Source organism: Mus musculus, chromosome 6 (genome assembly GCF_000001635.26).
Source record: "Mus musculus strain C57BL/6J chromosome 6, GRCm38.p6 C57BL/6J".
Lineage (NCBI taxonomy): Eukaryota > Metazoa > Chordata > Mammalia > Rodentia > Muridae > Mus > Mus musculus.
In genome coordinates, this window is record NC_000072.6 from 97,796,715 (window position 1) to 98,085,072 (window position 288,358).

General features: G+C 42.0%; 1 protein-coding gene and 1 pseudogene across 17 annotated transcripts; one reads left to right on the top strand and one right to left on the bottom strand.

Annotated features, from left to right (window-relative positions):
• The first annotated feature begins 10,287 nt into the window (after positions 1–10,287).
• Positions 10,288–224,646, top strand: Mitf (melanogenesis associated transcription factor). 17 transcript variants are annotated; one of them, XM_030255212.1, is made up of 11 exons: positions 10,290–10,573; positions 30,745–30,812; positions 144,339–144,588; positions 196,413–196,640; positions 197,667–197,750; positions 199,660–199,755; positions 207,173–207,290; positions 209,409–209,483; positions 213,681–213,756; positions 216,955–217,102; positions 221,060–224,646. In XM_030255212.1, exons 3-11 carry the CDS (start codon positions 144,391–144,393, stop codon positions 221,459–221,461), a joined length of 1,425 nt encoding a protein of 474 aa, XP_030111072.1. In that variant the 5' UTR covers positions 10,290–10,573; positions 30,745–30,812; positions 144,339–144,390; the 3' UTR covers positions 221,462–224,646. The 17 variants fall into 17 exon arrangements, with proteins under 17 accessions (XP_006505748.1, XP_030111070.1, XP_006505747.1 ...); XM_030255214.1 differs by having other exon boundaries at positions 209,427–209,483; XM_006505685.3 differs by lacking the exon at positions 30,745–30,812 and having other exon boundaries at positions 10,288–10,573; positions 209,427–209,483.
• Positions 93,514–93,858, bottom strand: Gm15531 (predicted gene 15531; annotated as a pseudogene).
• Positions 224,647–288,358: the final 63,712 nt, after the last annotated feature.

The window sequence follows — 288,358 nt, forward strand, 5'->3', positions numbered from 1 at the left end:
ATCATGGCAGTAGGCAGGCAAGCTAGCGTGGCACATATCAACAGATAGCAGGAAGAGAGACTGGCCTGGAGTAGGCTTTTGAAACCTCTGAAAGTTCAACCCCAGTGACAGACCTCCTCCAACAAGGCCACACCTCCTAATCCTTCCTAAACAGTTCACCAACTGGAGCTGAAAATTCAAATACATGTATGTACCTGTGGGAGCCATTCTCACTTAAACCACCCCAGATGGTGATACATAAAATCAGCCAACAGTGTTGCTTCACTTAGTATTATAATTTATTTGTTCCTCTCATCAATCAATATGGTTCCACCAATCCTGTTCTACAAATTAAAAATAGCAACAACTCAGAATCGAGGCGATTTACATATCTTGCTCAAGGTCATGTTAGCAGAACCAGTGTTCAAACACAGCTGATATCCCCATATGATGCAGAAAAAGAAACCAGACTACTGGTATCTGTTTAAAAGTCTCCGTGTATTTAACTAATTGGAACAAACTTTGAATCTGTTGACTCAATCTGCCAAAATCTGAGTCTTTCTCAGATTGTGACTAGTGCTATATAAATACTGGACAGATAGGACAAATATGTGTTAAGTGAATAGAAAGAAAGATTTATAAGACTACCATGCAATGTTGTTCAAAATTAGTTAATATATCATTCTCTGGCGATGCCCTAGTCCCCATGCTACTTCAACTCCTAAGCAGTAAACCCCTGCCTAACTTCCACTTATTCTTAGGCAGGAAGCACTCCAGTATTCAATGTTCTTGATCTTTGGCCCCTGGATCCTGCTGTTTTAGCATTCTATTCCTGAAGACATTGGACATCCCTTCTTACACTGGATCCTGTGGGGAAAGAAAAATAAATAGATTTTCATCTGTGACCTAACAAATGCATCTTTAGCTTTTGAAACTTCCTGACAGCTTTTTGTGTTAGCATGAATGGGAACATCAGATCTCCTGGGGATTGTCTCTGTGACCTTCACAACAGGAAGTGTGCGGGCATCTCGGTTTATTTTCTGCTTCTGATTATTTCCTTTAATAAGTGCTAAGTAGGCTCCATCCAGTTATTTTCCAGTGCACTTCTCCAAATCACCCAGTAGCATGTGCTAACATGTCGGTCTCTTGTTTTAATGAAGAGATCGCAGCCTCCTTGTCTGCAGTGTGCCCGGGGGACACAGGCTAATTTCTACCCTGATAAATCAATTTAGACTGGGAGAGAGTCCTGACGATGGAAAAGTCAGTTATTTTGTCCCATCAATATTTACCGGATGTGCACACAAACACAGCAGAGAACCTAGTTAAAAAAATTTTACACTTCCATTTGTAGTGTAATTGTCATCACTACAAAAAGGAACAAATATGACTTGGATTAATATCTCTAAAGACCCATAGATCTGAGGCCTGGTGGGCAACTTTTATTTATCACTTGGGACCTTGAAGTTTAAACCACTAGGGGTGTTTTCTTAAAGGGGTCTCAGGGATTCCATTTTCTTCCTGTTTTTCTCCCCTTGCCACCTTGATAGAGGCCTCCTCAGCTACTTGCCCCTGTCACAACACACTGGTTTTACAGGCTCAGATTAATGAGGTCACATGACCACAGACTGAGACCTCTGAAATCTTAAGTCAATGTAAACCTCTTCTTTTCTTATAAGTTGTCTGTATCAGGCATTTTGTCACAGTCATGAAAAGTGGTCTAACTTTTGGCTCGTGGTCAAGTTCTTCATTTAGTACAGAAACACTTATCGAAAAAAATCAGCCACAAGCATGATTTCCATCCCTCAAAAAGCTCACAGACTAGGCAATGGTTGGAGTGTTTTATATATGTGTGTGGCTGCTGGTAGTGGAAGTTTCTGGAAAGTTAAGAAGATAGTGAGAATATAGTGCATCACAGTTTATTGCACTGAATTTAGGAATGGGCCACTCAACTGATCTGTGGATGTGCTAAGAGCAGGTAGAGTCTGGCAAGTCTTTGTATAATGGTTGAGCGGAGTTTTAGCATTTAAGTTATGGTAGTGAGCCAAAGAGCAAGAAAAGGAAAAAGGCAGAGACAGTTTGACACTAAAAACTGTAAGTATGTTTTAGCCATTGCAGCCATGGGAATAACAAGAGTAGACTTAAGTGTAGCCAGGAATGCAGGGCAGGAAGAGCTGGGCAGCTAATGGTACAGAGCTTGGTCTTCTTGCTATCATAATCAATGGGGATCCAGGAAAAAAAAACTGAAATCAAGCAAAAATCAAAGAGAGACTAGTGTTTAGAAAAACAAATTCTTTTTGACAAAATTCTAACAAACATGGATGCTTTTTGGAGTAGTGATTTGATCTCTAGGAAAGTATATTATGGGTCAAGAATTCATGAGTTTATCTTTACCTATAACCATGGGATCCATCTACGGTCCTATTAAGGCAGAGCTTTAAAAAATAAATCTTAGTAAATCCATATGATAATGAATATTAGATATTTTAAAATACTAAAATAATTTGTAGCTAGTGAAAATGACCCATAATAAATATTCAATGGGAAAATGTTAGAGACAAGGCAGTATAAGCTGTGAGCTTTCAAATATTTCTTCAGATACGTTTGTAAGAACACACTCAAGACATGTTTAAGTATGAATAGCTTTCAACACTGGGATTATAGGTATTCATTTTTTCTTTTAACTTACATTTTATAAATTTAAATAATGATTAACATTATTTTTTCAACAAGAAAATAAATACATATATCTCAGCACTTGGGAGGTAGAAGCTGGAAGATCAGAAGTTCAAGGTCATGTGCTGCTAGGTAGTGAGTTTGAAGCTAGCCTGGGAAACATAAGACTCTGTCTCACATACATGAATGAAAACCCATCAACCAAACGTTAGGTGCCTTAGCTGAGAGTGATTAGTAGTTTAGGGGAAGGTAGAGATGTAGAAATGCTCACTTTGGGATTTGTCTTCTTTTGTTGTATCCCTCAGAAGATGTTCTGTGTTGTCCTCCTTACTTCAGGTCCTGTGACCTCAGACAGAGGAATTAAAAGCATGGCCTTCAGGACCATTTGGCACTGGGTTTGGAGTAACCGAATCTGAAGCCTGCTTGTGGGAGCCCTGGGTGGCAGCTGTCTGTTGCTGCCTGCCTGCCTCAGCATTCATAAACCATAAAGCCACTTACTTGCCTTAAAGAAGGTAAAAATCCTCCCCAAATTCCAAAACTCCTAGCCCTGTTGACCCTTCCGGAATGATCCTGTGTAGTCAGCAACTCCTGAGGCCCCCAAGGTCATTGAAGCACCCCAAATCTCAACCAAGACCACCTTAACTTCCTCAGATTCAAGCTGCTCAGACATTACACTGTATCCTTTGTTTTTTGTTCTTTGTTTTCTTTTCACTTTTTTTCTGTTCTTTTTGGGTTATAACATTTGAATCACTTCCTCCTTTCCATTCCTCCCTCCTGTATGCCCCTCCTTGCTCATTTTTAAATTCATAGCTTTTTTTTTTCATTAATTGCTATACACACACACACACACACACACACACACACACACACACACACACACACCTTCCTAAGTATAACCTGCTTAGTCTATGCCATGCTATTCATGTATTCGTTTAAAGTCATCTTCTATGAGCCTTCTTCTATTCTCATGTTGGTGCCTTCCTTTGGACTATGTTTTCCTGTAGTCTGGCTCGCGGCTATTTTCACACTAAGATTTAGTCAGTCAAGATTTTAGCATGGAGTGGGGAGGGGTTCAGGTGCTCCCACCCCTCACTCCAAACGCCCAAACCTTGGACAGTTGATGGTTTCTAAGGGAGGGAGGGGCAGCTTTCCCTACTGATAGATGACCCCAAGTTGTTCTAAGTAGCTCTGAAGCTGCAGATGACATTTTGAGTGTGCACTTGATAAATTTTTTTTGACAGAAGATCTAAACCTTTGATAAAGTCGTCAAAGAAATTCCATGGATGTGTTATTAAATAATTCTAATAAACTGTGGAACAAATTTACATCTTTGAACATATTTATGTACACATTTTTCATGTTCTATCTCTGAACACTGAAGTTTCATTTGTTTTCCTGGGGCATGGCCCACATCTTGGCACAGAATCTCCTGCCTTGGCAAACAGAGGAATACCATATGTTTAGGAGATGTGGAAATTGTGCCTGCTGACCCATCGAGGCTTCTTCTTAGGCACCTGGGTACTCTCCTTCTTTTATGGAACATATTCTCCATGAACATTTTTTTTAAGTGCAGAATAAGATTAAATTCTGGCTAGGCAGTGGAGACACATACCTTTAATCTCAGCACTTAGGATGCAGAGCCAGGTGGATCTCTATGAGTTATAGACCAGCCTGGTCTGCAAACAAAAAAAATTAAAATAAAACAAAAAAATTAAATTCTATTTAAATAGGAGTGGGGTTTGGGCAGACTTAGGGGTTTGTGTATGTGGTTCCCTGGTAGCAATAAATAATTAATAGATAGCAAAATAATCAAAACACTTTATATTCTCTGAAGGTGTGAAGGAAAAGGGATACTGGAAACTTTGTGAGCTTCCCTTCAGGTTAGGACTTGGGCACACACCCTTGTTCTACCAGTCAAAGGTAGCATTGACCTTGGATTGGAGGCTAGAGAGGTGAAGGAGTGGGGAGCCTACTGAAATTATTTTTGGTGGTTGTGGCTATTTTCTGTGCCCAAAGGTCTGATATTTGGGGTGCAAACTGATGTTAACTGTCCAATGATGGCCTTGGCGGTGGCTCCCTAGCCCAGTTCTATCAAGACATAAGTTACTCACCTGACAAATTTACATGTTGGGCTCTGCTGCATTCCTTGAAGGCCCAGAGAGACTGCATTTTCAACAAGTCTCTTTCTACTGAACCTTCCTTAGGAAGTTGCTGCTGATTCTTTTCTCCAAAGACATCATGTACAAAACTGTTTCCACACCTTCCTGGGTACCTTTTTGTTTTCTTAGGAATTATATGTTTTCTAATGTAGCTTTATCAGAAATGTTACTCATTTAATCAATATGAGTGGCTGATGAGATGCTTTAGCCAATAAAAAGAGCCTGTCCCACAAGCTTGATGATCCAAGTGTGATCCATGGACCTCATCTAAGGGTAGAAATATAAGTGACTACAGGGAACTGTCCTCTGACCTCCACCTTTGCACCTTGTGGTGCGTGCTTCCCCCAGTGATAATAAATCAAATAGAAGACACTGAAAAATCATTATGATAGACATCTTTCTTACATACAAAAAATATATTTGGTCCTAGTGACATAGTGACTTGGCTGAAAGATCATTTCATTTGATAAAGTGCTTTTCATGCAAGCATGGAGACCTGAACTGCCCCACCCTCAAAACAGCATGATGGGATGTACTTGTAACTTCAGTGCCCGTGATGCAGGGGAATGCCTGGGGTTCACTGGCCAAGTGCCCTAGTTGAATTAGTGAACTCCATTCCAGTGAGAAATACTGTCTCAAAAATCAAGGAGGATGTTGCCTGAGAACATCTATGTTCTATCTAACGTTGACTCTGACCCCTATATACATATTCATAATCACATCTGTGAGTACAAACAGAATGTGTACGTGTGTGTGTGTGTGTTTCAGTGGTTGAACACTTGCCTATTGCAAAGGAAACCCTGGGTTCCATTCCCAGCAAAGGCAAACAAATCAGTCACAAAAGCACACTTCTATTATCAGAACTAATAAAAATTATAATTATTTTTTCACATTATTCAGTTTTGGCCTTTGAGTTTGTTTTAGTGAAAGCTGAGATGCATTCCACACAGTATATTTAGGATATACACTTCTTTCTCTCTGTTTTTTTAAAAATTGAAGTCTAAGTCACATTCCTTACATGTATGTCTCCTAGATCTCTAAAACCTGATGGCAGTTTTTCTTTCCCCTTTATTTTATGGTATTTGTTTATTAAGGCTGTAGAAATATTGGGTCTGGGGAGGTGGCTCAGGGGTTAAGAGCACTGGCTGTTCTTCCAGAGGACCTGAATTCCCTTCTGAGCACATACACAGCAGCTCACACACATTTGCAATACTGTTTAAGTGGATCTGAACCCCTCTTCTGGACTCCTCAGACACTGTATGTACGTGGTGCACTGTCAGACATACAGGAAAATATCCAGATACATTTTTAAAATAAGTTATAGTGGCATATTTTAGGATTTCTGATTCGCTTGGATGTCTGCTTGCACCCTTGTGGTGTCAGTAACACATTGTTCTTACTTATTCCCCACTTTGTCATTGATGACCAGACCTTGGAGTTGGTTCTCATTTAGTTTTTGTAGACTTGAATTTTTCATGTTCTTCTTTCAAAAAAGATGAGTCACAACTCCTCTTAAAATGCCATAATATTACTATCCTACCCCTCAGTGGATGTTGTTGTCTTAGATACTCTCACAACATTAAATTATGTCCCTTCCTAGTTCTAAAGAGGCAATGGCCATGTCCCGGAGTGTATGGACTTACATATGTTTCTCTGATCTTCCCCCTCATGCCTACCTAGTGCCCTTACTTTGTAAACAGTTGATGAGTTAGCTGGAGGTGGGAGCACATCTTCACTCTGTCATAGGCCTTGACTCAGCTTCGGGACTGAGAGTCTTACAAAAGCAGAGACTAAATGCTATCCAGCTTTGTGGCTGAAACACCCAATGTCGTGCCCCGTTCACTACTATGGCACGGTCAGTGTATACCTTGGAACCTTGAGGACCTTGATTATCCAGCCAGGCAATGTCTTTGTGAGATGCAGTAAGAAATTCATGTGATGAGCCTATGTAAAGCATTATATAAGTACAGGTAATATTAATGATGATAAGTATAAGTTCTAATTACTGCTTTGTACATCCGATAGGTCCTCCATTTACATGTATGGTGCTATTGACTCAGTACATGTTTTCTAAGCACTATCAGCTTCCAGATTTTAACTCATTGATGAAGACTATTTAGCTTACTCACCAAGTGAACAGCAGTTTGTAATGTGGGCTAGTGGTATGTCACTCTGTAGAAAATTGTCCACTTAAAGGCAAAGAGAATTTATATACTGAGGCACCAAGCTCTATTGTGAGTCAAGTAAACACTTCCAATGAAAAGGAAAAGTTTTTTCTTCATCTGTCTGGAAAGTCCGAAGACTCCTGACCTCAGACCTGGTTGGAGCAAGGAGTGGAAATGTCTTAGTTCTCTGCTTCTCTATTCTTCTATCTCTTCTGCTTGCTTCTACTTCCCTCTCCCCCATCTTTTTGCTTAGCTACCCTGGGTAACTATAGGTCAGTACATCTAGATTTTTTCCTTCTCTTCCATCCCAGGCTTCCAAAATCAGAACTATTTGAGGAGAAAATTTCTAAGGAAAAAGTGGTGTTAGGGTCCGATGTCAATTCCTAAAGGAATCACTGTATTAAAAGATGATGTTATATGGGGCAGAGCCACCGGTAAACTGCTTAGGGTCCAGGAAATCACCTCACATCCATGCATATGTAAACCCTAATTCAACTCAACGAGCTTATAAAACAAAACAAAACAAGCAAACAAAGAATACCAACAACAAACCCCCATAGACTCAAAAGTAGAAGGGGGGCTGTGTTGGGAAGAAGATGGGTTCCAGGGGGAGAGGGAGGGGCTAAGAGAGAGAAAAGGGGGTTTATTCTAATCAAAATATATTACATATACATAGGAAATGTCAACAAGTCCGCAATTATTTTAAAAGATAGGATTCTATAATGGTCAGGACAAAGTCACATACCCACTCCCACAGGGTGGCAGATGGCACTGTAACAGATGATCCTTCGAAGGTTTTCTGAACAGAGAGCAGAGTGAGCACAAAGAAAAGATACAAGAGGGGGAAACAGCAGCTGGATGTGCAGTCTTAAGACAACTCCAGCTCAGGGCTACACCCAGAGAGCTCTCTGGAAACTGCTTCAGTGAAGTCTTGAATGTTCTCACTTTTACTTTCGCTTTAAGAATGATCCTTTAGGTCTGGGATATCACTCTTTAGCTTAGGCTGGCCCTAGACTCCCAATGTAACCAAGATGACTTTGAACTTCTAACCATCCTGAATCTACCTGTCCCAGGTGCTGTGATTATGGGATTGATTATGCCACCATACTAGTTTATGCAGTGTTGAAGACTGAATCAAGGGCCTCATACACCATAGACAAAGGCTCTACCAACTAAATCACATCCCAGGCCTCATTATTGTTCTAAACCTCAATTCTGGTACAAGTCTTTGACAGCCAGCCTTCCAAGGGCCAACAGACCATGTTTAGGCACAGTGTCTTTCTATTTGTGTGTTCTAAGAAGAACGTACATAGCTTTGTTCAGGAAAAAAAAAACAAAAACAAAAAAACCAACCAACCAACCAACCAACCAACCAACCAACCAAACACAACTCCTAATGGGTCAAGAGATTCAGACAATGAAAAGGCTCAGCGTTTCTCAGTCGGGGTGATATTGGGCCAGAACGCTTGCTGTTAGGCACAGTGTTTAGCATCTGTGGTTCACACCTCATCAAATTCTGGACTTGCTCCAAGCCCATCAGTTTCTGCTCCCACTTTCCAGCACTGACTATGGAGGACCTGGATGAAGTTCAGAGTCTAAACACACATGCTGCTCTCTCGGTTTACTTCCCTTCTTCTATACTGTTACCTCTGAATATTGTTTCTAGCAGTTAATATATCCATGAACATCTTGAAGCTTTTCAGGGTGATTTCAGATATCCTGCCATGCTATTGCTATAGGAAAGGACCCCCGAAGTATTTTAAGAACAATATTCAGCTACAAAATGTTGGTTATTGCTACCTCAACGATGTATACATTTTCCAGTTCTCACTCACCACTCCTATTCATGATCTTTCTGATATAAAATTAAAAAAGAAAAAGCTATACTGTGAGGCAAGATATAGGAGTGGGTAACTCCAAGGAGATGCCCAACCATCAGTGTAGACCTTTTAGGATCATCATTTAGTTTATCAACTCCTGAAAGTGAAAAATACACAGAAGAGATGCAAGCTTGCCAAGAATGCCTCCAAGATACACAAAAGAAAGCCAAAATTAATCATCACTGAGCAGCTTTTAAAAAATTCTATGTATGTATTATGTGTACCTGCACCTGCATTCAGCTGTCAGGAGACAGATTGCAGTAGTTAATAGTTCCATTCTTCAGTCATGTGTGTCCTGAGGACCAATTGCAGGTTGTCATGTTTGCAAATAAGTAAATTTACCGACTGAGCCATTTTGCCTGCCCCTAGTGTATACAAATTGCAAGTAATTCTTTCCTTACTTTTGACCTTGCAACACCATCTCAAATAGGTTTCCTAATCTCTTCTTTCATAGATGAGGAAATTAAGGCTTCTAGGAATCCAATGGACATGTCTAAGATTACACAGGATTTCTTAGAAGAACTAGGAATTTCTGCCATCTTAAAATGCCACCCTTAACTCCAATGTCTCAAAGCACTCGTTGATGTTTTATACAACATGAAGAGTCCTGCTGGAACTAACCAGAAGACAGGTCTGAACATACAAATGAGCTAAAGTGCGGTCATTTAATACATCACCTAGCCGAGTACCTTGAAGCTGCACCGGCTTGCAATGTTAGGACAATCTCATCTGAACTCCCAGCCAACTGAGAAATTGAAAGCAGACGGTGGTGGTGGTGGTGAAGCTGTTTGGTAACTTGATGTCTTTTAAAATTAACTGAATCCTTCAAGTGCTGCTTTAGATTAGAGGTGACTAATTGGATAAAAGGAAAGGAGCCTTTCAACTGATGAAGAGTATTGTGGGAGCTTATACTGAGTTCCAGAAAAAGAACGCACAAGAACAACTCCTCCAATAATGCTTTCATTATAAAAGTGAAGTTTCCAACACTCTGTTTCAATAGAGGACAAAATGATGTGTCGCTGCAGTCCAGAAGAGCTCGGGGGCTAATAGAAAGTCCTTTTATTTTAAAAATGGGTTTTAACTCTGACCGAAACTTTCTAGTTTCAAAACCCCTTAGTGTTTTATTTTTTAAATGAACGCTCGGCGTGTCCTCGCAGATGTCTAAACCAGGAGGGACAGTAGAAGCCCAGGCTGAGTTGTTCTTATTAATATTAAACAGCCAGGTCTGTATCCTTGAAGCAAACCGGAGAGACACGGAGAGGAGCTGCTGACATTGACAAGGAATCCAAACAGGACTTGCACTATCCGTGTACACCACGTTGTCTCTCCCCGGTTTGACCTTCTGGGAGTTGTAGTTTTTGCGGAAGCTGATATCCTGGAGAGCTGGTGTGCTCTGCCCAGGCGGAACCACAAATCCCAGGGCGCACCGGGCTCAGCCCCTCCCGCTCTGGTGTGAGAGTAAACTCACCGCGCCGGGGCGGGCGGCCGGCTAGCGGGCTGAGTGGGGCACTGCGCGGGGCGCGCGGCTTGGGGTACCCGAGGCCCCCCATCTTTCTCAGGTGCCCGGGTTCTGGTCCAAGTCCCAAGCAGTGGAAGGCGGGCAAGAGGGAGTCATGCAGTCCGAATCGGGAATCGTGGCGGATTTCGAAGTCGGGGAGGAGTTTCACGAAGAACCCAAAACCTATTACGAACTCAAAAGTCAACCTCTGAAGAGCAGGTGAGTGGTGACAGCTGGAGGGAGGCGCGGCAGGAGGCCCATGGGCCCCGCGCCTGCTACCCTGGGAGGAGAACAGTCAGTCTGGATAGCTCTAGGACAAGGACCCCGTGCCCTTGCCTTGGGGTACAGGGCGACCTGGCCCCTGGCATTTAGGGTCCCGCTTACAGACGACTTGCTTGCATCCCAGGGTATCTGACAGTGGCATTTTGGGGACACCGCGAGTCTCTTGGGATGGCTCATCCAGACGTGGGGACCCTCGGCTGCAGATGCCAGCTGCTGAGCTAGATGGGGGCTGGGGCGGTACCCGGCGCGAGGTGGGGTAGGAGGAGCACCGGACAGGGACTGTGATCTGGTGCTACCAAGAGCAATTTTTCTGAAGCTCCCTAGCAGGCTGAGGGGCTCAGGAGAGGGGGATCTGATGCTCCAGGGCAGCGATGAACTGGCCTGGAGGTCTTCCCTTGTAGACCAGCCCCTCTGGGAGATACTACTCAGAGAGGCCTCTAGGTGAAGTTCACCTGAGCTTCACCTTTCACCTGCCACAGGACAGCACCGAGGAGGTGTGTGTGTGTGTGTGGGGGGGGGGGGTGAATAAAAGGAGGGGAGGAGGTTGTGGGTGGGCGTGTCTCTCAAGCTGGGCAAGCTGTCTGGAATAGAAGTCTTTACAAATGCAAGAAGGAAGGAAGGAAGGAAGGAAGGAAGGAAGGAAGGAAGGAAGGAAAGAGAGAAAGAAAGAAAGAAAGAAAGAAAGAAAGAAAGAAAGAAAGAAAGAAACAAACAAACAAACTACCTTAGAGGTCTGTGGTGGTTGGGAATGCTCTCTTGGCACCTACACACATTTAATTCTCCAGGCGCTTCAAGAACTTTGGGCCTAGAGTGAAGATGTTCTCTAGTCTGGTGCCTCCCAACTCTTCAGTACCTCTGCAGTATCCTAATCCCTCACGCCACCCTCCATTGCTACTTGCCTGGCAGAATCGGTTATCACTCTCTTTGGTCCCTCTGGACCCTTGAAGTGCTTCTTATTTGTCATGTTTACAGAGAGGGGGATAGTCACTGGAATCTGTGACTTTATTTCCACCCTTTCAGTTGTGCGATGAAGTAAGGCTAACATCATCACCTGGTGCATCAATTGTCTAGGGTCTAGATGAGTGAGGTTCCCCTGGTAGAGGGGCAGAGGGACTCACTTTCAGGGGCCAGGAAGGCAGAATTGAGGGGTGGAATCTTTGGTTTGGGAGACAAAAAGGCTGGGTCTTATAAAGTGGAGACAGGTTGCTTTCCTTCAGGGCTGGGACAGGACCTTGAATCCAGTCATGGGAACAAACTCTGGGAGGAGCAGAAGCCCTGGCTCCCTGGCTAAGGCAGGCTTTTTGCACATGCTTGTGGCAGAGTGGAAGGAAATGTGTTAGGCATCAAGATGCATAAACTCAGCCTTTCACTAGTGGCTTCTTTTCATAATGGCTATTTGTGTGTGAATGTAGATAAGGGTGTATTGGGTGCTCTGAGAGTGATACTGTGTAAAGCGCATTGTTGGTTATGCTCATTAGAGCTTTATCTGCATGTGGCTGAAGGGACCAGTGTTTTACTGAGCAGTCAGTCCCTGCTTTTGCTTCTATAAGCAAATGCTTACAAGGCCAGAATGAGGGGGGCAGGGGGAGTGTGTGCGTGTGTGTGTGTGTGTGTGTGTGTGTGTGTGTGTCTGAAAGAAATTAATTAACTGGGCTCTTCATTTTGATGGTGGCTGATACATTAAATGAGTTTGAGGGAGTGAAGAAGGTACCTCTGGGGAAAACCAATGAGTGCCCTGACACTCATGGGGAAGGATTTGGTTCTATTCTTTTACCCAGTCAGCAAGAATGGCACGCAAGAGCACATGTCCTCTGTAGCTAGCTAGCTAGCACAGGAAAGGAAAAATGTGGGACTGTGGGCATAAACGGCTTCACATGTTGGTACGAGCAGCAGGTGCCAGGTAGCATGGAGTAGATATGCGTTCTTTGAAATAAACCCGTTAAATAAAATTTGTGACTAAGTTTCTGGAGTACGTTGACATCTTTTCTGACTGTTTTTGACAGTTGTCCTAATGGTATTATCATTGACATCGGTGTGTGACTTTAAATGTGGCTCAGGGCCTTCTCGTTGACTGTAGTTTGAAGACTTTGCTGGGGCATCCCTAACGTCCTGGTTAGGAAAAAGTTGTAATGAAAATTTGCAGATTCTCGTAACAAGGACACCTATCCATTCTATTGTCTCCATCAGCAGTTCTTAATCTGTGGGTCGAGACCCCTCGGGGGCCGTTCAACAACCCTTTCACAGGGGTTGCATGTCAGATATCCTGCATAATCAGATATTTATATTTATGACTCATGACAGTAGCAAAATTACACTTATGAAATAGCAACAAAAATAATTTTATGGTCGGGGGTCACAGGAACATGAAGAACTATATTAAATGGTTGCAGCATTAGGAAGGGTGAGGACCACTTGTCAAGATTGTTTCAGAATTCACCCATTTCTTGCCTATCTCTCTGCTGTAACTTTGACCAAGTCATTGTCAGTTTTTGCCTGAATTATTGCAGCAATCTCTTAACGCTCTCAGCCTTGGCCAGTTTTAGTAATTTTAAATTTAGTGCCACAGTATTCTTATTAAACTGATTTTTTTTTTTTTAAGGCTGAGATCTGACTGAGTCAGTAACATGCTTGCCACACAAGTGTGAAGGCCTGAGTACTTTTCCAGGAGCCCACATGAAGGCAGGCAGGCGTGGGGCTTGGTGGTTGTAATCCCAGCACTGGGGAGGAGGAGATGCGCTTGCTGGCAAGCCAATCTATCTGAATTGAAAAGTAAGAGATAAAAGATGAGAAACTGTATCAAACAACCAAGTGGTGAGTGACTGAGGGAGACACCTGAAGTCGGCCTCTAGTCTTCGCATGCATGCACAGACACACACCCACACACCCCTGTACACAGTGTACCGGTGCATACATCTGAATGTGTATACACACATACGTATGCACAAACCACAAATTAGAGAACAAACCCCTATGGAGAACCTCAGTCATCACTGTGGGAAGTTGTGAGTAGCCTTTAGCAGGTAGAGTGCAGGGATGTGCTAGCTTCGCTACACTACCCAGGGCAGCTTCCACAGCCAAGAATCCTCTGGGCCCTGAGCTAAAACTCAAGTTAGATCATGCTGTCTTCTCTAGTTGAAGCCCTCCACAGCTCTTTTTTTCCCCAGTCCTTCAAATGGCACAATGCAGCATATGTGTCAGGCTGCCCTTCAGCTCTGACCTTATCTCTTGCTGCTTATCATTCTAAGCAGAGCCCAGGCTTCTACCTTTGGATATTCATTCATTATACCTGCCTCTGCTTGGGCCATTCTTTGCCCAGACAGCCACAGCTGTAGTACAACCTACCCAACCAACTACTAATCTTCCTTTTAATGTGCCCTTAATTCTCATCATATGGATAGTGTGGCCTTCTGTTCATAATTACTCTCCCTCTAAACGCTCAGTCTTCCTTATCCGGCTGTGTTTCTTTCATAGTGTTAATGTTATAATTTACAGTGTAATTTGAATATATATGTGTGGGAACATATATATATATATATATATATATATATATATATATATATATATGTGTGTGTGTGTGTGTGTGTGTGTGTGTGTATATATATGTGTATATATATATATATATATATACACACACACATATATACATACACACACCTCACACACATAGGTGTACACACACACACACACACACACACACACATATATATATGTATATATAGATATATATATATATCAAACTTCAGGGCTCCAAGGTGGTAAGGATTTCTCTCTGTGTCTTGTTAACTGTGAAGTCCCCAGAGCCTAGAACACTCAGTCACAAGGCTTGTAATGTTTCGAGATAGACGATTCTTTAAAGGACTGTCCAATGCATAGGATAGTGTCTGGTAGGACATATTTGTTGGACACACACGGCGCTCTCCTTCAGTAAGTTACAAAGGTATCGTGGTTGCTTTTTGTTTTTGTAGTCACTATTGTGTTCCTTTTCAAGTAGATTCCCAGCAGGCTTTCTTCGAGGATGAGTTTCCATATTCTTTGTGGCTCAACCCAGATAGTCACAAATATGTTGCTGAACTTAGATTCTGTGAGCCTCATCTTGGTAAGACTGACCCGTAAAAGTGTCATAGGAAAAGACCCTGTAGAACAGGCCCTCGTGATGAATGGTGTTTTCATGGGAATGAATTCTCCCCAGTGGGTCACAGGAGAAACAATCACAGTGCACCCAGGTTTACACACTAGCAAGTCACTCCAGGGATATGCAGAGCTGTTCTTGAGCTCTGGGGGACACATAGGCAGTAGGTCTTTTGGACACAGTGCTGTGGCTTATGGCTCTGATGGTTTTGCTCTGCAGAAGCCTAAGGCTTGGTAGATGCTGATGCTCTTTTCCTAGGCAGTCTGAGGAACCGGTTTCATTGGGCCCTGGTTTCCTCCTACAAATTTTATTGCTGTTTCAGACAGTATTAAATTTCCTTCAGATTAGAAATGGGAATGTGAGCGAGTGCTAAGTTAATCATGGCAAGATGGGATGCTACAGCCGTGCCAAGTATGGCTTCAAAGAGAGATGTGTGGAGTTTGCAGAGAAAGATAGACTGTTCTGTCCTACACACATCACAAGCACACTGGCTTTTGTGGAGATTTCCCCTTCAGTTTTTACACTAAAAAGGCCCTTTTATTTGTTAAAATAATAATCCATGCTTAGCAAGACAAAACTGTCAAGACAATCTCAATCTCTCCCTCTCCCCTCTCCTCTTACTCTCTCTTCTCTCTCCCCCATTCCTCCCTCCCTCCCTCTCTGTACTGGCTAGTTTTGTGTCAACTTGACACAGCTGGGGTTATCACAGAGAAAGGAGCTTCAGTTGAGGAAATGCCTCCATGAGATCCAACTCTAAGGCATTTTCTCAATTAGTGATCAAGGGGGAAAGGCCCCTTGTGGGTGGGACGATCTCTGGGCTGGTAGTCTTGGTTCTATAAGAGCAGGCTGAGCAAGCCAGGGGAGGCAAGCCAGTAAAGAACATCCCTCCATGGCCTCTGCATCAGCTCCTGCTTCCTGACCTGCTTGAGTTCCAGTCCTGGCTTCCTTGGTGATGAACAGCAGTATGGAAATGTAAGCCGAATAAACCCTTTCCTCCCCAACTTGCTTCTTGGTCATGATGTTTGTGCAGGAATACAAACCCTGACTAAGACAAATTGGTACCAGCAGAGTGGGGTATTCCTGTGACAATCTGACCATGTTTTGGGGAGGACTGTGGAAGGACTTTGGAACTTTGGGCTTGAAGATCCATCCGTTGTTAAGAGCTCTGTCGGATGTCATGTAGGAGCTTGGAAGATAATGTTGAGAACACTGCAGAAGATGGAGCTCTGGTTTGTGAAATTTCAGAGGGAAAATTAAAGACTCTTTTCAGGGCCATTGCTGTTTTGTTTGTGAAGATTCTGTAGTTCTGGTTAGCTGGGGCTGAAGAATCAGCTGTGATTAACAAGATACCAGAACTACCAAGCAAAAACTTTGCATTACTGGGACTATTGATGCTGGTTAGCTGGAGCTAAGAAATTAGCGGTGATTAAGAAGAGACCAGCATCATTGAGGTGACATCTTCTGGGAAGTGTTTTCTGAAAGCACAAAGAGGCAGTGTTCCAGAGATGGCCAAGGATGTACTCCTGCTGCAGTGGGACTTGGTAATATGTAAGGGTCACCCAGGTGGTACTGGTTTTGAAGGCATGAAGGGGTCACGCAAAGCAGCTGAGGTTCGGTACTGTGAGAGGCCATGGAAGGCCATTGGTGAAGGTGCAGCCTCAGTTGCAATTGAAGGCCCAGGACTGAAGGGGTCATGCAGTGTTTTGGAGATGCCAGTACCATGAGATGACCACCAAGAGCAGCAGCAGCAGTGGGGTACAGGCATCTGGAGCCTAGAGGACGATGCGTGTGCTACAAAGGGCCTGGCTGGAGAAGTTACCCAAGCCCTTGGAGGAGCCCAGAAGATCGTGAGTTGGATCCCAGACATTGGACGGTTGGAGATTGACTTTTGCTTTTGATTGTGACTGTGCCCTGATATTTTCCCTCTTGAAGGAAGAAACTGTTTTAGTGGAGCCCACAGTTAAGAGACTTTTAATTGTAAAAAGACTTTGGATTTTAAAAGAGATGGATATTTTAAAGAGATTGAAATTTTAAGAATATGTAAAGGCTGTGGGACTTTTAAAGTTATTTAGATCTTGGGGATGAATAAGATTGTAAGGGTTGAGGCTTACTAGTGATGTTTTTGTGTGTCAAGTTGACAAGGGGTCAATTGTACTGGCTAATTTTGTGTCAACTTGACACAGCTGGAGTTATCACAGAGAAAGGAGCTTCTGTTGAGGAAATGCCTCCATGAGATCCAACTGTAAGGCATTTTCTCAATTAGTGATCAAGGGGGAAAGGCCCCTTGTGGGTGAGACCATCCCTGGCTGGTAGTCTTGGGTTTTATAAGAGAGCAGGCTGAGCAAGCCAGGGGAGGCAAGCCAGTAAAGAACATCCCTCCATGGCCTCTGCATCAGCTCCTGCTTCCTGACCTGCTTGAGTTCCAGTCCTGGCTTCCTTGGTGATGAACAGCAGTATGGAAGTGTAAGCCGAATAAACCCTTTCCTCCCCAACTTGTTTCTTGGTCATGATGTTTGTGCAGGAATAGAAACCCTGACTAAGACACTCTCCTTCTCCTTTCCCAGCTCTGGTTGGTTTGTATCTGGACATTTTCTTGTTTTTACTTATTTATTTATTTTCTGTTTTGTTTTTGTTTCTGGGTTTTTCTCTTCTGATCTGTCAGGGCATCGTTGGCCTGAAGACTGAAAACCATGTTCTGTTATTGTGTTTTTCACTAGCTAGCTGATGATCTTGATCAGGCCTGGGGATCTCCAAACTCAGTTTCCCCGTGGAGCAAGTAGGAGCCTCCTTCCTGGAGAAAGAGCATTAACATTAACGTTAACTCTGGGGTTGGTGCTGGCCCAGGTCGGTCATCATTCTGCAAATGTGAGTGGTTGCAGCTCCTCTTTCTTAGTGGGCTCTGACATCCTGGAATGTGCTTGTCGTTAAGAGATTGTGGCTCACTTCCCCAAGGCAAGTGCTGTTTGTTATGTAAGAAAACTTCCTCAGTCTTACAAGTTCTGTTTTGCTTTCCTTCTCACAAAGCATCCAGAAATTTGTTTTTACATTTTACATTTTTGATCCATCTGATAACAGTTTCTGTAGGTTAAAAACTGGGAGAGGGAGCATCAGCACACTCATAAAAATCCATAATCAGCATGCGTTTTCCAGTTTGAGTACACCAAAATTAATACAGTAATGGTGGCTAATGGAGACTTAGCATGTTTAATGTGTCAATCTCTGTTCAGAGGGCTTCTGCGTGAATTAGATATACTTAATCTCAGGCTTATGAGATGGCTCAGGCTAAGGCTCACAACCAAAAGACAAGATATGTTTAATCTTCCAAAAACCCAAAGAGGTGCTAAGAACTAAGAACAATGGTGGTACTAATTATGATGTTAAAATTATCAGGTCCTGACTATATGCCAGGTACTCTTTTGAACATAACTTGTGTCAACCCAGTTAATTCTCACATCAGCCTCAGGCATCTGTATTTATATTTTCCACTTATTTGTTTACCGAGGGAAACTGAGGCATACCAAGCACTGGATAAGGCCCTGATTTAAACAGAGGTGGTCTAGTTGAACCCCCAGGCTCTTGTCAATTAGTGTGCACTGTCCTGTACAAGGTAGTGTTCGTGATTATGCAGAATCCAAAGTTGTAGCCAAAATGCCCAGTGAGGTGAGGGTTAGCACACGTGACCCATCCAGTGACCATACAAGGTAGAGTGTGGCCTGCTCTGGGTATCAGCAATGTGGATTTATCAGAGGAACCAGCATTGGTATGGTGTGGGGCAGTGTTTCTATGAGCGAATGAGGGAATTTGAGTTTGACCTTCAAAGTAAAGCAGTACTCAAACAGCGGAGAAGGCATGAGGTAGCATGAAGGGCTTTCTCCTCAATGCTAGCAAAGGCTGGGTGCAGGCGGGCAGGTTTAAGGAACTATGTTACTGTTTGGATCATGGCTTAGCTATTTAGCTGGTGCCTCTGGCTTCATGATACGTAATTTCATGGAATCTCAATTAACTTGCCTACAAGATGGGACCAGTAGACCTTATCTTCCTGAAATTGGTGTAAGTTTTAAAACAGAGGCAAAAAATGATGCATATGGGCTTAGTGTAGCCCGTAGTACCTTTGATGAATGATAGCAGCTCTTTCTTTCCTGGGAAAACTATACCATAGCATTGTCTTCCCTCTTACCAATGACTTAACTCTTATAGAGTCAGAAGCAGAATAGTCAGGACTAAGGTGCCTCAACCTGCCAGATGTTTCAGCCTCATTATGCAGATGAGCTTTGAGTATGATTAGACAGAACACTTGATTAAAGTGGGATTTTAAGTGTTGGTTTTGCCTGTTATTGGAGATTTCCTCTTCCCGAGTGCTGCTATTTATAGAGTTTCTTTAAGTGTGTGTGTACATTTAATCCCCTTTGAGTTCTGCAGTGCAGTTTGCACAAGCTGATGTCTAGATCTGCTCCAGTTGTGCAAGAAGTGGAAAATATCCTTTTTTTAGAACAGGTCACATGAGCTTACTGTCAGGGATAGGACCTCAGTGTAAAAAAATGTGTCTTGGGAGAAATCAAAGTTACTAAATTTCTCTCTCCAACTGCTTTGTTTTAGAACTGGTAGTATTAGGATAAATAACAGGACCAAAAAATAAAAAATAAAAAAATCCTTGGTTACTATTTTTTTTTTTTTTGGTCAGCTGTCAAGGGCAACAAGAAAGAGTCTCATTTGTTTTTGTGTGTGTGCTTATGTGCGTAGCAAGCATAAAATGTGCTGTACTGTTAGGCTCGTCTAATTGAAGTAAATCATAAAAACATGTTTAACCACTCTCCAAGTGTGGATTATTTGGAGGAAATTATCAAGAAGGCAACTCAGAGACAATATCTGTGGTAATCACAAGCTTTCAGTAGAACACAGTAAGTTTATGGTTCATCTGGAAAGTTTTCTGTGTCTTAATACTGTATGGCTGGAGGGGCAAAGTTACACCAAGACACAAAGTCTACACCTCTGTTGAGACTGTAGGGCTGGACTGTCCACTATAATTTCCCCTCCCTGCTTTGGACGAATGATAGCTTTGGATACCAGCATCTTCCAAGGCTCACTTTGGCTTCTTATCAGTAAGCCCATTTCTCCAGGTTGCTTCATAAACACGGCTCCCTTGTTTCTTTGACCAGTGTTTTCTTCTGTGTTGGGTCAAGCATGCTGTGGAGGATGAAGGGGTTATCCCTGTGGTATTCAGATGAGACCCTTGGCCTGAGATTCCAGTCACGAGCCTCCTTTCCTTCCTAATGACTGCTGGGTACTTCACAAATGCTAGGTGCTGTGGTCCAGGCACATAGGCACAACAGACGTAGCCTTGGTGATTTTCTATTAGAGCTGGAAGTTGGTCAGCTCTGAACAGCAGAGCTGTGGGGAAGGGTAATAAGGATTCTTAGTGAGAAAAGAGTCATAGGGCTGAATGTCCTACCTCAACTTCATGGGGGCCCTCTTGTGGCCCCCTCAGTCCCTGCCCCCATCAGTCACTCAGTCACATTAAGCAGGAGAAACATAGCTCTGGAGCCCAAAGGACCTGGCTGTGTTTGTTTTTCTTCTTATCCACCCCCCCTTTCCTTCCTCCCCTTTACATCAGTTATTTATTAAGCATTTCTACTATGTTGGAGCTCTTGCTGGCTGCAGGGAGTGAAATGTAAATTAGATAGCCAGGGTTTTTTACTAGCACTGCACCTTCCCTCTTGGAGGTAGGGACCTCTAAGTTAATAATGAGCCAAAGAATTGAAAAAGGCAATTTTTGATACCTGCAGTGAAAATTAAGCGGAGTGTTATTGGTAAAATGTAGCCAAAAAAGAAGCAGTCTTTGTGGGGTCCCACCAGCAGGGAGGGCACCGTGAAAGAAGTGCTTTTGAAGTAAGACCTGACATAATGAGGAATGTCTGACATAAAGATGCTACCTACCACTCTGTGGCTTTGACCAAGTTACTCAACCTCTCTGAACTTCAAGTTTTCTCTTGAGTAAAACAACCACTTTGCCATGTTTCTACAAAACTAAAAGGCATAATGTTTAAAAAACAGCTAACATCAGGTTGGCATTCTCTCTGGATGCCTACTTAGGACCGATTGAAGGTAAGATGTAAAAAAACAGAAATAATAGGCATGGATCTTTGTTGTAAGTATTTATAGCTTGGTTTTAAGCTTTTTCTTAGTATTGGATGAGTCAAGTTTCATGCTTGTCGTTGTAAAGTTAGCCCCCCGACTAAGAGTAGAGCTGGGTCTTGCTTTTTATTATTTTTTTATTTCCTTCAGAATGGTCTGGCTTGGTGTGGTGGTCCCCCTTGTGTCTGCACTGAAGTCACATCTGACCCTGCTTAGCCTAGGAATGGGCTTTTGGCTGGGCCAGGGGTTACATTTTTGGTTGTAAAGGTAAGGTCTGAGGAAAAGAGGACTCAACAGCAAATTTCACAAAACCCGCCCATCCTCCTGACTCCCAGCCGTGAGTCTCAGCAAGGGATCCTGCCTCCCGACAGTGAAGCATTGGTGATGGTGCAGAAGTGAAAAGAAGCTGACTTCCCGGGCTCCTCCCAGCTCTCGCCTGCTGAACAGTAGCTTTGAACGTGGTCTCGTGAAAAATAGTATTTTTCAAAAATCATTTGGACTTCGATAGCTGTGTCCTTTTATTCACACATACACGGAATGGCAACTTTTAAGAGGAAAGATGCTGTATCATGAGAAAGCAAACGTTTTCAATCTAAATCAGTGAGTTCAGGTCTAGGGGAAGGCACCGATGGACTCTGGTTCTTCTATAAGGAGCTGTGGCTCATTGAGCAATTTCAGGAAGACGTGTGTGGGCTTTGCCTTCCCCTACCCTGCCCCTTCCCCAACGTGAGTCACTTGCTGAATCATCCACACACATTCCCTCACTTTCCATCTGATCCAGGACAGCATTGGAAAAAGTGGTTTCCTGCCCTATTGAAAACACGCACAGCTTATATTTGCAGACTGGATACTTTCATCAGGAAAAGTGTGGCTTGTCTGCAAGAAGCTGTAAAGCAGAGAAGATCAATTTGGTGTAATGGCTGGGGTGATCTATGAACTTATAAAATGTCAGTTAGAGTCACCGTTGACATGGGAACCACAAACATGACTTCCTTATTTAACTCAGGCACCGAAACCATCCAGGTAAAGTCTGACAGAAGACCTAGGTGACATTTGACCCCTACTGTTCTTTAGGTATCAACAAGGTCTCTCCCAAACTAGCAGAGATAGCACTCTACAGTTAAGTTAGTAAAGCCACTCCTGGTTATGTCCATGGTCAAGTCTCAGCTACCTTTATCTCTCAGCTTTCCAGCAGAAATGAAGTGAATTACACCAGTACCAGCTTTCCCCTGTTGTTTCTGAGCCTGCAGATTGGCACTGTACACATTTAGTATATTATATTGCTCAGTAGAACCCTTTGCAACCAACCAATCCATTATGCATGTGGCTGAGAATGACTGAATGAATGACTTGACTGGTAGTATGACCAGTTAAGAGTCTTTAACTTGCAAAGGAATAGGGTGACTTCAGCAGTCAGTGCACTCTTGAAAAGTCTGTTTTTAAAGTAAGCACTTACAATAACCTAGGTGAAGCAAGCCCAACAGCCATGAGCAGCTGGTGCAGTTCCTTGTGACAGGCATGTCTGCCCATTTGCTGTGAGGAAGCACACGTGGAGAGTAATTTGAGAGGTTGGCCACTGACGGCAGTGTCCCGGACAGTCAGACTGCAGACTTTTTGGAACCACACCTTGCATCATTCATCCTAGCATGGTAATTTCCCCTCGTCATCCCACTAATAATGTTTTGCCTAGGTGAATGCTGCTGGGTGAGCAAGTGGCGAATGACAGGAGCTTGGAATGCAGCCCCAGTGATGCAGATTACAGGTAGAAGCTTTGCTTTTGTTGAGTTGGAAGTGAATGAGAGATGGCTGATTGGGTTTGCTTGGTCATCATAGCAAAGTCACCGAAATACACAATTTAACAGAAACTGTGATTTTTTTTTTTTTTGGGTGTGGGGGCGTGGCAAGGGGAGGCTCAGTGATACTCTATGGAGCTTCATTGACTTTGAAAACCCCTCTTTGTCTCTCTTGGTCCCCCACACCTGACATCATTCCAGTTAGTTTTCCCTGGTAGCCAGCATCCCTTCCCTGACACCTTTCTTCTACTGGACAATCACTTTTCACCTATGAACAATCTCTTTCCCCACATTCAGTCTCTCTCACATGGTCAGCCCTTAGAGTTGAACTTCATGATCAATGTCGTGTCCTTAGTTTCAGGGATGTGCTGACTAGTGAACCCTAAGTGGACCCCAAGATTTCCTTGGGTACTGCCATATCACTCATGTAGCTCTGGTAGAGAACTTTCTAGAGAGAATTACCCTCCTTCCTCAAGCAAACAAACAGGTGATTTTTTTTTAAATCAATAATCATTGATTTTCTTGGATCTGACAATATATCAACACTCCATAATTTTTACTGAAGGCATTCTGTGTCAGGGAATTGTTCATTCTGAAACAGCAATCCAAGAATAATTTAACATAGAGGTATGGGGTTTATGGGAATGTACCTGAACAGTGATTTATAATAAGTGTGCATCACTGAAGTATACCACACTTGGGGAGGGGCACCTCGGATGCACCGCCCCACTTTCTGATCTAGTAGTCCAGGATAGGGTTGGAGAAGTCATATTTCTAAACAAGCTTCTAATTGTTGCTCGGGTGAGGGCTTGGGGTAGAGGCCACACTTCGAAAACCATGAATAGGTGCTAGAGGGTAACCTTTCTAAATGAACTTGAAATAGAAAACTTGCAAAGATGTTGGTTATAAATAATGTATAATGACAGAGTTGGCCCCTGTCAGGTGATAGAACACTCATATTCATCATGTTTAAGTAGAAAAGGAAACTGTTGGTGACATGGCACAAAAGTCCAGGGGTATGGATGACAGGTCTACCCAAGAGTATGACTATCTGAGTGACTTGAAATTCACCTATCTTTACTCCCCTAAGGACTGGCTCAAATCTCAAAGTGAGGGTAGTTTCTTCTCAGCTCTGCGAGGGTGGAACTGGAAGCAGTCCGAAGTCACTTGACTGGGAGATTGGGTTGAGAAACAGGGTGATGGTGGTTTGGGGCACGTCCACATGACCGAATTGTTTTCCACAAAACTTCTGCTGAATAAAACGTGAAATACGACTTTCGGCCTGTTTTCCCATCTCTAATGAATTCCAGACAGTTTGTAGAGTGTGGGAGTTTCCAAAACAGAGAGGTGGAATGACTGGGCTCAGCCAGTGTCCTTTTTATGGCCACAAGACAGCCCTGACATAGCAGACGCTTGCTTCCTCTTTGTTCTAAGCCTCAGCACACTTCTCATTCCTCTGATTGGAGTGGGTGGGTGGGGGTGGGGCTATGAAGAAGGAAGGACAGGGCCAGTGTTGGGTCAGACAAATTAAGTTCCTAAGAAAGTTCCAGACTCAGGATTTACCAGAAATGCAACTTGTGCCTGGGTTTAATCTACTTAGACCCAAATGTTTTGGATTATGTGTTTTTGCTGTTGTTGCCCAATGAACTTCTCCAGAGAAAGAACCCTCATCTGCTCTGACCATAAAATGGTGAAGAGTTTTCACCACCACTTCAGGAAGTCTAAATTTAGGAGAAGGTAGACTTGAACTTAAATCTCACTTTTTCCACCCATTATCTGAGCACCCTGAGCATGGTACGACGGGGTGGGGGTGGGGGTGGGGAGCGCCAGCTTCAGTGCAGGACTGAGAGGAGCTAAGGAGTTGGCAACAACACAGCATGAAGCTTTTGTGTGAATTCACAGATTTGTAGGGTCTGGGGACATAGTTCAGCCAGTACATGCTTGCCCGCTTAAGTGTGAGGATCTGAGTTTGGTCTCCAGGACCCATGTAAAATAGTAGGGTGTGGTGGTGTGTGTTTATAACCAAGCCTTAGGAGATAGAGATAGGTGGATCCAGGGTTTTGCGTGCTAGAGGGCTCAGTCTGCTTAGTAAGCTGCAGGCCAATGAGGCCCCCCCACTCCACCCTAGAATAAGTGGATGGCAACCGAGGAACCACAGCCTGGCCTCCACATGCACTTGTACACATATTCCACCCCCCCCCCCACATGTATCTGTACACACATGAACCTTCTCACATACACATATAGAAATGTGAAGAAACATATGAGTGTAGTGGTCTGCCAAATCCTGGCTGTTAGTCCCTCCTGGTTCCCTTCACACATATCACCAATTAGGTTTTTAATTTGAAATGAATTTTCAGTTTTGACGCCACAATAAGGAGAGAATAACCAAGAACAGTCAAGAAGAGAAATAAGTCCATAGATAAGGCCCCCATACAATCTCCACGTTGTATAATCAGCATTGAGAGTTGAGCCAGGTCAAATAGTGGGGACTGGTGGGATGCCTCAGAGGGAGATATTTAAGGCTGGCACGAGCTATTTACATACAAGGCGTTGTTACCCTTTGTCGCCAGTGCAGTCTTTGTCTTTATCAACATGTTTCCTTTCATCATAATTACAGAGCATGACTGGGTGGAGAACGCACAAGAAGAGGCACTAATTGGAGTTGTGCAATATCATGGACGCTCAGTGCACTGCTGTTGTCTGTACAGGCTCCTGCGATTGCTAACTGTCCCTATCCAGTCTTGTCCATGTTGCCTTTCTGCTCTCTGGTCATACATGTTAACAGCATCATCTTTTTACATAGTAGTCATATTTATTCAATACCAGTCAGAAGACCTCATACCAAACATCAGGATCTTTTCATCTTCCTACATGCCTTAGGAGATTAGAAACTGAGTTTAAAATGTCTGTGTCCTATGCCAGTATGATTGCATTTCTTGGCCATCAAAATTGCTCTTTCTGAAAGTGGTGGATAACTAGTATTTAGAAAATAGAAAGGAGTTAACCTGGGTAGTAAGTATCTTTCTTAGGGGAACAGTTTCATTGCATCCTAGGTACATGTAAATGCCTTCATCAGGTAGTGGCCAGCCATGTTCCCAGGTACCAGGATGCTCATCTCCTTGATTTTGTGAAATAATAACATGACAACCAGAGAGAGATTACAACAGATTCAGGCACAGTGATGCACATCCATGATCCCAGAACTCTGGAGGTTGAGGCAGGAAAATCTTGCATTCTAGCCCATGTGGGCCACATAGCAAGACCCTATTTCAGAAAACCAAAGCAAATCAAGCAAAAACAGAACAGAAGAGTGGGTTGTAAGGCAGATATAACCGCTGCTGTTACCCTGCGCCAGTTATTGGCCATCCTTGCCCACTACAGCAGTCTGGGCTATCTGTGCTTCTACTGATGTCTTAGCAGTGAAAATTGAGGGCCGTACACTGAAAATTGCATGAAAATGGAAGAAATGGAAAATCATAGAAAGGTTCATCGGCAGGAGCTGTCGATGAGTACCTGAGTCACAACGGGATCTTCTATGGTTTAAACACACAGACTGTATGGATACTCTTCAGATGTGTATGGCTGTGCGCAGCAGGATTTTGAGCCCATCCTAGTCCTGAATGAATTGAAGAGTCTTTCACATCTCTTCCCTCAACTACCTGTTATTAAGTAGGAGCAGGAATAGATTTATCAAACATACACACACACACACACACACACACACACACACACACACAGAGTTTCTATCAGAATCCTGCTCTGCATCCTTAAATCCAGTGTTCTTTCAGGGTAGTTGCAGCCTTGCTGTGGCATTTCAACTAGTGCAATTTTGTTTCTTAGGGAAACATCTTAATTCTGAGTATTATAAGAATATAAGCAATGTAAGGTTTTTGGTTTTTTTTGTTTTTGTCTTTGTTTGTTTGTTTGTTTTTGTTTTCATGTTGTTGGAGCAAAGATGCACAGAGCCAGAGGCAGGTTCTTTGTGGTTAGAGTCAATGTGGTTGGAGAAGTCCTTGGCACAGGAGAGGTTGGAGCCTGAGGAAGGCTGTTTCCATCCATACTGTCTGATGGTTTTCTGAACCTGGACCTGAACCTGGAGAAGATGGGTGACTACATGGAGAGTTAGGGATACAGTTAGAAGGGAGGAACAGGCAGAAGTGATGGGAAAGTTGTTCTGGAAATTGTCAGGGTAGATTTCTTTCTTTACTTGGCATCTAGCTGGGTGGATGTTAAGAGATATGCCTGCTGCTCTGATTTTTCCGAGTCTTGGCTTTGGAGTTATTTGTAGCATCCTTGGTATATTTACTTTGCTCTTCTAGGTGAGGGTATATTTCCCAATTATTGAACCCACTGTGCATAAGGAAATGATGAGCAAGCCTGGGTGAAAACTGGTGTATTTGGCCAATGGATAAGTGGCTTGCTGGCTGATGATTCAATCAAGGATTGGAGGAGGTCTTTGTAGAAGAAATGAGCCTGCTTGGTGGTTATACCATCTACTCTAGAAATAAAATCACTTCAAATGGTATTCACTGAGGGCATCTTTCTTGTACTAAGGGCAAGCCACTGTACATGAAAGCCTTATTTTAAAAATAATTAAGCTCCTTGTATTTATAAATAGGCCAGTGGTAACATTTTCTTTTCTCTTCTTTTCCTCTCTCTGTCTCTCTGTCTGTCTTTCTGTCTCTCTCTGTCTTTCTCTCTGTCTGTCTCTGTCTGTCTGTCTGTCTGTCTGTCACTGAGCCCCCAGGAGAACAGAGAATTTGTTAGACTTTTGGGCATGTCAAGTGCCTAGGACACTGAGTGGTCACCAGGTCTTTTAAAAATAAAAACATAACCAAAATGTGTTGGGGATGTAGTTTAGTTGCTAGAGTGTGTGCTTAGTATGTATCATACACAACATTGGGTTCTAGCCCCAGCACCAGCTAAAACCAGCTGTGCAGCATACATCGTCAATCCCAGTTCTTCAGAGGTAGAGGCTGGAGGATCTGAAGGTCAAGGTATAACCTGGAATATGCAAGAATCTTGTTTTCAAAGCTAAAACTACAAGAAAACCTTGAACAAGGATTGGATAACACCCTTTTGGTGTGTTCAAAGGGCTCTTCTGGGAAATAGGAGGAAATAGCTTCAGACTTTACCATTAGCTATCCTCCTTGTTAGATATTTCTGAGCCTAAATTTCTCTCCTGTATAATAAAGAGTAACAATAGAATTTCCTTCTTGGGCCAGCAGTGAAAGTGCTTTCAGTCCTCAGTACAGTAAATGAGTAGACAGAATTGCTGTTGCTGTTGGTGCTAAGAGAGGCAGTAAACTATAACCAGCACTCCTTAGTTTAGTGGTCATGTTCAATAAAATCACTAAAAACATCAAATTTGTGAATATTCCTGGGAATCATTCCTGGGACAATAATGAGGTAGTTTCCCGAGAGCATCTGGTCCCAAATTTTTTGTTAACTAATCAATGCATAGCTCTGTTTTTATGTGTTTCTATTTAAAGTCACCATAGTTTATGGATATTATTGACTTATGAATGAGAAAGGCAGTGGCTCAGCCTCAGCACCTTGCCTGGAGTTCAAGTAGTGGGGTCGCCATCACAAAAGCACAAACGCACTGACAGACTGTGAAGGGATGCTTATCTGCAGTGGCCTATGAGCACGGAAAGAGCTAAGCAGGTCCTAATCTCATATGACCTCAGTGGGGAATGGGTACATTGGGCTGCTTGGATCTTTTGCTATTCTACTCATGTCTATACCTACAAGAAAGCAGCAGATGTTGATATTTGTGATTATAGATTTTAATTACCGACTGAATTTGAAAATGGGGAACCCATGAATAATGAAAATTGACTTTGCTAAAAATGCTCTTCTTGCAGCTCAGATGAAGGAACTCAGTTTTCCATTTTGTCCGTTTGACTGCTCTAAACATGCTCGTCACTGCCATATTGTGACTGTTCTCTGGGCTTCTCTGTTCGGATATGGTACCTTTGACCCCTTGTTCTTTGTTTAGGAAGTTGGGATATGAGAGTCAAGTCCTGGGTGTCAGGGGAGGCAGAGAAGCTCTGAGTTCTTTACTGAAGAGTTCAGGAGGAAACAGGTGGAGCCTTCTAAACGCTGGTGAAGATAGAGCTGAAGTATCCAGGCCCAGCTCGCTCAGGAGCTTGCAGGTGGGGATTTTGATTTCCTTGAGCATATTCTAGTTATCAGCTGTCGTTGTTGTAAACGTTAGCTGAGTACTTGTTAGAGGTGCTGCGGATTCTTCTACTAGAAGGCAGAGAGGAATTGGTTTCAGCTGCACAATTTACTAACAACAAGAAAACACAAAAGCCTACCAACAGCAGCCTTGTCTAGTGTTCTTAAAGCCAGCCCTTTTTGTGGCTGGAGTCTTGGGTTGTAGTTTGTCTTGTCTTTTCTTGTATGTTTGGGTACTATAATACTATTCAAAGTGTGTGTGTGTGTGTGTGTGTGTGTGTGTGTGTGTGTGTGTGTGTGTGTGTGTGGTGTGTACACCTTAGTCTTGGAGTGAAGAAGATTACCTGTGTTATTTTCTCTTACACTATTTTGTGTTAGAAGTTGAACTATCAGGAACACATAATTTGCATCTGGGTGAATTTTAAATGCATCAAGCCATCTGCTACCCAACAGGTATGGTGTGAGATGTTTAAGACACTTTGTATATATAATTGTGCCACGAGATTGGCAAGCTCCCATTTTATAGAAAAAGAAATGGAGGCTTGCCTATCTTCTTCTTCTTTTTTTTTTCCTTAGCTATGTTAGTGCACTTAAAGATGACATCCAGATTCAAACCTAGGACTGTCTCAACGTGGGTGCTCACCTCTTTCTCCATCACTATTTGGAGTGAGTGCTGGAGGTGTTGTGGTTCAGAGGGAGGGGCAGGTGTGATCAGGGGTGACAACTCATTGTTTTTGGAATGGAAAGAATACTAGGTTTCTGATGAAGTAAAGACCGAGGACTCGGGGTGTGGCTGAACATCTGAATCCAAGGTAAATAGATCTATGTATTAAAGGTGCTCACAGCATTCCAGGATAAAACGTCCTTTGTTTTCCAAGCTGCTTCTGAAGAAGGAAGGGGAGATAGGGTGTGATTGCTCCCAGAAAGGTAGCAGAAGATAGGTTGTTGGCTCTTTAATCACTCTCAAGGGCATTATGGGTAAGTTGTTGGTTTCCCCCATTACTTATCAAAGCTATTCTTTGGGTCTTGCTTCCCGATGCCTTCAACAGTCTTATAGACACACCCCAGCATCTTGTTCACCACTAGACATGTACTCCCTAACATCTTGGTGTTTTTCACTGATTTCTCTCCCTTCCACACCCCCACCAAACTTGTTCATTGCTTTTCTTGTGTGCCTTCATAAAGTTGTAGCCAGTGTGTTCCCTTTTGGACTGTTTATCTTTGACATGCCAGAGTTCTTGAAACATCATAATATTGTGTAATGAGCCTAACTTCTGCCTTGACATGTGGGTGTTAAGCGCATTAGTCATTGCAAAGCATTGAGTTAAATATTTTCAATAAAAGGTTGTAATGATCTAACAGAGAGGAAGAAGCTGTAAACCGCCCGGTTGATGGCTTTAATGGGGAGCCATGTACTTAGTGTGTTTCCCCAAGCAAGTTAGGATCCATAGCTCACATGCACAAGGCTTCCTACTCTGCATAGTGGGAGAGGAGAGAGATGGACAGTTCAAAGGGACTTTATTGTCACACGTGAAGGAAAGCACCAACCGTCCAAGTTTCCAGAGCTCTTGCTCCTGAATCCTTATCTGTCACGTATCTCTAACTCCCACGGGAAATGTTAAAGCCTTCTGGGAGACATTATCAATAGTGACTCTTGGGCTGAGTCTTAAGCCTCATTAAAGGCCCTCAGCCTTGTAATAGTGATCAGCCAGTATTGGAGAGCCACCAGGGAGTTCTCCACAGCACTGTGGAAAGCTAGAGCTGAATGACAAAAACGCCTGCACCTATCAAGTTGGTTTTATGAAGAGTTTTAGGCAGCATTACTCACTATGAAACTATGTTCCTGTTGCCCTGGTTTATCTCCACAGACATCTCTCCATGGCAGAAGGTTGACTACTTGTCTCGCCGTGTCTCTGGGCATCTGAAGATGGTTGAGGTACATTGCTTTGGTCCTTTCTGGGGAGTGTATCACAGCCACGGACCTCTTGGAAATATTGTCTAGATTAGTGGTTTTGGTGATTGCTTTGTTAGGATGGTGGGCCGCCTTGTTCGTGGGTTTGGAGGTTTAAATGAGATCGTGGGCTACTCCTCTTTTTTCCTTGGCAGAGATCTTCAGTTGTTTTGTTAGAAAACCTCAGAGCTCTGTACCTTTTCCTTCCTAGAGAGTTTGCAAACAAGGGGGGTTGTTTTTATGTCTCAGCAGCGTCCGTCCGTGGCTGCTGTTAACGTAGCTCAGCACTAGGTGTTTTCAAAGCACATCTGAGTGGAAGCATTTCACTTCTTTGAATCCTTTTCTTTTGTGGTGTGGCATCTTGTACATATTGATCACTGTTTCCATGATCTAATAGGCAACTGATGATATTTTTGGGACTGGAGGATTTGTGGAGGGGAGATCTCTTCTCGCCTCTCACCTTTGCGCCTTTGCCTTGCAAGTATGAATGATCTCTTGTCCTCCTGTTTAATGCACGCCACATGGATTTGTCTTCCCCATTCCCTGAATCTATAGATGAGGGAGAACACACTTTTGAATGGGAGCCCAGGAGCCTGTTGATGTAAAGTGTCTTTTTACCTTTTAAGATTACCATCGTTAGCACCTCCCTCCTTCCTGGCTGGGTTCCCTGTCATTTTAAGCAGGCAGCAATTACAGGTTTGCTAAAGAAGCTGGCTTCTGCTGCCAAGGCTCCTATTAATTATCACTCTATCTCTAATTTAGCCTTCTCAGTGTTGAGAGAAGGCACATGTAAGCCTTCTGCTGGAGGGTTGCAATGAGATCTCCATAGTCACCTTCTTTCTGAGCCGGTTGTGTAGACTCTATGTTCAGCCAAAGGGCCAGGGTGGCCCTGGTGAGTGTTTTCGTCTTTCTTCCATAAGTTGTTTGGTAGTTCGTATTTAGCATGGTTGTGGGTTTTGTTGTTGTTGTTGTTGTTGTTTTTTCCTTCTGATTCTGGCCTGAGTAAGAATCAAATAAGCCTTTACCTTGGGATCTCAGACTGATTTCCAGTCTGTTCTTGAACCTAAAATGAAGACAGCTTGAAAACATGTAAGTGATTTTCCCACCAGCTGATTCCTCTACGGGTGAAGAGAAAAGAGACCATGGAATTGACTCGATGCCTCTCTTCCAGAAGGTAATATCCAGATGTTAACCAGAGCATAATAACACATATGGTGACCAGGGAGTGTATCCTAGTTACTGCTTCTACTTGCGAGTGTGTGTGTGTGTGTGTGTGTGTGTGTGTGTGTATGTGTGTGTGTTAGGACATCATTATTTAATATTAGATTTTTTTTCTCTTGCTGCTCAGAAGTGACTGGATCGCTAATGTTTGTTCAGAAACGTTGAGTTCACTTGCTTCAGTGACCACTCTTTGAAGTTTCTAGGGCTCATTTGATCAGGTCTGGAGTGCGTACGCTTCCTTTCCCACTTTTTCTCATGTTATTTTTGGCACTGCTGGTGTTGGAAGCTGGGGAAGTGATTCACTGCAAAGTGAATTAATTTTCCACGTTTTCTGATACGTTCCCCAGTCGCCCCCTGGTTCCTCTCCCCCCGCCCCCCCCCCCCAGAGATGACTCTGCACTTACACTGCTGTCATCTTTGCTGGCTCAGACAGAAATGCTGATGTCACTCAGATTTCTTAAATTACAGCTGCTAGGAATTAACAGAAATCGTAAAAGTATACCACTTCCTCATTTTGCTTCTTTCTGGACTAATTATTGTCCTTCTAAGTCCTTGGGGAGGTTAGGACCTTGGAAGCAAATTCTGTCTAAGAGTTCAAAAGGCAACTTTCAAGTTTCTTTCTCTGCTACTCCAGAGATAATGTAGCCCCTAGGATGGAGCTCTGGCATGACCTTCAATAACCCCAGCCTGGTCCTCACTCAGGATCTAACAGGTTGGACCATTGGACCCGTCTTTTCTCCTGGGTGAAGCGTTTCAGACAACTTCCCTTAAGTAAGTTTCCTTATATAGAGTGTTTTTGCTCAATGTCTTTTGCCAGCTCTAGACTGTTTTTGGTCTGAGGTGGAAGTTCTAATTTGTTTACTGATGTTTTCAGAGCCTTTGCTCCTTGAGGTGTGCTCTCTTCTGACGCCCTCACTCTCTCCTTTCGTTTACCACCAGCACACATTTGTTCTTCTGTCTCCACTCCCATCTCTAGTAGCTAGTTGCTGGGCTTTAGGCTCTCATTACCTCTTGTTTGGTGGCTTGAGCGATGGCTCCAAGAACCTGTCCTGGGAATTCCCCAGGCTTTGGAGAGGGCTGTGTGGCTGCCACCTGGAGTGAGCATCCAGGATGGCCATGCCCTGTTTGGCTCTATTGATTGAACTGAGCCCCATGGAAGCAGAAATAGAAGGGTTCAGCATTTGCACTTTCCTGTGTTGAGGTTTTTGCTTATTTCGTGTGTTTAGAAAAAGCATCCATTTGCAAACTGCTGACTTACTATTTTCTCTGGAATGGAAACTATTTGGATTATTTCAATGACTTTTAGCTAAGACTTGTTTGTCTACAGAATTAGTTTTGTTTTCTGGTGTCCCGTTTAAAGAAAGACTAGAATATGCCTTTTTTTTTTAACTTTATGGAAATAAGTGTTCCTTGGTGCTTGGGAATTACGCAAACCAATGCGCATTTGAAATACCATGTTTACTCCACAGAATCAAAATAGAAACTCTAAAGTGAAAATTACAGATATGTAAATATTTCTAACTTGGGACATTGGCTTCCTTTGATTTTTATTTTTCCTCTTGTTTAAGACATCTTCAGATTTTAGAGTATTCCCTTTCACAGTTCATTTTCTCACTAATCCATTTCACTCTCTCTCTTTCCTTTTAGAGGGGTGGGGTGGTAAGCAAGGTTCAACAGCAGACTTGCAGATGGAAGTCATGTGTACTCCTTGAGTGTTTGCTATGAGCTGGTGACGGGAGCTTTTCTGTTAGCTTTCACCAAATCGTGTTAGTTTAATTTTAAGATAAAGAGATTTAGCTTAGGAGGATGAAATAGTAGTTGATTATTTTAAGAACTATTGAGCATCAATTCAAGATTCTTAGGATAAAGCATCTTTGTTGAGCCTCCGGGAGTCTTTTTGCTTTGAGATCTGTATATAGTTAGGGAGCATTCCCTCTGATAGTGGCAGTGATGTTTGAATTGAGATTTTGGACGTCATAAGAGGAACTATAGATTAAGCATCAAGTGAACTGTTCATTTCACTATATTGGTGATCATGCATGGTTTATTTTATCCCCACAAATAGCACCATGGTATACCTAGTAATTCCTGAGTGAATGTTGAATGCATGCATGCATTGGGAAGCCTGGTTGTAGGATCAGCTGTTTCATAACTAACTGTGGGACCCTGGGTTAGTGTCTATGAGGAGTCAGTCTCTTTTGTCCAGTGAAAGGGAAGGAATAGATCAGGGATGGAATGACTGGGCAAGGCACATGCTGCTCTTTGGTAGGAAATGAGAACCTCTTTCTCACCTGCCTGGGGTCCTTTATGGCTTCCAGCTTATGCCACTCCACTTCTTGGGGAAATGAAGCCAGGCGCTCTCTCAGAAGCCTTCTTTCTAAGGTTTCTTATGATGGATCTTTGACCTTGCGGCTTTCTTTGTTTGTAACAAGTCAGCAGCAGTTTGTGACACTTGCAGGTCAGCAGGCTTTGACTTAGTCAACAGCGAGGGCAGCAGTATACACTATTGGCCTCTCCTTTAGATTGACTTGAACTATCAGCATGTATATATACAGCTTAATCAGTAGGCACAGCCAGTATTTCTCTAGAGGAGGAAGATATCAAGAGGTGATGAGATCCACAGTCTCGCCTTTTTCCTTTGAATCCCTTCTGTGCATGGAACATGTGATCATTGACAGCTGCTGCATTCTGGACTGTCCAGGCCAGGGCTAACATGTCTGCCCTGAAGACACTGGATCTGTCTTCCTGCAACTCACTATGGCATAAATATGATGATTCGAAATCTGTAATTGTTGCTTTGGGTCTAAAAGATGGAAAAGCCTGCTCTTCTGGGGGGCCATGGCATGTGAAGAAAAGTCTCCTCGCAGGAGTGAGCCTGACTTTATCACTGAAAGGGTATTGCCCATGAAATGAGAGAAAATCATTCTGGGTGGAAGCCCCACAGCGTGACTCGAGCTTCGCTGAGCGTGGCTGGAGCTGTGTAGGTAAGGGACAATGCTGGACTTTCCACTTGGAGGGTCCAGCTGTTCTCAACCATCCTAAGGTTGTGACCTTTGAATACAGTTCCTCATGTTCTGGTGACCCCCAATTATAAAGTTGTTTCATTGCTACTTCACTACTGTAATTTTGCTACTGTTATGAATTGTAATGTAAATATCTGATATGCAGGATATCTGATATGTGACCCCTGTGAAAGGGTCCCTGGACCTCCAAAGGGGTTGTGACCCACAGGCTGAGGACCACTCTTCTAGATGAATCTTCTTTGTGAGAAATGACAAGATATATGTGGTGTGCCTCCATGAAGATGGGTGATGATTGCAAGAGGGTGAAATCCTCCATTTCAGTTTGAAGGCAGTGAGGCCAGAAGTGAGGATGGCGTGCTGCTTACTGGTCATAGTTAAGCAACCACTCATCCTTTCGTCTACTGAGTCCTTCATCACATAGTCAGGAGCCTCTTCTGTACCCAGCATGGGGAATAGCCTGTGAGTAAAGCAGACATGGTTTCTGCTCTCTGGAAGCCTCTGTTCCAAGAGGAGAACAGTCATTGAGCTCTGGATGGGGTCAATGATCAACATTCTACTAGTCCGTCTTGTCCCGCACTCGTTTCTTTCCTTTAGATAATTTATAGGCTGGTGGCTTGCTTCAATGACAAGAGTTGGAAGGTGATGTTAGGTAAGCAGATAAGGCCCATGCCTTGCATTGCATATGCTTATGTGCCTGCACAGGGGGCCTACAATAGAGCATTTGGTGACTCCATAGGCAAATCTGTTCCAGGAAAAGTTCTAGACATTTCCCCATACTTTGTGTGGAATGGCCCTGGCATTTTAGTCTGCAGTCTAAGAAGAAAGTCTCAGATCTTGTGGACCTTGAAGGCAGCTTTGGTGGCTGCTTTCCTGCCTGTGTTCCTTGTTGTTGCCAGTGCTTGGCATTTACATGGAGGCGCATGAACCGGCCTTGGGGCAGTAAGACTGACAGATCAGAGAAGTGATCTACTGTAAAGAGATGTTTTGGTACAGACACGGCAATCAGTTTCTCCACCAAATAAAAGTCTTCCAAGGTCCCCATCCAGGCCAGCATTGTCTATAATACAGAGTTCAGACCCAGCTGACTGAATGATACGGATTCCTAGCAAGGTAAAGCATCACTACAAGGAGATGTTGCAGATTTGTCCAGGGAGTCTGCCTCTCCCAATGCACATGATTGGTAAAGGCAGAAGCCTGTTGCTGTAAGAGCTGTGGAGTCAGCTCATTTGAGGTCTGAATCTCAGCTGCATTGGTAAGTAGCTGGGTGAGTCTAGGGGGATGATTAGGGCCCTCTGTTCCTTCACTTGTCAAATAAGGTGGTGGTTAAGCACGTAAGCTCTATTGTTCAACTTGCCTGGGTTTGTATGCCTGCTCTACTGCTGTGTGACAATGAGCAGTGTGTTCTCTTAACTGTCTTATCTGTAGAATGATAACAATGAAGATGATAATAGTACATGGGATTATATGCATAAGGGTTTAACACAATACCTGGCACTTAATTCATTCTCAGTATTCCTTACTCAGCCATCTTCCTTAACCTCATTGTGTTGGGCTTTCTCGAACATCCTGTAATGAATGCTGTCTGACTGGTATTTTGTTTTATCTGAAAATTAGTGTTTTATGAAATACACTTGCTACTATGTGCTTTTCTTTGGTGTGTGTGTGTGTGTGTGTGTGTGTGTGTGTGTATGTTAGGATCTTGTTATATAGCCCTAACTAGACCGGAACTCAGTATGTGGACTAGTCTGGCCTTGAACTTTAGACAACTTTTGCCTCCACCTCTTGAGTACATGGCTGCCATGCCTGGCTTTTGTTTTTTTTCTTTAACTTAAAACTTAATCGTAGAATTTCTGGGTGAGGGATATGTTTGCTGTTCTACATAGTGGATATCCAATTACATTTTAATTTTTAACAGAATTTTTTTCAATGTATGTGACATGTATTATTACATACTTAAATTTTAAAATTGCTTATTTAAATTTAAATGGGTAGATAGCCTATATTTTTATTTGCTAAATCTGGAAACCTAGTTTGGAACTAAAACTTAACTGTGTACTTTCATTTGATATATATGTGTGTGTGTGTGTGTGTGTGTGTGTGTGTGTGTGTGTGCATGTGTATGTGTATAAATACATTATTTTCTGTCACAATAACATTTATTATGAAAAGATTATGGTGTTTTAATAATATACATAATACTATATATGGCATATTGCATGAAATTATGAAACGTTCTGGCATAGTTTTAACCTTAAGGGGTCAGGTAATGCCCTACCATGTAGATGCACATTCCGGAGAATCCTGAAGATCTCATCACCTTTGAAGGAAATTACCTCATTATTCAGAGTCACCTAGCTGGGGAACAATGCCATTCCTTAGGGTTGGCTCGGTTTTCTAAGCAGAAGAATAAACACATCCAGTGGTTAGGTTAATATCTTGGAATGATTTCATTCTGTTTACACCCGAAGCTAATTTTTTGAGTGGCTTTGGCCTTGAAGCTATGAGACTCGTTGGTGACTCTCAGAGAAGTTGCATCTAAGACGGAGATGCTTTGAGTTCAGTGTTCCCAGAGCATACTGTGCACACCGGAGAGATGACTGTTCCCACCTTCAAATCCTTTCATGTGTGATGGCTCTAGAGCAAGAAATGATACTAACAAGAGACAGAATAAATAAGGTCATGGTCTATGGCAGGTCAAGCCAGGTCCCAGAGGGTTGAATGTACTGTACGCAATAACTAATTGTGGAAAGCCCAAGTGGATTGGAAGTGGATTAAATTAAAAGTGGCTTCTTGGAGGGTACTATTTGAGAGAACTTAACCAAAAAAATGAGAATAATTTCATTTTCAGAAATGGAATGTTCTAAGTATGAGGTCAGCATTAACAAATGCTTAGAAGTGTCTTCAGTTTGAGGCAAACATGTTACTTAAATGTTTCAAAAATAGATACATATGCACACAGTACCCCATGTTTCCTGCAAACCCCCTTTTGCATGTGACTGCTGATGGTGCAGGATACCTACACTTGACCTAAGATTCATGAAGCAGGATAGAATCCCATGTTGGGTTCCTAAGTATTTGTTGTACAGTGGCTGCTCTCATGTATGAGATGGCCAGGGAGACTGTTACCTGGTCACTTCATCCAACTAAAATGCCTTAAGTGTGATGCCTAAGCCTCTGGGTTAAACTGGCCAGGAAGATGCCACGAGAGGCCACTTGTGAGGCATCACTGACTTTGAGTATTTGCCTAAATAACTTTGAAAGCCAGGTTACTTCATTTCCTGTTGAGGTGGCAGTTGTTTAGTAGACTTGGTCTAAGTCACAGTTAATAGGCTTAATGGTTTTGAATGGTACCAAATAACTCTCCATCAGGGTGCCATTTGTAACCAGGGAGGACTCCCCACATGGAGTACAGCACACACACAGCTGATTGAGAGGGCCTGTCACCATCTTAGACTTCCCTGCAGAAACCAAGAACCCTGAAAGAAAGCATTAAAATTATAGTCCACGCTAAAACACAGCTAATAACTCTTGCTACTTAAAAGAACAGCAACACCAGGCACAACAAAACAAACCATTCCATGTGAAGTTAATACCATTTAAAAATGACTTGTCTTTAGAACTTATTGGGACTGATCCTACTCCTTTAGCAAAAGAATTAAATAAAGTGTGGCAGGGTGTCCTTGTTGGTTAGATGTGTGGCGAACTGGTTGGGTAGCCTGATCTCTGTGTCAGCAGGGCTTCTGAGATGGCTGGAAGCAGACATGGAGAACTGTGCCATTTTTCAAGTGATGTGCGTTTGATTAGAAAGCTCTATGCTAGAATCGAAATTAGCTAGGCATTTGGAGGCTCAGGTATTTATTTTTGTCAATTGGTATTGGCATGCTTGTCTCAAGTCCAGGCAGGTTATTTGTGGTAGATGTTGTGGCTATTTCAAGTACTGGTGTGATAGGATGGAGCCTGGATCCAAACCTTTATTGGCTTCTTAAACATGAAAGAACATACCTGCTTATGTAAGTTTGGGCCTGGCTGAATGTTATTATTTTTTTCCCCTGGATAGCAGGGCCAAATACTAGGTAATTTAAATATCTACTCTTGGTTCTTACTGCTTTATTTTTTGGCCATGCTTAATATCTTCCTTTTTATATCTGTCATTAAGTTATAATTGAAGCTTCATGTTTTATATTTACACTGATGCATGGAAGTGGAACTATGCCAGCCATTCAGACTTAATGGCAAATGTTGGCTTGTGCCAGGAAGTTTTTGAAATCTGTCCTCTTTTTCAAGGATGTCCAGTGCAGTCTGGTCTAAGCAGTTCACCTCTCCTCTTCCCTGTTCAGGCTGTGACTGTACAGGGAAGCTTCCATGTCTGTGCATGGAAGAACATCTCACTTGTGAAAGAAGTACATCAGCTTGCTAGCTTCCTCTCCCAGTAGTTTGCTTGACAAGTCTTCTTGTCACTCCATCCTTAGTTCACCGACTGTCGTGCAGGGTTTCACTGAGTGCCAGTTTGGGAGTAGCTGTGTAATGATGCTAGGTGACACCCATGCCACAAGCCGTGTCCCAAGGGCTGTCACACACTATCAGACAATTTACAGCACTTGAATTCTCTGGCTCTGGGCCAAGTTTTAACTCTATCCATCAATCCATGGAACCAGCTGTCAGAGTCTTACATCGAGGATTTCCCACGTGCCAGTCATTTTTTTTTTTTTTTTTTTTTTGGTGTCAAGAATACAGTGGGATGCCAACCGGTGGAACGTTTGTACCCATGAAGTTATCTGCTGTTGTGTGTGTGCGTGTGTGTGTGTGTCAGTGTGTGTGTGTGTGTATATATATATATATATATATATATATACATATATATATATATATATATAATATGCTAAATGGTCTTAAATATTTGGGAGAAAGATTTATCATTTAAAACTGAGTGGACATGGAAAGACTTGATAAGAAAATGCAACTGAAGAAAGGCTTCAAGAAGATTGGAATGGGTCATGGAGGCATCGAGTGGAAAAGTCCAGCAGACAGCAAGCAGGGGTAAGAACATGGTCCCTAAACAGATGTGACTGATTCCGCAGGAACGCTGTGACCATGCGATGGGCTGAGCAGAGTGAAAAGTGTTGGAAATACAGAAGATGGGCAGAGCTAGTTAGAGGAGAAATGTGATCTGGCCAGAGGTTGATCCATAGTGCTGGTTAAGTCTCAGGATTTTATTTACTGTGAATGGAAAGCCAATGTAAGCCTGTGGACTAACAGGGTTGTTAATATAGATGTGGTCTGGTGTGATGGGGCACAGTGGTATAAGAATTTGGAGATCAGGGGCCATCAAGATGGCTCAGTGGGTAGAAGCACTTGCCACCAAGTTTGTCCACCCTAGATTGGTCCTCAAGACTCAATGTGGTGGAAGGCGAGCAGCAGCTCCCACAGCTGTGCTCACATGCTTTGTCCCCAGCAGAGGCAAGTGTACTCAGCATTCTGAGCGTTGATGTTTCTCTTCTTGAAGCACAGTGCTCATTTTTCACGACCTTCCAGCTATGCTGGGTCAGCATCCTCATCCCAATTTCAGGCTGCTGAATCTTTTATACACACGGCTGATTGCATTTTACTTTACGCATGCGGAGCTGGGGCGCTAATGTGTAAATGATCTTATTGCACCTTCTTTCTAATTTTCGAAAAATATTTCTATAAACATCTTACATCCAAAACCTTGCAAATTATGAAATAGTTTTATATGTGGATGTTAAAGCTTGCTTGCAGATGAAGTTTGTGGGGAATCACAGATTTTAACCATTATCTATAACCTTAATGGTGCTTTATGGGACACAGAAGATAGATTTAAAGTTTTGTGTTTTACACTGAGCTGTCTATCACCTGGGACATAGTAATAAGCAAGCAAAGGTCCTCAGAAGCTGAGTAGGAGAAGGAGATGGTCTGGTTTAAGGCAGAACCCCACTCACATCAGGAGAGAGGAAAGGAAGGTGTGGCTTAGTTGGAGGCCTGTGAGATCCTTAGCCATAGTTGGTGTTCAGGAACATCTTTCCCCTAGTATTCATTAAGTTGTTTGCAACACCCACTGAGCCCCAGTGCCACCCAGGGTAAGAGGTGCCAGGACCTGGCAGACTCTCTTCTGTAGCCCTGAGCAGTTTGGCTCCTCCCCAAACTGGCATCATGCTGTTTAGCACATCAAGGGCCTGTAATTAACCCTCTAGAAGGAGTGTAGGGGCCATCTTTTATTACTCTAGAATATCCTTGGGGAATCTTGGTCCTCTCCCATCTCTCAGAACATTTCTTCTGCTTTCTTTGCTGTTCTACTGTCCCTTCTGGATGGTGCCAAGCTGGCATTGTGGCTGGTCAGTTCACTAGTACCATATGGAGAAGTCCTTCCTTCTTTTTGCCATGTCTTCAGGCCTCAGTGTGAACTGTCAGGGTTCTGTGGAGCCCAGTCATGTCTTCCAAGGTTAGACTCAACACATTTCTCCTCTTCTGTGAATCGACGTTTTTCCTTGGGAAGCCTATAGTTCCTAGAGTCTCTAAGCCCAGGCTTCTGGAACAGGTTTCTAAGAGGAAAGAGCCTGCTCTCCCAGACTGGCCTTTTGGCAGAGTCCTGGCTGGTACAAAGGAGTGAAGTGCGGATGAGAAAGAGTGATCATGGATACAGGGCTGCGACTCTCAAAAGGATGAGCCCAGGTCTCTGCCTGGGTGGGAGCTGCCCTGTGGTGATGCTCAGGAGGCGCCTACTTCTATTTGCTGGTACTGGCACAAGTGGGCAGGAAGCTGAGGGCAGGAAAGTGAGGGGCCTCTGATCTAGTTGGATCACACACCGGAGTCCTTGTCTGCTACCCCACAGCTTTGCTCTATTTCTCCTTGAAACTTCAGGCCTTGGCATTCCTCTTCCTGCCATCTCCAACACCTGCCCATCATTCATCTATATTACCCTCAGTGTAAAGGTTGCTTCTTCACTTCCTTGGTCCCTCGCCTAACTTGGGCTGCCATAATCCTCCTTGATGGGTCCTGGAGTTTTTATTTCTCTCTATGTTCCTCTATATTCAAGGTCTGGTTTCTACCTCCATGAGGCCAGAACTCATAGCTATTTCGTTTGCCACTGTATTTCCAGAGGTTAGACCAGGAATGAACACAGATGGGCTTTGTAGAAATACTTGTTGGTTAAATTAGTCATTTCTAAAAACAGGTGATCAGGTGGTAGAAAGGCAAACTTCATGTTTTCTCTTACTTATTTACATGAAATGTCTGTGCCTAGCTAGGTTAGATTAACAACTGTTACCATTTTGGGGTACTATCCAAGGATATAGGTGATGTGATTTCTGTCCCTTGTATGACGCAGTCTGTGACTTTTAGGCATTTTTATTAAGATTATCTTGGCACAAACCAGAACTTAGTGAATCATACAAATCAGCATTCTTTTATTGGTGTGGGCTTGACATGCAAGGCTGTGATTTATCAATTTATTTAACTATAGTTGTGTTTCTGCTCCATCCTTCTGTTTCCAAAAGTGAGTTTTAGTGCTGTTTGGGTTGCCATTCTACTTAACTAAAAAGGAATAGAGAAAACATTGCTTGTCCTTAATGGACTTTATAGAGGGTTTCTTTGGGGCAGGGGCAAAGTGTTTGTTTTGACTTGTTGATTGAAACACTTAAGAGGGTGGAGATAGAAAACTAAATGGGTATTTCTCCAGAATAGAAAAAAAAACAAACAAACAGAAATGGGATTTTTCACTGTATAAAAAATACCAGCAGTGGACTTCATCTTTGAGACTTAATGCCTCAAGTATTGATGGAAACAGTTGGTGTGGCTGGCACACAGAGGAAGCTTCCATTGTTTTACAGTGTATGGAGGTCTACTGGATCCTAGAAGATCAGCTCAAGGGGATATACTAATGTCACAACCTAAAACACATAAAGTGAACACATATAAAAAGCTGGAAAATCTGATGTGTACTGTTTCCTAGTCATTCATGCTTTTGGGGAAAAAATGAGGAAGCAAGGGGTCAGAGTGAAACCCAGGTGTTGCTATTTTATATTTTCTTGGGTGACACTTGTTACCTTGGTTCCTCAGTTCACTTCTTTGAGGCTCAGAACTCTCATCCATAAAGTGGAATGGAGATAAAAACACCATCTACCTTCAGAGCTGGGATGAAGATTCATTAGTTAATGACTGTGAACAGCACATGCTCTCTCGATGCTATTATTGTGTGTGTGTGTGTGTGTGTGTGTGTGTGTATGGGGATGGTACACTCAATATGGGTAGTGGGTAGTTGAGTAATGGACTTGAGAGGAGCCTCTGTGGCTTACTGGCTTGGCAACCTTTTGTTAGTCACTGCCTGTACCACGTATGGTTTCCCCGTGTAGAGTAGTAAGAACATAGCTACATATGCTTTTCCTGCAGATCAACTGAATTAGAATTTGTCAAGTGCCCACAGTAGCTCCTGGTCCATGGTAAATGCTGTGCAAACATTTTCATTATGATGGAGAGGCCTGAGTGTGATTCCATCATCACACTGCAGCCAGGAAGAAGTGGCTTAGCATCGATGAGTTTCATTTTAGAATGTAGGGTGATTGTGAAAAGCCTCCTGAGAAATCGGTGATGCAAGGTGTGTGCCAGATGTTTAGCCAGGGGTTAGGCCATGGAATACTCTGTATAGGCATTCCTCTTCCCCTGTCATGGGAGAGCTGACCAAGTACGTAAGATAGGAGGAGGTTATTTGGGTTGGTGGTTTGTAGGGGCCCAGTTCATCATGGAAAGGAAGCTGTGGTAGCAGGAGCCTGAGCATCTGTAGTGAGGAAGCAGAGAGAGGAGGATGCTGGTGGTTTCCCTGTCCCTGCCTTTATTCATCCTGAGACCCCAGCATATGGGATAGTGCTGTCCACTTTCAGGATGGGTTATTGCTCCTCCAGTAAACCTGGAATTGCCCTTGCAGAAAAGTCAGAGGTGTATCTCTTAGATGACTCTGAATCCCATCAGGTTGACAATGAATTAACCCTCTCATTAAGTAAGTCATGAGTGTGTCTAAGACTTTTCTTATAATTGCTCCTACTATTGCTATTTTAGTTTCCATTGCTACCATTACCATGCTGTATACAGCATTACATTTCAAGATAGAGCCCCCCCAAGTATGCTGAAGTGAATATGATAAAGAGGACATTAGGATTGAGTTTTGCTTCTTCCAATAACTAGTGGGATAGTCACCCAAACAAACCCTTTAGATACACTGAAAAGTATCTAGTGGAAGACTGATTATAATCAAGTATGTATGATTTTACAAGTCACAAAAGATCAAAGGATCAATGTTAAGTATAGAGCTATCTGTTCATGGAAAATGATATAAGAAATAATGGGAAAAATTCCAAAAGGAGCAATAAGAAGTGAACATATACTTCAAGTCAAGTCTGTATGTATTTCGTATGTTCACTGGGGCTAGACTTATAAGGACATACATTAAATTACCAATGTTAAATCCTATCTGTGGCTGATAGCCGTGCTTCTTCAGAGTGGATAAGTAACGGGTCCAGTCTTGTCAGCATTTTCCATTCTAGTCATTTGAGTCATTGTTACTGCCACAACTATATGTAGACCTTTATGCTGTTTTGCAATATGTCTTTTTTTTTTTTTGAGACAGGGTTTCTCTGTGTAGCCCTGGCTATCCTGGAACTCATTTTGTAGACCAGGCTGGCCTCGGACTCAGAAATCTGCCTGCCTCTGCCTCCCGAGTGCTGGGATTAAAGGCATGCGCCACCATGCCCAGCTCTTGCAATATGTCTTTAGGTTAAGCTTCCCCTTTCAGAAGAGAAGAGAAGAGAAGAGAAGAGAAGAGAAGAGAAGAGAAGAGAAGAGAAGAGAAGAGAAGAGAAGAGAAGAGAAGAGAGCGCAGACTATAGAGTGATGAAGCATGATTGAGAAATGTATAGTTTTGGCTGTTGCAGTGTTGCTCAGTTTGTGGGACACAACCCCTTTGGGGGTCAAATGACTCATAGCGATCTCTTAATATATATCTGCATGTAAGATGTTTACATTATAATTTATAACAGTAGCAAAATTATGGAGTAGTAATTGAAATAAGTTGGTGATTGGGGGGTCACCACAACATGATGATCTTAAGGGGTCTCAGCATTAGGAAGGTTGAGAGCCACTGGACTAGCATTTGACTGGGAGCTGCCTCTGCTTTAGTGAAAGGTGGAAGACTTGCATCCAGCCGTTGAATGTGCAAATAAATGCAAGGGTATGAAGCTCTGAACACTAGATACCTTAGTTGCAAATATTGAAGGGCCATGAAGTTCCTAAATTATGTGTCCTAGAGGTACAAGGACAACCAAAAATATATAAGAGGGCTGGAGAGACAGCTCGATGGTTAAGAGCACCGGCTGCTCTTCTAGAGGACCAAGGTTCAGTTCTGAGCACCACATGGTGCAGGTAACCACTATCTGTGTAACTTTAGTTCCAGGGCATCCAATACCCTCTTCTGGCTCTGTGGGCACCAAGCACACATGTGTTACACAGATATACATTTGGCCAAAACAAAAACCCATATACATCAGATAAAACAATTATATCCCTTCTTTATTTTAACTTGAGAACTTTCTTTAGGCATATGAAGACATCTTTAGAGTCTGAGATTGTTTGAGAGACTAGAACCTAGAGGAAAGATAAACACAGGTTTATTGAGATTGGAGCCCCAAATTGGAGTGCTTTTAAAGTTTTGGTAGGAGTGATGGCCTTTGTTCCAAGGCTAAGATGGAGACACAGGAAAGATTTAAGTAGGGAATATTCATGTTTCTGTGACAGTACCCAGGAGACCTGTTGCAGGTCGTAGTGACAGAACCAGCCAGGGGCAGTGCAAGCAGGGGACTTCCAGTGGCCAGAGAGATGGAGAAGTGGGTGTAAGGGAGAGAGACCAGGAAGACAGGGTCATAGCTGGGATGATTGGCTGAACATGCACTGGTAAGATGGGGGGAGGAAAGGATGCAGTTAGGTTTCTCACCTGGCCAAGTGGGTAGAACAATGGAGCTGTTCATGGTGATGGGTGTTGGGAGAGGCAGGCTGAGGAGGGTGGACATTCTTTGAACATGTAGGCGATGGAACAGTTGTTACCGGGGCAGCTATAAGAGAAGACCTGCCTGGGGCAGATTATGTATATTAATCTGGGTTTTGTCTTTATCTGTGACATGTAATAAGCAATTAACAGCTGTGTATTCCAAAAAATGGAGCTCAGCTTTCTATGTACAATAAGCCCAGGGGTCAACGATCAGTGCAGTTTGGTGACTCTACCATGGCAGGACCGGTGTAGATTTTTTTTCCCTTGGCTTTTGGCTAATGTTTGTCACCTGGTGATGGGAATGTGACATCCCATCCACTTTAAGAAGAGGGAAAAATATAAGTGACATTAGCAGCCTGGAAACCTCACTTTTCTGAACCACCTCCAGAAGGCATCTCCTGTGTCTGTCAGGGCTCATACCTCCATGGTCATCTTGGTATCTTGGGTAAACTATGGTCTTTAGCAGTGTAGAGAAAACGAGGCTGGTGCATGCAGTTAGTTGTTTTTGCGTCAGTCAGGTTTTGGTCAAGCAATGGAGCGATGTGTGATTTTTGAGAATTTAGATGAGATGGAGGGATGTGTAGCTTCTGAGAACTTAGAACTTAAATCATCTGGGTGAGCAGTTTCAGTGAACGCATGTGTTCTCAACTCTGCTGTAAATCCCAGGCTACAGCTTTCCCTTAATGTGTAAGTGAAGAAAATTGTATAGCGTTTGACTGGGCTTTTCTTAGAGCCCTTCAAACACACGTAACTCTGAATTGTCTTTGCAAACATTAAAATACAGCTTTTCTCATCCTGATAATAATCTTGACCTACAAAAGACAACCTCTTTCCTTAAATATATTCTCAAATCTTCCTTATTCTTCAGCCTTCAGCAGACCTAAGTCCAGAGCAAATGTGGAAAATTCCACTGCGTGTTCACCAAGCACTATGCAAGTCAAAGCAGGGGACACACGATGGGAAATGTCACACCCTCGACTTTTGTCCCTATGAAGAATACAATTATTCTGTGCTCAAAAGTAGAGAAAAATGTGTGTTTATTTGTTCTGGAGGTAGTATTATTTAATATTATATTAGTATTATAAGATGCAAATATTTGTTCCCTATTCCACTTCAATTCAAGACAGTCTTTATCAGCTAATAGACCCAGAATTCTGAAAGTAATGATTTTAGGTAACCGTGGTTCTGAAGATAAATAATGTCCAGTTCCAGAAGAATAGCAGAAAGCGCAGAGTTAGACAAGATCCTGCCACTTATACTGGGTGACCTTGGAGATGTCCTGCAACATCTCAGAACAGCTTGCTGTCTTTCCTGAATCTTGACTGAGCCAGAGATGGCTGTACAGTAGGCACAGCAGCATCACATCTGTATCTAGCGGCACCTTGGAGGCAGGCTGTGTGGGACACACTCAGAGTGTAAGTGAAATGAGGAATGGTTAATGCATGCTGTGAGATATTGTTGGGGAGGGGTGGAAACTGCCTGCTGGCTGCCAGAGGGGAATTCCAGGGCAACTGAAGACGCCCCCAGGATGCAGGTGCACAACGTGTCCCATGTGTTCAAGGATTTGTTTTCAATTCAGAAAGGCTTGACAGGATGTCTGTCTGAGTTGGGTCAGTGGTGAGGAACTTTAAGAAGGTTTATATGAATTTAACTTTGAAGAAAAATGAAACTCATGAGTCTGAGATTGCAGACATTTAACAATTCCATAGATACTTTGAGATAAGTAGATTTATATATAGTTGCAAAAAAAAGCTGGGTGTGGTGGCACACAACTTTAATACCAGCACTCAGGAAAGAGAGGCAGAGGCAGGCAGATCTCTGTGAGTTCAAGGCCATACTAGAGTATATAGCAAGTTCTAGGCCAGCAAGACCTGTGTCCTAGTTAGGGCTGCTGTTGCTATGATGAAACTCCATGACCAAAAGCATGCCGGGGAGGAAAGGGTTTATTTGGTTTACACTTCTGTTTCATAGTCAGTTGGTTCTCAACCTTCCTAATGCTGTGACTCTTTAATACTGTTTCTTGTTTAACCACAAATCACCAGATTCTTCACTATAAATTTATTTCATTGCTATGTCATAACTGTAATTTTGCTACTGTTATTGCAATGTAAATATCTTATATGAAGGATATCTGTTATGCGATCACGGTAGGGGTCATGACCCACAGGTTGAGAATCACCACATAGTCAAAAGGAAGTCAAGGCAGGAATGTAAACAAGGCTGGAATCTGGAGGCAGGAGCTGATGCAGAGGCCATGGAGGAGTGCTGCTTCTGTGCTTGCTTTCCATAGCTGGCTCAGCCTGCTTTCTTATAGATCGAGGACCATCAGCCCAGGAATAGCACCACCCACACTGGGCTGGGCTCTTTCCCATCAATCAGTAATAATAAAAAAAAATAACCCACAGCAAGATCTTATGGAGACATATTCTCAATTGAGACTCTATTTCTCAGATGACTCTGACTTGTGTCAAGTTGACATAAAACGAGCCAGCACACCCTGTCTCAAAAATAAAAATGTTGGGACATCCACACGCCCTCCCATGGTAACATTGAGTGTCTCACAACTTGGAAAGTGAGCTGGCGACTGTTGAGGGAAGTGATGACTGTGCTTTGTCAATTTCTACGCTGATGGCTGTTCTGGGAGCTACGCCTGGGATGGAATGGAAGCCACAGGATAGCATGGAGGCAGGGATGTCCTTCTGAGGATGTTGCAGTGGTCCAAGATGGGTGGAGACAGTAGTGATGGCAGTATTTGTGGGAGTAGCCACATGATCTGCTAGAACCCTACACACGCTGAGAGCAGCTGGTTGCCTGTCTCATTGGAGGCTTTCTCAGTTCACATGGAAGCTATCACAATTTATTTACTCTAGGGACTTGTGCATCGGCAGCCCTAGATCTCAGATATTCAGGTTACTATAGCATAGGGCTTTGCAGGCATGTCAGAGAATGGCAGCCCCTGCCAAGTTCAGGGCATAACATGAGTAGCCGTTCATGAAGACCCAGACCTGGAAGGTTATCAGTCAGCTGTAATAATCCCTGTTTATGGACCTGATTTTTAAAAAGAACACACGAGCAATTTTTAATTACTTCTTTGAGGCCTAGCCGGTAGCATCGCCAGCTCTTAATGTTTTAATGTGTGAGTTAATCAGTAGATGCCAAGGCCAAATTACATTCACACCCACACACTTGACCCTCATACTAGAAAAATGGTGGCTGGCTTTTATTGAGTGCTTATTATGTTAGGCACCCTGTGTGCATTATCTAGTTTTATCTCCACAACAACTCCATTAGTGACTGTTATTCTTCCACCAAACAAATGAGAGCACCGAGGTTAACAGGGACTGTGTACTCAAGTGACAAACCATGACTCGAACCCAGGACTTCCTGATTTCTAAATCTGAACATGTGCCATGAATTTTTAGGGTATGTTAGCACATCAACGTATTCACTGTGCAAAGTTTATTTGCTTGTAGGCCAGCTATTCCTTGTTTCTATATCATTCCTCTATCAAGTACTCTCAGTCTGCTTTTATTTCTCAGTTACCTTTGACCCTTTGCCAAGTAGCCACGGATCCTTTCATTGCCTCGACACAGAGCCAAACATCACTTGTCTGATATATGCTTTGGGGGAGAGAGAAGAAACTATTGGTCCTTCTTTCCTGAGTGACAGTGAGAATATTCCTGTCCCACAGGAGTCTGACATTCACTTAAATTCATGAGTGTCTTCTCAGGTGCAAGAAGAATTTCGCTGGCTTGGAAGCAGAGACCCATCTTCCCCTCATGCATCACAGGAAGCTCAGATACAGAAGGAAGCTGGGTGCTTTTTGCCTTTCTTACCAATCCTTCTGCATTCCCCACAGTATGAAAGAGACAGTCTGCTGGCAACCTCGTTATTATTGGCTGGCGGATTTTGTTGGGTGGGTAGAGAGGAAAGTGAGGTCCTTTGGTTACTTCAGTTGCTTATTCAAAAATGAATACACATACAATATCATGTATATGTACACATATAATGTGCATACACATGTATATACCAACATGTCTATCAGTATGTGTATTATATATACATGTCTATATACCAGTGTGCATGTGGATATGTGTCACTGTCCTGCGTTAAATGTGAAGTCTGGTTTTACTGTTTTTAGTACCACAGAGAGTGGCTAAGGTCCCATTTACTTGCCTAAGGAATATGAAATGCTTTGTTTTTACTTATTATTTATATAGTTAGTTTTTTGAGACAGGTGGGCTCTTATAGCTCTGGCTCGCCCCAAACTTGCACTGGTGGCTGAGGAAGGCCTTGAACTTCTGACCCTCCTGCCTTGAGTTCCCCAAATGCTGAGATTACAGGCCTGTGCCACCACGCCCAGTGGGACTACAGATGCTCTATTCCACTCACTTACAAAGTACTAATTTTAAATGATCCATAGAATTCATTTTGTAGATCCAAATGCAGTGTTGTCCAAAGTGTAGTTTGAGGGCCACCTATGTCAAAACAACCTGCGGTGCAGAGACTATTCTGAATTCCTGGGTCAAGACTCAAGCTCTCCTGACCTGAAGTCTGTAGGAAGCTTCTGGCTCTCCAGTTGTTTTTTTGTAAGTCTTCTCCAGCAGCGTTGGAGAGTTTGATGTACCAGAGTGAGCATAAAGATGGACTTTATGTTTGTCCATTTGGTTTTCTTTTCTTCCTCCTAATTTCACTCTACTGCCTTCTTTCCTTTTCCCTTCCTCACACACATCAGAGGAAGTGATGGCATAGGTTTATCTAGAGGCTTCTGTTTGTTGGAGTTGATGAAAGGCTTTTGTTAATTTACTAGAATCACATTTCAGTTCTGTCCTTTGCTTTGTGGTCTGTACAAAAGGGGCCATTGGGTAGAAGTTTGTCTCCCCCACCTCCTCTTTGTTTCTCTTCCTTCTCTTTATTCGTACCCACTCTTCTCAGATCTGTGGGAAGGAACAACGTGCTGTTTGTCTTTCCCGATGAACCCTGCCTTGCTTGGCTTTCGGGTATCGTCTCCAAGGCCTGACAGTTTGCTTGTCCTCTTCGATATCAGAGAATTCACGGCAAACATTTCTCTGTCTACAGAGAGAGCTTTCAGTCAGAGGCATCAGAGAAGTGTTTTGATTGAGACGTGTTTTGATTCTTTAGTGTCTCAGAGTCACAAAGATCCCAGGGGGCTCTGTAAGTGCGAGGTTGTGAGCTGAAAGGATCCTGGTGAAGAAGTCCAGCATGCATGTAGGCACACTGGAGACAGCTCCTGATTCAGGGGACTGCACATGAAGCTGCTCCCCATTTCTATCCGTGGGGCTCACTAGTTGGGTTCCTAGGAGGAGTTCTAGGTGATTTGGGAGTCTAAAGGCGCGTGGATCCAGTTTCACAGAGGCACTTTCTTTGTTTTGGGGACGCCTGCTGTCTGTTTAGGCTGGGCTTGGCGGTTTCCTTACTTGCACAGAGCATGCGTCTTCCTGTCTTGCCTCGTCTGTGAAAGCTTCATGTTGGCTGGGAACCTTTGGCTGTGGAGCTGTTAGTAGAGTAGATTTCAGGTTGTTTAGCAGTGAAGGCCTGGAACATTCCTCAGGAGGGCTGAGCAGGGCAGGCTGAGTGGAGCTGTGACTCACAGCGTGCTGGGGCAGTCGTGTTCCTGGAATAATAACAGTGACAGCGGCAGTGGCAGCAGCCACAGAAACCCTTATTGGCAGCAGCCAGCATTTATGGAAGCTTCCAGTGTGCCAGGCCCTGTGCTAAATGCCCTCCCCACATTATCTCATTTAAATCGGACCTAGAGCATCTTTTATGTCAGCCTTGTAGATGATAATCTCAAAGTCACGTGACTACTAGGAAGAAGGACTGGGGCATGAACCCTGATCTCTAGGATGTTAGAATTCATGCATTTAGCAATACTATCACATTCTGTTTACCAAAAAGGGTGTGGTGGGGACAGGCCAGTGAGATGGCTCAGTAGGATAGATATGCTGCCACTGAGCCTGGCAACCTGAGTTCATTTCCCAAAGACTCACATAGTGGATGCAGAGAACTTATTCCCACAAGCTGTCCTTTGACCTCCACACACATATGTGGCATGCATGCATACCTTCCTATAAATGTAATAAAAGTTATGTTAAAAAAAAGATACTTTCTGTTTCTGACTTTTTCCTTCTTTCTTAAATTACATCACAAACAGTTTCCACTTTGTAATTTAAGCTCTAGTGACAGGAAAAAAGTTTTTCCCCTACTTTTTTATGAGTTAAGGACTGTAAGTGATAGGAAAAAAAATACATTTTGGGAAACCCAGGCTTGCAAACTAGGCTAAACCTTTTGCTTGATACCATGTCCATCATGATGCACTGTCAAAACGGAGACCATCTTTGCTAAGCAAGTGACTGAAGAGATGGGTAGTCCATAAGGAGCTTTCTGACCAAGCTTAGAAACCCAAGTTTAACCCACAGAACCCATGTGAAAATGCCAGGCATGGTAATGATGTGCATACACAATACCAACATCACAGAGGTGGCGACACATGCGATCCTTGCAGGTCCTGGTGAGCTTCAAGATCCCAGTGAGAGACCAGGTTCAATAAAGCAAGTGGACAGACCCCAGAAGATAACACTCAAGGCTGACTGCTAGCTTCCTCATGCCTGTAGAACCTGACATTTCACACCAGAAAATGAATACTGGTTGGGCAAGGGAAAAGAAAAAAAAAAACAGAGAGACATGTTTACAAGTCCAGAGACATTTCTACTTTCCTACATTAGACAGAGTGTCAGAATACGGGTCAGTGTTCCACTGTGTAGTGATTAGTGCCGTGGATATTTGATGAGAACTGAAGTTCTCTAATCATGTAAGTGTGGGAAGCTGAGACCAAGTGTGTAAACACCATAGCACCCAGCCCTGTCTGAATGTCTCTGGTGTCTACCTGAAGTGTTTGTGTTTACTAACTGGATGAAGTCAGTGTTGTCTGCATTCCCAAGGTTACATGCTGTCGTGGGTGAGGTGGAATGCTAACCAAGGCTGGGGTGTTTTGGGTTGTGTTTGTTTTTCAAGTTAAGGTTTTTTTGTAGCCCTTGGCTGTCCTGGAATTCACTCTGTAGACCAGGCTGGTCTCTAACTCAGACAGATTTGCCTGCCTCTGCATCCTGAGTGCTGGGATTAAAGGCATACACTACCTCTGCCCAGCCAAGGCTGGAATGTTAACCAAAGCTAGGATGTTAACCAATGCTGGGATGTTAACCAATGCTGGGATGCTAAGGCTGGGATACTAACTAGGGCTGGGATGTTAACTAAGGCTGGGATGTTAACCACACTTAACCAGGGCATTGGTAGTCCAGAGCTTGTACTCCGTAGCAAACATACTCATATATGTTACATATATACATACCAGACCATTAAAGCCCTTCATTATGTTTGCGGCTTCTCATCTAGCCTTCTATACAATTACAATGTAAAGTTCTGAAATTTCAGTGACTAACAAATTTGGGTATTATCTTAGGGTTTTACTGCTGTGAACAGACACCATAACCAAGACAACTCTTATAAGGACAACATTTAATTGGGGCTGGCTTACAAGTTCAGAGGTTCAGTTCATTATCATCAAGATGGGAGCATTTAGTCAGGCATGGTACAGGCAGAGCTGAGAGTTCTATATCTTCATCTGAAGGCTACTAGTGGAAGACTGGCTTCCAGGCAGCTAGAATGAGGGTCTTAAAGCCCACACCCACAATGACACACCTATTCCAACAGGGTCACACCTAATAGTGCCACTCCCTGGGTCTGAGCATATACGAACCATCACAGGTATCTTTGTGTCTCTGATTTGTTTAACTGTAGACTCAGTGTTTTCAGAAGGGGGGAGGGGGGAACTTGATGGAGGAGATCAACCAGTACACTCAGAAATGTGAATAAAGACTGTCTTATTCTGATGTTGATCTTTACCAAACATAGAGCATGAGTAATTTTCTGAGTAGAAAAGAATAGGATAAGGAATCCCTAAGAACGCAGCTTGGTCAGCATTTGTCCCTTGTCTGCTCATCTTAGTCACTGGCATGGCTTTACCTTGCTGTCTCTTGATGCATGTGTACCTGTTTCTAATGCTTTATGGGCTGTTGACATAAAGGAATATAAAGCTCTTTGGGTTCCTTTCAAGTAATAAGTTACTGGCTCTTACTTCTCTCTTGCTCTTGCTCTTCCCTTCCTGTTCTCTCCCCATTCCCTTGCCCCCCGCCCCCCCATGCTCATGGCCAGCCTCTTCTCCTCTTCCTCTTCCTCTTCCTCTTCCTCTTCCTCTTCCTCTTCCTCTTCCTCTTCCTCTTCCTCTTCCTCTTCCTCTTCCTCTTCCTCTTCCTCCTCCTCCTCCTCCTCCTCCTCTTCCTCCTCCTCCTCCTCCTCCTCCTCCTCCTCCTCCTCCTCCTCCTTCTTCTTCTTCTTCTTCTCTCTCTCTCTCTCTCTCTCTCTCTCTCTCTCTCTCTGCCTTTCTCTGCCTCTACTACCCTTGACTCCCCTCCCCATGCCCTGAATAAACTCTATTCTATACTAAAGAAAAAAAAAGTAAAAAACAAAACCAAAAAACTCACTTTGAATGTTTCTCATATGTATGATCTTATCCCTTTGAAGTTCAAGCTTTTGGGGCCAACGACTCAAGGTACGCCTTCCGGAGAAGTAAGTGTTATTTCCAAGTTTTGTTTTAGAGTTAGAGCTTCCTCCCTCCGTTCAAAAGCAATTCTGTTGTAAGGGACAGAATCAGTCAGAAACAGCAGAGCGGGCATGGTAATGGGCGTGGTAGCTCACGCATGTGCTTACTCCATCCAGTCCCAAGGAACTGAGTTCCTATCCACACTTTGCCTCCTGTCAAGATGTCTACTCAAAACTTCTAGGACTCCTTATTTCTTCAGAGGGCTAAAGGAGAGGGAGGGAGAGAACATAGAGAGAGGGAGGGTGATAGAGTAGAGGGAGGCTCGAGTGCACACACACACACACACACACACAGAGAGAGAGAGAGAGAGAGAGAGAGAGAGAGAGAGAGAGAGAGAGAGAAGTGAGTTTCTAAAAGACATATCAGAGCAGCAAAGAAGAATGTCGCACTGTTCTCTGCAGTCAGATATGAGTTTTGTTCTCAGCTGTCAGCTGCTTTCTCTGGTGGAAGAAGAGATGCATGCCTTGGAGTACAGACCGGGCAGGTCCTCGGATGGAGTGAGCGTCACCTAAAGAGGAGGAAGTTAGAAGAAAGCAGGGTGTTTGCAAGCTCAGGTGATGTGGGTACAGTTCTCCACAGCTGAGGTCAGGGAACAGGTGACCTGGTAGGTTTCCCTCATGGCACTGGTTACTTAGGAAGTTTGCCCTTTGGTAAACAAAAGCCCAGATCAAGATTTGAAAGCTGACAGGTCTAACAGAAGTCCGTTCTCTTCATGCTAGCTTCTTACAAAGTCTCCGTGGTTTGACCTTTGAACTTATACAGTACTACAATGGGTGTGCTTCTGACCGGTGGCTCTCCCCTCCATGTGCTTTCTGTGCTGGACAATGCAAGCTTTCACAGAGTCAGTGTAAAGTACCCTGAGTAGCCTCCTTTAGTCTTTCTGAGCTCAGGAATGCTCCTGGTATCTGGCATTGGCCTTCCTAACGTTTCATTTTATTCTTTAAAAATGGCACTACTGATAAAATTGAAGTCATGACTATTGAAAGGCACCAGTAACCAGATAGTGGTCCAAGTTTCCAGCTGTTGGCTGTGCTCTAGGCTAGCACTATTCTCAGTGCTCTAGTTAAGTGCTGTGCTCAGTACTACAAGTAAGTGCTGTGCTTAGTGCTCTAGGTAAGTGCTGTGCTCAGTGCTCTGGGCAAGCATTGTGCTTATTCCTCCATAAGGAGTGGCACTATAGTGTTACTCACACATATCACATTTGCCCTTTGAAGATTTGGAGAATGGGGGATGCAATTGTCTCTATTTTGAATATGAGAAAACTCATGTTAAACAAGGCATGCAAGGTTGTGTACACAAAAACTGGCAGAGCCAAAGCTTAAACCCAGCTTTCAATATTAAAAAAATTGTTTACATATTGATGATGATGATATGTTTATGTGTATGTAGAGGGGTGCATGTATGCCCCAGCAAAAGTATGAGAGTCAGAGGACAACTCTGGGGAGCTGGCTCTCTCCTTCCACCCACATGGGGTTCAAGTGACCAAGCTCAAGTCTTCAGGCTTGCGGCAAGCTCTTTTATGCACTGAGCCCTGAACCCAACTTTGTTTGACTCTAGGATCTGTGCCCTTAACCTCAGCTCCCTCGCCTTGCAAAGCTGTGATGCTCTGAGCGTCTTCACCTAACGCTGAGTCAGGAAGAACTCTGGGCTCTGCTGGTGAAGTATGGTGCTCCTGCCTCTGCGTTCTAGTCGTGTGGATGATGGAAAGAGGACAGTTACCAGCTTGGACCTGGAAACACCCGACTCTGAGATAGCGCAGCCTAAAACTATATTTGACACAAGACACAGAAAACATTTGAGAAATGAAGTACAAAGTTGGAGGGCACACCCACCCACATGCATTATAAACCTCAATAAATCAAAGCTGTATGGAGCTGATGTAAAGACATAGGCATATCAAAGAATCTGAAGAGAGAGGCCAGGAGCCAAGTGCTCCTTCACATCGGTGCCCAGAGCACTCAATAAAGAGAGGACCTCTTATTTAGTGAGTAGGGATGAGGAAATGTGTACCCACACATGAAAGACTGAAGCTAGATTCTTACCTTATACCATACACAAAAGTTTTAAGGCTCCGAATGATAAGAAATGAGGAAGAAAAAATTAAGGAGAACTCTAAATGATGTTGGGGTTGCCAGTGACTTCCTGGAAAATGTATTCATAAAGAGCACAGTTCACTAAGAGCAAAGGAACAACAGAAAATGACAGGAAATTTATACAAGTCATGTACTGGATGAAGAGCTAAGATCAAGATTCTACAAAGAGCCATAGAGGCTGGGTAGAGAGCTCACTAGATGGTGTTTGCTGGGTAAGCATGGTGGCCATCTGCAATAGCGGTACCTAGAAGTAGACACAAAGAGTGGGTCTTAGCATCAAGCTGGCTACTGAGATGAGCGAAAGTTCTAGACTCCAGTGAGAGACCCTGCTTCAATATAAGACGGGAAGCAATTAAGGAAGACTCCAGCATCAACTTTTTGGGCTCCACACATATGCTTTCATTCATATATATATATATATATATATCCATACATGCATATTCACATGCATTCACACAAGCAAAACAGAGAAAAGGGCACATACAACTTGACAACAGTACAATGAAACACAATAATACTACCAAAATTAGACAAAGGGCTAGATCATCCAGACATGCTCTAGAACCAGCCACAGGCCAGTGAAGTAATTGAATATCATTAGTCCTTCGAGAAATGCAAGTCAAAGCCATGGTGATATGCTACCTTGTGTCTATCAGGGTAATTACCATGTCTGCAGAAAGGAGAAGCCATTGGTGGTGCTTTGGAGAAGTTGGGACCCTGTGCACTGCTAATGGATTATTCGATGGAGCAGCTGCCGTAGAAAACAGTATCAAGATTCCTAAAGACTAAAAATAGAGTTGCCCCATGATCCAGCAACTTCAGTTCTGAGCACAAATCCAAGCAAATTGAAGCTGGCAAGTCAGAGAGATTTAACACCCATTTTCTTGATCACAATAGCCAGCAGGCAGAGGCAACCAACAGATGAGGAAACTATGTTCTATCCACTGTGGGATATTAGTCAGTCTTTAAAAAGATTGGAAATCCTGATATGTACTATAGTGTGGATGAATCTTGAGGCCATTAGGCTGATGAAATAAGCTGATCATGAAAGACAGATACCGTATGACTCCATTTATTGTTTTTCTGTCTACTGAAGTTGATGAGTGGATGTCATTTAACTTTGCAAGATGGAAGGAAAGGTGCTAGAACCACTATTGCATTATGGATCTATTTAACATTGGTGATCTGCGGTTTTCAAATGGCCAAGAGTGGGATGGAGGGAGATGGGCCAGTGGTTAAAAGTACTTGCTTTGAAGGCATGAGGATCAGAGTTCAGATCCACATCACCCACATAAAAAGTCCAGCATGGCTAGGTGTGCTTGTGATCTGAGCACTGCATGGGATAGAGATAAGTGCATCAGCCAGCTCTCTGGACTCACTCTAGGTTTAGTGAGAAACCTGTCTCAAGAGAGTAATGTGGAGGAATAGAGCAGGATATCTTACTTTCCTTAACCTTTGCACACTCATGAGTTTATGCACCTATGAAAACACTTGCATATAAACTGTATACGTAACACACACACACACACACAGCAAAACAAAGAAAAATGTGGTTAAGATAGTAAAATTTCCTGTTGCCTGCTTTCTTTAAAATCTCAACTTTAGTTAATTCTCTTTGTTTCCTGGTACTAACTCAAGTGCCTTATTTGGAAATTGGGACATCTTTGGAATTATGTACCCTGAGCTCACATACTGAACATAGTTGACAGACACACATGTTCATATGCACCTTCAGTCTGCTACTGACAGCATATGATGGCATGTAGTGTTAAAAGGTGGATACGCAACTCAGAGCACAGTTCTCACTGGCTAGCTTCTTGTCCTGGAATCCATTCTCATGTGCAAACCTCAGGAAGTTTTAGGATTAACTTTCTTGAAGGGTCTTGTTATAACATTTGTGTATTTCTGTACTTCCCTCATATTACTTGAATGCCACCCTCCCCCCTCCTCCATCTCCCCATTGTTCTCCTTGCTTCCACCCAAATAATATCCTTCATCTGCTTTCTGTGTCATATGCTTATGACACATACGTGTTTGAGGAAGCAGCTGTCAGTTTATCTTCCATCCTTCCATTCTTGGTTCTCTGTATTTATGTGTTTGAAATATCAAGCTTTTTCATCGCCAATGCCCCCCCCCCCCCCCCGGCCAGGTCCTCTGCCGTAAGCTCTGCACCTCGCACTTTCTAGAGTCACCTTTTAGAGCCTTTCAGTGTTCTGTCTGTCTTAGGTCTGACTATGTTGTGACCACAGATCTTTATAGGAACACAGCCTGACACTCCCTGTTCCCTTTGCCATCTGGCAGGCAACAGATTCTGTCCTGTGAGTCATACTCTAAATGTAGACGCTTTAACTTTCAGATGTGAATGGGTTTGGTGGGTCTCAAGTCAGCAGCAAAGAAGGGGAAAGGCTGTGACTGGCACCTGCCCTTGCAGTCCCAGGAGAGGACGGTGAAATCCAGCTTTCAGAGCAGTCATTCAACTCTGGTGTGAAAGAAGGTTCCAGAGCCACTGAAGGGCTCCCCAAGCCACTCATCATCTCCTCGCAGCATTGTGGGTGGGGTTCTCTGAGATTGTAATTCAGAAAGATAAATATATCTTCCTAGTTTCTTCCACTGGCGCTGGATTAATAGTACGCTAATATATCGCTATTTTGTAAGCAAGAAAAACATTCATGTTTTGTCAGTCTCTCACGTGCAAACCATCTAAACCTAATTCTATATAGTAAAGAACCCAGGGACCCAAGGGTGACCTCTTCAAGGGAAGTTGAGAATGGTTATGCAACAAACTATAAAGGTCTTGGCTAGGGGATGGGAGAGGCTTTTTAGTGCAGCACTTCTCAGCCTGTGGGGTGTGACCCCTTTCGAGGGTTGAATGACCCTTTCACAGGAGTCCTGTATCAGATATTTACAGTATGACTTAGAACAGTAGCAAAATTGCAGTTATGAAGTAGCAACAAAATAATTTTATGGTTTGGGGTCACTACAACATGAGAAATTGTATTAAGGGGTTGGACATTTGGAGACTCAGTCCCCAGTTGGTGGCACTGTTGGGGGAGGTATGACGGTGTAGCCTTTTGGAGGAAGTGTGTTACTAGGGAGTGGCCACGAGAGCAGAAAGCCTCGATCTACCGCCCAGCTCGTTCCCTCTGCTTTGTGCTTGCCGTTTGAGATGTGAACACTCGGAATCCTGCTCCATTCTCCATACATGCCTGATTATGGACTCTAGCCCTCTGGAACCATAACTTTTCGTTCCAAATAAACTCTTCATTCCAAAAGTTGTCTTTGTCATGGTGTTTTATCACAGCAACAGTAGAGTAACATGGTGATTAAGAACACTTGCTTTGCTAGCCTGAGGACCTGAGTTAAAAATCCCCTGTAATAACCTAAATCCCACAATATAACCCAGTGCTCTGGCATTGAATATATGAGGACTAGTATGGCTTGCTGGCTGACAGTGTAGTTCTATGTTCAAAGGGAGTCCCTTTCTCAAAGGAATAAGACAGACCATGATAGAACAGAACACCTGACACTTTCCTTTGGCTTCCACATGCATGGGCTCATGTGTACTTGTACACATGTGCTAAGAAGCCCACACATGCTAAGATATACACAAACATGAGAGAGAGAGAGAGAGAGAGAGAGAGAGAGAGAGAGAGAGAGAGTGTGTGTGTGTGTGTGTGTGTGTGTCTTGGCTGTTTGAAAGTTTAAACTGGCTCAAGTTTTCAGATCTTTAATGTTGTAAACCTGATTACTCTATTATCCTAAGGTAGGCTTCTTATATCCAGAGTATGTAGGAAACATAGCAACGGTGTATTAATCACAGCTACACCCATCACGGTGTTCAAGTGTGTGTATAACTGTGTGTGCATTGTTAGAGATGCCTGTGTGTTGCTTTATTTGTGCCTTAGGACCTGGGAAGCATGGCTTAATGCTTTGAGTAACAGTCAGCAGACCTGGAGGAGGCCTTCATTTCTTGGGATCAGGGAACAGAGAGAACGTTCTGGAAATGAGCTTTGGCTAAGGAGGATCTTGTGTGCTGAGAGGCGATCTTCAAGGGGAGACAGGTCTGTGCGGTCCAGAGTAGATTTTTAATTCAGAGCAGGCAGTGTCTCTGTGTTGGTATGGCTACCCTCGATCCCACCAACCTCCAGTGCAGAACTGTCAAATGAGCAGTGGAAGAAGATGAAAGAAAGGCAGCAAGGCCAAAGCAGGCCTGCCCAGCCATGCTGTTCTGTGGCGGGACCTGACCGCCAGCCACTGGCCAGATGTTTGGAGGCTGTTCCTGGTTTCATTTCCCTGCTTTCCTGCACTAACTTGACCAACAGCAGCACTGGCTGGTGAAAACAGGAACAACACAATGCTTTCCTGCACACTTTCATATGCTGCCTTCCCCTCTTCCTGTGACCTCTCTCCCCTTCCTAAGCCCAAGTTTACTTTCTAGGGTTATCTTCTTTCCTTCTCTTCTGAGATCCTGTTCTTTTAAAGAAATCGGCCTTGATAGTTTGCTTTGTACCAGCAGTGCCTCCCCATGTGAACACCACAGCCTGCGAGAAGCTCACGCAACTTGGCTTTTAGGGATGTGTGCTCAGGCTGTAACAGTGATGCTCTGTATTTTGGAGCTGTCTCACCATAGACTTCCCAGCTCTTTGGCTCTTACAAATTTTTCACCCTTTCTTCCATGATGTCCCCTCAGCTTTAAATACAGGAATACAATACAAAGTGGTCAGCCATGAGGTGATATGCAAACAAGCAACACCAAATGGATTCGATTCAGTAGATTGTAGTTATATCTATGCTTATACATTAGTATGTGTGTATATGTATGTGTGTGTATGTATATATATATATTATTGATATCTATATATCAATATCAATATATATATATTTAGCCAAGGCTCGGGAAGATGTGATGTAATTACATTTTAATTATTTTTTAAGTCACCATTTTTACTGGCTGCAGAATGTTTCACAGCATGATTTGATTACAGTTTATTCATGTAAGCTGCCATTGATAGACTCAGATGGTTCCACTTTTCCAGCTAGTGAAATCAATAGCACTGCATATTTTAACTCCATTTAAAAGAGTATTGAAGTACTTTCTATGTGCATATTTTGCTTTTGTTCTAGTTTTGTTCCCATCTCCAAGCTCATTCAAGTCTTTAACATTTCTAAGTTGCTAATGGACCTTCTGCAATCCTTGAATTTGGTCCATCTGGGCTATCCCGTGCCATTTCTTGATCTCAAAACTTTCATCCTTTGCCTCAGGTGCTTGTTTACTGATCATGGCTGTCCTGTGTGTCAGAGTATACCTCAGAATATCCCTGTCCAGTGTGTATCTAACCCCCACCCAGTGGGGTGGTCCACAGTATCTCTCTAGATATGCCAACATACTCTTCAGGGTTGGAGATGATCCTGGTTGAGAAGGAGCATCATCTGCTGTGATGTGTATCAAGTGTACTTTATAAGAAAAACCAATACATGGCAGAAGTTACTTTTCTTATACATCCATCTATACACGCGAGCCTCATACTACATAGCACAGCCACATGGTGCACAAGGATGCTTTGGTCAGTAATGGGCCACATACATGACAGTGATCCCATAAGACTGTCACTTGGTGACACTTGGAACCATCTGAATTCTAGTGCATGTGGCAACTGTATTCTGAGCACAGTATTTCTTGCAACGTATTTCTCAGAACAGTTTCCTATCATTAAAAAAACACATGGCTGTACTGGAAATAAATCTCAATATTGTATTCAGAGCTTCAGTTAGCTCCTCTGAACACTTGACACTAAAAATATTTAGTTCATATTTTGTGTTTAGGTACAGTGTTTTTGTTTATAAAGCTCTCCATATCATTATCAGGAACTTTTGAGTATTTTCTGGTTGTAGTTGAGGCAACACCTATTTAGTTAGCCACAGAAATAGCACAGGAATTTCATCATTTTACCCACAATGCTTATATCCAAATGGGGATTTAGGCCATCGACACTGTCCTACTAGGGCATTGTTGACACAATGATGACATGTAGGATTCAGTGACATCAGGTGGCCATCACCTCTGCTCCCTCCTCTAGTTACTTCACTCTCCACAGCTTTTGGCCTCTACTGAAGTAGCCCCACCTAAGAGGACCCCTGGGGGTATCTGGCCTCTCCATATGTTCTTGTTCCTGTGAGAAGGAACAAGGATGCAGTATAGCATCCTTTAGGTTTCTTCGTTTTTTTACAAGTGACTATTTAGGTGATTTGTTTAATTAAAAGAGGGCGTGTGTTATTCTATCTAACAAATCTGGCATCAAGCCTATAATTAAAAGTGTGACCTCTTATTAAGGCTTTGTTTGTTTTTACAGTAGGCCAGGTGGCCAGGTGACTTTCTGACTTACTGCCTTGGCCAGATAGCCTATTATAAAGAGTACCTGATGCTCTGTGCCTGGTCTGTTTGCCTTTGTGGTGAGGGAAGACGGCTGAGAGCCACCTGTCATGTCTTCAGCTCATCTTATAGTTTTGCTAGTTGAGTTGTCAAGGTAATAGGCAAACATGAAGATGCATCCACATATGAAGAAATAGCAAAACTATGGCCCCAGTCAATAGCAACAAGGCTTCCATCACTGTAGACAACTCTGTGTGCCTCTCAGTCAGGAAGAAACTGCAGGCTGTCCTCTGTCACTGGGACTTATTTATGCCCTGGTTTCAACTTCATGGCATTTGTTCTTTGCTCAATGGCTTCCTTGATGTAGCCGAGAGTTTGTGAGATTTGTTTGTGCTGCAGAATGTACCAGTGGATTATGACATCTGTCTGTCTGTCTGTCTGTCTCTCTTTCTCTCTCTCTGCCTCTTTCTTTCAAGACATGGTTTCTCTGTGTAACCCTGGATCTTCTGAAACTCACCCAGTAACCCAGGCTGGCCTTGAGCTCAGAGATCTATCTGCCTCTGCCTCCTGAGTACTGGGATTACAGGTGTATACTACCACTCAGCTAAATTGGGATTGCTGCTGCTGTGGGTTACAGAAGACTATACAGACTTGAACAGGCCACATTTTACTTAATCTCTCTACTCACAGCCTTGGGTATTGGCTTCCTTGCCAGTGATCATCAGTGTATGATATTGGTGTTCATGGAGTGTAGGAACTTCTTTTGGGGGAACTGCCCAGGAGGAGTCTGTTCGGCTCATCTTTTGTTTACATTTATTATATTTGGTATTTTGCATAGATTTCTCTGCTACCCCCAGGAACACATTTTCCCTTGTACACCTTAGTATATTTTAACAGATGCCATTTAACACCTCTTTAAACCAAGCCTAATATAGAACATTCTGATTATTAAAGAAAATATAGAGTGTTGTGTGTTCATTCATTCTTTGTGTTACCTCATCTATTTAAAAAATACCTCATTTATTTTAAAAAATGATTTTTCCATACATGTCTATAGTAAATCAGTCTTATTTCAAAAGAGGATTTAAAAAATATAAATATACATTTACACATTTTAAATTTGAATTTAGAATTTATTTTTTATGTGTGTGGTTGTGTTGCCTGCATGTATATCTGTACACTGTGTACATGCCTGGTTCCTTCAGAGGCCAGAAAAGGGCATCAGATCCCCTGGAACTGGAGTTAACAGTGGTTGTGAGCCATTATGGATGCTGGGAATCGAACCCAGATCCTCTGCAAGAACAGCCAGTGTTTCTAACACTGAGACATCTCTCCAGGCCCACATATTTTTAGAACATCTGTGTTTTCTGGTAGTTTTCTTCATGTACGTACCATGCCCATTTATTTAGAACAAGAGTCACGTACATCATAAATAAAATGCATTGTTATGGGGGGAAAATCTAAATTTTTGTATTTGAAGATCGAGTTTTATTGCAGCTTATTTCAGGCTATGGTTTATGGCCTATAGTTCTTGGTCTAAAAATAGCACCTAATGTGACGGTCTTATTCCTGCTGCTGCTGCTGCTGCTGTTTGTTTGTTTGCTTTTAGTAGGAGTTTCTTGAGATGACTTTGGTGTTAAAGGCTCTGGGCTACCTGAATGCACCGCAGGTGTGAGGTGAGGCTCCATACAATCCCTTCAGACAAAGGCCAAGGCAGACTGACTTTTTGCTTAGGTAACATCTGTTCCCTAAAAATAATCTCAACATCCTACCTTCTCTAGTTGCCACAGCAAGTGATGTCATGTATGATTTGTGGATATTTAACTGGTGCCCAGTTAAAGCAAAGGGAGGGACTGGGACCTCCAAGACAGAGACTGCAGGGGCCGCTGGAGAGTTCACATCCTCTCAGTTCTCTTTCTAACACATGAGATCTGAGTTCCCTGAACCATCCGTCTGTGTAAGTGATAACATTTCTAATAGCAGTGTGCTAGGATTTGTAGGGTATTTTTCATTCAAACAAAACATATCTAATTGTATCATTTTCTTCAAACCAGTTTCAGGCCACATCTAAGTGTGAGGTTGGACAGGTGCCCTGTCATTGTAGTACAGGCCCACAGGGGGGTCTCTGGTATCAGCCATTTTGTCCAAGTAGTTTTGTTGTTTGGTTTTTAAACTTGTACACACTGCACATTCTTAGAGAAGTTTGTTTGTTTGCTTGGAAGTCAATACTCACAAATCATACATGATGGTTTATCGATACATCTGCGGTTATACTAAAGATCCTTCATTAGTGATTTCTGGGGAGCAATTAGATTGTAGGAAAAGAGTAGTCCTTTTGGCCCAACAGAAAAGCCTTTTTTTCCTTTGAAAGGTTCAGTGGACAACGTAAAAAGCATTTGGGCTTTGCTCCTGCGTGGAGTTTTGAAGGGGAGGGTCCTTCCTGGTGGAGCAACTGGGAATTCGGGCGTGTAGTTCACGCTCTCCTGTTCTGTACATTCTCTCTGTGCTGTTTGTCTGTCTGTTTATATTGCTACTTATTTTTACAGTTCTGAGCAAAGAGCCCCGAGCCTTGCACATGCTAGGAGAGTGTGCTAGCCCTGACTTACATCCCCAGTCCTTTATTGTTGAACTCAGCATAGACCTCGTGTTCAGTCTTCAGGTGCTGATACTTTCAGCTTACATTTTGGGAACACTTCTGACTCCCCATGGACCACTTAAATTGCCATTTCCTCTGCCCATCTTGGTAGAAGTTGTCCACACTTCTTACTTGTAGGCAAGGTTATCTGCATCTTTATAAGCTGTCAGTGTGAGGGGACATGCAGCGATATGCATCGAGAACTCCCAGCACTGTGAGGCAGAGATTACAACAACGATTGCAGAAGTAGCATCAGTTTTGTGGGGTTTTTTTGGGGGGGGGGCTTTACATGGACCTCAGATAGAGTGGCACCTCATGGTTTCAGTTCTTAATTAATTACCATCCAAACTGATGAGGAAGAGCCATCTCACATCTCTGGTTCCAATCCTGTGACTTCAAGCCTGGAATTTTTATGTTCATGCTTGCTGTTGGCTTGACTCTGCCTCAGTTTCCCAAGCTGTAAAGAGGAGCTTCATATTTCATAGCTCTTGAGAAGACTTCAAAACATAGTGGATATAAACATGTCTCACACAGTTCCTGGCCCCATATAGTGGCTGTTCTTGTTCTTGCTGTGGGCAGGAAACTGTAGTAGAACTAGGCAGGTATGTAAGTGAGAGTTATCTAGAGGAATAAATTATATATATTTATATATACTTATAAGCTATATATACATGTATATGCATACATACACATATCACACACACACACATATATGGTGAGAGAGAGAGAGAGAGAGAGAGAGAGAGAGAGAGAGAGAGAGAGAGAGAGAGAGAGAAATTCCAGCAGTAGTCAAGTTGACAGAAGGGCATGGAGAGTTTATATAGGTCCTGCTGTACACACATGCCAGCTACATGATGTGACTAAGGGTTACTTAATCTCTCATGAGTTTCAGTTTCCTCACATATAAAATGAAGACCACACATATGCATCACCCAAGGCTGTTTTGCGAAATAGTATCATAAATTGAAATAGCACTGTACTTGGTATCTAATTACCTTTCATCAAATAATAGAATAATTGTGTTGCTCGTTGGTCTTGTCATTTTTCTTATGGTTTGACTGCTTCTTCATGTTTTTTTGTTTTGTTTTTGTTTTTGTTTTTGTTTAAGACAGGGTTTCTCTGTATAGCCCTGCCTGTCCTGGAACTCACTTTGTAGACTAGGCTGGCCTCGAACATGGGCCAGCTGCTATCCCTCTGGATAACTATGGCCACCTTCTAACCCCTGGGCCTACATGGCTGAAAGATGCTGACCCACCTAGACTTTCCCTCACTCACCCCATTCCTGGCTTTGTCTCCTCTCAGTTTTCACTGTTCTTTCACACAATGCTCTTCACTCACTCCTTCAAACACACCATATTCCTTTCCTGGACCCAGCTTTTCATGTCCTGTTTGTGTTGTTGTTGTTGTTTTGGCTTTTGTTTTGGTGATATCTTGGTTTTTAAACACTGGTTTCCTCATTGGAGCATTCCTGACTTCTTTTCATTCACATTCTAACTTCCCCTCTTTTAGGGTTCTCATGGATCCTTATACTTTACTTTGAATGTGCCTTGTACTGCATCATGCCACTTGATATTTCATGCCCATTGGCATGACCATCCGATGAGTACTGGGTGTGATCCTAGGTCGTCTGTCTCACAGCCGAGATGTAAGATTTGGATTGCCACAGTATCCTCAGTGAGCCTGTGTGACCCCCCTCCCCTCTGTTTTGATGAGGAGACAAGAGAATCAAAGAATGATCAGTTGTATGGGGAATAGCACTCATCTGGACAATGTTGGAGAACAGGGAGCCTGTGGCTGTGAAGCTTGTCCTGGAGAGCATGTACTTAGAGAAGCCAGATATGCGCTCTGTTTGGGGCTCCACGGGAACCCAGTGGTTTGTGTACATGGGAGGGGGTACAGAAGTGAAGGCCTGGGGGACAGAAAGAGGGGAGATGAGCATGACACAGCTGGGGACTGTTGAACATAGGAAATGGCTGAGCAGGGACTCTGATCTGTATCTGTCCTCTGGGAGTGTTTGCTTGTTTATGACCCTGATTTACAATGCTTTCTTCACCCAGGGATGCAGAATCCATTTTACTGTTGTATTAACACCCCCCTACCCCCACCCCCGGGAGTGATCAAAGAGCCAACAGTAGTTTGTGAAGACATTGGCCTTTCTTTCCTAGGGTGAGTTTTCCTTTTTCTTCCTTGGGTTTGGCTATCTTGTAACTTGTTCAATCATAAACCCAGCAGGTCTTTCTTGTGGTTCTTTGTACTTAAAGTTGCTTAATCTCTTTGGGTCAGTGGTCTGTTGTATAGGGTTTCCCTGGTGAGCTTCTCACTTCCCATGCTCTCTGTCCTCTTTCCCCCTCCTCCCTCTCTCTCCATTCCCCCACCACCATGTGCTCATGGCTGGCCTCCACTTCTGCCTCTACTACCACCTCAACTCCCCCCTTCATGCCCTGAATAAACTCTATTCTATACTATACTGTCTTAGAAGGGAGGCCTCAGTGTACAGGTGCCTATCATTATAGGAGGATAAAGAAACCCACGTTAAATAAATGTGCCTCTTCCCATGGCTTTGTCTTTTTCCATGTGAAACTGAGTTGGCTTTCTTTTTCTTACCCTTAAATGCTCATTCCATTATACACTGTTGCTGCAAGTAGTGTCTGCATGTGGGCCGCCCTTGTGAGGTCCTTGAAACCCTGTAGAAACTTATCCAACCTATTTTGTATGTTTGTTTCGGTGTATGATGCACCATGGTGGCCCAAGTAACCTTATATTAAATAGCTTAAATATGGGCAGATCTTCTTCTTTTTAATTCATTAGGTATAATTTAGTATGTAAAAAAGTGTACCTCAATGGAAATTCTGTTTTAACCCCATTAATGATGAAAATTTACAATCAACAGCAATGTCTTTCTGTTACAACCTAAGACTACTATCATGAGAAGTAATGTGTAAGGGGCATATCACACATGCTCTGGTTTCTAGTAGCATACTGCTAAGTGCCAAGGCCACCGGGGCCACTGGGTATCTTGGGATGGGAGCTGTGCTTAGCAGAACTGGTGGGAGGAAGTCCTTAGAAGATTGAAAAGAGATAGTTATGATATATTTTGAAGAAGGATTTTGAGAGATCTTTCTAGATTTCATGCAGCCTAGAAAAGTGCACTAAACTGATCATTCTGGGTGAAGAGCTAGGTGGACAGTGTTGGAAGGTTAGGATTATCTGTTGAAGTCTCCGTGTTAACACACTGCACTGCCGATTGACTATGGCATAGGCATATGGTAAATAAGAAGCAAGGGCCTTGAAGTCTTTCGGTTTGAATCTTGGCACTTGCATGATCATCTGACAGTAGGAACACCACACAGTCCCCGCAGTTGTGAGGTTGGTGGAAGTCAATTTAACAATTCAACTGCCTGTTACATAAGCAAGATCTTAGTAAATATTAGCTTTATTATTGTTAGGATTATGATTTTATAATTCAATCAATAGAGCTATCATTTGATGAAACTGGTCTTACATGCACTTTTCATACAAAGAGATAAGGCTTAAACAGTCAAAGAGACTTGAGTGGAGCGGTGCATCTCACCTAGGTTTAACTTGAAAGAAACTTGGCAATATCTGAACAGATTTGGGTTGTTGTAACAGTGGGTGCAGGATGCTGTGGGCATCTAGTAAGCAGTAGCTAGGATGTTTCTGAACATTTCACAGTATATAACATGACCTTCCAAAATAGAGAGTTTCTGGATTCAGATGTTTTTGTCTCTGAGGTTGAAAAACTCTGCCCTAAGGCTGTGGGCCCCTGGGAAAACCAGTAGGATCAGATAGATCCACCTTTTCTCATTAATAGGCTTAGGCACCACGAAACTGCTGCGTTTCTTCACGAGACCTCAGGAGTAAAATAAAGTTTTTGACAAGTCCTTCCACTGATGTCTCATGCCTCGACTGTCTATGAAGAGACACTGCCACCAAGAGAGTGACAAGCCAAGCAGAGAAAATAGGAGACAACCAAGGGACCAGCCATCCACAATCACTAACCACTTGTGTTTCTACAGATTCATTACTGGTCAGCTGTGACCACTTACACAAGGAACACTGTCCCACATGGCAGATGTCCCATGTGGATACCCCACACTAGCCTGGGTTTGCTTTCGACTTCTGTTTTATCGGCAAGGGACTGTACTGGCCTCTTCCTGTGAGGGTCAGGGTTGGTCTTGACCGTGGTTCCTCTTCTGCAGCATCCGTCCCCTCTGTCTTTTTGCCAAACTTTGTGTGCAGTTGTAGTTCTATGATTCCCGTTGCAGAACTGGAGCTGGAGTGGACTCTTCCTCAGGAGACTGAGGTGCAGCTTTAGGGAAGGAAGAACCTTCGGTGGGCTCGGTCTCAGGCTGATTTCCAGAAGTTCTCTTGTTGTGAAATGACTTGTGGTGTTTGTAGGAACAATCATACAGTATCAATTTCCCTTCAAATATGTGATCAACTCACCAAGAGATTGGATTTCATAAAAGTACTTTAAATGACTTAAAATCATAAAAATGATTAAAAAAAATTTAAGGTGCCTACTTTAATATAATGACAGAAAGTCAGCCCAGGTGGGCACACACACACAACCACACCTCTTAGAATGGTGATCTGAAGGCTTTGACGTTCAACAATTTTCCTTTTAAACCATGAAAAAAAAAAAAACAAGTCTGGTGTCTGTAGTTCCTATTTTTATGAACTCTATTGAGTTCATAAAATAACTCATCATTATTTCATTAACCAGAAAATTTCCCCCAGTGAGGAAGAGGTGAACTGTTCCTTGGGTTATGGGAAGTCCCTGTCTTAGCAGCACTCATTCATCCTGGATAAGCCACGCTGGTGCTTACAGTTTTATTTCCATCCTTGTCTGAAGAAAAGGCAGCCCGTGTGGCAGATATTCCTTATTTCCCTTGTGCTCAGGGAAGAACTCGCATTCTTCTGGACCGCAAGCCACTGTTTCTGCAACCACTCTTGTGTCCTCTGAAGAGTTCTAACAATTCAAATGCAGTGTCTTGGCAGTTCGATTGTTTCACTCATAGGACAGCCAACATCTGGAACTCTTTGTGAAGTTGTGGAAACAAGCATGCATTTGTTATAAGGTGCCATATTGTCTCCTGTTGCTCCTTCCATTTCATATTTCTTCCATGACTGGCTCACAATGCATCCTTATGCCTACTTCTTTTTGGAGTGGGCACCAGTATTTGATACCACTCTTAGATTTGACATTTGCAGCATAGGATTGAGAAGTGCATATGCAGAGTGAACTGGTATTTGTTGTCTGAAGACAAGCAAGACTTTTTCCTTGATCCTAATGTCCAAGTTCAGCTCCTGCTTTCCATGGGACTCTACAGACTCCCAGAGAGGCCTAGAGGGTCAGAGATTTTCTTCCATGGAAGCTCTAGGCCAAGGAACACACAGACATTGGTGATTTGCTGAGTGGAGTGTTAGCATGCAGCAGGCTAGACTCTGCAGAGTCGTACCATGTCCCTTGAATTTGCAAAGCTTTGAAGTACAAGATTTGCTTCTGAAAGCCACACAAGCAGGTTATTGCACAGGCAGAGAGCTCATTGTTGCAACACTAGTGTGTGCTGCTTATTCTGAGGTTAGGCTCTCAACACAGGTTGCCACTTACTGGCTGTTCAGTAGAGACAGAAGATAAAGGGCTCTATTGCTGACTCTGTACTCATTCTGTTTAAAGTACTGAGAAAAATTGAGTCAATTCTATGACATAACTTTGCATTGTAACTTTTTAATGGCTGTACAATTTACTTTTGTTCTCTTAGGTAAACAGTTCGAATTAGAAAACTAATTTGTCTATTGCCACATTTCTAAATATTTTCTCCATGTCTTTCCCATTTTTAATATATATATGTATATATTTCTTACTTACAGGGTAACTAAAACCTTAAAGTAACTAAAATCTTGATGATAATTCATAATTTTAACTAAAATTTTAGTACTAGTTTGATAGTTTCAGCCCATTCCTTATGGTCCCCTCTGACTTGGATTGTTTAAAGATTTGTTTTGGACCAAAAATAGTGGCTTGTGTCCTAACTCTCTGAGGTGATGGCTGTCACAGACACCTGCTGACTCCTCTCCTTTGGCAGTAATTAAGAACATTGTGTGATCATGTATTTTAATCATCGTTTTATATTTATTTGTTGTCATTTCTCCCCTTATGGCAGGAAGACTATTCACACCATTCTCAGCATTTCACCACCAACGCATGAAAGATAATAGTCAGCAAATACTTGGAAAATTAAAAATACGCTTATGTGACTAGACAGAGAATTTCAATTTATTATCCCCGTTGTAGATGGATTATGAGGAGTCCTCGTTTGTAAATTTTGCATGTATACATTTGAGTAGCCCTAAGCTTAGAGTGAGCCATTTTCTCATTCTTTTGTTAATATTTTTCTATTCTAAAAAAATAAATATTTATTTGAATGTGTGTGTGTATGTATGTATTGTGAAACTATGTATTGTGTGTGTGTATCTGTGAGAGTATGTGTGTGTGTGTGTGTGTGTGTGTGTGTGTGTATGTGTGTTTGTGTGTGTTTGTGTGTCTGTATGAGAATATGCCACATGTGTTCAGGTGCCCATGAGGCCAGAAGAGGGTGCTAGATGGAGCTGGAGTTACAGGCAGTTAGGAGTCATCTGATCTGAGTGCCAGACTCTAGCCTTCTGGAAGAGCAATAAGCACCCTCAGCCACCTCTCCAGGTTTGATTTGGTCGTTTATTTTTGTTCTTTTTTTCTTTTTTTTCAGTCAGGGCTTTGCTAATGTCTTACCCTCCCCTGTACTAGTGATTGAATCCAGGGCCTCAAACACACCAGTCAACACTCTGCCATGCAGACTCCTCCCACACCAGCCCTGGAATCCAACTGATGACAAGAAAATCAGTGCTCCGTTTATAATTTGAAGTATTTTTTTTTCCCACAGAAGCATACATTTAATCCTTTCTGAGTTTGTATATCTGGTCATAGTTTCCCGGGCCTCTTATAGGTGGATTCTCAAGGCCATTGCACAAAGCCCATACTCACACACACCCCAGTTACTTTAAGGCTGGGTTTTGCAGCTGTTGATGACAGTGATGAGTCTTGTCAAAGACGAAAGACAAAGGCGTCAGAGAAGATCAAGGAAGGCAATCTCCCTCTATAAGTCCTTTAATTCTTGCCTTTATTCGCTAAGAGGCTTTTCTGCAAATAACATGATTCTAATGGTTTAGGGATGTGACTCTTCTCCTGGAAACTTCATGAACCTATGAACTTGAAATCGGAATGGTGATTACTGCTAGTCTGATTCCTTTTTGTAGCTAAGACAGGCAAAAATGCAAGCCAGTAAAATGAATAACACAGGAAATTCTGATGCCCAGCTTCCTTTTGAAGATGGTCACACTCATTCTTTCCTGTCTGGTTCTTTGTTGGAGATCCTTATCATGCTGTGGAGACTGCTGTCAGGATTCCACCCAGAGGACAGCAGTTAAGTGGCCTGCTCCTCTCAGGGAAGTCCCTGGGGAGATATTTTTGGCTGGGCCAGCTTTTTCTGTAACTGGCACGGTTTTACATGACTAGTGGCGGTGTTGCCTACCTTCTCTTCTACTACATTCCTGATGTGCAATGCGTGACTCTGAAGCCACGGGAGGGATGAATGACATACTTCCTTGTCCTGGTTTCTTAAACACTTTTCATTCAGAACCTTTTTAACTGATAATGTGTGTGTGTGTGTGTGTGTGTGTGTGTGTGTGTGTGTGTGTGTGTGATATTTATTTAACTTTATTTTATGTGCATTGTTGAGTTGGGAGCTGCCATGTGGGTGCTGGGAATTGAACCTGGGTCCTTTAGAAGAGCAGACAGTGCTCTCAACCACTAAGCCATCTCTCCAGCCACTGATTGGTAAAATTTTAACAAACTCCTTGTATATGGGCATGTAGAAATGACCCCTTGTATATGAACATAGAGAAAAGGCATACAAATCAAATATTTAATAGTAATAAATCAAAATGGAACTTATTTAGTACACATATAAGTTTTTACAATTTATTAAAATGAAAGCAAATTTACAAAATATCGGCACGTATGTGCTTCCTTATTTTTATGTAAAAATCACGTCTCGGGGGCTGGAGAGATGGCTCGGGGGGTAAGAGCACTGACTGTTCTTCCAAAGATCCTGAGTTCAAATCCCAGCAACCACATGGTGGCTCACAACCATCCATAATGAGATCCGACACCCTCTTCTGGTGTGTCTGAAGACAGCTACAGTGTACTTATGTATAATAAATAAATAAATAAATAAATAAATCTTTAAAAAAAAAGAATCACGTCTCAGCAGAGTATTTGACACTGCAGAACACCTTCAACACTTTCTCAGAGTTGATCTGTGTTTTGATTTTATAATCACCAATGCTAATAATGTTTTGCCTTAGTATGTTGTATAAAAATAGCAGAAATTTCTTTAGAGCCATTTTAAAATGGCTCTCTGAAACCCAAACAAAAACTCACTGAATATTTTTTTGTTTTTATTTGGTTTTTGTGTTTTATAAACTCAAGTCATCAACTTGAAAAGCAACTTTAAAAATCAGGCATTTAGGCACAGTATAATCCAAAAAAAGATATTAATTTGGTACTACAGGGGAACAGTGGTAGAAAAATATTCCAAGTCTTTGTTTTCTAAAATTGAACCATTGGGTTTATCGTGTTTCCAAAGAGCAGAGCTTTGTTCAGTCAAACAGCTTAAACCATAAGACACAGTCAACTCTGAGCTGGTGTTGTAGGCTGTGTTTGTTGGTGTTGCCTGTGGCAATGGCTGGTGTACTGTAAACTGCACACCCCCCCCCCCTATGTTTCAGAAGCAAGGCTGCAGTGCAGTCGCATGATGCAACACTAGAAAGCTCTGGCAGAAACACCATGGATTCAGTACGAATTTCATTAGAATTATGTTTACCCATGGGACATTCAGAAATCTTTTACCATTGGAAATTTTTTGTGAATGCCCCACACTCTGTTTTGTGGCCTCATGTGACTTTGTGAACCCCAGTTTATGAATGCAAGCTGAGGATATTATTTTCTGATCTTTGGCCACCTGAGAATCTCTTCTTCAGTCTGATTAATGGGGGATTCAGATGTATAGTTAAAGAATAATTCACATGCCCTGTTACTGCTTTGATGGAATTGATGATCAAATACTGGCGGATGCCCAAAGAAGATGATTTCATAACCTTTGTTTAATTTTATCTTTCCTTTCTCAAGGGCAGTTGGTAAGCAAAGACTTTTTATGTTGATTAAAGTCTATTAATAAATGAAAATGTAATTTCCTTTATTCTACCCCATGGCTCAATTAGGTGAAGCTGGCTTGTCCTCAACATGCACATGGGCAATGCCTTCATTTACTAAGTGCAGTAATTAAGGGAGAACACTCCATGCTGAACTTTTGAGGTAGATAAACCACATTGATTCCTTTATTTGGGTCAATGTTCTTTCTACAGCCTTTGAGGCACTGACCTCATCAAAGCAGTAAATCTTTTGGTGACCCACTTTGTAGCACTATGGGTACCACGTTGCTTCTCTGGAACCATGTTGCTTCTCTGGAGTCTGTCTACCATATTACTTATTTAGTAGCCAAACCCAGTGATTCTATCACCAAATACAATCAAGGGTGTTGAGGGAATCATGATGGTGCTCTCTGCTGAGTGATCTGGTACATTGGAAAGCAGCCTAGTTAGTGTACCTCTTGTTTTTTATTCATATAACAATACATGTTGAACAATGGGGTGGACTAGGCTAGACATGCAGCTCAGGTGGTAGAGGTCTTGCCTAGTGTGCATGAAGGCCTGGTTTTAATCTTTAGCACTGTGTGACTCAAGTATGGTGGTGCTCACCTATAGTCCTAGAAGGCAGGAAGGAGGGTCCGAAGTTCAAGGACACCTATGGTTGCATAGCAAGTTCAAGACCAACCTGGGATAAGACCCTGTCATGAATAGGATTAGGATATATTTTCCTAAGATATCTATACTCATTAATAACTCAACCATTACTTTTTAACTACTTGATATAGTGACTGGGCTATGACTCTGGGCATTCATTGATGAAATATAACTAGATAGATTGTATGTTTTAGACTAGTTTGGAACCTCTGTGAATCAGGTGGGCTACTCTTAATAATTACTTTGGGGCATCAGCTGCAGACAGATTTTGCTCCAGGGAAAGAGGGAAGAACAGACAGTTCTGTTTAAAATGGACAATGTTTTTGTTCTGTGAATTTCTCGGTCCATGATGGAGTCAGAGATATGAACTCAGTAATGGATATTAGCTATCAATATTAGCATTAAATCTGTCATGGGTTATATAAGAGGATTTGATCTGGTTATGGTCTAACAAAGGTTTTCCTAAGAATCAAGAGGTCTTATTGTGAAAAAGATTAGGGAAAGAGTATTTCAAAAGAAAAAGCAAGTACAAAGAGTAAGTTTTTGGATAGTAGGGGAAATGGTGTGTTTAAAGATCAGCAAGACCAGTGTAACTCAAGCAGGGGGTCCTGGTGGAGCATGTTGTGGGAGGAGACTAGGAAGCTAGCAAGAGTCCACACTATGCAGGAATTTAACAATCCAGGTGGGGAATCTAGAGTTTCCCCCTACCTGCATTGGAGAGTCCTTCCAGAAGTTATGGAGTAACAGGGATTAGGAGGATGTGACTCACATGGCTGCTATGTGACAAGTTCACTTGGGCTACAGTACAGAGAAGAGCTGAGCAGACATGTGAAGGGAAGCAGGGACTGTGACAAACATCTGGGGAGAGTGGGTAAGTGGCTCTGTGAGTCTGATTGAGGGGCTCTGATGACCTTAAGGATATGGTAACCTGGGCGACACAGAAAGTGTATCGTTTGAGAAGCAGTTAGCAGCAGTGCTACACGGGGTTTGGGCAGTGAATGTAGTAAGGAATGTAAGGGATGGGAAAATTCTTCTGTGCCCACCTCTAATGGCATAAAGTCCTGTTGTGTCCAGTCAGCTGCTTTTGGAAGTGAATTGGGAACACGGAGCAGAAGTCACAGAACTCTAGGGACTTTGGAGTTAGTCCCCAAGTGACCAAGAATGTTTCTGGATACTCTACATCTCAGAACATAGCAATTTTATCAATTCTTAGGTGCCACCTGGATACTATGTATTGTCTATTATGTGGCACTAGAACACTGTGAAGTGTCTACTGAGGAGAGCCACAGGTGTTTAAATTGGTATGCTGGAGCTAGTTCTGCTGTGTCATTGACCTCTTACCTGATCTCTCCTACATTAGTCCACTGGGCAGTATGACCAAGGTGTCATTTAGGACACCAGAGCAACAATTTTCTAAACAGTAATAGCTTGGTACATCCAGGGGTTAAGGTTGCAGCTCCCAGCTGCCTCATCTACGATCAGGTACATCTTAGACACTGGGTCCAACTGGTTTATCACATGATCCTTTTACAAGGTTGTTGCTCATATTAAGGTGTGACGTAATGGAGCTAATGCATTGCAAACGGAGGCCCCGAGCATCACATGAGCATGTATAAATACCACCAAACCAAGTGGTCCTTTCTTTCTAAAACACGATGCTGTGTGAAGACTTTTGCTGTGGCCCACAGCGGAGCGCCAGGCCAGCAGTAGTATCTGAATGCAGTTGTTTGCCACGGGGTAATGTGCTGTCGTTTGCTCTGTTCCGGGGCTTGTTTCATTCATTCTCTCTTCCTTGTTTGTTTGGCCCTTTAGCAATAGTTGAGACAGACAGCAGGTCTGTCTCAAGAATCCTGTAGTCTTAGCTCAGATGTAGCCCTAGAAGGTGAAATTTCTATTGACAAGAAAAATTCCACATATTCTTTACAGGTTAAAACTTAGCTTCGGTATTCTGAGATTCTTAAGATGATATTTTTCAACATTCTTCCAAAAACGCTTACTTTAATTAAATAATCAGGTACTCTTTGATGGGTTTCTTTTAATTTCTTCTGCTTAGACCTTGGTTGCTCCAAAAGATGACAGTTCTACCCTAATAACACACAGAGTTCAGTTTCCATTACTGGTTGTTTTTGATTGAATGGGTATTGGGACATATTAAGAACCATTTTTAATGCTCACACTCTCCCCTGCTTCCTTTTTCTTTCATGTGTCTTGAGTACTTATTGTAAGCAAGTTTGTCTACTTTTGGACCTCCATCCTGAATTTAGCATAGCTAGCAAGAAGTACTAGGTAGCCGGGCAGTGGTGGTTCATGTCTTTAATCCCAGCACTTGGGAGGCAGAGGCAGAGGCAGAGGCAGAGGCAGAGGCAGAGGCAGAGGCAGAGGCAGAGGCAGAGGCAGAGGCAGAGGCAGAGGCAGAGGCAGAGGCAGAGGCAGAGGCAGAGGCAGAGGCAGAGGCAGAGGCAGATGGATTTCTGAGTTCGAAGCCAGCCTGGTCCACAGAGTGAGCTCCAGGATAGCCAGGGCTACACAGAGAAATCCTGTCTCGAAAAACCAAAAAAAAAAAAAGAAGAAGAAGAAGGAGAAGAAGGAGAAGAAGGAGAAGGAGGAGAAGGAGGAGAAGGAGGAGAAGGAGGAGGAGGAGGAGGAGGAGGAGAAGAGGAAGAAGAAGAAGAAGAAGAAGAAGAAGAAGAAGAAGAAGAAGAAGAAGAAGAAGAAGAAGAAGCAGCAGCAGCAGCAGCAGCAGCAGCAGCAGCAGCAGCAGCAGCAGCAGTAGTACTAGGTATCATTTTAAAAATTTTTGTACAGATTTTGAAAATCACCTTGTGGCATGATTTTGAGATTGACAGGTATCAATCAATCAGGAATTGCTTAGGTGGCTCCAACTTCCGCTGGCCAGGTCATTTTTTTTACTAAGCACAAACTTACACTTTATACTAAGTATGGCTAAGTTTCTCCACTCAGTTCTTGACACATTTTACATGGAGTTACATATGAGATTTCCATTCAGACTCTCTACCTTAAGCTGAATCATTTTATTATTGCCCAATATGAATTTGGGTAACCCAAAGATTTATATGATAGCTTGATGCTCAACTTTGAAGATTAAACAATAAAGCTTGTATTAAGTATAGGGTTTTTGGGATCTTTTTGGCCTACCATTTTTGATCTTTGGTTAAAAGATGAATCTTCTTTATAACTTTAAAAAGATATGATCTCAATACTTATCTATAATCAGATAAGGACACATGTTGCTCTAAGTTTTTTATGGTCTTTTTTATCTTAAAGATCCTCATTAGTAACTGGTCATAATGATGCATGCCTACAAAACCAACATTCTGGAAGCTGAAGCAAAAGGATCAAGAGTTTAAGGCCAGTGTGGACTACATACATCTAAGGAGCTTTCTGCTGTAGCAGAAGGGCAAGGCATCTTCTGAGTTGTTACCCAGCAGCATGTATGTGAGTGCAGTTCTTCATGTGCACAGAGTGAGCAAGAGTTGGAGAGTGTGGGTCTGGAGAGTGACTCAGCACCTAAGAGCACATATTGTTCATGCGGAGGACCTAAGTTCTGTTCCTAGCACCCATGTCCAGTGACTCATAACTGCTCGTAACTCCAGCTCCAGGGGATCTGACGCTTCTGACCTCTGTGGGAAGCTGTACTCACGTATGCATACTCACATACAGATATACACGCACACACATTTAAAAACAGTCTTTAAAATCTCACATATATATGTATGTGTACATATACATACATATACATCATATACATAAGATTTGAAGGTTCTATTAATGTCTCATGTTTGCACATTAAAATGAGCAGGAGAGCATTGAAAATACTGCTTTTAGGCAGGGAATAATGGCCAGTCAATAAAGCATGAGGACCAGAAATTAGATTCTCCAGAATGTACACAAAAGGCCAGGCATGGAGGCCTGCGTCTGTAATGAAAACACTGGGGATGAAGGTATTTCCCTAGAGTTCACTGGCCTGTAAGTCTAGTTTGATTGGTAAGTTCCAGGCTGAGTAAGAGACATAAACATGGACACATACAGCACATATACACACAAAACCAACCAACCAAACAAACAAACAAAAAGCACCAAACCCCAACATTGCTGTCTGAGATCTGGGTGGTTTGAGTGGGGTTAAGGTAGGGCCTTGATAATCCTATTGAGCAGCAGCTGGTGGTGAGACTTTATGATCTAATGGTAGGGTGTTTATGAGTTTACACACTGGAATTGATGATAGAGTTATGTATCAAGGCAGCATGATATACAAGGAGAGCTATACCATTGGCTATTGAGCAAAGAAGATTGATTGTCAGGTTCAAGATGAAATCTTTGGTTCTAATACCCTATGTATAGAGATTGTGGGCGCAAGAGCTGCACCACTTCTGTGCCACTTTAAGCAAGTCAATATGTAGTTCCAGTCCTCTCACCCATAAAATAAAGGCCTTGGTTAAATGCAGCCAGGGTGCCTGTATGGTGGTAGCATTCTGCTGTTTTTCTAGAATGTTGATTCAATGGCCCAGCGTATGGGCTATCTATCACCAGAATGGTTTCCTGCCTTGTAGCCTCGTTGCCACCCTTCCCCCACCACAAATAATCAAATTAGTGGGCATTTATCCAGAGCTTGCCTTATCACCAGAGAGTCTATGCAGAAGAACTCACTTGGGAGGGAGAATGGGGAGATGCTTATCTTTATCATCTGTGAAGCACAGAACTAAGAGGAAGGGCTGTGAGACCTTGATAATCACCTTGGACCCTGTATGAGCCATGAAGAATGTATACACAGATCTGGTACAGTAGCTGTGCAAAGCAAGATGCAGAGTTTATTGCACTACAGCTAGATGGCCTTGGGATTGAATGCTGGTGAAGATGCCTCTGCCTCTGACCTAGTCTCAATTCTAACCTCCCCTCCCTGCAAGGATGCAGCCATATTCCCTCCTGCCACTGAGCGACCGTGAGACTTGCCTGCCATTTCCTGGCTACTTCTCCTTCCTCACATTCCCCTCAGTGGGTTTCTGTTCCTTGGCAACCCCAGCTGCTTTGAGTAGAACATTAGGTCAAGAGACACTTTTCAGTAACCAATAGGGCAATACTAAAAATAGAAACGGCGCAGGAACAATAAGCTAAATCGTGCAATGTTGTGGAAAGAATGAGGGTAGTAAATTATAGTCTTAGCCCTGTCCCGAAATAGCACTATGACCTTATCCAAGGTGCTCGACACTACCAGGGTTGTCTAAAATGGGAATGGTGTAATCTCATAGGGATAGTGCCATGAAAAATGCTTTGGGAAGGCAAAAGGGCATGCTGGTGCAGGGTTCTCCTGGTTAGATATTTGGAGAGTGCTGACTTTTGGATGTTGGTTTGCAGCCAGGTGAAGTGTATTTGGGAGGCCACCTTCATTAAGTGCTCATTGCCTTCTCAGCTGAGATTCCTCTGGTCCTGTCTGCTATTGATATTTGCAGCCTGATTTTTCTCCCAGTGACTAGTACTCATTTTTAGAGTTTCTGATTGCTTAACGCCAGATCGGCTCCAAGTTTTCCAATATATATTCTGAGCTATCAGTAGAACTCTCCTGTTTTTTTACACAAGGTACTTGTGATAATAGAGGGGCTATCTCTGTGTGCTACCAGTCAGGGACCAAGCCATTAGCATTCTTTGGTTTAATTCTGTGAAGACCAACAACTGGGCTGTGCATGTAAATGACTTGGTTAGTTGCCTTTCTTTGCCTCAGTTGACACATGTGAGATCACCGTGATGCCTCCTTCTCAGTGAGTCGAGGACAGTGGGAAAACTAGGTGTCAAAATGTTCGGGATGGAAGAACGTTTTCTCTGACCAATCAATCATCTTAGTATCTGAGGAGAGGAAGCCAGAGTTAGACATGGCTGCCTTATTCAGAGATGTTACTGGGGCCCACTAACAACACAGTGAGGTAGCTCAGGAGAGATGAGGTCAATTAGAAGGGGGTTACCCATCCACGCATCAGTACAGTGTGCCTGGACTCTGTCCAATCCTTTTCTTCCTTTATGCATTTGCACTGAATGCATGTGTACTTCTCTTCCCTTGAAGTGCCGTTGTGTTTGAGTACATTAGGACATGAAAGTGATTCTCTTTCTCATCACAAATTCAGGTTTATGAGAGGATTCTTGATGGTTTCTCCTTGTGGAAGACCCAGGCCAGTGTTCTTTGCAGTCCAGCTTGCTGTGGTGGGGAAAGGAAGATTATGTAGTTCTGTACTAGAATTCTCCTAGGCCTTTAGCAGCTTTCTGCATCTCTTCAGATCCCAGACATTTGAGTTTCCTTTAGAAGGAGAAGACTTTATTTCTCTCAGGGAAGTAGGAATGGTAACTGTAGTAATGTTTTTGATAGAGATTGACTGACAGGCAGTTGGAGTTCATAATGTCAGGTTGGGTGGGGCAGTGAGTTCTAGAAGTACTTTTTGGTTTTGTTTTTATTTTTATCATTTTGGACAGGTGTCACAAACAAAAAATGAGGAGATGCAAGAGGGCTGGCAAATTCATTCTCTTCTTTGGATCCACTGAGAGTCATAGTAACTCACCGAGGGCACTAGTGTCTGTATTAGCTGCACAAAGGCAATATGGTTCACGTTTGTTTCATCCGATCCTCATCTGTGAAGGAAATGGCAGAAAGTTCAGCTCGTGGAAACTAGAAAGATTACCATGCCATTGGTCAGACTACTACTTGCTTTCCTTGGACAGACTTTGGTTGTTTTCCAAATATAGTGAGTTGACAATGCCCCATGGGATTAGCTTTGTTGTGTGTTGTATAATGTGACTAACGAGTTGGTTGCTTGGTTCACTTAGTAAGTCTTTTCTAATTGCATATTTAAAAAATACTTTTGTGACATTTAATTAAGTGAGAGAGAGAGAGTGTGTGTGTGAGTGTGTGTGTGCAAGTGTGTTGTACACTTGTGTGCATGCACAGAGGCCAGAGGATAACCTTCAGGGGTCAATTTTTCCACCTTGTGACCTCAGGGGATTGTACTCAAGTCACCAGGCTCGGTGGCAGGCATCTTTACCTTCTGAGACATCTCACCAACCCTCATTCCATATTTTTTAGACTACTGTTTACATCTTTTGTATAATCTAGATGTTGCTATTATAAGAGATGTGCCAGATATTATTCTAATACTGTCTATTGGAACATGGAGCAAGGTTCCAGGCATCTTCTCTCCACAGAGTCACATAGGAGTCACTCAGTTCCCTCAACAAATGAAGCTCGCCAGAGCTTGGTGTGCAGGGCTTTTATTAGGGTTCAAATAATCTCTCTGTGAGCTGAGTTTTATTAAGTACTCAGATGCCAGAACCTCCTCCCTAGTCAAAGAAGCATTTACTGTAAAAAATCATGCCACTAGCATAACTGGTCCTGGTAAATTTGTGTAGTCCAAGGTTCCACAGTTATAAAAATAGATATTCACTATAAGTAACATGAAACTAAAACTCCATGCATATAGAAACACAATGAATAGAAGAATAGAATAGAATAGAATGGAATGGAATAGAATAGAATAGAAGCCTCTCCTGCATTCTCTGGTGTTGACCAACTCTGTCCTTCTGAGCTGATTTTTTCTTTCATTCTCTTGTATCTTGTAATCTGTCACTGGAAGCTAGTCCTTGAGTATGTTGACCCTCTTGTGAGTCTGAATTTTTCTTTCCCCTTAAGGAATGTTGATTTCCTTCTGGTGATCAGTTAATTTGCTTATTGATCAGTTTGATTGTTTTCAGGTTTATTTTTAAACTTTGAGATTAGATCTAGCATAGTCTTGTTATATGCCTAGTTTAACCTTCTATTTCTCTTATTGTCTCTTTCTTCTTCTCTCTCTGTCTGTCTCTGTTTGTGGTTGTGTGTATACGTGCGTGCTCAGGTAGATATGTGTGCAGACACATGTAGACAATTCGGTTTTGTCCTCTGGCTCTCTCATCCTATCTTGTTTTTTTTTTTTTTTTTTTTTTTTTTTGAGACAAGATCTCTCAGTGGTCTGGAGCTTGTCAAGGAGGACAGGCTGTCTGGGCTGCAAGCCCAGGCAGCTGCATGTCTGCTTCCTAGTAGAGGGATTACAGTATGTGTCACCACACCAGGCTTCTAGGGACGGAACTCTTGGGTCCTTATGCTTACAAGCTGAGCCCTGCCGTACTTTTCTCATTTTTGGAGTCTTCCTGACTATTTCAGCTTTGATGAGGTCTCTCTTCTGTGGCAGGTTGTAAGCTGAACATCTCTCACCCCTCTGAGAACTCTGAGAGGACCTCCTTCTTTGGTTAGCTGTTCTACCTCTAATAGGTGTTCTTTCCCCAGCCCTAGAAAGCCCACCTGCTTGCTATCTAGCTTAAGATTTCAGGGGATCTCTGTGAAGCTTTCCAGATCTTTTTATTGTTACACTAGAGAGAAACCATGATTATCTCTACATTGCTTCCCTAAAACACAAAGTAGGCATAGAATTTCTATGTGCCAAGTGAACACAGTCTGGGTTTTGAGTTGGATTTCTGTATTCCATTTGGAACACACTAAATTTAAGTAAAAATTATGTGGATATGTTAATAACTACTTTATAATTGGTTTTAGGGGGTCAAAGATCTATATTTAAATTAAGGAAGGGGAATAGGTATAGCTCAGTGGTAGAGTGCTTGCCTAAGAGTGTATGAAATCCTGGGTTTCCTCTTCAGCACTAGATAAATACATATATAATTAAGAGAAAGTGTTTGCTGTTAAGGGAAGTGACACTATACTCCATATCAATAGTTATTTAATTTGCTAAACTATTTGAAACATGGCAGCCGTGGGCTGGGAAGATGAGTAAGTGCTTGTTAAGTGGACATGAGGGCCTGAGTTTGGATATCCAGTACCCACTGAAAAGCTAGGCTGGGTGGCTATAATCTCCTTGCTGGCAAGGTGGATACAGAAAGATTCCTGGGACTTTCTGGTCAGCCAGCCTAGCTGAGTTAGTGTGTTCCTGGTTTAGTGAGATGCCTTGTCTCAAAGAACCAGGTAGACTGTGAAAAGGACGACGTCGCCCCAGTGTTGCCCTCTGGCCTCCACATCTACCTGTACGTGTGCACATGTCCATAAACGCAGAGCACATATACACATAAAACAATACACACAAATACAAAATATGATTGCAAGTTTATGTGCTTATGAAGAAGTTCAAAGATTGACTTTTTAAAGTGAAAAGCAGCAATCGGTTTCCCCTTCTCGATTCTGATTAGTAGGTTACAATTTCAGTAAGGTTTGCTTTTGAGAAAAATGAAATACGTTTATGGATATCATCACTGTAATACTCAGGAAAGGCAACTGTACTTACTGAGTTAAAGGTCAGATGGTTAAAGCAACTTTAAAATTTGCCTTGAAAGGACAGAGCCTCCTCAATATTAGCTGTGCTTCCTTTAAGCTTCCTCAAAGGCCTATCCTGAACAAGGCTCAGCCTTGCTTTCTCCTCTTTGCAAAGATGCTATATCAAAGACACACTAATTTAAGCCCTGCTACTGTCCAGATGTAGCAGCTGCGAAGAACCAGGTTCAGAAGGTCACCATTTGGAACTGCTTAAGCCAGGACAAACTTCCTGCTGTGATTGCATGTCTGCCGGAGAAACTGGTAGTTCTTTGGGGCCAGGCCTGTTCCATTACACCAGATGGAGCCGCAGTGTGGCTGGTCAGAGAGAAGCCAGAGTGTGAGCTTGTCTAAGGAGTAAGGCAATACCCAAAATAGCTGCTTCTCTTGACAATAGCCATGCCCTTGCAACCAGAACTGTTTGTGTTGGAAGAGAGAAATCTTAAGGCTTACATTGTCTGCTATGGTAGCAGGTGGCTACTGAGTCCTTGAAATATAGCTAGCCATAATTATATTTATAAGAGTAAAATCTACAGCAGATTTCTTAGGTTTATATTTTTAAAATGTGAAGTATCTTGTTAATTTGTCATATTTTCATTCTTTTGACAACTTCACACACACACTATAGCTATCTATCTATCTATCTATCTATATGTAAAATGTGCCTTGATTATACAAGTAGTATTTGGGGCATGTTGGGTTAAATATATTAATAACAATGATTTTTACCCACATTTTGTTTTTGCTTTTTAACGTACCTGCTGGGAAGTGTATACATACCTGTTCGTTTCCCTTCTGTTTTTGCTGAGCAGAGTGCCTGTGGGGGCATCCATACTAGGAATGTGACATTATTCCGAACTATACTTTGATTTTGAGAGTTGATTTTGAAATCCATCATCAAGTATGGAATTAGATCCTTTGGATTGCCAAGCTAGTTTCTCAGTAACCCATAGCGCATATGCAATAATGACAGCAAGAATGAAACTTTTTTTTTTCAGTCAGAAAAGCAATTTCTAGAAACCATGAGCTCTGCAGAGCTAAAATTTCATTCTCATTGTTTTATTTTTAAGCTCTATTTTAAGTTTCTTCCAGGACGAAAATGTTCAGTCCCTTCTGGATTCTGATGTCCTGGTAAATCTTCTTTGTGAACCTGGGGGATGTGATAGAACTGGCACAAGAGAAAATTAATTTGGTTGGGATCCATGAATGGAGCGGGGGGTAATGGGCAAGCCTTGTGGAGGCTGTGTAATCCATCACTGTACAAGGTTTGCTAGGTTGCCGAGCTGCGTGGCACCTTCTGTTTCGGGCAGCATCGTGCCAAGATTAACTCCTGTAGAACCCTGCTCTTCTGTATTAGGAGAAAGCATACGCATAATAGAATGTGACTATAGAACATGTATATTCGCAGTCAATAAAAATGCTTCTATCTGTCCTTCTGTATGTATGGTGTGTGTGTCCATTGTGTGCTCTGAAATAAAATCAAATGGGCTTTACCACAATTTTTTCTCTTTCATCCTAGGGTATTTTCCTACCCTTTATTTTCTACTAATTTGAACTCCAAACTCACTGTATCAGGGTACTGTCTTGTTGAAGGCAAGTCAATGCTGGGAGCCATTTAACTCCATTTATCAATCACATGACACTGGACTTGGTGATATATTAAGAACAAGATGCCCCCTCCTCCACCCCTCAACTTCCCACTGTTTTGCTTCTTTCTCATTGTTGAAACCCAGAATTCAAAACTGGTTTGGAGGCTCTGTGTAGAAGTGCATTCCAGAGCATGCCACTAAATGGGATATAAATAGCATTTGCCCTGACAGAGCTGGAGTTTTCTCAGCTCTAGAGACATTGAAGCCTTTGTTTTGTGGGTCACTGGCCCCTCCCCCTCAAGCCTGAGTCATAAAGCCCGAAACACTAATGAGGTTGCTGAAATGTAAAATCTAATTGGTAAGATGTATGGGAAACCATGAGCGAGTAGAACCCTAAACCTCAATTCAAGTGACTTCCCTATCTGGCCCATAGCTTGCATACGTTGTCATCTGTTGTTCCAAACCCTTCAGTTTAGTTGTTTCTTCCAGTAGGATCAAAGTAGGCCTAGACTGGGCTGGGGATGTATAGCCATATAGGTTAATAGAAGGATCCTGAATTCTCCATTTAGAAAAGGGGAAAAGTCCATGAAAGAAAGAGTATGTTGTATTTTTAAATTTTTAATATATATGTGTATATATAATCTGCATACTTGATTATACATTTAAATACAGATATAAACTTAATTATATATATGTATACATGTATAAGCTTGATTATATTTGTACACATATATAATTGTATGTGTATGTATATAAATGTATATATGTATATGTAAATATATATTATATATCATACTTATAGCTATATAACATATTTTATATAGAACATAGTATATTTATATTAAATATTTATGATATATATATTGTTTTATATATATATATATATATATATATATAAAACAAAATAGTTTTCTATTGTATTCTGAATGTACATATAATAGTTCATTTATCAAAGTATCACCTGTATCTGGCTTGGAATAACTCTGAAATAAGAATGGCTTTTATATTTAGCATTTTCCCCAGTTATCTGAAATTGAAGAATCAAGAAAAAAGAAGACATAATAAAGAAAGACCAAACATGGCTCACCAAGTCTAAACTATGTTGCTGGTCTGTGGGTTCCTAGCCTTGTATCCACAGAGCTGCTTGCTGCCTGCTATAGGGTGTACTTGCTGCTAGACTCATCAACAAACACATAATTCCCCAACATTCTTTCTTTTTCTATCTCTGGTTCCATATAGATACTGGGCAAATAACGTTTACAAAGTGATGCCTCTGCCTTCACAGTCCTGGGAGGTGGAGTGACAGTCACCAAGGGAGGTCTGTGTAGCTCAGCCTCTGCTTCCCTCTTTGCTGTGTATTATGGAATTGTGACTAATTGATTTTCCAGATTTTGAATTCATCCACTCCCTCCCCCCCACAGACCACTTGCTTGCTTTTCCTGGTGACTTCCTCATTTTCCTTTATTTTTTTCTTCCCCAAAGTCTCCTACTGCCCTAGGTAAAACCCATCTTTCCTCTCACCTGAATACCGTCAGTTGGTGTCTCTGAGGTATACTTAACATTTTTTTTTCCTGTGACTTCAAGTTTCGTGCTATGTTCAGCATGGAGCTGTCATCTAGCCTTGATTTTGTAATCATGAACCCAGGCTACCTTGACAAGTATCCCAAGCCAGGTGGCATACATAACAGATATTTATTTCCCCTGACTCTGGTGTCTAAAGTTCAAGGTCAAGGTACTGACAGACCTAGTTCCCAGTGAGAGTATGTTTCTTTTACTGTTGCCTACCTTCTGGCCGTGTCCTCACATTGCCTTTCCTGAGTGCGGGCAGATCTGTCTTCTTCTAGAGTAGGTACAGGTTCCATCTAAGCCTTCTACTCTTGACCCCATATAAACCTGATAACTCCAAAGCCTCTTTTGCCAAGGACTTTAGCTTTGTTTGGGTGTGTTTGTGTAGGAAGGCAGTCAGTATGAATTTTGGGAGCCTATAAACAGCTCATAACAGTTGTTTATGATTGTTTTATTTATTCTGTAGATATGAGTTTTGGTTTTTTGATATTCCTTTTGGCAACAGGGTCTTTCCAGATGTTTCTAGAAAGCTAGACATTTGTGCTTGCATGCACTGAACTTGAACATATAGGTTTGACCCTGGCCTTTATTTTGGATCCTTCCTGCTGTTGGAACCCATTGTAACAGTACAAGATCACAGCTGCTGCTTTCCTAAGCACTCACAGACACTGACTTGTTTTGTAGTTCAGAGTATGCCCTCTGGCCTCTGTTTTGGCTAGCAGGATAGCCAGAGCATGGCCAGAAGGCCACGGCTGACACATCCCAGACACATGCAGGCCTCAAATTGCCCTCTTTCAAAACAATTACAACAGCCATGTAAATGGCTAATGTAAGGGGCAAAAATGAGCACATTATTTATGGCTCAGCTAGAGATTTGCTACCCAAAGTCTGTCAGCCTTTGTCAGAAGACTGGTCGTGCCAGTGACTGTGGCAGCTTGGAAAAGCATTGCGGCCAATGGCTATTGGGATGAACTCGGAGTCTGGTAGAAGATCATGGGGATGGATCCCAGAGCACAGAAGCTCCACACTTGACTCAAGTGGTTGCATTATCCTGTCCTGTTTACATCTCTACAGCTCTCCTCCCACTGAATGAGTTTCATCACCAGTGATGAGGGCAGCTCTCAAAAGAGCATGTTCATGTCTGTGGCATGCATCTGCGTCTGCAGTGTGATGGGCTCTTAGACTTGAAGGTGCTTGCTTGATGTAGGCTAGGTACTTGTCTGTTACCTCTAAGATCTAAGTTGAGGGTTTAGGGAGACGGCTCTGTTGGTAAGATGCCCGCATGAGTTTGGTTCCCAAACAGCCATGTGAATATCCGTGTGTAGTGGTGGTTGGAACAATGCCAGAGCAGAGGTAATAGAAGCAGGTGCATCCCTGGAGCCAACCTAGGCAGTCTGCGAGCTCCAGTTTCAATGAGAGACCCTGCCTCAAAAGACAAAGAACAAAACAACAACAGGAGCAACAAAAACCCCAAGCCAATGTGGAGAGTGAGTGCAGAAAGCACCTGACTTTGATTTTGACTACTGATTTCCACATGGGTTAGATATGTCTATGTATAACACTCATGTACCATGCATACAAATGAGTATACTATACACATACAAAAATGGGGAAAACATAGAAGACTCAAATTCATCCTTGACTATTTGAGCTATGAAAATAGGTGTGGGCCCTTTAGATAGTACAATGCTCAGCTATGTCAGATGGACCTGGACCCATTAGATAGCACAGTGTTCAGTCAATCAGGGGATGCTGGAGAGACATTGCAGGAGAAAGGTGGCCTCCTCCCATCCGGGTACATGCTCACTCAACTTCTGCAGCACTCCTGGCTTCTCCGTGGTGTGGCTCGGGAAGCATGGGAAAGATGGCCAGTGCTTGTTTCCTGCCGTGGATGTGACCTTATCTCCTAGATCTCACAGTGTGGGTGGCTCTCCTCATCAGAGCCCTCCCACTCCTGCTGTGCACGCTGCCCAAGGTTGAACCCAGTATTAGCAGCGTCCCTTGAAGGTGTAGCAGAGTCCCTTGCTTGGAACAAGTTCCCATGAACCGGCTTTTCCTGGCAGCTTTGAGGATGGATTCTAGTCATGTCCACAGAGAAAGCATTGCTGCAGTGGTGAGGTTTACAGCTGAAGAGGGAAGGCCTTCACACAAGCCCTACCTCAGAACCAGGTAATGGCTGCTCCTTATGTCTGCCTTTCCTAGAGTCTTCAAGGCTCTCTTAGCCTCTTCCCTGCAGATCTCTTCTTGCAACCGATACCTTTTCTTAGCCTTTCAATTTCAAACTGTCATGTGTTTCCTCTCTCTGGCTTAAACTTTCACACCATGTGCCACCAATGAAGTTCTGTTCTTACACGTGTGCCAGTCAGCTCTTCCCTGCTGAAATGTGTACCTACGATAAATCAGTTATAGAAAGAAAAACGTTATTTTGGCTCTTTGTTTTGGAGGCTCAAATTTGCAAGGGATTGGTCCCTTGCTTTGGACTTCTACTGGTACACCATAGTAAGAGAGCATGGTAGATCAGAATGCTCACCTTCATGGCTAGGAAGAAAAGAGAGAAAGAAGAAACTGGGGTCTCAAACTCCCCTTAAAGACCATGTGACTGATGACCTACAACTTTCTAGGAGATCTTATCTCTTGCAGTTTCCATCACTTCTTATCGGCACCACTCTGGGGAACAAGCCTTTGAACACATAGGTCTTTAGGAGATATTTGAGATGCAAACTGTGGCATAAATGGGGGGATGGTTCTAGTGGATCAGTGCAAAGGCGCTTGGGTGTCATGGCGCATGTTTGTGCTATGATATCTGCCTGAATAGATTAAGCTTAGGAAAGTCTCTGGCAGTGTAGGAGAGAATGGTGCTTCCAGTCATCCTGAGGTAAAACACAACAAACTGACCATCATGCTGTGTTGGGTGCTTTCCAGAGCTATGGACCAGGCTGCTGAGAGGCCCCGTTGGTTTATGGGGACTTTGTGCAGTGCTGTTTATCTCCACTGATAATCCTGAGTGGTTAAATGGACAGTCAAGGGTGGACCGCTTCTTCCCTTGCATCCTGAGATAGGGCTAGAGGCAGGCCTCTTCTCTTCCTCTTTCTGGGTGAGTACTGTATCAGTGTGATAGAACAAATGCCACACTCGGGCGGGGGGTGGGGGGAAGAGACAGAGATGGCACTAGAATGGGGTGACATTTGAGAGCCATGTGTTTTGATGCCTACATGTTTGAGGTTGAAAGTTGATCTCAGGTTTAATTGAGTGCCTCACTCTTTTAAGTATGAAATCTCTGAGAATGCTCCCCTCAGCCTAATCTGCTAGTCAGTTTTCCTCAGCCTCTTATAAGTACATCCTTCCTTCTTGTGTATGCTTTTAGTAGCAAGTCCTTTTCTCTGTTCTCCTCCCCTCCCCTCCTCTCTTCTCTGTCCTCTTCTTTCCCTTCCTCCTTATCTCTTTCTTGACATTTACATTAACTTGTAGTACCAAACCAGTAATCAGAAAATATATCAGATGTGCGGAAAACTAAGTTTTTAAGCTAGTGGCCCGGGCCTTCAAAGAACTCCTGTTTGTCATTAAATTATGTCTGGGCATGTTTGATGTAACCCACAAGGAATCCACAGCATGGAAGTGCTAGGAAGCGTCAAGGTGTTGGTCTTGGATTCTGCTTCTAGGAAATGCATGCGAGAATTCTAATTAAGACCTTCTTTGCCTTTATGTGCAGCTGGCCTCAAGCTATGACTCCAACTAGGTCCCAGCACCAGCTTAATGGGAGCTGATGCTAAGTGCAGCTTGCTCCCCTCTGGAATGCACACTGCTTGGTCTTTGGGAAAATCATTAACTCTCCTTGGCTTAAGGAGCTTTGACGAGAGATTGCAGGATTATGTGTGTATGGTTTCAAAGGTTATATTTTTAAGATGAATAATTTAAGAAGATTAGGCAGCATCCTTCATTAATCTGCAGCTATTTTAATGATTAAAAAGGACAACCTACTTTCATCCCAGAAGCATAATATGACAGCTTTGCCTATAGGTTCTGCCTAATTAAAGTTTGTGTCAATTGTAGAAGGTAGCTTTAAGTAGCTGAGGCTAATTCACCTGGAACTGATGTAGGGCTGCATCTGTGGCTGAAGTGGACAGAAGCTCATCAGAGGTTGTAAACTGTAGCATTCTAGTGTACACAATACATTTGCTACTGTAGATCTTCAGACACATAAATGTAGACTCTAGTCACAAAGAGACCATATCTCAAATAGATAGACATAAAAATTTCTCTATATAAGATGAATCTAGTGGTATTATTCTCCTCAATATAAAGTGTGTTATGAAATGAACAATAATCTGACTTGATATCTGTGTTTAAAACCTGGCTGATTCTAATCAGAAGCCTAATCAGGTGTTAACTTACCTTTAGAGTCTGACATCACAAGCATCAAAGACCTGCTAATTTTATTCCTTGCTGGGCCATATACGTGGAGGTGAGGAATCAGCAGAAGGCAGAAAGCTAATTGTTTCATTATTAGCTGGAGAACAAAATGTTGGCAGTGAATTAAAGGATGGACTCAAGTGGTGTGTGTGTGTGTGTGTGTGTTCTAAGAGTGTGTCCTCAAAGTAGCACCCATGGACTGGATTGGGCTAGTTTATGAACCAGTTCTACAATGGGAGAAAACAAGAATCATCATCAACCCATAGAGCAAACAAAGAATCGCTTGAATCTCGTCTAGTGATATGCATACAGGATTGTACCCTTACTGATCTACTGTGTTTTCCATCTCATTCAGGATTGTATCCTTACTGATCTACTCTGTTTTCCATCTCATGCTTCTGAGAATTCACTTTTATTATAATTCAGTATGTAATATTGAGTTATAATAGTATATAGTATCAATCTGTGGTTGTGACTCAGTAAACAATTGCTAGAGATAACGGGAAGCTTGTGTGGGGGTGTGTATGGAGGTATGGGTAGTCAGTATTACTGTAACAGGAATGGGGTGTAAGTTGTAAAGTCACATGGAGATGGGTTATAAATACAGAATACCGTGGCTCGCATGTCAGTAGTGTTTCAAAGTACCTGTCCCTTTCTTTTTAGCACAGTTAATCTGCTATAGTGGTATTTATATCCACTTAGGTCCTAGACAAGAGCTCCTCAAGTTTTTCCTATTTACAGTTCCTTTTTGCATGAAACTGTTTTTTTTTTTTTTTTTGTTATATATCCAAAACGTGTTTATTGGGAAGGTTCCCACTCATCTTCAACCAGGGGCTGAAGTGCTGCTTCCTCCTGAAGGAGTGTCCTTCTGTCAGCCTTGCTTTCCCACCTGTAGGCTGACAGAGGACAGTGGAGCAGCCAACACACAAGACTACCGTTTGTGCATGGCTGAAAACCGTGGTGATTTTATAGCATCCTGGGCATTTCATGTCCATAAAGTAGGAACTGGGGCTCTGCACCAGGCACTTTTTCTTGTGTTTCCTCCTCTCCTCTTCTGGAGAGGGATGGAGGAGATCCTTTGCGAGAGGCATGTTCTCGTAGGGAGGTTGTCACCGCCGGAAAGGGAAAAGTTTTTTACTTGACTCTGTTATACAGGCATATAAAATACATATGAAAACCAAAAATTTATTGATAATAAATCATAAAGAAGTTTATTTAAAATGATTTTGCTATACATATAATTCTATTCTTCTTAAAGACTTAAAGAATTCACATACTAGTTAGTGGATTTTGTTGCAAGTTTTTATATAAAAAATTAAACCTTTGGCTGATTCTTTGGCACTAGAGATCACCGAACATCTTCAGCCATTTTGTAGAGGTGGCCTATATTTTGATTTTTATGACCATCCATGCTGGGAACACAGGTAGTATAAAATGGCAAAACCATTTTAGAAATCATTGAAAATTCTATTTTTTTCTTATTCCATTGAATGACTTTTTAAAAAAAGAAAGAAACTCAAGCCATTGACTCAAACAACAAACCTTAAGAGTCAAATATTCTAACATAATACAATCCAAAGATATGTAAATTGATAGATGCTGACAAAGATCAGTAAAATATATTACAAGTCTTTGTTTTCAACAATTAAATCATATGCTTATAAAATTTTGTATGTACAGTAAAAACATCACAATTCATGAAGACAGTAGTCTCAAATCTGAGCAGCAGTCCTTGGCATCATGTAGCATGAGGACATGCGCAATACAAATCGCACTTACTGTGTGAGCATCCAGAACCAAGGCTGCGGTGGACTTCCATGCTCCACTGTGGGCGAGCACTGCCAGAAACACCTCTGGCTCTTTATCCAGTTGATCCTCAATTCAATTTGTTATCGTGCATTCAGAGACCTTTTAGTGTTGAGAATTTTTTTCTTGTCCCAAACATTTGTTATGTGACCCTGTCTGGGCCAATGACCCACCATTTAAGAATCTGGATTGTAGATTGATTTCCAAAAAGGCTCTTTGGATTTTTTTCAACCAATTGTGAGCTCTTGATGGAGCAATTAGTTTGTGGTAGACACTGCATTGTGCACTGAGACTTTAGAAGTAGCAGGATAACAGATGATGTTGGATTTCTTGTAGCTAAAATGAAATAAATCCAAGTGTGTAAATATGTACATGTATATACACATGAACATACCCACATAAAACTACAAACTAGTGGGCCCCCTCCATGGGTTGCGTGATCATGTTAATTTTGTCTGCTACTGCATCTTGACTGTGACTTTTAAGAATCTTCCCAATGCAATCGTGTATCTAAACACTGTGGGAGATGACATGTCTCAGGTCATAAATGTGGGGTCAGCCCGTAGAGCACCAGTACTCCTCGCTTTGATGAGAACGTTGGAACACGGGCTTCCTCACACTCTGAGAAGCCCTGCCATTCCCCGAGCCATGTTACTGTCTGTTTTGCTGCACAGCACACAAGAGATAGGTAAAGTAAAGGTGTTGGTTCAGTGTGGACTCTGCTCATCTGCAGGATCAAGTTCTAGCTGTCTAGACTGGAATGTCTTGGAAGTGTTAGTCTTTAACCCAAAATGGTGTTGGGGAGTGTATTTTCAGAATGGGGGCCCTTTTGATTCCACCAGATTCTGCAAGTGGTTTAGGTCTGCCAAAGCTGAAGAGTCGTGGGTGCTTAAAGAGCCTTCTATAGTTAGTTCGGCTGATTATCCTCCCTGGTAAGACTTCTTTCTTTCCACCACTCATAGGTCTGTGCTAGTGCTGGACTGAATTCCCTACTGCTCCAGCAGTATCGCATCCTATCTGGATAGTCTCTGCCTAGCAGACCTGACCTCTAACCATACCCCGAGCTTATTGGCTTTCTGCCCTTACACCTTTGCTCCATAAGTACTCTCTGGGGCTACACTTCCATCCCTTCATCCCTTAGTTGCTTCAGTTTTACCTTTGATGCTTCTTGCTATTGTTCTCAGCCCTGGCTACCCTTAACACTTGATGTAGCGTATTTGTTAGGTTTTTGTTTATATTCTTTCCCCATCCTATTGCTTCATAGAGGTGCAGACTCTTACCTCTTTATTCATTTCAGTACACTGAGCAGCACAAGAGCTACATGGCACATAGTGGATGCTTAGCATTTGCCCATTGTGTGAGCAAATGAAGATAAGACTCTTACCCTGTTACAGCATATAACCCAGAACTTAACTAAATGTGCCTTTAGCTGGAGTTCCTTACATTGCTGTAAAGCAGTCATTTTCAGCCTGTGGATTGCAATCCCTTTGGCAAACCTCTCTCTCCAAAAAATATTTAGATTAAGATTCACAACAGTAGCAAAATTACACTTATGAAGTGGCAACTTACCGTAACATGAGAAGTTGAATTAAAGGGTCGCTGCATTAGGAAGGTTGAGAACCACTGCTCTAAAGGACTTCCATCCCATTGTCCATGACTCTCAGGTCTTACGTTGCTATAACCTTTGATGTGTCTATATCCCTTTATCTTTTCAGGCTGCAGATAGCCCCATGTGGCATTTCCATCCTCTCATTTTTAACCTCTTGGTCTTACCTTATCCTAGAACTCAAGAGGAATTGGGAGACGAGACACATTATCTGTCCTCTCTCCATCTCTCCTCTCTTCGGGACAGCAGAATAATTCTGCTGAGCTCTGCAGGATTGCTAGAGGGTGAAATGAGGTGATGCATAGGCCGTGGCCAGCATAGTGCTTGCTGTAAATATCAGCTGAGGTGCTGCGCATGGAGTCACCTAAGGTACAGGTCAGCATGAAGTCTGGCACAAGGTAGGAAAAAGGAAGTGGCAGCTGTCAGCACTTGCAGACCCCCACCCCTTATTACCTTGACTAATGATACTCCTGCTCCCAGAGAGTCAGCCCAAAGGAGGAGGGCACTTGCAGACAATTTCAAAGACACCCAGGAGCTGGCTTGGCTTTTCTTTTCTCATCTTTCTCTTCCTTACTTCCTCCCTTGTCCATGCTACATGTGACTAGTTTTTCATTCCTCGTTATGCACAGGAAGGTCTATTAGATCCAGAACCTACCTGTGGTTGTATGCTATAACTCTGGTTGTGAGGGCAGACATTTTAATCAAGTCTTTATTTTTTTCCGTAACGTTCCATGTGAGTGTCTCTCATTAAGTAACGCACCCAGATCCTCAAGAAGTACTTCCACATGTATTCCTTGACAACCTGGATTTCTGGCTATGATTTCATTTCTGTGAGGGTGTTTCAGGGAGCTACCTTGCACATTTGCGGATGTCTGAATTTTTGGCCTGCCCTCTTTACCCCTCTGTGCCAGGTTAGTAAAGCTTGCTCAACTTGAACCTGCCAATTACTCAGTCAGCAAATATTTATTAAGTTTGTCCGTGGGGGAATGGCAGAATGACAGGACAAAAGGCAAGCTTTGGAAAGGTTAATCTGGAGGGCTGTGGGTGTAACTGGAGGGGGCTTTGCAAAGGCAGCAGGGAAGGGTGAATACAGATGAGATTCAACCAGAGTCAGAGCGGATCAGGGTTCACAGGGGTAGTGTGTGTGTGCATGTGTGTGTGTGTGTGTGTGTGTGTGCATGTATGTGTGTGTATGGCTGTATCTGTGTATATGTATGAATGTATGTATGTATATATGTTGAATATATATATGAATGGATGTATTATGTGTGTGTGTCTGTGTGTGTGTATATATGTATATATATATGTATATGTATAAATGAATGTATGTGTGAATGTATGTATGAATGTCCTATCAGTATGTATATATCAATGAATTAATGTGTGTATGTATGTATGTATGTATGTATCTATGTATGTGTGTATGTATCTATGTATGTGTGTATGTATCTATGTATGTGTGTATGTATCTATGTATGTGTGTATGTATCTATGTATGTATCTATGTATCTATGTATGTGTGTATGTATCTATGTATGTGTGTATGTATCTATGTATGTGTGTATGTATCTATGTATGTGTGTATGTATCTATGTATGTGTGTATGTATATATGCCCAGAGTCCCAGGGTCCAACCAGTCCCTCAGAGAAAGTGTCTTAATTTACATTTGATCTGCAGCAATGACCTGGGGTTTTGCTTGGTCTTTGATCTTGCCAATACTTGGTTTTAATTGCTTCAACAATTACGCAAGTAAATACCGTACCCACGTCCCCCACCCCCACCCTGTTCTCTTTCATGACTCCTCTGGAGCTGGGCTGGGCAGTACCTGGTTCAGTCTCTCCTGAGGTCATAGACAGATGGTGGCTGCCAGGCTTTCAGAAGAGGAAACCATTGGTGATGAGTTTGTATCACTACTTACTATATTTTTCCATCTCCAGGATAGGGCTGGGCTGGGGCAGTGCAAAGAATCCACTCATTCAAGGTCATACAGTCTGGTCCTGCAAAGGAGTGGGCAGCTCTTTATTGAGTGTCTACCAAACAGTAGGCTAGGTCAAGGTGTGCTCCATTTTATGGGCTGTTTCATTTTCTGTAATCTGGTCTTTCCTTTAGAGTTCATTCTTGGACTTCCTGTCCTTCATCCTCCCATCTTCCAGTACACTCTTTACTTTATATCCTATGTCACCCAACTCACTGCGCCACAGCCCTTTCCCAGGTCACATCTTGTGCAGTTATTGGCTGATTCACTTCTTGTCTCCAGCCTCTGACGCTAAGCAAAGGTGTGTGATAGCCACTCAGGCATCTCCACCGCTCTGTGGAGCATCCAGTAGGAGAGCTCATGATATCAGTAAAATCTGCATTATAGATTAAATACCATTTTAGTATAAACATAACTTGAACAGGGGATTTTAGGCAAGGTATATTTCAATCTGGGACAAGCTTACAGTGAAAATTGCTTATGAGTTTTCTGAACCTCAGATTGAACTGGAAGCCTGATAGTATCCTTTGCTAAACCTACCAGCCCTATGAACTTGTATTTGGCTGAGTGTATACCAGATCACAGACGCTCGGGATATGTTCGAACGGGCAAAGAGTGACCACATCAAAGAATGTATTTCTTTATTCTGAGCAGTTATTTTATAGCTATGAGAGGTGCAGATAATACAATACCCTTGTCCTTGAGCCCGGACTCAGTTAATATAACTCAGGAATGGGAGTTAGTTTTGGAGGCTGCAGACTTTGGCTTTCAGGTCATGTTCAGATCCATGTACCATATCACTCTGCCTCACTTCATTAAAAGAACTTTCCTTCTGTGGCCATTAGATTTCTTGGCTGTATCTTAAGTTGAACTCTCCCAGTAAGCCCAATGAGAGTTTATTAAAGGATTCCCAGAATCCCTGGAGCCCTGTGAAGCCAAGAGTAAGATGGGGATGTGCGGTGAGCAGCAAGGCAGTAGTAGCGTGGTAGTCCTGAGCCCATGGGGATGATGAATGTTCTCCATGGACACACAGACCGCCATTGGTGTTCTCCTAATGCCACCTTGACAGCGTGCCACACAACTAAACCCTGGTGCCGAAACTACCAGTGAACATGTCGCTCTGCTGTTTCTGACTTACCTAAGTGACCGAGCTAAGGTCCCTTTCTGCATCCTGCAAGCAGGGAAGTCAGGGGATGGAGACCTTTAGCTTCTAATGCTAAAGCTAAAGCTTCCTTGTAAACTCATGAAAGAGAGTTTTGTTTTTGTTTTTTTTCTCTCTAAGAAATGTCTTAAAGATGCTGAGGAGCCTAAATGACAACATGTGTCCACATGGCACCAACATAATACTACTACAGTAGCACTGTGCCTAGGGATGTTTTCTTGAACAAACTGTTGTGTCTGTGACTTGTGTGAAAACTAAAGTGGTGTTTACTTTTGTGTGTATATGTGCATGTGTGCATGTGTGTTTGTATATGTGTGTGTGTTTGCACATGGCCAAGAAGGTACTTGAAGGACAGTAGGGTGGAATAGTGGCTTTAATTCTGTCTGAATTGTTGTCAAAATGCCCCTTTATTGAATGTATGTGATGAAAACAGCTAAAGAATTCAAAACTTGGTTAATTTACTGAGCAAAAGTGTAAGTCAGAAATTCCTTATCCACAGTTCTGAAATCAAAACGTCTCCTAGAATGTTGAAGGATGTCGATTTTTTTTCTGAACCTAACCTGAGCTGACAGAAGGTTATTTATAGTCTTTATTATCCCACTTACTTGAATATTCATGTTTTCTAGCAGAAATATTAATGTGCTTGATTATAGATATTACTTTGATCTCAATGAGAATATTCTATTATATGTGGCTGTTATCCTCATAATATCCGGAATATTGTTGTGTTCAATATTTATCAGTCTCCAGAATTTTAGTGCTTTTAAAGTATGTGTCTTTGTTTGTGTGTCTGTGTGAGTGTGTGTGTGTGTGTGTGTGTGTGCCTCCAGGAGACCTATACATAGAAAGTTCTAGAAGGATAGAGTACTCAGGTTTTAATGCAAGGATCAAGTGCAGAGACAATGAGAAATTGATCTAAGCCTCATATTCAGTAATCTCTAATAATTATTATAATCAAACAATATTGACGTATTTAATGCAAAAAGAGAAGTAAGTTGAATGGCTGTTTCGTAGGACTTAGGAAAATGATAGGAGTATAAATTTTCAAATCAAAGCTGATTTGTCTGCCAAGCCATGCTTTCATATATTAGCTCAACATTGCTGCCTGCTGACAGAGAGCCAGAAAAAATTATACACAAAACAGTCAGATTCCTGCCTCTTGGACAAGGACAGGGAATTGACATCAGCAAAAAAAAAAAAACAAAAAAAAACAAAAAAAAAAAACCAGTAATTTCACTAAAGAAAATAAATAAAAGCACATAAAAATGCCGTGAGTAGATGAAACTGCCCTTCCTAGTGATGGGTTTGGCATGTTTTATAAAGTCGCCACGATTACTCATCCACTATACGTTTGCAGAAGTTCTTTTTCAAAAGCCAGATACACAGACAGTCACAGAGGTTAGTAGGTGGATGGGAAGATTAAGCCCAGTGAGGTTACGTATCTTGTCCACAGGCTGCTCTTCTGTGTCAGCCTATGGGATGGCTTCCCAGGGTAAGTCTGATTTTGCTTTCTCCTATGGATAAGTAGCAGAGAAGGGTTGGGCAGTCTCCTTTTGCATGGGTTGTGTAAGTCGCCAATTTCTTTAGTGAGAAGGGTGTTCATTGGACCCCAGCATATTCTGGGGTTCTTGCTTCCTGGCTTCATCTCCTGTTGATTTTTAGAGTCTGGTGCTTGAGTGACTCTCTGAGGTTCCATGGAAACATGGAGCTGGAATGTGGAGACAGAATGGTAGGGTTGAACTGCAGCGTCTTATGTTTCTTATGAGGCAGTTTCTTGTTAGTGCGGCACACTGCTTGAGTTTTTACTTCTTTCTTTCTTTCTTTCTTTCTTTCTTTCTTTCTTTCTTTTTTTTTTATGAGCTTAGCCATGGTTTGGTTTGCTGAGTGACCACTGGTGCTTTATGACATAGAGCAATGGTTCCAGCTTTTCTTTCATACTGGAAAAAATTTCACACGTCTGTCAATGTGAAGCTAGTTTGCTCTTTTCTTTTTCGAACTTATAATAATTTTAAACATGACCTTAAGTCCCTTGGTTCTGACTTCAGAGGACATTGGCTGTTGGGGTCAGACAAAGTGAGGGTTGGCCACGCTGTTACAAATGAGCTTTGTAGTAATTACTGCTGAGATCATAAAACTCGGCTTTCCCACTGCATGTCAATGCTCCTTTTCATTATATAGTGCTTGGAACAAAATCATGTGATTTTTTTTTTAAAAGCTTAAACATAACCATGTTTGAAAGGCAGTTTTCATTTTGTGGCTTTTTTTTTCTTCCCCCTTTCCGGTGTCTAGTACAGCCAAGGATTTTATCTTCTTGTATCTTTTTTGGCACTCTAGTGAGTAATCCATTCTGAGTTACTTTCTCACTAGAAGAGCTGGTCACCTTCTTAGCCATGGTGGATGTTCCCCCTCCCCACTTCCTCTCCATCGATGGACCCAAGACATGACTGTGCCCAATGGTTTACCCCGATGGCAATGGCATCTCAATGGAGGCTCAGCAGGGAGATCAGGCTTGATACCGTTGGGTGATATAGCCAGTGGCTCAAGAGGGAACTTAAGTCTGTAAATATGGAACGGTTTCTCCCGAGATTAACAGGTTAAAAAGTGTGTGAGGACTTCAGTTGATATTTTAACAAATGAAGACATTTCCACGAGGACCTTTACAGAGCACAACACTGAACCTCTAGAGCTTAGGGTCTCACATGAAAATATTGGCATCCTTGGGCCCTATGACCTTGTGCCAACGAGTGCAGTGGGAAGTTGTGTGGCTTGACTCTCTGGAGTATCAGTAGTTCTTAGGTGTTCACAGTGACACAGATGTATCTAATTCAGCTGGTCAGTAGTTGAAAAGCTTTCTCAGGCTGATATAGAGGCACAGAATGGGGCAGAGCATGGAATGGAATCTGTAAAGAGATGTTTACTATGCTCAGGGTGACTTTAGATCACCCTGTGACAGGGCCATTACCTGTCCTTGAGAAGATGGTCCTGTCTTCCCTGTCCTTAAGTATAAGATGGGCTTTGGTACAATCTTCTCAAATACAGCCGCTCTAGGAAAGTTGTTGTAGGCACAAGGGGGAGTCCTGTAATACCTGCAAGAGTTTCTGGCCAGGTTCAGCTAAACAGTACATCCATCCTATCATACACGGAGATGACTTGAAAGGACAGGAATCTTGACAGAAGGCCATATGCACATGTAGATACTGTTGGGATAATGAGACGTTGTCTTCCCTGAGAGAAGTCATAGCATCAAATATGGAGGCAACACTTGAAGGCACTGGATGTAACCTTGTAATTTCCTAGAGTTCTTCCTTCACCATTCTTAGACCACAACAGTGACTGAGCAGCATATTCTTTAAAAGGAGAGAAATCAAGTACAATTTCAGAGCTGACAAATATGGGTTGCTACTGTATTTAATTTTTATTTTTGGGACAGGCTCTCCTGTAGCCCAAGATAGGTTGAAATCTGCTATATAAATGGGGGTGGTCTTGAACCTCTGCCTACTGATTCTCCTACCTCTGCCTCTTGAATGCTGAAATTGCAGCCTTGCACTGCCACATAGAGTCTATGGATCCTGGAAATCAAACTTAGGGCTTTGTGCATGCAGGTCCAGCACTCTGCCAACTGTGCTAAATCTCCAACCCGTCCAGCCTTTTTTGACGTCATCTCGCAGTCTTTATTCCTATTTAATGCTTAGTGTCTCATCTAAAAGCAATATGGGAGGAACCCCACACAGCTTTTTATGCTGAGCTGTGTGTGTCATCTATAGAACATTTAAGTTATTCAGAAGAAGGATAATTAGGCTTAAATATAACATTCCCATATTGCATGTAATATATACAAATACATATATATCAATGTTGGTGTATATGTCCATAGCTGTTCATCTTTCCACACAATTTACTACAGCCTTTAGTCACACACACACACACACACACACACACACTCAAAATAACCATGCTGAAAGATGAGAAAAGGAAGGAAAATAGAGGTTATTCATCCTGATGTTTTTAACGTATGTATCTCCTACTTAGAAATATTCAGATGCAGCTTTGGTTTATGTAGTTAATTTTGGTGGTACAATGTTTTAGATGATGGCCAACAGAAGGCTAGGAGGCAATTGTTGAAGCTGTAATTTGCAGAAGTTTAACAATACAAGTCCATTTTCTTTTCTGAATGTGCTATTTATATAATTTGTATTTTTAACAAATCTTAGAACTAGAATGAAAATAGTAATTAATCTTAAGAGTAAAAAAAAAAAAAGCTACAGCTAGAGCAAATTTGGAAACTAAGAAATCCTCTTGGTTAGGCCCGCTCAGTGGAACACTCTTGTTTCCATCACAGAGCTTGCAGCTGAGCAGGTAGCAAATGCTCAGTTAATGATGAGAAGTTGGCCAGGTGGGTACCATGTCTCGTTCTTCCCAGGAAAACCTACTGCACTGAGAAGTAGAAGTTTAGTTGTAAAGCTGAGCTAAGCCACCAACAAAGACCAGTGAAGCCACACTGTCCAGAGCAGGGCACCTGTGAAAGGAACAGAGGCAGAGTTGAGAATGTTTGCATGGGGATGATAAGCAAGGTGGAGGGTTTTTTGTATCTTGCTTGCTTTTAGTTCCTACAGTGAGCAAACATACTATCTGGAAGATGATACTTTTGTGATGCAGAGTATACTTTTTTTATAAGCTTATTTAACTTGTTCTTAAAACGGAGTTAATGAATTCACAAACTTGAACTGGTGCCCATTTGTGTTTAATAGCTTTTCGTTGAGTTTGCATTCTAGCAAAATTCGCATTAAAATAATATTTTCCATAATTTTCTAGTTTACTCAGTTATGTTCTAGTGCAACACACTTTAAAAAATTAGTTTTGCTCATGTGTGTGCATATGTGTCAGTTTATGTGTACCACATGCGTACAGGTTGTCAGGGAGACCAGAGAGTGTTGGTTCTGGAGTTATTAGCAACCATGATCCTCCTGATGTGGGTTCTGGGAGTCAGACCTGGGACCTTTTTCTGCAAGAGCAGAATGGGCTCCTGACTGATAAGCCATCATAGCTCTGTAGCCCCATATACATTTTTTTAAAGTCACTATCCTGTGCAAAAAGATGCAATTGCCTAAATGTTTTTAGTTTGTCTACCAAACTAGAAGTACAATATTTTTTAAAAAATTTTAAGAGAAGATTGGAGTCTAATAATAGTTGCTATATTCATGGTTGTTAGTAGGTTAAGCAATGCACCAAACACAATAAACATGGTACTTGGTCTTGTCCAAGACTGAGGGGTTGCCAAAGAATGTGTCCTCAGATGAGTTGTTATGAAGCCATGCAAGGCAGCTTATCTGAAGTTGGGTGTAGTGTGTATATGTATACCACGTGTGGTAAACTGAGGCAGCTGGTATGTGGTTTTGGAGTGCATTTGTGCTTTGTGTACTGACTGATGGGTGTACTTTGCTGTGGTCACCGCGTGGTTCTGTGGGCCAACCCACATCCACTGAGTGATTCTCCTTCTGCTCTCAGACACTTGTGCTGGAACAGTGCATTTCCCGAACAGCACTGTGGCAGAACGGACTGCATGTGAGAGAGATGAGATGTAGTTGTGCTTGTTCTAGTTGTGATAAGAGCCCAGTTTGGAACCAGCCTCCCCATCATTACTCATTTCGTCAAGCCCTGCATGAAGCATCCCTGTGTGGTACTAAACTCCACCATGCTTTAGTTCATGACCTGGAACAGACACGGAACGACATGGGTTTTGTGGAGGCATTCAGCTCTGCCAGAGCATTCTCCCTTGGCACGTAACTGGAGACCTGCCAAGCTCGTCAGCTTTCCACATCCAGTTCCCTTACCAGATGGGCTTTCCAGTCAAGCAAATGGCCTTGAACTTGAAATACCATGAAAGAATGAACTCCAGGTCCCTGTCTGGGAGTCTAACCTTGGTCATAGTGCAACTCAGTTCTCTTAAGTGCTGCCTGAAAACCCGAAGTTCAAGTAGTCTCAAAGAAAGCGGTTCCCCCGTTCCTCCTGAATATCTTACCGCTAATAAGAAGCAAGAGTGTGGCATTTGAAATGTTTTATGAAAAGCTTGAGAATTTTATAAATATCAAAAATAGTCACTTATGGGAAGTATACTGCAAAGCCTGTGTCTGAAGTCATTCAGATGAGCAGAGGTTTTGACCATGAGATATGCCTGAGATATCTTTCCTGCTACCTGCCTACCACTTACATGACCTAAGCTAAATTACATTTAGCATTATCTCCCACTTCCATTGGAGGTCACCAGAAGGTAGGGATTTATAATGCTGATTTGTGTGGTGCCTGCCTTGTGAGTTTTGGGAAAAGTGTCTTTGACTTCAATACCACAAATGACTGTGCTCCTACCCAGCTTTGGCCTTCTGTTTTATGGGCGTAGTTAGTCATGTCACTGATCCTATCTCCTTCCTCTTTATGGCCACAGACATGTTTGCTTTGACCCACACATTGGAAAAAAAAAAAAGACCCAAAAGAAAAATCACTTGCCAACATGGTAACATGGGAATGAAATTTCCCACCACTGTATTTGACTGACCAGCATTTATTCAAACACCAAGTCTGGCCACATTGAACTCTTATCTCCATGGTGACTTTTCCTTAAACTGTCTTCAGTCGCTTTAGCCAACTTCCCCTGCTTCATCCTGCAAGATGCAGGACTTACAAGTCCTCTGGCTTGGGAAAGCAGTTTGGGACGCAGCTCGGGAAGCCATGTAGGCTCCTCGCGAGATCTTCCCTTTCGTCTCCTGTACTACCTTCCATTCCTCAAGTCCTAGTACTTTCTGCCCTTGCTTTTTGATCTCAGGACAATGTATGTTCTTTCCATAAAGTGTATTTAAGCCTCTTTTGAGAAGAGATAAGTATAAATAAGCAAAAATAGGAAAACAACTTTCTTCATGAAGCCGTTTTATTTTTACGTTTGCCTGGTAAGTTCGGAAGCATTTCAGTGTTTTTCCTGTGACCTCTTTTTCAGTGTACTTGATTCTAGTATCATTCAAGAGTTCTTGGTGTGTGTGTGTGTGTGTGTGTGTGTGTGTGTGTGTGTGTGTGTGTATTTTCTCAGTTGTTATCGTGTGGTTTCCTTCCTGCCTCCCATCCCTGCTTCCTTCTCTTCCTTCTCTCCCTCCTTCATCCCTTTTCTTAACTCTCTAGTTCTTACAGAGACGGATTAAACGTGAGTTTGTTTGTGCAGCTTCTCCTCTGACAGTTACTACTTAGGTTTTAGGGATAGAGCCGTGAATAAAATGGACAAGAATACATGCAGTATCATAGATCACGTAACTGTCAGGAATGGGATTGAAAAAAACCAAGAGGGGGTTTCCCTTTAACCTGAGGTTAATGGGTTAAGCGTCAACGCCAGAGTTTCTTCTGAGCAGAGTTTTGAATTAACAATAGAGTGAACTGTGCAGACATGTAGGGAGGGACACTGTGGCCTAGAGGGACAGCAGCAAGAGTAAGACATCTCTCTTTAAGAGAGAGCATCCTGAGTCTGGCCTGAGGTATCTCTTTTATTTTGGATGTTGCCTCCATGAAGACTGTCAGGAGAGAGGCCTCTGGTGTCAGTACCACATATAACATGCTTCTACCCAGCCTTGGCCTTTTGATCTGGTAGCATGGGCTTGTACCCTCTGGACCATATCTGTGAACTTATTTCACCCCTTGAAGGACACACCTTTCCTGCTGGTTTGTGTTCTGGGCCAACTCTGGTCATTTGGTAAGTGTTTAGTAAATATTTGTGCAATTAATGACTGAACATCAATAGTTTTAGAAGAATAGCAAGCTTCTCCACAGAGACCACTAAGCCATGTCCTTACAGGTGTGGGTAAAGCCTTGTCTTTGATCTATAGTCAGGGCCATTATCTATTGTGCCACTGGCCTACCCACAAGGTCTTTTTCTTTGATGGTGATTGCAGTCTTTACACTTAGCAAGACACATCTACAAATAATCTTTGCCATCCAAGAAAGGGCCCGAGGGTCGATGCTAGTCACTAGTGGAGTGGATTAGGAGTTCATTCTCCAGGATTAACCACTTATTGGTCATGTCTCAGAGTGTGAACACTAGTCTATGTAGGCCCACTGTGTCTGGATTTTCTTTCTGCTATTTGTCATTGCTTATCCCAACTTCTAGCTGAGAATTTGTGAGCTCTGAGTAAGAACCTAATACACACTGAAGAATAACTAGTGTTCAAACATGCTTATATCTTCACATACTTTTATAGAGCAGCATTGTATCCACCTTGGAAAAAATATTATACATTCTGTGATAGTCTTCTAAGGACACCGCAGAAGGAGGGACTCCTGGAAGGCCAAATGGGTGTAAAGGCCAGGCCTTCGTGACACATATATCACACCTCCCTTGCCCTAACTCCTTAGTTTTTTTTCCCTCTTTATGCAGAGGGAAACAGGTCAGGACTGGTAAGGATGGAGCCTTATTTAATTGTAACCATTGTGTTCATAATTTGTGGTTACATCAACAAAAGAAGTTTGACAAGGATTTTCAGGATAAATGGACTCTTGATGGGGTGAGCAGTCTCCTTTCCTGTCACGTGCACTTGGCTTCCTTCTTGTGTGACTGGTATCAGATGGAGAGGAAAGGCTGCTTCAGCATGCATGCTCTTTTGGGTTTTCTAAATCCACCTCGAAGGTGGCTTTGGCTCCATTCCTGGAGACTTCACCTGGTTTTCTAAAACACACATGGGAATTCCTTCCTTAGAGGAATCCTTGCTTGGTTATGGTAAGACATTGGTATTTTACAATTATACCTTTTCCATCCCCATGTAAGTATGCAGCTTGTCAGCCCATTCCTGTGAGGAGCCGCCCTCACATTTGCCATTATAAGATGGCACTGACAGCTGTGTTCTAAGTGGTAAACATAGTCTGCACACATGCAGGGGCAGTTTTCCCACCATGTGTTCTGCCTTTCCCGTGATGACAACTGGGCCGATGGGCTGCAGCCAATCAGGGAGTAATACGTCCTAGGTGGAGGATAATTCTCCTTAAAAAGGGATGGGGTTTCGCCATTTGCTTGCTTGCTCTCTTGCACTCTGGCTCCTGAAGATGTAAGCAATAAAGCTTTGCCGCAGAAGATTCTGGTTTGTTGCGTCTTTCCTGGCCGGTCGTGAGAACGCGTCTAATAACAATTGGTGCCGAATTCCGGGACGAGAAAAAAAAACTCGGGACTGGCGCAAGGAAGATCCCTCATTCCAGAACCAGAACTGCGGGTCGCGGTAATAAAGGTTCCCGTAAAGCAGACTGTTAAGAAGGATTCAACTGTATGAATTCAGAACTTTTCAGCTGGGGAACGAGAGTACCAGTGAGTACAGCTTTACGAGGTAAGTCTGATCTTGAACTTTCTAAGGAAATTCAAGACAGTCTATCAGAAGTAAAGTGGAATATGTTTGGCCTTGAATTTTTTCTGGTGTTAGGAGCCCTTTTGTTCCTTTTCACATGTTATCAAGTGGTTAAGATAGGGAGGATTCTAGAGGAAATTCAGGACAAGCTATCAGAAGTAAAGCGGGGAGAAAGAGTAGGAGCAAAGAGGAAATATGGTACACAAAATAAGTATACAGGCCTTTCCAAGGGTCTTGAACCCGAGGAAAAGTTAAGGTTAGGTAGGAATACCTGGAGAGAGATTAGAAGAAAAAGAGGAAAAAGGGAAAAGAAGAAAGATCAATTAGCGGAGGTCTCTAGGAAAAGGAGCCTGTGCTCATCGCTGGATGAGCTCAGGAAGCCAGCTCTTAGTAGCTCTGAAGCAGATGAAGAATTCTCCTCTGAGGAAACAGACTGGGAGGAAGAAGCAGCTCATTATGAGAAAAAAGGGTACCAGCCAGGTAAAGTGCTAGCTAATCAGTTAAGGAAGCCAAAAGCGGCTGGCGAAGGCCAGTTTGCTGATTGGCCTCAGGGCAGTCGGCTTCAAGGTCCGCCCTATGCGGAGTCCCCGCCCTGCGTAGTGCGTCAGCAATGCGCAGAGAGATGCGCAGAGAGGCAGTGCGCAGAGAGGCAGTGCGCAGACTCATTCATTCCCAGAGAGGAACAAAGGAAAATACAACAGGCATTTCCGGTCTTTGAAGGAGCCGAGGGTGGGCGTGTCCACGCTCCGGTAGCGTATATACAGATTAAAGAGCTTGCCGAGTCGGTCCGTAACTATGGAGTCAGTGCTAATTTCACTATAGCACAAGTGGAAAGGCTTGCGAATCACGCTATGACTCCTGGTGATTGGCAGACGGTAGTAAAAGCTGTAGCCCCCAGTATGGGAATGTATCTTGAGTGGAAAGCCTTGTGGCAGGACTCCTGCCAGACGCAGGCAAGGGCCAATGCCACCATGAAAGGGGATCAGAGAACGTGGACTTTTGAATTACTTACAGGTCAGGGACAACACGCTGCTAACCAGACAAATTATCATTGGGGAGCATATGCTCAGATCTCAGCTGCTGCTGTTAAGGCATGGAAAGCACTACCTAAGAAGGGAGAGGCAAGTGGGCAGTTGACCAAGATTACTCAAGGTGCACAGGAATCCTTCTCAGATTTTGTGGCCAGAATGACAGAGGCAGCAGAGCGTATTTTTGGAGAGTCAGAGCAAGCTGCGCCTCTGATAAAACAGCTAATCTATGAGCAAGCCACAAAGGAGTGCCGAGCGGCCATAGCCCCAAGAAAGAACAAAGGCTTACAAGACTGGCTCAGGGTCTGTCGAGAGCTTGGGGGACCTCTCAGCAATGCAGGTTTAGCGGCTGCCATCCTTCAATCCCAAAACCGCTCCATGGGCAGAAATAATCAGAGGACATGTTTTAACTGCGGAAAGCCTGGGCATTTTAAGAAAGATTGCAGAGCTCCAGATAAACAGGGAGGGACTCTCACTCTTTGCTCTAAGTGTGGCAAGGGTTATCATAGAGCTGACCAGTGTCGCTCTGTGAGGGATATAAAGGGCAGAATTCTTCCCCCACCTGATAGTCAATCAGCTTATGTGCCAAAAAACGGGTCATCGGGCCCTCGGTCCCAGGGCCCTCAAAGATATGGGAACCGGTTTGTCAGGACCCAGGAAGCAGTCAGAGAGGCGACCCAGGAAGACCCACAAGGGTGGACCTGCGTGCCGCCTCCGACTTCCTATTAATGCCTCAAATGAGTATTCAGCCGGTGCCGGTGGAGCCTATACCATCCTTGCCCCCTGGAACCATGGGCCTTATTCTCGGCCGGGGTTCACTCACCTTGCAGGGCTTAGTAGTCCACCCTGGAGTTATGGATTGTCAACATTCCCCTAAAATACAGGTCCTGTGCTCAAGCCCTAAAGGCGTTTTTTCTATTAGTAAAGGAGATAGGATAGCTCAGCTGCTGCTCCTCCCTGATAATACCAGGGAAAAATCTGCAGGACCTGAGATAAAGAAAATGGGCTCCTCAGGAAATGATTCTGCCTATTTGGTTGTATCTTTAAATGATAGACCTAAGCTCCGCCTTAAGATTAATGGAAAAGAGTTTGAAGGCATCCTTGATACCGGAGCAGATAAAAGTATAATTTCTACACATTGGTGGCCCAAAGCATGGCCCACCACAGAGTCATCTCATTCATTACAGGGCCTAGGATATCAATCATGTCCCACTATAAGCTCCGTTGCCTTGACGTGGGAATCCTCTGAAGGACAGCAAGGGAAATTCATACCTTATGTGCTCCCACTCCCGGTTAACCTCTGGGGAAGGGATATTATGCAGCATTTGGGCCTTATTTTGTCCAATGAAAACGCCCCATCGGGAGGGTATTCAACTAAAGCAAAAAATATCATGGCAAAGATGGGTTATAAAGAAGGAAAAGGGTTAGGACATCAAGAACAGGGAAGGATAGAGCCCATCTCACCTAATGGAAACCAAGACAGACAGGGTCTGGGTTTTCCTTAGCGGCCATTGGGGCAGCACGACCCATACCATGGAAAACAGGGGACCCAGTGTGGGTTCCTCAATGGCACCTATCCTCTGAAAAACTAGAAGCTGTGATTCAACTGGTAGAGGAACAATTAAAACTAGGCCATATTGAGCCCTCTACCTCACCTTGGAATACTCCAATTTTTGTAATTAAGAAAAAGTCAGGAAAGTGGAGACTGCTCCATGACCTCAGAGCCATTAATGAGCAAATGAACTTATTTGGCCCAGTACAGAGAGGTCTCATGCTGGTTAATCAACTCATAGATCTTGTCCAGATACAACTAGATGTATTATGACAAATAACTCAGCAGGGTTGTGAACAAAAGTTTCCGGGATTGTGTGTTATTTCCATTCAGTATGTTAAATTTACTAGGGCAGCTAATTTGTCAAAAAGTCTTTTTCAGTATATGTTACAGAATTGGATGGCTGAATTTGAACAGACCCTTCGGGAATTGAGACTTGCCATCATTCAGGTCAACTCCACGCGCTTGGACCTGTCCCTGACCAAAGGATTACCCAATTGGATCTCCTCAGCATTTTCCTTCTTTAAAGAATGGATGGGGGTGGGATTATGTGGAGATACACTTTGCTGTGGATTAGTGTTGCTTCTTTGGTTGGTCTGTAAGCTTAAGGCCCAAACTAGGAGAGACAAGGTGGTTATTGCCCAGGCGCTTGCAGCTCTAGAACATGGTGCTCCCCCTGATATATGGTTATCTATGCTTAGGCAATAGGTCGCTGGCCACTCAGCTCTTATATTCCCATGAGGCTAGTCTCATTGCACGGGATAGAGTGAGTGTGCTTCAGCAGCCCGAGAGAGTTGCACGGCTAAGCACTGCAATGGAAAGGCTCTGCGGCACATATGAGCCTATTCTAGGGAGACATGTCATCTTTCAAGAAGGTTGAGTGTTCAAGTGTCCTTCCCCCAGGAAAAACAACACGGGACCAGACCAGGACCCCTCTGGGTGATGAGCCTGGGAGGAGGTTATGTGTACGGCTCCTTTACCTGCACACTGGGGATTTGACCTCTATCTCCACTCTCATTAATATGGGTGGCCTATTGCTCTTATTAAAAGAAAAGGGGGATCTGTGAGGAGCCGCCCTCACATTTGCCATTATAAGATGGCACTGACAGCTGTGTTCTAAGTGGTAAACATAGTCTGCACACATGCAGGGGCAGTTTTCCCACCATGTGTTCTGCCTTTCCCGTGATGACAACTGGGCCGATGGGCTGCAGCCAATCAGGGAGTAATACGTCCTAGGTGGAGGATAATTCTCCTTAAAAAGGGATGGGGTTTCGCCATTTGCTTGCTTGCTCTCTTGCACTCTGGCTCCTGAAGATGTAAGCAATAAAGCTTTGCCGCAGAAGATTCTGGTTTGTTGCGTCTTTCCTGGCCGGTCGTGAGAACGCGTCTAATAACACATTCCCTCACATTCTAAGTCAGAGATGCTAGAAATTCTATAACTCCTTCCCTCTGTTCCTGTGTCAGGAACAGATTCCTCTCCTTGCCCTAGAACACTGGATTTTCTTCTTCTTCTTCTTCTTCTTCTTCTTCTTCTTCTTCTTCTTCTTCTTCTTCTTCTTCTTCTTCTTCGTCGTCGTCGTCGTCGTCGTCGTCTCCTCCTCCTCCTCCTCCTCCTCCTCCTCCTCCTCCTCTTCCTCCTCCTCCTCCTCCTCCTCCTCCTCCTCCTCCTGATGAAATCATACTCATTTGCTTCCCTGCTTTTTTAGGAACACAAATTTAAATAGGGAGGAAGGGTGGTGAATGAACAACAGTCACTTGGTTGGAGGGGCTCTGTGGAATCCTTACTGCCCCTTGCATGTATGTGCTCTGTAGCAAGGGGGCATGGTGTTTCTCAGGTCAAGTTCATACAGATGAAAGAGAGAAGTGGATAACCTACCTTTCTGGGGAAGATGAAATGGCTGTGTCTTCTCATTACTTCATTTTTTCCCCTAACTCACTCTGTGACAATATTGCTGTGGCAGATATTGGCTGGCCATGGAACATTTGAAAGAGCAAAGGTCTCATGAATGGTCTGTGTGTCACCATAGCTGCAGAGTCAAAACAAATCATCCTTCATGTGTTTCCTGAAGCACTCCAGAATGGATTCCAGCTTTGGTGTCAGCCCTTTGATCACACTGTTAACTGAAAACAAACTATTACGGAAAACATAGCCGTAAAGAAACATTGAACAGACATTTGTGTCATTCTGTTTTCTCAGTTCCTGTGGTATGCTCAGATGGTAACGCACAGTGATAACTGAGTGTGGAAAGTCCTTCTAAAAAATTCATGTTCTTGAGTCTGCTTACAGATATGATGTTACTGACATAATCAATGACATCTCATTAGCTTTTAATAGCGAAATCCATTCTCACTAAAGAGTAGATACTGGTATTTAAAAAGAACTTGTCATGGATACCCCAGAGACTCATAATTCCCCTTTTTTTGTACTGTTCACCTCACACCTTAGTACTGATGAGAGTAAGTATTAGGGTGCTAGTTTACAAGGAGAGTATTTGGGAGTCTCCATTTACCTGGAAACATTCTGGGAAATGGTCCTGGTGAATTGCCTCTGGAAGTAGGAGGGAAGAGGTAGTTTTGGTGAGACCATGCCAGCCTCAGCCTTCGGTGATGAAGCTGATGATGGTGATGGTGTTTTTAATGGTGAAGGCGATGGTGTATCAGATTCCTATGTTTGCATGTCTGTCCCAAGTGGGTGTGAGACATTACTCCCTGGGCCACGGCATAGCTTGTGGATGAGCCTGTGGATGAGACTGTTCTTATTTCCATGTTGTATATGAGGAAACAGAGGGGTTGAATAGTTTCCCTTTGGGGGCATAGCTCATGAGGGGAGAGGAGCTTGCGTATGAAGTTCCTTTTATCTGCTCCTCACCATATCCTTTTGTCTGTGGCCTGGAACCAATTTCTCTGTTCCACTCGTATCTTTTGCCTGGAGCTCACTTGCTGGAATGTTCATCAAAGGTCCAAGGTCCTTCCATCTTAGCCTCAGTGCATAGCTCAGTTTTCAAACCGTGTCTACCTTTTGAATTCCTGGCAGTATACTGTCACTATTCAAGTAGTCTGGGGGATACTAACTTCCACTGCAAATATTCAGTGCGTTTGCCCTGATTATGCATGCATGAGTTTTCTCTGGAAAGTGTGGTTTTTCGGTGAGTCGCAGAGAAGTATCTGATCCGAGAGTTGAAGATACTGTTGCTGATAACTCTCACAAATGGGTACCCAGAGCCAAGGAACATGTCCTCTTGTTGGTTCTTTTTGTGCATGGCTTTAACAATGCTATGTTTTTTGAGTGTCTGGAGAGATGGATATATTTACTTGTAGATTGTGATTTAAGGAACAGAGGGTATGAATTCGACTGTGCCTTGGGTAGAAAACTGTCTCATGAGTAAATTCTCAAAACTACATTTTCTTCACTGAGAAAAGGACATCATAACAATATGAGAGTTAAGGCACTCTTATTGGAGATTAAAATGAAGCATATATGTGCATGCTAAGTGTGATGATCCATTGCATAGCTTCCATAAGCAACTAAACTCCCTACTACTGCTTCTGATTAAGTGTCTTTGAAAAGGCTGGAAAGAAGAGGTTCTCAGAATTTCCGTTGGATTGTCAGAGAGTTACTGAAGGCTTCAGAGCATAAGACATTTTTCTGTTACTCTTGAGTCTTAAAGGCTTTGAGCCACTGTTGGTGTAGTCATGGATACAGGGAGGTATGACCCTGAAATGTCATTCTCTTTTCCTGTGGCCATGACCCTGGGCCTACCATGGCCCAGGCTTGACAGAAGGATACCCAAAAACGCCATCTCATAGAAACGTTGTGATCTGGGCACTCTGCCCCCGAGGAGTCAGACATATGCTTTTTATGTTTAAATCAACAGAAAAAAGTGCAGCTGTAGCCACTGCTCTGCATAATTGTTGAAGTAGCCCTTTTTGTAGGATAGTCACAGAGTCCCCAAGTGTCAGGTAGTCCTCCTGTGTATCACAGGTGTGTATATTAGGTCAGATAAAAGTCAGCAGCCACTGAGCGATGTCACTTCTGACACAGAAATGATGAAACTGTATATAAATCAGGGCATGAGATTGTGGTAATTCAGCCACAAGGGTCATGCACGGCAAGAGGAGGCCACGTAAAAGCTGCCTCCTTCGATGCTTCTGAACTCCACCCCTGTGATGAGCCATATCACACTCAACACAGAAAATGTCACTTAGAGTCTCTGAACAGAATACATTGCATGCTGAGTGTTACTGATCCTGGGTCAGCTAGGCCTTTCCTGTAGTTTTTGTGTCCATCATTTCATTTATCATTACTAACTATCACCTTGGTTGAGTCACTTGCAAACACTCCTCCCCCGAGACCCCCGGTATTCAAGAACAGGTAGCACATTCATGACTGCTCCAGACTAGAAGCCATCCCGAATGCACATTCCCTTGTAAATGATCAGCCAGATATGGTTCCAGGGAGATCTAATTAGCCATTAAAAGCAATAGACTCTGGATATCTGTACCCTTGTGGGGAGTTCTCAAATCTATTTGCCAAGGCCAGAAACGTGATTCCAGAGGCTGTATATATGCTGGCTAGAGAAGTTTGTAGAGCACTTGGGTAGCAAAGCCTCAGGTTTGTTCCCCAGCACCACCTAAACCAAGTGCAGAGGTTCACACCTGTAATTCCCCAACTCAGAACTTGAAGGCAGCAGGATGGGTAGTTCAAAATCATCCTCAGCTCTGGAAACTAATAAATGGTTTCTGGGAGATAGTGCTCAGGAGAGACTTGACTACCTCTGGGCAGCACCAGGGAGTGATGGTCCCATACCTTCCTGTGGGGATGATGTTTACGGGACTATACATCCCGACTTTATTAGAACCACACACAAAGGAAAGGCAAATTTGAATGACTAAAGGTGGCAATTAAATAATACTAATTGGATGATGGTAGCTATGCAATATGCTCCTGAGGAAATGCTTTGGCAGTATGATACATGAGATTTAAATTCTATAACTATTGTGTAAATGCCAGAAGGTATTTGCTGCTTAGTTGCAGTAATGCTTTGCTTCCTGAGAACCTTAGAGGAAATCCCCAGCCCAGGACCTGTATGGCGTCTCACTCACTGTCTTTTAATAAATAAGCCCAAGAAGATAAAAGTTAACGTAGAAGGTTATAAGTCTCTGATGAGCATGGGATATTGGAGGAAAACAGATCAGTTACTAGTAGGAGGTTATTGCTGAGAAAGTGGGAAGGGTTTGTCCACCAAGAAGAAACATTAGAGGAGAAAGAGATCAATTAATCTTTGGAGGTTATGGCTCAGGAAGTGAGGAAGATTCGCCAAGGAATGATCTTGAGGGATAGATTAATTTTAAAGTATTTTTGAGAGGACTTTTAGTTGAAGAGTTACATTCTATTAAAACATTTTTCAATGTTTAAATTTTATTTTATGAGTATAAGTGTTTCCTTGCATATATGCCTGTGCATTACATATGAGCCCCTGGAGGCCAGAAGAGGGTATAAGTCCTCTGGAACTGGAGTTACAGACAGCTGGAAGCTACCATGTGGGTTCTAGGAATTGAACTTGTGTCTTCCACAAGAGCAGCAATTGGCCTTAGTTACTGAGCCATCCCTTCAGCCTGAACCATAGTATCTTACAAAGTAATCAAATATTGTATTCACTTCCTGATAAATTTTCAGCAAGTTATCAGTGCCCACTCTGAGACAGAGGATAGATTGGCACCCTTTTGTAACCCTTCATTACTCCTTACTCTAAATACCTACACTCTCCTCATTTCTTGTGTGTGTGTGTGTGTGTGTGTGTGTGTGTGTGTATGTGTGTGTGTGTGTGTGTGTGTTGTATTTACATGTTCATATGGATGGGTATACACATGTGTGTAGGTGCATGTCAGGTGTCTTCCTTAATTGTTCCCTACTTTATTTCTTGAGACAGGATCGCTCAGTAAACCTGGAGCTCATTGATTTGGCTTGACTGGGCTCCAAAAATCTACTTCTGTCTGCCCTATGTCTCTGGGTGCTATAGATGAAGGTCCATATTGTCTGTGCCCAGCTTTTTTATGTGTGTGCTGGAGATGTGAACTCAGGTTCTCATGTGCTGACTTCTAACAACATTTTAATGCTTGTCTAAGTTTTATTTAACTATGTAAATCAAAGGTTAGCCCAAGTTTTATTTAACTATAACAATCAGATCATGCAGTCTGTACTTCCACATGTGAACTATTTTGTTCATCTGTATGTAAATGAATTCACCTAGTCACACAGCAACTAGAGCTATCTGAAAGGAGGGAGCCTTAATTGAGAAAATGCCTCCAGAAGATCTAGTTGTAAAGCACTTTCTTAATTAGTGAACAATGAGGGAGGGCCCAGCCCATGGTTTGTGGTGCTATTCCTATTTCTGGGTTCTATAGTAAATCAGGCTGGGCAAGCCAGGGAACAAGCCACTATAATATGTAGCACCCCTCCATGGCCTCTGCATCAGTTCCTGCCTCCAGGTAACTGCCCTGTTTGAGGTCCTGTCTTGACTTTCTTCAGTGATGAACAGCAATATGGAAGTATATGCCAGAGAAACCCTTTCCTCCCCAGCTTGCTTTCTGGTCACAGAGTTTCACTGCAGCAACAGAAATCCAAACTAAGACATGACGGTAATATTAATCCATACTCTGGTGGCATTGCCATGTGTGGGTCCCAGTATCGATGGGTTCTGTACCGTGCTGTGGTTTTGTATCTTTCCACTCTTGTCCAGCTTGGGTAGATAACAAGAACCTTTTTGGAAAAGGCTTTGAGTGAATTCACACCCTCAGCGGGGTGGTCCTATTGCTCTGTTCCTCACTTGTACTGGTTAGCATATCTATCTTACTTTGCTGGGCAGTGTGGAGACACTGGGGCAGAAAGAGAGTGTGAATATATGAAGGGTGTTCCGGACAAGAGAGCGACCTCTGTGAGCATGCACAGTGAGCACATACAGCTAGACTTTGAGCATGTGTGAGCTGCCCATGTTGCCTGGGATCATTAAGTCTAGGGAGGTAGGTTGGCCCTTGATTGGCAGGCAAAATAAAACATTTGAAATTCTTTCACTATTTATTAGTGAGCCATTAATTGCCTGAGAGCAGCAAACCCCTGCCTAGGAAAGGTTCTCTAGGCACAGGCAGCGCAGTTCAGCCGTCCAGGTTAGAGCGGAATCGCGTTAGAATAACTAAGAAATCGAGGAAACACAAGGTTTTGGTTATTGCCAGATAGGTCTGCTGCTCCTTGGGGGATGAGGTACATTTGACATGTGGTATCTTAGGTAGCTATATGATGCCACTAGTGTCCTTTAACATTTCTTTAGTGACTGACTCTTGCTATCTCATTTTCTCTCTATCCTTACTCCTCTTTCTGGATTAAATATATTTTTCTCCTTCCTTCCTTCCTTCCTTCCTTCCTTCCTTCCTTCCTTCCTTCCTCTCTCCCTTCCTCCTTCCCTCTTTTTTTTTTTTTTTTTTACCTTTTCTTTAATAGGGTCTCACACTGTAGTCCAAGCTGGCCTGGAATTCAGTATTTAACCTTGGTTGCCATGAACTCCTAGCCATCTTCCTGCTTTAGCCTCTGGAGAGATGTGAGACAGACAACACACCTGTCTTATTATTCAATGTATCTTACATTTAGAAAAACATTGAAGGTCCATCCATCTACTAAAGAATAATGAACTGACTACTTGTGCACATGCCATCCTCCTTAAATGTAGAACACACTCTCCACTGAGTTAACCTCCCCCTTGAACAGTGTCCTGCCCGCTCCTTTGCTTTTTATTATGGTCTACATCAGTGGGTCCAGTCCTAAACCTTGCCTTGGCCTTTTGCCTGTTGGAATCACATAACAGTGCTATGTGATTTCCTTTTCTCATTCAGCATTTGTTTGGACTATAAAGAGTACATATGGCTGTGGCTCACCAGTGTGTCGTGGTCCACTGTATGGATAGTTCTCAGTTTATTGACCCAATCCCTCCTCACCTTTAAGTGCTGACACACTGACCCATATATTGTGGCACGTGTGGTAGAATTGTCCGTTCATGCTCTGTGTCCCATAAACTGAAAAAGCTGCCCATAAGCTCATTAAAACTTTTGGTTAATAATTTAATGTTTACGAAGACTTGGAAGGACTTTGTGTTCTGTGTGGGAGACGCCTCCCCTCTCTCCTCCCCCTTTCCATCCTCCTTCTCGTATGTCTGGGTATGGTATGCATTGGGTGCATGAGTGCTCACGTTATATAGGCACAGATGGTATGTATATGTATGAGTGCATGTGTGCATGCACACATATGCAAGCCTTGGCCTGATCCTGGGGAGTCTTCCTGATCCCTCTGTGCCTTGTTCATTTAGGCAGCTTCTCAGCGAACTCAGGGCTCACCTGGGCAGCTAGTCTAGAGAACTTGCTTCAGAGGCTCCAGAACCTTGCCTCTTGATATCCATATGGGCTGGCATGGAGCAGATCCTGGATTTCGCTCTGGTGTGGCAAGTACTTTGGCTGCTGAGCCACCTCAGCCCAGACATGTTTTCCCATGTGTTTTCTGGGAGACTGGTGTCTGCATTGCAGCTCAGCTGGCAGCGTCTCTGGCCTCCTCCATTCGTTGGTCCAATAGCATTCCCTCTCCATTTGAAAAACAAAAATAGAAAACTGTTCCAAGGCCTTTGTCCCCAGCGTCTGTACCTTCTGTACCTACACAGGCAATCTTGGGCTTATTTCTCTGCTTCATCCCGACCCCAGGTGGGTGACTGTGAGTGAGGATATTTCCTGTTGTCTTTGGCGGCGCCTTTTTTCCTGTCCTGGTGATCAGCCCTGCTCTGTTACAAGTGTCTGTTGCTGTGTTTTCATGGATCACAGGCTTCCCTTTTTCTGAATGCCTTCCATCTGTGTTCACTTTCTGGTTCTGGTGAGACTACACACTTATTAGTAGTCATAAAAAGCAAGTAATTTAGAGAAAACAAATTGTATACTTTTTAGACTGGTCAGCTTAGTAGGCAATAATAAATACATGGTAGTAAAGTTAAAAAATGATGAGCTATATGATGTTCATATTTGAAATGCACATTTAAAACATTTACTTTTATGTGTATGGGGTTTTACCCACACATATACCTGTATAGCATTGTGTATTGCCCGGCGCCTGAAGAGGCCAGAAGAGGGAATTGGGTTCTTGAGTCTGGACATACAGACCATTGTAAATCTCATGCAGTTGCTGAGAATCAAATGTAGGTCCTCTGGAACAGGAGCCAGTGCTCTTAGCTACAGAGCCATCTCTGTGCCTGTGAAGTATATATACATCTTATAGCACTGATTCTTTGCTATCCATTTGGATCGTGTTCCAGAAAGCACTGTGGTATGTCCATGGTTCACAGGCTGTGTGTAGGCAAAGATTGCTATGGATGTAGTCCGACCCCAGAACTTATTGTAAAGATTTTAATTTTCAAATTATGTGCATATGTATATGTGTGGGCGTGTGCACATAAGTACGGGGCACCCAGAAGAGGCCTTTGGAATACCAGGAACTGGAATTTGAGGAAGCTGTGATCTTCTCTGCATGGAAAATGGTGTGTGGGAATTCTAGGAACCAAATGAGTTCTCTGCAAGGGCGAATATGCTCTTAATTGCTAAGATATCTTTCAAACTCCCAATCATAAATTACATTAAAGTATTCAGTGGATTTTTTAAAACTTGATTGTGTGGTTCTTGAGCACAGAATTTGTACATAACAATATTATATTTCAGTGTTGAAGGCTGGGCATGCCTTGGTAAGACAGTTCTACCAGCAAAATAAGATAAACCATGTAAATTAAAAATATATTTAATATTACCCAGCTCTTTTAAACTTTGTGTGTGAATTCCCCACACCCCTTACACCCTCAGTTAACAGGAAGCCTGTCCATGAACCCCAAAGTATTGCAAAGTTAGCTCCATGTAGTGTATCACTAGCAGGGAATTTGTTTCAGAGAATACCTTGTGATAATTCATCATGAAGTTAGAAGGATTCCCACCAAACCCAAACCCAGCCATTAACTAAATGTGTGTCTCATAAGGAAACATAGGCAGTGTCAGCAGAGGGATCCTCAAAGACTAAAGCATGTCCTCTAGCCTCACCTGACGTTCTGTTCTACAGGCTTGGGGTCTTCTCCTCAGGGCAGAGGCCCTGTTTGCAGGCTCTGTCAGCACCACTGCCTGTCACTTCCATTGTGAAGTTCTCAGTCCTCCTTGGCAGGACCCTACACTTCCAGCATGGAATCCTATCTGCAAGTCACACTCATTTTCCACAGTGAGTGAAAGAGAGATTAGGGCTAAGCTTGCCTGCGACCGTGTCAGAGCCCTGTATGGCTCTGTTTTATCACACTGAAATTCTTCATAGCTGTTGGCGTCCCACTACTGTGCAGGAGGTCACTATTTCTGGGCTGTGTTTAATCTTGTTTCCCCTGAAGGATTCTGGCACATTCTTCTCTCTGATTGCTTCTCAGACTCCAACTATTCCCCTGCTAAGTTCCTTGCTTTTGCTTCTAGAAACAATGTAGTGCTTCAAATACTGAACATAATTTGAGGGAGTGTTATATAGTGTTTAGACACAAGCACAAGTCCTTGTAAAGCAAATATAATGAAATTGAAGAAAATGTTCAGATAAGGTATGTGGTCTGGGACACCCAGAGGCCTGAGCTTTCTGCCTAACAATGGGCAAGTGTTGAAAGGCTGTAACACATTAGCATCGGAGATGTCCTGAGATGAAAGAATTCTGAAAGGCGTCTTTCAGCCTGTGACTCCAAGGCTACTTACTGTGGAGTCAGTGTGTCCGGATTCGAGATCATGTTGAACCGCGCTCTTAGGAGCCCTCACTCATGACTGTCTTTGCAGAGAGACTCTGTTAAGCTCCAACTTTCCGAAGACCATGCTTATCTGAGAACCCATCTCAAATCATTGATTTTCTCCCACTTTTCCCCATTAACGTGTGTAAACTGTGTCCTAGGTACAGGGACTTTTTTCATATACATGTAAAACCTTACTTATTTATTTCTGTGTGTCTTTGTGGCACAGCATGCATGTGGGGGTCAGGAGGCAACTTGCAGGAATCCATTGTCTTTTTTGTACCACGTGGGTCCCAGGACTGAATTTTGGTGCTTGAGGGAAGAAAGCTCCTTCACCTGCCGAGCAATTCAGCTTTGCTTTATATATATAAAAAAAAAATCATTGCAATTTCACGTTTTCCCAGGCCCCTTTAAAGCAGGCGATTTAAGGGCAGTGTTTCTTCTTAGTTTCTGTCTAGTAACTGCCATTATTTTAACTCTTGTTCGCTATGAATATTCAGGAAGGTCTGCCTAACTCTTGTGTGTGGTTTTACAAAGTCAGATCCTCGCCACAGGTGACAGTGAATGCACCATGTTAATGAATTAATCATTGAACGCACTGCCCAGTGGGTGCTGAGTGTCTCCCTGGTGTGGAACTGTAGTTCATGGGTGGAGTGGTAAACAGAACAGATATGGTCCATGCCTTCACGGAATGCAGAAATCCAGTGGGGCCTCGGTTAGGGTCAGGAATGAAGGGAGTCCAGCCCCAGGTCTAATTTTAGAACTGCTTCACTCTTTTGATCCTTGAGTGGCTTTTGTAAACGTGAAACAGAGGACTGTGGGTTGTGGAGCGGCACAGCCCAGCTCTGTGCTCCATTCATGTGTTCAGTTTTGGAAAGTCTCCTACGTCCTGTTCCTCGCTTCCTTTTAAGTAAAGAGATTAAATCCTCGTGAGGTGCGATCTGCAAATGCGAGGTACAGTGTGGCAGTATGCTGAGGAATTCTCCACATCTCTGACTCTTCTCCTGCTTATCTTTAAGATGAACCAGAGATATAATCTCACTTAGCCACCCTCTCCCCCCGTTTTCCCCATTTCCTAACAACACTACAAGAAATGATGACCAGACCCAATATTAGGAAGCTGAACTCTGGGTTAATAACAATATCATTGTAGCTAGTAACAATTATAGACTGTGCAATTCCCAAGCTATCTGTTTAAATCAATAAATGATTAATATTAGCACTAAACATTGCTGTTAAGACTCTAATGTCCATGGCATAATTCTGACATATACCAGGCATATCAACTAGAACCTAAGCTGTAGCGGGTGCTAAAGTATTTGTTGAGCCTATGAGTTTTGATAAGAATATTTTTATTTTTCTACCTCTTATTCATGATTTTGCTATTATTATTTAAATACAATTCATTGTTTTAATATTGGAAGCCAGATAAACTTGGATTAATATAATTATTATTTCCATATCCCCAGCTTGGTCTGTAGTATCTGAACATTATCAGTGTCTAATAACTATTCATAGGAGAGACGGACATAATAACTATTCATAGGAGAGATGGACATAATAACTATTCATAGGAGAGACGGACAGCTTTGCTCGGCACTAGATGAAGAGCATAAGGTTTAATATTTATAACAAAGATGCATTTTTCCTTTCTGACTTTTCATGGCACTACTGTTTAAAATTATAACTTTTACTATCAACATAAATATATGGCTTGATTATAGCAGGGCCCCCTAGAGTGTGAATTAGGTACAGAAAGCTAATATGTATCCAGTTTATTATGAATGATTGGATTTAATCAACAGACAGGAAGGATTTCTGTGCAAATATTATTTTTCCCAATTTAAATCCTGTTTGCTCAGCATAACTGAAGAAGATGTCATTAGTATAGGAGTGAGAGAGAGTCTTCGAGCTGCTTCAAGTACTTGGGGAAATTTGACGAGTAGGACATATTCGGAGTGAGGTGATCTACCAAATGCAATCCAGAGTGGTGCTTTGACCAGTTTTGAATCATACTAATTTTGCTATTTAAGACAAGATTTTCCACTTGACTCCCAGTTTTATGTTCATATAATAAAAACTATAAATTATAAACATAACTGACACACAGAACCAGAGCAGAAGGCTTCTGCTAGAATTTAGTTGGCAGCGGAGAATGTTGTGGGTCTTACGTATCCACTAGAATTATTGAATCTCACACACACATCTAGTCCTTTCTTTACTTTTATTTTATTTTTATGTGTATAAAGGTTTTGCATACACATGTGTATTTGCTCTAAATTGTCTGTGATGCCCACGGCACCTAGAAAAGGGCGCTGAATCTGCAAAAGCAGAGTTATGGATGGCTGTGAGCTTCTATGTGCATACTGAGGACCTAAGAGTGGTTCCTTTGCAAGAGCACGGGGTGTTCCTGACTACTTAGCTATCTCTCTGTCCTCACTGGCCCTTTCCTGAACTTACAAATACTTTACAATAGTCATTTCAAATATTAGGTTTAAGAAACATCTTACGTTTTGTCTCTGAATAACAATCAGAGACAATAATAATCTTTCTTTGTTCTAGAATTCAAAGTTCTTTCTTAGCATAACACCGGCTTTGCATTCTGAGTTCCTGTTCCTCAGGCAGCACTGAGTGGATGCTATTTTCCAGGCCCCTGCTAAATACTTTTCCTGCCATATCTCATCTCAGTATGACATTTATCTCCAGGAATTAAATGACTTGCCCAGGGAAAGCCAGGCTGGGGGCAGTCATGCTCTGGGTCTGCATTGAGTAAGCATACAGTCTATTCTTCATTGGCAAAATGATGCTGAATTTGAGTCCAGCTGAGAGACACTGACTAATGTGTTTATAAGACGGTGGGCTGCTAAGAGATTTGCTGCTTAGTTCCTGACCACACATCTTGTAACAACTGGTGCTTTTGCAATTTAGTGGCTTCCAGTCATCATCTACTGTACCATCATGATGTGTGAGACCCATTCCCTCTCTACTCACCGCTCAACTCTTGGCACGTGAATATGATCTTCTACAGTGAACAGTGGTGGTTGTATCGTTGCCAGAACAGTGTAGGTGATATTACATGATTTGGATGGTGCGGGTCAGGCATTCCACATGGCCTTTTGATTCAGCCAAGAAACACAGTCAACATGAGTCTGATGAGGCTGCTGCTAAAATTTCATGGCACGCTGCTTTATAGTAAATGGAAAGGAACACCCAAATCACTAATGGACTCCCTTGTGTTACTCCCCCTGACATGTTACTCCCATTGGTGTATGTCAGGCGCTGTGCTTCTACACATCTTACAAGGCTGGAGGTCAGTTCACAGGCAGCATCACCACAGACCCTGAGGAATGTATTGTGCCCCAGTATTTGATGTCCTCGCTGCTGCTCCACCCTGGTTTTACCGTACCACCTTCAATATATTGAAGCTTTACCTGATAGAGATTATTTGGCATGCAGCTTGTAATGCATAGACCAGGAAACCTAGCTGGCCAGGCTATTTTCCTTCTTTCTCTCCATCTCTTTCCAGCGCCTCTTGTAGATTATATAGTACTTAGCAGCATTTCTGCCACTGATCTCCTGGTGTGTCACTGAGAGAAGGGGACAGAGGAAGGTGTGTTTATTTTCCTCAGCAACCAAGACCATAGCCAGGGCATCTTGTGAAGTCACCTTTGATAGCTGAATATTAGGGTCCTTAAAGACACTGCAGTATCTGCGCTCTTGTTTCGAAGGGACTGCTGTGCTAGATGGTACTGATGGAGGGACTCCCCCCATTTTAGCCCCGCTGCCCTTAAAAGGTGGCCAGAGGCATTCTGTGTTTTCTTTTTCTCCCTGTTTCCTCTCTTTTCACTGATCACACACGTGTGTGTGTGTGTGTGTGTGTGTGTGTGTGTGTGTGTGTGTGTTTCCTTTCCTCAGTCTACTCATTGCCTCAAACTCATGATCTTCCTGCCCCAGCCTCCAGTGCTGGGATTATAGGCAGACTTTTTTTTTTTTTTAATCATTTCTTTAAAGCTGCTAAAGCTGCTAACAGTAACAGAGAAGCCCATGGTTTTTCTTTTTAGTGAGTCAAGAGTCAGAGGAAGGTTCACCATTCGAAGACTGTACTGTAACGTCAGACAGTGAATCACTGACCCCTTCACAGCAGCTTCCTGCTTCTACTTATCCCGTAAGGAAAGCGAAGGACATTTTATCAAATTTCTCATATTATCAAAACAGCACAATCATGCCAGGGCCCCCAACTTCCTGTTGTCTCAGCCTCTCGACTTACACAGGTTGTGATGTGCTAGCTACAAATACCTATGGCCTACTAATAGCAGATGGCCGACCCGTCACTGACTTTGACACCTGGACAGGGACTTCTTTTGAAGTGAACCCTAGGAGACAGAAGGAGATCATTGGAGCTAGGGAATTAATCTGATGTATTGATTACTAAAGAAAAGAGCCAAATTAATATTTTAAATATTTATCCCTTCATTACCTGCTTAAAAGTTCCCTGCAGACACACTGTGAGACCCCTGTGCACCCCTATGCATTGCCGTTTTATGCTTAGGACAGATGTTTTTATAAACATTAATTTTTCCCCCTAGCTGTTTGCATAAGCATCCTCTACCGAATTGCTTAATAATGTTGGGGTATCAGTACGTCAGATTTACCTGCAGTAACCTAATTCTCTCTGGCTCATCTTCTCAGCCTTGAAGGGCTTCTCTGGGTGCCAGGGACAGAGAGCTAGCTGTCTTCCAGAGGAGGTTGTTATATCATTGAGGCAGCAAGGTCTGCTCTTGGATGGAGAAAGAAATAGAAACAAGATAGGGAAAGATAAACGTGATGGAGTGCTATTGAGCAGTGATTTCTGCAGAGAGGTAGTCATTAAAAATTTCCTCTAGTCATGCTGGGACACTTTGAATAGAACTGCAGTTCCAGCTCCTGAAGCGTTGTTCTCCAGTCTGTCATCTACAAAAAGAAGCTGTGCTGAGCCCCTTTAAAGCATCTACACAAGCATATACATGTGTGTCCTGCTTACAGCACTGCGTTCCTTTTTAATTAGTTAAATGCCTTCATTAGATCATACTTAATACATCTCTGCTTACTGGTTTTCATTTCTGTCAGCCATTTGTCCAGCCTTCCTCCAATCAGTCTAGAAAAAATTTATCCAGCACTTGTTATTTGCCAGGTACTGAGAATAAAATAGATATGTATAAATACATATGAATAAAATAAATGCCAAGGATTCTGCCTGCTAAAACAATTACAATTTTGACTAAGTGTTATCAAAGGAAGAAGTCAGCACCATTTGCTGAGACAATTTAACCCAGAAGTGGGTGTTTCTGCCTTAGGAAGAATGGTCAGCGAAGACTTGCCAGAGGGAGAGAGACCTACAGAAACTCTAATCCCAGAGCTCTGGAGGCACAGGTGGCTCAGATCTCTGTAAGTTACGGGATAATCAGGGCTGTGTAGAGAGACACTGTCTCAATAAAACAAAACAAAACAAAACAAAACAAAACAAGAACAAATTTCATATCCAAGGGGGAAGGAACCAACCTGGGTGGAGTACTAAGAAGGGGGCGGGGAGTGTGGAGTACTCTGGGCATTCCTCTTCTACATGTCTCTTTGATAGAGTGGTTTGTGTCAGCCATGGAGAACAGAGTGTCTCCAGTCTTCATTTCAGTCTTGCACAATGGCACAATGTGTGACTCAGTAGACGTTCAAGGTGGAGGGCCCATGGGAAGGATTTCCCAGCATACAAGCTTCATGGTGTTAGGCAAGAAAGATACGTTGATGACTATTGAAGGTGCTTTTTGAATTTTGTTACCACATTCTTGGATGACCTAAGGATTTTGTCAATATTCAAAACATATTATGGGAATTTGTAGCGGATACTTTACAGAGTTAAAAGTTACGAGCAAGTTTTATTCAGCAGTTAAAGAGAGCAGCTTACGTTCTTCAGCATTTTCCTGCCTTCTCTAGAGATGACTTATACAGAATGTATTATACAGGACTACATCTACATTGTATTTATTTAATTTTTAAAAATTTGGTCTGGATGGGTGTCTTGCTTGCATGTATGTTCAGGCACCACTTGAATGCCTGGTACCCACGGAGGCCAGAGGAGGGTGTCAGATCCCCTGGGGCTAGAGTTACAGATGGATGTGACTCTCTTTACTATGTTAGTGCTGAGAATCAAACCTGGGTCCTTTAGAAGAGCTGCCAGTGAGTGCTCTTAACTGTTGAGCTACCTCTCTAACCTCTATCTATAGTATATTATATATCAATGGTTCCAGTGTTGAACTCTAAAGATGCCCTTCTGCAAATAGAGTATTAAGGCAGACCCTTGAAGAGAGAGTCTCATTGATTTATCTTAAGGGTATGATGTAAGTAGAAGGTGCCATGAGTTCTTTTGATACAGACACTGATTTGAGAGCAATTGGCTAGGGTAACAACTCGGTGTTTGTAGATGATCCAGTAAGTCCCACATTGTGTACAATAGGTAGTCATGCTGGGGAGGTCATTAAAAAGGGCAATGACTTTCAGGAGAAAGAGGTGTTCTTTGGGGATAGTGATCATTTAATCTCCAAATAAAATAAGAATCCCAAGCTTTGATAAAGGCATAACTTTGCTTTTCTTGAGATATAGTTTAGACAGGTTAGCAAGTGAAGACTCTTATCTCGTCTCTTTAGTGATTGGATTTTTCCTTCCGCCAAGATCCCAGTTTAGCTCCCTAGGAAAAGGTAGCTGTCACGTGGATCTTTGAGTGTTTTAGATTCCGTTTTAGCTAAGGCCCTGTTTTTGAAAGGTCACCAAGCTTTCTGATGACTCTAGTTGATTTACTACAATTTAGGACAAGGAGAAATAACTCTTATTTGAAATGAATTGGGCAGTAATTTTATTCTGCTTTTTTTTTTTTTTTTTGGTTTTACCCACTCCACATACATACTTTCAACTCATTTTTTAAATATGGTTTTCAAGTAAATGTTACATGTGTGTACATGCATGTACACTCACTCATATGCATGTACAAATGTGTATAAACTCAGGACATAAATACAGATTATATAAATGTATCGATGAAGGTGCTGACGAGATTTGCTTATTTATCTGTGGGGTGGGAAAGATGGCTCAGTAATGAAGGGTGTGCACTGTTCTGGCAAGAGATTCAAATTTGTCTTCCAGCACTCACATAAAGTGGCTCTCAACTGCCTGTAACTCCAGGTATAGGGGTCCAATACCTTCTTCTGGGCTCTGCAGTTATCTGCATTCATGTGTATGGGTGCATACACATAAACATGCATACACATAATATGAATAAAACTTTACTTTTATTTGTGTGTGTATTTGTGTAAGTGTATATGCCCACGTGTGCACATATGTGCAGAAGTCACAAAATGACATTGAGTACTATCCTCTATCACTGTATATTCCTTTCGAGACAAAGTTTCTCCTTAAATCTGAGGCTCGTGTTTTCCCATCAATGCTGAAAGCCAGCAAGGCCCAGAGATCCTCCTGTCTCCAGGGACCTTGGAGCTCTAATCACAGGTGTCCAGAAGTCTCTGGGCTTGTTAGCTTGGTGCTGGGACCCAAACTGGTCCTCATGATTGTGTTTCAAGCACTCTTTAAAAAAATAATATTTACTACTGTATTTAATCCCTCCATGTGTTTATCTGTCTCTCTCTGTGTTTGCACACATGCATGTGTGTGCAGACACATATGTGACACAACATACATGTGGCGGTAAGAGGACACTTTCGGGGATCCATTTCTGGTTCTGTAGAGTGAACTCCAGACTAGCTGGTCCGTGAACTTCCAGCCACTTCTGTCTATGCTTCCCGTCTTCCCATAGTGGTGCTAGAAATACTGATGTCTGCCATTGTATCTGGACTTTTATGTGGCTTCAGCGATTGAACTTAGGCCATCAAGCTTGGGCAGCAAATACTTTTTAAAATCAGTATCTTACTCTGTAACCCTGGCTGGCCAGGATGGAACTCACCGCGGAGATCAGGCTGGCCTTGAACTCACAAGACCCACCTACTTCTGCCTGCTGAGTTCTGGAATTAAAGGTGTGCATCACCACACCCAGCTTGCCAGGTTTCACTCACTGAGTTATATGCTCAGCAGATAGCAAGTCCTCCTTCATTACTGAGTCTTCTTTCCAGCCCCTAAGACATTATGGTTTCATTTCAATAAATCACTGACAGTCAAACCATGGGCTATTCATCCCAAGACAATTACTGAATAATTATTAGGGTGGTGGCTTGTGAGATGTCCTTGTATTGGGGATATTTGCATGGGTGATATGTAGATAATGGCACATATGCACCTTCAGCTCAACCTTTGGTCCATTCCTGTGTCCATGAAGTTTCTTTGAGAGCATTAGTACCATAGAAATCTTTGTAAGATACCATAAATGAACTATACACGTGTCCTTAAACAGTAATTTTATTTAGACATATATGGAAGTAACTAAAGGGAATGAGTCTTTGAGGACAGTGGGTTGACTAAAATGAAAAGTCAGACCAGGCTGAACCAACCAGGGAAGCATTTAGAGTTGTGTTGTAGTAAGTGCCTGGAATTGACCCCATGGCTTTCATGGTCAATGTTTTAGAGCCAATGGAAGGGACTAGCCTTTTTGTTGTTGTTGTTGTTGTGGGTAATCATTAGTAAGTCACACTTTTAGACATTAAACAATGAAATAACTTAACATAGCTTAAGCTAGTATCCAAGCGGGATAGAGTCTGACTGGATCCTCTGAAAGCACAACCCTTCACAGAGCTTCACCTGCTAAGGTTTACCTCCTCTTACTGTCTTGCATCTCTTTCTCCATATTTTCTCTCACTCTTTTCTGTTCCCTGGGTTCTCTAGGTGGGTCAGCGTTGACCCAAAATAGGCACTGCTGACCACAGTCAGAACTGTACAGGATATTTTCCTATTGATTTTTTTTAATGGGTCACAACGACCATGAACACGTTGGCTGCATTATCTTACTCCTGTCTTAGGTCAGCACCGAGACTGCCAATTATCCCTTCTCCTTTGACTGGTGAGGAAACGGGTAGAAAAAGTTCAGTGCCTTTACACAAGTCTCTGAATTAGTAAATGGTGGTATCTAAACGTGGATTCTTGAACACCAACAATGAAGCTGTGTAGGGCTGCTTCAGAAGAGGAGAGGCATAGCTTCTTAGTTATCTTCTTACCGTACCCAGGGAAGTTCCTGCATGTAGAAAGAACCTAGTAACTTATGTATGAATACAACTATTCACCAGGGGTGTGGTACAATTTAATTTTTTCTGTCTTTCTAATTACTGTCCACTAGCTTTACCAAAATATGTATGCACCTTTCTTGGCTTTTCCCTAATTTGGCATTATCTTTCTTAACTTCATTGGGCTACTATAACCTCCTACACTGGGACTACTGTAGTAGCTTATATTGGCTGTCTTCTCATTGGTTCTCTACATAGCAACCAAATATAAAATCCCACCGTGAGCTCATCAGTCCTCCATTGACAACTTTTTGGTGATTTCATTCTTATCCAGGGACTAAATCAGTGACACCTCTCACTGGCTTGACAGCTCTGGCATGGTCTGGTCTGGACACCTCTTGGGTTTCATACATATCAACGATTGCCCCTCGTTCTACGTTCAGCAACTTTTCCTGCTAACTCTCCCCCTTCAGACTTTTACATGTATTATCACAACTAAATGGAAGACTCTTCTACATCCCACTCCCCAGCTCCAGCCTCAGCCCAGAGATTCTTGCCTAGGGAAAACCCCAGCTGACCTCATGTAACTGTTTTCATCTCCTTGTAGTAACTTCCATATAAGTAATCATGGACTGATAGGATTCTTTAATATGTGTTTCCCACTGGGCTATAACATCTTAAGAATTTATACAGTAATTAAACTGGTGTAGCTATTCAGTAAGTATTTATCAAGCAGGAGAGTAGACAAAAATTAAAAAAAAAAATGAACATGGAGCATACAGTTTCTTTGGCTAAACTCCCTGGCTGACTATTTTCTATTATTGGAGGCTCATTTACAGAATATAATTTTATTACATTGTAGAATTGTGATGTATAGAAACAGCAAGCTTTTCTATTCAATTAGTTTGGAGATAATCTCTGAGACACAGAAAGGCAAAGTCACTTGCCCGGGGGACACAGCTAGTCAGTGTCAGATGTCTTTGTTGTGACCTTTGAATTGTTACAGGGAGAACCTGGCTCTTTTCAGAACTCTGTCAGGCAGCTCTGGTGTGTTGAGCCTGTAGCATAAATATTTGATAATATTGATGTTGTCATGTCTGCATTTTAAAGTGTTTTCTCTTTGAGAACACGTATTACTCTTTTTTTTTTTCCTTCTTGTATACTGATGTACTCAGAATTGATCAGATGGCAGTCTAAAATACACAGGCGTTTGGTCTAAAGATTTGTGTGTCCTGAAGGAGACTGTCACCAGTAGAAGCAGCTTGTGTGTTCCCTTTACCAGGCTGAGGTCAGCACTGCCCTCCCTCTACTCTGGGGTAGGTAGAAGGGTGAAAAAAAGCCATGTGCATCAATAGCCTATTAGTTGTAGAATGTGCTCTGTGTCCAGCAACCAAAACTGTGTGTATGGTTTCAAACTAGACAGAGATTCGTGCTAGGCTGTTTGATACATTCTAGCTAAAATGGCAGTGACTCTCCTTTATAGCCTTTCTTGCCTACTTCTATGAGTGTGTTAAGTGTTAAAAATCCACCACGATGTGACTTCCTTCTCCTTTCAAGTTCTCTGATGACATATGTCCCCTGCAAGCATGCGTCCCCCTGCAAGCCTGAACTGGTGCCCAAGCTGGGGAAGGCACAGTCAGCATTGCCAGAGCTTGCCTGGCTGCTGTGTACATTACTGGCCTGGCCCAGCTCTCGGAGTGTCCCCCCTGTGCAGATCGAGGAGTGCTGTGCCCCTCAGGTGCCATAGGTACTGGATTAAGCAGGTCTGCTATTGCAGACAGACACCAGGCTCCATTCTATCGTGGAGCTGTGTTTGGATTGGAGTTTCCAGGGCCTTATCAGGAGCCACCCCTAGTGACACAGCCGGTGCCAGAAGTAACTTTGACTTTCACTCTTCGCCAAGGGCTTGCAGAACACCTTAAAGGAAGAAAGATGGAGGCGCTTAGATTTGAGATGCTCATCCCCTGCTCCTTTGAAAGCTTGTGTCTGTAAGTGAAGCTTTATTCTGGAGATAGTTCTGGGACCACTTAACAGAAGCAGATCATTCTCTGATCGAGGAAGGAAGGCTTGCGAATTAGAAATACTGCCTGGTACTTTAAACTGTGGCTTTCAATCAGCTGCAGCTCTAACCTCTTGTGCCTGGGTGTGATAAGGGGCAAGAGCTCATTTGGGGAGGAGGGATCAAAACGGGAGCCTTCTCATGTAAAATGGAGTTTTGGTCATTAATAATGACAGGAAAAAAAAATCCTGAGTTTGAAAGATGGGTTAGGGCAGAGCAGAGCTTGATGCAGTTATGAAATAGATCACGGTTTTGTTATGAATAAAAAGGCATTTTCTTTAGGAACATGCATGCTCTGTGGCACGTTTCCCCAAACTACCCTGCTGCACACATTGTAACCCTCCCCCTCTGTGTGTGTGTGTGTGTGTGTGTGTGTGTGTGTGTGTGTGTGTGAGTGTGTGTGTGTGTGTTTGTTTGTATGTGGGGGCTAATTCCCTGACTATGGAATATTGTAAAATGTTCTGATTTGTATTTTTGTAGATTAATTTTTTTCCTTGAAGGCAAGAGCAAAACATTCAGACATCAGCATAGTCTCCTTGTCATAGAAATACTGAACAAGATGAAGTAGCAGTTTTACAGGAGTACCAAATGGAAACCGACTAAGTAGATAAGACCCCTTCTCCTCTGGCACCTGCTTTCCACTTTCACTATTACTCCCTCAGATTAGGAAACAATACTGGAAGCTGGGTCTCCAAGTGAACCGGCTCTCAAGCAGATTAACTTATGCAAAAGCCACTTCTGGAGCTTAATAATTATTTACTGAGTGTTCCTGGGTCAGGAGAGGGGTTCTGATTAAGTCCGAGAAGCTATTTGTTCCATAGCTGGTGAAGGTGTGCTTGAAGACAGCAAGAAGAATGGAAAAATACTAGGTGTAGCAGAACTATTCTTAGAATTTGATTCTTAAAAATGAAATTCCCATAAATTGAAGTGTGGGCTAACAGTCCGTCATTTGCAGCTGATGGGTCTTTAAGAGGTCCTGTAAAGGGTAATTTTGAAAATGGTTTCTATTTCTGCTGAAGTTTGCTTTTATAGATACCTTGTACATTCTCATCCCACGTGTCATTAAAACAGCTAATTATTCATCTTTCTAAAATGATCGAGCATTTTATGAACAAAGTACATATAATTATGCATTTGAAATACCATTATGCTGAAATTTTTAAAAATAAATCTCTGCCTTATAAATCAGATAATAGTTGGGAAGACAGTGCCTGCTCGTTGTGAGTCATGTCCTGCCGGAATGTACCTACAACCTGCACATGTTTTTAGTTCTTTTTAAGCAAGTTGAGGGATGACACCCAATCAAATGTGCCTTGAAGGTGCAGCATTAGGACAGACTCGAATGTGTCCCCAAATTAATCCTTAAGTTTAAATATTTTCCTAGGTAACTATAATATTTGTCACAGGAATATGTATCCCTCCAAACTTTCTGAATGAATCTTCTAGCAAATGTCTTTGACAAAACTTGTGCACTGAGCTGTTTGCCATTAACTATTTCCCCTGCCTGGGAATTAATTGTGTATTTCCTTCCAGGAAAGCCAGTGAACACCAAAGCAGAAAGGAACATTCTAGACGCTTGTCTGTCTTGAAAATAATCCAAGAGCTTTCACTATGTGGGTGGGGGCGGGGGGGGGAGTTGAGATGTTCAGCAAATGTGTTTCTCTGGGATTAAAGTACAGTGTTGGGCTGGAGTGTTGGGCTCAGTGGGTAAAGCCCTTGCAGCATATGGGTAAGGAGCTGTGTTCAGGACTCTCCCATCCATGTAAAGCCAGACTTGGTGGCATGAATCTGTAATCTCAGAGTTGCTATGGTGACATGGGAAGTGGAGCTTATGGGTCAGCTAGCCTCGCCTGTCCAATAGAGAACAAGAAACCCTGTTAGGAGCAAGATGGGAAGTAAGCGCTGATACCCATAGTTGGTCTCTGACCCTGATTCTCATGTCATGGCACTCACGTGCCTATCCTGCAATGCAGAAACATGTACAAATCATACACATACATCACACACATGCATGTGCACACACACATGATGTAAAATAATTTGCCATGACTTTTGTGCATTGTCCAGATTATCTGTGGGCTCTGATCATAGCACTTAACTGTCTTAAGGCAATTTCACAGTTACTGCATGTCAAAAGGCCTTCTTCCATTGCCGTTTTGCACATGGAGAACCTAAGCTCTCAGTAGGTCTAAGCCCGCTGAGGTCTTACAGCTGACATGTGACAGAGCTAGAACTGGACTCCAAGGGTGCTGGAACCAGAGCTTGTTCTCTCATTTGTCTTATTTGCTATATTGTCACTGGAAATGACAAGTAACCTGGTTCATTCCTCTGGTTTGATGCTGAGTGAGTCACTCCCAGCTTCTTTCTCTGAATTACCAATAACTAACAGTGGTGAGCTTTTAATGGGTTGTGGTTCCTCTGGATACTGCATTTTTTTTTTGTCAGAGATAATTCCATAAATCTAATTTATGGTTGAATGTGTGGCACCTGTCCAGGGGAGGAGGAGGTCATTGCATGGATTCATTGATGGTAGGGACTACCTCCAACTTGAAATAGAGAGAAATTCTTCTGTAAAGGAAAGAAATATTGGTGATTCATAGGACTCAAAGTTCTTGGTCACTAGATGACTCAAGCATGTCTATCCTTTGACCGAAGCGCTCCTAAAACTCAGGTTCTGGTATCGATGATTCCATGAAGTGGAGTGTTTGCTAGAAGAGAGATACCAAATTTACTCATTGAACAAACACTTGTCTGTGTGCCGGAAAGTATACAGTATGAAAAAACAAAACAAAACATGTGATCATCTCTGCTGTCAATGGAACCAACTTCCGCAGGGCTAAAGGGTCAAACATTACTAGACTTTTAAGTCCTGCTCATCCTTATGGCCCACAGTGACTCCCAGAACTCCAGCCAGTACAGCCACATGACAGGAGACACCACGGCAGATGCTTCAAGGACAAGTGTCTATTCAGTTCCTGGAGCCACCACCTGACATTGCTTCTTAAGCATCGTTGACCAGCTTTAGGCATGTAGCCATCATAGTTCATGAAAAGCTGGGCAAGACCGGTAGCAGTGTGACTAGCTAAAGCCAGTAGAAGGAAGGACAGGTTGAAAATCTGCAGTGCTCTGAAATCCAAAGCTTTTTGAATACTATTATGTCATAAGGAAAAATTCACACTTGACCTCTTCAGACAAATTGCCATCAAAAATGGGCTTAGCTAAAACTATTATATAAGATGACCTCTAGTCGATATGTATAAGGGGTACATGAATGGATTTCATGTGTATAGTTGGTTCTGCCCTCAAGGTTTCTCATTATGTGCATGTAAATGTAAATTTTATAGAATTGGTTGACACCCATGTCCCCTTTAAGCACCTTAGATAAGGGACGCATAACCATCACATTATGGGCTAAATGCTGATTTCTCTTTTAGAGAGCTGCTAAGATTTCTTGTACACCAGACTGTACACTATTTGCATGTTCATTTGTTTGCCAATAAATATTGGCTAGATTTCATATATGAGAAAGAATAAGAATATTCTATTTATTTCCTGAGATTGCGTGATCTCGCACAGCGCATACAGATACATACACACACACACACACACACACACACACACAGACTTTTTAACTTCAGGTTTGTTTTGTTTTGTTTGTTGTTTGAGCTGAGTAATATTCCATATTTTTTCTAGTTCTAATCCTATCATGGAGTTTCTGATTTTGGTAGTGGACAAGTGCATAAAATATATTCTATACTGAAGCTGTAAAACTTAATGTGAAGCTTCACAGCTTCTGTTCTGAATGCCTATTCTAACTGGACAGATGATCAGTGACTTATTGTATAGATTTGAATCTAGTTAAGTTTTGGTATGCGATATTCTTATTTCCCAGTTGTGGAATTCTAAGACATATCAAAACAAGCTTGAGCTAGAGTAGAGATGGGTCGGCCTTTCTGAACCAATGTTTAGGGGTAGTCCAGAGTTACGCAGACTTCAGGGATGGCTTGATCCCTTTAGTGCTGTCTGGACACAGTGCTCTCCCTTTTGTTCTTTGGTTCCTGCAGCCCTTGCTACTGTTTTGTACTTCACATTCTTGTTTCTAGTCTGAGATAGATGCACGAAACTCAGTGTTCGCTTCCTGCTAGATTTCTGGTTGTCAAGGAGAGTTATCTTACCGCTACAGTTCTAGTCAGAAATGGAACCCACTGTACCACTGTAAGGTTCCTTTCTGACCCTGTTGATAGAGGACAGATAGGCTGATTAGCTAGGCCTGCCTTGTGCATTCGTGAGCTGAAAGTAAGAGATGTTGGCTTTGCAAGGTGAAATTGGTGGCACAGGATGCTAAGTGGGCCATACTTAACGGGTGGGCACAGTAAGCCTTGGTGGCTACTTGCATGGCTGCCTCTCTACTGCATCAGGTACACCCATTCACCAATTATTTTTTTAGTTTGTTTGTTTGTTTTGTTTTGTTTTGTTTTGAGACAGGGTTTCTCTGTATAGCCCTGGTTGTCCTGGAACTCACTCTGTAGACCAGACTGGCCTCGAACTCAGAAATCTGCCTGTCTCTGCCTCCCAAGTGCTGGGATTAAAGGCATGAGCCATCACCGCCCGGCCCATTCACCAGTTCTTATATGATAATGTGCCTATCTGGATTTCAATCTGGTGTTATAATCTTTGGGTCTTGGTGGATATATTCTAAGCATGCAGTGATTATTAACTATTATAACCTGAAGCTTTTAAATATTTGTTAAACTAGTACAATGTTGTCTAGACAAGAGACAACATGATTTATAACTGGGGAATTGTGTCAGTAGCTATAGAATAACTTTATGCCTTTAAAAAGTTCTTCTTTTTTGTTTTTGTTCTTTTCTTCAAGACAGGGTCTCTTTGTGTAGCCTTGGCTATTCTAGAACTCGCTCTGTAGGCCAGGTTGGCTTCAAATTCATGAAGGTCCTCCTATCTCTGCCTCATAAGAGCTGGGATTAAAGGTATGCACCATCACTGCCTAGCTAAAAAGTTCTTGCTTATAGCTAGGTGTGAATGAGAATCCATATGGGACAGAGTGAGCAAGAATTGATGAGTATGGAACTAAGATGACTTCAAGGTTAAGAGTGTTCTTACAGAAGACCCGAGTTTCTAGAATACAAGCCAGGTAGCTCACAATCATCTCTAACTCTGTCTGAAGATATCTAAAACCTTTGGCCTCCACTCAGTAGTGTCACATAGGAGTTTTATCTCATGAAGTAGGCCTTAAATCCAATTTTAAAAATGTCTGGCTACTCTGATAACATGGCACACTCTTGTTCCAGTGATCTGCTTTATAGACAGATCTCTGCTCTAGCTCACAGGGTTTGTAGCTGACTGAGAGTGATGGTTATTTATCTTCTCTGGTAACATATACAACACTGCCCTGGACCACTAATGCTACTCAGTAAGGGTAAGGCTTCCAGCTCATCACTAGCTCAACCTCTCCATACGTGATGACAGGAATATATGCTGCTTTGGCAATAGGGTCTTACTGTCAGGTTGTGAAGTGTAACTGATCAGATTGGCAATAGCCTATAGTGTTGGTTTGGGGAGGCATCTGTGGGACTCCTTTTGCCAATGACTCAAAAAGATGTAGCCCAGTCCTGGTACTGTCAAGTAAAATGAAATTATACAATTCACACATAAGTGGATAGAGCAATGACCCTTAGTGAGGTTACGCAGCAAACATTGTATGTTTCCTCTTACTTCTAGATGTTAGCATTTAAGCTTTAAATTGTGTATCATTCATAGCATCCGCAGAGATTAGGTAGATAGTAAGATATCAGGGGTGGGGAATCTTCCAAAGAAGGAGAAATAGAATATAGTTTTATGAAGGGATAAAGAATAAATTTGAATAGAAGATTAAGTGGGAAGTGCTTGGGAGGGCAGGTTAGGGTGTGTGGTGTCTTGTTAACAAGAGACTGGCAGTTCCACTTGAAAGACATAGGAATGAGAAACACTTGTGAAGCAGTGAAGATCCCAATCTCAACCCAGTCTGGTGTTGAAGTGCCTGGGACAGCGTCATCTCTGTGTTAATTGTAAAGGTCTCTAAGTATCGTTTTTATCCCTCTTCATCAGTTTAAAGTAAATCTTGTCAGCATAGCCATACTTTGTCAATTACATGACTATGCCACTGTAATAATATACTAAATGAGCTAAGTTATACAAATAGAAAGTGAAAATGAGATCAATGTATATAATGGAATATTCTACTTGTTTTCCCTGTGCCCAAGGGCATCACACTATGTGTACTCTTTTGAGAATGTGATGTACTGTCAGCTGAATTATGGTTCTGTTGACTTTCAATCTAGTTGTTTTTGAGCTTACTGTTGCCTGATATCTGGTGGTCCAACTTAGAGAATATAGAGAGTATTGAATGCTGTCTCTACTCTCTACCTACCAACTGGGCTTTTGGTATTGGTTAAATAAAAATGTCAAGTTTGAATTCCATATGGCTGAGGGTTCTTAATTTGTAAAGTTTCTTCCTTATGTGCAAATGAAAAGCATAAATCTCCAAAGCCAGTTTGGACTCCAGATTGTCCCAAACGTCTAATAGTACCATGCCATTAGAAAAATTTCAATTATTGACTAAAAATTGTTTAAAAGGAAGAAGAAAATCCTCAGTATTTGACACCAAATTATGATCACTGGCATGTTCCATTTCATGGTTTTACTCCTAGAGATTGACTTATCTGGTCTTACAATGAGGTCCTGGCATCATAGTCAGGTAAGGGATTGGCAGGTGATGCTGGCCAGATTCTGGGGACCTGATAGAGTTACTGAGATATATATATATATATATATATGTTTTTCAAGATAGGGTTTCTCTGTGAAGCTATAGCTGTCCTAGAACTCACTCTGAAGACCAGGCTGGCCTTGAACTCAGAAATTCGCCTGTCTCTGCCTCCCAAGTGCTGGGATTAAAGATGTGCGCCACCACTGCCCTGCAAGTTACTGATATTTTTAACCTGTCAGTAAAGCTAAAGGAATAAACTATTTGGACTTAGGAATATGCCTTGTAAGACAGAACCCTGTCCAGTAGCCCTTTACCATCATAGAGGAGGCTTTGAAAGCTAAAAATATAAATTCATCAAAAGGGGTGGGAACTGAGACCACACGGAGGGTCCACCCCTTGCCAGTATACTGTATTCCAACTGCTGCATTGAACAATTTAACATTTACTCACTCTGTCCCCACAGTGTCTAGGGGTAGTTTTGGGGAACACTCTGGGAGGCTGAATGGCTCATTAAAGCTCACATTCCTCAACAGTGGCTGAAGGAGAACTCGAGTCCACTCTGTGGCCCTCCTTGACTAGTATGGAGCAAGCCCCACACTCAGGGAACGAGTTCAGCTCCAGGGTCAGGGAGGTGTCAGCATACTTGTGGCCATGCCTGTGGGTTTATCTTTCTGAGGGAGAGGGGTGCACCTTTCCATGTAGCACTCGATCAGAAGCTAGCGGTCCAGATAATTGACATCATGAGGCATCTGGGAAGAATTAATCTGGCCAGGGCTTTCACCATGGGGTTGGGAGCTAGGTGTCCCAGCACCTAGCAACAGCTATTTGTTGAATCAATGAACTTCACATAATCAGGTTAAAAGGAATCATACTCACGGAATTAGGATTAACTAGCTAGAGCTCAGGTTCATGGGTCCAAGGATGAGCTTAGTCAGCAATTAAAATCAGACACACTGGACATCTCCATGTGTGTCACTAGTGGCGTGGTCAGTAAGTCCTCGTTTTTAAAAGCAGTCATTCTGGCCCCTTGGAATATCCCTTACATGAACTTGCATTCTTTACTAACTCTTACCCAGTCTTTCACAAACTGGCACTTTTGTCTTTGTCTATGAGGAGATAATTACAGATTCAGTTACTTCTAAGAGAAGTGGACACTCAAAAGATGGTGAGCCAGGCTAAGAATCTGGTAGTCATGTCTCACAATGTGGAAATAGCCGAGAGAGAGAGAGAGAGAGAGAGAGAGAGAGAGAGAGAGAGAGAGAGAGAGAGAGAGAGAGAGAGAGAATGCGCGCGTGTGTGTGCACACAGAGTTCTGTTGCGCTATCCCCTTTAGAAACCTTTATTCAGCTGTCAATTAGCTGAGCTTTGTTCTGTTTATATACATATGAAATATGCTTGCTATTGTTTCTTTCATGTGGTTTCCCTGTGTTTGTTCCGTTCTATTGTATAGGTCAGTATTATTTTTTTCCTGATAAGACTATTATAGAAGATACTTTAAATGATGTTGTTATTGTGGTTGAAGCATGAAGCCTTAGTGAGCTTGCTAACTAGTCATTTTAATTTGTCTCCAGGATGCTTTACTATTAATTGAAAGGATTTTCCCCCTGGTATTGCAGCCAGTGACGCGTCTTGTGCAGTTAATTAGCACGATTATGCCACAGCTCCTTTTGCTCCTGCACAAAGGTTTGCTCTTGTTTTTATCAAAAGGATCATTCTCTCCGAGAATGTTGGGACCTGACAGGCTCTGAATAGTAAGACCACTTATTTATTTTTAAATAGCCACCCCCAATCTTTCTCGGTTTAGGAAAGTACATTTGAGCTTTGAAGAGCTACTCTAAAATGGGAAATACATTTTCTTTAGATGCTCATTTTAGCAGATTCTGTGCTAGTGAGTGGTTTTAGGCTAACAGAGCAATGGCTAGGGAACATTTTGATTGTGTGAATGAGTCTACAATGTTAAGATAATAAGCAAAGTATATACGCTGCTTGGTCAGTGTTCCCTGTATGTCTGTAGGGAATGCCGGGGAAAACAGAAGAAATGGGAGGATGTTTTAGGTTTGGGGGCTACTGAAGTCACTCAGGGGTGCCGTGGTCTCTTCCTATAGTTAAAGTAGTGTCTGAGAGCTCTAGTCTCCTTTCTAATAGCCTCGTGGTGAGGTTGATCACCTGTCATTTTCTTTAGTTAGTGTCTATTGTATATATTGCCACTGGAAAAAATACTTTGGCGTTATTATAGCTTAAAGGAGAAAAGCTGAAAGAAAATTGATTTTCCTAAGTTCATCCCCACTCGGGCAAGTGTGTTTGCCCCATACATCATTCCCTGCTAGGTGCTTTGTGGATTTCCACATACATGCTGAGCTTATAAGCCCCAATCAGCCTGTAAATCCACTTTGGAATCTGACTTTATGATTCATACTTACTGCGCGTGTATGCTACTTTGTTGTTCATTTCGCATTTTCAAGGAAATAATGTAATGTGTTAATGAGTTCATATTTTATTAATTAACCATAGTTATTATTATTTTAAAAAAAATAGGTGATTTAGGATATTTTTAAATCTGTAAAAGCCTTTGTCTATGTGAATTTTTCCACTTTTGATTTCCTTGGACAACTACATGTCAAGGAAGCTTCTGAAACAAAATAAATAACTTATTTTTAACCTTTCAATATAATTTTATTAGAGCATAATAATAATAATAATGAATTTTAATTATGCATTTCTTGTCAAGAATGTGTTTTTAAAAATTGGACACTACGTAGATATTTCCACCTTGATTAAAACATTATTTTATTGTATAGTTTTATTCATATCAATAGTCTTATTTTATGGGGTTTTAGTAGATACATGGTATTAAATTTTGTGATTTATTATAATTTACTGAGCCAGTTTTCTATATGGAAAATAAATAAACTTCTAGGATCTCTTGGGGGATGACACGAGAGTGTGACTCAGACCTTTATCTTGTAGCACATCCGGTCATTTGTGAAGTGTTTTGTCCTTAGGCTATGCACAGAGATGGCCAGGGGCCTTAGGACTTCTGTCTTTGGTAGGAAGGTAAACACGGTACTGGGGTTTGCAGTTAAGAGGAAGGATAAGTTCTGATGCCTCCCCTGGAGTCTGATAGATGCAAATGTTCTTTTTTTCTGTTCCCAGAAGCTAATATCTTTTATCATAAGCTTGCACAAAAATCTGATAATTATAATTAAGTTTGCTTCTCATACTAGATGGCAATAAAAGCAAGCATAAACATCTATTGGGGTGATGCTCACTGTACACGGGGGTTATAAGCACTGCTTTATTTAAACTTCATAGCATCAGTCCTTAGGAGGGATGAGTGGTGCAGCAGATATTTAAAGAACATGCCGCCACTTTTATAAGTGGATAAAATGCTGTATACATCTCTTCCAGGTATGAAGACCCAGGCAGAAAGAGGTTTATTATTTGTTCATAGCACAGAGTTGGCAGGATAAGCAACCTAAAGCCACACCTAGGGAAAACAGGAAGTCTTTTATTCTTACCTACTGACTGCCATGTAAGCCTGTTAGATAATGGCGAACAGAGTGTGTCCCTGGCTTTTAGAAGTAGACCTGATGGGGAATAGACAGAACCCCGATGCCATGGGCATGCTCAGATGAGTCGAAAGGAAAAACACACAAAGAGAACCAGGAGGAAGACTTGGGCTGTCACTTCAGCTTCTCTTCTGTCCCCTTGTTTTTGGACAAGGGGAGGATGCCGTGTCCACATCTGGTCCATATGCTTCTTTCGTTAATGATTTGGGTCATCTCTTGTCTTCCAAACCTTTCCAGTAACAGTGTTTCCTTACGAGCAACCATATTAGACATCTTCAAGGAATTTAGATAACATGTAGGACTCATTGGTTGTTTCGACTGAGCTATTTTAAAAAATGAAAAAGAAAAAGCAAATCAAGTAATTTGTTTTTGTCTGTGGAGAGTTGCTTGCCATTGAGACCAATGGCTCCTATTTGTTGGTTATATCGGCATTCTATTCAGTGGTGATTAACCGTGTGTGGCATAAAGTATCGAAAAGAAATAAGTGATTTGATAAAAACCCCAGATGCAATCAGCCTGACTTATTTTAATTTTACTCCTAATGACTTGAATCCTGTCACCTCTTGATTTCCAATTACATGGAGTGCCATGCCGTGCCTTGATTATATCTGTGCAGACTCACCTCCTAGTTTGGTGGCATTTAGGATACCCCCGCGATGCAGGTGATGGGTCTCATCAGGATACTAAATGCTGTGTGCCTTCTGGTTTCCCCACAGCAGTTCTGCAGAGCATTCTGGGGCCTCCAAGCCTCCGTTAAGCTCCTCCACTATGACATCACGCATCTTGCTACGCCAGCAACTCATGCGTGAGCAGATGCAGGAGCAGGAGCGCAGGGAGCAGCAGCAGAAGCTGCAGGCAGCCCAGTTCATGCAACAGAGAGTGGCCGTGAGTCAGACACCAGCCATAAACGTCAGCGTGCCCACCACCCTTCCCTCTGCCACCCAGGTGCCGATGGAAGTCCTTAAGGTATGTGAGTGTTGCCCTTGTGTTTGGACCTAGCCTGTCCCTTCTCCACACCCTAGGTATCACATTCAATGGACTGTGTCTTTCCTTGCATTGCTATTAGTCTTATTTATAAGCATTGCTTCCAGTGGTTCCTATAAGGCTTTGTATTTTAAAAGAAGTATTTAAACTCACTGTAAATATTATGGCAGCCTGTGAGTAGTGGGGAGAGTCAACATTTTCATGACCAATCCCAAATGGGATCTGATGTTTGTTATAACAAAGAGCATTTCTCTTTCTTTCTTTTGGAAATGATTTCAGAGTTACCTGAAAGAGTCCTCTTCTAGAAACTTATGTGTATGTCTTCCTAAATGCATTCCAGGCCACACTTTAACTTTGCTCTTCAGTTAGCAAACCCTGCTGGCCCTAGAAGCTAATTGTTTTAGAAAGTCTCTTTTCAGAAAGAGAACTGTGGTCAAGCGTTCTGCCTGTGCCTTAATAACCAGACTTCATAATCCCTTTACTGAAGCGAGCTGTCTGCTTTGGGTCTCTTTGATTTCTTGCTAGGGTGAAGACTGCGGGAGCTTGTTAACATCCTTCTAGCAGAGACACATAGCTTCCTAATTACCAGAGGAAGTTGTAGCAGGTCAAAGCATAGAGCGCTATCCCCTACATTGTCTACATGCCACATGGGGAGTTGCCGTGTTTCATAAACATTTCAATTTGTAAATATGACTGGTTCAAAAAAGACTAGAGGTAGAGAAACTTCCATACGTTGTGTTTACGTTTTACCCATTCACCTAATTGATCCATTCTGAAGAGCCAAGTGTTCCTGTTCATTAAGCAATGTGAGCTCTGCATGCTGCAAATTCATTGTTGGTCTTTGCTTTTACCCTTGTGCAGAAAAAAAAATCCTTCCATCTTCCCTACTTAAAGTTTATTATTAAAGTGAACAGGAGCAGTGTGCAGCACTCAGGATCTGTCTGTGATCTTTTCCATGAGGAAAGGAATTCTTTAAAAACTAACTTTAAAGCACCACATAGTTATTTACAAAGATTTTAAAATTTAAAGACCCTATTGTAGAACTCTTTGATGGAGAAACCAGTTGAAATTCTGCTAAAGCAAAGTGACCCAACTGGTTCAGCATAAAGTTTTACTTTAATATGACCAAAATTCTGAATATTGCTGCAATTATGACTCTTTTATTCTTCCACCATCCCCTGTCAAGTAAAAACAACTTTTGGCTGTAGAATAAACTCTACATGAAATCTCTCTGTCCTGCTTGGGTAGAGCCAATTGTCCCTATTTAAGTTGTAACAGATTTAATTATTGTTTTCTGTTTGCAAGAGCCATGGTCATTTTGTTTATACTTTATTTAAACACTGTGACTTTTATAATAACAAGTTGCAGAGAAGAAGACCTGTTTTATAAACCATAATCTTAAGTTTGTTAACTGAAAAAGCAAATTTTAGAGGCAGTGCCGGGGATTTGAGTAGAGTGGTTTACATTCAATTTGAAGGTTATGCTTAATTGTAGTGAGGTGTATTGGCTTGAAATGGATTTTCCTGTAAGAGTGATTACATGGGGTGGTGGAGAATTTACCACAAAATGAATGTGTGGAAACATCATTTCAATATTATACAAGAATTTTTACAATTTCTGAATGTTTAAAGTGTTAATTTCTAGCCTCATTACAATTAAAATCTATATTAAACATTTGAATACTTTATGTATTTTCCCTTATACTCTGCTTATCCAGGTAATATTGGATTGAACTGCAGTCTCCCCACAACTAAAGAGTGCCAGAAAAAAATGCCCCAAGTTAAAGCAAAAATAAGTTACTAAAGCTAGAAGACATGAGCTGGCCGAAAGAGCCACCGGTTAAATTTGTTTATTGTGCTCTCAGGAGTTGTTACCTCTGTTTAAGTGGAGAGTGTTAAATAGAAATATCTCCTTGGGCTGTATAAGCGAGCCAGCCATGTCTCATAACGAGAAGGGCTTGTTGGCCTAACAGGCTATAGAGAGCTGATAGCTATCTAGACAACCTTAGGGACTTTGAAGCCAAAGAACAAATTAAAACGGGATCGCATTCATCAGAGGTAATATTGTAAGACAGTCAAACCTCAATGTTCAGGTGAATTTCCTATTGATGATTCCTTGAGAATGACTGACTTCACACTTTATAAAAATAGTTTCTTAAGCTCATTGTATGGAATACTGAATGAAGAAGGGCTTCATAGACACACACACACACACACACACACACACACACACACACCCCACAGGTTCTCCTTTCCTTTTCTCATTTGTGACTTTCAAATCATAGAACACAGTTTCATAAAGTATGGATATAGAGAAATAGCTGATTTGTTTCATCTTGGACCATTTTATACATTTTTAAATCATTAGTGATGCAAACATAGGCTAATTGTGTGCATTATGATGTGATAGACTCCATTGAACACATTTTTCGGACAGTATATCCTTAGTAAATTATTGATTTCATTTTTATAGTTTTAAGTAGCAGGGCAGGTGCATATCCACTTCTCCTTGAAGGCAGGCAGCTGTGGAAGTGGAGAATGCCCACTCAGTCTCTCCATTTTCCAGTGTGTTTTTACAAACACGCTGGAAGAAAGGCCAAAGCCTAAATTTTATAAACACACATACTCCTGTCACCAGTAACCCACTGCCAGTAGATTGAGCTACTCATTTTGACAGTGGTTTCAGGTTAATCCCTTTCTCTGGCAGCATTTTACTCAAACAACGGAACTCTCTGAAGCATGTTTAAAAATTGTTGACATCTGAAAACTTTGGGTTCATTGGAATTCATATTAGAGTGGAAATTCCCATCATTTCTTCCCCAGAACATGCCAGAATTCATGAGATACAGCCTCAGTATTCTATATTAATTTCATAAATTTGTGCATTTAATCCTTATATTGATTTTCACAGTGGATAGCATGGAGTGTTGGGGCTTATTGTGGGTATTTGCACATTAGTGAGGTGTTGACTTGGTTTCTTAATAACACTATAATAACAATAACAGTTTAGGATGGTAACTCAAGGAGGCTTCTTTACTGTAAATAGTGACATCAGGGGTGCATAATAGATTTTTTTCACAGTTGTGAGCACATTCTATGTTTCAAATAGTGAATTAAAAACTTTGCTAAGAACTGTTTATGGCTCGCTTTCTTCTATATGTAGAATTTGCCAGCAGGTGAACCATAAGAACTGAGGCTGAACGTGATCTAAACAAAATCAGTCACCAGGGACAGACTTTTAGCCATGGTGGGTCTCACATCTACAGAAGCATCACAGTCAAGATGGCAGCACACACAGACACACACACACACACACACACACACACACACACAAATAGATGGACTTGGTGTTGATAACACTCACTGAGCCTCTCCTGTCCCTGGTTTATCTATTTATCTGTAATTGATTATTGGAGCAGATGCTACTGTGATCTGTCAAATTCTTCAATTTAATCCCCTGTCACCTTTTCCATAGACCCAGGCAGTGTGGAGCATTATAGTAGTTTATAATTGATATTCCTTTCTCTGTTGGGAAACTTGCAAGCTCCTTCTTCCAACTCTCTTCCTTCTGTTAATTTAAGGATCAAAAGGCCAGCTGTTCTTTCTGTTGTATATTAAATTTGCTCTTCTCTGTTTTGAAAAAAAAAGTGTTGATGGAAAAGAATTTTTGAATTATTATTTTAGTATATTATTGACTTTTGAAGGAATTTATTTTCAATATTTCTTTTTATTTTCCAGACCATCTCAGGAATTGGGCAAATTGCTTACCAATTAGAGATAATGTTTTCTGTTCATCAAAGCTAGGCATGCATTTTCCAGGATCCTGCATGTGGCAGACTGTTAACCTGGGCATTTATGGGTGGTTCTCTCATCGATACTCTGCACGTTTAAGCAGAAACTCTTGTGAGTGCTGACGATAGACTAGTGCATTGTGCATGGTATGTAAACAGATTAGGTGTATCTCCAACTCGACACTTAACTTTTGTTCCTGATTTATTTAGCTGGTATTGAGAAATCTGAATCTCATCACAGTGAATGTTAAAGGTAGGAAAGCTATGGCCTCTCTCAGGTCAGCTTGCGTTGGTCTCCTGAGTCAGGATTCATAGCTGTCCCCAGAAGATATGGCCTGCTGCATTTGAGTTATCCTCTATATTCATACACTTAACCTGCCAGTCAGTGTGACATACATAAGCCTCCATTTCAAAGAGTTTTATAAATATTGAGGTCATTGTGATTTTGCATAAAACTATATGTCTTCAAGACCACATCATGAAGTCTTTTTTCTTCTACAAACAGCTCCTGCCCCATACCACCTAATTTCTCCCCCCACCACCCCATCTCGACCTCCCCCCCCCCCACAGGGACTTTATTTCATAGAGAGTCTTAGACTTGTTCATTGTTACCTATAAGGTAATTTCCCTGATTTTTAAGACCTATTGAGTAATTTTTAGAAATTGGAGACGGCACTTGTTATCTTCCAACAGATTTCCACAGCTGAGGTAAAATCCATCAGGAAACCATGGCTTACTTCCTGTAGAACTATGGCCTTTCTGCCGTTTCCTCTTTCCAGTGCCACCATTGTCTTTCATAGGAGCACAGTGCTGAGCATGTAGAGATGACCCTTCGTATTTTCTCTATGTTGTGTCTACTCTTGAGACTTCACAATCCCCTACTCTTCTCTGGGCCGAGTAGGGACTCTCGATTGTCTACAAAGCCAATTGATGGTTCTGCTGTAAGCAAGTGCCAGCTTGCTTGGCACCACCTGGGAGTCATTCATGTCCCATGTAGCTTGGGAACCCCTGTGAATAGGAAGTTGCTAATGTCAGGGCTAGCCCAAGAAGGTATTCCACTGAGCTGTCTTAAAAGGCACAATTCATATCCTTATTCTCATAGTCTCTGTCTCCACAGATTTTGTGATGAGTAATTAGCAATTCAGTGTTTGCTAGACAAAGCCTTTCTTGTTTACATTTGTTATGTAAGCATTACACAAAAATAGTAATTGCATTACTAGCCACAACAAAATATCCAGCCTTATAAATTAATTATTTCTCAAAATATTGAGACTTTAACATCTAGTTGCACTTTTACCTGAGGATGTCAGCAAAAAGAGGTGGTGTGGGAATGGGATTCTCTTTTTATGACCTCTAGGCCAGTTTTTGTTTTGTTTTGTGTTTTGTTTTTTAGTGTAACTGGGGTTAATGGAGCCAAGGGCTTTGATTAGAATCTTAGATTTCTTTTTGGTTTCTTCAGTTTGGGGCTGGCTGGGAGCAGCTATACCTGGTGGATATGTTAACCACATAGCAGCTTATCTTAGAGTAGACAGGTCTTTAGTTTGTCTCCATGACCCACCTGGAGTCCCTGCAGATGTCTTGTGTGAGAGGAGGTGCCAGCTCCCCATTCCTCATGTTATTGTGTCAAAGGAAGATTCAGTCTTTCATTTATCACTTATCCCTATTAGTTGGGGTAAGGGCAATATTGTCAGGAAAGTATTAAGGGATGAGACTCAGGGTGAGGGCAAGTACAAGCCAGGGGGTAGTTTAGTGAACTCTACAATGTGATTTCCCTTTGATGTGATAAGTTCCGTAGATCATACGTCCTCAACAAGGGTAGCATCATCCCATTACGGGAAACAAGATTGGTTCTTAGAGAGCAAAAATCCAGGTTTATGAGATGGCTCAGGGATGAGAGAGCTTGAGGTGCAAACATGTGGATCTAAGTTTAAAACCAAAGAAAACACATACAAAGCTGGGAGTGACTGTGTATGACATTAACTCTTACTCATGGGAGGACAGAGACAGCGTGATCCTTGGACTTGATGACTGTTAGCTTCACCCCACGTTCACCGAGAGAGACCGTTGCCTCTCATTGTCTGGTGTCTCGAAGGAAAAATGCAGAGCGATGGAGCAGTACTCCCAACATCTTCTTCCGGCCTCCATGCATACAACAAGTATGACATGTGACGTCTGCATATGTACACATGAACACACACACACACACACCATAGATGTCACAGTTATTTGTTGCTCTCAACAGCTTCAGTATACAGCTAGGAAAGCAGTGTTATTATGTCTGTTAAAGGTTTGGGAAAGTGAGTCAGCAGAACACCTGAAAGGTCTCAGAGGCTCACTCATGAGGAAAGGGAGAACAACACTGCTGCTGAGTCCTCAGAATCTCCTGCTCCCTGCCAGTTGTACTTCAAGAACATTGGCCAGGATTCCTGTAGACATGGCTTCTGCATTCTGGCTGGGCCTTCCCCCCCCCCCCCCGAACCCTCATTACAATCACACTCATGTTTAGCATGGGGCCGTGGTACTCAATACCACAGATACAGGATGCTGCCCTCATCACTGTTCTGTGAGGCTGTTGTTAGCACCCCCATTCAACAGATGCATAGACAGGCGTGGAGGACTTAAATAGGCCTGGTAAAGTCATTAAAGGCTGAGGTGTTAGCAGGACTTGAGCCCAGGAAGTTGGCTACTTATAGTAGTTAGTATCTTTCTTAGAGTAACCAGAGAAGCTTCTAGAGAAGAGATAGATGTTCAACCCCTCAAGTGATGTGGCCACATATGAGCCAATAGCACTTGTCCATTGCAGACCTCCTGGCTATGGCTTATAACGTTGGTAGGAATTGCTTTGATGGCATGGAGGGAAGGCAAGACAGCTTCGCTGGCTTCTGGAACTGATTGTAGCCACATTCAGTGACAGGTGAAAGGAGGACATTTCAGTTCATTATTCTCTTACCAACCCTGTGGATCTGTAGGATTAGCCCAGGTAGGCAAACAGGCATATGGAGATTGCCTCTGGCCTCTGGTTATATTGTTAAGCCCACATACTAAGCTCTCTACTATACCCTCTCTCCAAGTCCAAGCTTGTCTCAATGACCACCAGAAACAGCGCTTTTAAGTAAAGTAAGAAGCCAGATAGAAATAACAGCGGAATCTCTTGGGCTCAACAGAAGGCTGCATGATTTTCATTGGGGATTAGTCAGGGCCTTCTCTGTTGAATAATTAAATTTCCTTCCCTAGTCTCCAAGATACATGCAACCTAGGAACTGACTGTGTTCTTCCTATGTGAGAATTCTGTCTCAGCACACTGACCATGGTGATACTTTTTGGTTTAGTAACTGAGTTGTCATTATGAGTGAAAAAGCAGTAGTACGGAGTTTCCTAAAGCAACATCTGAAAATCTAGAGCTGGGATCTTTATAGTCTAAGGGTCTCAATGGCCCAGCCTACTCCAATTTAGGTGCTTCGTCCCTCTCTATGTTCAGCGATGCCTTGGTGCAGTTCTAAATGGTTTTTATTCACTCCCCATAGGAATTTGCCCCTGAAGTTATGGTCCCATTTTTGTTGTTGTTGTTGTTGTGGCTGTCTTTTCTCCTCCCTTCAGTATCAGAACTTTTGACATTGCTCTAGCACTTAAAATCCGAACTTCAGATCTGCTTGGTTTTCTATTTGCTTTTAAGTGAATGTCAACTGTAATAATAATTATATTATTGCACAAGGAGGTCACAGTCCCCTTCACAAACTCTGCCTGTTTCATCTCAGTTAAAGAAAAGATAAACTTGAAAGACTACTCATGGATGTCAGTGGGCTTTAGAACAGGAGAGAATTTGGACGCATCTAAGCAAAATCTAAATTTAACTTCACCCTACTAAAATAAATGGCTGGAATTTGTGTTAAAAATATGTAAATTAGTACGGCAGCTTTGCTCAAGGTTATAGCTGCAATCAGTACTAGAATATTGGCTCTTGTTCCGAATGTGTCTCTTCTTATTGCTTTTTTGAATATCAGCCTAAACTTGAAATCTGTAGCATCCCACATGCATCTCCCAGCTTGTCAGGTCTTGTTTATAGTACCCTAACTACGTGAGAAGATGTATAGAAAGCATGTAAACTAGAATGCAGTTAACATAGAATGTTCTAGAAAGAGTTGCTTTAATCACTATGTTTAAAATTGATTAACACCTAGAGGGCAGAGGCCACTGGAGGCATGGCTCATCAGGTAAGAATACTGTCTGCTCTCCCAGAAATCCTGAGTTCAATTCCCAGCCACCACATAGTGGCTCACAATCATCTATAACGGGATCTGATGCCCTCATCTGGCATGCAGGCAGGCATACATACAGTGAATGTATGTACATTTCATTCATATACGTGGATTTAAATTTTTTTTAATTGATAATACAAGAAGATGGTCCAGATGAATCAAAGGCATATTGTTCCTCCTGGAGATCCTGGGGGTGCTGCTACGGTTGGATATAACAGTAGTGAAAGGCTCCGCTACTATTTTCCTTTAAACTAGATTTGCGATTTTAGGGTTTTGGAATAATAGCTCAGTTGGTGAAGTGCTTGCCTTGCAAACCTTAGAACCTGAGCTTGATACCCACACCCAGACCTGCAATCTCAGCTCTGGGGAGGCAGAGATAAGAAAGAGCACAGTAGCAGGCAGCCCAGCTGAGCTGGGGAGTCCTGGGTCCAGGAGACCCTGTTTCAAAATATAAGGTGCAGATTGGCAGGGAAGACAGCTCCTGTCATCCTCTAGCCTTCACATGCATGCACATGCACACACATGCACACACATACATGAGGCACAAAGCCTAGGAGACTGGGTTCGTGTAGTATTTATGTAACTGACCGTGGGCATCTTTAACATATTTTACCTAAGAGTTTGATGAATTCCTAATCACCTACTACTCTCTGAGGAGCACACTGCTTCTACGGGTAGGCCTATCAGACTCACGTTCATCCCACAGTTTCTGAAGTTTTCCTAGAAGCAAGATAAAAAGGTTCAGGGACCCTGGTGATTAAAAATGAGCCGAAGGAATCTAATCATCCGGTTGTGAATAATTTTAGTGTTGCAAAGAGGCCTAAAACAAAAGGCGCGACTCAGGTTGCTCCCTCCCTTACCGTGGCATACATAACTGTGTTGTAATCTCCCCTGTTGGCCCTGGTTTTTATATAATTAAAATTTAGAGGCTGGAAATTTTGTTGAGACTTAATTAGAAGTGACAAACCAGAGACATTCCTGCCAGTTAGGAAAGGCTTAACAAGTTCTTATTGGCTAACTTACAAATATGTAGCATTTTCACACTGCCTAAAGGTGACAAGATCAGCTCTGTTTTTCTAGTGAACTAGTAAAAATTAGATTAATAAGTACCAGGCAAAGAACCTTTTCTTTTGTCTTTTTTTTTAGCCCCAAAGAGATCTTACCTTTGAGTACTTCTGGCTGTGGAGATTGGTGCCTTAATTAGCCACATGTTCCTTTTGCCTCCTGGGAAATAAGTACAGGCTAAAATTGGGGATCAAGACACAGGCGTACATTGACTTAGCACACGCCGCCAAGTAATTCATCAAGGAATGTTGGTAATTAGTCCTGCCTCTTTCAACTCTTGGCTTATTTTATAAAACCGGTTGATTTAAAATAATGCCTGCTGATGTATTGCCCACACGTTTCAAGACCGGGACTTGGCTCCTCAACAAAAGAGAGATTGTCCAGGGAGGGAAATGTGCCCTCCTGGTTTTGTGTTTTCACAGATTTTGAGACTCCATCTATGTCACCTATTAACTCGGGTGCTCTTTCTCTTTACCCTATTCAACATTTCATGGGGCCTTCTCTTTTTGCCTTGATAGAAAGAATAGGGGAGCAAACTTAAAAAATAAAATAACATGTAAGCTCCTGGGAGGTGGGGGTGGGAGGGTTGGATGTAAGGAGCTTGTCACAGTGTGTCACCTCAGTGTGGCTTGATGGAATTTAATTCGAATCCTTCATCTGGTGCAAGCTGCAGTAATGATCTTCTTGTATTGTTAAATGCTTGCTGATATTTATGGCAGACAGACTAATCTTAAGAGACTGGGTTTCTGGGGTTCACAAGACCTTGTGATTACAGCCTCATAGCATGTGTAGTTAACTGTTTTAGAAAGTAACCTGAATGTCAAATTCCCACGCTAAGTGATGCATTTACCGTTATGCTTTGAGATGTGGCCACAGTCAGAGCTGCTCTTGAAGATCAGTGATAGCCCGAGCCCAGTACCACACTGAGTGACCATGGCTGTTTTCTCCTTAGACCATGGTATCCTCATCTGTAAACTGTGGGCAGTAAAGTCTACTCTGGGGGGGGGGGGGGGGGCTTTACAGATGAATGAAGGATCCCCCCCAGGCCATATCACTCAAGTCATATGCCAAGCTCTGACTTCAGAGCCTTGAGTCCTCAGGGGAAAACAAAAAGAAGCAGACAAAATTAATTTCAATATGTTTTATACAACCAAGTATATCCAGAACGTCATTATTTCAATCTATTACACGAGAATTATCTGCAGAGTTTCAACTTTAGCCCCCTCATCGTCTTTGTAATGAGTCTCATGCTGTCCTCTAATTTGGGTATATATTTCTTGTCTCCTACATATTGTAGTTTGGAGATGAAGTTTCATCTGAATGACTTGTCCTGGGGTTTAGATCTCATAAAATTTTCACTCATTTGCATTCATTTGCTAATGTTGTTTTAGTCCTGTAAAGAAGCTTTCTAGTGACTGGAATGGGGTGGAGGCTAGCTGGCAGAGTGTTTGTCATGCAAAGGTGAAGAGCCAGAGCCAATTGCAATCCACAGAACCTAGGAAAAGTCTGACAAAGCAGGGAGCATCTCTCTTAACCAGGTTTTTATAAGGAGATGGGAGGTGGGGATGGCAGAACCAGGGAAACTCAGGAGCCGGTAGTCAGGCAGGCAACAGCTGGAACCTCTGTTTGTGAGAAGCAAGCATTGAAGTTTTCCTGAGTCTACATGTGTGTGGTGACATGTACATACCTAAAGTCGATCACCTGAACACACACATACATACACACACACACACACACACACACACACACATGCACTTGAGTGTACACATGGGGGGGATTTAAAACAATTTTTTTCCAGTAATTAAATTGATTATTTGTTTCAATTTAGGTCTACATGAGATATAAAATTCAGCTCCTTCTTAAGACTTGGCCCCCGTCCCCGGGCTCAGTAGTTTCAATGCCCTGTGACCTTTGGATTGGATAGCACAGACCCTGAAGGATTTAGCACAGTGTTGAGTACAAGGAGCGTCATCAGGAAGATTTCTACTTTATTGGTTATAATAAATTTATAATGATCCAGGAGGGGAGACTGTGTACTTGGTAGAGTGGTTACAGGCGTGGAGCATGTGTAGGGTTTACTGGCCGGGCCAGCCTGGTAGTGAACTCTAGTTAGTGTCAGACATTGTCTCAAAAAACCAGGTGGATGACCCTGAGGAACAAAACCCAAGGTTAATCTCTAGCATCTGCATATATTTACATGTACATGTGTGTACCTACATATATGCATGTACCTGCACACTCATGAACATTTACACACTTAAGAACATACCTGCATGTTAAGAACATGTACATTCACAATTTCCGGTGACTTATATTTATTTAATCACTGTACACAGTAATTATTATTATCTTCCCTGCAATCTTATACCCGCTCATACAGAAACAATTTAGTTGTTAGTTTATTTCTGTTAATTTTGACCCAAGTTCACTGTCACATAACATTCCCGGCTGCTGCCATTTCCTGTCCTTTTTTTTTAAATCAGCTCCTGTAGGAGAGAGCAGTGAAGAGTCACCCTCTCCAAAGGTGCCAAGCGCCTTCCATTGAGCTATGAGTGTGGAGGCAGCTCTTGACTTGTGAGTCACACATCTTACTCATGCTCTGAGGCCAGGGTCCTTGCCAACCCACACATGTCACACCTTCCTCACGCTTACCCAGCCTGCTGAAGAGCTCTGAATGGCAAGGAATGCATGAGCGGTTTGTCAGTGCGCTGAGTGTCAAGGAGACACTGAAGAGTCAGACGATGACAAGTCATCTCTCGTTTGTTGTATAGTGGATGTTGGATGATGGCTTGCCTCACACAAAAGGCATCGGAAGCCTTTTGCTTTGCATGAAGTTTTAGGCACGATGTTTACTGTCTTCTCTCACTGACCCTTTGGAATATTTTAAGAAATTTCCAGCACTGCCTATAATTCAATAAAATAGGCCTTTTTCTTATTCACCAGGGAGCCCATTTTTTTTTCTGTTCTCATGGTAATTCTCAACCATTTTAAAACCAGAAATAACTTAACTAAGGTGATAATTTATTTTGTTAAGTACCTTCTTATTCTAGTGCAAAGAATGACTCCATTATATTGGGATTAGTGCACTGTGGACAGGCTTGTGTTCTTCCTGTTATTCCATGAGCCTACCAAGTCCTGGTCCACTTACAAGCATGGAAGCCAACACAGCAAAACTGTTCGTGATTCTATGGTTTCGAGAGAGAAAAAGTATTGTTTCCTTCCTATTTCAGGTTTCCCTAGGTTGGGAATTGTGTGCATGTATGTTTGTATGTCTCTGTGTTAATTATTTATTATATAAATTATATTAATATATTACATAATGTGTGTATGTGTGTTTGTATGTCTCTGTGTTAATTATTTATCATATAAATTATATAAATATATTACATGAATTTTAATTACTTAAAATAATATCTAGTCAAACTTCAGGTCATTGTCCATTTCATTTCAGCTTCCTGGTAGCTTTTTTGAGGTTGTTTTAAAAACTTAAGAGCTAAATTTTCTTCTCAGTTTATTAATTGACATAATCTTGATAAAGCTACCATGAACTTGGGCAAATGTGCTCATTTTCTTTTGCACTTGGGTCCTCTTCTATTCATAAGGAAAAGACAGCCTGACTCCTGGGAAAGGACTCAGAATCCTCTCTAGAACTCTCCATTTGGCTTGACTGGAATCTGAGGTGCTCATGACTTAACCACCACTCCCATCTCCGTGATTCCCGGAAGCCTGTTCAGGGACCCAAAGGCCTTGCATCACCTGGGGCCTCATTAAATAGCAGATTCCCTCCACCTACCCTCCACCTCCTGGGCCATTCTGAGGTAGGTTCTGGAACTTTCAACAATACTGAAAAGAGAAGGAAGTAGAGTCAACCAGGTCTCTTTCCTGGAGGGCTTATTGGGTTCCTTTAGAAGTAAGGATCCATGATGTCCCACCATCAGGACGGCACCAGGTAAAACCAAGAAGAGAGGTAGGAAGCAGATGGCGACCAGCAGCACTGGGGTGGAACAGGCCAGCAGAGACTGCAAAATTCCCAGCAGCTCTTGAGGATGTTTTGGAAAAAAATCCATCATATGCAAAGTTGATTCAAAAAATAGATGAAACCTTTCAAATTTAGAGTAGATGACATGAGGGTAATAAGAAACTCCAAACTTTTGCACATTAGCTACAGAAAGCACTGGGCTTTCGAGAGAGCTGCAAAAGGCAAATGAATCCCTTTGTTCACACAACTTGTGAATTCTGTAGAGCTCTTGCAGACACACTCCTCCTAAATGGAGACACTGCCGACACTACCTTACCTAGCAAAATACAAATCAACAGGAAAAGAGCAAGAGTGGCCTTATCATTGCTACCTCAAGTAGGGACTTTACCCAAGGTCACCAGGCATTGTACCCTCTGTGGGTTGAGAAGCACATCGGGTGAATTTATCCATTGTAGTATTGGATAAATACTACCCACCTGTTTCTCTGCTGTAAAAAGCCACTACTTCCTTACAGGCAAAGTTCTCTTTTTTTTTTTTTAAGATTGTACTTTGGAAATCCATTCAAAAAATATATATAGTTGAATATAAACACATAATCACCTTTTTTTTTATTCTGGAATTCTGCTCTCTGATATCAAGGGTCTGTCTTTCTAAGGATGTGGGACTATGACTATAATAGGGTGTTTCCTTGTCACTAGAGTGACAAAAGTTCTCTGCCTTCCAGAGACATACATCCAACATAGCTTGCTCCCTGGAAAATGATTGCTTAATAACTTGAGACTTGCTCTGTGTGTGTGTGTGTGTGTGTGTGTGTGTGTGTGTGTGTGTGTAGTGTGTATGTGTATACATGCATTCTTGTCTGTATGGGTGTACATACATATGTGTGTGCATGGCGAAGAAAGCACACCCTGGGGTATTATTCCTCAGGAACAGAACAGCATCCATCTTTTTTACTGAGACATGATCTCTTACTGGCCTGGAGTTCACTGAATAGGCTAGACTGGCTAGCCATCTTACCACAAGGATCCTCTTGTCTCTGCTTCCCAGGTACTGAGATCACAAAGGCAGGCCACTGTGCTTTCTATATGGGTACTGGAAATCAAACCCAGACCCTCATGCTTGCACAGTGAGCACGTCACACAGTGGGCCATCCCCCCCCCCACCTAGGCTCTGGAGTCACTTTATTAGTTTATTAGCTTTAGAAGGTGCACTTATCTCCAGTGAGCCATGTTCCATACTCAGCTTCTACCACGAGCCACTGCTTGCTTTCTTACTCCTTGTCTTTCTTCCTTACACATACATTATTAAGAAGAATAGGAAGTCAGGGGAGTTGGGTATATGGCTGGTATGCCTAGCTCTTATATAGGTGGTAGGGATTTGAACTCAGTGTCTCATTCATATGCAGTAGCTGCTCATACCTGCTGCACAATCTTCTAGACCCATTAAAAGATTTTTCAGTCAGTTCCTTTTGAAGTGCATTTCAGCAACAAGGACACTTTCATTCTTGAAGAGCACCTGGCTTTTCGGGTTCTCAAAACAGTAAGATTTGTGGAAGGTGAATTTTGAGATGCCTGGCCACAGGTTTCACTCTTCCGCCCCACATAATGAACCATGAGGTCCTCCTTGAAGTATTCAGTTGTTTTGGAGATTAATAGCAAGTAGAAAATTCTGGGGAGCATAATAACAATTGGAATTAAATTTTCAAGGGAAAAATAATAGAGATATTGGACTATCAAAATGCTCCTGGTTCAGAAATTAAACTTTTGTTATAAGCCCAGAAGCCATCATCTTGATTCTGGAGCTCATGTTAACGATGAATGATTATGCCTGAACCTGTTAATATTTAACTTTTTAAAGCATTATTTTCCTGCAAGTAGAGATTCAAAATACCTTTAATTACTGCCTCTGGTTAAGCCCTAGGGCCTACAGTGCAGAACCAGCCAGACCATAGAGACAAATGGTCTGCATTCTGAGAGTTTTCAACGTTACTTGGCTTAGAATTTCGACAGTTTGTTTCTTATGTGGTAAAGCACAGCTAAATTGCTTCCCCCCATCTAGGCTGTACGCGCTTTGATCCTTGTGTTCTGGACTTGCCTTGCTTCGTCCTCACTCACATCCACTTCTTTCTCTGTGTTTTAGTCTAATCCTACCCAACCCTGACCGCCGCCTCCTTGTCATTTACATACAGTTGGAATCTTTGTGTTTGTAGTTAGCTGTTCCTCTTTATCTTCCATTCTAGAAGCCTGTCACCCCTGAGTGGTCTGTGGTCAGGCATGCTGACTTGATGGCCTCTCTGTTCATTCTAGAACCATTTACTCTACTTTCACCATATTGTCCCCTTGAGATAAGACCGGAGGCCATAGCCTTCTGTGGATCTTGCAAACGTCACGGCTTCAGGTTTTACTACCGTTCCTGCAGCCGTGAAGTCAAACATGAATTGCGGCACGCCCTGCCGCAGCTAGGACCAAAAGTGTGACCTTGGGGAAGTTCTGGGGCTTTGTCTCCACCTCAGGTCCTGAGACTTCCCTCCCACCCTCCCACCCTGGACATGAAAGAACCCACCCCCTTTTCCTTAAGGGGCATCCACCTCCAACGCTTAAGTTGCTTAAGTTGCGGCAGTGATAAGACAAAGGCACCAATGACTTTAAAACCTCTCCACAGAAAACACCTTTGAGTTTTAGCTATACGTACCAGTTGTTAAGATAAAGAGCCTCTGTGTGTATATCAGCTCCCCTGTGGACTAAGTCACCCGTTTCTCCTTGAGGGTGACTGCAGGTGAGTCAGAAAGTCTCTTCTACTTACATTGAAGCATTCTAATTATTTTCATCTAACTGTACTAAATTAATTAATAATATTAATAATAATTAATAAAATTAATACAGTCTATCGCTTACTGAATTCTTTTTTTTTTGAAGATTTATTCATTATTAAATCTAAGTACACTGTGGCTGTCTTCAGACGCACCAGAAGAGAGCGTCAGATCTCATTAAGGATGGTTGTGAGCCACCATGTGATTGCTGAGATTTGAACTCAGCACCTTCAGAAGAGCGGTCAGTGCTCTTAACCACTGAGCCATCTCTCCAACCCCCACTTACTGAATTCTTAACCCTTCCCTGATAGTCTGTAAAAGTGAGAATGATCAGAAACACCCAAAGCGAAACAGGTGACCAGTTGTCAACCCAGCTGCCACCATTCCTGGGCAGCGGCTCCTGAAGCCCCCATATTGACTCTTTAATTCTCAGGTTTACTAATTCTGTAAAGTAAAACCGTATCTCTAGTCCAATTCATGATCACTGAACATTCTTAACTTTTTTAGACAGAAACAAGTACAGCCTGGAGTGCTCGTTTCCGTTATGTGTCATGCCCAGTTTGCCCTTTACCTTCAGCTATATGCTAACTGGTTACATGTACACACCGATTTTTGTTGTGTCGTTAAGTGAGGCTTTGGGTTATGTTGATCATTGTTTGCTTTGAAGGCTTCCTTCATCGGTGATCTTTTCAGCCTGCCCCCTTACTTCTCAGCCTTGGAGAATAACTTTACAGCCACTGTATCTGTATCTCTCCTTCCATCTCTCTCCTCCCTCCCTTTACCCTCTTTCCCGCATGCCATACGCTTTTCTGTATTCAAAATGTGAAATTGCACCACCTACCTTAGATTCCTTACTCTATCCTTAGCCTTAAACATGGAACATAGTTTATAACTTGATCTCAGTGCAAACCTCAGCTTCGTCACGTTAAATTGACCTGCTGGATCCTCTTGCATGTGGCCTACCTTACAGTAGTCTTGATTAATAAGAAAGTCATGTTTGCGGCATCCGAGTGGCTTGTGGGTGCATGCGTTATAAAGAATGCTAACGTGGAGAGCAGCCAGGGATAAGCTTGGTCATAAAGAGAACATCTTAACTGGTCGTATGTCCAGAAAATACCTGCTCCTTCTGTGGGCTCCGTCAGGCCTGGGCTGCAGGAGTTCTAAAGGGCAGAGTCAGCAGCCCTGAGCTGTTCCTCTGTGAGCACGAAGCAGCCCTGTGGAGGCAGAATACAAGCTCTTCTTAGAGTCTGAACTGTGCAAGTGTTGGGTGTAAGGCCCTCTAGGAAGGCAGGTAGATGTTTAACCAGCTACTGCTGACTTAGGTGTTACTGAGTGCTATTGTCCGTGCTCTGCTTACAAAACTCCATGCCATTTTGGTGGGCTGCCACCAACCTCCCTTGATTCTGTATGCCCTTCTTTCATAGGCTAGAATTCTTGCAGAACACTGCAGTTCTGTTTTGTTTTGTTTTGTTTTGTTTTGTTTTGTTGTTTTGTTTTTTTGTTTTTCAGAACTGTATAGATGGAATTAGAGCTGAAACACCTGAGCCAGTGTCACAGTTGAGGAAATGAATGAATTAACATGTAAATGAGGAAGGCTTCCTCCTGAGCTTTAAGCACAGTCCTGGACAAGAAAGAAAGACTGGGTGGGTGGCTTTTATTTCTCCGTCCATGAAGACCCTTGTTTGAACATACAGAGGAGCCACAACTCAGCTTCACAAGGTGAAGGTCATGCTTAGGTTCCCAGAGGGTCTAATGTTGAAGAAGATGGAGGGTTGTGCCACCAAACCCTAGGGTAAGACATGTAGCACAAGAAGATGGTTAGAGTATGTGTTCAGGACGTAGGTCAGAGCAAGGCAGTGGGACATGAGACCAAGAGAATATTGCATAGAGCCAATGCTTGCATTGTGCCAGATGCAGTCGATGTTGAATGTTCAACAACCATTGGCTTTGCTTCTCTGCTGCACATTTATTTTTCTTCAGCAAGTATGGGATATTTAGATAGACTTCTCTAAGAGCTGGTACATGCGAACCTTTGGCTTTTTAAGAATAGAATTGGTAAGGAAATGAGCAAAATTAAAATTAAAGTATTGATTCCAGAATAAATAAGAACACTAATGGATAATTTAAAAAGAATAAGGCCTAAAATGAATGGAATCTTGCTATATGACAAGGAAAGGGAAAAGAGCCTGCTCTGGTGGGTATTTCCACATAGAATGACATTGAATATAGCAGAGTCTATAGAAGGTCTTCTCCAAGATTGGTCAGGCAATGCCTGTAATCTAAATTCTGCCTTCCACTTGTTTTTATAAGGATGCCTTCACGATATTGCTGTGCCTATCTGTTCACAGATGGCCAAGAGATGTTCTTCATGATAAGTCTCTTCTCCTGCTGACTGTTCTCTACTGATTCTCATAATATGTTTGATAAGTCAATGTACCAAACAAATTCTTATTGACTGCAAATGGTATGAGGACAATGTTCTTTTACTGAGGATACAAATAGCAAATAGATTTTGATGTCATGTTGTGGAACTCAGTGGTAACAGAGGACATAAATGCTATTCAAATAATCACACAAGTGAGTTTGTAGTTTCAGATTATCTGGCAGGCAAGTCCCATAGAGCTAGTGATTGGAAGATTTGTGTGAAGAGCCTAGAGCTACTGATGAGGAACTTATGTGCAGAGAATGGAGATATGGTACTATTTATCCATATGCAGAGTCAGAGAAGACTCTCCCATGTTCTCTTGTCATGGGAAGAGTAGGTAGACTTCAGCTTAGGAAAGAAATATAAAAAGGGAATTTTAAGCCAAAGAAACCATGTGGGCAAAGTCCCAGTGGCAAGAAGGAACAGACACAGGACAGACAGCTATACTTACTATAGGGTGGTGGTTCTCAACCTGTGGGTCAAATGGCCCCTTCATAGAGGTCACATAACAGATATCCTGCATATCAGATATTTACATTAATATTTATAGTAGTAACAAATTTATAGTTATGAAGTAGCTACAAAAATAATTGGTTGGGGATTACCACATCATGAGGAACTATCTGAAAACATCAGCATCAGGAAGGTTGAAAGCCACTGTTACCGGGCAACATTGACGGGAAGAGAGGCAAATTAGAAAAGTGGAGACCTTGAAGATAAGATAGAGAAAGCCATTGGCTCTAGAGCCATGTCAAACTTCAGCAACATATCTGGGCTCAGCAGCATAATTAATGTTTCAGCCGTGGAGAGAGATGTAGGAGAGCACATGAGCCCTGGGACTCTAACCCACCAGCAGAGCACAGGGCAGAGAATAGAGCTGCCAACAAGATGTAGAACCCAGGAGCAGCATGCAGAGAGCCTGAGGTGATGGGAAAATGAGAAGAGCAAATGATGTGTGAGAGGCTGAGGATTAGACAGGACCACTGAGTTGGTCCTTGCCGTGGTCTTTCCACACAAAGCAGGCTGACGAAAGTGCAGCTGCAAAATGATTGAGGGGTTAAGGAGAAGAACTGGAAACAAGTATGTATTCATTCTTTTCTTCACTCACTCATTCATTCATTCATTTGTTCCACAAATCATCATCATATGAACATTATTTGTATATTGGGAGTCTAAAGGTGAGGAAAACCACTGGAAGGCCTTGTTATCCTGGGGATCTCGGGTAAGTCAGGAGATGGTCATCTATTCAAGTCTCCCTACCACCATCCAAATTGCTGAGGGGTCAATAAAAGCTATGGTAAATGGCAAAAGGTGTGTGGGAATATATAACACAGATGGAAAGAGTTGAGCAGAAGCGATCACCTATGGACTCTGGAGCTGAAAGAGGCATAGATATTAAGTATGTGAAGTTTGTAGAAAACTCCTCTCAAGAGACTGAGCAAAGCTGGTGCCTGTGGGGTCAGAAGATGCCACACTCGCCAAGGTGGTCATTAAGCAGCAAATCCAGAGCCTTATAAAGCAATTTAATGATAAATATCTTTGTCCCCACAGCAGTGGGAAACCCGGAAAGACAAGGGCAGCCATAGCTAGCAACTTAATGATAAATGTCTTTATCCCTACAGCAGTAGGAAACCCTGGAAAGGCAAGGGCAGCCATAGCTAGACTTGGAGGTTCAGTGGAGTATGTTTGTAGAGAGCGTGGACCTACTGCTCCTTTTTGATGGGATCTGAGCATGTGGTCATTGAAAAGGCTTCTCATCTGCTTTTCATTATAGTGTCATCGGTTCGATGCACTCTTAAAGGCTGTTTTGATAGAACGAGGTTTCTTTTGGAACCGCCTGAGATAAAATTCTCCTGTGAGAGAATTGTATCCTCTGGATACTGTGCAAGTTGTTATTGTAGGAGCCATGGCTTTCTAGGCCTACTAGTGTCAGGAGAAAAGGGGGAAAAGAAACCAGGAGACTTCTGAGGGGCCTGATTTTCAGTGAGTTTAATTTTTATTTTATTTTCTGTATATGGGTATTTTGCTTGAGTGTATAGCTGTACACCATTTCATGCCTGGTGCCTGTGGAGGCCATTAGAGGCTGTTACATCCCCCAAAACTGCAGTTAGATGGTTGTGAGTTACCATGTGGATGTTAGCAATCCAGCCCAAGTCCCCTGGAAGAGCAGCCAGTGCTCTTAACAGCAGAACAACATCTTTCCAGCCCCAAGGCCACTGACTTTAAGTGAAATTTACATCTGAATGTTGCCTCCCCCCAGCTCTACCCCACTCCCTTTGAAAGCTCTTCCAGTAACTCTCTCTGCTTTCTCTCTTTTCTGTCCAAATTTGAGGACTCTTACTTACTCACTCACTCACTCACTCACGCACTCACTCACTCACTCACTTACTTACTGGGTTCCTCCCAAGGTTTTTGCATAAAGGACTTGATCACTGCTGGGTTGAGGCAGAAAGGGAAGTGATGGATTTTCCCAGAAGGTACTGACAGGCCCGAGCTGGGGATGGGGGAGAAATTGCCTCAGTGTCAGTGGAAGGCTGGGCCTCACTGCTCCCAGACAAGGCTCACCTATCTACCCTCTGGCTGCTGACTCGATCGCCCTTTCTTTCCTTTCCTCCCCCTCCCTCTTTCCCCTCCCTCTCCTTTCCTTTGCATTGACAATAAGTTTTCTGTGGAAAAATTAGAATGTGACAGGTCCCTGTTGCTGATCTTGCCCATACTCTGTTTCTCCCCATTTGTTTCAAGAGCATCTCATTAATTAGTTTTTACAGAAAAAAAAATGTGTGGCACAATTAGTGGAGTTTCTTTGCCTTCCTCCTGGCCCTGTTAACTAAACACCTCCCACATCCTGTTCTCTGCTCCCAACCTGATTGACTCATGAGGTGACACTGGCTGACTTGGCAAGTCAGTGACCTTCTTTTGGAGCTAGAGTTGACAGAGCTGATAGGACCAGAGAGAGTAGGTGCTCAGTCATGTCTCCACTGCAGAGGAAGTCTCTCGCCTTGTTCTATACACAGTTCTGTCTACAATTCCTGAATTTGTTCCTACTAAATTACAAGATTTAAAAACAAATATAACCCCGGGAGAGAGGTAGGTCGAAATACTATTAAGTATCAGAAGCAACCCTTTGTAATCTTCCCAGAAATGCTGTTTTAATTTTAACCTCCCCTCTGCCCCCAACTTGTGAGGGTGAAATGAGATATGTGTGAGGCTCCCTTAAGCTTTCTGGATGAAAGTTGCCTCAGCTTAACTTTTTAAGATTTATTTTTAATTAAAAACAATTGTGTGTGTGTGTGTGTGTGTGTGAGAGAGAGAGAGAGAGAGAGAGAGAGAGAGAGAGAGAGAGAGAGAGGCAGAGAGACAGAGACAGAGAGAGAGAGAGAGAGACACACAGAGAGACACAGAAGGACAAAGACAGAGTGTGTGTGTGAGAGAGAGAGACAGAGAGGTAGGTGAAAGGGGGAGAGAGAGAGGAAGGAGAGAGAGAGGGAGAGGGAGGAAGGAAGGGAGAGAAAGAGAGAGATGAACGTGAGTACAAGGACCCTCATGTCAGAAGCGTTAGATCCCCTAGAACTGGAGTTACACAACATGGGTGCTGGGAATAGAACCTGGGTCCCTAGAAGAACAGCAGAGACTCAATCTCTGAGCCGTTTCTCCAGGCCTGGCATAATCGCTCGTCTGAGACTTGGGCTTTTGCAGTGAGCTCAACCAGTATCCTCTCAACCATAAAAGAATTATTGATTGCAGTGATAGGAATCAATTTAGTTTTTGAAAAGCCTGCAATATTCGAAGACCTTAGTTCTGCATTACAATCTGCAGCACTTATCTTTGTTGAGAGTAGTTTAAAATGTGAATCTTGTATTGTTACTAATGCAAATGTTTTAGGTCTTATTTCCCCCTGCTCCTTTAAGACAAGGACTCCTGTAGGCTGGGCTCTTGGGCTTGGTCTTGTTATGTAGGTGGTAGCTGAAAATGCCTGTGATTTCTGATCTACCAGCCTTTGCTTCCCAGGGGCTGAGATCATAAGCACCACCACACCCAGCAGAATATAATTTCTTTTTTAATGTGAAGTTTTTACTATTTCTGTCCTTCCAAGGATTCCATAAGTTTCATAGATTTGGCACAGTCTTTTTCAATTATGATGGAAGCCTTGGTGCCGTAAAGTTCTGACCTGCCTTTCGCCCATGATCCGTTCCCCTCTCAGCCCCACAGTTTAGCTTTCTTTAAGACTGTCTCTGTCAGAATGCATTTAAAAGGAGTAGAGTTGGCACCAGTGAGCTTGGTCTGTCTACTTTTTTTCCTCCCCGTGGCTTATCATCTCATTTCATGTTTGAGACAGGATAGCTAACTGGTCCCAACCTCACAGTAACTCCATATTTTTATGTACATTATAAACAGGCTAAGACACCAACTAATGCAGTAGAATTCTGAGCAGTGGCATTTAAAATAGCCTTGCCTGTATGATTCAGAAATCCATAAGAAAACTTGGCCAATACTTTAAACATCTTCTAGACCTGTTAAATGCTGACTGCACCCTCCCCTCCCTGACTTCTCCCTGTGTAGGTGATAGCTGACTCTTTTAGTCCACAATACGGGTACCATGCAAGTGGAAGTAGCCCCTACTGGGACTTGTCCTCAATTTTGCATACCCGAGTGAGAGTGAGAGTACAAAGGGAGAAAGAGCCCTGTCCAGTCAGGCAAGGTGGTAGCATAGGCCATAGTGATGTAATTCATTCCATACATGTCTGATGGACATTAGAAAGTAAAATGAGTATGGCGCCCAGCAGGAAAAGCTGGACCTTACTTCTACACTATGTCCCCCATGTTGTTTCTCTCCTTCACCTCTTCTTTTTCTCCCCTCCCCTCCCCTCCCCTCCCCTTAGTGTGTGTGTGTGTGTGTGTGTGTGTGTAATCTTTTGTCAGCCTCTCAGGCCCACTCAGGTTTTCCATTTATACAAACCCACAAGGCCACAGCAGCCAGCCCCATACTTAGTTAGAGTCAGTGCAGTTTGAGCTTCTTGAGAGCACAGGCTGTGTGTGTTTGGTACCCGACTGTATCTCTAGAACCTCCAGGAAAACAAGAAACTTCCTGTGAGCTCAGAAAAATCCTCCCTGAAGTTGAATCCATCCCTCATTCTTCACCCCTTGGTTTTCTCATGTGAGGAAGGACCTGGCTGTCCTGGCTGTGTGGATGATCGATGTCTTCCTCCTCAGCAAGGGTTACACTGGTGGCTCATAGGTTACTGGGATCTAAAATAGACCCCTTTGAAAACCAGCCTGCGGCTATTTTTTGACTATATGTATACAATGCTCTTTTGATCATCAGACAAAAATACTACTTTTAATTACTGTTCAGTTGGTAGTTACACCCCTAGACTGTGGAATGCTGTCATGGTTCTGTGCACATTCAGGACTTTGTGTCTGACTGGGTTTTATTAACTCTTGTCATTGACAGTTTAAGCTATTTACTCGAAATTGCCTCTGAACCATTTCAATGCATACTTTGTTTTTAGAGAAAATGTGAAAACACCCTCAAATGGGTTCAAATTTGAAAATCAAAATAAGTTACATTGCTTTATTTTATTTTACTGTTTTTACAAAAAAAAAACCAACAGTGCTATTTTCTATCATATTTCATTGTTTCTAGCTTTATTTGTAGCAACTTTAAACTGTGGATTCAGCCATCTAAGAATGTAAGAACTATAGTTTCCTTCTTAGAGTTTCAGCTTCAGTTGCTGTGAGGCCATGGGGTGAAAATTCGGTATGTGGCTCAGGAGCAGGTTTTCTCTAGTCTGTGGGTTGAGTTTGTATCTGAGGATGGTGATTTCCATGCTAACTAATATCTGGGGTGCTCAGCTCTTAAATATAAGCTAGCTAGGACCAGATCTGGAACTTGAGAGTGGCTTACTCTCTGGAGCTTTACAAAAATTCCAGATAGGTCATACTACAGAACTCCCATTTTAGAATATTGAATGGAGGAGTTCAGGGACATCATGTGAGTTTTCTATTGGATTATTGTTGTTCCTCTATGCTGGGCCAGCCATCTTGCCAATGGATGGTCATGATGGAAAACAGGTAAGAGTATGGACTGGGAGATCTTGGTCTACTCGACTATACTCCATTCATCTCAACTACCACTAAGACGAGACAAGATAAAACAAGACAAGACCAGACCAAACCCAGCCGACTTTTAAGGATGGAAAGTGAACTTTCTGGGAAAGCATGAGGACTTAAGCTCAGATCCCAACAGTGCTATAGAAAACCTAGCGAGCGAGCATTCCCAGACACATACAGAGCAAATACACCTCCACCCAGGTCATAGATGAGGAAACAACAAGAGTCATCTCGAAGGGTAGTCGCACTACTAGGACCAGGTAGCAGTCTTGTCATTGGGTGTTTCTTTTTTCACCTGGCCTCATCTGACCTTTTCAAAATGAGTAAGAGACAGAAGAGGGGCTGTTTGGTTGCTAACTAATTGCTAGTCAGTCGTCTCTCCCAGTATCTGTTATGGCTGTAATCAGAAACACACTTCCTCTCTGTTAGGTATGGGTGGCCTTGTGCTACGCCCAGGTTTGGCAAGTATTTAGACAGCTTGGAAGCAAGCGGCACAGGGATCAGATGGCTGGGGTCCCTACTGTGCTGTTCCCAGGTGCTGAGTGATCTTAGAAACAAAATGGCCTAACTGGTAAGAGCCCTTGCTTTCCTACCTGTCCTACCTGGGGAAAGCAGTGTTTCTGAGCCGGGGCGGCTGGAGGGTGCTGTGATACAATGTCCATGTATGGATGAATAAAGTCATCACATAGCAGATGTCACTGTCATTATCCTCATTCATATGAGTACCAACTTGCAATGACACTGGAGGAATAACCTGCTGTGTTCAGACTGAAGCCATGTTGTTTGTCACTTTTCATGAATTTCTGTTCCTGTTTAGAGTATCTGAGAACTTACTATATTATCATGAGAGGTCCAGGCATAGGGGGTATAGCTGTATGCAAGAGACAAAGCATAAATGTTGAATTTAGAATTAATATCTCACTGCTTTTTAATTTTTTTAGGTTTTTAAATATTTTATTTTAAATTTTAATTATGCCTCTGAGTATGTGCCTGTCTGGCTGAGCCTGTGCATGTGTGTGTGCATGTGTGTCTGTCTGTTTGCACTTGAGTGCAGGTGCCTGTAGAAGCCAGAGGTGTTAGATCCTGTGCAGCTGGAGTCCTAGGCAGTTGTGAGATGCCAGACATGGGTACTGGGAACCTAACCGAGGTTATAGAAGAACACAAATGCTCTTAACCACTAAGCCATCTCTTAACTCTTCCTTGCCGTTGCATTGACCCACATTTAACTACACCAAAGCTGAACTGACAGAGGTGATCATTTTTAGGTTTTGCTTATTTGCCTGTCCACCACCAACCACCCTGAAGTCAACCTCAGAAATGCTGTGTGCTCCATGTGTCTGTCCTTACTTAACTATTTTTTGTTTTTCAATTTAGAAGCCATCTCTCTAGTCTCCTACTTGGTCAAATCTTATTTTACCAATGAGGCCCAGGCCAACTACTGCTTCTCTGTGAGGCTTGCCTTGTTTACTTCTTCTTCTCACTCTCCCCTTTCATAGAATAGTAGTGCTTATATGACTATGGTCTTTGACTCTTGGTTTTACTGAGATCAAATTCATCATGGAAACAAGTTAAGAGGAGATGCATTTGACTCAGTGTTTCATGGGCTACTCCATCCCTTAGGGTAGGCCAGGCATGGTGGCAGGAATGGACAAGTCTATTGCAGCAGGAATGTGTGAATCAGGAAGCAGTAAGACAACTGAAGTATACTAGAATTGACCTCAAGTCCTTCCATGTTCCTAAGCTGGACCCTACTTGGCCAAAAGCCTAAAACCTCCCCAAACAGTGCCACTAGTTCAGGTGTCCAAATGTTTAAACACAAGAAGGGAAAGTTGAAACCATATCACTGTCACTAGCCATTCACACTTTATACATTGGCTGCTTCTGTCCTTACAGACAGCAAGAGGCATGAGAGGATAGTCTATATCCATATTGTCTCTGCTCCTTCTTAGGATGCCCCTAGTTCCTTTTATATAGTCATGGCAGCACTGTTGAGACAGACATACATACAGGCAGGTAGGCAGGTAGGTAGGCAGGCAGAGAGTTATTTTCTAAGAGTTATTTTCCTCTTTTGTCCCCTTTAAAAGGAGAGTGAAACATGTCTACTTCATGAGTATACCTGTTCATGACTCAATACAGATGAATGGAAATGCTAGCACATTTCTGATAATCACAGTTATTAGTGTTTTCAAATGTCGAAAGTGTGAAATAATCATGATGACCAAGGTGCCTCTTTCTTGCCCATGTTTCCCTCCCAGCTCAACTTTTCTCACTTGTCTGTAGATAACTCCTATTTGACTTATTTCACTGTAGATTAGTTTATATATACTTTAGAGAGGAGGGTCCTAGAATCCCTCACTTAGTTCCATTAACTTGAGATTCAGGTATGTAATGGTACATAGTAATGTCTTAATCCCTTGTATTATTAAATTCTATATAGAGGTACCCCGACATTGGTTGTCCATTCCCTCTTATGGATACTGGGCCCTGCTTCTAGTTCTGGAAGATGATAAATTAAGCTTTGGTCAACAGATACTTGTGAGACATCTTTCATTTCTCTTGGTAAACACCTGGGAGTGGAGTAGTCCAGAAGTATAACTGAAATGTGCTTAACGTTTGAAGGAAGAACCCCACTTCATTTTATATTATCAGCAGTCATACACAAGATTGTATACAGCACTCATTTTCTTTACATCTGATAGTCTTGCTGAACTCAGCCATGTCCATCATCTGAAAGGTTTGTATATTATTGGTGGGTGTGGACTCTAATTTCACTGGGATTGTACTTAGCATCTCTCTCTTTTTTTAATATTTTTATTAGGTATTTTCCTCATTTACATTTCCAATGCTATCCCAAAAGTCCCCCATACCCTCCCCCCCAATCCCCTACCCACCCACTCCCACTATTTGGCCCTGACATTCCCCTGTACTGGGGCATATAAAGTTTGCAAGTCCAATGGGCCTCTCTTTCCAGTGATGGCCGACTAGGCTATCTTTTGATACATATGCAGCTAGAGTCAAGAGCTCAGGGGTACTGGTTAGTTCATAATGTTGTTCTACCTATAGGGTTGCAGATCCCTTTAGCTCCTTGGGTACTTTCTCTAGCTCCTCCATTGGGGGCCCTGTGATCCATCCAATAGCTGACTGTGAGCATCCAATTCTGTGTTTGCTAGGCCCCGGCATAGTCTCACAAGAGACAGTTATATCTGGGTCCTTTCAGCAAAATCTTGCTAGTGTGTGCAATGGTGTCAGCGTTTGGAAGCTGATTATGGGATGGATCTCCAGATATGGCAGTCTCTAGATGGTCCATCCTTTCGTCACAGCTCCAAACTTTGTAACTCCTTCCATGGGTGTTTTGTTCCCAATTCTAAGAAGGGGCAAAGTGTCCACACTTTGGTCTTCGTTCTTCTTGAGATTCATGCGTTTAGCAAATTGTATCTTACATCTTGGGTATCCTAAGTTTCTGGGCTAATATCCACTTATCAGTGAGTACATATTGTGTGAGTTCCTTTGTGATTGGGTTGCCTCACTCAGGATGATGCCCTCCAGGTCCATCCATTTGCCTAGGAATTTCATAAATTCATTCTTTTTAATAGCTGAGTAGAACTCCATTGTGTAAATGTACAACATTTTCTGTATCCATTTCTCTGTTGAGGGGCATCTGGGTTCTTTCCAGCTTTTGGCTATTATAAATAAGGCTGCTATGAACATAGTGGAGCATGTGTCCTTCTTACTGGTTGGGACCTCTTCTGGATATATGCCCAGGAGAGGTATTGCGGGATCCTCCAGTAGTACTATGTCCAATTTTCTGAGGAACCACCAGACTGATTTCCAGAGTGGTTGTACGAGCTTGCAATCCCACCAACAATGGTGGAGTGTTCCTCTTTCTCCACATCCTCGCCAGCATCTGCTGTCACCTGAATTTTTGATCTTAGCCATTCTGACTGGTGTGAGGTGGAATCTCAGGGTTGTTTTGATTTGCATTTCCCTGATGATTAAGGATGTTGAACATTTTTTCAGGTGCTTCTCTGCCATTCGGTATTCCTGGTAATGACCTTCTCAAGCACCTACTTGCCCTCTGCAAGTCTTCTTCTAATGAAGTATTTGTAAATAATGTGCTCATTTTTAAAGTGGGCTGTTGGATACAGTTCCTTGCCTTGGCTCTGTCAAGAGCATGCCATATGTTTTAGCTGAGTTTCATCTTTAATCATGTATTTGGAAAAACAAGAGTTGTCAACAAGGATAGAACCCAATTTGTTGATGAGTTCCACCATTAATTTTAGTTTTGGTGCTGTGTAAACCCCTTCCTTAACTCAAGTTCATGAGGATCTTCTTTGTTTTCTTGTAGAAACTGAATAGTTTTAGGTTTCTTGAGTCAATGTGAGTTAATTTGCACATGTTGTATGATGGACATAAAAAAGTTCCTTGTTTGTGGATCTAGTATTATTCTAACATCGGTTTCCAGAGACCCTTCCTTCTCCATGGCGTTTCCCTTGAACTTTGTTGAGAATCAGTGCAGCCAGGAAGTCCATTAGCCACAGACTTTGCACTTTTTTGATACTTTCTTCTATATGATCTCATTGCAAATTGCTGATGAAAAATCTGGTATTATGTAGAGATTGGACTTAGTGAATCAAAGTTGTTGAAGTTTCAGTTTTGAGCACTTAAGTTTAGGTAGACAATCTGCTTTAATGAGCTTGGACCAAAGTGGCTATCTTTTCAAAAGGTGGCTTTGTTAGGGAGAAGGCTCAGTCAATAAAACGTTACTCTGTATGAATAAGGATCTGGGCTGGGTTCCCTAGCATCACCAAAAAAGTTGGCTATGGCAGCTCTTGCCTCTGGTCCCAGAGCTGGGGAGGGGGAAATCTGGAACTTATTGGCTGGCCAGCCTAACACTCTTGTCAGTTCCAGGCCAAGTGAGAGATCTTGTCTCAAGAAGCAAGGCAGAAAGCAACTGGGAAAGACACTAGATATTGACTTCTGGTCCACTCATGCATGTGAAAACACACACACACACACACACACACACACACACACACACACACACACACACCACGCGGATTTTTCTTCAGTGTTATTTATCTACTGATCTTTCTAACTCTGAGGATAACTTACCAGAAACAGTCCTTGATCATGAGAATAAGCAGATTTCTGTGAATAGGGTATGATGTTTCCAGCCAGGTGTGGTGGCACATAACTTTAATCTCAGCTCTCAGGAGGCAGAGACAGAGAAGAGGCAGAGAGGCAGAGAGGCAGAGAGGCAGAGAGGCAGAGAGGCAGAGAGGCAGAGAGGCAGAGAGGCAGAGAGACAGAGGCAGGCAGATCTCAGTGATTTTGAGGGCAACCTTGTCTGAATAGTGACTTCTAGGTCATACAGTGCCTTATCTCAAAACAACAAACAAAATAAACAATGATGACCAAACCAAACCTAACCAAACCAAACAAAACCATCCCGTATTTCTGTAAGGCTTAATGGGAGTTTTTCACTACAGACAGACAGAGGTTTAGTAGCAGTAAACATGAGTTCTGAGATGAGGAACCAATAGTTTTCGTCTTATTTTGATGGTGTTATCTTAGGAGCTGATGAAACAAAACAAACCTCCCCACCCTTTCCCTTCTAAAGTCCTTTTTTTAGGCCATTTCTTGATATTTGCCCACACTTTTTGCCTTTTGGTCTTGCTGTCTAATCTAGGGTGAATAGAGATGAAAAAATAATAGAAATGGTCTCAGCGTGTTTGGGTCTGTCATCCCAACAGCTTTGAGATCATGACCAGATTTTATACCAGGTCACACAGCGAGAAAAAAATCCCAAATGAACTCTGAATCCCTGGGCACAGGAAGGGCTTCTTGTTTCCACAGCAGTTACAAATGACCAAGATACCCCACTTCCTCCTTTCCCTGATGAAACTGGAAATACAAAAAACAATCTTTCATATCACCCCTGCCCTTGTCTGAAGTTTTCAACGTAGTAATTTCTTTTCCACCATCTTTTCCCTGATTTATTTTAAAAAGTTTCTTTTTAATTAGTATAATGAAGTCATCACTCTCTTAATGAGTCCTATTAAGGTAACAGTACCAGGGCCAAGAGAATGGATTGGTGGATAAGGCAGTTCTTGCCAAAGCATGAGAAGTAAAGTTTGAGTCCCCAGAACCCATGGTAAAACCTGGCAGGTGTATTGTCTGCCATGATACTAACACTCTTGGGACAGAGACAGGAAAATCCCTGGGGCAACCTGATTAGCTAGACTAGTCAGCAATATTGAGTTCCTGGTTCAGAAACAGATCCTACCTCAATAAAGGAAGTGTAAAGCCACCAAGAAAGGCATCTAGCTTTCATGTGCATGTATACACATGAAATATCCACTGATGTGTATGCCTATATACATGCAAACATGCATGCACGTTCCATAAGTATGTAAATATGCAATCAAACAAAATACAAAATAACATAATGTGAAATAAGCAATGTAAGTTCTTTCCTTTAATTCACCACATTGATAGCTGTATTTGTGGTTCACTTATTACACTGCAGCTTACATTGATGTGGGAAAACAAACTGTGGCTTGTCATGTGGTTGGTGGTGTAATTTCCTGGGAATCTGGCAAAATGACTTCAGTGGATTTTACATCTTTTTATCTGGTAATTGCACTTAGGATTTATTTTTCTCCTTGGGGACAAGGAGTAGGCAATAATCAGAGAGTCACATAAGTTCTTAAGATTTGTATCACAGTTAGTTCCTTTGTACAAACAGTTCTGCTTTAAATTGAGATAACGTCCTTGATAAAGCTTGTTTAATATGAAATAAGGCCTTAGGGAAATATGTCTTTGAGTCTGATGGCAGTAGGACATGGGGAATCTTCTTTACCAGTTCTGTTCAGTTTTTAACTGATCTCTGGGAGGTCATGTTAAAAATATTGACTTAAACAATAAGCAGGCTATAGAAAAACAGTATAGCTAGCACGAATGGCAGATAGGAGATTAGAACCCCTGTGTAGCAATAAGAAAGCCATGGAATGTATTTAGGTGTGTGTGTGTATGTATGTGTGTGTGTGTGTGTGTGTGTGTGTGTGTGTGTGTATAATATAGATGCTCAGCTTTGCCACTTGTTACAAAAAAAGAACAAAAAACAAAAGCAAAACCTCAGTCTCATTAGAAATTAGGAAATCTTGCATTTAAGCTATAGCCAGATACTGTGCAGTCTGGCAGAACTTAGAATGTGTGATACATATTTGGTGAGAACTGGGACATCAGAACATACCTCTCAGATACTGCCTGAAGGATCTTCATTGAAAAGCCCCTCAGGGGACCATTTGGCAACATTTAACAAAGCTTTCTGCGTAGCATCCCAGGAGCTGGCAATTCCACTTCAGAGTCAGGACACTAAGGCCACTCTGAAGGAGACACGCAGGAATAGTCACCCCAGCATCACAACCGAAGTTTACAACCAACGCCCGTTACCTTCAGCATCCACTAGGAAGGCACAACTTTCATGGAACAGAGAGAAACTAAATGAACTGCACAGGGACCATAGTGGACAAACGCTTGCTGATGTTCAGTGGCAGCATGTTGGTTCAAGCATTCCCATGGTCAATACTTACATTGTGTTAACGGAAAAGCACATAAAACAGCAGGCGTGTCACAGAATGAGAATTCTAAGTGCATACACCCTTGGGGCAGATGGTTGCAAAGCAAATTCTAGATGAGAGTTACTTAGGAGAGGGGCAGATCGGTACTTGAGGGAACATGGTATTCTTGTTTCCTCTAATCTTTACTATAAAGCAAACATGGAAAGATTTAAACTTTTTCACCTCAAGGGACAGTAAGTTATTATTTTTGTGTACCAATTCTAAAGTTAAAAAAAAAAAAAGTTGAGCCGGTCAGTGGTGGCACATGCCTTAAATCCCAGCACTTGGGAGGCAGAGGCAGGCAGATTTCTGAGTTCAAGGCCAGCCTGGTGTACAGCGTGAGTTCCAGGTCAGCCAGGGCTACACAGAGAAACCCTGTCTCGAAAAAAAAAAAAAAATCAAACAAACAAACAAAAAAAAAAAGTTGAAAGTCCTTTAAAGAAAACAGTAACAAGTTCCACCGCCAACCCAGACACTGGAAGAATGTTGTCAGGAGCTCACTGTCTGGTTGCTTCATATACTTCCTTCTGTCTCTTCTGAGACAGCTTTGACTTCTCTCTCACTCTTTTCCCTTACCCTATGTTATTGTTTACATATTTGTGTGTGACATATTTTATGTGTACATGTTTGTGTGCATGTCTGCCAGAGGTCAATATTTGTCTTCATCGTCTGTCTGCACCTTATTTTTAAGAAAGGTGCTCTCATTGAACCATAATCTTACCAATTCAGCTCCAGTGGCTGGCCAATGAGTCCAGAGAGCCTCAGGCCTCCTCTCCCTCTCCAGCATTAGCCTTACAGGTGTACACTGGCATTTAATGGGGATGCTGGAGACCAGGGCTTAAGCCTCCATCTCTGTATTTTACCAACTGAGCTGTCTTCTCCGCTCCTGAGATTTTTTTTTCCATTTAAATTGTTAGAAAGTGGCATAAACTTATAGCATCAGATTGTGAAAATGTGACTCAGAGGGGCAGTTGGCTCTTCTGTGGGTGACAGTGTAAGTAGAATAGTCTTTGTGAATATTTGAGGCCAGAAGACAACTTGTGGGAGGCCCTTCTCTTCCTTCTACCTTGTGGGTCTTGGGGATTGAACTCTAGTCACTAGGCTTGGTGGCAAGTGTCTTTGCCTGCTGTGTCATCTCACAGACCCAAACATTAAAATAATCAGTACTACTATATATATATTGGATGGCAGCTTTTAAAAAGAGAGATATTCATAGGATTGTTTGTGTCATTACTTACCAATAATCTGAAAGAAAGTCTACATTATGTGACTGGAAACTTTCTTTAAATGTTTGTATGTCCCATATGTTGTTATATTTTATCTAATTATATTTCCATTAGCCTTGAAATAAGTGCTGAAAATATATACAAACTCTAAAGTCACAAGAGTAAAAGAAGGGGGCCATTTTCTTTGCATGCATCAGCATTTGCCTTGTTTGTAGATGTTTTACAAAATAAGCTTTCAACATTGTTTCTGAATACTTACCAATACTCAAATGACATTTCTGTCTAAATCAATGAAGGAAGCATGTCATGTATTGCATTTTATAGCTTGTGCCACAATTTCCTCCAGGAGACAAATTTTTCCTTGATAGCTCACATCTGCAATTGTAAGTCTTGGCAACTGTCGAGGCGCAGCTAAGGCAGTGGAGCAGTGATGATGATATGTAGTTGAGGTGGCATGAAGGTGACTCAGCCCTCAGCCCTCGAGATGCTCTGTCATCAGGTGTAGTGATTGACGGCATCCCATGTGTGACCGTGCCATCGGCTGCCTTTGGCTATAGGTAATAGTACAGTCCATTGAATAGAGTGGAGAGCCACTGTTCCATAGAGCCACCGTGTATAAACTAAGCCAGTGGTTTTACATAGCCCCAACAAATGTGTTAATAGCATAATAAAACAGCCCCCCCCCCCGAATCATTGCATGGGGTGTCTACTCAACCTGTCCATATTCAGGACAACAGGAAGCTATAACAGCTTTAGGGTAGAGATCTGATGCTGAGTTTTACTAACTGTGACTTGGGGGATTGCAGCACTTTAAACAAGAAGGGGAATTCTTTCTCTTTTTGAAATGAGACCAACATGAATATTCTCGATAAAAGTTTTTATAGCCTTCCTCATGTTCATCATGGCTACCCTCCTCTCCCAACCATTTACTAGAACGACAGGTATACAGATATTGACTTTCCATCTACATGTGCACATCTGTGGAATCTTGCTGTTAGAATTAAAAGACAATCTCCAAAAATTGTGCAATGGTCTCATCGGCATAAATAATGAATGTTTCATGAGGGTTTAGTTCATTGGTCTGCTCAGTGAAAATTCTCCACAGATGAACTTGATACTCACTGTGTCCATATTATGTGTCTTTGTACAGACTCTAACTTTGGACTGCGTTGCCCACTTAGGCGGAAGGACTACTGATGCTTTCCTACTGTGCTGGAGTGTTGGGCCAGTAGCATCATTGTGCAATGTCAGTGAACACTGGACTCAATGTGAGAGCTGCCTGGTTGGGAGAGCCCAAGCTCAACTCTCTTTTCAGCCCAAGACCTTGTTTTTTCTTGACTTTCCCCTTTAGACACTAAGATCAGTTCTACTCTAAGAAGATGACCCAGGGGAATGAATGGGAGGGGCTTATGCTGAAAATCCAAAGTCAACTCAGGACACTTACAAACCCAGCCTTTGAGTAGGTATTCCTGGAACATGAGCTGTGAGCAGCAGACCATGCCAGTCATGGGAAGTGCCACTGGCTGCTGAAGCTGAGGACATATGCCCCTTCACATCACAGTGGACTCTGCTCTGTAGTTAGCATCTGTGCAATATATAGATATAATCAAACATGGCCGACCATAGTTTATACCCAAATTATGCAAAGATACTTCTGGCCTTCATAACTTAAATTTTTAGAATCTTATTTCATTTGTTTCCATTGTGAAGGAATATAAGAGACACAATTTATTTGAGGTCTTCCAGAAGTGAAGAATTCATTTCTACACTAGTGTGTATAGGATAGTCCATTTAAACTCAAGAAGCATACATTATTATAAGGTGTAATAAAAATAACAATCATACCATTTGGTTCTTGTTCCATATCTTAGTACATGAAAATGAATTACTACTACTGGTCTTTTCTATTAGATATATTGAGAAAGCTATTTTTATATTTATGTATTTAGATACATAAAACCCTCTATTTGCACATATGTATTTAAATATGCACATTTATAGAACACATACTAAGGACATAAGGATGTATGAGTTTATAGAATCAACCACAACCCTACAGCAGATTTTTTGATAGCTAGCAATGATAAGCAACTGTAGTTATTTTGAAGAAAATAACTCTGTTACTCTGTGGGACCAAGAATGTTGTCTTGCCTGGCCTCACTAGTTCCTGCATCTTACAGTCTAGCGTAGGGGCTCAGTGTGAGCCTTTGGTTGGTAGAACCTGAGTCCTGTGATATTCCCTAGTTATAAGGGAGGCTGGTAAAGAAACATGTTTTACCACTTCTGTAAGTGGAGGTGTGTTCTACAGCCAAAAAGAAAAATTATCAAATTGTGATTCCAATATTTAGATCAGAAAGTTAGTAAGTTAGGGATGAAAATAACATTATTTTATCCTGATGGAAAACTATTTTAAGGTAGAAAATAATAGTCTTTTTCTAGTTTGTACATTGATGTATTGTGTTCTTGGACAGTTTCATATATGTACCCAATGAACTTTAATCATGCCTGTTATCCTCTCTCACCCACTCCTTCATCCACTAAGACACGTCTCCTTCCCAGCAAGTTCCCTATCACTTCCACATCTTATAAACCCTCTAGTTTAGTTAGGTTTGCTCCTGTGGACCTGGGTGAGAGGCTGCTTAACAGAGCAAGGGCAACTTATCAACTTAGACCACTAAAGAAAGTGAAAGACCCCCTTTCTCCATCAACCAGCAACTGCCAGTATTTGCTTATGGAGAGTTGGAATCTGTAAAGCCCCTTTCTCACCCATGAAGGGATTGTGTTGGGCCTGCTATCAGGTAGGTTTTATGTAGGTAATGAGGTCAGGAGTGCAATGATGCCAGTCATGTCCAGAAGTCTCTTTGCGTCAACCCCCATATCTTCCAGCTCCTCATCTTTTTAGTTTCTCTGACATTCCCAATCACCCTGCCTTTACTTTGTTTCAGCAGTTTGGCCACTTTGAGCCTCTTTGTAGCCTGCTGCCATAAGATGCTTGCTTCATAGATCAAGACTGATATAGCACTCATCTATGGATAATGGTGTGAGAAGGCACCTGGCCACATCCAGTTAGTGAATAGTAGTAGGTAGGTAGGTTTACCCTCTAGGCCTATGGCCTCCTTAGCCTAGGGCTGTTGACCAGGTCACACCAGAGTGCCATGCTGGCTGGCTTCCTCAATTGGCCTCCACCTAGTTTTCTGAGGCAGAATCTTTCAGTGAATGTGGAGCTTGCCATTTTGGCTAGACTGGCTACACAATGTTCCCTGGGGATCTACTTAGTCCTCCAAAAAGCACAGCAGTAACAAATGTCATATCTGGGTGTGCTCTTAGAGATGTCCTGACTGTTATTCTCTCTGTGGGTCATTTCAGAGCCTGGCTTAGCATTTTTATATAAAATTGCTATCTATCATTTATCATCTATCTATCTATCTATCTATCTATCTATCTATCTATCTATCTATCCATCTATCTATCTATCTATCTATCTATCTATCATCTGTCAGTCTTTCTATCATCTTTCTTCATTCCTTCCATCCATCTCTTTCTTCTCTCTCATCTCTCTCTCTCTCTCCCTCCCTCCCTCCCTTCCTTCTTTCCTAGTTTTATCCTCCCCTCCCCCTCCTACACCCCCACCCACATACACATACACTTCCTGTTACTGTACAGGACTTGTTGATAGGAAATCTTGAGGTTACAGTCTCTTGTTCATAGAGATAACATCTCCACTCAAGAAGACAAAAAGTCTCTCTCTCTCTCTCTCTCTCTCTCTCTCTCTCTCTCTCTCTCTCTCTCTCTCTTTGCCTGTCAAGATGAGGGATGAGATAGCCCTTGGCTACCTCATGCTTAGATCCAGGAAGAAGCTGTATCAGTTGGCCCTGCAGTGTCTGTGACTTCCCTGTGCATTTTCTGGAATCTTCTTCTAAGAAGAGTGAGGAAGTGAAGAGGCAGTCTGTGTGCCAGGATCAGATTCTACACCAGGGTGTTACTGACAATGGGGACAGAGAATTCTGCTGCCAGAGGCTGTCTTCTCACTGTGGGACATCTGGCATCACCCCTGTACTCTCCCACTAGATGCCAGTAGCAACCCATCCATCCCCACCCAGTTTTGACAACCAGATATATCTTTAATCAGCACCCAGTGTTCTTTCTTTGGAGGGCAAAATTGCTGGAAGCTAAGGCCACTGTCTTAAATATATAATTCTGTGTGGGTTAGCCTCTTCCAAACCCTGGACCTAGTGCTTCAATTGTCAGTCCCTTGGGGACTGAATGACACACTTATTTTCTTTCACATAACAGTCTCTGTGTGTCTGCTACACATGATATATAATATCATTGGGAAACTACTAAAACACTGAGACCTCTCTTCCTCTTCCTCTCTTCCCCTCTCTGCCTTTCTCCTCCTTCCCTCTCTCCCTTGGCCCTCCCTCCCTCCCTCCTTCATTTCCTGTGTGTGTGTCTGTGTGTGTATGTATGTGTATGTGTGTGTGTGAGAGTATCTTTGTGTGTGTGTTGGTGTTGCTGGGATACACATAAGTACCATACTACTATGCTATTGACTAGCTCTATTTTTATAAAATCTTCCCAAGCTATATAGTGTTGCAGTTTTTTGTTTTTTTGTTTTGGTGTTTTTTGTGTGTTGTTGTTATTGTTGTTGTTGTTGTTTTAACAGGAGAGTGATCTGGACTTTTCTTCTCCACTTTCTTTTGATAGTGGTTTTCAGTGAGGAATATGGCATCTGGTATTTCAGAGACACAGTGGCCTATTTTTCGTCTCATAAAGGACATCACTATAGTATACAATATTTTAACCTTTGCTTAAAACAAAAGAAATCTCATGATACTTAGATGCACTGGGCTAACAAACATTTCTATTGAGCTTGCACGATTCTGCTCCCTGTCGCCCTTCTCCACAAGACAGGGAAGAAAAGCCGACATCCTTTCATTACTCCATGTCCTGAGGCAGCTCTCACACAACACATGTGCTGTTTTGACCTTCTCTGCTGTTAGTCGTCTTTGTTGACCCATTCCTGGCTAGGGTAACTGTTGTTCTTCTGGTACAACTTTGAGTTAATGGTAAGGATAGCATTTGAAAGACAAAGGTTATTCATTTGTTTGTTTGTTTGTTTTAACAAGTAACACTTTTGTTCTTTACAAGAAATTGAATTTTTTCCACTGAGAGGATCAAGAAATCCACAGAGAAAATGTGACTCAATCACACGTGAAGGAGGGGTACAGCTGTGGAGCCTCCCGAGTATTCAGTTTTGTTGTTGTCTGGTTGTTTGGTTGGATTTTGGTTTTCAAACCAGGGTTTCTCTGTAGCCCCAGCTATCCTGGAACTCGCTCTGTAGGCAGGCTGGCCTTAAACTCCCAGATATCTTGCCTGCCTCTGCCTCGAGAGTGCTGGGATTAGAGGTGCGCACCGCCGCCACCACCTGTGATTACTGAGAGGTTAAAGGTGATGTGATAAGCAACCTCCACCAGCAAACTCACCAATATATGTCATCAATATACTGTGCTGCCAACTGTGGTAAGAGCATTAATACTGCAGTCTGAGCTGTAGTCCCAACAAAGTAATATTTCTGTGAAGTAAAATCAATTAAGCAGTTTGAGAATTTTGTACATGGGTGCACTATTTACATTATTCCTCTTCCCTCCAACTCATGCCATATCTTCCCCACCCCCTCTCACATTCATGATTCCCTCTTCAATTATTGCATACATACATACATATATATATGTATATATATATGAACACAGCCATCCTTCTGAATCCATTTACTGTTGATCATATGCATATTTGTTAAGGGCCGACTGCCGTAAAGAAAACGAATTCTTCCTCTGTCAGAAGCCATTAATTGCTTGTAGCTTTTCATCAACAGAGATTATCTCATTGCATTTCCCTCATCAGCACTGATATATCAACTAATAGAGTTGTAAAGGTTGTGGTTTGTTGCTCTGTCACTGATATTCCATTGGTACAGACTTCCTGTTATATATAGAAGACCCCATCCCCATGTTGCACGTTGTGTCCTGGTGTTCTGTCCCTTACCATCTTTCTGCTTCCTCTTCTTCCCTGTCCCCAGAGCCTTGTGTATAAGAGTTGTGTTTTGGACAAACTGACTGGACTTGGGCACCCTGAGGTCCGTTAGCTAGCTAGCTGTTCTTTGCATTTCGGCCAGTTGTGACTTTCTGTAATGGTTTCCATCAGTTGTAAAAAGGAGCTTCTTTGATGGGACATGAAAGCTAAACTGAGCAGGGAAAGCTAGTGAGCTGGGTCCAGACAGATTATTTATACTGAAGAAATAAAGAAAATAATCAAAGCAGGTAATGATCAAAAACTCTCTCCAAGCTATTTACAAACCAGCAAAATTATACTGCAGCTATGAATTCTGTGGATTGTTATAGCATAGCAAGCAGTGTTTGGTCAAAGAACTGGAATGAATCTCACTTTTCTTGTCTTAGAAATGGGGATAATAATAGTGCCCATATGGCAGGGCTGTGGAAGAATCCAACAGTTAAATCCACAAGTCCCTAGGACAGTGTTAATTCGCCTGGAAGACTTGCCTGTTTGTTTGTTTGTTTGTTTGGTTGGTTGGTTGGTTGGTTGGTTGGTTGGTTGGTTTTTTGAGGCAGAGTTTCTCTGTGTAACCCTGGCTTTTCTGGAACTCACTCTCTAGACCAGGCTGTCTTCGAACTCACAGAGATCTGTTTGTTTCTGACTCCTGGTGCTGGAGATCAGTCTACACACACAGTCAACCCTGTACACTGGTATTTTATAGCTGTGTCCTACATTTATACATTTTTATGGGTGAAAGGCAATCAACTTTCTGAGATGCTGCTTTGAATAAGGCATTACCACTGTGTAAATGTATAAAGCTGGTTTTAGGACTTGCCAAAGACAGTGCAGTTCCTCAGAGGCCAAGACCCCTCAGTCTCATGACACAGCCCCGAAGCTGCTGTTATTACGACTCGGCTCCTCTTTGCCAGTTTTTAGCTCATGTGGACTTGACCTTCAAACCACTAGCATTCAGCTCTCATGTCTGAGGGGGGCTTGCTGACTGACCTTTTACTTAGGCCCAAGGCAATGTTTTCCTCTGTGACAAACTTGCCCACTGCCAGTTTTTGAAGAGCTCTAGTCCTTATGTGGCAGAGCTTGCTGCCTGGTTATAATCGGTCCTAATACCCGATAAACTGTGAACAATGGCCTCGTTTGAGAGGAAATATTAAGACAAAAAGACGTCTACCATGCTGAGGCCGTGCTAAACTGGAGCACACAGAGAAGTTGGGGCACGTGGGATGCTGCCCCAGCTACTCCCATAAAGAGGGGGAGGCTCGCCAGCCCTCACAATGGACCATTATAAGGGCACCATTGAAACCACGTAATCACAGCCCTTTTCAAAACCAGAAAAATGTGTCAAGTATTAGACAAACGTAAACTGTGCTTGAATGTGAGACTAGAAATTTCATAAATAGCAGAGTCCGTTTAATCTGATCAAATATTTCAAGAGAAAAAAAAGAAGAAAACAAGGCAGTTTTTATTGCTGAACAACAGTTTCCTGGCTTGGTTTATCATTTGTAAAAGTTTCAAAAGAAAAGCGTTTTGCCTGAATATGCTTTTTATGTATTTGAATATGCTTTTATTTTTGTGGGGTTTGTAGTTTTTTTTAAAAAATAACAAAATTAGTACTTTATATATTACAGAAAGTAATAAATACAAATAAAACATTACTTATTTATAATTGCAACACCCAGAGGCAGACATTGTAAAGCTTTCCCAGTGATTTGTAAATAGATTTTATTTTGCCCATGCATGTGTATTTGCCCATGCATGTGTATTTGCCCATGCGTGTGTATTTGCCCATGCATGTGTATTTGCCCATGCATGTGTATTTGCCCATGCGTGTGTATTTGCCCATGCATGTGTATTTGCCCATGCATGTGTAGAAACGTGTTGAAGTTGATGCTCTGTTCTTGCTTAGGTTAAGAACTTCCCCGCTGCCGGGCGTGGTGGCACACGCCTTTAATCCCAGCACTTGGGAGGCAGAGGCAGGTGAATTTCTGAGTTTAAGGCCAGCCTGGTCTACAGAGTGAGTTCTAGGACAGCCAGGACTATACAGAGAAACCCTGTCTTGAAAAAAACAAAAACAAAAACAAAAACAAAAACACCCCAAAAAACCAAAAAACCAAAACACCTTCCCCACCTCCTTCCATAGGTCTATACAATATGGACCTTGAGGACTACGTAGTGCCCACCTCTGTGCCCTGGTTCTTTATGGGGACAGCTGTATTCCTTCCCTGGGAGGCTTCTGACAATTCCTGGAGACATCACTGGTTATGCCAGTTGGGTTGGGGTTAGGGGATGAGTCTCCTGGCATGTAACATGGAGATGCCAGAGATGCCGCTAAATGCCTAACAATATACAGAGAAGCCTCCACAGAGAAGAGTCTGACCCATTACAGCAGTATCCAAGTTCATGCCTCAACTAGGCACTGCCTCATTATTAATCTAACCCATGTCTCTTGTTAGATAGCTATGAGCAAACAACTGTTTTGTTTTCAGAAATTAATCATTATCAAGTATTTTCCAGAGGACAATATGATAATTGTGACAGCTTCTGGGGGGGGGTACTAGGTACATTACTTAACTCTGTTGTCACAAATAGTGATAGATGTTATGTTAATGAGTAGATGGTACTTAATAGGGTGGCTACACACTATAGTTCATGTATATGGGTGTGTGTATGTGTGTATGTGTGTGTGTGTGTGTGTGTGTGTGTGTGTGTGTGTGTGTGTGAGTGTGAGTGATACAGTTTTTGCTCTAATGGGAGTATTAAAATTACTGTTCTTTGAGCAAAGTAATGGCTGGGTAGACAAATGTATGTGTGTTAGCCACATTTATCATCTTTGTGACAAAATCTAAATCAACTTAAGAGGAAAAAGTTTGATTTGGGTGCACATTTCTTGGAGAGAGGGATACATGGCAGCCCGGATAGCTTCTTGCAGAACAGCCTTGTTATATCATGGCCTACCACAGAGTCTACTGTTGCAGTAAGGCTGGACTCTAACCATCAAGGCCCGTGCTGCACTGACCCACTTCCTTCAGCTGCCCTGGCCCTCGAAGTTCCACAACCTCCCACCATGGCATCATCATTTGGGGACTGAGTTTTCAAATCCATGAGACTGTGGGGACATTTCCCATGTAATTCTGTGCTTTAGTGTCCGTTTATCTTCCTTTCCGTTGGGAAGTTCCACCCATTTGGTTGGTCAGATGAGATTGGTAATTTGATGTGCATTGAATATGTACTGTACAAGGTCAAAGCCAGAAGCAAGGAGGAGAGCCAAGAGATACCTTCTGTCATCTGGAGACAGATGGAGGTGGTAGTCCCACTAGAGGGTAAAACTTGGTTAAATTCTGAGTATATCCTCAAGATGGTCAATGACTGCTGATGGGCTGTACAGATGATACTTGGGAAAGAAAGATGTCAAAGGTCATCAAGTTGGTTGGACTATGCAGACCTCTGACCTATAAAAAACAGCAGTGTCCATAAAACCTTAATGGTACATGCCTGTCTATAACTCCAACTGCTCAGAAAGCTGAGGCAGGAGGATTAACAGGCTATGGGGAGTAAGTTCCAAGCCAGCCTAAGTAGCTTACTGAGATTTTTTTTAAAAACAAAACCAGAAAAAGGGGCTCTGGTATTACTCAATAATGTTTCTCTAGCATGAGTAAGGGCCTAGGTTCAGCCCTAGTATAAAACATACCACCCCCACCCCCAACCCCACAACCCCTGACCCCTACCACCACCACCACTACCAGTAGCAGCAGCAGCAGCAGCAGCAGGTTTCATGTGTTTCAGCCTTCCCACTATTGAAATAGGGCAGCTGACTTGAAGGGCATGTTAATTGTGAGCTGTTTGCTGTGTAGACAGCGGTATAGACAGGTAGAGATGAGTCTAGAATTCAGAGAAGTCTATGACAGGCCCTTTCTAGTCACAAGACTGGCTTGCTTCACCAGAGCTGAGAGTGTAGAGAGTTGAAATCAAGCTTGAGCCTTCATGGATAAGATGGGAAGAAGGAGGAACTAACAAAACAGGCTCAGAAGTCACGATGGAAGAGAGAAGGCACATGGATTGTGACCAAGTGGGTACCGCATAAAGTATGCGGACTTCTTGCTGTGGCTGCATCACGTGAGGCATGTTTGCGCCTGAGGATTCTGTCCTTGCCTGGGTGGCTCCTCCTGCTGATAGGCCAATCGTTACCAACTTCAGACCTCCACTTAAACACCACAGCTTCTCTGTGTCCTTTTCTTAAACTTCTGAAAGTTCCGTTTCCTGCTTCTTAGCTGGGGCAAAAGCAAGTTATTTGTTAAATGAATAGAGAATATAAAACTTTCTGACAGAAGCAGGTGTTCAGATGAAAACCTTGAAGTTTATGAAGAGGATATATTGTTTTCCTCACATGAACTGCATGTGCATCTGTTGGAACAATACAATCTGTTGTACTGTTAGTAATACAGATGTTTAGACATATTCTGCCCAACACCCGTGGATGCACACTCTGCATTTAAGAGCATCCCTCAATGGTTTGCTCATGTGCAGCCTAGTGCATCTGCATATTTAGTAATCCAGGAGTGACAGGGGGACAAATGAATATCTCTTGATGGCAACAACTGAAACCAAGGTGCTAAAACTGCCAAAATCAGATCTCTTTAGTTGTTTGGATATTCATTCAGAAGTTGTTTTTATGTTAACAGCAGCAAAAGACTCAACCCGGTGTTGCTGAGGAGTTTCCCTGACAGTCATCTCTTTAGGGGAGACCGGGATCTTGGCTTTATCCCCGAAAATGAATTTCAGAATGAGTTACTATGAAGCAAAGTTGGGGTTTGCAAAGAGGTAGCATATGCTGTAGATTTTAATGCACATGTGTGGGGTTCTAGTGTGTCTTAATAGTTATTTATATGGTTTTTTCTTAGCTGTCAAAATTACATTGTTCAAAGGGTATAATTTTCAAACAGAGTCAATGACTATGCAGACTTTTTAAATTGAAGTTTAAAACATGAGCCCTGTTACGTGTTTCTCTTAAAGTATCTCTCCTTCCACGTGCTGTATGAACTATAAAGCTTTAGGGATGAGAGAGCAGCGCTGATACAGACAAACTCAGAAGTCACGTATGGCTTTGTCCTCAGGCGTGGCTCTTAGCTGTTCTCTCCTGCTGGAGAGCTCTCTCAGACGAGGAGCGTTGTCTCCGCAGGCAGGCTTCTCAGCAGCTCTGATGTTATCAGTCCGACTGAAGCTCTTTCTCCCTGTTTATCTTCTTAATTCTTAAGAGTTTCATACAGAGAAACCCTGTCTCAAAAAACAAAAGCAAACAAACAAAGAAGTTTCATACAATGTATGAACAATGTTTCATATCCCCAACTCCTCTCAGGCATACCTCCACCTTCCCTAATACCCAACTTTATGCCCATTTTTATTTTCTTATTAAGCTCATTAAGTCGAATTTGTGGTGCCCTTACTCATGGATATGTAGCCTTCCAGAGCTTAACTTCTTAATTCAGCTAGTGAGAAACACGAGCCGAATGCACCCCAGACTGGAAGACTTCTTTCTCTTTGTACACCCCTTTATCTTTATAGACTTTCTGTCTGTTTCAGTCAGTTACAAGACAGGAGCATACGTAGAAACTTTGAAGGCTATTTTATAGCATTACTCAAGTGGCTTCATTTGGAAATATGATTTGATTTGACCCACTCTAAGACTGATTATAAAATGTACTGTTGGGCACACGACAGACATTTGTGAATTGAATGCACACAAGTTCTGTTCTCTATATTTTCTAAAATCTCTTGGTATTTAATAATATGTTCATATGAAACAACTGAAGCACTGAATAAATATAGTAAAATTTTAATATAATAATACTGTAAAAATTGTAATCTTTACTTTCAGTTTATATGTAACAGTGTTTTTACCAGTGTGCATCATATGCATACAGTGCTTGGGACGGCCAGAAGAGGGCGTTGACCCCTGGGACTGGAGGTACAAAAAGTTGTGGATTCTCAGAATTGAACCCAGGTCCTCTGAAAGAACAGCTAGTACTCTTAACTGCCGAACTATCTCTCCAGTCCCCCAAACACATTTTTGTGAGGTCTCTAAATATCATGTATCCTAAAACCAAAGCATACATCCCTCTTACTTCATAAACAGGCACATTTTAAAATAGTTTATTATCTAAGGAAAACAAACTTACTAGGAATTTTTCATAGAGCTGGTCTGGATTCTTTAGTATAACATTAGGAACAAAACGTTCTTCATTCTTTGTATATTTACTGGTACCACACTGCTCTGCCTCCAGAAGCGTAGAGAGTAGCAGAAAAGGAGGCCATGTGTAACTACCCAGACCAGTGAATCAGCATGCAAGTCCATGTCTGTATAAACACGTGAAGAAGGCTTGTGTTCATATTGCTTGACTGAAAGCAGTTGGTCTTTCCTTCTTTATTCATATATTTTATATATGTATATATAATTCAAATTGAAATGTGTCTCTCCAGTAGGCCACTCTGGCGAGAGAGTGAAACCAGGTCCCAGCTTGTAACCCTGGCAAGTGTTTGAGTTTCTGATCCTTTATACGGGTAATTAAGTATCCCCTGTATTCTTTCACGGGCACTTATCCAGTTAAGACAATATTTAGAACACATTAACAAACTGAATACACACACATACACACACATACACAACTTGAGTAATATAAGAGTGCTAACTAGCTTCCTTGGTCTTACCATTTTTCAGAGATTACTATTGCATATTGATTTCTCTATAAATTGTCATTTAAAAGGCAATAGGAGAAGAGTGTTACATGACATTAGTGAACAGCGGCTGATTTAGCTTCCTAAAATTTATTGGACCATTTATTTAAATGTGTATATTGCACACACATATACTATATTTGTGTGTATATTCTTTTCCTTTATAAAGTTCCTCCTTTTCCTTCCTTACAGTCTTGCTAAAATGTCTATGCAATCAGAAATCTTTATTCTAGTACCTTCTATAAAAGTATAAATAGTTCAGATATTGGCACCCTGTGGGTTCCTCAGACCCATTCTTCCCTTGTATTGTGGTTAATACTCAGCTCTGCAGGGTCAGCAGGAAACGAACTGTGGACACTATGCAAACTAGCGTCAGGAGTGTGTTCTAGTAAAACTTTACTTGAATTTCATACTAGCATCAGCTGTCATGAAACACTATCATTCCTCTTTTGTTTTCTCAATACTTCAAAATACAAAATCCATCTTCAATGGGAAGGTTTGGGGGCAAACCCCTATCATGGAGAAAGGCCCCGGGCTTGGTCAACTTGGTCCTTGGTAGTCTTTCTTTATTCAAGTACTCTTTATTTTTGTTTGCAGCCAGCTTCCACTCTTCTCCTTTATACCAGGATTTGTCTCCATGTTCCCTTGTTTTTTCTTTCTTTCTTTTTTGTCAAGGATACTTTGGTATGGATCATGTAGAAAACAAGGTTATCTATAGCAGACCTAGAGCTCTGGGCTCATGGTTTCTCTTGTAACATCAGGAATGTGCCTAGAAAAGATGTTCAGATTCCGGGATGCCTCTCTCTCAGGCTTTCCCCAGGTCACTTGAGAAAGCTAACTTTCACCTTTACAATTGCACATTGTCCACCCCTGGAAACTTCCGTGTAAAAAGCAGTGTGCACAGAATGATCTTAGAGTGTGTAATGAAGAATTCTCTCCCAAAACACAAGTTAACAAAACCTTAATGTTTGTTGTTGCCTTTTTGAACAACAACAACAAGTCAATTATAAACTGACAGGCTTGTGGGAATTCTTCGTGGTTTTGTTCAAATTCACAGTAGCAAATGGTGGGGGGTAGAAGAGGAGCCATGTCTGTTCAAATGAGCTGTATGTACAGTAGTGAGCCTGGGAGTCAGAGAGCATGATGGTATCTGTGGCCACCATCTTACACTGACTGGAGATGGGCCACAGAGGGAACTAGGCTGTCAGTGTCACCAGGGAGTGGCAGAGCTGCCCTGTGGTAGTCAGGAAGGCATCTAGTCCATCTCTGCAATCAGTTTGTGATCGTAATAAAGAAGGCAGGAGCATGGGAGAGGAACCAGAACAAGTGCGCGTGAGACCCCCATGGACTTTGATGTGGACGGCTAATGTGAGATACAAACGATGTCAGTAAATACAGTACCGTGGTAAATGTGTAGAATATTGTCGCCTTGTCTTGTGATTTGGACTGCAAATGCTCACACACACTCAATTTTTGGACAACCTTTTATTTATCTGGGCTTTTCCTTTAGAGCCCTATAAGGGTGGGTGTGGGAGTGAGAACAGAGTAGCATCTTTCTCCAGCATCTTCAGGATGAGAAGAGCAGGCCATTCAGGGTTAGACCTGTTCACAGTGGCATGCAATCCAGCCATGATGGTGCTACCATGCTCTACATCAGTGGTTCAGAGTGTGGTCACAAGACTCAAGGACCCTCAAAGTATATACAAGTTGAACTAACTCTATACTAATACTAAGATACTCTCTCTCCCCACCCCCCTCACACATACACACACACACACACACACACACACAGACGCGTTCGACATCTTAGAAAGTCATCATTGCTATGTTAGCATGCATTCTTCTCTTTTCTAAGCGTCCCATTATCATGCTATGCTGGTGAATATTGATAGAATTCACCCGAACAGCAATTTGGAAGAACTTAAAAGGCTCCTATGACAAAACTTTGTGGCCTGCCCTTTCTGATATTTGATGGGCCTCATCTGACACTGAAAACAGGCTGTCTCACTCTCTGATCATCCACATTGGTGCATGAGGACTCAAGGCCTGGAGAAGTAGTGACTTAGTCATTTTTACTGTCTGAGTCTGAACATGGGTGTTGAGTCCTTAGCTCCTTTTCTGACCGTATGATCCGACACCCAACGATCCGGGAACTGGAAACAGTGAGCTCTGAGCACTGTCTTCCCAGAAACAGCAACTCCTCTCAGCCCAGCCCAACTTTCAGGAGTGTCAGTAAGATCGTGTCCACAGACACTGAGGCAGAAAGCATACGCTGGCGCTTTGCTTCCTGATTCCACTTCCAGTGTGTCTGCCTTGTCTTATACTACGTGAAAAACCGAACATTGGATTTTTTTTTTTAATTAAAAGATTTCACTTAAAAATTGCACATTGTCAGCTACTTTTGAAAATCTGGGCAACTAAGCTGTATATACACTGGTGTGCCCATAGAGCGAGCAAGTCAGCCGCAGTCTGAATTCGATGCTCAGCTGCAGTCTGAATTCGATGCTCCTTTTAGGAGAAATGAGTGGCCTCCAGTGGCCTCAGTTCTCCCCTCTCCTTATCACCTCATTCACTGCTATGCCCCTCAGTCATGTTACCTGTGTATGGTTAATGCTCTGTCCCCAGTGTAGCATTTTCAGGCTCTCTCCCCATCTCCCTCAGCCTCTCCTGTATGTGCATAAGGAGGCCAGAGGTCAACCTCAGGGTCTTCCTCAGTTCCTGTCCACTGTTTTTGTTTGGGACAGTCACTCTCACTGAAGCAGGCCCTCCCTGATATCAATGGTGTGGCTGGCCCATGAGTCCAGCACCTGTCTGCCTCCATGACCAGTGCTGTTGGGATTACAAGTGGTGGCCTGCTTTTGACGATGTGTCTCCTGGAGATGGGACCCTGCTCCTCGGGCTTGTGAGAGACGCATTACTCAACTGAGTACCCCCCCCCCCCCCCCAGGCCAGAAATGTTGCAAAGAAAATTTCCCTCTACTTCCAAACTTGAGTGTAGTAAAGACCTCCGTGTCAGAGCTGGGGAGAGAGCGAGTCCCTTCCTTACTGAAGCATGGCATCCTGATTCATTAAAAAAGGGGGGCTCTGCCAGTGAATTAGTGTTTATTTTTAAACATGCAGCCGTGTCTCTTTTAAGGGGAGTAGTGAAATAAGCACATTCTGCTCCTGCCCTCATTTCGTGTTTATTTTGGTCCTGTCTATTGTCCCATCATTATCGCGTCTGGACCCTTTTACAAAACTGAAAATGCCTGCGAACCTCACCGTGCGTGTCAGGCCAGACAGGTTTGCGGTGGTCAGCCGGAAGTACTTCAGTGGCCACAGGATTTTGACAGAATTAATGAGTTGCAAATATTTGTGCTTAAAATAGTATCATCCCATTTCAACAGTAAGCAGCATTTATCCTAATTTCTAAATATAGACTTGTCTCTTTTCTACCTTTACTTCACCCTGGGCGGCAAATTGTTTTATAAAGCTAGAAATTGTACCTATATTCTGACTGCTTATGGCAAACGGACTATGATATACATGCTTAGCATGAAATAACAGTAAACAGTGGGATGGACAGATGGAAAGGGACATGCATGCGTCAACTGTGGATCCCTGGATTGTATCACAGTTTCCAGTAAGAATTTGCATGCTTCCTAATTTGAGGATTAGCTGAGAAAGTTTTTTCTTTTTTCTTTTCTATGTGCGTATGAGCCCAGGTCACTGTGTCTGTCTGTCTGTCTGTCTGTCTGTCTGTCTCTCTCTCTCTCTCTCTCTCTCTCTCTGTGTGTGTGTATGTGTGTGTGTGTGTGTGTGTGTGTGTGTGTGTGTGTGTGTGTGTGTGTATTAGTACCCCTCCCCCACCACCATTTGCTGACTTCAGGTCAAAAGACAGGTTCTGCATCTCCTTAATTCTGAGTAAGCTGTCTGTTGAGACTCGGGTGCAAGATGAAGCGGGTGAGACCGGAGGGTGTCTTCGACACTAAAAGTCTATCTCTTTGCAGCCACACATGGCATCATTATTTGGCCATTAGGGAAGTCTCATGTGTGACAGTAGCTTTTAGGCAATGTCCCCTCTGAAGAGGGCATCCAGCTCTTAACCTATTGCTGAAAGAGAAACACCATTGTCCATTAATACTACTGGAACGAAAGATGAATGGGGACTTGGCCTTGATCTGACAGTGAGCTTGACTTTGATAGCTCATCCTTTAAAAAGGTTCTTTTATATCTATGAAAAAAAGCATGACGTCAAGCCAGCAGGGAAACTGATATCAATATTTAAGACCAAACTAGTAGGAATTAAAAAAAAAAAGTCCCTTGTGAGGACAGCTTTTTTTTTTACATGCATAACTAATTAGCTTAGGTTATTATAAGCTGCTGCTGTGATAACGTCTCCGGCGGTGCCTCGGGATGCCTTGTTTATGGTGCCTTCTTTATGCCGGTCGCTCTTCGAATTGGAATTACAGAAAGTAGAGGGAGGAGGACTAAGTGGTCTGCGGTGTCTCCTGGGCTTGGGGCTGCCTGAAACCTTGCTATGCTGGAAATGCTAGAATACAGTCACTACCAGGTGAGCATTCCCCCCTGTCCACACCTGGAGCCTGACTGCAAGGCTATTATATACCTGGGCTAATCGGCCTCTTTAATGTTACTGCACTAAGGACCCGATTCGAAATAAGGACAGATCTGCTCCTTTAATGCTATTTATTTTCTGATGCCCTAAGAAGTAATTTACTATAGCTTTAGACATAGTAAATAGCAGGAAGATTTCTTTCCCCAGTAGGTAACTGCTTTCTCCCGAGCAGCTCTTGTTTAGAGTGGATAAGATAAAATTGTGTTTGTCAGTGAAAAGTAACTTTAAATCAAATGTCATTGATTTTGCTTATTTTTTTTTAAAAAAGCATTTCTAATTCCCTGTTAGTGTTGATGGAAAACGACAGCAAATACTGTGCTGGTTTGTCAATAAGTAAGCCTTTAAAAACTCTTACATACAAGTGATATAGACTTGAATGTAACTGCTTTGTGTAGAATTGCTTTCTCCATAGAGCTCATTCATAATTAAAATCCTGAATAATATTTTTATATATGAAAGGAAGTAACCAGTAATTCCTTGATTTAAACATGGCAATATTTCTGATTATTTCTATGATAATTTTAGTCAGTACTTAAGGATTTTGTGTGTGTTTGTATATAGATTTGTCTCTGTGTGTGTGTGTGTTTCTGTGAGTGTGATTCTGAGTGTGTGTGTGGGTGGGGAGTGTGTGCATGATTGTGTGTTTTTGTACATGCACATACATTTTAACAGAAAGCTATTCTATTTGCCAAGGAAAACAAGATAAAACAGAGTTGTGCGTTTTCAAGTTTGTTGTTTTGATTTTTGTGTTGGGGAGATTTTCGCCTCATAGATACTTGCAAATTTAATAATTAGCCATAAGAAGAAGGGCACTAGGATAGAATTAAATGTATACTTAATTATCAGGGACGTTAAACAGGATAGTTAGTACCCTGGATTCTAAGAGCTCTAAATCCTGCAATTTAGATTCTCAGCTTCAGTACTATCAATTATTTTACTATTATTATTATTATTATTATTATTATTAGCACAATGGCCAGTACCTTACAGGGGATTGATAATCTGTTCTGTTGGTCAACTGGTCAGTCTCACAATCTATGCTACAGGAAAAGCTACCTGAAAGCCCCGAATAACACTGCTATCTTCTCTTCCCTCCACGGCCATGCTCAGGTGCAGACCCACCTGGAAAACCCCACCAAGTACCACATACAGCAAGCTCAGAGGCACCAGGTAAAGCAGTACCTTTCTACCACTTTAGCAAATAAACATGCCAGCCAAGTCCTGAGCTCACCATGTCCAAACCAGCCTGGCGACCATGCCATGCCACCAGTGCCGGGGAGCAGCGCACCCAACAGCCCTATGGCTATGCTCACTCTTAACTCCAACTGTGAAAAAGAGGTAATTCACGTCTCCTCTTCTCCTCTGTTTCTTACATTCCATTAACTGTCTGTGGGATACTCCTCTCGCCCTTAGCAATGGACTGTCTTTTGTCCACCTGGTCATTGTCACCAACCTCTGTCCTAGATCTACTGGTGTGACCGTTTATATTTCAGCCTTCGGTCACGAAGACTAGGTTACTGGGTTTATTGCACACGACAGGAGACCTGACTTGCTCTAAGCAGAACGTGGAGGCGAGGATGCTTCCGTAACTCCCATCACCGTCCTTAGATGAGTGTTTTCTTCCCTTCTATGCCTTCCAATTTGTGAAGCAGCGAACATACAGACAGGAGAAGGGGAAAGTGGAAAGGGAAAGCAAAAATAGAAAAGGCGTGCGGCGGCAGGAGGCTTAGGAGCTCTGCTTGCTGTGAATGTCTGGGATATTATTTTTATGTTTCATGGAGTTGGAGAAAGAAAAAACATGGAGCAGGTATGGGTGGATTTGAATGGTATGGCATATGAGGCTTTTAAAGAAAGATCAAGGCTTATTACAGCATCCAGTCGGTCTCAAAATGAATGGCTGCCTGGTGACACTGGTCTGGGCAGAGGGACAAAGACTTAGTCCCTCTGGTGACTGAAATAACCCAAAAGTTGTGTGACAGTCACTTGTGAACTCACATTAACACTTCCATACTTAGTAGGACCTTACTAAAACGAGACTCGAGTTCTCATAATTTGGGAATATCAGACACTGAATCACAGCAGCACCCCTGTCCAATTTATGCTCCAAATTTTGATACAAAAACTAGCGTGAGGGTTGGAGTCTTGTCTCTAATCTGGCCTCTACCAAAGCACATACTTCTTATCCACCCATATCTGCCATATGCTTCACCCATGTCTCCCACCATTATTGTGCTCCTTGGTTAGCATCTGCTTGTTTGAGAGTTCCATCCATCACATTGCTATGGCACTAACATCCTGTGAATGTGTTGCTGAAAGGCGTTTGCAAATCCGAGTCATGGACTGTCTCTGCTTCTGTTTCTGCAGGCATTTTATAAGTTTGAGGAGCAGAGCAGGGCAGAGAGTGAGTGCCCAGGTATGAACACGCACTCTCGAGCGTCGTGCATGCAGGTACTGAATGGCCGGGCAGGCCAAGGATGTAACACTTGATAATGAGTGAGAATCTATATTTGTGAATGATCGCAGCTCCTGATGACTTCAGGACCTCCTTTCCTCCCATTGATACTTTTTTGATAGAAGGATCTATGAACAGACCTATTTTCTTCATAGTAACTCATGAATGACTAGGTAACAACTAAGAAGATTAAATATGTGTACCCTTTAAGTTTCCCACAGTCATACGGAGAGGGAAATATCCATAGATTGTCGTAAAAAATGCAGGATGATTTAGTTAATGTGCATAAATCTCCAGCACCTTTTGTATAGCATTGTACCAGCCTTCTAAGATATATTTTTGAAACCAAGCTGTGCCAATCTCTGCATTGTTTTCTAAATGGAACCTCCTGTTCTCTGTATTATGAAGCTTCAGTAAGCTAATAATAGCTCACAAGCACTTCCCCAAGGATCTGAAGATCATTATTTAAATTCTATTTAGCGAATAAATGGAAGCATTTATTTATGTATTTATGTGCTTATTCAGATGTATGGGATAGAATATAATACAAACAACAAAATGGTTTCTTTGCCTTTATATATATGCTAAAGTATATACTATTTTAATGATACATTAAGGACACTAATTTTGTTCCCCTAAAACTAAAGTCAAAATTTATAAAGAAAAGTGGTTTATATGTCTCCAGCCTATTTTCTTATTCATCAACCCAGTCAAAAAGCCATGTATTGCAAATAAATAAGCTGATATGCCAGGAACGAAAACTAACATGAAGTATACTAGCTCTATTCAAACCTGACCACCAGTTATTTTTTAGAGAAATCACTTGCTATGACTCATTCTTTAGATCAGACGTTATAGTATATTCCAATTTTCTGAGCATTTTGGAAGGTTTCTCCTGAAATCTCATCTGTCCCCAGTGAGACAATATATGCTATTGTCCCCATTGCGTAGATTGGCATACTGAGATTTCTGAAGACTGGAGGCGTTGCCCTTGATCCAGGAAGAGGGTGAAACTAGATTTGAACCCAATGCGCATAATGCTGGAGTCTCACCTCTTTAATGGGAGGTACACATGAACACAGGGGTGCCCTGGGCATTTACAGAGTTCACTGAGAATCCGTACAGCACTCTTCAGACCCAGGCACAAACACATCAGCCGGGAAGGAGCACACGGTGTTTACAAGGAAATGTTTCCGCAGACTCCACCACTGCTGCAATGCGTGTGTAATCACCGTTGTTTATGATGCTAACTGGTGTTTTGGTACTTCAGCAATAAAATTGATCTAGAGGGAATGTCAGCTCCACAGCCGTAATGATAACCTCGTCCTAGTGCGTTCCTCTGGGAGCACCAGACTCACTGGCAGCTGTACAAAGAGGTGTTTTCCTTGCAAGTGACTACAATCCAGCCAGTGGTCAGGGGCCCCACTGGAAAGCAAGGGCCATGAACCAGCTATATTTCCTTTTTCTAGAAGGCTGTGGGAAAGGAAAAGGGAAGTGGTAGCTTTGTGCAAGAGGGGCTTCCTGGCTCATCTTTCCAGTGTCAAGTGTTCAACAGAATCACAGCCCAGCTGTGCTCGTGGTGTGGCTTTAAGCTGCTTCTCATCACTGCACCTGAATAGTGGCTACCCTGCTAGTAGCCCTGCTCCCCGACTTCAGGGTGATAATGCACTGGAAGGAAACACCCAGGCTCAGCTCTTGCTGCCTACTAATGGCTGAAATGCTAGCTGTGAAGTGGAGTTTTCATCACCGAGTCCTGTTAGTGGGTTTCACTAATATCCTGATTTTACTTGGGGAGAGAATACTTTCACTTCTTAGACTCTGTTGCTTTAGGTAAGAAAGGACCAAGAACGTCCTTTAGGGGGTGGCCTTACACCTGTTTCTCATTGTGGCTCTTTTTATCTACAGATGGATGATGTAATTGATGACATCATCAGCCTGGAATCAAGTTATAATGAAGAAATTTTGGGCTTGATGGATCCGGCCTTGCAAATGGCAAATACGGTACCGATGGCCTTTTTAAAAAATTTTTGTTTTCCAAGAAAACCTTGAGGTCATTCTCTGTTCATTCTCTTCTCCCCACCCTGCCCTCCATCCCTAGAACTCAGTTTATTCACAAGGATTCTTTGAAAAATTTATTAGTAATCAAATGGGAAAAGGAGTAAGTAGTTTTGACATCAGAAATTAAGAAGCTTGCTCGAGTTTATCACGAGCACTATAATTAAGCTCTGTGTGCAGGAGTGCAACCTCTCTCTCCCTCTCTCTTTGTGTGTGTGTGTGTGTGTGTGTGTGTGTGTGTGTTTGTACAGGTATACACGTACACAGGTGTATATGCAAAACTGTGCCCATGTATGTAGAAAGCAAATGTCCACCTTGGACGGATGTCATTGCTCAGATGCTGTCTGGCTTAGCAGTTTACCTTGGATAATGTACCGTACATTATCACCCTGGAGGAGAGGGGTGCTAGATAATGTACCGTACATTATCACCCTGGAGGAGAGGGGTGCTAGCAGGGAGCCACTGTCCAGAGGGGTCCTTTGGTATACAGCCCCTAGGATCTGCCTGGTTCTTCTCTCTCAGAGCCAGGATCACTAATTTGTACCAACGGGGCTGGGCTTTCATTGTGGGGGTGGGGGTGGGGTGGGGCTGGGAATTGGACTCACTCAAGCTTTGTGCCTGCAGGAGCAAGCACTAAAACAAACTGAGCTACCTCCCCAGGCCCCTTTTGATAAAGTGTTAAACATTTTCACTTTTGATAAAAAAAAAGTTCCACTTTTGACAAAATAATTCAGCTCTTTAGCCAAGTGACTCACTGTGACTTGTGCTGCTCAAAGCTGTGTCAGTTTGACCCCAAACCGTGAATAAGATGTGTAGGCGGGGTCCGATGTCCCCAGGTGGTAGGGAGACATTGAGATTTCCATTGCCCAGCAGAAGAGCAGTTAAAGTTCATAAGGCAGTCCTCACGGATTTCCAGCTGCTTACAGTGCTCATTTGAGTTACCTCGTCCTCTATAACTTGCAGGGTTTTCCCATATAGTTTATTCTATTTCAGGCCTTATATTTGTATTTATATTCCTGTCTTACCAAGGACTTTAAAAAGTCCCATTCGAAGTTGTTTTTAGTCACTGCCTGTGGTGGGGTGGCACCACTGCTGTCTGAGATACCGCTGGGTTAGGCAGTCTGTGGGAGGCTGGGTAAGCGCAGCCTGCTCAGTTTGTCCTGAGATGAGCTGTAAGCTCTCATATTCTCCAATAACTGCTGTCCAAGGGAGTAACCTGTATTAAGGACAAGCCATAAGGGGGATAATAAGGACAAGCCATAATGAGGGAATGTTAAAGTGACTTTTGTGCCTGGTTGTGTATCTGTGTATCCATGTGTGTCCTGGTATACACGCAGGTGGCTTGTGTGAGCACATGGAAACCAGAGGATGCAGTTTCATCTTCAAGGAGAAAAGTGCCATTTCTAATTGTATATGAGTATGTGTAACCAGAGACTGTATATGTTCAAAAATGGTGACTTTTGAATTGTGTGAGTAAACACTGCTTCAAAAAAAAATTGCTAACTTCTCATAGTAAATGCCCTCAGCCAGAAACAGTGCAGCCCCCATTTACTGACCAACACAAAAATTCAGTTAACTCAGTTTTTTTTTTAAATATGTACCGACTTCTTTTTGATCATGTCCAAGCTGTTTTTGAATTTCTGTGGTGTCTCCCAAAGTCTCAAGACGTCCCCTTAAAGAGCTAGCATCTCTTTCCAACCCAGCTAAACTCAGTTTGTAGTTACTTTTGTGTGGTGTGCCTGGTTGTGTATCTGTGTATCCATGTGTGTCCTGGTATACACGCAGGTGGCTTGTGTGAGCACATGGAAACCAGAGGATGCAGTTGGATGTCTCCCTCAGTTTCTCACGGCTTTGTTTGTGAAGCAAGGGTTCTCACTAAGCCTAGAGCTCACTGATTTGGTTGGATTTGCTAGCCAGCTTGCCTTGGAGATCTCTCTCAGCCTCCTGAACACTTGCTGCGATTTCAGGTCAAGATCGAGACTCACAGGTGGCTTTTTATGGTGGTGCTGGGGACACCGATATTCACGCTTACGTGGGAGGGTTTTATCCACCCTACCACTTCTCCAACCCCGCACTGTGATTTTCTTTTTCTTTTGCTATTTTTTTTTGGAAGAACCACGTGATCTGGGGTTCTGATCAAGGTGCCTGTGCCCTGTGTGCCTTGGCTCCCTGGAACTCTTAGCTTTCACGCTCTTGTACTCTGTCCGTAGCCAGAATTCTGGGATAAATATAAATAAGATACTGCAGGAAACTTCCACTAGAGAACTTAAAAATAGACACAGAGACTTGGGCATATTTGAGGTATGAACTAGCAACGGCATGGTCATCTCAAAGAGATTCTGTCGAGGAAGTAGGTGGTCTTTTTTGTCAGGTTGATACATGCATACCTGGGCACACTCAAAAGTACTGCGAAATGATGGATTTCACGTTATCATTGATTTTAAAATAAATTTTGCAATGATGGGGAACTTTGAACTCACCAGACCCAAACCAATACTCTGACCACTAACTTTCTCTTGCATATTGTCCAAATTAATACAAAACATCAGATTCCCTACTTCTTGGACATCTCAAAAAAAAAGGATATACAGCAAGCAGTTCACAGCAGTTCTTGAAGGAAGCAGTGAGACATAGTGGTTAGGACTTGAAATTAGAACCCATCCTGGGTTCAGATCCAAGGTGTGCACTGATTCTGCAGGTTTGCATGCGATCTACAGTAAAGTCCTGTGTTTCCACATCAGAAAAGAGAAAGGGCTACTAATTATTTCTAACTCATTTATCTTCTTACCTAACGAAGAATAAATAGCATTTAGCTTTGAAAATAGAAGCTGCATTCAACCTTACTGTCTAAATTTTTCCTTGTACTTTGTTCGTTGCAAGATCAAATACTTTATTAATAGTGTGCGCTTATTCAGCTGATATTCATTAAGGCTCAACAATGTGCCAAACTCTGTGTTAGGAAAGCTTTGCTTTATAACCATGGTGCCCCTCACAGTGATTTGTACATTAGCACCATCAGTCCCAGCTTGCTTCCAGCTGAACTGTGCTTGGCCAATCCTTCTGAAGGCAATTGACATGACTCCACCGCTTGCTTCTATAGACTAGAATGCACACAGTGCTTCTCCATCTACACTGGCACTGAAGTCTAGTTCCTGCATTAGCTAATCAGCCCTGAGAAGCTTGCCCCAAGGTTGACAGCATCTATCTCCATCTATCCAGGGGGCTGGGGTCATAGCTCAGTGGTAGGGCATTTGACTAGGATGCATCCTGGGCAAGATAAAGGAGCTGTAAAGGGAAACTTTCTATCCTGGAGCTCACAGCCTGGAGGGACCACTGTACTACCCCGATAGTGGAACTCAGTAGCTGAGTGTGGCCATTTCCAGGGGATTCCCACAAAGCAATCTCCCATAGGAAATGGTGACCTCATTCCCAACCAGGAGGTAGTATCTAGGAGCTGCCGTTAGAAGTCACTGGCCATATTGCCATATTTGCCTCCCTTCCATATCACAGGCTAGATCAAGCAAACTGCCACCTCAAGGGTTTCTTGTCCTGACATAATTCTGCTGATAGACAGTGTTATGTAGAGGTTAGAAGCAGACTCTAGATGTTTTGTTTGTTTGTTTGTTTGTTTGTTTATTATTTCATGCTGGGTGTAGAACCCCAGACCTCATGCATGCTATGCAAGTGGTCCTACACTAAGCTATAACCCCTGCCCTTATGCATCTACTGTTGAGTGAGACATTTGACCTCTCTGCCTCAGTTTCCTTGTCTATAAAGTGTTATATCAACTGCAGTGGTCTTGATGCTAGAACTTGAGAATTTCATCCACAAGAAGTGGCTTGACCCTAATAGGCTCCTGTCAAAGCAGACCTCCACTGGGTCTTTATCATCTTGGAATTCAGTTGTCTACTTTAATATCCCCACCACCACCACCACCACCACCACAGTAAAGTTGAACTTGACTGTTAAGTTTAGTTTAGGCATTTTTTCGCCCCGCTTCTTTGATTCTTTGAAATGCTTTGTTTCAAGTTAACTACTTCTTCAAAAGTGGAAAGGACGTAGGAAGGAAGCTGTCCTAAGGGAATTGAGGTCTAGAGGTAACTGTTCCTAGGGCACAAGGGCCCTCTTGTACTCTCTCAAACAAAGAAGAAAAGTCCCCGTTTACTTGGGTTAACTGCGCAATTGATATTCAGACGAAGAAGGGCCCTTCCACAGAGAAAAACAATCACATTTTACAGTGATCACTTCCTTGGGAAAATATTCCTTTTGGTGGTGAGAGGCACCAGTGCGCTCAGTTAAGACTATGACTGGGGCACAGGCAGCAGCACCCTCACCTCACCTTTGCCTGAGCTGCCCAGACTGTGGCTTTCTGGAAGGGAAATCTTGTCCAGAGGTATAAATGCTCTGCATAGAAAGTCCAGCAAAGATGCAGATCGGCCAAGTAGACATGCATCTCTTCGTCTCTCAGTCCAGGGGGTTATTCTGACCCTGTTATAACTTAACTGTGTGTATAAGAGGATTTTTCTAACCCAGAAAGAGAACTACAAAATTTTGTTCTTTTCTTTTTTCCTTTCCCTTTTCTTTTGCTCTCCTCCATCCCCAATTTTATTTTCTCCTCCTCTGTCTTCTCCCTTCCCTCCCTTTTTTCTTTCTCTTCTCTCTTCCCTTCTCTCTCTTCAAAGTATAGTCTGTGATGACCTAGAGATTTGCTTTGATTTTGCTTTGGGATTTTTGAGATAGGATCTCATGTAGTCCCCTGCTGGCCTTGAACTCCTGATCCTCCTGCCTTAGCTTCTTAATGGCTGGATGACAGATATGTGCCACTATGCCCAGTTTTGAGTGAGTTGTACCTGCACGTGCGCGTCTCTCATTTGTCTCTTAAAACATGAACATCGTAACAGAAGTGCATGTTTATATCCAGTTCACATATGAGGACATAAGACACACACAGTTAATATTTCTAGAGCTACTGGATTAATCTTGTAGCTCACTGTTTCCAAGTTTTAATTTGCATTTTTGGTTTATTAATGCTCAGATTTGGACCTGGGAAATGTGTTTAGACTTCAGTTCCTAATAGCTTTGTAACTTTCATCTTTTTGGCCTTTTACAGTGCTCTATGCAAACATGCTAATGCCTCTCGTGGCCCCTTAAGTTGAACAAGAACAAAACCAAACACACAGAGAGCAAGGTTGACCCCTGAGGTGACCTGTTTCTCAATAGAACCTCTCAGAGCAATGACTGCTAATAATCAGGCACCAGTTATCAGAGCCTTTGCTGGAAGGCATTGAAATGTGGCCCAAGGACATTTTAAGTTAGCGCAGTGCATATTCACTGGCGTGTGGCAGGGTGTGGGTGTGAGTATTATGCTTATGAAGATTCTACAAGTGCTCATTTCTCCAAGACCTACCCACCTGCCCGCCCTGCCTGCCCTGCCTGCCTGTCACCACCGTCTTACTAATATACACATCTGAGAGCAGCTTCCACTATGTACAACACCTCCCAGCCCCATCTCTTCATCCAGGGCTTTAGCTCATGCATATACAGAGGCCAGAGACCAGCATCAGAAGTCTCCCACCTATTATTTTTGAGACCTTGCCAATTAGGCTACACTGGCTGGCTGCTGGTAAGCTTCAGGGATTCCCTGTCCAACAACCACTTCAGCCCTGAGGTATAAAAGATATGTACCCAGATTTTATGTGAGTTGGGAATCCAAACTCATATCATTATGCATGAACAGCAAGCAGTTTATCCACTGAACTGTTTTCCGTCTCTTGGATCTAAAACTTAAAATAACCAAAAAGTTCTACAGCCCTTATCTGTCTGTCTGTCTGTCTGTCTGTCTGTCTGTCTGTCTCTCATTTACCTTCTTATCTCCCTATCTACATAGTGTGTGCATGAATGTATGTGTGTGTATTTGTATCTGTGTGTCTATGTGTTTGTGTTTAGGTGCATGTGTGCAACAGCATACGTATGGAAGTCAAATGTCAATTTGGAAGTCAATACAGGGACCCCAGGAATTGAACTCAGGTTGTCAGCCTTGGCAAATGTCTTACCCACTCTGCCATTTTGTTAACCTCCAAATCAAAAACATTTTTAGTGTCAACCTGATGCTTTAAGTAGAGTTTGATAACCAATTGCATGAACTAGGTTACAGTCCAAATGCTGGTGAACTAAAAAAATTAAATACAAAGTTATCTTTTGGCCATATGTATGTATGTATAAGATGTAAATAAAACATAAATAAATTTCATGTTTACATCTAGGTATTATTCCCAAGATAAATATGTGTATAAACATCACAAAATTATAAAGAAGTAAAAAAAAAAAAAAAACCCTAAGTCCTTCTTGTCCCAAGGTTTTCAAGTAAAACTAGCTTATCCTGTATGTGGAGTACCACCTTGCTGTGTACCTCTGGGTCCCTCCATGGTTTAATTCCTCTTTGATGCTTTCTGAAATTACTTGTCTAATACATAATAGAGAGCTATGATCAGGTAAAGGAAAGGCTAATCTGCAACGTGGTGTGATGCAGGTATCAAGGAATCATTATTTGAAATTGTCTGGCAATGCTGAGGGTCCAGGATGGAAGGAGTGATGCATAGCTATTGATTGTCTAGGAAGATTTCCAAGGCATAAGAAGAGGAACTTGTGGCTGTCCTCTCTAGCTAGCTTTGAGAAAATCCATGTCCGACTGGGACATCATTGTCAAGAAAAAATGAAAATGAGGTTGCTGCTTTAAAACAGCCCAGGAGAACCGGAGGAGACAGCACCACTCTGAGTAGTTAAGGCTAAGTTGAGCATTTCTTTAATCCTGCTTTAAGTGCTGTAAATATTTTTATTAAAGTCTTTGAGCTCCCTCTTGTGGCTCTTTGGATAATTTCAATCTCAAGGAAGCCAGCTTTTCTTTTGCCATAAGGACACCGCTTTACAAAAGGGAAGTATTTGCTCATTGCTTTTCTTTATGAATGAAAGCAAGGGAAAAAAAGTAGGGAGAGGTGAAAGATGGAGGAAGAGAAACGTCCTCTGATGGAAGCCACGCATGGACTCCTATTTCACAGGAATACCTGGCGCCCAGGGGACATTTGCCACTTTTGGCAGCAGGTGACACCTTGCCAACATGTTTGGAATGTGCCCACCAGACAGAAGTCAGTGCGGGCACCCTTCTTACTCCCTATATAAACAGATCATATAATTCTGTGTGAGTCCTCAGACTTTCCTGTTTTAAAAACACAGTTCTTTATAGCAAAGAGTGTTGTTTCCATAAAGCCTGAAATAGAGTATGAGTTTTATTGAAAAAAAACAAAAACAAAAACAAAAAAACCTCTGCAGTCAGTCAACACCCATTGCTGTTCTTGTCTGTGTCTAGTTACCCGTCTCTGGAAACTTGATCGACCTCTACAGCAACCAGGGCCTGCCACCGCCAGGCCTTACCATCAGCAACTCCTGTCCAGCCAACCTTCCCAACATAAAAAGGGAGCTCACAGGTACGTACCTAGCACAAATGCTTCTTACTATGATACTCTGTTCTCTTCCCCACTGGGGAGCGTTACCAACGGAACAGCAACGTTTCCTGTGCAGCTAGTGGGTGTTCTTCCAGTGTGTTCGCTTCCTGAGCCTCTGTGCAGTAATTTAATATACAGTATTAAGACGTTAAGTTGCCAGTTTCCAGGGTTGCTGGGAGCCCTTTGGGTTGAGGGTTATAGGCAGTACACGCCCCTGTAAAGTGCCTCTCCCCTACCCGCTGTGTATCTTGCTTGCTGAGCCCCTGGAGTCTTGACTTAGGGGATCCTGCTTTGAATTTTCCATCTGAGTCCACACTTGGGATCGAGTAAGAATGTATTTCTTACATCTTTCGATGCCTTCTCCTCTTTCTCCTGTATTGTGTGCATGAGATTTATTATAGAAGGAGAAATAAATCATAAAATGGAGCCATCAGAATGTTTGCTCTTGAGGCAAGTGTGAAATTACCTATTTTGCCACTTTGTTTGATGCTTTAGGGAAGGCATTTGACCAATAAAACATGACAGAAACTGTATTAGAACCGGCATTCTACCATGGTGAATTTTATGGTCCTTGCCCCAAATCCCTTTTTATTATTTAGTTCTTGCCTCTTGCAAAACTTGGGGGTGGGGTTGAGTAGATGGGGTACGGATTGTTGCAAAGACTGTTCTGTCCAAAAGCATTACAACAAAAACTATTTCAGAACATTTTAACATAGGAAAAACAGGGTTTTTTTCCAGAAAAGTGTTAATTGGGGCTCAAAAGGTAATTTACTAATAAGCAAAAACTTAAAAACCATTAAGAAGCAGTGGACAGTAAGACCTTCTTACCCTTCTATATGAGAAAGCAAGCGAGAAAGTGGCTTGGATTGACCATCTGAATTTGGGAGATTCTAATTTTAATTCTGTCTGCACACACACACACACACACACACACACACACACACGTGCATATGCAGTTAGGAGTTTCATGATTACAGGTTACATCCTGGGAAATAGTTCACCTGATGATTTTGCTGTGGTATGAGCTTCACAGTGTGGCTTTACGTAGACCAAGAAGGCTGTAATATCATTAAACGGTGTCATCTTAATTACACTTATTAATTTATATTCAGTGTACAGCCTCTCTTTGACTATTTCAATGTAGTGTGAGATGGGTATATACATTTATGATATATAAATATACCATATATATCTTGCTTTTAGAAAGGAAACTAGCATGGTATGATAAGTCTCAAAATCAATAAACAGCACAATTTGTTTAATACTTTTATTTGTTTCTCACATGATAAAAAAAATCTCTTGACACTAAAATATAATGCAACTTCTCAAATGGAATTGCCACCAAATATATCTAGACCCTTCCTAGACAAGTTGTAAATACACAGTGACTCCTAAGAATTGTGACATGAACACGTTCTAGAAGATGCTGACAGAACCTGACTCCACATTCTGGAAAAACAAAACAAAACAAACCAACACTACCAACAACAACAAAAACAACAAAAAAAAATCATTCTCCTGAGTTAGGCAAAGGCCATGTAAACAGATCCAGAAATATTCCCTGCCAGTTTCCATGTCACTGCATTACAAAGGCATACAATACTGGAAAGTTATTTGTCCTGAAAATAAAGTTTGACTCTTAATAATAGAATATGCCATCAAGGGCTGGAGAGTGTTTAAGAACACCCACACAGTGGCTCTCAACTATCTGTGGCTCAAGTCTCTGGGATCTGATGCCCTCTTCTGGCCACCTTGGGCATTGCACACACATGGTGCACGGACACACAGCACATAAAATAAGTGAATCTTAAAAATGATATGATATCAAATAGTTTCTATTCATTTTATTCTTTTTAGTACTAGCATGTAGACTTGCTGTACTGTGGCTTGTCATCTGGTTTGTAGAAACTGAGCTTTTCAGAGATTTGGCATATGTAGCATTAAAAGAGGCAGAAGTCTATAGAAGGTGTAATTTGAAAAGTCACATTTTCATTAGACTCCAGTGAGTTAAGTTTCAAATGTTCAGAAGAGATGCTTTGTAATTTACATTGTTATGTCCCTCAAAGTTCCAGTTTCTAATGACTTCATTCACGTGCACAGCGTGTATTTTCCCCACAGAGTCTGAAGCAAGAGCATTGGCTAAAGAGAGGCAGAAAAAGGACAATCACAACTTGAGTAAGTTTGCTTAATTTATATCCATGGCATTAGACATTAAAGTCAGTGTTCTTCATGTATCAAAAAGGTGATTCCAGCAATTTCACAGGAAAGTTACTATTTCTCGTTGTTAAAGGTACAGTGAGAGTATTCCAGAGAGATTCTATTTCAGATCAAACTATATCCATATCTCTGTCTATATATATTTTTTTCCAGAATATACATTTACATATATATGTTTTCTCTGTATACATATATATACACATATATGTACTTATATGTGCAGAGAGAGATAGAGAGGAGAGAGTATCTATGTGTGTATGTACATATATATATATGTATATATATATATATATATATTTATCTGTGTGTGTATGTGTGTATGTGTACATATATATATGTGTGTGTGTGTGTGTGTGTATGTGTGTGTAGAGAGAGAGAGCTACAGAGAGAGGAGAGACAGAGAGACAAAGTTTTATATTTTTGAAGAACTGTTTTTGTTTGTGGTAGTAGGTGTGGTGTGGTAGTGGTGGTGGAGAGAGAGAGAGAGAGAGAGAGAGAGAGAGAGAGAGAGAGAAGGGAGTCTTGATCTTGATCCCCAACTACCCAATTATAAGTACTGCACATTGGAACTTATTAGCAGAAGGGTATTTGGAGATCATCTTTTCCAATGAGATTTCAAGGTTAAAAAAAGACAAAAGAAAAGGAGAGAAGCACAGAGAAGGTTGTGGTGGGTGAAGTAGCCAAATGATGTCTATCTGTTACTCTGAGGCATTATGTAACACTAGAATGTCTTTTCGTGTGGGGCTTACTCTTCACAGAACCTTGAAGCTTTTACCTGGGAAAACTGTATGCTTAAGGTACACATTGACGAGAGACTACACTGTGGAAATAAAGGTTGGGTGCAGAGGTAGGGAGTCCCATAAGGGGGCTCCTTTTATGCTGTTTCTTACATTGAAGTTTAAGAGTGAGAGTCCTGTATAGAAACCTTGCTCTCAATGTATGAGAGAGAAGAGCCCCTCTCTGTTCTATTAGCCAGGAGAAAGCATCGCTAGTTTTCAGGTAGGTGCTGTTTTCCTGACCTTTCCAAAGAAGCTAGGTGCACATCCTCCTGCTCAGGTCCCCACAGAGCCTTCGCTCAGCATTGTCAGTAATCGCAGATGGGCTCGGCTCTCAGCTGGAGAGCTGTGAATACAGTCTTCAAGTCTTGGCTAATTCCTGGGAAGTAATTCTCAGGGTCCTGTTGACCTTGACTCAGCCCTGCCTTTCTAGGATTTAGCTTGTAACAATACTTACTTGCTGAAATGTGCAATACTTAATACTTAATACGTTCAGTTATTCTTTCCACCACTACAAGTTATTGAGCTCCATTTTGATACAAGGAACTTTCTGTAGAAGCAAACTGGACAAACGGGTTTTCTACTGGTGGGCATGTTCAGATGTCAGGTGCCTCATACTAATTACCGAGAGGAACAAGGAGGATAACAATAGATATCACACCCCATTATGAAAGGAAGCATACTAGAGGGATGATTCGTGGGTCCACTGGCCAAGATCTAGAAACCAGCTTGTCTGTGACAGTTGCCCCAGGCATGTAGAAGTTGGTAATGTTAATGTTCCTTTGACCTTTAGCTTCATACACTTTAGGGTGTTGTTTTATACTTTATAAGTTTTATAAAGTCATATCACTTTTATAATAACTGTTTGAAGAGGCAAATCCTACCCAAAAGGTAGCTGGGTCATCTCTAAATGTTGACAGCAAGAGAACCCAGAGGCATGCAGGGAAGTGAGAGAAGGCAGGTGTGGGATATTTTAGCAAAGGGATTCTTGTTACACTTAACATGCCAGCTCACATCATTGCCTGGGATGCAAAGGTGACAGATAGTAGGTGAACAATACGTATGAGATTCAGAGTTCTGTGAGAAGAAGAGGTGGAGCCCAGTGAACATAGTATCATGATAGGCATGGGGCTCATGGGTGAACTTGAGTTGCTACTTACAGGAGGAGAGGGCTCCTTAGGGGTCTGGAAGAAGAGTGTTCTAGGCAGAGGGGATAGCAGAGGAAGATGGCCAATGCATATCTGCCTTGGATGTATGTGGGACTAACAGCATCAGTGAATCCATCAGCAGAAGAGCACAGGTCCATTGCCAGAGAAGATGCTGTCACACTGGAAGGGGAGTACAGGGAGATATGGGCAGGGCAGGGCGGGGCCACCAGATCTTTGTAGGACTCCTCAAGGACTTAACTTTCCCTTGGATAAAATGGGAAGTGATGGGGGCAAGGTTCAGGTTGACGTCCCTCCCCCTGGTCAAATGGTAGAGGGTGCAGTGGGCTCGTGGGACTCACAGGTGCCGGTGAAGACTGTTATGCTAACCCAGGCAAGGGGTGGCGTTCCACAGCGGGAAGCAGGAGAACTGCTAGAACACAGAGTCAGGAAATATTTTAACAACAGAAGGTATTAGATGATAGATGACGGAGGTGGAAGAAAGAATGGTGTGGCGCCAATTTCAGGGTTCCAGCCTAGACATTTGAAAGGATGTCGATACTAATGAGGTAAGTTACCATTTAGCCTGAGGTACAGCAAAGCTAAGCTGAAAATTGTGACATCTCGTGTCTAAAATTCCCTTCATCAGCACCACTGACTGTTAATGTAGTGTTTCTATGTATGTTTCTTATATTTCTAGAACTCTAATAATAGGAATTAGCATTATGTATGGATATATATTTGTGTGCATATATAATATAAATAAATATATTATATTTAATCATTGGAATAATTACTCAGCTAAGGCAAATAGTAATTTGTATTGGGAAAATTATGTATAGCATTAGTTATCTACATATGCAAAATATTAGGGGGCAAATATAAATAAAATGTTAGGGCACTGAAAGTAAATCCATTTTATTAGACCTTAACTTACTTGGAATTTATTTGTTAGATTAGGTAAATTGAGAACATTTACTATCTTACTAGGTCACCATCCCCTGAGAGTGATAGTTCTGGTGGGTATAGAGTACAGGGTGAGGACCTGAGAGTGATAGTTTTGGTGGGTATAGAGTACAGGGTGAGGACCTGAGAGTGATAGTTTTGGTGGGTATAGAGTACAGGATGAGGACCTGAAAGTGATAGTTTTGGTGGGTATAGAGTACAGGATGAGGACCTGAGAGTGATAGTTCTGGTGGGTATAGAGTACAGGGTGAGGCTGCTTGCAGGATGTGTGGTATAGATGTGTGCTGTCCAGTGTGGTAGCTACTTGCCATTTGATGCCTAGAGCATCTGAATTGTAGTTAGTCCAGATTGGGCTGTGCTGGTCTGGGAGCTGGCCCGTGAAACACTTGACTGGCATGTGCAAAGCCCTGGAATTGTTCCCTAGCATTGCACACAAAAATATGCTCAAGTGTAAAATATTTTGATTTTGAAAGCTTAGTGCGAAGAAAAGAATGTGCACCTTCTAATTTAATTTTTTTATATTCATTACCTGTTAAAATGATAATGGCCTATAGAAAATGGATTTAATGGAATATTAAAGTTAACTTAATGTCTTTTCCTTTACTAGTTTAGCCTGGCCACTAAGGAATCTAAAATTACACATGTAATGTGTATTATTTATTTTTGTCAGTCCTGGGCTAGAAGAGGAGTTTTTATATATCTCATGAGCAAAACCAAATGTTTTATTATTTTAAGTGGTTAAAAAGAAATCCAAACAAGAGTGATGTCTTATGATCAGAAAAATTATGTAAAATTCAAATTTCAGCATCCAAAGTAAGTCTGTTGCTATGCATGAGCAGGTGTGTGCTGCCCAGGTTATGCTAAATTGTTGTTGCTGTATTTTTTAATTGTGTCATTACAGATCTGTGCACATTTTATGAGCACAAATTTGTTTTCTCTTTAGTTAAACAAGTACAATACAGATGTGCCCAATTTTGATGTGCAACTGAGCACCCTGCCCTGGTTTCAGGGCCGTTGTAGAATGAAGTGGGAAATTGCCTGCCTAAGAGCTTCATAAATGAGGAGACTCCAAAGGCAGCTCATCCCTTCTTAAAAGTTCATTCCCCTCCAGTAGCAAAAGGAAGATGCGCTAAGATAAGGGTGAAGTGGGCTCAAGTTTCCATTGTCCTGGCTGGTGACGTCAGTACGCACATGCCTTTAATGAGATATGCTGAACACCGGGTGTGCCTCAGTCACTAATGGCCCTTTCCCATGCTCTTTTCTTGAAGTTGAACGAAGAAGAAGATTTAACATAAACGACCGCATTAAGGAGCTAGGTACTCTGATCCCCAAGTCAAATGATCCGTGAGTACAATCGCATGTTCATCTGCATCATCTACTTCCGCACCTTTCCATTTTCTCATATGAGAAATTAAAGGACTCTCTCTCCCCTCACCCCCCCACCCCCGCTTCCTTTTCTCAGCATTTCCTCTGCTTAATTTCACGAAACTAAAATTTCAAGAGAAATGTACTGAATTGTACGAGCTGAGATAGTTAGCTTTGAATGTGGGCAGTAGAGTTTATGGGCATCTGAGAACTCAGCAGAAAATTTTGAGCTTGGGGCTTGAGGCAGGCTTTCACGGTCACACATACATGATCCCAATAGTTGTTAAGGCAAGATGGGTGGCATGTAGGAACCCCAACTACATAGCATCTCTAAATGGGCATTGATGAGCAGACACTGAAAACATCAAGTTCAATGATACTGGGAAGGCAGAAGGTCAGTAGTTTTTATGAAAACGTGCATAGTCTTTGTATGTTTTACCAATCTAGGAGGAGAGAAAGCAATGGTTAATCCCCTTACAAATTACAGCTGATCTCTGTTTCAGTTTTTGGTCCTCTCTGCCTCCTCTCTTGGAGATAATAGCTAACAGATAATTTTCGAGTCTTTCCTACCACGTTATCTGCCACGTCAGCAAACTGGTCAACAAATATACAATTTTTATCCATTAGAAACTGGCCCATTTGAGATGAAGAGCTGGGGGGATGTATATATTTTAATGGCCCCCACAGGCATTCTATGAAATTAGCCTTTGAATATGACCTTTTAGCTATCTAATAAAAAGTAAAGATGCAATCAGGCATTATTCATTCAAGGCTTATTAAATTCACGACTCACATTATTGTCGGGGAATTTGTAGCAAAATAAAATAAAACCATTACCTATCGTGAGGTGGTTTTGATAAATGTGCAGCCATTTCTGTCTTCTAACACTTTGGCTTCCCAGGCTTCAAGGAGAAGCGTGTTCAAGCTGGAGACATCCAGCGTCTCCATTGTGCCGCACAAATTCATCCTCCTAAGGGCTGTGACCTTCATTTCCTACAGTCAGTCTTGCATGAGAGCTGAAATTGAATTCCCAATCCCTCTTCTTTATCAGCCTTTCCCCCCTTTTTTTAGCATATTCTTTTAAAACTGTAGTGTGTAAATCTCTTCAGTAACAGATTATGAAATTAAGGCGCGCTCTAGTGTAAGCTTGGATTTACATGTCTCCTCCATTGTAATGGAAGGCTTATGTGTTTACAGAGGGGGCTGGTAGGGAGATCGCTTGGCAGGCATTGTCTTAAGATAAAACTGCACTGTGGGTTTTCCAAGCCGGGTATTTGGACTGTGCCTTGGAACTGAAATAGAGACACACTTTACCTGATTAGTGTCCCAGCTCCTTCCCTAGAACGAGTGTACTTCAGCATTTACTGACTTGCCCATGCAGAAAGATTCCTCTAAATTACCCAAAACACAACATTTGAATCTAATTTAGCCAAGGAACATAATTAATTGAGTCTCAAGTAGACATATCCCCAGATGCCTGAGAGAAGTATGTCTTGAAAAACTGAGTGGCCAACAGCTCGGCTTGAGAAGCCTGGCTCTGGCTTCTCCCTTTGGTGGCCTGTACAAGGCATGGTCCCTTACAGTGGTGTTTCTGGCTGGCTGCTACAGCTTTTGTTGCTTTCAATTTTTAGTCTTGAGAATTGGTCCCAGTGCTCACTCTGAGTATCTTGGGACACCTCCCTGGGCTGCCGTTTTTGGTGCTCAGATATGGGGGATCCACCTCAGGGTCTTCTCTGGGGAGGCTGTAGCTGTTCTTCTCCTTGGAGAATTCCTGTTTTGTTCCTCAGCCAGCCCCTATGAGGATCAGTGACCAGGTGGCTCATTTAAATGGCCTGCTCCTCACCTATTCCATATGACACTTCTGATCAGCTCTTAGTCGCTGTAGGTGATGGGGTTGACGGTTCTATTTACCTCGGAGAGATTTTTATTTTATCACTATAGTCATCATCAGTACAAATTGTCTACTAAAGGGACTGGAAAGATTACTTCCACAAATGTAGTTCACTCTCCATGGTTTGTTCTGGGCTACTCAAAGATTTTTACTGTAACTTTGTCCTTGTTTGCTTTCCACTGCTGTGATAAAAATATTGACAAAAAAGCATCTTGGGAAAGAGGAGTTTTACTTGGCTTTCGTATTCCAATCATACTCCATCACTGAAGGAACTCAAGGCAGGGACCTGGAAGCAGGAACCGAAGCAGAGGAGTACAGAAATGCTGACTTTCTCTACAAAGCTTGTTCAGCGTCCTAATATTTCCAGGACCATCTTCCCAGAGGTGTCATAGCCCATATAGTCTGGGCCAACCTACCACCATCATTAATTAAGAAAACGTTCCCACAGATGTGTCTACAGGCCGATCAGAGGGATGCATTTTCTGAATTGCTGTATCCTCTTCCCAGATGACCCTGGCTTATGTTAGATCAGCTTTTGTCCACAGTTAGCACACTGGTGCCACAATGAAGAAGCTGAAAGTCACACTGTTGGCAACCATTGATATTGGAAATCCAGGGCAGTATCTGGCCAGGTTTCTAACCATGGCAGTTGCCGTGATTGTGTTAAACACTTAAACACAGTACTTGGTCCAGTATTGAATGATATTCTCAAGTTCATATAAAGCATCTCCTTTGATTTAATTACTCATTTACAAGGCTGCTCAAAAGCACATAGTAACATCATTTCACAGATGAGAAAATGGATACAGAGTGAGCTTAGATAATGCCCATAATAATTCATGATGAAAATTGAAGAGGGTGTTTTCACACCTTAGACAAGTGGTGTGTTCTCACAGGCCTTTGGTTCTTCTTATCCTATCCCAGTGACTAAGTCTTTATAGTTCCAGGTATATACAACTGTTTAAGACAGTTTATACATAAGGTATGGTCATCCACACACATAAATTAAATAATTGATTTCACCTAGTGAAAGGTCTGTGGTCTAGATGAAATTGTACTGTACTGGTTTCAACATCTGCACAATGTCTCCACCTTATGTAAGGTGTTTGTCAGGAGAAAGTGAAATGTTATATACCAAATAAGGGACCAGTGGCCAATGTGGGGTGAGCACTAATTGGGATCTAGCCATCACTTATTTGTAATTGCCTTTCCAACTATACGTCAAATACTGAATTTTCTTTGAACTCCTAATTCCTGAAAGGGTCCATTGTCTTGTTTTATCACAGAGACATGCGGTGGAACAAGGGAACCATTCTCAAGGCCTCTGTGGACTACATCCGGAAGTTGCAACGGGAACAGCAACGAGCTAAGGACCTTGAAAACCGACAGAAGAAGCTGGAGCATGCGAACCGGCACCTGCTGCTCAGAGTACAGGTATCCACCCTCTGCCATGTGAACTGATTTCAGGACAATAGGAAGGGTGATGTAGTAAGCCCTAAGGGAGCTGGAGGCAGTCTTAATATAGGTAGTCCTTTCTGTTTGTTGGTCCCATAATTGTGAGTTTGCCTACTGGTAAAACATTATTGGTGATTCCAGACTATCAATGGCACGTTTGCAACCACTCTTGGATGACATGCACCCGTTAGTAGATCTGAGTTGCTTGCAGCTCTTTGCCCAGAGGCTAAGCCCAGGTGAAGGGCTTTTTGTGGCAGCCCTCTGAATTATAGACTGTTAAATGACTCGTTCCCTTATAGTGTTGTCACTTAGGTTGGGGACTTCTCATCTTACCCTGACCCCCAAGCATCATACGAGGCATGTAGATACTTCTTACAGCCAGGAAAGTCACAACGTGCTGACTGGGTCTGGGTATCAGAGAAGCCTCACCCAGGCAGAAGTTAGTACTCCTGGTTGGGTGTTCAGTGTGAATGAATCTACGGTGCACTCTGCTTGAGGGTGTATACCGCGGTCATCGAACACCCATCTTCCCGGTGCTCCTGAACACTTCACATTCCCCACAAGTTAACAACACATTGGCTGTGGCTGCACTGATCCTTAGCCACGGGGCCAGGAGGCAGAAAGTGGTCCTCCTCTAGGCCTGGGCTTTAGAATCCAGGAGGTTAAACAGGGGTTAGATGTAAATTAAGCATCTTTCTTCCCCTCCCCCCCACATACCTCCTTCTTCTCCTTTAATCTGTTCTTTGTCTTATGTTACTTACATCTCTTCTATAAAATGGCCTTAGGTATCTGGTACTTGGTGTATCCATTTGTAAGGTAGCTTATGTTATTTCCTTATTAAATTATTTAAATATAGCCAGTTTTTCTAAGGAAAAGCTAAGTCGTGTCTTATGTTGAGGTTCCCCATCTCACATATCCATTTTAAATATGAATGTTATGGAATTTGGGCCTTGGGAATTCCATGGCAGTGCCCGCTTGGCTTTCTTCTGTTGACTGCAAGGCTGGCTCTACCACTTTTGTATGTTATAGGGAAAAAAATCATTAATTAGGCAGTAGAGCTCTACAGTGCCACAAGGCCTCAGAGCTCTCTACGAGATTTAAAAGCTCATTTAGAAACTGAAGGAACTATTTTAATTTGTTGATAAACACTTCTAGTTAGACAACAGAGGGGTACAGTAAGATGTTTGTGTCTCCCCTAGTTAATGTATTTTCTTGCTTCTTTTGAAAAGACAAACTATACTGCTACTCTTCGTGTTGCTGTGGAGTTACCAGAACCTGTGATTTTCAGCCAAGGCCCGGGGCCTTTCCTTCATTTCAGTCTCAGTGGTGCATGCAGAAATCTTCATGGAAGAGAGAACAGGAGGCCTTATTATCAGGGGAATGGTTTTATTAAGTGGCCCAGGGCTTCAGCGTGATGCCTGGGGAGGCTTATTTCTGGAGCTGGTCTGAAGGAGCAGGCATACATCTGGCATCGCATGCTCTGGGTTTCTGACTCATACTGCTCCCAAAGTAAGGGCTCACAGATGCAGCCATTGGAGCACAGACCGGCTATGGTTTTCCTCACACTTGCCAGCCAGGTTGAGAGGCCATGTCATGTGCAAAGTGCTTTTTCTATCCAAAGGATATACTTCCTGTCTGTATTTTATTTTCATATGTTGTTTTATCACAAACATTGGCAGGCATTAACATACAGAAGGAGAACTGGGGTATCCATAGGGAATCCCTGATGTCCGCTTTAGGAATATGGGGATTCATCAGAAGTCAGGGTTGGGGGAGGGGATGACATGGTTCTAAGGCACCTTGAAATGAGGAGATCTGAGAAGTCACAGACTTACAGGGTATGTCAGTCAGCTAATACCACTGTGACAGAAGGCCACTGAGCGGCTGAGATTAGATAGCAGAGATTGGCTTTCTCACTGGCTTGGTGGCTGTCAGTCTAAGATCAGCCCTGTCATCAGGATTGGCTTCTTCTTAACCCTCATCCTGTCTTCAAAGACTCTGTATGCCGTTCTACTCCCAGCTGAGGTCCATGGACTTGGGAGCACAGTGCAGCCAGTAGTGAGAGAGTGCACCTGCTAAGCAAGTATTCATGGTATAGATGAGAACTTCCTTGCCGAATTAAAAGATAATAATCTCCCTTTGCCAGGGAGAGGTGAGTCACATTTCCTGGAACTCTGGTTGTACATTCAGAACCTGGAGAGCGTTTGCTTCCCCCCCCCCCTAAACTTTACTTCCTGTCACCATTGATGTCTTAGCCACTTCCTCATCCCATCCAGAAGCCCGAGGAAATGCCTACTGTTTTGGTCACACCCAAACAGAATATTGAATATTTATGCCCTAACAGCTTACTAATGGGTGTTCGACTTTTAGGACTCCAACCCGGTTTATAGAAACCTTGGCATTAGATTAGATAAGCCGCCCTTACCTCCAGTTCCATGCCAATGCTCAGGAGGCCCTTGTCACTACAGTCCCTCCAGAAACCCATTTTACAGTACTATGAGGCAACCAAAAAGTATGCATTGTACAAAGTCACTGTGAACGTGGAGACTGGAAAGTGTGTAGCACACTTGCCCTGAAACGGGGGACTGAAAACTGTGTAACACAGTCTCACTGAAAATGGGGATCAAAATGTGTGTAGCACACTCATTCTAAATCAGGGGACCGTCTGGCACTTGGTAGCTGTTGAGAAACCATCACCATTTCCCTTGAAATCTTAAAATATCTCCCAAACATATTACACATTGCTCAGCATTATATTTCTGTTAGCTCCCATTTTGTATTTTTTATTAGCATACGTGCCTTGTACAAAAATATGGGCTTCCCCGTGACATTTTCATGCTCACGTATCTACCATCCCCCACTACTGTCTTGTCCCACCCAGTTTCCTTCCGTTGGCCCTCTTTATCCTTCCCTGTAGAGTCCCCTCTACTGTCATGTCTTATGCATACATACAGGCTTTAAAGAGTCCACATATGAGAGAGAACAGTATTTGCCATGGTCGGGCTTATTCTATTTCACTCAGTGACCTCCAGTTGCATTTATTTCCCTGCAAACAATTTCAGGGTTTCTTTGACCCTGAATACAGCTCTTTTGTGTAGGCATCTCATAGTTTCCCTATCAGCTCATCTGTTGATAGGGAGCATCTAGGTTGACTGCACCCTGGCCATTGTGATCAGCGAAGGCACAGAGACGTGGACATGCAAGCATCTCTATGTTCGCTAAGCCCTTCAAGAAACTACCCAGGGGTAGAATGGGGGGAGCCATGGGGTAATTTTGTTTCTGGTCTTTTGAAGAAGCCCCACACTGGCTGTCAGTGGTGTCTGTACCAGTTCACATTTCCTCACCAGTGTGGTGAGGGTCCCTGTCTCCTCACAGCAAGCACCTTTGCCAGCATTTGCTGTAGGTGGTTTTTGTTTTGTTTTGTTTTTTGATGTTGGCCAGTCTGACTTGAGTGCTTATCCTTGTCTTAATCCTTAATATCTGTAAGACTGTTTCTATTTGTAATTCATAATAAAAATATATACCATCTAAAAGGATATTTCCTATACTCCTAATACCACCTGTCTTTGGGAAATGCAGAATTTATTTTTGAAAAGTAGCAAGCTTTGCTTTGACAGTTTATAGTTGTCCCCAGGTCTGATGTCTTAAAAATAGAAAATAGACTTCAGTCTTTAAAAGCAGTCTCAGGTTCACAGTACAGTAGAATATAAGCGCTAGAGAGCTCCACATGTCACTACATGTCATCCAACATGCAGTCCCCCGGATCATCAAAATGGACACCTCAGTGGCCCCTTTGTTAGAACTGGTTTCTCCTTGTCCTCCAAAACCTTAGGTAGAGACACTAATGGGGATATATATTCCATGCATTTGGGTAACCGCACCTAACACTGCTTGCACAGTTTCTTCCTTAACTGTCTGACTCTGACTTTATCGTAGGAGCTGGAGATGCAGGCTAGAGCGCATGGACTTTCCCTTATCCCATCCACCGGTCTCTGCTCGCCTGATCTGGTGAATCGGATCATCAAGCAAGAACCAGTTCTTGAGAACTGCAGCCAGGAACTTGTACAGCACCAGGCAGACCTGACATGTACGACAACTCTGGATCTCACGGACGGTACCATCACCTTTACCAACAACCTCGGCACCATGCCGGAGAGCAGCCCGGCCTACAGCATCCCCAGGAAGATGGGCTCCAACTTGGAAGACATCCTGATGGACGATGCCCTCTCACCTGTTGGAGTCACCGACCCACTGCTGTCATCAGTGTCGCCAGGAGCTTCAAAAACAAGCAGCCGGAGGAGCAGTATGAGCGCAGAAGAAACGGAGCATGCGTGTTAGCGAGCCTGCCTTGCTCTGCCTCTGCACGGACCGCTCCCTCTCTTCTTCAGGAGACTTTATAATTTACCTGAAGAGGTTTTCTTGATAATTTTCCTTTAATATGAAATTTTCGTGCTTTATCAGTAGCCCAGGATATATTTTATTTTTAGAATTTTGTGAGCCAGACTTGTATATTCTATTTTACAACTACAAAGGCCTCCTAAGTATTGTACCTTCAGCGTGCAGTATCTGTGAACTGATTTCTCCAAGTGTGAGCTTTCTGAGCAAGGGGATTTTTTTGCTTCAGAGAAGTAAGTGTCTGTCCGTTTTCATTCAGGGGAAAACTTGGTGTGAGCTTTGTCTGTCTGTGACCTCCTTTGAAATTAACATGTAAAGTTTAATTACACGAATGTAAAGCAACCAAAAGAAGAAAACAAAGAAGATGATGATTATGATAGAAGAAGGAGAAGAGGAGGAAGAGGAAGAGGAGGAGGAAGAGGAGGAAGAAAGATGGTGGGAAAGACATCCAAGACTTTCTCGCTTTCTAAATGCGGCAATTTCCTGGTACTGCCTTAAAGACACAGTGCCCTCCCTTCCTTCCAGCGTTTCTATGTCTTTGTACTGAAAACTGCGTAAAGAAGAATATATTACATACAGACAAATCTAGCAGTCATTTTCATGAGGATTGTCTGGCTAGAAAATGTAACTTATGCTAACCCAAACTGAAAGAAGTTATTAGACCAAGGCATGAAACATAGGATCTGACCTGCTGGCTTTTATTGGGCACAGTTATAGTTTTCCTCATAAGTGTGATTAAATTTTTCATAAGGTTTTTTTGAAATGGAAATGAATGTCCTCTCTGAGGACACCGGATGTTTGTTTCACTTTTTTTTCTTTTTTTTTTTTTCTTTTTCCATTTTTGCTTTTGATAAAGACAACTGAACTGGGCACATTTCTAATTGGCTTTACTATTTTTATTTTTAAATTATGTTTTAGCCATTTTAATTGTATAGATTCTTTATTATCATCATTTTTTTCAGTGTTTGTATTAATTTGTAAGAATATGCATCTTAAAACAGTGAGTTTTCAATACTTTTACAACTCATTGGTGTTCTCTGCATTCTTTGTACACCCAAGAAAGACTACTTTTATGCAAGGTCTTGTGTTCAAAGAGAGCTTTGCAAATATTTTGTATATTCCACTATCACTTGAAACTGTTTTTCAACACATTTAAGGTGTAGTATTAATAGGTTAACAACCAGGCTTTCTAGAAAAAAATACTTACATATGTATTTCTAGGGTATTAAAATAACTATATTCTTGAAGATTGATAGCCATAGCATTTACCATGCCCATGATGGTCAATTCAATTAGGATTTATTTCAACACACCGGCTAGATTCTTTTTAAAAAGAGAAACACTGTATTGGCAGATTACTTGATAACAACATTTTGACCAAGTGGCAACATTGTAAAGTTAGTGTCTGTGCATTGCTTACTTGCATAACCCTATGCAATATCTGTAGAGTTACATGTATCAAGTCTAGATGTTTTGTGCAGGTGATACATACTGGTACAAGCCAGGCTGCCTAATGGAATTTCTCAGTAGCAGCCTACGATTGAATCCTGTGTGGCATAAAGCATACCCTTTCAGAATGAAGTGCCTTAAAAATCTCAGCAGTCTCTTTTGGACCAGCACTGACTGAACTGTAACTAGGAGAAAGTTTCAAGATGGAATCTGGAGTGAAGAAGGAAGACGTAGCGTGGTGCCTCTGTAGACATTCTAAGAGCTTCCAATTTCCCTTCAGATATTTTTAATATGAAATATATTTTACTGACAGTGCCAAATTCTTTCATCAGGAAACCTTTCTCAGGAGGGTTTTTTTTTTTTAAAGTGTTTAAATGTCAAATGTGAATTGGTGATGGGTGATGGAGAGATCCAAGAGCAGTGATTGTCAGATGTATGAATGGATGGCCTTGGTGAGATTCGTCAAGTGCGCGGTTCCCATGCATGTTGGGTAATGCAAATCTTTGGAAACACTGATGATGCTATCCAGTCTTGTAGCTTTATTACTTAAGGGGGTAGGGAAAATAAGTTCCCATTCTTTCAACTCCCTTAAGTGTGTGACTCTTTTCCTAGAATAGAAATGCAAATGTGCATGAAAAGATAATTGTACCATAGTGTTCACCGATACAATCATAGCATTGTCTGTTTTTCTCTTCATATTTATGTGGGGGGGGGGTGCGGGGAGGGCTGGATGCAGAAGTTGAAGATTGCAATGCTATGATGCTAGGTTTTCTTAGCTGATTCTGACATTTTCTTTTTTTCCTTTTTTAATAATTGAACAAGGTTTCACAAAGTTGACTATGGCCAAGGCAGAGCAACTTTCTAGGAAGCTTTGTTGAAAGAAAGTATGGCATATTGCACCATTACCTTGGCTTGTAGCCTCTGAGCTTGCCACCATGGGCTTTCCAGGCACCTTCCTCCTAAGACACAGCTGCTGGGAGAGGCAGGCAAGCAATTTAGAGGTGACAACATAGGGAATGGTTTTATTTATTTCTTTTGTGCCAGCCAGAATGTGGATTCTTTCAGGGACTGGTTAAGCCAAGACGCAGTGTTTTTGCTCACTGTTTTTAAGGAGAGAATGAATGATCCTTGCCTCTCACTCCCCAACCCCTGGGTGCAGAATTGTATCTCAGGGTTGGACCTCCGTTTAGAGTGCTCAAAATACCAAAATTATCCACCTGCCTCTGGGTAAGGTAACGGAAATACCAAACCTTCTGACTTTGCCAAAAACTGTGCAAGCAATCTGGTCATACCCAGAGCATGATGCAGTTCAGTTTGGTTGTTTGTAAACAATAAAGCAATAAGAATAAACAAAATGCACAGGACATTAAAAGATATAAACAAAGCACAAAGGAATGTAACTTGTTAATATTTCTGAAAAAAAATGCACTGGGGAGAAGTTGATGTTGATAATAGTATAAAAATTACCCAACTTCTTGACAAAGACAACAAATGACTGTCTCTTGCAGACACTTGCTACTGTAATGTCAATAACAGCCCCCCGCTGTTGGGTACAGCAATACTTTCTGTATGGTCCGCAGCACTGTATATTATGATTGATATTAATGTATCCAATGAAATAATTGAACTGTTGTTCTTCATAGCCTCATTAAAGCATTTGGTTTTTCACATTGTGTTGACCAGTTGTGTCCAGTTCATGCCTGTTTTCACTGATGTAGATGTTCTCAAAGCAATGACAACATATCCCTTCCTCTCAGCTCATGAATAAGAAATTGCTAGAAAAGTATAATTGCCAACAGCTCTCTGTTTAGCTTGTGTCATTCGAAGATGGCACTTTTTTAGTTCGAAACATTTTTGATTACTTTATGACTTACTCTCAAATGAGCTATAATTATGTAGTATTTCCCCTGTTCTGAATTTGGGGAGACTTTGAACTCCCAGACGCCAGGAATCTACTTTAGATATAAGGGGTTTATGTAAAATATTTCAGGGCGAGGCAGCTTTATTAAAAAGGAGAGAAATTGTCAGAGAAACCTTTGCATATTTACTGAAAAGATCCTGGGTTTTTAAAATACAAATTTATAATAATGAATGCTTAATATCCCAGCCCGCCAGCTCCTTTTTAAGAAAATACAGTACTTATGAATCATTTGATAAATGTTAGATTTGAATTGGGAAGTGTCAGACAGAACAGGTCTTTATTCCCCAGCCAGACCTTAAACTTCTGCCCTTATCCCCCAGTCCCCCCCGAAAAAATCTTCTTGAACCTCTGGAGAATGAGAGAAGACATCAGAAACTTGCTGTAATGCTTATGATCCAACTGTCAGCTCTTTCTTAACTTTAATTTTTTCTCAAATTGTAATATACAGTAATTGAGGCCTTTCTTCTTCAGAATTATTTGAATTATTTATATTTCCATAGAAATATGACTATATGATATCTAAAAAAATGTATGTGCAAAAAGAGGAAGATCCCATCTGATCAAGACAATTTTCTGAACAAAATGAAAAGCAGGTAAGTTGAAAGTCGGGGCTTTTCATCTCTGGAGGGTGACAGCTGTTCTCGACCTCAGTTTCTGCCTCTTGCAGGTCTGTTGACTGTCACCTTGGGAGCACATGAAGTCTTAGTCTTGAGTTATATACACTCAGATATGTGTGCGTGCACACACACACACACACACACACACACACACACACACACACGTATTCCAGCACCATTGTTCATTCTTCAGAAATGCACATACTACTTGAATAGCTTTTTTTATTATTTTATTTTATTTTATTTTATTTTGTACTTGTTGAGATGGAATCTGAAGTCTAGGCTCACACTTGATATGTTTCCAGGAATAACCTTGAACTTCTGCTCTTCCTGTTATTTCCTTGTGCTTGCTAAGACTTCAGGTAGACTTCACTGTACTCAGTTAATATGGCGTTGGAGATTGGATCTTGGGCTTTGGGGGAAAAAAAAAGTTAAGGGTTCTACCAACTGAGCTAAATCCCCAGCCATTGGCTGATTTTATTTTATATCCACAGACATGTCTTCCTTAAACTATTGCTTGGGCAATTCAGTTAAAAATGTTCTCTCTGAATACCTTAATACAGGCCTGGTTTCTAGCTATGTAGAAAGCTGAGCCAAGTGGTCTTTCAAGTTCAAAGCCAACCCATGCATTCTAGATCCACAAAATGACAAAATGGGGCTTTGCACTCAACTTCTTATCCCTGGACTTTTTTTTTTTTGTCCCTTTCTAACTATGTAATTTTGAGCAGGCTATTTATCTTTCCATTGTCTCCGCTGGAAAGATGTCTTCATTGGAGGGAATAAGAGCCAGCATATGGTGGTCTTGGGAAGACCAATCAAGTATATCTGAACTTTTTCATGACAGCACAAGATACTCAGTAAATAGCAGATGTTTCTATTATCTTAATCACTTTCTTTACCAAGATGGAAAACGTGCCCAGGTTATCTGAAATCACCCTGTGGTTAGACAGTGACGGGAGAAACAGTGCACAGTAACGTAAGTTTAAGATTTGTGTGGAGCTGAGAATATTGTCACACTTTGCCGACATAGTCAAGTTCAGTCCCTAGTAATAATAAGAATTATATGAATGGGCAAGGCAAAAGAAAACAAACACAGGCTTCTCTGAGGGGGGAGACCTTGCTGTCTCAAGAAGGTGGTGTCAGAATATTCTAGAAAATTAATAAAAAAAAACCCAAGACCCTCTGAATCAACACAGGCAAAGCTCATATAAACTCATAGACTGAGGCAGTCAGCACGGGCCCTGCACGGGTTTGTACCAGGTCCTCTGTGTGCATATTCTGGCTTCCAGTTGAATGTTTTTTATGGAATTCCTATGTGTATGCATGAGTGGGCCTCTGATTCTTGTGCCTTCTCTTGGACTCATTCCCTTCTGTTGGTTTGTCCTGTCCAACTTCAATATAACAGTTGTGGCTTTATCTGATTATGTTTAGTTTTGTTATATTTTATAACTTTCTCTTGGAAGCCTGTTCTTTTCTAATGAGAGATGAAAGAGACAGAAAGGGGGTTCATCTGGGTGGGAGGGGGTGCAACTGGGGAGAGTATAGGGAGGGGAAGCCATAATCAGAATGTATTTTTTTTATGTGAGTAAATCTATTTAATAAAAGAACAGAAAAAAAAGAAAAAAACTCAACTCACCCTATTTAAAAATATCCTCAATTCCAATAACCTAAATTTGAAATTGCATCAAACCTGTGTATTCTGTAGGTACACCTTTGCCAGGAAAATAATTATATCATTTTTCTGATGCTAAGCCTTGCTTAGAACTGGATTCTCACATTCCTTAGAGAATTAAATGTAGTAATCCCTTGTGATGTGGGCTGATGGTATGTAGCAGAAAGTGGTATCTTGACTACATCCTGTCTGCTCCATTTCCTGTTGTTATTGCAATGGTTTGGGCATAGTTTATTTTTTTGATTGTGCTTACATTCAACGACTTCTTTGAACATCAGCTAAGAAGCTAATCTTCATAATCCAGCCAGCAGAGATATACCTCCAAAATTGCCCTGTTTTTATTGTTCTGTATATGCCAAGATTTAATGCATAGCCAAGTAGCTAAGTAGAAAAGCTCATTTAAGACAAGTGATGCGAAGTTGGCTTCTATTATGCTTGAAGATCCTCCCCTGCCATATCTCAGGCACAGTCGAAAGGGTTTCATGTCCTCCTGATCATACCAACACAGGTATACAATACACATCTTGTACAGAGGATAAATGAAGATTATAAATGAACCATTATCCCAATTGTTTCAAGAGGTATATGCCCAATTGTTTCAAGAGGTATATGCCAAAATATAGCTAGATAAACAAACTGAAGTATGTAGTCATCATATTAAGATTGTCAGGGACCTCTATGTAGATAAAATTGAAGCATAACTAATCATATTTGTGTTCAATATTTATCAGTCTTTTGATCCCATAACCTATAGCGGATATGGTGGCATGTGAGAAGATCCTATACAAAATCAAATACATTTCAGCAACATGTCTAAATGGGAAAGACAGTTTGCTTTCTGAACATTTGCATTTTAAACTTCTAATTTTGGAGTCAGTTGAAGATATATTCAAATGGGTGCAATTGTCACTCAAAACTCCTTATATATTATTCAGACAGCAAAATCTGTGGAGATAGAAACCACCAAAGCAGAGTCCCCAAACTTTGCTTTATGGAGCTAGTTCTGCAAGCTGTTCCCAAAGTTGCTTTGAGGAATAGGGGGTCTGGAGGTGGGGTTGTATGGAGGGGTGTGAAACGCTATAGTTAATCTTGAGAAAGTTAACTTTGGGAAATGCTGGGCTAAGCAAATTTGAGCAGATTATCTCTAACTGCAAGACTTCTCACATTCTAAAATATGTTAGCGTGCCTTGAGAGTTTTCAAGACCCAGAATAGTATTTGATGTCTCCCAGTTAGCCAGTGAGCTAGAGAGAGACACAGACAGACAGACAGACAGACAGACAGTCAGACAGACAGAAATAACATGCTAATGGCTCCAAAGAGTACTATGATGGGTTGTATAAATTGCATAGAAAATATATGGAGGCAATGAAGATGGTTTCTTCCATTTGCTTAAGAAAAGTGTGCTTGTATTTGAGTGTGAGCCTATCAGTAGAAACCACTGTCATTAGAAATTGATTACTCCTGAAAGAACAAATTCACCTTGATCTTTACCTCCAAAGAAATAACACAATTCTGGCTAAACAACTTTTGACTTTAAAAGTAATAGATTAAAAATAATGTTTTCATTTCTGTGAAAATAGCAATTCTGCTTGAGCACAAATTGAAGATACCACCTTCTCTTGGAACAACAACAACAACAACAATCATTTCTAGTGTGTTTTTCTTAACATTTTAAACATGGACAAATAGTAGTGGAGACATAGAGCAGAGATTTTCACTACAAGATAATTAGTTTGTTACTTTAATCAGTTATTGTTAGTGGAAGACATTACAAAGAATTTGATCTTTTTAAAATGAGTCTTAATGATACCCCTTTAAAAAAAAAAAACCACCAATAGTCCAGTCATAGACTAGATTATACCTCCGAAGTTCACTTGTTTATTGGATATAGGCCAGCTCACAAAGGTAAGTTCATATTGTATTATGTACTAAATCCACTTGAAAATTTTAAAAAACCCAAGACATTTGGCTTTGATGGGTCATGCCCTTAATGATACCGGCTTTCTGGAGGCAGAGACAGGCAGATCACTGTGAGTTTGAGACCATGCTGGCCTTCATAGCAAGTTCCTGGATAGCCAGGGCTACATAGTGAGAGTTCTAAAAAAGAAAACCAAAACAACAACAACACAACCAAGGAAAACATATCCAAATAGCTTTTCTAGCCCTTTATAAGGACTATTAAGATATTTCTTTCATTCCATGTCTTTAAAAAATATTTTCTGAGTCCCTACTCCTTGCTAGTACATTAACAGCGGATAGAAGAACTTGGCTCAAGCAACAGAATGGAGTTTTACAATGAAGTCACATGATGTCTTAATTTAGTTTTCTATTACCACGATAAAGACCACAACCAAAAGTAACTTGGGGAGGCAAAGTAATTTCACAGGTTATAGTGCATCACTGAGGGAAGTCAGGGCAGGAACTCAAGGCAGGAACTGAAGGAGAAATCATATAGGGAATCTACTTATTGGCTTGTTCCCCATGGTCTGCTCTTTTATACCATCAAAGACCCCCCACCCCCGCCACCTGGGGATGGCATCACCCACATTGGACTGGGCCTTCCTACATTAGTCGTCAATCAAAAAAATAACCCCACAGACTTGCCTACAGGCCAATCTCCTGAAGCATTTTCTCCTTTTACAATCCTCTTTCCAGATGTCACTAAACATGTGTCAACTTGACCAAAACAAAACAAAACAAAACAAAAAACCCTAACCTACGTAAATGATAAAGGTAACTTCCCAGATGCCTGGACTCTGGGGCTCAAGGAAAGCCTTGATCTGCTGTCTTGACTCTTCCTCTCTCTCTGCAGATGGGTCATCTCTGTGAAGCCACCATTGGCAGTAGAGGGTAGAGCCAGTGTCCCTTTTTCATTTGTATGCCAAAGTCTACACCAGTAAAGCCTCTGGGTTAGTTCTGATCACACCTCCTTGGATGTGCTCATCAAGGCCCAAAGATGTTCACACTAAATCTCTAGACCCGAGTCATGTGTCCAACCTTCTAGGTTCATCAGCAGTATCTAAATGATAAGGGATTGTTGTCCTAGACGCTGAGCACCATAATGCTTCTAGAAGGAAATAAGAGGATTCTAGGCAGCTATGATAACAGATACCCATTACTATCCATTTCGAGAGAACTGGACAGATTCTATCTTGACCAATACAATGCCAGATGTTTCTATTTGGGAGTTTTGCCTTTGACTGCCTTCAACTACATGGTGATGGAAATGCAGAGGTAGAAAGTATTCAATATTCCTGACTATATCCCTCTCTTCCTCAGTTACAGCTAGTTTTCAATAAACAGTTCTCTATCTTTCATGAACACATGCCCACACACAAAGACAGAGACAGAGACAGGAATGGAGACTTCTATAGAGATACTACATATAGAGCTGAGCAGCAGGGTACTCAGACCCTCTCCAAGCACAGGCCTCTGAATGCAAGTGGACTCTCCCGTAGGTCATTTCCAGTGCTTGCTGGCTTCTCGGAATGCATTCAGTTGCATGTAGCAGAAAACAAACTCCCTTTGTCCTTACATTAGGAATGGTGATGTGTCTGACAACAGCCCCAGCAGTGAGACTCTCAGAGGTGAGCTGAATGACATCACGCAGCGGACTGAGTTTCCTGCTCTCTCCTCTGCTCAGTTCTGTTCTATGAGGTGACTGAGTGGCTAGTGGCCCCAAACACACTTTTGCAGTTATCAACAGGAGTGGGGACTTTCTCATCTCTTGGTGTCACTAGTGCAAATTGACAAGTATGCTTAACCCTGGGCCACTCATTATTGCCAGGGGATAGGAAACAGAAGGCTCTTTGTATGTGTGCATTGACCTGTGGTGAATCCTGTCCCCCAGGAGGGGTGCGACAGTTAATCCTGGTTGTCAGTTTGATTGAGAAATACCTAGGAGAGTAGGAAAGCACACCTCTGGGTGGCTATGATGGTGTCTCCAGAGACAATAGACCATGAGAGATTGACTTCATGAATGATTTAATCCAAAATTTGAATAGACTTTTGGGAGTTGGGGGAGCTGTGGAAATCAGGGCTGGTTGGAGGAAGGTCACTGGAACAAAATCCCTGGGGGCTGGATCTTCTCATCCCCCCCCCCTTACTAATATCCTCTGTTTCCTGTACATCTTAAAAGCAAGGTGCACATCCTCCCCACCATGGTTTGTTGGAATGAAACCTCAGAGACTGTGAGCCAATGGTAGGGCTACACTTAACTTGTCCTCTTGGTATTTGATGCAGAAGCTCTGAGCACAAGGAGAAAGCAAAGCAGTTTCCTCCTGAGTTTGTCCTTCCAGACACTGCTTTACCTACTCAGAGAAATGGTCCTTCTACCTCCTGGAGGAAGCTCTCCATTTGCATTTTCTTCACACGCCATTGTTTCTTTTTCCATCATTGCCTTTTCTTTCTTTGTTTTGTTCCCTAAGCCAAGTTCAAATGGCTTCTTGTCATTTGGGTATAAAATATTCATATGCATGATCAGGGGACAAGGGCTGACAAGTTTTCCCACAATATTGTCAATAGGAGCGTAGTCTTATTTTTTAAAAATAGATGAAAGTATGAGGGCAAGAGAATCTGTTTGCTAGGGCTGTGGAGATAGCTGTTTACACGCAGCCTGTCATCACAGCTCATTTACATGAGCGCTGGGGAGAATGAATGTTCCATACAAATTAACTTTCAGACCATTGAGTTTATCTTCAAATGGACACAAATTTGTTTTCAGTGTTTTTGATGGCTCTCTCTCTCTCTCTCTCTCTCTCTCTCTCTCTCTCTGTGTGTGTGTGTGTGTGTGTGTGTGCGTGTGTGCATGCATTAAGTATATTTACACGTGGGTATATACATGTACAGGTACATGTGTGGGGATCTGAGGTTAACTTTGGATGCCTTTTTAAATGGCTCTCCACTTTCTTTAACTGAAGAGTGCTCTCTCACTGAACCTAGAGCTCCCTGCTTGCAGTTAGTCTAGCTAGCCAGCTTGCCCAGAGGACAATTCCCTGTTTCTGCTCCCTGAGTGCATGGACTATAGGCAGGACACCACACCTACCTGCCTTTTCTGTTCGTACTAAGGCTCTGAACTCCCGTCCTCACCCCGTCCACTGGAGCAGTTCCCAGCCCCTAATGCATCTTTCTTAAGTTTCTTTCTCTCTACTTCTGAGAAAGAGTATGATGCATTCGCCTTTGCCTATAGTTGACAGTTAATGTTTAAAGTCATTTATATATATCACTGTATCACAGTGATGTCCTTGCTACCCCAGAAATTTCATGAATGTCTTAGTCCTACATTAAGAGGTCATGGAGAGCAGCAATCTTTGTCTCCTTCCGGTCCTTTCAAACTTTCTGCTACTGTCCTGCTGAGCATTAGATCAATTAGGTCATTACTAGTTATTAGAACTATGTTTGAGACAAGGCAATGTGCCACATGAAATTGTCTCAATAGTCCCTTTTTCTGAGCACTGTATAAGCTTTAGTGCTCTGATTTCAGCTAGACAGAAGTTCTTCTTTCCTCTAGTTTCCCACTCATCTAGCACACTTTGGCTAATGGAAGCTACTAGATGTACAACCCCAATAAAGAAGTTTGATTATAGTTAGAAACACTGGGCTGATGAGACGGGTCCTCAGTTAAAGGTGCTTGCAGCCAGGACTGATAACCCCAAGTTAGTCCCTGGAACCCACACCTTGAGTGGAGAGAATTGACTCTTGTAAGTTGTCCTACAATCACGATTTGAGCTCTGTGCCATACACACACACACACACACACACACACACACACACACACACACACACACAGAGTCAATAGACCAATTGACCCATTAATGAATAAAGGGCAGCACAGGACAAACCTCATTAAGGTGATGGGATCCTAGTTGCTGAACTTGTGAACCATTCTTCATTTACTGTTTGTTCCTTTCTGTTATTGTGGCAAAATACCTGAAAAAAGGGGCCAGGGGGGAGATTTATTCAAGCTCTATCTAAGGTTGACTAGCTCCTTGTTGTGGGCCAAAGAAAACTCATAGCATTATGGCAGAGATGATGGTATAGGACCAGAGCTTCTCACCTCAGGGCAGTGGAGATGCAATCAACACAGCAGAGCCAAGGACAAGACATACTCTTTAGCAGTGTGCCTCCAATGGCCCACTTCCTGCAGCCAGGCCCTGCCGCCTACTTGTTCATTCTCTAACCCAAGTTGAAGCCTCAAGATCAAGCCATCAGACCATTAAACTTGTGCCCATGGGGGTTTGTTCTACAGTTGATCTGTAGCACATACTTTGTACAGATTCCATTAGCTTGGTCCATTTCAGATGATAACCATAGTTAGCTGGCTTTGTAAAGGCTTTGGAAGGGGAGATGCAAAATCAAGGATACATGTTGGTCTTTTTGAGTTTTTTGTTTGTTTGTTTGTTTGTTTGTTTTTGTTTTTGTTTTTTTGAGACAGGGTTTCTGTGTGTAGCCCTGGCTGTCCTGGAACTCACTCTGTAGACCAGCTGGCCTTGAACTCAGAAATTCACCTGCTGCAAAAATAGAACAGATTTCCATAGAATGTTTTGTTGGTGAGAATCCATGCACAGTATTACTACTAATAATCGGATATAATTTGGGGAACACATATCTACAAATGAAAAAAATGGATTTCTGTTTTGAATGGCATAGTATTTTGTATTATAGGGAACTAAGAGGGTCAAATTGGTTGCAAATAGTCTCTCATACTCATGACCTGTTCAGGAACAGATAATGAGCTGGGTTTGGCATGTGGACCATAGTTTTAAGAGCTTTGGACTACAGAGTAGGTTAACAATGGTCCCTGACTATGTCACTGTTTTCCCAGCTAGTCAGAACTGCTCTGGGCTTAAGCTGAACATATAGCAACATTGCTGGGTCCATACTCCTCACCTCTTTGCAACTTATGTGCCATTTCCATTAAATTCTGCACAGTGGGATCTGAGCAGCTCCTACCCATTTCCTATCCTTAGTGTGTTGAAAGCAACAGTAGCCTCCATAGATGGAAAACAAATGTTCTCTGTTGAATATTGTCAAAGTGTCATTCTGGTCACCTCTGGGATACATGTGAGTGCCCAAGACAGGAATGGTTCTGAATAAGATGTGGCCTTGAGATATTTTGTTATGACAGTTTAACCACATTATACAAACAAATTATTCTCTTTACACTTAAAAGTAAGGGTTTTCTCTTTCCCGTCCCTTTTCTTCTTTTTTTCTGCTCTACTTTTTTATCCTTTTTGTCAATGATATTAATTCATAATTTGCTCTATTTCCTACTACCCCTATGAGTCAGTTATCTAAATTAATGAGGTTTTTTTTCTGCTTGAGCAAAAAATAAATTAAATTTTCCTTTGTAGCTCAGATAAGAATAGTTGCATTAGAATTTAAAAGCTGTCTATGGACTGGATATGTTTCCTAAACAAAGCTTGTGAGATGTAGCTGTTCCTTTGTAATAGCAAGGAACAAAAATCACGGGACACGTAGCTTCCTGCAATGGGTGAAGCCGGCCGGCAGATGCTATCTGTTTATTTGGATTATTATAAAAGACTGATGATAGTATTTAATATTTATTTCTTTTGTTGGATGCTGAAGGTTTCCTTTAATCATACCTAGGTTGAGATGAGAGACTGTTGGCAAGAGAGCATTATATGTCTATACGTTGTACAAAACAGAAATTATACATAAAGGACTAAAATCAGTGCAAGTGCTACTACTGCCAGAGCCGAGATTTGCTGTAGTAAATGAGGACCCTGCTGGCTTTCTCCCTTTACAGTTTCAGTGTCTGCAATATATGAGCTCTTGCTAAAACCAGAGCCTTCTCTCCACCAGAAGCTGTCTGTCTGTGCAGAAGAACGATGTGCTATGAGCACTCCCCTGAAACTGTGGAGTGTTTCAGGATACTCTTGCCATGTTTTCTCTATATCCAGTTTCTCCAGGTCTTCCTGAGATCTTTCAAACTTAAAAATAACCTCAAGGTGGCAGAAATGTCATCCCCACTTTATCCCCTCCTAAAGCCACTGTCCTCGATAGCCCTATTGATACATTAGTAGCATGCCTTCCTTTGAGTCAGGACTTCACCATTCCCTAGAGAAAGCTCCTGAGTTCAGGGTGGCTTAGTGATAGAGGGTTTGCTTAGCACATAGAGGATCTGCTTCTGACAGCAGGCACTACAGGGGGAGAGGGGGGAAACAGGGAGAGTCACAGAGACACACAGAGAGACAGACAGTCCTTGGTAGCCATAGCTTCTAGCTAGGGTAGTTTCTGAGAATGAAACTCATTTTGTAGCTTCTGTTTCCTAAGTGCAAACAGCACCCATTGGTAGGTTCTGCCTATTTGTAAATAAATTTTCCTATGGGAGGAGATGCTACAGGAGTGTCATTTAGTCTAGTGCCAGAATTACAGGTATGTGGCTTTTCTCTCTACTCCAGTTTCAGTGAGGACCACACTTTAATGCCCCTCATAAATAAGACATTCCTACAGGAAGCTTATAAGTACACGGGGTTGGGGGGGGGAGGGACAGATACTTCCCAGTGCTCACTCAGGATGAACTATTCTACCTTCCTTTCATCTTCTTGTCCCTCATTTAATCAAGAACCTCACACATAATACGTTCTCAATCAATATCTCAGTCAATGATCAATGGTATGTGTGGTGGTTTATGTAATGTGAATTGGATGTTTGTTGTATTTTTAATAGAATCTCAAATTTTGGTGGGAGATTAGAAATAACAATTCCAGTGATTTACAGCAGACTGCATACCGTTCTATACAAGCTGAAGTAAATAGGAAAAATATTTTATATTGGAAAAATGAGCCACATTACAGGAGGTAGGCCTGAAATCTCCAATATTCAAGGCGATAACAAGTTCAGTTCAGCCTGGAAATTTTGGTGAGACCTCATCTCAAGCCAAAAAACGTTGCAAGAGGGCTGGGGTAGCAAAACTATCTATCATGTATGAGGCCCTGAGTTCAAAAATCTCCAAATCCCCAACAGACCAAAGAAAGCGCCTGCACTTCCTGTTAAGTGATATTGATGGGGCAGAGCTTGATAAGGGAAAGTGAGTCAGAGTCACTCCAGTCCAACCAACAACTACTTAAGAGCATTTGTAAAAATGAGGTGTGTGTTAAAAATTTCAAGGACTGATAAGCACTTTACAGTAAAAAGACTGTATCATAGAATTTAATTAACACCCTTGGGTCACACAGGAATGTCCCTGCAGAGCCTAGACTGCTTGATACTTCATGGTAATAGTTCCTGATTTTGTGTTAATTGAATCTGTGTGGGATCCAGCACTGCATTTTATGTCTTGCTAGATCATTATTTGTTGGTTGGTGGGGTGGGTTTGAACTGGATCTTGTTATGTAACTCAGGTTCATCCATAACTTACCATGTAAGGCACGCTGGACTCGAACTCATGATTTCCCTTTCAGTACTGAGATTATAGACCACTATACCCAGCTTGTGTGTGTGTGTGTGTGTGTGTGTGTGTGTGTGTGTGTGTGTTGTACCAGAGATTGAACCTAAGACCTTGCAAATGCTCAGTAACTGTTCTACCCTGAGCTTAAATCTAAGCCTAGAATGTTTTAACGTATAGAATATTAGAAACCTTGAAATATTGTGGGTGGAGAATGGTTATTGAAAGCACAGTTTGTTGTTATGGTCTCAAGGAAGTATACTCACTTCGATAGGAACCATGTGGGAACCACCATGGTTACTTGTGAAACAGAATAGGTGCTAAGAATCCCTTACCATGGCTTTTCAGGACAAATAGAGGACAAACTAATCATGCTTAGGGCTGGCTAGCTTCTGGGGTCTCTTTGGGACCAGCATCCAGGGCTCAGCCCTCCTTGACCAGTGCCTGGCCTTGAGACATTTGGGGCAGTGGAAAGTTACTGGGAGTATCTGGAGGTGTGAACTCTGTATTACTTGGTTTGTGTTTGCAGAATATAGTCACGGGACGATGTAGTCAGTTCCCAAGGAGGGGGAAAGGTGCTAATGTTATTTGGGGCCAAAACAGGGGTGACATATACATATTACCGGGCTATACAGAACATGAGCACAGGACAGATTGCTAAAGATTCATGTTTATAGATACGATAAATGTGGTTAGGATACAGTGAATCACATTTCGGAGTATACAAGATACGAGTTGAGGCAAAGTAGGAGGAAAAGCTGAGAGAGTATTTACATAATTGAGGCTAGATGATAAGAATGTTTTGGAATTAGATTACTAGGATTATAGGACATTGTGGATCTATAACATCTGCTGAAATGTACATTCCAGATCATGAATTTCATGTTTTATAAGTTGAATCTTAATTAAAAAAAAAAAAAAAAAACGGGCCAGGAAAGTACAGAGAAGCACTCTAGAGGCTGTTCTAAGCTCGAAGGCAGACAGTGTAAGGTTTAGAGAGGAATTCTCCTAGACTTCAGGCTGGACATGGACCTTACAGGATGCAGTCAAGCAGGGAGCCGAGTTAAAAACAAGTCTTTAGGGATGAGTAAAGAGTTCACTGGGTAAAATACTTGCTATGCTAGCATGAGGACCAGAGTTCAACTCCCCAGGACACACCCACCCACACACACCCACACACACACACAAAAGCTAGGTCTGTCACATGCTTCTCTAATCTCCAGGTAGGGGAGGCAGAGAGGCCTATTTAATAATTCATCAAGCTGTTATATCGAGCCCAAAATGTTCATCTTTGTCTCAGAAACTAAGATTGTTTGAGACAGTATACTGGCATCAGCTTCTGGCCTCCACCTGGAGAAGAAAACACACATGGTACATGCACATACCACACCCTCACAAAAAGAAAGGGAAGACAGGAAGAAAAATGGTTGTAGCCATGTCTAGTGGTACTGTCTCTTCTTCTCAGGAGACTGAAGTAAAGTGAATGTCAAATTGAAGGCCAGACAAAAATATAGAAAGAGTTCAAGGCTCTCCCAGTTAAGTGATATTTAGATCATGGCACATAGCTGGGGACATTAGACCTACTTTGGTTGGGCATCATCAATAATGGTACTGGATAAGCCATCGATTTGTGTATAAATGCACCATTAGATAGCCTTATTGTTTTGTAAATACACACTTGTCTGCTTGTATGCAAACACTCAGGCATCTACCCAAAGTAAATAGACAGCATTTGTTGAAGGCAACTAAGCCACTGACTCTGGAATTCTACATGATGATAATAGTCTAGAGCATGGCATTCATATATTTATGATAAGAGGAGAAATATGGGAGAAGTTTCCTGAGCTTTCCAAAATGTTAACTACACTGAGTTTAACAGACTGTGTGTTATTTGGAGACAATATACTTATTTTTCCTAATTAAGAAAAATTCATCCTCTTATTAATTTTCAGACAAGGGTCCTGCTGCTTTTTATAGAGATGTTGGCAGATTTTTAGTTTATAAAAACCCTCAAACTGTTTAGCACCAACCCTTAAAAATGTGAAATTCTATCTGCAGTCTATGGATTTTTACCCATAGGAAAGAAACTCCCACAAATGTTGGTTTTTTTTTTCCTTTTCTATTTGAGTTCCCATGCCTAGAAGAAACATAGAGTTTGGGGTAAAAGGTGTCTTACTCACGGTCGAACCTGGAGAAAATAATGAATCTTTTTGAGTCTCAGCTTCATCTAAAAAATATTGAGTTACAGGCTGGAGGGAGATCTCTGTCTGTAAGATGCTTGACACATAAGTAAAAGATCCACAGAATACCTGTTTTAAAAAAATCCTTCAGGCATGATAGCACACGTCAGTGCTGGAAAACAGAGAGAGGTGGATCCCAGGACTCACAAAGTCAGATCAACTTAGCCTAATCAGTGAACTACAGGCCAAGGAGAGACTCCATTTCAGAAAACTAGATAAATGACTCTCAAGGAACAAACCCAAGATTGACTTATTGCTTCCACATGGATATGTATATGTGCCTTAGTCAGGGTTTCTATTCCTGGACAAAACATCATGACCAAGAAGTAAGTTAGGGAGGAAAGGGTTTATTCGGCTTACACTTCCATTCTGCTGTTCACCACCAAAAGACATCAGGGCTGGAACTAAGCAGGTCAGGAAGCAGGAGCTGACGCAGAGGCCATGGAGGGATGTTCTTTACTGGCTTGCCTCCCCTGGCTTGCTCAACCTGCTCTCTTATAGAACCCAAGACTACCAGCCCAGAGATGGCACCGCACACAAGGGGACCACCCCCTTGATCACTAATTTAGAAAATGCCTTGCAGCTGGATCTCATGGAGGCATTTCCTCAACTGAAGCTCCTTTCTCTGTGATAACTCCAGCCTGTGTCAAGTTGACACAAAACTAGCCAGTACAGTATGTGTACAAGTGTACCCCAACACATACTCACCCACTAAACATGCACAAGGGGAAGCAGAGCACAGAGTTATAAAGAGATAAATAGGAAACTAAACTAGGAGGATTAAATGGGGAGAATAGGAGGGCAAGATTAAAGACAGAATATGAACTATTAACACTAAAGGTCTTTGGAAAAGTTATGAAAACCTACTGTTGTAGAGGCTCACTAAAATATATAAATATAATATAAAAAGAATTTAAATGGAGTTACCATGAAATGGGGGAAATAAGAATTAGATATCATATGTTATAAAAAAAGACTCCTAGTACCAGGTATGGGTTGCATTTTTTTGAGTCTGGGGCCAAAGGGGTCGCATAGACACCGTCATAGATCACATGCTATTGCTAATAATATTGGTCACCTCTATAGCATCTCAGTAAGCCCCTACTGCTGAAGACAGTACATTTCAGCACTTAGAAGGCAGAGACAGGTAGATCTCTTGAGTTTAAGGCCAGCGTAGTCTATGAAGTGAATTCTAGGATAACCAGAGCTATGTAAAGAGACCCTGTCTCAAAACAAGCAAGCAAGCAAACAAACAAGTAAACACATAGTACAAACTGCAAGAAGTATGCTTAGAGCCATTTCAGAAATTGCTCTGATCATTTTTCACTGAAAGCCAAATTTCACTATTTGTTTCAAAACGTGGTATCTCAAATAGCAGTTTTTCAAACCAAGCATTCTAATGTAATGCAATACAAAGATATACTAATTGCTACACAGTAGTAGCAAAATATTGTGTTTGTTTTCAATAATAAAAGTGCTATGTTTCAATATGAACAGATAACTTTGTATCCACAATAACACCACTGGAGATCGTAACACAAAAAAAGTCTCAAACCTGAGCTACAATGTTCCCAGCATCAATTGTTGGCATTTTTTAATGCATGCACAATGCCTAGTGTTAATTTTGTGTTCAAAACCAATGCTATGGTGAGGTTGTACAGTACAATATAGGCAAGTCCTGACAGAAGGACCTTGGATTCATGGGGAGAAAATGAGAACCCAGAGAAAAGAATCTATTTGGTAGGGGAGATGGAGCTTTAGACAGTCTAACCTCCCATTTTGAAATATCTGGAATTAAAAAACAAAAGAAACAACCAATCAGGCAAAGACCTTGCAGAGGAGAAAGATAATCTTTAACCCCTTATATGGAATATAATAAAGATTAGAGAGGCTGACATTGAGGGCTGGGTGCCTTTTGTCTCCCATTATCTACTCTCTGTAGACTCCCCTGCAACATAAACAAACATATCCCCTAAGAAAGAGATGAGAACCCTGAGTTAAAAAGTTAGGTTTTACAGGGCCCCCAATGGAGGAGCTAGAGAAAGCACCCAAGGAGCTAAAGGGGTCTGCAACCCTATAGGTGGAACAACATTATGAACTAACCAGTACCCCAGAGCTCATGTCTCTAGCTACATATGTAACAGAAGATGGCTTAGTCGACCATCAATGGGAAGAGAGGCCTCTTGGTCTTGCAAACTTTATATGCCCCAGTACAGGGGAACACCAGGGCCAAGAAGTGGGAGTGGGTGGGTAGGGGAGTGGGGTGAGGGGAGGGTATAGGGAAACTTTCAGGATAGCATTTGAAATGTAAATAAAGAAAATATCTAATAAAAAAAGGCAAAAAAAGGTTAGGTTTTAACTTCCTTTGTACATATTGCTATTCCTGATTTGGAAAAAGAAAACAAGTAACATCTTTTTTTTTTGCAAATTTTATATATGTGTATTGCAATCCATAATTAGTAGACAAAACTTTTTGCAAACAACAGTTACATTCATTTATATTAAATATAAATATGCATAAAATACAATATATTATATATGCCAAATATTGTGTTGGGTATTTAGGGTTATGGAGATAAAAAGGGGCATAGTGTGTGCCCTTGAAACTGATGTTTGTATTCTAGTTCTTCTGAACAGACCTGAGTTCTTGGGTGCCACAGACTTGGTCTTGGTCTTGTAGCTCAGTACATCAAGATGGTGGGAAATCTGATTAGTTCAGAGAAGGCATTTGTGCACTTGGAGTTTCTTCTTCCAGATGCACAGTAAGGAATGATCGCCATGTTAGTTCCTTGCCTTCTGTAGTCAGGGGACTCAAGGCAAAGCTTTGAAATGCTTTTGCTCTGATATCCAACCACACTGCCTTGACTTCAGTAGTAGGGCGTGCTGCCATTGTATGATATGTTTAGACAAAACCATGGAAGTCAGTGATCTCTGTTCACAGAGAATTTGCAGAAATAAACAGTATTACTGATTCCTTCTTTTGTTTGATGTCAGTGTAAGATATTCATTAAGAAAATGCTCTGGATGTAATGTCACCTTAATTACTGTATGAGAGGGTTTAATGAAGGCAAATTCCCCTTTATAGCATTAGGCTCAATGCCACTCGGTTCTTCTGTTTATTCCAATGAATTACATTCTGGCACCCATGAAAATCGTATAACAAATGCATAACTAATGTGACATTCACACAAAACATCACATTAGTTCCATACGGTCAGCTCTGTTCTGGTGAACACCAAACCAAATCACATTATTGTAATGTGGGTTGTGATTTAATACTCTAATTTGTAACTGCTTTTATTTGAACCTGTTAGGTTATTTATAACCACACATACTGGTTTGCAGAGATGTTTAGTTGTTTGGCTACCTCTTCCTTTTCCATAAACCTCACATATACATGTACACCTAAATAAAATGTCAAATACCAAGTCACTACTGAAGATGCTCTCAAACATTTCCCCACATGCTCAAAATAGGATGATAATGATTGGGGGGGGGGCTTTTTTTTCTTTGACAACTCAAATTGCCATAATATAATGTGCTTTGATGGTTGGAGAACATAAAAAAATAGGAAGAGAACAGATTATCATCCCATACAGAACTTTATAGTAGCATATAATATTATAGCAAAGGGAAGATAGGGTTACACTGTGAGCACATGGTTTGCTGTAAGTATCCATTCTGCTTCCAGCCCTCTTTGCCCACTCCACTGAGGTAGCTCCCTTGCATTCTTTTGTGTGTGTCTGCATGCACATGCACATGCAGATGTGTGTGTCTGTGTAATATATTTGCATACCCATGCTCCCATGCAGAGGCTAGAAGAGGTGTCTAGGTGAAGTCAGTGCTCTAATGTTATTCCCCTGAGACAGATCTCCCATTGCACCAGGAGTTTGTCTTAGTTTTCATTTAGTCTGGCAGCTACCAAGTATCAACAACCCTTTGCCTCTCCTCCTCCTCCTCCCAGGACCGGGGCCACAGACACACATAGTCATGCCTGGATCTTTTTTGTTATTTGTTTCGTTTTTAAATGTAGGTGATGGGGATCGAAACAAGTCTTCATGGTTATGCACCAACTTCTCTTTTGACTTCAGCATCTCCCCAGCTCCTCTCTTGCATTCTTTTTTTTTCCATTTTTTATTAGGTATTTAGCTCATTTACATTTCCAATGCTATACCAAAAGTCCCCCATACCCACCCACCCCCACTCCCCTACCCACCCACTCACCCTTTTTGGCCCTGGCGTTACCCTGTACTGGGGCATACAAAGTTTATGTGTCCAATGGGCCTCTCTTTCCAGTGATGGCCGATCAGGCCATCTTTTGTTACATATGCAGCTAGAGTCAAGAGCTCCGGGGTACTGGTTAGTTCATAATGTTGTTCCACCTATAGGGTTGCAGATCCCTTTAGCTCCTTGGGTTCTTTCTCTAGCTCCTCCATTGGGAGCCCTGTGATCCATCCATTAGCTGACTGTGAGCATCCACTTCTGTGTTTGCTAGGCCCCGGCATAGTCTCACAAGAGATAGCTACATCTGGGTCCTTTCAATAAAATCTTGCTAGGGTATGCAATGGTGTCAGCGTTTGGATGCTGATTATGGGGTGGATCCCTGGATATGGCAGTCTCTACATGGTCCATCCTTTCATCTCAGCTCCAAACTTTGTCTCTGTAACTCCTTCCATGGGTGTTTTGTTCCCAATTCTAAGGAGGGGCATAGTGTCCACACTTCAGTCTTCATTCTTCTTGAGTTTCATGTGTTTAGCAAATTGTACCTTATATCTTGGGAATCCTAGGTTTGGGGCTAATATCCACTTATCAGTGAGTACATATTGTGTGAGTTCCTTTGTGAATGTGTTACCTCACTCAGGATGATGCCCTCCAGGTCCATCCATTTGGCTAGGAATTTCATAAATTCATTCTTTTTAATAGCTGAGTAGTACTCCATTGTGTAGATGTACCACATTTTCTGTATCCATTCCTCTGTTGAGGGGCATCTGGGTTCTTTCCAGCTTCTGGCTATTATAAATAAGGCTGCTATGAACATAGTGGAGCATGTGTCCTTCTTACCAGTTGGGGCATCTTCTGGATAAATGCCCAGGAGAGGTATTGCTGGATCCTCCGGTAGTACTATGTCCAATTTTCTGAGGAACCGCCAGACTGATTTCCAGAGTGGTTGTACAAGTCTGCAATCCCACCAACAATGGAGGAGTGTTCCTCTTTCTCCACATCCATGCCAGCATCTGCTGTCACCTGAATTTTTGATCTTAGCCTTCTTTAAGGTCATTCCAACGGAGATCTCCTAAGAAATACTTTGGCTTTCCCTGAATCAGTTACACTGCCACATTACCCTGGATGACAATATGTATGACTGCTAGCTTTTTCAGTAACTCAGTGCCTTTTCCTTAGTGACACATTTCTGTTGTTTTTCCAGGTGTGTGTATGACTACCCAGAATGAAGGCTACCTAGGTCAGCTTCCCTTACAGCCATGGAGTGAATTTCATGGCTATGCATACATAGGGACTTTATCTTTTGTGTAGATGAAGCCCAAGCTAGGACCACCAGGTGAAAACCCATCGATTGAGAAGAATGAACTTCATAGATGCGATAGTGGCCAATTTACTCAGCTGCCTTATGTATTCTGAAGATCTGACCCTCTGTCATATGAAAGTCCGAAATGTACTCTTAAAATCCAAATCAATATTCAACATAGCTAGCAGAGGTCAAGCATAAAAGCTTGATTTAACCAAATAAAGGCATTGCTTAATTCAAAAATATGTCAATGTGAAACAAATGCCTCTAATGTGATAGATTAGCCCCGACTTAAACCAAGTAACTCTGAATGTTCTATTGTTTTCAGCTACCCTAATCTTGTGCGATACACTCCACGTTTCTCACAACCCTGATTACAGCCTGTGGTTATCTTCTCTTTGGTTTATTATTGTTTGATTGCTTTTCCTTGTCCTTAACATATATTCTCAATGAGGACAGAGGTCTCCTCTGGGATTGCTCCCAGAATGCATCTCTGCTGAGTGCTGGAAGAATGAATGAACTAATGCTTTAAATTTTTTTTATTACAAGATATAATATTTTAGAAATTGCAAGTTTGATGGAATAAAAAGGATTCTATCCGGAGGGAAAGGGTTGGCAGTATAACTGACAAAAGTTTTCTTTTTATACCTGCAGACTAAAAAAAAAAAGAAAAAAAAGAACCGATGAAATTAGTAGTGGATAAAAATTCATTTCTTGCTTCTAACAAGAACTCACAAACAATGGAGGACATATAAATAGAGTTGCAGCCTTGTTAATAATACTTTCCCACTCTGTTCCTGATCCTTTGATGACAACCCTACTGGAGACACTCTTTATCAGGCACTGAAGCAATTGCGATGCTGTCACATGTCTTTCTTGATGTATACGTATTAAACATAAGGCAGCTTTCTGTTCCTTAGCTTATGTTAGCGTATAATTAAAACTCTGACTGTCTGCTACTAAGCAACGGAGCACGGCAGAGGTTGATCACATCCCATCGCAGAGATAGAAAGGGGGAAAATAATAAAAAATAATCGCACACATTCCTGTAATCAGCCTTCAGATCTTAATTATGTTTTAACTCCTTTTGTTATGCCAAAGGCAATGCCTACTAGCATTTAAAGGACACTTTCATTCTCCTGCCTCAGTTCAATCTAGTTCTTTTAATTCACGGCTTAGTCCATTTACGGGGATTCTTTGAGGGACATTTAAGGTCACAAGGGCTGAACGAAGTCAGACAGGACTCAGGAGGTGGAGAGTTCACTGAGGCCTCTAAGTAGCACGATGTATGCAGGATTGTTTCTAATCTGAGAAATCTGGAAAACTAAACAGGAGATGGGGTGCAACCAAGGGTAGGAGAGCCTAGAGGAAGATGGCAGCAGCGTTTGTATCTCTGGTGGGCCAGCAGGTGAACACATTTGTTACACCATCCCTACCTTTCACCTGCATGACCTGAGCTTCGAATGAGTATTTCACTCCGCTTCCAAAGATGTCTTATGGTATAGCTTTTGCTTTCAGGGTAGCTGTAGTTCTTTAATGTGTCAGTTTAGGGGACATCCCCAGAAGAACAAGCTCCTGCTTCTGCTCTGGATCCTTTTTCTCTATTGCAATCCGAAGAAGATTACAACGAGTCTGACTCATCGACAGAGGCATTCATTCACAGATAATTCTGAGCATCTGATTTGTTCCAGGAGCCATTCCTTGTTCTAAGGCCATCTGAGTGAACAGAACAAGCAGTCCCCCCTACCCCCATGGTGCTGGACTGGATAAAGGGACAGCCAATGCTGTGGTTTGTCTATGAGATGGCCTCCAAAGGCTTGTGTGTTTAAGGCTTGTTGTCCATATTGTGATGCTGTTGATAGGGGATTGGTCTACCAGGCCTCTGCCTTCATCGGTAGATTAATTCACAGGTGGATTCATGGCATGACAGCATCACTGAAAGATATAGGACATAGGGAGTGGGACCTGGTTGAAAGATCTGTCTATTGTGGTTGTACTCTGCAGTGATGATGGGTTTTGTCCATGGCCCCTTTCTCCTGAACTTCTCTCTGCTTCCTTGGAAGCTCTTTGAAGAGCAGCTTGGCTCTTCCACGGCCTTCTGCCAAGAAGTTCTGCTTTACCATAGCTTAGAAACCTGGAGCAAGAAAACCATGGACCTAAATCACTGAAGTCATGAGCAAAAATAAGTCTTCCCTCCATTAAACTCTCTCTGAAGTGTTTTGAACAACCATAAAAAGTCTGGCCAACAGAGCCTGTAAGTAAAAGACATATTTGGTGGGGGGTGGGGGGACAGCTAGTTACTATTTACAGTCCTGAGCTCTTTTACCACCATTTATTCTTCCCTTTCACCTATGAAAGAGATTCCATAAAGCACAGGGTAGTGCTAGGACATGTCATTTTAACAGCTTATGGCTTCTATACCACAGAATAGTCCAGTGTTTCAGGTAAGTAAATGGCAGGCACTAGGCCAACTTTTCCCAACCCATTCAGCCACCTGAAAGTGAGAATCGGGCTGGAGAGGCAGCACAAGCAAAGGCAGTTGTCACACGAGCCTGATGGCCTGAATTTGAGCTCTAGAACCTGTGTGGAAAAGCTGGATATGGCGATACATATCTGTAATCCCAGAATTCCTGTGGGAAGATGGAAGGTGGATACAAGAGAATGGCACAGAAGTGTGTGGACTTTGTCATGTGGGGTGTGCAATATGAACCACAAGAGAAGCACTGTATCAGCAAGGTAGAAGACAAGAACTAGGTCTCTGACTTCTACATACACATTATGGCACTTGTAAGCCTACACACACACACACACACACACACACACACACACACACACACACATGTACACACACACATACACACATGTATGTACATATGTATGCAAGCACAAATGTGTGCACACATGCATGCACAGACACACATGCCCTCATGTGCGCACATGCGCGCGCACACACACACACACACACACACACACACACACACCACACAACACCCAAGCATGCACACACACACTTAAAATTTAAACATATTAAAAACAAAATTTCACCCCAAGCCTCTGCTTCTTCAGTGTGCATTTTCAACTACAATTACAGAAAAATCCTCTTGGGTGATCACACATCATCCAAGTAGTCTGGATTTTTGGGCACGGTAAACCAAACAGCCTCACTCTGAGTCTGTTATAAGGTTCCGTGGGGACAAGGTAAGATGTTAGTGTTCTTCGAAAACTGTAAAGTTCCTAGTGAGACATGGCTTATTATTACATTGATCTCAGATTTTCTGTTTACCACTTTAATTTGCTTGTGAGGACCTGTATTTGCCTATTTATCCACCAACTTTTCATGCATGTTATAGGCCTGTGGGTCAGCTTGGCGTCTCCATGGAACTTCCTGGTAGGTCTTTGTTAGTTCACTGGCTGAAGGTGATTTCTTCTCCACATCCTGGAGTAGAAATACAGAGACTGGAAATGTGAGGTCTCCCATTGTTTGGCTGCTTGTTCAGTGTTCAGTGAATGTGATATTTGTTTGAGCAGAAGGTGAAAATAATGAAGAAAATCACTTTGAAGTGAGTCTAATAAAAGTGGAGTTTATGGGGAGGAAAGCAGGGAGTGATCTCAGAGTCTCAGTGAATCTGGAGAGGTTGCTTAAGAGCATATGGCGAAGAAGCAGCCAGGGTCTCAGAACCCTGTCTCCTTGCAAGTAAGAGTGACCTGTAGGTTTCAGAAAACCTGTAAAGAGATGGCCCTACCTTATCATGTGCAATATATTTCTTCATGGACAAGTCTTTTGGCTCCACACAAGAGAACCATGTGATTCCTCTCCCTCAGTTCAAGGCATTGCATTTTGACCTAGACTTACAAAGCAGAAGGTAAGTCCTCATCAGTTTCTATAGCACAGGGGTTACTTCATGTCCTTTGTCCAGAGCTGTGTATTCTGACATCCATGCTTTGCACCGCCCAGTGATCTCTGACTGTGTTTGTTTCAAGAGCCTGGACTTACACAAGTCTTTTTGAGGGAACAGAGGGAAGAATGATGGTTGTTCGCTGTTAAGATCATACAAAGGCATAGAAAAAAAATCTAAGATAAAAAAGACAAGCAGAGCTGGTCTAAAACCAATTAGTTACATCAGGAAAGCTAGAAAGAGCTTGTGTATTCAGATGTCTCTGCATGCAAACGATATGGATCCCTAGTGGAGGGGTGGGGGAAGAGGGAGTTTATCATTGCTGTTAAAGGTCTTTGTGAAAATGTTTGTGGTATGTGGGTGTGGGTTTGTTCATACTTGCATGTTCATGCTTGCACATGTTGGGTGCATGAGTGTATGTAGGCCTGAAATTGAGTTCCACTGTCTTCCTAGGTAGTTGCCGTACAATGCATATGCTTTTCTGAGGAGATGGTGGTGTCAGAAAATGAGTATGTTTCCAGTGTGAAAGGAAGAAGCAGAGAAAGCAAGGGAGGGAGGGAGAGAAGGGAGAAGATGGTGGGGGGAGAGGGATAAGACCTTTTGTTTGTCACTCACTAAGCACCCATTTCTCTGCTGTTCTAGGCAGCCTGACGGACATTTGTTTGTTCGTCTCTAGTGCACAAGCTCCAATGCTGCCTGAGAAGGACAGCGCATTACATAGAACCTGAGCCATAGAGCACCAGGGAGAGAGAATAGAATAGAACCAATTACCAGCCACCAATGGACTAGCTCAGTTAGAGCCAGAAGTCTGTCCTTCCTGTAATCAGTTGTGATGGGGACGGGGTTTTTTTGTTTGTTTTGGTTTTGGTTTTTTGTTTGACTGAAAATACACTTCCTGAAAAGTTGACTGTGTTTTCTGACACTTCTGCACTTCCTGGAAGTTTCTGGAATTTTATTTTCTACATATTATATCTCAATTCCTACTATCCCTGCTTTCACCTGTCCACTGCAGTTAATTGAATATTAACTGCATAACTACATAACTATATGTCACCATATAAACTTACTTGAAGTCATCTTAAAGGTAACAGTGTACAGATCAGTTTTCAACGTGGTCATTAGCTTCTTTATGAATGCCATTCTGCAAGTCCAGGGTTCTCCTCAAGGAAAAGGCAGCCAAGAGCACAGTAACCGCTGGCTCATAACTGGGAAAGCAGGTTTTCACCTAGACTTGCGGCTTGATGCTTCTAGCCTACCGTGTAGCTCTGTGCCCTTACAGAGCTTTAATCAAAAGTGGATAGTGACATCAATTACTATACATTTTAACATTTTCCCTAATGCCTACCAGAAAATGATTAGCTAAATTAGTGCTGAGAAGAAAAGCCTTCCTGGGCCTGGAGATAGAATTTGGCTTTAAGAATGCAAAGTGTTCTTGCTCAGGACCCAAGTTCAGTTCTCAGCACCATGTCCCTTGGCTCACAACCTCTTGTCACTCCAGTTACAGGGATCTAGTGCTGCTGGCCTCCTCTGGTACCCACACTCCTATACATATGCCTCCCCCTCACGCATACACATAGTTAAAAATAAATCTTAAAGGAAAAAAAAAAGCTTTCTTTTCGAGCATCTTTTATTTCCACTGCCTGGGAAAGTTTGAACAACTCTTTCAAACTTTCGTTCTAGTGAGGCTGTGCCTGGAGTTGGCTACCACTCAGGAAAGCATTAGGAACAGAGGCCCAGCTCAGCCAAAGGACCATGTTTTTGCTGCAGGGTAAACTTGTTAATATTAGGAGCGTAGCCAGGGTCATCCATCTAAGAACACTGGGACGGCATCTTTGGATTGTTCGTGGAGCTACGGTCTAATTAATTTTCAAACGGACAAAATAGCTTCTTGGGCCACGTAACAAGTATCTCCATTCATTTCAGGGAGGCTGGATTTGGCTCAGAGCAGAGTCACGAGAAATTCTAATGGCTCCCTCTCTTCTTTGTGTGTCCTCAGGAGAGCTTGGTTGATGTCAACAAAGCAAGATTTGTGCTCCAGGCAATTGGAGTCGATTCAGTTTCCAGGGAGCCAAGTTCTCTGCCTTCCCCTGGAAGGAAAGGCTATGGGATGGAGCATATGGGAAGCCTCTCTGGGCCCCTTTACATTATTGAATTTAGCTGCGCTCACATAATGAAATTGTTGAGATTGTTTAAACCTTCTGCAGGGACTTCTGTTAGCTGAGAAGAAACTTGTACTACAGCCATAAGAAGATTGGATTATAGATAGAATGGAATCTTTTTTATCTCTTGCCTGTTTTTCTGTATAAGGACTGACATCCCCTCTGCACCCCTCCCCCTTAGGCATGAAGCCAAAGGTCTATTTAATTTCTACTTAAAATGTCCCATGGTCACTTGCTCTGCCCGGATGGAGGTTTCATACATTAGTAAATAAGGACAGAGTTGATAGTAAAATTGTGAATTTTTGAAAGGATTTTTTTTGGGGGGGGTAAGGTAAATATAATGCTACTTATAAAAACATGGACTGGAATCTTTGTGATGATGTCTCTCAACCAAATCACCTACATGTCTGTAGAAATTACAAGATCTTGTCCCTAGAATATACCTATAAGTAAGGCCAGAATAGAAAGATACATATTTAATTGCCTTAAATTAATTTGTATGGAGTTTTATCTGTATTTTGTTTTTATTCCATTTAGAATTTTGAATGTTAGTGGAATTTTGATTTGAAATTCTATTTTGCCTATTTATTTGACATTTTCTAAGAGGTTGCTTATTTAGTTACAAGTCAGGAGAAAGAGAATGCGTGTATTCGGGCATCAATAATTGCCTATTAGCTTCCCTAAAAGGTCCACTAGGACACTTTGGCCATACAAACTGCAGCTCAGTGAATCCCACAAGTTGGTGGAAATGATCCGACACTGAAAATCCATGTCCAAAGCCATCCTTGAAGAAGTTCCAGATGGCTTGCTTGTCCTCTTGCAGCCTGCCAAGAGTAATCACACATACACACCGGCTTCTAGAAATCCCACCTTTGTGGGATGCTTGCCCATGCAAGGCTGTCTCAGCCCTTAACTTTTTACCATAGAATATTCGCTCCTCTTTCCAACCCAGTGTCCTGCTGAGATGAAGGCAGCGGCAGATGTATCCCCTTGCCACATCTCTGTGAAGAAATGGCTGGGTCTCATTTTATCTCAGACTTGTTTTTGTTCTGACAAATGTAGCTATGAATTAGATGGACACCTTATCTGTAGAGGAATTGAATGTGGTGTCTGTCTGTCTGTCTGTCTGTCTGTCTGTCTCTCTCTCTCTCTCTCACACACACACACACACACACACACACACACACACACATACCCCCCACACACTTATTGCCTGCTACGGGAAGATACTATTCCCAGCAGTGACATCAGTGACATGTCAGGTATATCCTTTGCCCTCTGCCCCAGTCTAGAAGGTGAATTCAAGAAGCCCATAGATGACAGTCATCGATCACTGGCCTGGCCATGCTCACTAACCTCCTCGTATACTTTGGAGAGAAGTGGGTACTTTTTAATAATGTTTCCGACAGCCAGTGCTTTGTCATAGCATCACAGATGACTGGTGGTACAGAAGCAATCTGAACATAGTGGTTCAGTGTCACAGCCTCACATGGCCACAGAGTCTATGATGAAAGTGACATTGAGATTTGAAAGACAAAAGTAAATTTACTGCCACTTTTACAGAGGCTTTTCCTGGCTGCCGAAAGGCAGTCTTTTTGAACGTCTAGAACGGTAACCATAGCTGTTTACTGATACATATGCACAGTATTCCACGCTCACTCACGTCTTCTATCTGTGCTAAGGATTAAAGAAAGAAGGCCACTGTCAAGATGCTAGCAAAAAACAAAGGCAAGGCTTCCTGCCAAATATAAACATATTTCTGTTTAGCAAATAGCAGGAGCATTGAAAACAGTCTCATTCCTTCTCCTACGACAGACTGCTCTCTGCTTACTGTATTAGTTAACAAATTCAAGTCTGTTTATTTTGTTTGAAATTCCATTTCATCCATAAATTATGGCATCCCACAATAACAGCAGGACAATATCCCTATTGTTTGCTTTTACAATCGTCTCAGCCCACAAAATTCTGTTCCACTGTCAGCCTGCTGTCATCAAGCCGTCGCGGCCCTCCACTCACCAGAGCCTCCCTCCTAATATCATTCAAATTATTTAGACACTCAACAATGTTTCTGCTGTCAGTGCAGACTTCTAAAGGGTTGGAGCCCCAGTGTGATGGCCAAATAACCCTGCGCTATTTATCTTTCCACAAGTCATTATTTCCCCAGGCCCTGGAGAAGCCGAGCTGCTGTGTGTGCAGGCCGGGGAGGGGTTCTCCACTGAAGCTAGTCTGTTCCATTGGACAATGGGGTTTTTCTGCCTGGCTGTCTCTGTGGACACACACACAATGGAATGGGTCAGGGCAGGCCGGGATGAGGCAGAGCCCTTCTAACAATGATACCACAAAATCCTTAAGTAAGCACTTTTATAGGCCTAAATAACTCACTGTAATGATTAATTTTCTTTATCCCTTCGATAATTACAAAGAAACAGCAGGTACTTGAAAGCCCCTTCCCCTTTCTCGCTCTCTCTGTTTTTCACTTTTTTTTCTCGGTTGAATTACATTTTAAACATTTCCCTTTGCCACTATTTATTGTATTAAGATATTGTTACCAGGGTCTGAAAGTACAGAAGTGAAAGAGAAACTGGGCTGGCAATGTAGCTCTGTGGGTAGAGTGCTTGCCCAGCATGCTGAAAGTCCTAGATTCAATCCTTGCACTACCTAACCTGAGGCCTGGTAGCACAGGCCCATAATCCCAGAAATCAGGATCAGAAATTCAAGGTCAATCAAACTTAAAGGACTGCAGAGTGAATTTGAGGCCTGCATGAGAGGTACTGGGGTGAGAGACAGGAGGGGAGGGGAGGAGAGGAAGGGAGAGGAGGGGAAGGGGAGGGGGAGGCGAGGGGGAGAGGGAGGTGGGAGAGGGAGAGAGAGAGAGAGAGAGAGAGAGAGAGAGAGAGAGAGAGAGAGAGAGAGAGAGAGAGAGAGAGAGAGAGAGAGAACAGTTACTTTCATGGAACTAAGGGTCTAAAAGAATATGGAGGGGAAGTTTCTTGTGTTCTAGAGATTCTAAAGATCTGATTGCATGTATGAAACCTACACCCTTGCACTCCGAAGAAATCCCACAAAGTGGTAGCCCAGCAATGTGCTTGCTGCCTTCTAGAGAGCATCTTGATTTTATCTTGTCTCCCTGTAGACACCTCTTGGGATTATGATTCAAGTCTGCTATCCTTGGAGAGTCAAGGATTGGGTGTGCGGCCCATGGTCTTCACTTCTTTCTTTCTCTTTAGAGCAACTTGCAGCTGGAGATCCTGAAATATGGGAACACATATGAAAGAAGTAGCCAACATTCAGGCAAGATGAGTGATCACTGTCTTATATTGAGGGGTCCAGGGTTTCCAACTCATGATGCTGCCTCTTGCCTCCTGTCCATCCAACATAAGTCCAACTCATTTGATTTATACTTAAGTAATCAAGAATTATTTATAGTAACTAGTATGGTTACTTAGTTGAAAAAAAGTAAATATATTACAATTCAAAGATGTATTTCAGTTTTACATATTACTTATCTTAAGATTTTTACCCAAATACATAGAGTAAAGCTGTATACTTGGCTGACTTCATTTTTTGATTCCTTTGTGTTTCTCTAGAGGTTGCTCTAACCAGCATCCATTATGCAGATAATTATGTCACTGCTAGTCTTGTGTCAATAAATATTTCCAAATATAAATATGTATATATTCATAGATATACACTTGAACAGATATGTTGATAGATTTTTGGAGTATCAATTGTCATTTAAAAAAAGTACTTGATTAAAGTATTTGCACCTTTTTAGGAAGACCAAACTGCCTAAGACCCTTATGGTAAGAACAAAAATTATTGATTGAGGACATAAAAAAAAAACGTTCTTGAGAGTTTGCTCATACTAATGTTATGGTCTCCGAATAAGAAGGCAGAGTCCTATTGAACTTAGAATAAGTAAGAAATACTATTTTTTTTAAAACAGAGCAGAGACAACCATCAAATCACATATACTTCATTCATACATGTTGTTAGAATATTAATTTATTGATATCAATTTTTATCCAACTTTTTACTTTAAAAAAAGTTCCTTCTCTCCTTTACCTGTGAGCTTGTTGAGGTCAGAAGGCAACCTCAGGTGTCACCTTCCACCTTTTTGAGACAGGCTCACTGTTTCATACCCCAGGCTAGCTGGTCCATGGGCTTTAAGGGGGTCCGTGTCACCCTCCCTTCTTGCCACCAGGTGTTGGGATTACAGGTGGATGTTCCTGTGTCCAGCTTTATGTGGGTTCTGGGACCCCAAACACAAATCCACATGCTTGCACGGCAGGTTTTCATCCACCGATTCCTGTTCCCAGCCCCAAGCTTTTACAGTTGGTTTCGAAGAGGACTGTAGTCATGTGTAGATGTACAAATAGCTAAATATATTGCATAAATATATGGGCTTGCTGTTTTTTTCAGGTGTTAATTGCTGTTAGTTGGAGGACAGATTTGTTTTGTTTTGTTTTGTTTTGTTTTTTTGTTTTTGAGACAGGGTTTCTCTGTATAGCCCTGGCTGTCCTGGAACTCACTTTGTAGACCAGGCTGGCCTCGAACTCAGAAATCTGCCTGCCTCTGCCTCCCGAGTGCTGGGATTAAAGGCGAGCGCCACCACACCCAGCTGGAGGACAGATTCTTACCTTTAGAATTCATGGAAACTTTCTCCTTATGGGTCAGTATTCATTGTGGTTCTCTCTCTCTCTCTCTCTCCATCCACCCGCCTATCTATCTGTCTGTCTGTCTGCCTGCCTGCCTGCCTGTCTGTCTGTCTGTCTATCATCTATCTATCTATCTATCTATCTATCTATCTATCTATCTATCTATCTATCTATCTATCTATCTATCTATCTATCTGTTAAGATAAGGTTTCTCTATTTGTAATTGGCTGTCCTGGAACTTGCTCTTGCTCTGTAGACCAGGCCAGTCTCTAACCCACAGGATCTGCCTGCTTCTGCCTCCTGACTACTGGGGTTAAAAGTGTACGTCACCGGGAGGCAGAGGCAGGCGGATTTCTGAGTTCAAGGCCAGCCTGGTCTACAAAGTGAGTTCCAGGACAGCCAGGGCTATACAGAGAAACCCTGTCTCGAAAAAAAAAAGTGCATGTCACCACCACCCAGCCATGGTTATTCTTTGTGTGTGTGTGTGTGTGTGTGTGTGTGTGTGTGTGTGTGTGTGTGTGTATGTGAGTGTGTGTACAAAGAATGTATGTGTGTTCTCTAGTTTGAGACAGCATTCTCCGTATTAATTTAATTTGGGTTTGCCAGTTGAGTAGTTCAAATACTCTGTATTTTACTGATTTTGTTCATTTACTCTGTTAGTAACAGAAAGATTCACCAGCTTTTCCACAATCATTACAGGGTTTTCTTTTTTAAAAATTTGCCTCATGTATTTTAACATGCAATTATTGGGTGTGTACAAATTTAAAATCATTGCATTTTCATAATGGGATAACCTTTCCTATTTATATTTGTGCCTTCAATCCCAATGATTTTTTTTGGAGTTGAAATGAAATACATTTTGTTATTTTACCATTTCCATATTCTTTATGCATTATTCCTCTTTGTGAAATAGTATATTTTCAGCACATTGTTCTTGTTCCTACAGATCAGCATGTACTAATAAGATTTTTTTTTCTTTTTCTTGAGATACAGTTGGCTGATCTTTGTCATTTAAAATGAAGTATATAAGGCATTTACAGCTGCTGTAACTATTGATATAGTATGTATTCTCTTATTTTTCTTGCATTATCATTATTATTATTATTATTATTATTATTATTATTATTATTATTACTACCATCATTTTGTTTTATTTTGGAGTACCAATTTGGAAGGTTAAAGAGAGTGTAAAACTTTTCCTCTATTGTTTGGTATTCACGTGGTTATGGATCTATCTTCAACTTATGGAAGTCTAATCTTTTTAACCTCCTTATGAACTTCCTCACTAGCCATTTTAAGGCTGTTTACTCCCTAATAATGAGTGCTATGCATGGATTTCAATTTCACATTTTACAAAAGCCAAAGCCAGCAAGACAATAACATTATTGTCTTGTACATTTCATATCCATTTTGACACATCCACATATTTACCTTTTCTTGTTCTTCCTGCCTTTGTTGCATCTGTGTTCTTTCATCTGGAATCATCTTCCTCCTTGTTAAAGAATACTCCTTAATATATTCTTTAGTAAGTATCTGCTGGTGACAAATTCTTTTAGTCTTGTAGAATGAAAGTGTCTTTATTTTGCCTTCATTGGGAATTAATTTTTTTTAATTTGCCAGTTTGACAGATGATAATGGTGTCATACTGATTTAATTTGCATAGATTTTATATATTTACTACCATTTTTCTTTCTTCTCCTGGGTACTTAATTTCTTACAGTGCTAAAAGCATCTTTTTTTCTCCTTTTCCTTTCTTTTACAGAAGAGGAGGAAAGGCTAACTTATTCATCCAAATGGGAGTGAGTGCGGTTTGTATTTTCCTGGACTTTGCTGTGTATGTGTCCATGCAAAACACAAAGATGGTAAGCACGGGTTGAAGAGTTGCCTGTGACTTTTAAGTTAGTTCTTCACATGGCCAAACTTATCAGTATCTCCAAGGCCACTAAACCTTACTGACAGTTATTCTCATTTCCCACTACAGACTTAATAGTTTGTATCCCTTGATGAGCCTCAATAGTTCAAAAGGATGTCTTGATTTCTTTAAAAGATGTCTTGGTACCATGAAAACCTGATAGAAAAGCTACAAATTATACTTAATAAAAGTATTATTATACATGCATTATAGCAACCTAGGTGCCAGTCAACTTTTATAGCTAAAAAGCTACTGTGATTTCTTAAGATTTTGTTGTTTCTTAGTCTTTTTATTTTTTCTTTCTGGTCATGGTGGGGATGGACCAAGTGTCTTCTGTATACAGGCCACTACTGAATTTGATCCCCGGGCCTTGGCATCCACTTTAAGTGGAAATTTAACTCTTTCATACCAGGAGGTAGGTAATTTACTCTCAACAGGGTCTCCAGCTCTGTACTATGCTGGCATGGAACAAGCCTGTATCCAGAGATTAAAACTTACAGGCATCTCTTGTCACAGAACCATTTAGCTCTTTCTCTCCATGCTGAAGTGGCCTCTGCCCTGTCTCCATTCCCCTAAGTACTCTACTCACCCAGGGCCACACTCCTCATCCCCAGATTTCTAGTCCAGCCTCCCTGGACTCAGGGGCAGAAGACTTCTCTCTGGGTGCCACCTGACTAGGATCTTGGAACTTGTTTCATGTTGAAGTGCTGCCCAGAATTTCCACTTCCATCTGAAGAACCAGAGCCTGCCCCAGGCTTGTGACATGGAACAGCATCAGTTCCAATGCCAGGATGGTGTTGTAACAGCTATAACAGAACCCACGGTCTGATAAACGCCACAAAAGGTGTGTTACTGTCAGAATGCCTCCCATGCGAGGGTCCCTCTGGTTGTCAGTTGAACAACTAAACATCAACTAGATTCACTAGGCAAGTATCCCATGAAGGGGACATTGTAAGGGCTGACAGCTAGTTTGTCTTCACACCCTCATAGAACATGACTGCTAATCTGCTCGGTACCAGAAATCCCAGTTTATTTGGAGGTCTGAACAAAGCTGGAGACAACACCCAGAATTACTTTGAGAAGAAGAAAGCTGCAGGTTAAGTCCCATCTACTATGACTGAAATACATACAAGCACAAAAATGCCCAAATTGGCCTGGAGAGATGGCTCAGTGGTTATGGGCCCTTGATGCTCCTGTGCAGTACTTAGGTTCAGTTCCTAGCATCCACATTAGGCAGTTTACAACCATTTATCTCTTCAATTCCAGGAGGTCCAACACCCTTTTCTGGCTTCTACTTGCAGTGCATTCACATGTTGAACCTACAGACAATCAGGAACAAACACATACATAAAAATGCAAATGAATGCAAATTTTAAAAACGTGATGCTAAAATTGATGGCAAAATTACATTTCTTTTTTTATTATTATTATTTTGTTATTTAACTTCCCCATGCAGTTCCTTGCTTTATACGTTATCCCTGTAGTTTTATGGATTGTCGTTTGCTTATCGTTGACTTAAGAGCTAATATCAAAATATAAGTGAGTATATAACATATTCATAATTCTGTGTGTGGGTTAAGGTAACCACTTTAAACGTTGGTACATTTACTAGGTTTAAAATTTATCTTCATCATCATTTGTGTGTCTATGCCTAGGATGGGGTAGGAGCATACATAATGCGCCATATGCATCTGGAGATAGATGCATTTTCCAGAGTAGATTTTTCTCTTTCTACCCTGGCATCCAAGTAATCAAATCAGATCACAGGGTCTCCTTTGCAACCATGTTTGCCTGTTGAGCTCTCCCATTGGCAAGACTTTCTGAAATAGTTATCATTAAATGTAATCGCAAGTAACTGCTTTTATCTTCATAGACCTACATGTTTTTCTACAATTTTTCATTTACACGGTGAAATATCATATATTAAATTTTGAATTTAAGGACAACGACATTTTTTAAATTAAAATGACTAGTAAACATATATAATACAAATCAGTATTATCACTTAAAAATCAATATTAATATTATATAAGAGGCAAAATGAATGTGCCCAGTTAATGAAACAGAATTTAAATATGCGTAAAATGTAATGTATATTTACATTCTCAAGTGTTGTTCTCTGATTACGTATGAAAAGGCACACAGATCTCATGTTTAGCATTTGTGCATATGGCTCTTTGAGCCTGTAAATGCAACCCAGGTGAAATTATTAACCCCCCTTTCTCCATACTGAGGGGCAGAGCTAGTTCAGAATTCTTACTTCCAAACTCATGTCTGTGGGGCTGTGCAGCCCTTCGTGTCACTCCTTCCCTGCAGGATTTCAGAAGAGATCTTTCTTTTGAAATGTCTTTGAAGGGGAATACCAATCTTGAGCTGACAGACAGTCACTACTTCAATCAGCTTGGCATCTTTTTTTGTTGTTGTTTGCAATTTCTAAAATTTAAAATATAAGTACATGTCGTCCCCTCTCTCCTTCCTTCAGTCCTTCCAATATACTTTTCACTTTTTCTCAAACTCATTGCCTTTTTAAAATTTAAGTGTGTGTGTGTGTGTCTGTGAAATATGCAACCTGCTGAGTTTTTTTAGTGTTGCTTGTGTGTCTATACTTTTGGGGTTGACCACTTGGTACTGAGTAACGCACCAGGAGGCACCCCGGGGAGACTAATTCTCCTTCTTTCTGCAGTCATCTGCAGGCAACCATCATCCTCTGCCTAGTGATGGGACTCTGTGAGACATGCCCCTTCAGCATTAGCATGACCGCTGCATTGTTCAGCTCTTGTTTAGGCAGCCATGTCATGGAGGCATCATGGGCGAAGCTTCCCTGCCATTTCTAGGAAGACAACCTTAGAGAAGACTTCCTGATTCCCTGGCTTTTATAATCTTTCTGTTCCCTCTTCCAAGATGTTCCCTGGTCCTTTGGTGTGGGAGTTGGGTGGTAAATAGATCAGTTGGGGGTTGGGTTTGATGAGGGATGAGAACTAACTTTTTTCAACCAGCTATTTTTATTTTGTTCTGAGAAATCCGGGTTCATGCGCTTATCCTTTCTCTCCCTTTAGGCTACCTATTGTTGAGTAAAGACTAACTAACTCTGAATGTGACTGAAGACAGTGTTGGCTTGCTTTTGTTTACTGATTGTTTTAGTAGGCAGTTCTGTCATTGCTACGCTCGACGCTACTAGCAGATGCTACCTGACCCCAGTTGCAGCTCTTTACTTCTCTGTGTGGTCTTCCTTCTCCATAGGGTGTCTCATCACTTTGTATCCTGGCCTAAGCTTTTTTAAGAGCTTGGCATATGTATGGCTCACAGTGAGTGCAGAGTCCACAAAGTTCTTTCTCATGATGACTTAGAGCCAGAGCAGCTGAACTCTTTGCTTCAGTGAATAGTATCACCACCACCATTGTCCACTGGCCACAGAAGGTTACACCAGTTCCACTGTTCAGAGATGGGAAAAGAGCATCCTCTTGTTGGTGGGTGGAATCCCATGCACATACCAAGGAGGAAGGGGTTAATAGGAACCAGCCACGAGTCTTCCTTAGCAAGAATTCGGTATTTCCTTTCTGGAGACCAGAATGCATTGCTTCTTTCAAACTTGTTTATTTTAAAGCACAAATCAGAACACGAGCTGCACATATGCTGATGCACGTGGTCCTTTTCCTTATTGACTAAAGATAAAACAGACTTGTTGTGAACAGGCTTAAGTTACTGTGGAGTATGTAGGCCACTCCTGTAGAAACTTGCTGCATAATCAGGGAGTCACTTGCGGTTTTCCGTTTTTTTTTTTTTTTCCATTTATTTCAGCCCTCCTGGTGTTCGCCAATAAAGGAATTATAGTTTTAATAACTAGTCGATGCAGCTGATTTTATCGATTTTAATAAATAATCAAACATGCCTAAAAGCAAAAACATCAAACAAATGATTTAAATCCCCCAAACCTTGCCTAGGCTAATCGTGAAGCTCAGTTAAATGACTAAGATAAAAACAGATTAGTGTCATTAGGCAAAAAAGGGAACATGTGCTGATCACAGAATCTGTCTTATCATTTTGCCTAATAAAAAGCTGAAATGCTGAATGAGCAGCTATGCCCTGATGCTTGTGAAGTGCTATAGCCCTTTTTGTTTTTGTATTGTCATCTCAGGGAACCGACTCAACACAGCACATGGAAACGTCAAAAAAAAAAAAAAAAGTGTGCTTAATTCCTACCTGTGTTGCCAGCTTTCCATCACTATAACAAAATACTGGAGGTTACCAACTTACAAAGAATAAAGGTTCTTTTTGACTCACAAGTTTGGAGGGTTCAGTCCATGCTTAATTGGATTATTATGTTGGTGCCTGTGCCTTGGCAGCACACCTTGACAGAAGCACATAGTCGTCGTACTAAACTATCAATGTCAGGGCTAGGCAAGAAAAGAGAGTGAGAAGGGATGGGCTTTTATATGGCCCTGCAAGGGGCATGGCCCAATAATGTAATGACCTCACAAAAGACCACGCCTTTCTAAAATTCCACTACCTTCTAAGAAGAGCATCTTACATACCAATCTTTTAACACACAGGCCCCTGAGGAACATTTGAAAGTCACTCTGCTCCTCCTGGTCTTTATTTTCGCACAAATCCTAAGAAGTTCTGCCAGAGCTATACAGAGAAACCCTGTCTCGAAAAAACCAAACCAACCAACCAACCAACCAACCAACCAAACAAACAAACAAACAAGAATGGAAATCAAGACTTAAAGAGATAACACAAATAGGAGAAGTAGGAGGAGGATTTGAACTCAAGGCTGTGGTTAACAGAGTCCAAGTGATTTCTAACCCTCCTAGGCTGCCTCTCAAAGGGAACATGTCTCAGTATTAGCACCAAGGTTTTATCCCATGCTCCTGTCAAATTATCATCACACACAGAGAAAGGATGTCTGGAGGGAAAGAGTATCTGCTGCTCTCGATGACACTGTTCTCAGGGACTGCAGCTCTGTTGCCCCTCCATTTCCTTTAATACCCGATTGTTGACAGCCTATGTAATCTGTTGGGAGTAATTACCTCTGAAGATGTACACATGAAGCACAGAGCTGGATTTTGCAATTTGCTGTTCTTTCCCTTGATTGTGCTTTCAGACCCATTGGCTTAGCAATGAAGCTGCCATACACTGATGCTCCCAAATCCACAGGATAGAAAACAAAGGGAATGACCTGTTTTGAAACATAATTAAGGAGATCAAGCAGAAAACAACAGCATCAGGGCAGTGGTGAGTGTATTGGTCTAAAGGTTTAGGCTAGAGCTCAGCAAACCATGGCCGAGGACCAAGTCACCTGTAATTGTAAGGTTTACTGAAGCAGGTTACTTTCATTCATTTGCATATTGTTTGTGGCTCCTTCTAAGGACAGTCATCTCCTGTCTTCCTATGTGGAGCAATGCAGTTCTTCCCAGCCTTCCCTCCACACCCCATCTTGGGACTTCTTTGAATCCTACATTGAAAGGACCTGTTAGGGTCTGACAAATGGCATTCTTAAATTTAGGGTTCTTCTCCTAAGCGCCAGTATGGGAAGTTGGATGTAAGACTAAAATGAACAGATGTAAAGATGTTATTTAAATTTATTTTTTTTTGTATGTGAATGATTGAAGGTGCGCATGTACACTATGCACATGCAGGGAAGGGTTCACTGTTAGGTATCTCCCTCAATTACTCTCTACCTTAGTTTTTGAGTCAGGGTCTCATCTGAATCTGGAGCTCACTGGTTAGGCTAGACTGACTGGCTTCCTAACACCAGGCATCTGCCTGTGTCCTCTCCATCCAGGGCTGGGGTAACAGATCACACTGCAGCACCTGGCTTTTTCTGTGGATGCTGGGGATTAGAAATTAGGTTCTCTTGCTTGTTTGGTACCTTCTGAGCGATCTTCCAGGCCCACTTTAAAGCCCTGTTTAAACTTCAGAAGTGATGTTAGCTAATTATGAAGTGTCTGGATGCCGTGTTTCAGTTCTACAAGGCAAAGGAAACAAAGACGGGAAAATCTGATGATGGCTGGAATAGAATATGAGAACCCAGACTACAAAACAAATAAACCACCGTCTCTCTGAAGCATGGAAACCAATGATCTCAGCTCTAAAGAAGGAAATAATCTCTGCTCCAAAGATGATTGAAGTGCGGCTATTAAGGCAAGACCTGTGGAAACTTATTCTGGAATGTATGCATGGAGTGAATTGCCATAGAAGAAGTTAGCTTGGCAGTCTGGCAGTCAGAAGGTAGTGGTGAGTTAAAGTGTCAGAGATTTTGGACAGAAGGACGGAGACCCTTGTATGAATAATCATCCTTTGGTCCAAGCTCCATCCTAAACAGACCACAAGGGAGACTGCATTCATCCTGGCATCCTGAACCGGAGGAGACAGATTCAACACAAAACTGAAATCATGAAGCTGAAAACCGCCATTAAGCTGTTATCCATTGGCCTCTAGTCAGTCTCCTTTGTGTCTGAAGAATAATGGCTCCCCAAAGATACCCATACTCTAATCTTGTTTAAGATCTTTTTTTACTTCCTAACAGGTAACGGAAAACTGGACTCCCCAACTGAGAGCTCTCAATGCTAAAGAAGGTAAAAAAAGACACTGCATACCCATGGCACGTCTCCCTGGAAAGTCAACTCTGCTCAAAGGTAAATAATTTAACGTATTTTTCTTTTAAAACAAACATGGCTATATTATGAAGGAGAAATGCAAATTTTACATGAATTTTTAAGACTAGGAGTGGATTATTCACCTACTTCTTTATTGCAGCGTAGAAGTAGCTCTCCCCCAACACCCCCCATCCCCCCCCAAACTGTCTTCAGGAGAAACCACCTGACTCTCCTGGGAGGTGAGCTCTGGAGAGCTGTGTTTCAGAACGTTGGCTAGACCCACGGGCTCTCGCTTTGCTGTCAGGGACCTTTATTGTGTCAAGTTCCAAGTATGCTCTTCCATGGCATTGGCTCCATTTACAGCAAGGGCATCTCCTCTCCAGTGGCCACACAGGCTTAGCTCCAATTCATAGGCCCTCAGCAGTAACTGTTTGCCAATGGAAAAAAACCACCTTTCTCCTCTAGGTCTCATGTTGACCTTGAACACTGAACTTATCTATGGGACACAGAGAGTATAATCAGCAGCTATTAGCTACCTTCCAGTGGAATTGAGAGTCTTCATCCTTACCTCAACATACTGCCAGCGTTTGGGGGCATCTACAAGGCTAACAAGGCATGATAAACTGGGGGGATTATAGACACAACCAACACTTGTTTGCTGTAAGACTTCAGAGAAGCCGCTGCCTCTGAACACTATGCTCCCTGGTGTAAGTTCATCTCCCTTCCATGTGTTTACCTCCGGAGAAGTCAAAATCACTGCCTTTCCATTTCCTCTGGTCATGTGCAATGATAAACAAATTCAAGAGAAGTCTGTCTATGACTACCATGGAATCTGAGAAAGTACCATTTATGGGCATGTGTTGAGGGACAGGAGAAATCACCTCACATTCCCTTAAATATGCATTATAATTCCACAATTAATCCTCGGGTGTGTACAATAGCTTAGAAAAATATTGTTTCCCTAGAATTCAATTCATGTTCATCTTTCTATATATCTCCCCAAAACGTGTGGCTTTAAAGATTCAGAGCCCTGTGTTTTAGACAAATGTCCTTTCAGTTTTACTAAGAATAGCTACAAGAATTTCTAAAGTCCTTCTTAAAAGAAAAGACAAATATGGACTTCGGTTACAGAATCATGAAGAAAAAAAGTGAGACAAACTGAAAAAGATTTCAGACCACCCCAAGCCTTGCCGAAGTCCTTCACGGGTACACTTACATAGGCGCTTGCTCAGTCCAAGGAATGTTTTGTGAGACTCACACCAGAAGGGAGGAAAAGTGGGATTCCTTGTTAGCACATTGAAGGGCTGAGATGTCTTACGTAAGGGATTTTACTCACCTTTGTCTGGAGTGATCTGCCTCATGCTTGGGACACTTTGGATGGCAGCTCTGATGGCTAGCACTGTTTTGTCAGCAGGATGCGAACTCTCTGCTTAGAGAAGCCACTGCGCATGCCTGGGAAGGAGATGCTACATTGGGTTAACTGTACTGAACAGTGGTGGCGCCATTCTGTGGGCTGGGGTTCTGAACTGCGTGGAACACAGATCGTAGAACATCAGTTTGTACCTGCTAGCTGAATACTTCCATGGGTGAAACAGCTGCTTCTAGCTCCTGCTACCATACCCCGCCTCCACCCTCCGCCCCGCGACGTACAGTAGCACTCAACCTGTGAGCCAGGATTGACCCTCCTTCCTCAAGTTCCTTCTGTCAGAATATTGTCACAACAGTGAGAAAATTGACAAAGGACGAAAAAAAAAAAAAAAAAAAAAAAAAAAAAAAAAAAGAAGTACAACCCTAAAAGAAGTTTGGGGAAGTCCTGTTTGGCTTGTTTTAGACAGAAGACTCGATCGTAATCCCCCTCTTTATGAATCACGACTGGACAAATGGCAGTGTTCCTCTGCAGCAGCAACCACCCATCCGATGTGACGAGCCCACTCCTCTCGTGGCACCTACAGAAATATATGCCGAGTGTCACTTTAGGTTTTAAAAAAATCTCTATTCCCTTCCCTCTGGCAAGTCCTCTCTGCTTCCTTGTCTTTTGTTCGTACAAGAAATTCCAAAGACTTGAAGGAAGTGAGGTTGTTGGTGAAGTACTTAACTTGCAAGTATGGGGGACGAGAGTTTGATCCCTAGAACCCAAGAGAAAAGTCAAGCCATGCTTGTCATGTTAGCATGGGGGAGTTGCAGTTAGGCAGATCCCTGGGTCTTGCTAGTCAGCCATCTTTACCTACTTGGTGAGTTACAGACGTGAGAGACCCTGTTAAAAAACAAAAGTAAAAACAAAAACAAAAAAGGTTAAGACCAAGGAGCCGCCTCAGTGTGTAAAATACTTACTGTATAAGCATAGAAATCTGTTTTATCTCTATATAATGGCCAGGTATGGCAGTGTGCAGTTCAAGTAATGAGAGGTAGAGAGACAGGAGGATCCCAGGGCCTTGTGGGAGATAAGATGAACATCAACAGAGGCAGGTACCAAGTAACCTATGGGCTCCAATATATATAAAGCACAGACACCTATATACATGTTTACACACACACACACACACACACACACACACACACACACACACACGCACGCACGCACGCACACAGATAAGGTAGAAATCAAACAAAGGTAGATATCATGTAACCCATGGGCTCCAATATGTATAAAGCACAGACACTCATATTCATATTCACACACACACACACACACACACACACACACAGATACACAGATACACAGATACACAGATAAGGTGGAGATCAACAGAGGTAGATATCAAATAACCCATCAGTTCCACAAGTGATACACCAGTATTCATATGTATACAGCATAAACCCCAATACCCATATTCACACACACACACACACACACACACACACACACACACACAGACAGATATACATACACACACGAACACTCATACACATGGACACAGATGCATGCAAGCAAAACCTCAACAGGAATGGGGGCTTTTAGGCACCTCCAAAGGAGTGAAATGACCAAGGAGTTTATTCACATATTCTTTCTTTGAAGATTCTCCAACTGCTTGCTCACCTGTCTACAGCTGTGGCAGTGGTGGGTAAACTTGAAATGTCATACCTGGCTGTCAGCAAGAGGGCCAGGAAGCTGTTCCTGTAGCCTTACTTTTTCCTGTGTGACCAGGCACCAGAAACATCAAAATGCCCTGCCCCCCATCTTCTCTCCATTTTCCACCTCTCTGACTGGGACAACATGAATCTCATTCCTTTTCCATTAGCTAATGGGACTAGTAATAATATTAATTTATAATAATAATGATCATCACAGTCGCAGCTACTGCTGATTGAGTGCCTTCTATAATTTACCAGGCACACCGCGAGTCTCTTTCCGGGTGTCATCTCCTCCCTTTCTCAGCCACACTATGAAATGTCCATTGTTACATGAACATGTGTCGCTAGTTACCAAGAGAGGATGTGAGTTTTAGAATGTGTAAACGCAGGTTCCTTGGTGCCATAGGGAGAAAATGCCAGCTACTTTTGGCAGGGCTGGTCATGGTGAGTGATGCCTTTGAGCTACCTAGTTATAATATTTGTAGTTTAGTACAAGAGGCCTGGAGATTCTGACATGATAACTTTAAGAAGAGAGCCAGAAGTGGGAGTTTCATTTCCAGGAAACATGATTTTAGACTGTGCCTTCCTTTCACCATGTTAGTGAGTCATGAAAGTGTGTGTGTGTGTGTGTGTGTGTGTGTGTGTGTGTGTGTGTGGTTTGTGTGGAGAAAATGAGAGGCCAGGAGGGAATTCTTCAGCAAGAATTAACTAAGGCCCCTTCATGTGGTAATTAGTGTAGTGTGTTTTTGTTTTGAATAAAAATGAATGCTTTTAAAAAGGTCTGATTTCTTTTGTTTCTGCTTGATATGTTTACTTTGTAAGGAATAAAAGCTAACCTGGGAGCTGGCAAGAGGGCTCAGTGGGTAAGAGCACTTGCTGCTCTTGGAGAAGACCCAGGTTTGGTTCTCAACACAAAGCTCACCAATGTCTGCAGCTCCAGCTCTGGGGACATCACATACCCTCGTTCTGGGCTCTGTAGGCAGTCCGTGTACATGGTGCACATACAGAGAAGCAGGCACACACACACACACACACACACACACACACACAACTATCTATATATAAAAGAAGCCAACATGTAACCACTTATTCTACTTTTTAAAAAATTAGCCAATAAGATAATAGAATTCATCATATAAAATATTTATAATGAAAAATTAGCCAATGATAAAACAACTGATTAAACAAATTTGTCTAAATAATTCCACATATGTGTTTGTTAGTTATTATTATTATTATTATTACACTTTTCAAAACCCCTCTCTATATCTCTAATTAATTGTCACTAATGAGCCACATCCTTTTCAATTCATCAGCTGAAATTATTTCTCATAAACGATATTAGAAAGAGAAAAGAACAACCAACCTCCTTACTACACAGCTCTTGATTCTGGGATTGTTTTCAAGTCACAAAAGTAATTGGAGCATCCTCCCGCTCTGTTTGAAAGACCTGAAATGCTCTTGTACAAATTCATGGTTTTGGAAGCACGGGTCCTGACTTTAAAAACCTTGCTCGCAGTGGAGACTCATCTCTATGCATGCTTAAAGCTAGAATCATTTCTGTTTTTAATATCATTTTCAAAGAGACCTATGAAAGCTCTATCAATGGTTTCACAAACGTAGTCCTTATCAAGAGGAAGAAAGACTAAGCCCGTTCAGGCAGCAGATGCAGAGGGGGAAGGTGACAGAGCTCTGGAGCACCTGCTGGGAAGAAGTGCCAGCTAGCGGGCAGCATGGGAACAAGAGGGGCCCTTTGTTTTTCACTGGCCTGAAGATTTTATCCCTGGATATTCTGTTGTCCTTGAGTTGGGACTGAGACGCACGGGGATTTCTGTAAGCCCATCTGCAGTGTTACCCAGAGAACTCAATGACAGCAGGTTATCCCCCAGCAAGGCCCCCAGTATGCTCAGCCTGGCATCATTAAGGACTGTGCAGGGAGGCTGATAGTGCAAAACAGACACCTGGTTATTTATAAGAGTCTCTGTGGCTTTCAGGGTCTGTGGTCTTTAGATTGGGAACATTTGTGGAATTAATTTCATTTCTTACTGTAAAATTCTACACAGGACTCTGACTTGCATCGTAAACTCCAGAGGCAATTCTAATTGACTACATGAAGTCAAGTCCCTTTGGATTCAGTATCTTATCATCTCACTGTGTCTTCTTGGGTTGCTTCTCAAAAATATCATTAAAGAATTCACTGATTCTGATCAGCTTTGGTGCACATCTGAAGGGTGTGCCAGACTCAAGTGTGATTTGGCTTAACATTCTCATCCTAGAATGACAAGGTCCTTGTTGCCATTTTAAAATGAAGCAGCCTCTGTCATTTAAAAGAAAAGTGCTTTTTATTATTGCTTTTATTCTTGGGTGGAAGAAAAGAATGACCATAATCATTTCTCATGGCAAACAAACAAACAAACAAACAAACACTTCGTATTTTTCTATACATGTGTTTTGAATCAGGAAAATAGAGAGGCAGATGGCAGTCTCTGTGGCTCTCCACTAGATTTGAAGATATTTCCAATGACATCAGAGGTGCAAAACTCTCAGCTCATCTCAAAATCTGCCCATAATTTTGGCTCTTTAAACATATTAATCAAATCTCCCAAATAACTCCCCGTCTTCAAGTGTTGAAATCATATAACATTTCTCCTTATATTTTCTCTGTTTACAGAGATTTCTTATATTGTAACTATGCCTCCTTACTGCTGTTTAAAATTTACATTTGCAGGGCAGTATTCACAGGAAATAAAGCTCTGATTACTGAGTCTGCTGGCTCCTTGCTTCTATATGATTTCTTTTTGTACTATAAAGGTCTTCCATTTGTCAACTGTTTAAAACACCCCTGCATGCCCCTGCCTTTTGTTGTTTTTTGGTGGAGCAAATTCTTGCCACACAGGCCATTTTCAACTTGAACTCTCTATAGTGCCCAGGCAATGCCTGATCTCAAAATCCTGCTTGCCTCAGCCTCCCCAAGAGCTGATATGAATTTAAACTGCCATGCCCCACTGCTCGCCTGCTATCTTTGGAAACAAGATGCATTTCCTATCATTTATTCTCTTACAAGGTCCACTTCTGTCCATATCCTTGTGTTCCTGTTAGCCTTCCTAGAACACCCTACTTCGTAATCCACACTTCTGCATCATTCTCTTCTTTTCTCCTTCTCAACTGTAACCACCCACACTGATCGGCCCCTCACTCCAGGTCTGCATTCTGCCTGGGACACATACCTCACTCATTATTTGCATGTCTGTTTCACTTCCTCAGCTACACTGAGAAACTTTTGGACCCCAAACACAATACCTCAAAGCTTCTTTGTATTTCCCAGTGAATGACACAAGTCTAGACATGAAATAGGTGATTGATGTTCATTAATGTAACGAATACATGATTTCCCTGGTTTTTCCTCTTGGAGTCTGTCAAAAACCACATCAACTTGATGCCAGCTTTCATAGCGCATGGCTTTACATAGTACACACTCTTCCATTTGTCACAAATTAAAAATGAGATGGACATCACACTTCCCTTCTGATATAGTGTATAAATGAGAAGAGATGGAGAGAGAGAGAGAAAGAGAGAGAGAGAGAGAGAGAGAGAGAGAGAGAGAGAGAGAGAGAGAGAGAGACTGAGAAACAGAAATAGAGAAATAGAAACACACAGAGGAACAGAGACAGAAACTAAGAGTGCCAGCCCAGTGTTGGCCATGTTTTGGGGAATAATATAACAATTCTGTGACATTTATTAACAGTTTACATATCTACAGGCAATGAGAGGGCTGGACGGAAGGGAGCTTTTGGTCAAAGGTCAGGACTGGTAGTTCCATGGACCACACCGAGTTACAATGCACTGCTTCCTTCTCCTGTCTGGTTTGTCTTGCTCACATCTTTGTGGTTCTCCAACAAGAGCGCCTTGAGATGCATGTGAAGAAGAGGGAGAGGGAAGTAGCAAGATGTCTTGTCATTGTGGACTGGATGTTTGACTTCACATTGCACCTCTAAGCTGGCTTCTTTTCAGAGATGAGAACCTACTGAAGATAGTCAAATTCCTTGCACCCCTATCTTATCAAATCTAGAATCTTCACAATGATGACAAAAAAAAAAGATGTAAAGGAAAAGGAGAGGTGGAAAGTCCTAGAACGTTTAGTTCCTCTGGTCTCTTTATTCAGTTGAGTGGAGAAGTGAGAGAGGAACTGCAAGCTACCATTAAACTTGTCCTGCAGATGCCATTGTGGGGTGGGGCTGTCCTGGGTACAACAATTACATTATTTTACTGTGAACTTAGCTCAATTACAATGTTTAAAGGTTGAGAAGCTGAACAAAGTTTTAAGATACATTGTTGCTTAAAAGTATCTACTTTTAAGGTCAAGACTGGTTGTTCCCTGGACCATACCGGAGTCATGATGCACTGCTTCCTTCTAGCCTGGTTTGTCTTGCTCACATCATTGTAGTTCTCCACAAGTATCAACTCCAGAATGGTTTGCCAGCCCTTCCGTTGTTTTTTGTATTTAATTAAATAGTCATTTACATTAGAAATTTTAGACATTATCTTTTGTTTTTTTGTTTGTTTTTTAAGAGAAGGTCATACTTCCTGTGTATCCCAGTCTGACCTCAAGTTCAAAGTAAACTTCCTGTTTCAGCCCCCCAAAGTACTGAGATTACAGGTATGAGCCACTGTGCTGGCAGAAGTCCTGTTTTCTAAGTTAGAAAAGACAGTAACAATGAGGGGAGAATAGAATAATTTACTGGAGTAGAAGGGACAAGCAATGACAATTTGGTCATTTATAAAAGTGAAGGGGGGACATCTTTGGAAGATGGTGCAATGCCATGATATGTCTTTTAATTCATTATTTTATTTTGCTAGGTTTACAGACTTGAGTTCCTGACAGGAAATGATGACATTGGGAGGTGGAGCCTGTTCTGGGTTAACACTGAAACAGGCTTAGTGACTCCAGCAACCAGTGTTCTTTGTCCAGATAGTCAGCTCACGGAATAGCGAACAACTGGAAGGGAAGCACAGACATTTCTCTCTCCCACCTGTCTCTTGTGCCTTTGTTCTTCTCTCCCACTTTTCTGTATCTATCAGTCATTCTGACCCGTGTGTCTTTCCCTCTGTTTCTGGCCCACTAAAATCAAGATTCTCTTGTGATGGTTGAGGTTTTGACAAATAGTATATGTGGTATTCTGACAGTCTAAAAAATGACAGGCTGAAGGGTGTCAAGACCACACCCAGGATCCTAGACAAATATTTTGGATTTGGTTTTCTCTCTCATGACATCCTGCAGACAGAGCATTGTTAGGGTCATAGACTATGACCACTTGTGAGTGATTCCATTGGTGAATGTGGAATGAAAGGACATGATGTTCTCCCAGATCACTGTATTAAGATTTCAGACAGCTCAGCACATCCACATTATAGCTATGCAGTTCTGAATGAGGTTTTATACCCGAAGGCTTTTCTTTTTCTTTAGCATAAAGAATATTGATCAACTCCAACTTAAGAACCCTCCTCGCATAATGGCTCTAGGCTGTGAACTGGATTGAGGCCTCTCTTCAGTGCTGAGCTTTGCTGGCATGGTGCGTAAAATGACCAAGTAGGATCAGTTCCCCAGGCGCCCTTGGAGTTTGTAAAATGGGCACTCTGAACCCATTTTAACCCAGACGTCTGTGACCCTGCACATGGCTCTCCTGTGCATGAATCAGGCCAGAGAGGCATTTTTATTTGCTATAACTTTCTTTGAGGTTAAATGTTCATAATGATTTATTTCGGTAGTTAGCTAAAATATTTGTCTGCTATTTAGACAAAGTAATGGAGAGAGCAGCATTCCAGACTTTGAAGAATGGAAATGGGGGAATCAAGCTTCTGAAAAAAATGTATCATCAGCCATGGAGAAAGCCAGATTTTGGCCGAGACTAATTAATTGTGGCTCAATTTTTGTTCTAATACCCTTGAAGACATCAGACGTTAATCTCCTTCTTCTCGTTTGGAGAATCTCCTGAAAAATTTAAGTGAGCAAGAGGTGGATTAAATTAGAGTTTTCTTGAAAGCAATGATTGAAATTTATCATCAAGTGTGTGCTGTGTTATCCCTCAATGTACCAGCCCACTAATTTTAGAAACTGTCCTTCTTTGTCATCAGAAATCAATTTAGTGTCATAAAAAAAAGTTTTTCAAGAAATCAAAGTATCTCGAAAGATTGTTGTAAGATGTGGAGGGGTGGGTTAAGAGCAACAAATTCTGGCATATTTCAGAACAACACTGCAAAGGTGGGTCTCTGCATCTATTCTCTTATGCCGTCTATTCCCAGACCCATTTGTCCCCAGATGTTGCCATCTGTGGAGCCATACATCATCAGAGTGAGGTGTTCTTATAATGTATTGCGCTAATACATTGTGTGAAGGACAGCACTGATGATAAATTTCTTAAATGATAGTGCTGTCGAAGGCTAATGACTCTGAGAGCAAATGCAAGGGAATGCGGCCATTTCTTTTTCAGGCCTGAGCAAAGAACACAGAAGACATCTCAAAGCCACTTAGGGTAATGTTGAAGTCAACAGTATTCCAAACCCTTTGTAACATATACTTAAGCATATAGGGACAAATAGTTTGCTTTTTTCAATTAAACATCATTGCTGATTTACTGTCTTGTCTCTTCTTCTTCCTCCTCTTCTTCTTCTCCTCCTCCTTCTCTTCTTCCTCTTCCTTCTCCTCTTCTTCATTCTCTTCCTCCTCCTCTCCCCTTCTCCCTTTTTTGGAAGGTGGTTTGCTTTGTTTTGGACATCTAAAATTTACCCTGGAGTCTTGTTGACAGGAAGGAGATACAAAGTTGAAGGCATGCTGTCTCTTGTGGTGGGTGGGTGGGAATGATGGGCTTTCTGCTCCTTTGAATATGTACCGTTTGTGCAAAACTCTGGACATTGAGTAGCAGATATAGTCCTAAACCTGCTGATCGCATGGTCATCATCAGGATGGCTGATCTGCCAGCAAGTGTGGTGAGAGAAACTTTTATTACAACACTACCCACAAGGGTAGTTGGTATCAGAGCTGTGTTTCTCCCATGCCCAGGAAATGCCCAGTATTTTATGTATTGGGAAAGAAGAAATTTGGTTACTGAGAAACAAGGAAACAGATTAAATATTCAGGTAATGAAATATTTTGATGAAAGTCATTTCTGTATGCTGTGTGGTGTTGTCAGTTTGTGCTAAAACTAGGATAGAATAATTTCTTTGTGTGTGTGTTTGTGTAGAGGCGCATGCATATGTGGCCTGTAAAACCCAAAAGACACTGTGTATAGTGTTTCTTGGGTCCCATCTACCCTGGTTTTAAGGCAGGGTTTCTCTTTCCTTGTCTGGGACTCACAAACCATGATGACTTTGCTGGCTGGCTGGTGAGTCTCCTGGACATTGCCTGTCTACACCTCCCAGCACGGGGATGACAAACACATGCCTCCACATTTATATTCTTATTTTTAAAACACAGGTTCACCAGAATCAACTGAATGATCACTATAGACCTAGAGTCATTGCTGCATGCCCGGAGATTGGGTGTCTGTGGATGGTGCCACTTAAATTCCTCAGACTTATTCAAAAGAAAATTGCTTTTCCTGGGTCTACGAATTTTTAAGTCAATGAGTAAAATATGGAGTGTAAATAAATAAATAAATTTTAGAAATTTAAGTCTAAATATCACCTGGGTATAGAAATTTCTCATTACTGATAATTGCTGCCATATTATAAGGATTTTTGATTGAGTTTATTTTCTCTGCCAGTTAAAGACTTAAAAGACGGGAACAGTTTTGAGAGCAACAGATCACGGCAGAGAAATGTTGAACACAAGTGTATAGGAGCAGACAGAGTCAGCCGTTGAAGAATGGCTTTTATTAGGAGTGAGGGGGACACACATGCAAGAGGAAAAAGAGAAGAAGCGCAGGGAAGATGCCCAAAGGCCAAGTCCAGATATTCCTTGATGGCGGAGGTTTTAAACATCTGTGAGGGGTCTTTCTTCACTGGTTTAGGGTTAGTCAATGTTTGAAAAACAGACAGGATGGGTGGCTTCCCAGTAGCTATTTTATAAACATGTACTGATCTGACCTTGAACTGAGCCTAGCATCAGAGATCCCACTGCCAGGAGAAAACATATGCCCAGAAAAGAAAATGCCCCCAAATGTGGGCTAAGCTATCTAGCTTTTGTTTCAGGTCAGGAGGGGAGCAAGAAACCAGCATCCTGAAGATTCACCATCTTCATTACCCTTTCCCTATCCAATTGACTAGCACGGAATCTGCCTTACTCCATCGGAACGACCGTAGTAAGAGCAAGATGTCTAGGCATTAGCAGCCACTGTTTCCAATGTTTTCTTCTGAGTAAAGACATACACAGCTTTTAGATCCATTGGAGAGATGAATTATGGGCTTAGAGAGAATGTCATTTGTTCCAGGTGACATTATAGATCCAAAATTTGGACCCTCTGGCTCTTGAGGAAAGTTATACCATATGCATCATACGTGCCTTAGAATTAATCTTGGGTCTCGCTTCACATCACAACATCAGAAGATGAGCATTAAGTCATAGGCTGTCTTTTTTTTGGGGGGGTTGTTTGTTTGTTTGTTTGTTTGTTTGTTTGGTTTTTCGAGACAGGGTTTCTTTGTGTAGCCCTGGCTGTCCTGGAACTCCCTTTGTAGACCAGGCTGGCCACGAACTCAGAAATTCGCCTGCCTCTGCCTCCCAAGTGCTGGGATTAAAGGCGTGCGCCACCATACCCAGCCATAGGCTCAGTCTTAAATAGTTCCATTGCTTAGCTTATTGCTTCTCAACAGGTTATATGTTAATCCATCCCTTCTCTCAGTCAAATGTACATTTAATCAGAACATATGCAATTCTGATACTTTTACAAAAATTCTCTCTCTCTCTCTCTCTCTCTCTCTCTCTCTCTCTGTGTGTGTGTGTGTGTGTGTGTGTGTGTGTGTACATGTGTTCTGATGAGTGAATGTAAGTATAAAGATGTCTTGGCACAGGTGCGGAGGTCAGAGGACAACCTTGGGTATTGGTCCTCACCTTGCTTGAGACAGGCTCTCTTATTGTTTGCTGCTGACTATAGCAGGTTAGCTTGCCTGCAAGCTTCCAGATGTCTTTCTGTCACTACCTCCTAAGGGTTGGCACCACAGATGTGCACTTGTGTTTCTAGATTTTTGCAGGTTTTGGAGATGTTTGTGGATGGAATGCTTTATCCCATAAATCATCTCCCCGGCTCAATGTTGTGTGTTTTAAGAATCCATTCTTCTAGCTTTGGAATGAGTATGTTGTGTGGGCCTGGGTACCAGAGGTTTTCCATGGAGATCTCTGTCCAGGCCTGGCACGAGGGTTCCAGCAAAGGGAAGCAAGTGCAGGCAGGGAGACAAAGTCTCTGCTGTGCCTTCTGGGTCACTCAGTAACTCCAAGCTGCTCTGCACTGAGCCAGGTCAGGCTGGGCTGACTAGAAGCCCACTATCCAGTGAGGAGTGCGGCGGGTCCTCAGGTGGCTCTTCGGGAGAGAAGATCTCTTCCCAAGTATTACAGCTCTTGGAACAAAAGACTTAGACAAAGGAGTAGTTCTCACACACCTTTAATTCCCTGGATGGATTTATATACAGTTTTGGGGGTGATTCAGAGTTCAACAGCAGGTACCTCTCATTGGCTTGGACTGAGAGTTTGGGGGAAACCTTATTTGCATGTGGGAAAGCTTGGTGCTGCTTGGTGATTGATAGCCACACACCTCTCCTGTGGGGGCTGTGGGGTAGTAACTTCGACAGGAGCCAGGCATCCAGGAGACATGATCAAACACCTTCTGTCCCATGTAGGTGGAAATTACCACCCACCCTGTCCCACTGGAGTTCAAGACCTAAGCTCGACTGGAGACCAGGCTGTCTGAGCGTAGCCCATTGCCCCACAATATTGTATTAAAAATTTACTTTCTATAAAAAAATAAAGTGGGTGAATGGGCTGGGGGTATAACCCAGAGGTAGAGCACTTGCCATGCAGGCTTCCTGGGACTGCAGGAAAGAAATTGAATAGCCATGGTTTCACAAAGGATATGCAGCTACTCAGAGAGCAGCTGAAAAGCTACTAAAAATGATCAGACATTAGAGAATGGTATCTCACATCAGCAACACAATGAGATAACACTTCACAGTCATCATTTAAAAAAAATAGGAGTGATTGTCAAGGGTATGCAGAGATTAGAACCCATGCATTGCTGATGTGAATGGAAGCTTGCACAGCTGCCATGGAAACAGCGCATCAGTTCCTCAGAAAGTAAACAATGAATTCTAATGCGGTCCAGCAGGTCTCCTACTAAGTATGGACCCAACTTAATGAAAAGGGCTTCTCAGAGAGATGCTTGTATGGATTCTCAGCACCAGTATTCACAATAGCCGGGAGAAGAAACAACACACGTGTCCTTCAGAGCCTGTCTAATAAGTACAGCGGAAGTAGAGTATTAGTCCATCATGCAAGGTAACACAACTTGGAGACATGGCAGCAGATAGAGGAAGTCAATATCCTACGCTAAAGTGAAATAAGTAAGGCAGAGAAAAACAAAGATTGTTGCGCTAATGGGGTGCTGGGTAAGTCCGCAGAGATCACAGAAGAGAGGTTCCTGAGGGGTAGAGAAAGGGAAGATGGAGGGTTACTCATTTATGAGTTTGGTGATTCTTTGAACAATGATGGAAAATCCTAGAAAGGTGGGAATAGTTACACAGCATGTAAAACCATTTAGTACCACAGAGCTGTATACTTACAGGTTACACATTTTATGTCATATATATATGATACGCATATCCAAGTGGGAGAAAATACTATTGGCCAGAGAAAAGACTGAGTAGGCGCAGAAGTGAAAAGCTAAGATTATACGTTGCTTACGATGATAGGGACTATCACTGTTAGCAGATGGCAAACATCTTTTCAGGAATTATTTCAGAAGAATATAGAATTCTTGCTTTAGGTGTATGTATAGTCAGTGGAATATTGGTTGTCTTGGCAAGTGGATCCAGCTCAGACTTTTAGAGAGTTTGGTTCTAAGCCATTTAAACGAGGGACTGATGAAATCTGAAATAGCAAAATGATTCCTCGTAACTAAAAAATGCAGCCATCAGCACAGTGCCAGGCACAGGGTCTTTGCTCAGAATCGAGCTGTTGGTTTGAATGCTGACACCATTAAAACCAGACAGATGCATACCAACTTTACGTGAACTCTAAGTATTATGTAGAAGTTGAATTTTACACATTTTTCGTGGGCAATGCACTTTTTTTTTTTTTAAAAAAAAAATCAACCATGCTTTTACAAAATGGTGAAATAATGCAAGCTGCCCTACTCAGTCAGGGGCCCTGAGATCCCACTTTAAATTTATAGGACTTTCAAACCATGATTCTTTTAAGGGATGGGAGGCCATGATTTTGATCAGTCAATTAACATTGCTAGGCTGCCTCTCTGAACAGCCACTCATATTTGTATTGAATTTATGTCAGAGTGCATCAGGCAAACAGGAGGAGAAGGGAACAGGAAAAAAAATCTTTCAAATTAATTTGAAGAAGTCTAGAGTAGAGAAAATACAGGCCAGTTGCTTAAATTATTTAAAGGTAACATTTTATCAGTTGACTCAATAGCAACAAAATTTTTAAAAAATGTAACAAGATAAAATACATGTCAAAACTCAGCACTGAGTTGTAATCTATACAGATACACATATGCATTTTTAAATAGTTCAGAGATATTTTTCGTCCCTGTGTTTTCTTTAATTATCCTTTTTAAATTTCGAAGGATAGGGAGAAGACAACTTTTTTGTAACTGAACTGAAACAAAAGTTTGTGGTCATATTTTGACAGTGAGGATTGCAGGCCTTAAACTTCATATCCTGGAGTTGGTGTCTGATCTTCTGAGATATGTTCAAAAGGCATTGATTTTGATGAGTAGTGCCATTGGGAAGGGTCAGGAAAGACTTTAAAGATGAGACACCTAAGAGATGACTGGGGAATTTTATGGGCTGGTTTCTCACACAACACCTGCTCTAGGATGTAGGAACCCAGGGCTAGAGAGAAGTCAATAAAGAGAGAATTAGAGTACACACTAGTAAGACCTGCAAAGAGGACTACTGTACTCACCTGTTACTCTGGGGCCTGCAATATACCTTGGCCTTTGTGGTCTGTGTACAGGCTACTTTGGACACAGTGCGGTTGAGCTGTGCCTTTTAGTTTTTCTTTGAGGACTATGCCTGAAGGATCATGTCTTAGAAGTACAAAATAAAAGTGCCCAGAAATCAGACTCTTCAAGGACAAGCCTCCCAGTGGACACCAGATGGAAGCCAGTGGTTTCTTGAAGCACTCTAAGAAGCATTTTGGGTAATTTTCAAAGGTCCCATGTTCCCTGCTCGATAGTGGCAGCTGCACTGACCTCTCTGTCCTCCTTTTATCAGTCTTCCCATCCTTTCACTTGACTGGCGAGAGCTTTCCCAAGGAACCACTAGGAAGGAAGATTCTGATTTTGACTCCCTTGTTGTAGGACCTCAGAGCCAGGGAACAGGGTTGATTTTCATTTTCTTTCTTTCTTTCTATCTTTCTTTCTATCTATCTTTCTTTCTTTCTTTCTTTCTTTCTTTCTTTCTTTCTTTCTTTCTTTCTTTCTTTCTTTCTTTCTTTCTTCCTTCCTTCCTTCCTTCCTTCCTTCCTTTCTTTCTTTCTTTCTTTCTTTCTTTCTTTCTTTCTTTCTTTCTTTCTTTCTTTCTTTCTTATAGAATAGAGTTTATTTAGGGTATGGGGAGGGGAGTTAAGAGGGTAGCAGAGGCAGAGAAAGGCAAGAGAGAAGGAGAAAGTAGAGAAGTAGGGGTGGCCATGGCCACATGGAGAAGGGGGCAAGGGAATGGGGAACAAGGGGGCAAGAGGCAAGAGTGTAAGAGGGTAAGGGCGACTTTCATTTTCATGTGACCCTGTTCATCTTTACTCTAGAACCAGTGTATAGCTCCTGTGGTACTTCATCCCTCTCTTATTGCTCCCTTCCCTCTTCTCCCATCTCCCTCCTCCCTTCCCCTTTCCTCCTCCCCTCCTCTCCCCTCTCCTCTTTTCCATTTCCCTCTTCCCCTCCCTCCCTCTCCTCTCCTCCCCACTCTCCTCCTTCCCTCCCCCACCCCTCTACCCCCCACCCCCTCTAGCTCTCTTCCTTCCCTCCTCTTATTTTCCCTTCCCTCTTCCCCCTCCTCCCCTTTTGTTCTTCCCTCCTCCACTCCTCCCTGTACTTCCTCCTCCTTCCAAGCTCTAACATGTCCACCTTCCTTTTCCTTCTCCCTCTATCAGCTGGAGAAAAATTTCTTTCCCCCTCTCCTTCTTTTCCCCCACTCCTTCCTTCACTCTTTTCTTTTCATTGCTGGGGATGGAACCTAGGGCTTTATATAGGCTAAGCAAGCCTTCTACTCCCCAGCTAGCAGTTGTTTGTTTGATGTGTGAATGAAAAGGGAGAAACTACTTCTGAAAGCTACTGGTTTTTTGCTTGTTTGTTTGTTTGTTTGTTTGTTTTTGTTCTTTTTTTTTAACTTGGAGGGTATTTGGGGATGAAGTTTACATTTAAATTGGTGCAACTAATACACCACCTGGCCATTTCCATCTTTGAGAAGTATCTCTCATCAGCCCAGGATGAATCTACAAAGATCCACAGATGCAAGGTTTTATCCATGGACCTCCCAAGGCCTGGGTACCATCAGGGAAAGAGTCTTAGGAACACAGATTTTATTTGAGAACATGTATTTATACCCCCCCCCCCACCTTTTATGGAGTGCTTGGAGGATGCCACAAGAATAAGCAATAGAACATTTAATTTATATTAGTTGTAAGTTAAGTTTATGGTCTTACACAAATTCCTCCTCAATAGATTGTCAGTTCTTGCAAAGCTCCTTTTATCAGCCGTTTATTAACATAGTAGCATAGCCCAGTGATTTAAACATTTTGAGCTTTGAAGTCAAAGAGATACATGATAAATTTTGGCTTCCCACTTACCAGCTAAGCACAATTTACACATACAAATTAATTTCTAGGTTTTGACCCAACCTCTGTGTGAAAAGGCTTGTAGCAACTGCCTCAGTAGTGTATTATAAATGATAAAATTGAAATTGAAATCATACAAGAGAAAACAGACTAATGTCACTGGTAAATACTGAGCTAGGAAGTTGGTTACTCAGCTTAAAATCAGTTTCAAGGTGATCCTCATAGGAGATTATCTTGCTCATGTCCTCATGAGGAACCCAAGGCTCAAGAAGATTAACATGTGTTCATGGTCACTAGTCTAGGAAGCAAAAGAGCTTAGGGTTTTTTTTTTTTTTGTGTGTGTGTGTGTGTTATTATTTTTCTCATCAGTGCATGTATGCACATGCTTATATTTAGAGTATTGTTGTGTGTGCGCATGATATATGTGGAGGCCGGGGGATGACCCTAGGTGTTTTGGCTCAAGTGCTCTCTGTCTAGGTTTTTTTGTTTTAGACAGGGCTTCTTACTGCTCTGTAGTTTGCCTGTTCAACTAGACCAGCTGACCATGAGTCCCACAGAACTGTGTGTCTCTCTCTGTCCCCTTCCCCCCAGTGCTGTGTTATAGTAAAACACATGCCACCAAGCCTAGCTCTTTTATGTGGGTTCTGGTTGTGGGAATCCAGCTTGGGGCCTCATGCTTGCATAGCTAACACTGTACTGACTCAGCGATGTCCCAGCCCCGTCTACATCTATTCCACAATTCTAGCCTCCATAGAGAACAACTGAGTGTGATAGATTCAGATAGTTAGCATCCTGAGCATTGAGACTCTGGTGCTACTCTGTAATTATGAAGTCCTGTCCCAGGATCTGAAATTCTAGGCCAATGCTGTTCACTTTCACTAAAGCAAGGGACTAAAGTAACTAAGCAAGGGAGATACAGGAGATAATGCTTAGCCTCTGCATCCAGCCTAGTACATCTCTTTCTGTCACAGCTTGCGCTATTCCTACCACCTGCCAATCACTCCTGTCATAGGTGCTTAGGGAATGTGGGTAGAGGAGCTTTTTTCTACTTCATTTTGTATGTCATAATTAGGATGCAAATGAGAGTCTCTGAGGCTGCAAAGGTCATAAATGAGAAACTTGCTACATCTCTGGGCTTCTACAGATTTCAACGATTTGGTCCAAATCCAGAAACTGTCCGGAGACAATAAAAGACTGGAATGGTGACTGGGCAGGAGTGCTTAACTCTCAGTGAGACACTTTGCTACTACCAGAGGCATTTAATTTTCACAGTCTTGCAGTAAATTTAAAGGCAAATTACAAAAGTGAGACTCAGTTTTGATAAGGCTCAAATTTATGTGCATCATGACTTCTCCTAACTAGACTGCAGGGGCGGCGAGCGAAGAAAGTTTCGATTGAAAAACTCATGCCAAAGCATCCCGAGTGGAAACTCCAGCATTTGTAGAGTTTCTAGTGACGCCTCTCTGGATACTCTCAGGTCTTGTAAGCGCCACGGGTTTGGAAAGCAGCAAATGCCTCCTACTGGGAATAGAGTGTGTTACGGGATAGGGCAAAAGTTAAGGACAGAATCACTTTGCCTAATGTATTTAAGGAACTATCTTAGTGTCTGTTTCAGTATTTAAAGGTAATTACTGCTTAATCTTGTAACCTGCCTTTCACAGGACATGGAGTCCTGTAAGCTTGGGGATAGTATGGTAGGTAATTAGGGAGGCTGAGTCTCAGTTTCTTCATCTGCAGCCTATGATGCCAACAGCTTTATTAGAGTGATGTTACAGAGGATTCAACTCAGCCATGCTCGCAAATCTCTGATCATGGTTGCCATGAACAAAGTCCTCATGACAGAAACCAATGCTGCACTCATTAACAGGGAGAAGCCCCTGTATTACAGGAGGAACAAAAATTATTTATAATTCTGAAGCCTGAGACGTACAGCATCTGCAGCAGCGGCTCTCAACCTTCCTAATGCCGTGACCCTTTAATGAGTTCCTCATGCTGTGGCGACCCCAACCATAAAATTATTTTGTTGCTACATCACAACTGTAATTTTGCTACTGCTATGAATCATAGTGTAAAGTATCTGATATGCAAGATATATGTTATATGACCCTCAAAGGGGTCATAACCCACAGGTTGGGCTTTGCATCACAACACTAGCTGCATCTCAGTGCCCAGATTGGCTTGGAAGAAAATGCCTTTTAAGGTGGCAAAAATACATTCCTGTCTACTTCAGGCATCCTCATACTGCTAAGAGCACAGATCTTTTCATGGTAAGCCTGGGTTCCATTTTTACACGTGGCTGCTCATATCTTTCACCTGAGATTTCAGAGGAGCATTGTAAGAAGAGAAAACGAATGTCTATATTCCTAAAGACTAACCCGGGAGAACAAATTGAGCTTTGGAGGTCCCATTAGAGAATCTGTGTTATTTAAATTTCTAAAATGAGCTGTTCTAATGTGTCCTCAAGCTGATGTCTGCATCTGTTTGCATAAAAGCTAGTAATTTCTTCCAACTACACTTAGGAAACAACCTAGTATAAAATACTGTTTAATCCATGAATTGTGGACTTGTCATAGGGTAACGAATTGCAGCAGACTTTGGTAGGTGAAATAGAATTCAAGGCATTGTTTTGGATTAAAAATCATCACATAAGACTAAGAGCTTGGTATTGTGCTTGCTAGAGGCTCCGCAGCCGACAGCACAGTGTACGAGAATCTTACCTTCTTTTGCTCTTTCTGCCAACGCCCCCCCCCACCCCCCCATCATCTCTCACCAGACAGAGCAGGTGAAGAGGCCGACTTGTAGATCTCATTTCTTCTGTTTTGCTGCTTGTGAAGTCTGCCAACAGAATCCACCTTGACAAAGTCAAGGACTGTGCGTTTAATGTTGAACTGAGTGAATAAATTATGCATGAAATTGTGCCGGAGTCTCTAGTGTGCAGAATTGCTCCTTTTGATATGAAAGGTTAATTCAGAAAGGAGTCCAAAATAGCTGGAAATTGTGAGGATAAGTGGAGAGTATTCACTGTTGTGAGCTGTTATTACCAGAAATTGCATTCCCTCTCTGGCTTCCCCAGAGATTTTGCTTTGCCAGTGAATATAAACTGTACTCAATAGAATAGCATTTAGGAGTAACAAGAGTGTATGTCCACACACAATAAAATATTCTAATGGTGTTTTAAAAAGAAGTTGTACTTTTTCATGTATATCATGCACCCCAAGGAAGACTTTCTATTGCATTTAGGTCCAGAACAAGGCATATCAAAAGTAATGAGTTTTGAGCATGGATGCATTACCAGAGGCTGCTTGGGATTCCCATTCCCGAGCCGGGTCTGGTCCTGCCTCTGATCTGTTATGCAAACCTGATTTCCGATAAAGCCCAAAGCATCCTTGCTTAGAGAAGGAACCACCCCCGAATTGTTCTATCCTTCCATCTTACACTTCCAGCTCTAATTTAATCTTCAGTAACTTTATGGGGCTCTTCAACCTTCTTCACTTAAATGTCCCTTTTACGCATATCCTTATATCATTTTTATGTTAGTTCATTATTTTCAGCAGGCAAAAAAAAATGTAGTTGGCTAGAAAGCTAAATTTTACTTAAAATACACATACACATATTTTTGGAGCTTGTTAGAGACTCCCTTTTTGTGTTGCTATCACAGGGGAGCCGAATTATCCACCAGACTGTAGTGTTGTTTATTTTTGTCGCTCCTGTGTACGTTCTCAGAAACCAGTTCCTTCGTCTCCACTGGGCACCAGTAGGTCCCCCCCCTTTGGTTTACAGATTGATATCATTGGTGACCTGGGGGAGTTTTCATTTTAATTCCGTCCTTGTGTTTATAAATTGTCTGAGACTACTTTATCCACGTCTACACTTCAGTGCTCCGCGCTGATTGTTTCTTTTTAACAATTTGATCTTCGTGTGATGTATTAAAATGTATTTGGGGCCAGGCAGAGAAGCATGTTTACCTCGGATTCTCTCCTCTTTTTGTATTTCACTTACTTGTATATCTTACAGAGAAGGAAACTTTTGAAAACTCTGGATTCGTGAGGATGAATTGCTGCAGCATTTAAAAAATTGCATAAAATGTTGATGAGTTAAAATGATCTGATTTCTCTTTTAGACCTTTGTGTGTGTGTCTCTCTCTGTGTGTGTATGTGTGCATACTTACGTACTTTGGCATAGGGAGTATCTCCACACATATGTGTATATACTGTATTAAAGTAAACACGTTCCCTCAGACACCGAGCTACCTGTGATCCTGTGATGTTTCCTGGTATTACCAGGGAGCACCTGGAATACTAATCCCAGGCTTGCTCATTAATTCCAAGAGTCTTAAAGTGACTCATTAATCTGAGTCCTGGACAGCAAAAGAAGTTGTACTTTTTCATGTATATCATGAAGGGAAGACTTTCTATCATACTTAGGTCCAGAACAAGGTATATCAAAAGTAATGTGTTTTGAATATTTATGCATTACCAGAGGTTGCTTGGGATTCCCGTTCTGTGGAACTACTCCCAGTATACAGTGGAGAAGGGTATGCCATACTGGCAGGAATGGGTACCGAAGTATTTGTGGAATGGGCCTGGGTTGCTAAAATTGCTAAGACTTCAGTCTTAAGTCCTCAAGCAATGTGCATTTGGGCTTGACATGCTGATGACTGCAATGATGTATGCCATGGTCATGTTATATCATATGTAAGGAACTATAGGAGATTGAGGGATGCTGAGAGTGGGAGAATTATTCTTCCTTCATGGTGGAGCTCCCTACCTGGTTATCCAATACCAAATGGTCTACTTTAAAGTCATGTATATGCAACACTGAATAGACACAAGAGGAGATATATATACATATATATGTGTGTGTGTGTCAGAGAGGTTGGGGTGTGCATAGGAAGATTTGTAGAAAGTAAAGGAAATGAGGGAACGCTTTTATTAATTTTAATGCAAATTAAAGTATTACAAAATAAGCCAGAAGGAAATTATATCATATATGTAGATACATGTCTGCTACAAACATTCCATTTTCTTATTTTGACTCTATAAGGAAAGGAAGGGAGGCACAGTATGAGGAAATGGAGAGTGTGGAGGGGAAAAGGAAGAAAAATAAGTGTGTTCCTCTCATATGTACACATACATACACACACATTTGTGTATGGAGAGAATAGGGAACCATTTGGGATGAGGAAGCAAGGAGAGATGAGACAGGACAGTGGCAGTGGCAAGGGTGGGGAAAGCATCCTTACACACACACACACACGCACATGCACACACAGATAGATCATGGTGAAAGCCATTGTTCTACCTGCTGAGTGGACATTTCAAAGTAATGTTAAAATATTGTAGATAAACTGGAAAAACATTTGTGAAATGCAGATTCAGATGTCCTGAGCAGCTTATACTGAAAAACACTGATGCCCAAGTCTATAGCATTTGGGAAAGGCTCTGGAGGCAGGAGAGTGGTTAGTTCTTAGCATTTGCACAGAGTGCAAGAGAAATTATCAACATGTTACACTCCTAGGCACACACAGGCATAGAGAAACAGAAAGTCTTTCATAGGATATTCAGCCTTGCATTTGCATACACAGATATTAAATATATAGGCTATTTTGGGTACAAAGCATATCATTTTACATACAAACATTTTTAAATGGTTGATAGTTTTAACCATTTGCTATGGCTATATTTAAATCCATTTTCTTTAATGTTAAATAACATTTAAAAATATAACATTGTATTATAGTGTAAGTAGTAAATTTAAGCATACTATTTAAGGCATGTTATTTAAATTTATAGTGACAGAATGTTCACTTTTAACCCAGTCATTTTTGCAGGCAAAGAGTCATGCAAAGAAACAATTTAGAAGCAAATGGAGACTCTTTTTCTGCAAGTAATTAATACCTTTAAAAGCATGTTTAAAATAATTAGTTAAGCAAGAGAATCAATCTCTTTTAAAAGCTCCCAATCCCCCAGAGGCCCATACACCAGCACACACCTGCTCACCAACTGCCAAACACCCTGGCTCTGTTCTTTTTTTTTTTTTTTTTTTTTAATTTTTTTGTCTGTCCCTTTTCTCTTTGGGGAGAGAAAATAGATACTTATATTCTTAAAAATTTATATAGTGCCCCTGCCCGGTAACATTCAATGATGCATCCATTTTGCATTGTGATGTAGCTAGTGTGTATTTAGAAGGATGGTTCTGCACACATTTCTAGGATGTGCACATAAATTGGATATATTGTTTGTGAAATGTTAAATGCTAAGCCTTCTTTTTCTTCAGTTGTTAAACACAGTTATGGACATTTATGGCTCACGTGTTACCTTGGGAAAATCGGAGGCTTTAATAGCTCTTCTTAAAACTATGCAATTCATTCCCTTTAACTGTTAATGATCTTGTCTTCTGGCAAGTTTTTTCCGACTTAAGATAACATCATAAAAGCATTCATACGTAACTGGGAAGAAGGAAGCAAACAGTCACTTCTTGTTCTTTACTCGTTTACCATCGTGTACCTACCATAGGGGCACTAGACAAACAGAGCTTGGAACCATCACAGTGGCTCTTTGTTGGTGTTCTCTGTGTTGTGCTGGCATCTGTGTCTTCGGAAAGGAATGTCAGTATAACAAAAATCTCTCTCTCTCGTGAAAAGTGATTTTTCCTCCTCTCTGGCAAAAGTTCAGTTCTCTTTCCCTTTCCAGTGGATGGAGTGATCTGAGAGGAAAACATGTATTTTTTGAGCAGACAAAATTTAGAGGTGACGATGGCCCATGAAAATATTTAAGGTTAAAAAAAAAAAAAAGAAAAAAGAAAAATCACATGATGGATGCAGACCTTCCAGGTGAAAAGTTTGGGATTACGATGACTGGTCCACAGGAATGACCATCTCCTCCAACTGTTCAGGAGCGCATTTCAATCCACTAATATTGTGTATTGATGTTGGACGGTCTGCACAGTGATATGTGTAATGGGTATTTTTGCAGCTGGTACCAAGTCTATCCAATGGTAATATTTATTTTACAACTCATTATATTCCTGTGCTTTCTTATTTCGAGGCATTAAAATTAATATTTACAACTGAGACAATCTTTTAAAAAAAAATCAGCTGCACTGTTTTGAAAGGTGAGAGTCCGGCTTCTTTCACCTTTGTACAATGCATTATTTTTCTATTGGCAATGTGATCAGTCACCACAAACTTGGCAGCTGAAACAATACAAATCTATTAGTGTGTGGTTCTGGCTCTCACTGGGAAAAATGGAGGCCTGGGTAAGCCGTACTTCTAATGCAGGCTGGGGGTACTTTATTTATTTATTTGCTTGCTCTTTCACTGTCTAGATCTCAACCTGTAGGTCATGACCCCTTGGGAGGTTCGATGACCCTTTTACAGGAGTCACCTACGACCATCAGAAAACACAGATATTTTCATTATGATTCATAACAGAAGCAAAATTTTAGTTATGAAGTAGCAACAAAAATAATTTTATAGTTGGTGGTCACCACAACATGAGGAACTGTATTAAAGGGTTGGAGCCTTAAGAAGGTTGTGGTCTACTGGTCTAGAGGCTGTGAATTTCCTGGTACCTGCAACCATTGTCAAAGGCAGTTGCGCTGTATTCTTCTGCTGACCACTCCATGTCTACATTTCTGTCTTCTGCTCTATGGAAAAGTTCTCTTAAGGGCTCACATGAATAGGTAAGCTCCACTGATAAACTAAGATAATCCCTTAT

What these genes read in the sequence shown, in the direction of transcription:
- Mitf (NM_001113198.1), top strand. Translation starts at nt 10,470, where the DNA reads ATGCAGTCCGAATCGGGAATCGTGGCGGATTTCGAAGTCGGGGAGGAG. An exon ending in ACTCCAACTGTGAAAAAGAG is followed by an intron (nt 196,641 to 197,666) that starts GTAATTCACGTC and finishes CTGTTTCTGCAG; the next exon opens with GCATTTTATAAGTTTGAGGA. An exon ending in CATAAAAAGGGAGCTCACAG is followed by an intron (nt 207,291 to 209,408) that starts GTACGTACCTAG and finishes TCACGTGCACAG; the next exon opens with CGTGTATTTTCCCCACAGAG.